Source organism: Chelonia mydas, chromosome 7, assembly GCF_015237465.2.
Source record: "Chelonia mydas isolate rCheMyd1 chromosome 7, rCheMyd1.pri.v2, whole genome shotgun sequence".
Classification (NCBI taxonomy): Eukaryota; Metazoa; Chordata; order Testudines; family Cheloniidae; genus Chelonia; species Chelonia mydas.
In genome coordinates, this window is record NC_057853.1 from 33,415,440 (window position 1) to 33,654,742 (window position 239,303).

General features: G+C 43.1%; 2 protein-coding genes, 1 long non-coding RNA gene and 1 other non-coding gene across 21 annotated transcripts; 2 read left to right on the forward strand and 2 right to left on the reverse strand.

The window, feature by feature from the left end:
- Window positions 1-1,940: 1,940 nt before the first annotated feature.
- Window positions 1,941-2,131, reverse strand: LOC114022280. The gene has a single exon (XR_003566439.1). It is a non-coding gene; the product is annotated as a U2 spliceosomal RNA (small nuclear RNA).
- A 9,768-nt stretch (window positions 2,132-11,899) lies between these two features.
- LOC114018768 lies at window positions 11,900-97,019 on the forward strand. 16 transcript variants are annotated; one of them, XR_006292349.1, is made up of 11 exons: window positions 11,900-14,861; window positions 22,467-22,565; window positions 39,881-40,052; window positions 43,935-44,051; window positions 54,753-54,820; window positions 55,472-57,565; window positions 58,527-58,688; window positions 81,870-85,068; window positions 85,654-85,725; window positions 88,380-88,458; window positions 89,780-97,019. It is a non-coding gene; the product is annotated as an uncharacterized LOC114018768 (long non-coding RNA). The 16 variants fall into 16 exon arrangements; XR_006292356.1 differs by having other exon boundaries at window positions 81,870-82,065; XR_003564013.3 differs by having other exon boundaries at window positions 55,472-55,638; window positions 57,423-57,565; window positions 81,870-85,725.
- A 14,326-nt stretch (window positions 97,020-111,345) lies between these two features.
- LOC119566869 (putative uncharacterized protein FRMD6-AS1) lies at window positions 111,346-114,021 on the reverse strand. Its single transcript, XM_043550314.1, has 2 exons — window positions 112,440-114,021; window positions 111,346-111,499 (listed from the first exon to the last, which is right to left on the reverse strand). The coding sequence occupies exon 1, from the start codon at window positions 114,019-114,021 to the stop codon at window positions 112,876-112,878; it is 1,146 nt and encodes a 381-aa protein (XP_043406249.1). The 3' UTR covers window positions 111,346-111,499; window positions 112,440-112,875.
- FAM120A (family with sequence similarity 120A) lies at window positions 114,020-230,675 on the forward strand. 3 transcript variants are annotated; one of them, XM_007056886.4, is made up of 18 exons: window positions 114,020-114,493; window positions 122,279-122,525; window positions 135,556-135,638; window positions 151,820-151,948; window positions 152,489-152,585; window positions 154,380-154,477; window positions 154,784-155,067; window positions 160,547-160,634; window positions 167,905-168,129; window positions 182,391-182,565; window positions 197,956-198,205; window positions 204,210-204,324; window positions 211,987-212,196; window positions 213,261-213,444; window positions 215,193-215,330; window positions 217,164-217,305; window positions 224,870-224,966; window positions 228,778-230,675. In XM_007056886.4, the coding sequence occupies exons 1-18, from the start codon at window positions 114,020-114,022 to the stop codon at window positions 229,087-229,089; spliced, it is 3,348 nt and encodes a 1,115-aa protein (XP_007056948.3). In that variant the 3' UTR covers window positions 229,090-230,675. The 3 variants fall into 3 exon arrangements, with proteins under 3 accessions (XP_007056948.3, XP_037761704.1, XP_043406248.1); XM_037905776.2 differs by lacking the exon at window positions 224,870-224,966; XM_043550313.1 differs by lacking the exons at window positions 197,956-198,205; window positions 204,210-204,324; window positions 211,987-212,196; ... (3 more) ...; window positions 224,870-224,966; window positions 228,778-230,675 and adding an exon at window positions 186,561-186,592.
- Window positions 230,676-239,303: the final 8,628 nt, after the last annotated feature.

Sequence of the window (239,303 nt, forward strand, 5' to 3'; positions counted from 1 at the left end):
TCCCTCCCTTCCTTTCGCTGCCTCTCAGACAAGGTAAAGCTGCAATAATGGATTCCTAGATTTTAAGGGCGGCAGGGACAATGGGATCATTTGATCTGACTGCCTGTGTAACACAGGTCATAGAATTTCATCCATTTCCCCCTGTACGGAGCCAAATAACGTGTTGGACTACGTTGGCATGCAGGCCTGATGGCTGGAGAGAGGGAGAATACAACACTGCCTTCAGCAGTTTCTTCCAGTGGGGCACCAATGAACATGCCAAAGCTGTCACGTGGGAGCCCTGCAGCTTTAGGTGCTTGTCTACATGGGAATAGTTCCTGCCATGGCCATAGTGGAATAGCTTTGGAAGCGGAGTAGTAATTTTTGGGAATAAAGTTGTTTTTATTTGGAACAGAGTGTCCGTGTCCAGGGGTTATACTGGAAGAGCTACAGCGCAGTGCTTACTCTGCTTCTAGGAGGCCAGTCAATTCCCCCATGTAGACAAGCCTTTAGACTGCAGGTTTTGTGGGTCCCAACCGCCAGCTCTGCTCAGTCTCCAGAGCTCACTTCATTTTGGCAGCGCGTGCTCTCTCTCTCTCCCCCCACCCTTCCCCCGTTGGGGCTGTGGAGCTCTGGCGCCACCCACTGGTTCTGATTTCAAAGCTTGGTGGAAAAACAAAAAAATGCAAGGGAGGGGGAAATAACTCTCTCACTGAGCTCTGGTCTAGGCTTCCAGCATATGTTGCTATAAAATGCATTCTCTGAGCGACGCATTATATCGACCTAACCCCCCCGCCCGCCCCCCTGTGTAGACTGGTTTCTCCTAGGGAGAGAGCTACTGCCTCTCTGGGAGGGGAAGCACCTATGCTGACGGGAGAAGCTCTTTCAGTGGCACAGGTAGCCTCTCCACTAAATGCTTCAGGGGCCCAGCTGCAGCACTGTAAGTGTGAGCACCTGCCTGGGATAAATCAATTGCCACAAACCAGCCTTTCCCAGAAGAAACAACGAGGAGTCCTGTGGCACCTTAGAGACGAAAACATTTATTTGGGCTCACTTCATCAGATGCAAGGAGTGAAAAATACAGTAGGCAGGTATAAATATACAGCACATGAAAAGATGGGGGGGCGGGGGGGAGTCAGGGCTAACGAGGCCAATTCCCAACAGTTGACAAGCAGGTGTGAATATCAACAGAGGGGAAATTACTTGTTGTAGTGACCCAGCCACTCCCAGTCTTTATTCAGGCCTAATTTGATGATGTCAAGTTTGCAAATTAATTCCAGCGCTGCAGTTTCTCGTTGACTCCTCCTTGTTTTGCTGATACAGACTCACAGGGCTACCCCTCTGAAACCTTTCACAGAAGAGTAACACTGAGCACTTCACAGCTGTAAAGCACGTCACAAACACTGCATAATGTACACTCGTGGCAGAGGAAGTAAATAGTTTAATGTTCGCTCTGCAGAGCAATTTGAAAGGGGCAGCCACCTGAAGTGTCCTGTCCCAAGCCACATTGTGGGAACCAGAAGTTAAATATGAGTGTTTTGAACGTCTATTACAGAGGATTGGGGCCCCTGGGTGCAGTACCACACCTACTGCCTTCACTTGAGCTTACAAACCGAAACACACAGACCATCTGTTAGGTGGGGAGAAGAATAGGACCTGTCTATATAATCATAATGCAATTATTTTTTTATAATATTGAAGGTCACATGTATATAAAGAAGTATCTCCCTGATAAACCCTTATTCATGCCTCCTCCTGTTGAAAGTACTCACTGCGCAAAGTAGAGTCCCAGCTTTTTAAATAATTCTCTAGTACACCTCTCCGGACTCACAAAATTACAACAGAAACTTTGATAAAGAAGCGAAAAGATTGAACGCTTGAGAATAAAACTGTTGTAAAGATCGGTTTAAACAGCAGAGTTCGACTGATTCTGTTTTTCAACCACAATAGTCTCCCCAGGGGGGAGGTGCACCGTTCCTGGAGGTACTGCAATACCAGGTCGATGCGTGGAGTGGATGGAACAAGCTCCTATTCCATCTCCCTGTTCCAAAAACCCATTTAATGTATAGTCCTCAGATAGAGGACGTATCAGATATTAAAGTGATAAGAACAGATTTAATAATTTTATTAAGATTAATGTTGAAATAAGAAACGGTACAGAGTTCAAGCATAGAAGTTTCTGGTTGTCAGGGGATAAGGTACAGATTATCAAGGGGTGCAAAATTTGATTTAGGAGCTGGTGGAGCAAGGATCACATAATAATCTGCAATCTCCCCGACTGGGGGAAAAGTTTAACCGGTCAGAGTACAGACATCGAGATATGGGGTAAGTTATCCACACAACGGCTATGTTCAGTATGCTAGTATAGTGAGTGAATACGGGGGTGGGGATGGGTCTACCCTCTTTTGGTGGGGTTTAATGTTCAGTGGGTTTACGGTTCCAGTTCATACGGGGTGAAGCCGCCCCCGGCGAGGAAGTGGTTGCTGGCGTCCCACTTGCTGGTCAGTTCGAAGGCTTTTCCCTGGTCCGGCTTGCGCTTCAGGGCTTCTACGTACAGCGAGTGGGTGGCTGCCTTCAGGGTCCTCTCCAGCAGGCCCCTGGCGCTCGGCGATGGTGTTGCCCTCGGACCTGATCTGCGGAACCAGGACTCCCAGCTCCTGGCGCTCCTCGCACCACTCCCAGCGGCAGCCGATGCGCTTCCCCAGGCGTCGCGTGGTATTGCGGGCACGGGACCACAGTGAAGCGATATCGCCCCCATCTCGGCCGAATTCGCCATCCAGGGAACTGCTCAGGAAGCTGGCGATGTCTTGGCTGGAGGGGGCTCTACCGATCCGCTTTTGTGTTGCGTCATGGAGGGCTGTCGCTGCGATGCTCCTTACCATGGCGTCGGAACACGTCAGCAGGCGGAAGGCATGGGTGATCACCGCGATGTCACACAGGTCACCCATGCGGGGGACATTGGCACCGCCATGCCCGTGGGTGATATAGACCAGCTCGTTGCTGGCTCTCTGGGGAAGGAATAACCACTTCTTCACCAGCTGCCGGATGATCTTGTCCGCCTTGTTGAGGGGTACCTTTGCCACGGCGGATCCCCTCAGGACGAACGAGATGCAGGGGATCAGGAAGGTGTTCAGGGCGTTTATCTTTTGCCACGGTGCTAGCAGTGAGGTGTTGATCTTGGCGGCATCCTGTAGGATCTCTTGGATGGTGTCCTTGGGCATCTGTCGGACACGGAAACCCGTCGGTGTGCCGAGGTGTCGGTAGGCCTGCCCCTCTGCCAGGGGGATGACGGGCTCGCCCTGGATCTGGAATTCTGTCTCCTGCACGGAGTCCCTTTTGCTGCCATCTTTGTGGAGGGATGCGCACTTCTTTGCATTGAAGCGGAGCCCCATCCAATCGGCAACTCGACTGGTGGCATCTAGCATACGCTGGAGGTTCTCTGGGTCGTCTGCAGTCAGGACCAGGTCATCCGCGTAAGCCAGGATGCTCACCCTCTCTCCGTGGAGGTTGAAGCCGTCTGCGCCCTTGGAGATCGCTCACAGCAATGGCTCCATGGCGAGGTTAAAGATGATGGGGCTGAGGGGACAGCCCTGCTTAACTCCGCTCCGGATCGGGATCTCGGCGGTCTCCCCTTCGACCGAGCGAATGGTGGTGCTGCATCCCTCGTACATCTCTTGGACCACACGGCGGAAGTTCTCTGGCATCCCAAACTCCTGAAGCGTGGCAAAGATGTGGTGGTGGGGCATGGACCCAAAGGCGTTGGCCAGGTCGAGCCATGCTACCGTACACTGCCTCCGCACCCTTCTGGTCGTTTCGATGATGGTTTGGAGGACAAAGTTGTGTTCATAGCAGCCTTCGCAGGACATGAAGCCTTTCTGGGTGGAGCTGATGGCTCCCCCATGCACCGACCACTCCGTGATCCTCGACACCAGGCAGCTGGCATAGAGCTTGTACATCGTGGAGCAGAGGGAGATGAGCCTCCAGTTGCTGGGGTCATCCCGCTCACCCTTCTTGTACACCAGAACCGTCATGGCCTTCTTCCAGGAGCTGGGAGTCCGGCAGAATCGCTTGCACTGGTTGAAGAGCGTGGCGAGGACCAGGCAGCCGGGATCTCGCTTTTTCAGGAGGTTGTAGCGGATGCTGTCTTTCCCGGGAGCTGTGTTTTTTGTTTTTAAGAGTCTGGCCAACACTTCCTTGGGCGTGAAGTCAGCTTCCAGGGCACCTGCGTCGTCGACACGGGGCAGGGGGCGGAGGCACTCTGGGCGCAGCGCGCCATCCTGGGCTGTGTGGTTGAATACGTCCCTGAAGTAGCTGTAGAGACGTTCAGATGGGATTGTGCAGTAGGGCGAGGGCCCATCGAGGATCTCTCGCATGGCTTTGGAGCGGTTTGCCCGGTACAGCTTCTGGATCCTTGAAGCCGCTGCTGGATCGTAGCGGTGATTGGTGCCTCTCCTTCTGGTTCCCCTGGTGGTGGTGGTGAGGTTTGGAGCAGGTGTTCTGTGGGCAGGCGGGGCGTTCTCCTGGCTGGGACGTCTCCTGGGAGCGGTTTCTGCAGACAGTTCTTGGGTGAGACTGTCTACGAGGAGGTCAAAGTCGTCGAAGGAAGCTGTCGCTTGTAGCTTCTCAGTTCAGGCAGTCTGCCACGGAGTGGCAGCCCTCTCCACCGGCTGCTGGCCCTCATGGTCCTCGACCTCATCTGAAGCTGACTCAACGCCTGCACAGCCGACCTGCCGTCTATCCCGTGAGCCATCGTTCCCTTCGGTTGGGAGCTGGGGCGGGATCTCTGGCGGGATGCTGGCATTACTAGTGGTCGGAGGGACGTGGTCCGGCTCAGGGGTTGCTGGGACACCGCTGGTCCTTCTGGGGGTGGCTGCTGCCTGGGCGGTTGCTGCTGGAACGTGAGATCCGCTGTTGGCAGCGTCCCGCAGGATGGACTCGGGGGCCGTGCTGGGCCGTCTGGTGATGAGGGCCCGGTGGTTTTCTGTGGCTGCGGGGTTGGTTCCTTCAGCAATGTCTGGAGCTTGCAGAGCGGCCTGTGGCTGGGCACTGGCTCCCTCAGCTGCTGGAGTTTGCAGGGCAGACTGAGGTGTGGCTCTGGCTCCTCCGGCGGTTGGGGTATGCAGGGCAGTCGGGGGTGTGGCTCTGGCTCCTCCGGTGGTTGGAGTTCGCAGGGCGGTCTGAGGTGGGGCTCTGGCTCCTCCGGCGGTTGGAGTTCGCGGAGTGGTCTGAGGGGCGGCGCTGACTCTTCCAGCTACAGGATCTCAAGCAGGTATGCGCGAGGGCGCACTGATCCTTCTGGGGATGGGGACGTGCTGGGCAGGGGGCAAGGTAGTGCTGAGTCGTCTCAGTATGGAGATTTGCCTGGCGACGTGGGAGGGTGAGACGGGTCTCCTGCTGGCGAGGACCTGGGTGGTGTTCCCCGCGGCAGCAGGAACCTTCTCGATCGCAGCACCCCGTTGCGCTGGTCTGGTGATGGGGGCAGGCTTCTTGACGGCAGCTTGCACAATCGCTGTTCTTTGTTGAGGCTCAGGAGCGGTGGGCCGGCGCGCAGCAGCAGGGCTGGGAGCTGGGGCAGGAGGCTGTGTGGTTCCCTTGGAGCGTTTCCTGCAGGTGACTTGGTGCGTCTTGCATTGCTTCTGCGTCTCGAAGGGCAGGCTGCAGAGGGTGCAGCTGAAGGCGACCTGCTTGCTGTGGCATTTCTTTAGGTGCCTGGTGACGCCACCCAGGAGGTGGAAGCTTCAAGGGGGGAAGCAGATGGGGCAGATGAGTACGTCCGCTGCGAGGGGGTACTGCAGGTAGATGGTGTCCTCATTACCTTGCAGCGGGAGGGTGCCAGCAGCACCAGCGGTATCGCTGGCTGGTTCATCCTGGCGTGGGCGGGTGGGGTCGAGGGGTCCGGCTGGGCGGGCATCTGGCAGGGGCCTGCGGTCTCTTTGGATGGTTTCGGAGGCTGGGCAGGCATCCGGCAAGGCGCTGGTGACCCTCTGGGTGGTCTCTGGAGAGATGCTGGTCCCATCGATGGAGATTCCTCTCTTGCTGGTGTGTAGAGCAGTGGGAGCACCATCAGCGCCAGGGACCTGGGCAGCTTCGGGGGTGGGAGGTGGTCGCCTGGGAGCCTCTTGCGGCGGCAGAGCGGGGGGGCTCTCCAGTGGCGGCCAGTGTTGCTGGAGAGCGGGGGGGCTCTTGGTCAGCAGCTGCTGTAAGGCGGGGGGGCTTGCTCTCGGCAGCTGGCGCCGCTGGGGAGCAGGGGGGATGTTCCTTCTGGCGGTGATGTCCCGGCAGGCTGGCCTCCGAATGCAGGATCTCTCTGGAACAGCATCTCGGAGGGGGTCCTTCGAGTCGCCACCGGTCTTCCTCTTCGTGCTGCTGGTCAGTAACGTCCTGGAGGCACCGAGGGTCTTCTTTGTAGTCGCTGCTTGAGGGGCCTTCTGTGGAGCAACCGCAGCGGTGGTACACAGAGAAGCTGAGGGTGTCTCAGTAGCAGAAGGAGGATTTTCTTCCAAGGCGGCAGCGGTAGAATAGACCTCCAAAGCAGCATCGATTTTTTCAAAGATGGCAGCCGGGGAATCCATCTTCGGTGCACATGTTGCGACCTGTTCATAGAAAAAAAAAAAAAAGAGATTAAACTGATAAGAACAGATTTAATAATTTTATTAAGATAATGTTGGAATAAGAAACGGTACAGAGTTCAAGCATAGAAGTTCCTGGTTGTCAGGGGATAAGGTACAGATTATCAAGGGGTGCAAAATTCGATTTAGGAGCTGGTGGAGCAAGGATCACATAATAATCTGCAATCTCCCCGACTGGGAGAAAAGTTTAACCGGTCAGAGTACAGACATCGAGATATGGGGTAAGTTATCCACACAACGGCTATGTTCAGTATGCTGGGTATAGTGAGTGAATATGGGGGTGGGGATGGGTCTACCCTCATTTGGTGGGGTTTAATGTTCAGTGGGTTTACGGTTCCAGTTCATACGGTCCGATGGGGAAGGCCTCTCAGTCTCTTTCCCACAGTGTGCGCACAATGTCGTACTGGCTCACTCCTCCTGGTACTGTCGGTGGCCGGTGATGTGCTCGATTGTAGATGTCCCTGGACCATCGGATGGTGTCCGAGACCATGAGGCGCCACATGAGCCGTGCGTAGCGTCTACCGATCCCGCAGGTGCGCAGCACGCGCTCGTTGCAGGGGTCCCAAGCGCCCAGGGCTCCGACGATCAGGGCGTCCAGCTGCACCTCGTAGCCCTTCGCTCTCAGGGTGTCGGCCAGAGGGGCGATTTTTCCAGTTTCCGAGCACGGGCTTCTCGGAAGGCCGGGGACCTGTTCTCGAAGGGGACCGTGATGTCGACGAGGATGATCTTTTTCTGGGTTTCGTTGGTGACAACCATGTCGGGTCGCAGCGGGCTGTCAGTACCGGGGATGGCGCAGTTCACGGCGACCTCCCCCAGGCTCGGTGAGATGGCTTTCACCAGGCGGTTCTGGATGGCGTTGTGGCGCAGCTGCTAGGCTCTGGAGTGGGGCTTGCAGCTGCACAGGACGTGGGGCAGGGTCTCGTTGGCGTAGCTGCACTTCCTGCAACGCCTGTCTCGGTTCCCGTGGCGGACGGCTCTGTTGAGCGGGACTCAGTTAAGCCGGGCGCGGTGGATGAACCGCCAGTCGGCGAAGCGGGTGAAGCCGCCCCCGGCGAGGAAGTGGTTGCTGGAGTCCCATTTGCTGGTTAGTTCGAAGGCTTTTCCCTGGTCCGGCTTGCGCTTCGGGGCTTCTACGTACAGCGAGTGGGTGGCTGCCTTCAGGGTCCTCTCCAGCAGGCCCCTGGCGCTCGGGGTGACGATGGTGTTGCCCTCGGACCTAATCTGCGGCACCAGGACTCCCAGCTCCTGGCGCTCCTCGCACCACTCCCAGCGGCAGCCGATGCGCTTCCCCAGGCGGCGCGTGGCATTGCGGGCACGGGACCACAGTGAAGCGATATTGCCCCCATCTCGGCCGAATTCGCCATCCAGGGAACTGCTCAGGAAGCTGGCGGTGTCTTGGCTGGAGGGGGCTCTACCGATCCGCTTTTGTGTTGCGTCATGGAGGGCTTTTGCTCCCCCCTCCCCCGCCTCTTCCCCCCGCGGGGCTGGCTTCCCGCCCCGCCTCCCCTCCCTCCCGGCCGCCGATCAGCGGATGGCCCTTGCCAGGAAGGGGGAGCCGCAGCACACTCCCGGCTCCGGGGAGGAGGCAGAGAAGAGTCGGGGACCGGGCCTTGGGGAAGGGGGGTTGGAATCAGGGCATACCCCCTCCAGCCCCCTGCCGTGAGCCCTCTGGGCAGGGGGCTGGGAGCACCCCCATGACCCTAGCCCATGACCCCAGCCCTCTGCTCTGACCCCTGCACCCCCCCACGACCCCAGCCCTGACTCCAGCACCCTGCACACATACCCAGCCCCCCCCGTCCTGACTCCAGCACCCTGCACACATACCCAGCCCCCCCCGTCCTGACTCCAGCACCCTGCACACATACCCAGCCCCCCCCATCCTGACTTCTGCAGCCCGCACACAGCCCCAGCCCCAGCATGCCCTGACTCTTGCACCCCCCACATTTCCACCCCCACCCTGAGCACCAAATGGGAGCTCCTGTACCCCCCCCCCCACATTCCCACCTGCACCCCTCGCACCAAATGGGAGCTGCCCAGGTGAGCACTCCACACCCAAACCTCCTGCCCCAACCCTGAGCCCCCTCCCTCATTCTAGCTCCTGGCCAGACCCTACACCCCAACCCCCAGCCTCCTCCTTCACCCCCAGCCCTGCCTGTGCTCAGTGCACTCCCACCCTCAGCTCAGTGCAGAGAGAGAGGAAGAGAATGGGCTTGAACCAGGGAGAAGGTAGGTACCCACTCTGTGTGGGCAGGGCCGGAAGCCCAGACCGGAAGCGGGCTGAGCGGGGCCAGCACCTGGGACCCGGGCTGGCAGGAGCCGGTGGACGGAACTCCAGACCGGCAGTGGGCTGAGTGGCAGCGGGCTGAGCCGCTCAGCCCACTGCCGGTCTGGGGTTCTGGCTGCTGGCCCCTTGCCAGCTGGGGTCCTGGCTGCAGGCCCTGCCCCCTGCCGGTCTAGGTGAACGGAACCCCAGGCTGGCAGTGGGCTGAGCGGGCCGGCAGCATAAGATGAGTATTTTAATTTAATTTTAAATGAAGCTTCTTAAACATTTTGAAAACCTTGTTTACTTTACATATGACAATAGTTTAGTTATAGAGAGAGACCTTCTAAAAAAACGTTAACAAGTATTACTGGCACGCGAAACCCTAAATTGAAGTGAGTAAATGAAGACTTGGCACACCACTTCTGAAAGGTTGCTGACCCCTCATCTAGGCCATTGAATTTTAAAGTTACTCACGTACCTAAGTATCTACAAGAAAGAGGGATATTTAAACACCAACATTAGAAAAGTGAACCACCAAAAATATGGCCTTTGGGTTTTTTTTTTTAAAACAGAATATTGCTTGGAAGATGGGAAACATTCATAGAATTGACAGGTTTCAGAGTAACAGCCGTGTTAGTCTGTATTCGCAAAAAGAAAAGGAGTACTTGTGGCACGTTAGAGACTAACCAATTTATTTGAGCATAAGCTTTCGTGAGCTACAGCTCACTTCATCGGATGCATCCGATGAAGTGAGCTGTAGCTCACGAAAGCTTATGCTCAAATAAATTGGTTAGTTTCTAAGGTGCCACAAGTATTCATAGAATTATAGGCCCGCAAATCTTGATTGAGATGGTGCCTGGGGCAGATCTCCAGGGGCGGGGGGCACAAAAGGGGTAGCGATGTTAAAGCGCTGCCATAGGCTGTGTATGGGCCCATACTGGCGGCCACTTCTTACCAGTATGCTGTACCAGCCCACGTTTTATCTCTGCTCCTCCGTTCCTTTACTTTCTTGCCTGTGAGTGAAGGGGTGTTAACAGGCCACTTTACCTTGAATGGTCCCTTGAAATGTGTTAACTACGCTAAACAATCTGTTCCACTTTTACTTAGCAGTGACACACTGAGTTGTTTTTTTCAGACCCAAACAGCAGCTCTGTGTACGCTCCAAAGCTTCTCTCTCCTACCAACAGAGGTTGGTCCAATACAAGATATTATCTCACCCTTGTCTCACTAATGCTTTAAGTGGCAGTTGGAAAGAAAGCTCAGAAATGAAACAACCCTCCATGGAGTCAGTTCCCCTTCCTGGGAACACTCTCTTCCTCCCCAGCTCTGCTCGTACCCTAATATGAGGGCTTCCCCACCCCAAACCATGAGCTGGAGCCTTCTTTCCAAGACCTAGCCCCTTCCACATAAAACAGGAGCTTCTCTCTGCAAAAGGCAGGGTCACGAGCATTAAGATCGTCACTGGAAACTCAGCCATGCTGAGCCAACAGCTGCTCCATCTCTACCAGGTTCCTCTTCTTCTGTTGGGCACAACTCTGTACCTGCTGGAAGCAGGCATACAGAAACATTGCAACAGACAATGGAAAGCACACTCTAACTGTGTATTGTCTCAGTTCCTGTGTAACTGCACCTCTTCTGGTTCCTACCTAGCCTCCTTGTGGGCACCTGCACCCAGGTCTCAGGACTAGGCATCATCTTCCTTAGGGTGGGAACTCCAGTCCCTCTCCTCCCAGACCGAAGGTTTAAGCTGTAATTCGCTATACTTATCCCAGCACATCTGACTTCAATCCAGCGCCTGCAGTTCTGCCGTCTCCCAGGGGCTATGACAGGGTTTACCCAGGACCAGGCATCTTTCAGAAAGCACAGAGCATTTAGGACAAAAACATTACGGAGAAAACATTCCATAAAAGAATAAAGAGTGTACACACATGCTAGCGTTACCAGGTATTACCCATCAGCCTCATGGGATCCTGGTAAGTCCATACATAAATTGTCAGTCCTTTATGCCAGAATGCCTCACTTCTAAGTCAATTTAGGCTGACACTTAACTTTGACGCTATATAGGTGAAAACTGCAGTACGCACTCCCCCACACAACTGGTATTTCTACTGACTTGTTTACTTGTTCTAGGGATTTGGACTAACTAACTTCTAATGATTCCAGATTCCACAGGAAACCCATTCAGCAAGCCAGGAACACAAAAATAGATACACTGCGTATTGATATGGTCGTCTAAGAATATCCGGTCCACCCGTAGCATCTGGCATATCTCAATGTAACAGACTTTGACGTTTCCCTGTTTTTAGGATATGTGGGGCCCTATGCAGTATTATTCAACTGGTGCCCCTATGCCAGTGCAACTGGTGCTCCTACGCCGGTGCATTCGGCTCTGTGAATAAGGCCCCTGTCTTCTGCCGAGTACGGAGATTGTAGCACGCGCTGGGTGTGCGGGAGCCGACCCGCTTTTACCTGCTGTCCCGGTCATAGGCACAGACCCCGCGGGTGGGTGCTCTGGGGCTGGAGAACCCATGGGGAAAATTTAATGAGTGCGGAACACCCACGGGCACCAAGCTCCCCACTCTGCACCCCTTCCCCCGCTCCTCTCGTGCGCTGGCAGCCCCGTGCTTACCAACTCCTCCCGCTCCCTCCCAGTGCTTCTGGAGCGCCGCAAACAGCTGATTTGTGGCGTTCAAGTTCCGGGAGGGAGGGGGAGGAGCGGGGACGGGCGTACTAGGGGGAGGGGAAGCGGGGGAGCAGGGCTTAGGGGAAGGGGTGGAGTGGGGGCGGGGCCTGGAGCAGAGGCGGGGATTGAGCACCCCCCGGCAAGATGAGAAGGTGGCATCTATGGTCCCGGTGGTGCCCCAAATTCTGGCGTGCCCTATGCAGCTGCGTATGCTGTGTATGCCTAAGGACAGCCCTGCGTGTATCACATACAGACATGACCAGCTGAAGGGCATAAAATGGGACAGGAACAAATGAGGCTATTAGAACTCTGGGGAGGGGGAGTCACAGCAGGAAATAATTTAAATAAACAATACATATCACCCCCCTACAAATGGAAACTTCTGAGCCAAGACCCCCTTTCTCAGTCTCAACCTGGGCAGCAGTCGCTTACGGCAGGTCTACACTTAACATGCTGCATCGGCGCAGCTGCACTAATGAGCTCTGTGGCACCAAGGCCTCCAGTTTGGGGGCAGGGAAAAGGTAGGAGAGCAGAGTTAGGGAGTTGGAGTATTTATTTTTATTATTTATAGCACAGTAGCACGTAGTGACCTCAGTTGAGGGTACGGCTCCATTGTGCTCAGCACAGCATAGACACAGAATGAGAGGCAGCCTTTGCTTCAAAGAGGTTTTTTTTTAGTCTCTTTCTCCTTTAGGAGGGATAGGGGGACATAAACAAAATATTGGACTAACCGTGGCCTTCCACTCATCCCTGACCCTTCCAGGTTTTGAAAAATTAGGTGCGTGACACTAGCTGTGCCGGTGAGGGGAAAATGCTGCAGTGTCTTTATAGTTACTTACAGTAGACGGTATGTAGGGCATCTGCACCCCCAGCCAATGATCTTTTGTCTAAGAACATAATATTCCAGTTATCCCCTGAATAAGTATAATAACTCCCCCTTGGAGCCCAAACACCCTCCTTCCCTCAGTTAGATTCAACTTTTATCGTTAGAAGAGCCTTTATTGAGCTCCAAATGCAGTTGAGTGGCTTTCTAATGTCCGTTGCTACAAAAGCCATGCTTTGTCACGGGCTAATAATGTTTGGGCCGTGAAAACAGTCAGTCCTCTGGCTTTGTCTCCTATCTGTTTTTGGGACTCAGAATTGCCATTATCTTGGAACCAAGAACTCTGAGCTTCAGCCTGGGTCTCATACACAATACCATAGTGTTGACACCATGTCACCAGGCAGGAGAATTACATTGTGTCTCAGTTTCAGCTCTGCCCTTGACTTGCTTATACTGTATATTGAAATCCTCCCGAGCAGTAAGTTTTCCCCTGCCCCTTGCCCAGTTTCAGCCCCTTGCATACCATAATGAGATTTTTCCTCAGGCCAAAATCCAAGATACCTTTGAGGAACCTTGACACTCAGATAGGAAATCATGCTCATGTTTAGCAAAATCTACTACTCAAATAGGGTTATCTGTACATGTCTGATATTATTTGAGGTATAGTCAGCTGAACATGTAACAGTAGTGAAGGAGAATATAATAATAAGGTGATACTGAAAAATACATCTTGTGAGTAAATGAGAACTGCTATTCTGCTGGACTGTCTTTGTGCACCTTGAAATGACGCAAAAGGGAAACTAGTTAGTCACTTTTTTCAGTTCAGACTTTTGCATTCAGACACAAATCCTATTAAGAAACTAACTTAAAAATGGATCTCGGGCCTGCAGAACAATATATATTTTTAGATTCGTAGAACAAGACTTTTGAGGTTGTTTTACAGTTGGTCTTTGCAGCCAGGCTAGCTTTACTTGTTCCTGAAAGAATGGCTGGCATCTGATCATGAAGTGCATTAACATTTCCTGCTTAAATCGAGTAGGAATCAAAGCCCCCTCTTTGGAAGCCAAGGTGATTTTTAAAAAAAAGCATCTTCAAGTTACTGAATCTCGCTCTTGGCAAACCATGATGCCTTTTAACATTGTTCTGTGGCTGAACATTACCTTTTCTCACTTGAAACTGCAGACTTTCTGTCTGCTTCTCCTTGCATAATGATTAGTTTTTGAGTGCTTAAACATACAGACTCTTGTCCATCAGACCTGTCATATTTAGTCTGGTCTCTAACTCTTGTGTCTTGCCTTGTTTTATCTTGTAGGATCCACCCTGAAATGATTAGGTGCAGGCAAAGATCACAGCAGTAGTAACTACACAATTTTTGCTTCTCAGCATTTCCTTCATAGCATGGGACGTTTTTTTACTTTTGACTAATATTGAGTTGTTTACTGAAGAGCAGCTGTTGCAGCTCTGCTGACATTAAACTAGGCTGCATATGAATTGTGAGCAGGTATCTCTTCAGTAACAATGCACATCCTTGGTGCTTTGGGGAGCATTCAGGCTGCAAGATAACCGTGGTGTGTATCTAATCTTATCTGGCCAGCTTTTATAAAACTGCTGTTTTGCTGTTGGCTGAACTTATAGCTTAACTCTACCTCATTCCTGTTGAGGTGCATGAAATATTGAACACTATTTAAAGAGCTCGATCATCAAAATACATATCTTATCACTGGTCCTTTTCACCAAGAATGTGGCAGGACTCACACAGAAACCATAGTACAGACTGAATGCATGATCACTTAAAAGAGGGGGATGCAGGTCTCTTGTGTGACGAGAGGAATATTAGTAAGTTTACACACAATACACTTTACTGACTAGAAAATCCATGTTACCAACGAAAAGACTACTGTTTGGTGTTTGTAAGTGAAATCATTGCACTCCAATTCTCTGTGGAAGAAATGAGCTCGACTTAAAATTATATTTTAAATAGTTTCAAATCCATTTGTTAAAGCTATTTCACTTTCTTAATGCTTTCCATTGAGATTGACATCTGTACCTTCACTTGCTTTTCAGTGCCAATTTTGACATAATACTAAACTGCCCGGAAGTGGCATTTCAGCACATATATGGGACAAATATTTCCATAGTTATGTGTAAGATCCTACCAAATTCATTGTCCATGGGTAGAGCGCATGCTGAGGGGTTGCAAAGGTGCCCCTCCCCTTCAAAGTTTCTAGCCACCTATTGGCTATCTTGGGGAGGAAGGGAGCTGATTGGTCCTTCACCTGCCATGTGTAGCTTCTGTTTGCTCTGTACATTCCAGCAACCCCACCCTCCCCACCCTATAGTGGTAGCCTGAGAGCTGTTCTTTGCAGTTGCTGGAGGTCTACCCTATTGCTTGTTTTGCGGTTGGAAAGGAATTTTTCTTCCCATTTCCAAATTGGCAGAGGCCTAGGGAGTTCTTCACCTTCCTCAGAGCATCCTGGAGGCACAGTTAAGTTAAACAGGAATAGGCTTTAATAATGAGTGATAGCACTTTGTAAGAATGTTAATTCATTTGAACTCACAGACGGTTTCCAGTGCAGTTAAAAGGAACAGTTCCTGGGATTTTACTGATGAACCTTGTTGTCAAGGAACAGTGAATAACCTTGTGGCCTTTGCAGACCAACGTCCCCACGTTTAGTATCCATTGCCCCCCTCACAGGGGTAGGGTGGATAGTAGGACTCAGAAAGGAGAGCCGAGTCCTAGTGGTAGGCTGAGGAGAGGCTACCCCAAATTAAGGGTTATATGGTAGAAACCTTGTAACCCCTGCACTGGAACCACTTACCTGATTGGTAAGAGTATGGGTGACAAGGTGGGCAGACCCTCTCCCCTGTGTTAATTTTAATAAAGTTGTGGCGTGCCACTTGAACCTCATCCCTGTGTTTGTCTGTTATACCAATAAAATAAAAACCAGCAGGATCTTATTAAAGGAGAAAAGGCAAAATGCCACATTTATTGTGAATACAGAAAGAATCATAGTAAGCAGTTAGTTTATAGCTATAACATTCCATTCAATTTCATATTTATTCACACATTCATTCATACACACACACACACACACACACACACACACACAGGTTCTGCAAGGTTGTTATCATAGTTACCAGCCTTAGAGTTGCTCATGCCAAGCCACTGGCCAGGTGGCCTGGACATGAGGAGAGATAAGAGAACCATAACAGGAAACATTCTGGCAGAATGGGTGAAATTTGAAAGTGAGCCTTGATGTATGATTCCCCCCGCCAACTCTGTTCTCTGTAATTTGGTTGCATTGGTCATTGCAATAAGGTTTGTTCCATGTTTATGTCAGCTCCTGTAGATGAGATAGCTTTATATACTGTATATAAATGTAATTGATGTTGACTCCATTAAAAGGCCTCTCCTAATATGTAATTATGCATTGTTTGTGTGGTTAGGAATGTGCTTAAAATGAGAAGTATAGTGTGTGTGATGGGGAATGATTATTAATGGGGAGAGAAGGAAGGAAAGAAAATAACTTGATCATCTCCTTCCCTCTCAATATTTTATTTATAAAATAGTTTTAGCATGTCTAAAACTTCATTAAAGTTCTCAGACAGGCAAGCTCTTTGTACACCATGTGACTTTAGGTGCAATTGTGCAACACATCCATTCACTGTGAGGCCTGTGTGTTTATCCAGAATATGTGTGCCCTGGCTAGCTTCAAAAATAAATGTTTACAACAAATAGCAGAAACATAAAAGGAAGCTAATAGGCAAAAACTTTGAATGATGTAAAATCATTCAAAATTGGATAAGCCACGTGATTCAATACCACTCATCGCTTGTAGCGTTGTTCCAGTGTATAAGGACAGTTCTGCTTCCCCCTTTATCCTCCCAGAGAATGTAGCTTTTTCAGAAGCATTATTAAGTGGATGGAAGACAGGTCTCCACGTTGTTCAGTAAAACTGTTGTGGTTTCTACACCCAAACATTAACAGATAGTAGACTCAAGGTTCTGGTGTTGTACCATTTGGTCTTCAAGACCAGCAGTACTCCAGCCTCTGATTCCTCCAGTAGAGCTGGATGCCTACGGAGGGGTGTGTGCATGTGTTTGTGTGTTTCGGGGGGGCTGCCCGGATACCTGTGTAGGTGCTGGGGGTGGCACCTCACCTGAACAATGAGTCCCAGGGATTTTGTGGGTCTTTCCAGTTCCCAGCTGGTGGGAGTGGATGTCAGGGCCCCCCTTGACATGTATATGGAGAATACTTTAAAGGTGTGTGTTGCATATTCTGATATCAGGAAAAGCTATTGCAGTTGAAACAGACTCCCTATTATTGCTAAAACAAAAGGTACTGTGTATCACACTCAACTGGTGAGTGCTCTGTATCCAGAAGTTATTAGGATATGGTAAAGTGAGCCTGTGCCAGAACTTCATTCCAAATGAGGAATTTTCCCTAATGGACATGGCTGTCAGCAAAGGTGACAAGAAGTTAGCCAACAGACTAGGACATCTGGTCTAGCAAGCGTCTAATGATCAAAAACAACTCATTCTGTCAGCAGGGAATTGAGGTGAAAGTGAAATAGTGACATAATTCATAATTCAGGATTGGGCCCAGACTAGGAAGGAGTCTAGTCTGTGAAAGAAGCTTATTCGAATATCTGTGAGGGTGAGATTTTACCTGTAAACAGTTTCTTAATGTATTAAGCTTAGATTTGCGCGTTTTTGCTTTATTTTGCTTGGTGACTGACTTTGTTCTGTCATTACTTGAAATCACTTAAATCCTACTTTTTATATTTAATAAAATCACTTTTGTTTATTAATGAACCCAGAGTAAGTTTATTAATGAACCTGGGGGAGCAAACAGCTGTGCATATATTTCTATCTGTGTTATAGAGGGCAGATAATTTGAGTTTACCCTGTATAAACTTTATTCAGAGTAAAACGGATTTCTTTGGGGTTTGGATCCCATTGGGAACTGGGCGTCTGGGTGCTGGAGATAGGAAACTTGCTGAGCAGTTTTTAGTTAAAGTCTGCAGCTTTGGGGGTGTGGACCAGACCTGGGTCTGTGCTGCAGCAGGCTAGCGTGTCTGGTTCAACAAGGCAGGGTTCTGGAAGCCCAAGCTGGGAGGGAAAATGGACTCAGAGGTAATCTCAGCACGTCAGGTGACAGTCCCAAGGGGGTCTCTGTGACCAAACCCGTCACACCTGGTTCATGGCTCTTTTTTTTTTTTTGTGGCTCTTTTTCTGCATCACTGCTCTTAAAACCCACCATACTGAGATCCTATATATTAATATACTGTTTACAAATTAACGTTTTTTGTTTTGAGAGTCAAAGGATCCATTCCCAAAAGCAGAGAGTCCCTGTGACTTTGTTATCTGCATACTGTAGGACACCCCACCTTTACCCTTTTGTGGGCTCAAGGTGTAACCTGATTGATTTAAGCTCCTTCATCCTTTCCCTACCATGGGATCTCTCTCCTGCCATCCATTTCCACCCTCTGACAAACAGAGGCTAGGGACACCATTCCTTACCCATCCTGGCTAATAGCCATTAATGGACTTCACCTCCATGAATTTATCCAGTTCTCTTTTAAACCCTGTTATAGTCCTAGCCTTCACAACTTCCTTAGGCAAGGAGTTCCACAGGTTGACTGTGTGCTGAGTGAAGAAGAACTTCCTTTTACTTATTTTAAACCTGCTATCCATTAATTTCATTTGGTGGCCCCAGTTCTTATATTATGGGAACAAGTAAATAACTTTTCCTTATTCACTTTCTCCACACCACTCATGATTTTATATACCTCTATCATATCTCCTCTTAGTCTCCTCTTTTTCAAGCTGGAAAGGCACCCACCTTTACCCATCCTGGGCTCAGGGTGTACTCTTCTGCGGTTTGCAGGATCTTTTACCAGTGAAAGAGCCTTGCATAGTAATGTCCTTAACCTCTAGGTATTAACAGTTACCAAAACAGAATGCACACACTAAGCATGAAGTGCTCACAACTCCCCAAAAGGCAGATGAACTTTTCCTGATGGTCAGTCAGGATCTGGTCGTCTGGGGACTTCAGCTTCTGCATGATGTGATCAGCAGGGTGTTGAGGTCTGGCAGTTCTGATCTTGCGGCTGTGTCCTGGATTTGGTTCCAAAGACCTTCCTTTTGGATCCCAGTTTATTTATATGGTGAAACTTGAGTCCTGCTTAGCTGTACCTTAGCCAATCATTTTAAATGAAAGTACTACGACACTGTAATTTTAATCAATCTTAGCCCATTTTGAAACAATTCTTTAATCATATCCCCACCTTAATTGATTTAAATCTTGTAAAACTGTTTGTCTGTTGCATAATTAATCAAAGAACCAGAAAGGAACCATACAGATAAACAATACAGAAGTTAGGAACTGTAAAGGTAAAACAATAAAATAGATTTCACACCCACAACTGTTAAGTGATTCCTTGACAGGCAGAATGCCATTAAACAAAGTTTTCTTTAAACATCTTAAGAGACTCCTTGATTATCTATTGATGGTGTGTGACAGGTGTCGGTCCTCCGAGCCCCTAGGGGCAATGGAGAGCTATGGTCTCCGTGGCAGGCCTCAGCCACACCTTCCGGGCGTTGGGGAATTAGCGGGGAAGGTGTGCCGGCCGGAGTCAGTAGCGCGCCCCTCCGGCAGGGGAGCGCCGGGGTAGGGGAACGCAGGCCCACCCAACTCCACTGCTTCCAGCCCAGGGCCCTGGCAGTGGCGGGAGGCGAAAGTCCCGCCGCTGGGTCAACGGGGCCGTCCGCGCCCGCTGACCAAACACACCCACCCCACGGTGTAGTTGGGCCCCTGGGCTACTTCCTACCCGGTCTCTCAGGCGGGTCGCTCCGGTCCCTCCATCTCCTCTGGGTATTCCGCTGCGGACCACTCCCGCTCCCCCTCGGTATCGGACTCACGCTGGCCCGGGCTGCCGTCAGGCCCCTCCAGGTCCTCTGGGTATTCAGCGCTGGCAGCCCTGGTTGCCACAGGCCTTCCTCCCGGTCAGGCTCCTCCTTGCCCAGGGCTTCGCCTGGGTCAGCAGCAGGATCACGAGGGAGCAGCCTGTGTCTGTCTCCCTCCCTGGTGCTCTCTTCACTGGGCAGAGGGCCCCGCCCTTTGTACTTCCTGTCCCACCCTTCCCCTTCCGGGGATTGGAGTAAGCTTGGCCTGGCCCCGCCCACTCAGGCTGCAAGGGTGGCTCTTTACCCTCTGGTTCGGAGGGGAGCCACCCTGGCTCCCTACATGGTGCATACTATTGGGAGGGGAACCTTAACAGCCCCATGTGACATTGTTTTGATATCATTTAGATGGGACGTGAGGACGTGACTTTCTGCTTCTTGGCTCATGGCTGCTGCTCTCCTCCTGTGGCTGCAAAAAAAGGCCTCAGACCTTACAACGTCCCTGATTTTCTTTAAATAAAAAAGAGCTGAACCCAGATCCCCCGCCAGACACAAATCTCCAATACACACATTCACACTTGCTTTTTGCCCTTAGTTCCCCACTTGAACCAACCTTTTCAGATTGACCTAGTCTATGTAGACTGAGACTTCCAAACTAAAACACGCCAGTATCTACCTTTCAGAAATAGGTGCTGACTTGGTGAAATCACAGCAGAAAGTTGTAAATTGTGTGTGTGTGTGTGTGTGTGTGTGTGGTGCAGGGGGGCGGGGGGGGGGAATCCTGCTAACCCAGGAGTGATGGGTGTATCAGGCCCTTTGAGGTCCCCTGCTGGAGGCCTCGTGGCCCTTCCCTACTCTGCCCTAGAAAAGGATCAGTAAAAGGTGGGTCCTCCAGGCCTGCCTAGAAAAATGGCAGTGATGCAGCCGCTCAGATTTCTGTAGGCTCAGTTAAAAGGAGCTGCAGGGCCCCTGAGCAATACAGTTGCTGTCTGGGACCAGAAGGGTAATACAGAGTGGAAGGCTGTGAAACTCTCCAGGCAAGGAGGCCTGAAGACACCCTGCTCAAATAGAGAACCCAAGAAAAGGAAGGGGCTAGGTGGGAAATGGCCCAGAGAAGAATAGCAGCAGCAGCAACAGTTGTAGGAAGCAGCATGTGACCACTATTTATAGAGTCCCTAGGTTGGGACCTGCAGTAGTGGCCAGGCCCAGGTCCCCCCATCAGTCACTGGCAGTGTGGTGTAAGTCCTGAGAAGTGGATAAGGCTTGTTTAGAGGCTCAAGTAAAGGGCAAGACTTAGAGTATCCAGGGAGGAAGCCCTGGGGGCACTGCTCTTAGGATTTGCCAACCCTCCAGGAAAACAACGAGGAGTCCAATGGCACCGTTAAAGACTAACAGATTTATTTGGGCATAGGCTTTTGTGGGTAAAAAAACCCCACTTCTTCAGATGCATTGAGTCCCTCCAGGATTGTCCTGGAGTCTTCAGGAATTAAAGATAGATCTTTAATTAAAGATTGTCGTTTGATGAAACCTCCAGGAATACATCCAACTAAAATTGGCAGCCCTAATTGCTCTATATCAGGGCAGACATGGACTTAAAGCAAGCCCAGAAGGGGCTGAGGGCTGAGCCCAGAGACAAGGCTAAAGACAATACTGAGGGCCCAGGGACAAGCCCTGTTGGACCTTTTTAGCCCAGAAAGGGTCTGTTTGTTCAGTTATGCATTTGACTGACACATAGCTGGATGACTGAGTCGCTGAAGACCTGCCAATTTTAATTGCTTAAAACCAGACCCCACCCTGCTCTGCCTCTTCCCTTGAGGCTCTGCCCCCCCCATCACTTACTGCTCTCCCTTCTCCCCCTACCTTGTTGCTCGATCCTCTCCCCCATCTCCTAGCTGGACTCCCTCTGCTTTGGGGCTGGGACAGGAGCTGCAGCTTGACATGAAGCCTGCCTGCCCACGAGGTGCAGGTAGCAGGTGGCCCCAACTGAGCAGGAGCTGATGCAAGTTGATGACCCAGCACCTCTTCTCCACCCAGATAACCAGACTTCTGATGTCTGGTCAGAACATCTAACAGGACACTGCCAGGTCCCCTTTTTAACTGGATTTTCTGGTCAAAAACTGGACACCTGGCAAACCTACGCCTGATGAGGGCAACAACCAACGGGGCAACATGAGCAGAGGAAGTGGAGGTTCACACCCAACTGACAGGAGGCACTCCCAGGAGGTGAATGGGCCCAGTCATACCAGTCCACAGGGAAACTAGACAGTGTCTTGTACTGTAATTGTTCTGTGGTATTTGCACTACTATTGAGCTCATAATTCTCGGGAAGCCAGCTGTCTTTTGTTTAGAAAAGAAAGTCCTTTTCCCTCACCCCACTGTGCAAACTCCAGATATCTTCAGTAAGCAACCCGGTTGAGCTACTTTGTGCAAACCCTCTTCTTCTTCTTCTTTTTTTTCTTTCCAGTTGTGCGGCAACTTTAAAAAAACCTTCTTTTGGAGGGGTGAAAGAAGTTTAAAATGGGATTGGGATAAGGTTCTGTTTGTGTTAGTCAGGTACAAGTGCCAGCAGGAGTAGGGGATCTTGCAGATAACTTTTCACTAGAAACTGCTTTGGTGGCATTAATGTGTTAATTTCTTTCATCTGTTCAGTGGCATATCCTGGACTGCCTGGCCCTTTACAGTAGGTAGAAAACTAGCTATTATGTGTACAGGCATCCACATTTCTACATCAAAAGGTTTTCAATTTCCCAAATTGATCCTGTCCCTAGGGAAAATAAAGTCTGAGGGTGAATTAGTATGTACCCCCTTCTTGCGTGTCCAGTGAGTAATTTTAAATGGTTTGGAGGCTACCAGAAGATTCCAGTATTAGCTGTTTAATAGTGGAGAGGCCAAGGACTTTGGTGTGAGTTTATTCTTTACACTCATTTCCCATCTATGCCTCACCTAGAAGGGTTTAGATTAGTCAGTGCCGAAAGGAGGAGGTAGTGTTCACCCTGTCATTCAAAGCCTTAGCCACTGGAGGGAGTGAGACTAACATAAGAGCTGAATCATTTGCCACTGTTGGGTTGAAAACGACCAGTTCTGCAATACATTCATAATTTAACAAAATAAATAATCCTCATTCTTCAGTTAAGATAACATAAGTTTGACAGCTATTGCTTTTTTCTCTTTTTTTTTTTGTAGGTTAATTCTCTAAGACCAGAAGTGGGGAAAGTACATTGTTCCAGTGTCTTGTTCTTTGTCCACTGCATTTAACTCCTCGAGTTTCACCATCCGTACCAGGTACTGCTCTTTCTGACATAGCAACACCTTGTGTGATGCCTCTTGGTCAATACAGAGGAGTTTCCTCTCCACCACTTTATGGAATACAGTGGGTGGGCACAACCTGGGATTGGTGGGGGTCAAAGCAACGCATACTTCCCAGCTCTTGGCAATCCAGTTTCACGAGGGCAACCTGCTGCCAATCCACCTGACCTGAACATAAGAATAACACATCTTTGTTGCCTTTGGATAGATTGTAATGGGGTGTGTGTGTATGTGTGTGTGTGACACCCTATAGATGCCAAATGTGTTTGAAGAGGTATGGTTCTATTGCTGGCACCAAGTTCAGGCCTAAAAGCATGCAGAGCCACACGCTGCATCAAGCAATCACTGACACATTTTCACAAAAGAGTTTGTTTATGGAAATATTTGTTCACATTTCATTGCTAATGACACTTCATTCTATTTTACACTTGCAGTCTTTAAAGTTAATGTACTTGAACTGATGACTAGAAAATCATATTAACCCTGGCAGGAGTACAGTGCCTTGAATTTAAGCTTTACAATTCCAGCTGGAAAGGGATGTAAAAATATTTTGATAGGTGTATTTTATTTTCAACCTGCTTGTGAGTTAAAATTTTTAATTTTGAAAAATACCCAAGGCTTACAATTGAAGCACTTGGTAGTTTTTGTTCCATTTTCTTCTGCAAGTGCTTTTATTTTAATTGATTAGTTGTACTTAAATTTTTAAGACTTTTTAAAAGTTTGCAAGATGAGATTTGTTTTGTGACACTGATCTAAATAGTGAAATATATATGGTTATAATTTTAAAAACAGGAGCAATGAAAGTTCAGATTGAGTAGACTTTCTTTCCTTTAGTGGGCTTGTGTAATTCAGTTAAATTACACATGAATGCATGTTTCATAAGTGACAAATCCAACTGAAATCTTGATTATAGGAGAACCCTCCTCTGGGTTTCTATAAGAACTGTGTACTCTGCCTTCAGTTCTGTAGCAATGTTGGTTAAGACTGGTATCTTGTCTTTGAAGTGCTAACGGAATTCACACTGCAAGGGAATTAAATGTAAAGCTCTTATATGACCAATGAGTCATTCAGTTTTAGTATTTGTCCACATCTTGTTTGTGGGTTTTTTTCCTAAATTTGCACTGTAAGTAGCACGATCACCTCTTACCATGTTTTGAAAGTTGATTTTTGTCCATTTTACTATATGTAGCTCTGCATTGTCACCTTGTGCATTTAGACTGAGTTAATTTCTCAAACTGACTTGCTGATGATAAGATTAACTTAAAAAGAAAGTAGTAAGGGAAATCATTATGGCACAAGTAACAACATATTACATGGTCAAACTTGAAAGCACATTGCTTAATATCTCTTTACTGCAATGAAGGGTGGAGATGTCTTGTGCTGCCAAGCTGTGAATTGGAGTATAGTTCTATTGTATTTTCACTATTATAACTGTCTAAAATATTTTGTTTGACCCCTTTGAATATATTCCATCAATTCAGCTAAACTTGAATTTTATTGCAATTATTCAGTGTCTTCTGGCTGGGCAAAATACTTAATGTCGTAAGATATTTCTGTTCTGAAACATGTACCTTTTAATTTGTTTTCTGTTTTTTTAGATTAATGCCTGCAAGCTTCATAAGCAAACAGAAAAACGAATAAGTGAATCTTACTTTCTCTATTGCCTGTTGTATAGACCATCTCTCGTGCACTGACCAAGTCAGTGGCACTAGACCCTCGGAGACTGTGTGTATATTAAAAAAGGAATAATATGTGCCTGAAAACGGTGGAAAAACCTGGTGTTTTCCTGATTCTTTGAAATGTGTTGGTCTCTAATTGCACTAGACAACCCTCCTCCACCCTCCCAGTCCTCTGTTCCTTTTGTTGCTTTTTAAGGATCAGATGCTGCCTTCCCTAGTTCTCAGCTACTTTCTCTAACTGCTACTGTCCCAGGGTATGCAGCAGTAGAAGAGAGTCTGTGTGCAAAGAGTCTGCACAGTGCCCACCTCTTCAGTCATACTTGTCTCAGTGTTTCTCGTGCTATATTACCCATAGGCTGTGAAACAGACTCCACTGGAACTTCCAGTTGGTTGTCTTAAGTGAATTGTACCACAGGCAACACTACTGAAAACTGATAAGCTGCCAAAACTAGTTAGGTGGTGGGAAGACACTTGCATCTGAGTGACTCTCCTGTGATGAAGTATCAAAGCTCCCCCTGTAACTCAACCCCGCAATTATTTAAATGTGACAAATATACAGATGAAACTCAGCCCTGATGTTTGGATAGTAACTGTGTGCGCCATGGGCACCCTTGGAAGACTCTCTGACTCTCACAGATGGTATTGTAGAGATGGAATGACAGTAACTGTAGGGCTGACAAGTGCTTTTATTTAAATTATTCAACTTTCCTATGTATCCAAGGATGGAGCCCTTTGGGTCTACATGCTCCTGAATTCAATTCTTTTAAAAGTTTTTAAATATAAATCACAATACTCTAGCTAGCCCCAGTCTCTTGTTTCCAGAAACCACAACACACGTGAAAGAACGAGCAGTTGCTGTATTACTGTTGTCTACTGTGCATCCAAGAAGAGTCAGTAATACTGTATTACAAATAGTATTTGACTCAAGTAAATGAAGAATGTGGATAATACATGAAATAATTGAGCTGTAGGCTGTTCCACTTTGAGATTTTTTTTGAAAGATAGTCACTGATTCTTTTCAAACTGGAGAGTTTAAAGTCCTGGTCTCATCAAGCTAAAGATTCTCCAGTGCAGTATTCTTGTATTCTGAATTTGAAAAACAATCATATGTATTAAACCTACAAAACAAGCCCCATGGACTTACAACAAAATCCTCAAATACAGCTTTAATACAGTTAGCGACCATCCTTCCAAATTCTTTGAAAGTGGCCCCTGGAAATCTTTTAATCGGATGTCTCTATTTGGAAGCTTTTTTGAGTCCAGTGTGACATTTTCTTTTCAAAATAAGCAGGGATTCAGGTCTTGTCCAGCAGGGTTCAGAAGCCATTTGTACACTAAGAAATATGGTAAAAATCTGCTCAGTCCCAGGGTCATTGGCAGCTGACTGTCACCTGAGGTCAGTTAGGTGCAACTTGTTCAGATGATTAGCTTTGAGGGAGGGGTTACAAATTCAATAGTTCAATGCAGGGTCCCAAATGATAACTTGTAAGGTTTCTTGCATCCTGAGTTTGACTCCTTTTTTTCCCCTCTTCAGTCCGAGACATATTGATATATTTGTAGAAGATGATGCTAGGTGCTGGAGCAGTGCGTTCCCTGACTGGAGATGGATTGTGTAGTGATAGATGTGTAAACAGCGACGAATGAGGACAAACACAGGGATGAGGTTTAAATGGCACGCCACAACTTTATTAAAATTAACACAGGGGAGAGGGTCTGCCCACCTTGTCACCCATACTCTTACCAATCAGGTAAATGGCTCCAGTGCAGGGGTTACAAGGTTTCTACCATATAACCCTTAATTTGGGGTAGCCTCTCCTCAGTCTACCACTGGGACTCGGCTCTCTTTTCTGAGTCCTACTATCCACCCTACCCCTTTGAGGGGGCAATGGATACTAAAAGTGGGGATGTTGGTCTGCAAAGGCCACAAGGTCATTCCCTGTCCCTTGGGCACAAGGTCCATCAGTAAAATCCCAGGAACTGTTCCTTTTAACTGCACTGGAAACCGTCTGTGAGTTCAAATGAATTAACGTTCTTACGAAGTACTATCACTCATTATTAAAGCCTATTCCTGTTTAACTTAACTGTGCCTTCAGGATGCTCTGAGGAAGGTGAAGAACTTCCTAGGCCTCTGCCAATTTGGAAATGGGAAGAAAAATTCCTTTCCAACCGCAAATCAAGCAATCGGGTAGACCTCCAGCAACAGCAAAGAACAGCTCTCAGACTACCACTACAGGGTGGGGAGGGTGGGGTTGCTGGAATCTACAGAGCAAAAAGAAGCTACACATGGCCTGGGCTATGGTTTAAATTAGTGAAAAAGGAGGGTGAGGGACCAATCAGCTCCCTTCCTCCCCAAGATAGCCAATAGGTGGCTAGAAACTTTGAAGGGGAGGGGCACCTTTGCTTTCCCTCAGCATGTGTTCTACCCAGTTCACCTGTGGCAGGGCCAACCGCGATTGGGACAATAAAGTTTCCCATCCATTGAGGTGGGTGGGTGGCAGTCTCTCTGCACAGGAGGGAACAGCGTACAGACTGGGCTCTGTCTGAGCACTGGTATAAGGTCCTTGGCAGTTCTGGGTCTTGTAGCATTGCTCTTGAATGGATCTGAGGCAGCTAAAATGGCTTTCCAGCCTAGACTCCTGATTACCTCAGATGTATAATTGGGGGGGGGGGGGGGGGGGATTTCTAGATGAGCAGTTACCTCTAGCCTACTTCTTGATTTACTTCTTTGTGTGCAGAGACTAATAAAAATCTCTTCTGTTCAAGGAGATCAAGTTCTAAGCCCAGATCTTGTTCTTTGTCTTACTGCAAATAAGTTAAAGAAGTGCTAGCCCTTATTAACTGGAAAAGATTGGTGTCAAGGTTTACAAATTTACTTGTAAACAAAGAACTTGATGCTTGAAGGGATTTGGAGTGCTCCAAAACTGCTTCACATGCTCTTGGTAAATAAATCTAGGGTTTAATCTTAGATAGTCCCAACAGATCTGGCATGTAAAACATTAGAGACCTGGCTGGATAATAATTTGGTTTCATTTGATGAATTAACTGGTCTCTCTTGGTTTTTCTTCAGAGTGCCAGTTGTAATGTAACAGAGGTGCAGTGTCTATTCATTTCTAGAACCAGTGCTGAGTGTAGAACTTTTCCCCTGGAATGATTTCCAGACTAGGAGTCTCGAGGCCTGTGTATTTTAAGCGTTTGGGTCTTCTACATGCAAAGCATCAGCAAGTTTTAGGTTTTTCTTGAAGAATATGCAGACACTGCATGCCAGGGAAGCTTCTAGAAGAATTTGGTTAATCTCTGCTGTAACAATGGAATTTCTGAGTGTCCTCCTTGGTGACTTCAATGCCTGGAAAGTGAGGGGAACTTGGATTCATTTATTCTGATACACTGCCTGCTGATGGCTTTACTGCACGTTAGTGAAGTCGCAGATTAGAAAGGGCCATATGCTGGAGTGATATCATGGGATTTAATCACCAGGGTAGATTCTCACCCTGTGAGAAGAGCAAATCATCATGGTCTGCTCTCCAGCATTAGGGTCTTACTTCCAGCCCCAGGATCAGACCTGTAATGTTGACTGTTAGCAAAACAGCTCCTTCAGCCTATGAATGGAGGGTCATATTGAGAATTTTTGACTACTGCACATCATCCACTGGGGTTGTTGATAGACATGAAGAAACTTACAACACAGGCATCGTGCCTTTAGCACCTCAGTGCTGGGCCTTTGTGGTTCTGTCTTTGTTACTCAGAGCACTGAGGCTGGGCTCAACTTTCGGCGACTTTTGAACCTTAATGGCTCAACAAATTTAACTGCTGAATGGCATTTTTGCTAGAGAATGATTTGCAAGCCTCCCTGCAAATACAAAAATGGTAAAACAGTCTGTATTTGAGTAACTTGCTTAGTATTTTCTGCTACAGAACTAAATGAGTCTGATAAACTTTATGATGTCAAGTTTTGGGGGTAGCCATGTTAGTTTGTATCCACAAAAACAACGAGGAGTCCGGTGGCACCTTAAAGACTAACGTTTATTTGGGCATAAGCTTTCGTGGGTAAAAAACCCACTTCAGCTGCATGGAGTGAAAATTACAGAAACAGGCATAAATATACTGGCTCATGAAGAGAAGGGAGTTACCCTACAAGTGGAGAACCAATGTTGATGGGGCCAATTCAATCAGGGTGAATGAGGTCCACTCCCAATAATTGATAAGGAGGTGTCAATACCAAGAGAGGGGAAAATTGCTTCCCAGTCCCTATTCAAGCCCAAATTAATGGTGTTAAATTTGCAAATGAATTGTTGCCCTTCAGTTTCTCTTTGAAGTCTGTTTTTGAAGTTTTTTTTTTTTTTTTTTTGTTCAAATATGGCTACTTTTAAATCTGTTATGGAACGTCCAGGGAGATTGAAGTGTTCTCCTACTGGGTTTTGTATGTTACCATTCCTGATGTCTGATTTGTGTCCATTTATTCTTTTACGTAGAGACCGTCCGGTTTGGCCAGTGTACATGGCAGAAGGGCATTGCTGGCACATGGTGGCATATATCACATGAGTAGATGTGCAGGTGAATGAGTCCTTGATGGTGTGGATCATGTGGTTGGGCCTGATGATGATGATGATGATAGAGTAGATATGGGGACAGAGTAGGCAACGAGGTTTGTTACAGGGATTGGTTCCTGGGTTAGTGTTTCTGTGACAGCTGCAGCGGCACAGGAGCCAGCAAACAGAGCTGTAAACAGGGGAGTTTGAGTGGGAGTTCTGTTGGAGGAGAAGGTATTTGTGTTTGTTTGGTTTTGTATTGGTAGTATTTGTATGTGTAGAGGCTTGTAGGGGCTTTGTGCTGGGAGAGAAGCTGAGCCCTGATTAGGGGGCGGGGCTTCACTGACTAGGGGTCCTATAAAGGTAGCAGCCAGTCAGGCAGCGGCACAGGAGCCAGCAAACAGAGCTGTAAACAGGGGAGTTTGAGTGGGAGTTTGAAAGGGGAGTTTGTCTTGGGGTGCTTGTTTGGGGTTTGGTTTTGCTGTGGGTGGTGGTGTTTTGGTGTGGTTTGTGTTTCCCAGATTAATAGGATTTAGGTGGGAAGGCTATGACAGATACAGAGGTAGCAGTGGGAGTGACCCATGTAGCAGAAGACACAATGAAGATGACTGGATGTGGAAGCTGTGGTATGTACATGATCCTGGAGGGGGCACCTGGTAAGAGTTTTGTCTGCATGAAGTGCCGTCTGATAGAGCTGATGGAGGAAAAGATCCGAGGTTTGGAGATGCAGGTGGAAAGTCTGGTAGAGTTTAGGAAGGGGTTTGAGCAGATTATGGAGCAAAGATATGAGGTATCTGAAGGGAAAAGCTCAGACTTGAAGATGGAAGCAGGCCTAGGGAATTCTGAGGGGAGACTGGGTGAGGAAAGTGGTCAGTGGAAGCATGTGACTAAAAGAACTAGGCAGAGGAAAAGACGGGCTAGTGAAGGAGAAATAGAGCTTAAGAATAGGTTTGCAGAGTTGGAAAATGAAGAAGGGGCTCAGCAGGTAGTCACTGAAGGTGACAGGGCAAGGAAGAAGAGAAGAGCGGTTAGTCCTATAGGAAAAGGGGAAGAGTTAATGGAGATTACACCAAATATGAGCCCCAGGAGGATACAGGATGGGTTAAAAAGGATTACAAGGGAGAATGGGAATGGAAAGAACTTGCAGCCAGAGGGAACAGGGGATAGACTGGAGAATAGCACCGTCACTAGGAAAAGGCAGGTCTATGTGATTGGGGACTCTTTACTGAGAAGAATAGATAGGCCTGTAACCAGAGCTGATCCAGAAAATAGGAGGGTGTGCTGTCTTCCAGGTGCTAAGATACGGGATGTAGACCTGAGGTTGAAAAGGATTCTAAAGGGAGCGGGAAAGAATCCCCTAATTATCCTTCATGTGGGAACAAATGATACGGCTAGATTCTCGCTGGAAAGTATTAAGGGAGGCTATGCTAGGCTGGGGAGGACGCTTAAGGAAATTGAGGCTCAGGTGATCTTTAGTGGGATTCTGCCTCTTCCTAGAGAAGGGCAACAAAGGTGTGACAAGATTATGACTATCAATAGATGGCTTAGGCAGTGGTACTATAAGGAGGGCTTTGGGATGTATGGCCACTGGGAGGCGTTCATGGATAGAGGACAGTTCTCTCGGGATGGACTTCATCTGAGTAGGGAAGGAAATAGACTTCTAGGATGGAGGCTGGCATAACTGATCAAGAGAGCTTTAAACTAGGAATTTGGGGGAGATGGTTGGGAGATGTCCAGGTAATCTCCACGCCAGAATTTAGCATTGAGTGGAAAGAAAATGAAGTAAGAGTGGATACAGCCGTAGGTAGGAGGAAGGGCAGTGTAGATACAAGTCTAATAGGTTATACTGGTAGTAAAATAACCGTGCCTAATAGGGTACAGAATGTGAGTGAGGCCAAACAGCAAAAATTAAGATGTTTGTACACTAATGCAAGGAGCCTAGGTAACAAAATGGAGGAACTAGAGTTACTGGTGCAGGAAGTGAAACCAGATATTATAGGTATAACTGAGACCTGGTGGAATAGTAGTCATGACTGGGCTACAGGTATTGAAGGGTATGTGCTGTTTAGGAAAGACCGAAATAAAGGTAAAGGTGGTGGAGTAGCACTGTATATCAATGATGAGATAGAATGTAAAGAAATAAGAAGCGATGAAATGGATATGACTGAGTCTGTCTGGGCAAAAATTAAATTGGGGAAGAAAACTATTAGAGCCTCCCCTGGGATAGTGCTTGGGGTGTGCTATAGACCGCCGGGATCTAATTTAGATATGGATAGAGCCCTTTTTAATGTTTTTAATAAAGTAAATACTAATGGAAACTGTGTGATCATGGGAGACTTTAACTTCCCAGATATAGACTGGAGGACGAGTGCTAGTAATAATAATAGGGCTCAGATTTTCCTAGATGCGATAGCTGATGGATTCCTTCAGCAAGTAGTTGCTGAACCGACTAGAGGGGATGCCATTTTAGATTTGGTCTTGGTGAGTAATGAGGACCTCATAGAGGAAATGGTTGTAGGGGATAATCTTGGCTCAAGTGATCATGAGCTAATTCAGTTCAAACTGAACGGAAGGATTAACAAAAATAAATCTGCAACTAGGGTTTTTGATTTCAAAAGGGCTGACTTTCAAAAATTAAGAAAATTAGTTAGGGAAGTGGATTGGACTGAAGAATTTATGGGTTTAAAGGTAGAGGAGGCCTGGGATTATTTTAAATTAAAGCTGCAGAAGCTATCGGAAGCCTGCATCCCAAGAAAGGGGAAAAAATTCATAGGCAGGAGTTGTAGACCAAGCTGGATGAGCAAGCATCTTAGAGAGGTAATTAAGAAAAAGCAGAAAGCATATAGGGAGTGGAAGAAGGGAGGGATCAGTAAGGAAAGCTACCTTATTGAGGTCAGAATATGTAGGGATAAAGTGAGACAGGCTAAAAGTCAAGTAGAGTTGGACCTTGCAAAGGGAATTAAAACCAATAGTAAAAGGTTCTATAGTCATATAAATAGGAAGAAAACAAAGAAAGAAGTGGGACCGCTAAAAACTGAGGATGGAGTGGAGGTCAAGGATAATCTAGGCATGGCCCAATATCTAAACAAATACTTTGCCTCAGTCTTTAATAAGACTAAAGAGGATCTTAGGGATAATGATAGCATGATAAATGGGAATGAGGATATGGAGGTAGACATCACCATATCTGAGGTAGAAGCGAAACTCAAACAGCTTAATGGGACTAAATCGGGGGGCCCAGATAATCTTCATCCAAGAATATTAAAAGAATTGGCACAAGAAATTGCAAGCCCATTAGCAAGAATTTTTAATGAATCTGTAAACTCAGGGGTTGTACCGTATGATTGGAGAATTGCTAACATTGTTCCTATTTTTAAGAAAGGGAAAAAAAGTGATCCGAGTAATTATAGGCCTGTTAGTTTGACATCTGTAGTATGCAAGGTCTTGGAAAAAATTTTGAAGGAGAAGGTAGTTAAGGACATTGAAGTCAATGGTAAATGGGACAAAATACAACATGGTTTTACAAAAGGTAGATCGTGCCAAACCAACCTGATCTCCTTCTTTGAGAAAGTAACAGATTTTTTAGACAAAGGAAACGCAGTGGATCTAATTTGCTTGGATTTTAGTAAGGCGTTTGATACTGTGCCACATGGGGAATTATTAGTTAAATTGGATAAGATGGGCATCAATAGGAAAATTGAAAGGTGGATAGGGAATTGGTTAAAGGGGAGACTACAACGGGTCCTATTGAAAGGTGAACTGTCAAGCTGGAGGGAGGTTACCAGTGGAGTTCCTCAAGGATCAGTTTTGGGACCAATCTTATTTAATCTTTTTATTACTGACCTGGCACAAAAAGTGGGAGTGTGCTAATAAAGTTTGCAGATGATACAAAGCTGGGAGGTATTGCTAATTTAGAGAAGGACAGGGATACCCTACAGGAGGATCTGGATGACCTTGTAAACTGGAGTAATAGGAATAGGATGAAATTTAATAGTGAGAAGTGTAAGGTCATGCATTTAGGGATTAATAACAAGAATTTTAGTTATAAGCTAGGGACGCATCAACTAGAAGTAACGGAGGAGGAAAAGGACCTTGGAGTATTGGTTGATCATAGGATGACTATGAGCTGCCAATGTGATATGGCTGTGAAAAAAGCTAATGTGGTCTTGGGATGCATCAGGAGAGGTATTTCCAGTAGGGATAAGGAGGTTTTAGTACCGTTATACAAGGCACTGGTGAGACCTCACCTGGAATACTGTGTGCAGTTCTGGTCTCCCATGTTTAAGAAGGATGAATTCAAACTGGAACAGGTACAGAGAAGGGCTACTAGGATGATCCGAGGAATGGAAAACTTGTCTTATGAAAGGAGACTCAGGGAGCTTGGCTTGTTTAGCCTAACTAAAAGAAGGTTGAGGAGAGATATGATTGCTCTCTATAAATATATCAGAGGGATAAATACCAGAGAGGGAGAGGAATTATTTAAACTCAGTATCAATGTGGACACAAGAACAAATGGATATAAACTGGCCACTAGGAAATTTAGATTAGAAATTAGACGAAGGTTTCTAACCATCAGAGGAGTCAAGTTTTGGAATAGCCTTCCAAGGGAAGTAGTGGGGGCAAAAGATCTATCTTGCTTTAAGATTAAACTCGATAAGTTTATGGAGGAGATGGTATGATGGGATAACATGGTTTTGGTAATTAAATATTCATGGTAAATAGGCCCAATGGCCTGTGATGGGTTATTAGATGGGGTAAGATCCAAGTTACCCGGGAAAGAATTTTCTGTAGTATCTGGCTGATGAATCTTGCCCATATGCTCAGGGTTTAGCTGATCGCCATATTTGGGGTCGGGAAGGAATTTTCCTCCAGGGCAGATTGGAAGGCCCTGGAGGTTTTTCGCCTTCCTCTGTAGCATGGGGCACGGGTCACTTGCTGGAGGATTCTCTGCTCCTTGAAGTCTTTAAACTACGATTTGAGGACTTCAATAGCACAGATATAGGTGTGAGGTTTTTTTTGTAGGAGTGGTGGGTGAAATTCTGTGGCCTGCATTGTGCAGGAGGTCAGACTAGATGATCATAATGGTCCCTTCTGACCTAAATATCTATGAATCTATGAATCTATGTGGTGTGTAGTTGCTGGTAAGTATTTGCTTCAGGTTGGGGGGCTGTCTGTAAGCGAGGACTGGCCTGCCTCCCAAGGTCTGTGAGAGTGAGGGATCATTTTCCAGGATAGGTTGTAGATTGTTGATGATGTGCTGGAGAGGTTTTAGTTGGGGGCTGTACGTGATGGCCCATGGTGTTCTGTTGTTGTATGTGAGTATATTTATGCCTGCATCTGTAATTTTCACTCCATGCATCTGAAGAAGTGGGTTTTTTACCCACGAAAGCTTATGCCTAAATAAATCTGTTAGTCTTTAAGGTGCCACTGGACTCCTCGTTGTTTTTGGTAAACTTTAGTAAGTATTGCAGTTTACTTTATCTTATATGTATTCCCAGGAAGCCTGTTTGGCTCACTTGTTGACCATACATGCTGTGGAAAATTGGCTGTTTTATATTGTACCCAACTGCAACACATCAATGAATCTAACCCCAGGTCTACACTACGGGGACTGTGCCAGCATAGCTATGGCGCCATAGCTATACCAGCATAACCCCGTAGCATAGACATGGCCTACACCAATGGAAGGGGTTTTTCCATTGCTGTAGGAACACCACCTCCCTGAGCAACAGTAACTAGGTCAACTGAAGCATTCTTCCATCAAACGACTAACGTCTACACTGGGGGGTTAGGTCGGCATAGCTATGCCACTAATGGGTGTGGATTTTCACATCCCCAAGCGACATAGCTCTAGCCACCTAAAATTTTAAGTGCAAGCCTTAGTGCAGTTCATAAGGGCTGTACCAGAATACTGGCATAATCCAGTTTTGCCTGCCAACCAAACCCATGGGAAATGTGGAAAAGACCACTCTGCAATAGGGTATCCAGACAGGAAGTTAAGATGTTAGTGAAGATCAATATATGTTGAGCAGGACACACATGTTGTAAAAAATCATTTAGCTTGCTATTGGGATTTTTTATTTTGCAGGGCTGACAGCTTCTTTAAGAAACAGTCTATTATCCCCTTTCACTGTTTACTCTTTTTCATCCAGACTGTCAGTGGCAACTGGATATTGTGTGAAATGAAATCAGTTTCTCTTGATTTCCCCCTCCCCCACTGAGAACAAGGTTTTGTGTTTAATGATTTTTCCTGTATTCCTTTATGCAGTTAATAGGGACATAGTCAGATGCTGAGGTCTCGGTCTCCATACTGTAGAGATTGCTGGCTGGCTTCAGAATTTTAGAGGTATTCTTGGGGATGTGGAATAGTTAGTTAGTAAAGGAATCTGGAGACCTGGATTCTATATTTGATTTGTCGCTGACTCATTGGAAGAGGAAGATGTGAAATGACATATTGTGTGAGAAATTCTGATCCACTCTACACAATTTTGTAATTTCTTTCTAAGCATTTTTATTTATAGTTGGAAACACAAAAATGTTATGCAAAATTAAAGGCAAAATATTTTTTGAGGGGTGGGGGCAGATTTTATTTAAAAAAAAAAAATGTTCCCTTCTGCTATGGACTTAAGAGCTGAGCTCTTGTGAGCAGCTTGCAGAGGAGAGGGGATGGGAGACTGCCTTGTGTTTATCTTAACCAGTGGAGTATTTTGCAAACAAACTCCTTGTAATTTTGCAGCAGTCAAATGGATGCTTAATGGCCACCCAGGCTTTAGGTTCCATGCTGTAAACAAAAACAGCCTTTTGCTGACTCATTAAAAAGGTGCAGCCTGGATTAGGCCTCTACCCAGGCCAGGCTTTTAGGTTTTAAGTCAGGGACATCCTTCCTCCCCTGTCCCAGCTTCACCCAGAACTGCCCTGTTGGAGGAACAACACGCCTTTTTTACTGTGTCTGTTGGTCTCTGTTTAGCTTCTGTTCGCTCCCAGCCCTGCTAGCTGCTGGAGGACTAATTCTCGTTGTTCTGCCTGCAGCTGATCCTGGGTGGCCTCCCTAGGCAGCTCCTGAATGTCTAAACTTGCTGCTCTTTTTTCCCCAAAAGAACACCTTTGGGTGGGGTGCACCAAAGTGGTGGTGCCTCCTGCGGGGGGCAGCAAATGCCTGGTACATCCTGTCACAGATGTATCTTACACCTAACTTCAAGTTCTTCCATACAATCATAATTTAAGTAGCTTACAAAGAGCAAAACTAGGGCTATATATCCAAATGTTAGTAGAATGACAAAGTTCCAGTTCCATTTAATTTTCTCCCAGTCATAAAGAAATTCATTAAGGGTAGTTTTCTTTTAAAAATCTGCTTAAATCCAGGAAACCTACAGAGAACTTCACTGGATAGTAAGCTCGTTACTTGGCGTTTGCTTTTACAGACTAGCCACGTTTTCTTGCCAGAGTTAAATACTATTGTCAGGTCTCTTCCACTTTTAAGTCTAAAAATATTCTGTGGGAGAGTCAGTAATTGGAGCAATTCTTTGAAGACATTTTAAAAGTGTCTTCAATAGGGGACAAGTTAAAATTACATGGTGGGTGATTTTTCTTGATTCACTGAAGACAGCTTTTGACTGTCCCCTGGGTTGAGATGATGTAGAAATGAGTTTGTAGCAGTAATCTGTGAATGATCATTCACTGCAGGTAACCATTTGTATGCTTGGAAGTGGGTAGCTTTTTTTTTTTTTTTTTAGTGCTGTCATTGGTGAAGGGGGAAAGAGTGGCCACTATCCCTGTGTCTCAAACTCTTCCAGTCTCCAGCTGTTGTGCAGCCAAAGATTCAGTTGCTTTCCTTCTATCTAGGTTCTAACTAGAGACCCAGGATCTTTCACCTCTGCTTCTATGGCTACATCTAGACTGCACCCCACTTGCAGCAGCGTGTAGGCTTTGTAGCTACCTGCCTCGGTAAAAACAGGCTGCATCCATACTGTGGTGTGGAGCTCCATGTGTCGGTGAAAGGCTTTGCCACTGGGGAGCCTGCCCATGCCTGTCCCTGCTGCTGGAGTCAGTGACTGTGGCAGGGAAAACAGCGGTGTAGATTGGAGAGACACAGCTTCAGCTGTAGAGAGTTGTGTAGGGTCTATACTGGGGCTGGGCAAACTAGAGCCTGGGGGCCACATCTGGCCCTCCAGACATTTTAATCTGGCCCTCAGGCTACCGCTGGGAAGTGGGGTCTGGGGCTTGCCCTGCTCCAGCACTCCAGCCAGGGAGTGGGGTCAAGGTCTTGCCCCACTCTGCATGGTTCCTGGAAGCAGCGGCATGTCCCCCCTCTGGCTCCTATGCGTAGGGGCAGGCAGGGGGCTCTGCACGCTTCCCCCCCCCAAGCACTGCCCCCGCAGCTCCCATTGGCTGGGAACTTCAGCTTGCCCCCCCAAGCACTGCCCCTGCAGCTCCCATTGGCTGGGAACTGCAGCCAATGGGAGCTGCAGGGGCGGCGCCTGTGGACAGGGCAGTGCGCAGAGCCGCCTGGCCGCACCTCCACGTAGGAGCTGGAGCGGGGACATGCCACTGTTTCTGGAAGCTGCTTGAGGTAAGCGCTACCTGGAGTCTACCCCCCTGGTCCCCTCCCATGCCTCTGCCCCAGCCCTAATCCTCCTCACGCCCTCAGTCCCAGCCCAGAGCACCCTCCTGTACCCCCAACCCCTCATCCCAAGAGTCTGCACCTCCAGCCAGAGCCCTCTCGCCCTCCCGCACCCCAACCCCCAATTTTGTGAGCATTCATGGCCCGCCATACAATTTCCATACCCACATGTGGCCCTCAGGCCAAAAAGTTTGCCCATCCCTGGTCTATACTCAGGTACATACCCTCAGAGTTCAGGTGTGTCTTTACTCACCTGAGCAGTGCCTCCTCATCTACACTGCAATTCGTATTCATGCTGTGGGGGCGTGCAGTGTAGGTATGCTACTTGTTACCAACAGGAGTGTTCAGTGTAGATGTACCTTACGATACCATGACAGTAAGAAGTCCTGTTTCTCACAAACCTTTTATTCTCATTATCTCCTCCTCCCAAGGCTGGAACATGGCACAATGTTTTGTGAAGCATTGTTTGCCTGCCATATCTCTCTTCCAAACCTCTGTTGTAAACAATAACATCTTATGTAAGTGCCATTGTTCACCAAGTCACTACTTCCCTACGCTCAAAGCTATAATAAGTTAGATTCTTTTGCTTCCTGCACATGTGTATATGGAATAGGGATAGTGCAGGAATGCAGAAAATTTAAGCCAGACATTTTAATCAACCTGCACTGAATATCCTGACTCAATAAATCATGGCAGCCAAATGCCATGCCCTACATGCAGTAAAAGTCTACACAGAAGCAGGGTCACAAATAACCACTTCGTAGGCTAAGCTGGAATTGAAAAATAGCTATATGATGGACTGTGTGCTCCTGATACTTAGCTATTGTGCCACCCATTCTACCCAGGTGTAAGGAAATTGAAGCTGGTCTAACACACATCAAGGAGCTGTGAGAGGCTGGGGTCTACTTCTACATCAGTGGTTCTCAACCTTTCCAGATTACTGTACCCCTTGCAGGAGTCTGATTTGTCTTGCGTACCCCAAGTTTCACCTCACTTAACGACCTTCTTGCTTTTGTATTTTTATGTTTTGATTTTTGTATCACAGCTTGCTATACCAATAAAATAAAAAACCTGCAGGATCTTATTAAAGGGGAAAAGGCAAAATGCCACATTTATTGTGAATACAGAAAGAATCATAGTAAGCAGTTAATTATAGCTATAATATTCCATTCAATTTCATATTTATTCACACATTCATTCATACACACACACACACACACACACACACACACACAGAGGTTCTGCAAGGTTGTTATCATAGTTACCAGCCTTAGAGTTGCTCATGCCAAGCCACTGGCCAGGTGGCCTGGACATGAAGAGGGAGCAGGGCCTTGTCAGATGCTCATCTGATGCTCCTGGAAGTTGGTTTGCAGAATCAGACCCCAAAGTTCTCACTTTCTAGAGTCCATTTTTATAGGAATTTCTTCCTATGTCAGTCTATGGGAATTGCTTCATCATGCTGTTGCTGAATCAATGAGCAGATGGCACATTCCTGATGGCTCCGTGCTGCCAGATGTTATCTTGTTCTTTGGTTCTCCCATTCTTGAGGCTGTTGGGTGGATTCCAGTCTGCCCGTCGGGGGTCCTCTAGTTATTTCCACTTGATGCCTTCTTCAGCCGGTGGACACTGGATTCTTAAGCTGGCACCTCCCTGATCATTCAGTTATTATCCACACCAAGCATCCATCCACATACATCCTCTATCTCTATTTTAATCACAATTGTTAACAAAGCAAGATGAATACAACAAAAGGGTGGGGAGTCTCTGGGTGCTGTTTCTTTTGTTACAGAGTATTGCTTTGAGTCTCTGTCTGTCAGTAGTTGTTACAAAGAATTGCTTTGAGAACACACTCTGTCTTAGAATGTACTAACACAATTAGCAGCTTGCAAGTTTCACACACAGAGGGAGAGAAACAGTACCAAAAACCAAGAGACCTCTTAACTAGTAATACCCTGGAATTTAAACCATAGGGAATCAAACTCATTTGTGATTTTAATACAGAACTTCTTTAATATGATCCAACAAGCTCACTATTACGGAAACATTGCTACTTTCTCTTTTTTACCATAAAATAAACCGATTGGAATAAAAATATTGTACATTTCAGTGTATAGTGCAGTATAAACACGCCATTGTATGAAATTTTAGTTTGTACTGACTTAGCTAGTGCTTTTTATGTAGCTTGTTGTAAAACTAGGCAAATATCTAGATGAGTTGATGTACCCCTTGGAAGACTTCTGTGCACCCTCAGGGGTACACATACCTCTGGCTCAGAACCACTGTTCTAAATGACACGTATTTTATTTGCTTCTGCATGTAAGGTATACCAGCTTTGATTCCCTTACACATGGGTGGCAGGTATAAATAAGTCTGTGTCTCACTGAATAGTAAAGGGGGTCTAACTTATACATTCTATACCTCACTTCTGATTTTGGCCGCTTGCTTCTTTCTCTTTGCTTCCATCAGGCACAGGGAATAAGCAATTCCCTGCACCGCAGTTCTCTCAAGTAGCTGTGGGAGTAACCAGCATCCTCCACACCAAGGATGAGTGTATGTCATATCACTGACACACGCTTCCAGCGGTGACTCAGCTTTCCAGTGAGCGTGGCAACAAATCACTTCACAGTAGCCTAGCTAGGTATGTTTACTCTCTTACAGTTTTAATAGGCCCTCTCCCAACGGCTTCACTACCAGGAATGGGGCTTCCCCACAGTAGGACAGACCTTGTTGTCCTTCCACTGCAGCATGTTTCCTGAAGTATGACCTTCTTTCGTCCCTCACTAGCCTCTTTAGGTTTCAGAGTAGCAGCCGTGTTAGTCTGTATTTGCAAAAAGAAAAGAAGTACTTGTGGCACCTTAGAGTTAGTCTCTAAGGTGCCACAAGTACTCCTTTTCTTTTCACCTTAAGTGATCACTCTCATTACAGTGTGTATGGTAACACCCATTGTTTCATGTTCTCTGTGTATATAAATCTCCCCACTGTATTTTCCACTGAATGCATCTGATTAAGTGAGCTGTAGCTCACGAAAGCTTATGCTCAAATAAATTTGTTAGTCTGTAAGGTGCCACAGGTACTCCTTTTCTTTTAGCCTCTTTAGGCACACTTTCCTGGCCCCACTGAGCTAAGCAGGGCTTCTCTGTAACAAGCTAGGGGGAGCCCCTGGGCCTCTACAGCCTAGCTGGGAGAGTAGGAGCATTGCTAGAGACAGGTCATTAATATGCCTATAGCTTTTCAGTGTAGCTCACAAACACACTGTTTTTATTACAGTATGAAATGAGATGTTATTAAAAAGTGCCAAATGGAGATGAATAGCTGAGTTCATGCCATCTGATTCATTGCATGGGATTCACTGAGAAGGAAGAACTGTGTGTGGTGTGGTGTGTGTTTGTTTTTGTTTTTTTTTCCCCCCTCCCCCCTGTGTGATCCCTTCCTATAGGACCCAGTGTCCTAGGTTTCTCTGTCCTTTGCAGACCCATGTTCTCCCATAGGTTAGATGTGAAGAGGACATACTTGGTTTAGAGTTTCATCTGAAACATTTCCTGTTGCCCACACTGGACTCCAGCAAACTTTGGCTACTCAGCTCCTGGGCTCCTAAGGACCCAACTCCAGCAGTTAAAATGCTCTGCATCAATAACTAGATTCAGAAGCAGGGCCCTTTGAACAGCCTTGTCACATTCCCCCAGCTTCATGAGGTGTATTAACAAGTAGGTGTTTGATGTAGCAACCCATTCCCACGCTCTTCTGGTGAGGTCCAAATGGAATGTGTGGGGTTTGTTTTGTTTTGTTTCGCTGACACCAGTACTTGTGTTAGTTTCCCAGAGTTCGATGGCTTTTCCTGTGAGTAGCCGAGTACTAGGATGAATGTGCTTTTCCATACGTTTCTCCTGAGTAATGCTCACTGAGTCACACAAATATAAGCAAAACTTGTGTACCTGAGAATAGACATTACATGGTTTAACATAACAAGCAGATGCATGAAAGAGAAACAGTCAGAGGCACTGAATACAAACTCAGCACTAAAATGCACAGCTTAGTCTCTGCCCGGGTAAAGTCAGTCAAAGAGTGTTTTCTTCCAGATTACACAGAAGTGAGGTTGAAATGAGTATCCTCCTGTTTATGCAAATCACGGACAGTATGGGGTAGTAGTTAGAGCATTGGGCTGGACGTGTAATGCGTTCTAGTCCCAACTATACCTTTGACTTGTTGTTTGACACTGAGCAAGTCAATTAGGATATGTCTGCAATGAAGCTAGTCGGTATAATTCCCAGTTTGAGGAGACATACCTGTGCTAACTCTGATGCTAATGCACTGAAAATAGAAATGTGGTGCAATGTGGTTGGAGGGGCTAGTCACCCCTAGTATGAACCTACGGTCTTGGATGGGCTTATACTCAGGGCTGCTAGCCACTGATGCCACTGTGGCTACATTTCTATGTTTAGCATGCTAGTTTCATCACAGCTAGTGCATGTATGTCTCCTAGAGCTGGAAATTCTACCTTCCAGCTCCTGTGTAGACACATACCCTTGCCATGCCTCCTTTCATAACATGGGGCTAATGACTACCTCACTTAGTTAAGTAGTTAGATCATTGCATAAATAGTTCTGTGCTTATGTCAAGTCTTAATGAACACTAGCAAAGAACACATGCCTAGCGTGCTTTGCTATGACCCTGTTCCCCTGAGGGGCAAATGTTTTCAACATGGCTTGGAAGAGGCAGAAGAGGGAGAACCACATCTGACAGCCATCGACAAAACCTGCTAATTTCCTTACTGTAGACATCTTAAAAGTTAACCTTCTTCTACCAGCTCACTGTTTGCTAGAGTCGTCAAATACAATTCCGTTACTTGACAAATGGACACTTAAAGGAGGTCTCTTCCAGGGTCTTTTGCACCAGGGGGACTCTTTAGAAGTTAGGTTATCTTGCCAGCTCCACTCAAGAGTCTGCTCTGAGCTGCAGGCAGGCTCACCAACCTCCTGTGGCTGGAAAAACTACCTCTTAATTCCCGAACATGCTCCCATTCTAGAATTCATAGCCCTAAATTGAAGCAATCCTGGTGTATTATGTTGCTTTGGAGTCCAGTGTTTTTAACAATCCGCATAATCGATTCAGAAATGCTCAGTCTGGGCACTCCGGGTCCACAACTGACAGCAGCTTATCAGACACAGGCACCTCATTTACTTGTTAGCCCTCAAGACAGATTGTTTTTTGCTGCTAAGGCTTGCGAGGGCATATTTGGAATATTACATACAGATGGGCTCAACAAAGGGAGAGATGAGGGCAATGGGACTTACTTGAGGGGATTAGTTTGGTCTGTCTGAGGAGGAGACTGACAAAACACAACCATGTTCCACCTTGAGAGGGAGGGGCAAGAGCCCAAGAGCAAAACTACTCCCAGCGTGTATATATAGTAAGTACCTAAATACTTGTGAGAGATACCATGGGAGAGAGCGGCTTGGACTTCAGAGGCCGATTCCATTGTGTCTCTCTTGCAGTCCTGATAAGTTTATACTAAACGTAACAGTAGAACTAGGTAATATTAGTGACTTTAAGGCAAGAACTAATGTCTATTTGGAGCCTGGAAAGATGCCTATTGGCTTCAATGGGCACTGAATCAGGCCTTTAATGTGTTGCCCTAAAAAGCATGTAAGAAGCCAAGAGATGGACTGGAATGGACCTATGGTTAAATCTCTGCCCCCAGCTGCTTTGGCAACTCGTTATATGACCACAAACTTTAAGGGTTTGGCTTTCATAACTGCATGTCTAATTCGCAAACACACATTGTGTGGACATGCAAGCTGGTATAGGAAGCTCAAATGTGCTGTCTGATTGCTTGTGCACTTATGAAAATCAAGCCCTAAAGGCTCCATAGCTATGGGCAATAGTGTGGAGTAGGGGGCTGCCTGATATATATAAAAGGGCCGAATGGCCTGTTGCTGATGCCTGATCCACTGCTTCTCAGGAGCACCCTGTCTCTTTTGGCCTTGGTTTATAGTGTCCATTGGTACTTGTGCTGGTTTAAGAACATTGCAGCTGTTCTTGACTGAGGAGCAACGATGTGTTTACTGATATGTTTCATAGGGAGCTCTCAAATGGAAGGATGCATTGTTATTTAAGAGGAGTTTCTTGCCTGTCTCTTTGGAATTATGTGGTTCTCTTCATTGTTGAAACAGCAAGTGAGAGCACTGTAATTCCAGAACAGCAGAGGAGGACTGTACAGGGAAGACCCACCATATGAATTTGAGAGCAAACTTATTTTTGTGGCAGTTAAGAGGAGAAATTATTTAAAAATCTTAATAAACACAGGCTCTCTTCCTGCTGCAAGGCCCTGATTCAGCAAAGCATTTAAGCACAGGAGTAAATCCCACAGATGTAAGAAAATATTTACTCAAAACCAGGAAAATAAAGGCTTCAAGCCCCTTTTGAATTTAAATGGTACATGTGTGTAAATGTGTTGCTGAATCGGGGCTGTTCTGCCAAAATGGAACATCCATATGCTGTTTATCGGCTCTGTTCTTTCCAGGACCGTTTACACGTACTCCAGCACACTCAGCAGAAGAAATTTCCTGGGAAAGGTGGTAAATTTGCTGTGGCATGAGTTGGAATCTGGGGAAGAATGTGAAGATACAGCCATGGAAAGGTACATGTTTAACAATTACTGCACGGGTTGTTGGCAGGCGCGCACACACACTTAAATTGGACTGTCAAAATAATCCTCATGTTTGTACTAATTGTCTGTAAATGTCTAGACTATCAAGATTTTATTTTTGATGTGTTGTAGTCGTCTTGGTCCCTGAATATTAGAGACAAGGTAGGGAAGGTAATATCTTTTATTGGACCAACTTCTGTTGGTGAAAGAGACAAGCTTTTGAGCTATCACAGAGCTTTTTGTCACATGACCTAAATGCAGTATGGGAGATGTAGTCCAGCCAGGGAGCCTGGCACATAGGAGGGAATGGGGCATCATGGTCCAGAACTACAACTCCAATATGTGCCACTATGGGAAAATGCAGTTTACTGTTGAAGTGATTTGAAACCAAGAATTTTGGATCAGTTTGATTACCAAAACTTAAAGGTTTAGTTTCAGTTCAAGTTGAATGTTTCATTTCGATGAAAAATATTGAAACGAAATAGTTGGGCATTTCTGAAAGAATTTTTGGGGATTTCTGTGTCTCAACATTTTTTTAAATTTTCATTTTTTGTCCCAGTTTGAGACACAAATGTTGAAATGTCAGAAATTTTCACTTTTGTTTGTCAGAAGTGCTAAGCAAATGAACTTGTGTAGGTGCAGGGACAGGCTGGGGAAGAGACTGAGAGAAGACTCGGCAGCAGACACATGACTGTCGAGGAGTGGGGGGTATAAAGATCACTCTTGATCTGCCTCTTTGTATGGAGGCCCTTCCCATTCTGGACCAACCTGCGCCTACAGGTTCTGCAGCCTGTCAAAACCAGCCCTGCTGATTAGTTAAAATCAGTTCTAGCATCCTTACATAACTTAAACCCACTTGAACATTAGGCCTGAAAGGTCAATTGACATGCATGTTGTGAAAGAGGGAGCTGAGCTGCAGTGGAAAGGAAATTTCAAGCATAAATACTGTCTGTGCCACCAAATATTTGTACTAGCTTTGCTTGTTGGGCTGGGACTCCCTCTTTGGTGTGGTATACACCAAGTATACTCATGGTATTCCGTGATATCTCAGTCTTCACTGTAGCTAGGAAATAGTTTTAAAACATTTAATTGTACTAGGAAGAAACGTGAGGTTCACACCAGAAGTGACAGGGAGATAGACTGCCTAATCTCATAGATCTGTTTCATTTCTAAGCAAGGTGGATAAAAATCAATGATTTTTAAAAAAAAATCCGATTTTTTGATAAAATGCTTTTTGAGAAAAAAACTATCTAAAGATAATTTTAATGAAGATACATTATAGCTCAGATACCTCATCATGGAACAGGAATTATAAATTCTAATGCTATAGTATGAGACAATATATTCATGTAATGTTTTTAAGAAAAGTTTTATAAATGAGTTCCAATAGTTCATGGATTAGGGACCCAATCTTATGGGGTTCCAGGGGCTTCTGTATAGATTATTTAGGTTAATCTTTCTATCTACCCAATGGGACTCAGTGCTCAGTCTAGAAGATACTATCAGAGATGTTTACTTTTGCAGTTCTCAAACTGTGGATTTGTGTCTCCAGAGATAACATGCTTGTTAACAGCAAAAATGTTTTAAAATAAATAATATATAGAGGTGAGAAATAACAGACCTCAACCCTGCAAATTTGTGTACAGAGTCAATCCCTTACCTCTCTCTAAAAGTGCAAAGTTTCAAAAAATTCAATGAATATAAGATTGTTGGGGGCGGAATAGATTGGACAAGGAGAAGAAGTCTGCAGATAAATGTGAGAAGGGAGGGACAGGCAGTAGAAACAAAAGTGAAACTGTTTGAGCAGCATATTCCAGAAGTCTTGAGGTCTTTCTGAGTGTAGCCTTCATTGATTTGAGATCTACCATACCATTCTCTCATTAGAAGGGAAAACCTATAATGGCAGCAGGACGTAAAAGAGACCCAGTTTAGGAATATTTTAATGAAGTTCCTCTACCTGTGGGTAAGACAGACGTGTGCAAAATGCAAACAGTGCAACAAAGAAATGCAAGGCCTGGTTGCCCGAATGAAACAACATCATGAGAAGTGTTCCTTCTCAGGAGGAAGCTGCGTTGAAGACTATGAAAGGAACATCTCTGAATATGCAGGATCTTCAGGTTGGTAAAGGACTGCCTGTCTTCCTTCTAGACTATTCTTGAATTCTCATGTTTGAGCAAAAAATATAGTTGTTACTCTATGGTACTATCGTTTTAGATGCAGTTGTGATAAAAAATAAATAGCTGAAATAGGAAGATCTTCCTTTTACAATTTCACTTTTAAAGTAGTACTGAGTGTCAGTGAATGCAATGAGTAATAATAATAAATTAACTGCGTTGACTTTTTTGTTTAGGAGAATCCATCCTCAACATACAGAATTCTGAAGACTATCCACCTTCAAGATCACCATCATTTTCTAGTTTCAGTTATCTGCCAATGATAGTGTTTCAGTCACATCTTCAATGTCACATAACCACAGTATATCACCTGTAGCAAAAAACAAGAACTTCATCCAGAAACAACCATAGATAAGTTTGTGATAAGAACCAGCAGATTACAAAAGAGGTAATTGATGAAAAAATTGCCCAGTTTGTTTATGCAACAAACTCACCTTGCTGTATGATTGAGAACCTACACTTCATTAACATGGTTCAGTTATTAAGACCAGGATACTGTCCACACAACAGAGCAGATGTTGCAGGCAAATTGCTGGATAAAGTGTATGAAAGAGAAATTGAGCAGTGTGCAAAAGGTCTAGAGGGTGAAATTGTTAACCTGAGTCTTGATGGGTGGAGCAATGTCCACAATGATCCTATTGTATGTGCTTGTGTGACAACAGAAGAAGGGAATGTCTTTCTTACAGAAACAATTGATACATCAGGAAATGCACACACAGCAGAATACTTACAAGAAGTAGCAGGAAAAGCTATAACAAGCTGTGGGGGAAAAATTCAAATGTCTAGTATGCAGCTTGGTCACAGACAATGCTGGAAATGTATCCAAGATGAGAAGAAATTATTTAAAAGAGTGAAGAGTCCCAAGCTAATAACACATGGATGTAGTGCTCATTTCATGCACCTCCTAGCCAAAGACTTCAGTGTTCCAGAAATAAAGGCTAATGTTGTTGAAATTTCAAAATACTTCCGAAACAACCACTTTGAAGCAGCTGCTCTGAAAAAAGTGGGAGGAACCAAGCTAACTCTCCCACAAGACGTGCGATGGAACTCAGTAGTGGACTGTTTTGAGCACTATATCAAGAACTGGCCCAATCTGACAGTTTCTGAACAAAATCATGAAAAAATAGATAGCACTGTCACAGCCAAAGTTCTCAACATTGGGCTTATGAGAAATGTTGAACACATGCTGAGTACCCTGAAGCCTATTTCTGTAGCCTAGAACAGAATGCAGGGAAATAGCTGTTTTATTGCTGACGCTGTTGAAATTTGGAAGGAACTGACTGAGATCTTAAAAAGAGAAATATGCAATGACAGAATTAAATTACAAGCATTAAAAACGAATGGGCCAAGTACTATATCTTCAGCTCATTTTTTTGCAAATATTCTCAATACTCAGTACCAGGGTCAAAACTTCTCTGCTGAAGAAGAGGAGTTGGCTATGACATGGATATCCAGCAATCATCCCTCCATAATGCCAACTATAATAAACTTCAGAGCTAAGGGTGAACCATTCAAGAAATATGTTTTCTGATGTTTTAAAGAAAGTTACACGAGTGAACTGGTAGAAGTCACTTAAGCACTTGGATTCAGAGACTGAAGTGATAATCTCACTTTTAACAGCAGTAGCTTCTTCTGCCGGTGTAGAAAGAATATTTTCTTCCTTTGGACTAATTCATTCCAAATTTGAGAGATTGTTTGGGACCTGAAAAAGCAGGAAAGCTTGTTTTTTCTTTTCCAGATGATGAACAAACAGGAAAATGAAGGTGAAGACGACTGAGTTAGCTGCAGAAGCCAATATTTTAAGTTTCTCATGTTGACGTGGCTGACCTAGTTGATTTTAATTATTTTAATATTTCATTTAACTGTGAAACTATTTTAACAAACAAACCTGATTTTAAAAACTTGAATGTTTAACTAAATTCAAAAATGAATATGCTTGTTTTGTTAAAATATGTTTGCTGTTGAAGAAAAAAAATCCAGAATTCGTAACGTTTTTGTTTTAGTTAAATAAAACAATTTAAATATCCTAATACAGCCTGGCAAGAAAATCTTCCAAATATTAATGATTAACCTGTTGAATTGGAGATAGGTCACCTTCCAATGACTTCATAAATATCTGCTTCAATTACCTTTGGTAAAGGAAATAACCAAACAGGCAGTCATTCATTTTCTGATATAGCTGTAAAACTAATCTGAAAAGTTTTTTCAAAATAAATCACTTAAACTTATAGTGTGTACCTTCTAAAAATGAAACCTACATCCTATCTCTGAGTTGTGAAGAATATATTTTAAGGTTCTAGCAACCAACAAGAATGCACTTTTATGTAGAAATCCATTATTAAATAGTTTTCCTGACTAGTGATTTAAATAATGATTTAAATCAAATCAAATCCAACCTGTTTCTAAGTTCTATGGTTCAGGGATTTGTGAACTCCAAATAACTCTGTGAATCCAAAACATACCTTGGAAGGTTTACACATCCCTAGTGATGTTGATGTCTTTGTAAAATATCTTATTGTACCAATTGGAACGGGTCTACTTTCTAGCAATTCAAGAAAAAAAGGAGTACTTGTGGCACCTTAGAGACTAACCAGTTTATTTGAGCATAAGCTTTCGTGAGCTACAGCTCACTTCATCGGATGCAATATGCCCTGAAATTTTAAAATCAAAATAACTAATCATAAAACAGCTTATTCATAGAAATACATAGTATTTTTTTAAAAGAGCTCTTGTCCAATCAACTATTAAAGATCAGATGAACCCACTCTGGAAAAAAGATGTCATTAAAAGATTTCCTATGTATTGTCCAACTCCATCAGGAACAATTCACAGGAAGTAATACTTGATTTCTAGTACATTTGGAAACATGGGAAGAGAGTGGGGATGGGGGGAAAATACAGAACAACTGCAGTACTTGACTGCGGTGTCCCACGGGACCATCCAAACTGGTTTCTGTTGCACCACTTCATAATAGTACTGTAATTTGTCATATATTTACCCGGGAAAATTGTTCACAGCATCTGTTTTTAAGTGAGGCTCTGTTTTTAGCCTATTAGTTTGAACTAAGATAACTTCCACATGCTTTAGTTAACTGCCCAAGGTCAAAAACATGAGTCAGATTCTCACCAAAAAACTAAGGAACATCCTGGTTCGCAGTTCATTACTTACTCACTCAGGCATTCTGCCATCCTAAAAACAGCTTTCTGTTTCCACAAAGTAAAACCCTAGTCTAGCTATTCACACCTAAGCACCAGAGAACCTTGCAACATGCTTTGACAATTAGTCAGGCTTCATAATCCTCCAATTTAGACCTTTACAGACATTCTTGGAGAGTGGGAGCAAGGGAAAGCGTGGGTGTGTGTGTGTGTGGGGGGGGCCCACAGGGCAGTTTACACTCCAGTGAATTACAGATAGTACAATAATCTTTGCTGCTTTTTTTCCAAGACAGGACCATCTCAGATCCAAGGACTTCATTTTCCATAGTTTCTTTAAAACCGTGTCACTTCTGAGAGATCACTATAACCGCTTTTGGCCCAGTGGTTAGCCAATATTCAGGGTCTTGTGGGTTGTTCTTGTTAGGAGGAGAAATTAATGGTAGTCAGATATTTATTTGCTACAATCCTGTTTCTTTACAAAGAATTTACCCAAAGTCCTTTTTCCCTGAACACAGTAGGAAGCAAGCAATTGGAGACAGTTTCCTTGTTTAGTATTCCAAGCTTCTTTCCAGCCAGCACTCTGCCCAAACAGCTCCCTGCAATATCTTTGGAAGACCATGTTATATGAAGTATATGAATGGTTTGTGTCATTGTAAAAACAGGAATTATATGCACTCCACTGGGGGAGGGTTACCACAGCTACTCCAAGAAGTAAAAACAGTAGGGGATGATTGTAGCAAATCACTCAGGTTATAACACCTCCAGAGAAGTAGCATCTCCTGGGGAGGTTCATGTATTCTGGTTCAGACTGGATTCTCCAGAGACTAACAGACACAAAGGACTTTGGGATAAATAGCCGGGGCTTAAACTGATTCGGGGCTTTCTTCCTGATCCAGCAAACAGATAGGACTTCCTTGTGGAAGGGTTGGAAAGGTTTTGGCCTAGTGGGGCCCCATAAGACTGCTGGTGACCTCTGGTAAGCTGTGAGCATGCGTATAGGTGCATTTATTGTTTTTGATATATTTTCTCTATAATACTTGTACCTGAAGATGTGCTTGCTTAGAAAGAGCTGTGTGGTAAGTTGTAACTGCCGGCAAGTGCACTGGTCATAGCCCTCAGAGAGAAAGCAAAGCACAGGGCCTGGCCTTTTTATGCAGACTGGCTTGCTGGGAATATTGCAGTATAATCCAGGGAGCTATGTAGCCTTAAAATCATTGGGTCTCTGCCCAAGAGAGGTGACAGCTGGGAGTTGGAACCCTTTAAGTGGGTGCCTTCGATGGACCATGGAGTGGGAAATACAGGTTAACCTAAAACTGTTACAGCTCTCTCTCAGCTCTTTCTCCTTACAAGTGCGTCTCTGGCTGTTCATAGCTTTCTGCTGCCTTCTCTGTCTGCTTTTGTAGTGTTTCTGGCTGCTTCTGCTCTGAGACACACACCCCACCATCAAAATACTACCAAGCCTTCAGTGTTTGCATTCAACCGGCAGTGATGCTTCTTCTCCCACATAGCTCCACCAATCTTGCATGTGGCCCATGTGTTGGGTGATGATACCTATTGTTACAACTATTTTACACCAAAAGGCACTGAAATGCTTCTTACATTTATCCTGAATGAAGGGTAGTTATTACTCCCACCAGCTTTTCTGAGGTTTCACCCAACTCCCAGCATAACAATATATATGTCATATAACACATGACAGCTGACTTGTTATGACTGTTTCCTTACTGATGTGGCGAGACAACAATTATTTGTGAGTAAACTTTGTTTTCTGAAGATAAATATTAGAGGAGCTCACCTTAAAAGAATGAGTGAAATACCAACCGGATGGAGAGACCCTTATGACTGGAAAAAGAACAAGCTTGCTTTTCTGTTTAAAATATTACTCACAAAGCATCCTGAGAACATGTCTGACTAAAGCACACAGTATACTGTGATGCTGAAGATCTGCTTCTCGGGCACATCCATGTCATTATGTTGTTGTTTTCTTTGTATTAATGCACTGTGGTCAGGCCAATACAGGCCTAGATGTTATGAGAATATGAAAGTGCTGTAACAGATTGAAATTGTATACTAGTGTCTGTATGTTTTGAGTATGCTATACCGGGACTGGAATGAACTCTTACTGTACTTAGATTTAGTCGAAGTAAAAATCCTAGGAGTGAATCTTCAGCTAAGCCCACTATACCCTGGGTACTGCTTGGGAAGGGGTCTTTTGTGGCCCTCAGTCCTGGAGCTGGTAGTACTGGCTGGGACCATGATATACTAACTGGGAATTGCTGGAGCACAGCAGCACTCTGGCCATACCCTCATGGCATTAGGAGGGCTGGGTGGCACAGAGCTGCTATGCCAGCTCAACACCACTAAGGGAATCCTGGGCTGGCTCCAATCTGGACTTGCTGGTAGCTGCAGTTTTGATGTCATGGAGAGAAATGGCATCAGAACAATGAGCTGTGGAGTGCAGAGCCCTAACAAGTGAATTACCCAAGTGACACCAAAATTCTTATCTGTTAACATGAAAGCTCTATTTCTGTGAAGATGTCCTGAAGCTAGGATTGAAAAGTATTGCTGTTATACAGGCCACCAATCACTGTCCGTGATTATTACACAGTAACAAAGCCTTCTGCAGATTCTGTGCTAGTCACACCAGGAGTTGTCTTCCTTGCTCTGTCCATTTTCAGGTCCCTCTTTTCTGTCTGTCTGTCTAAATAGTTATGTAATTATCCTGTCATTACAAGATTTTGTTCTCATCACGCAATTATGGTCAATAGCGATCAAAGAAAAACGACATGGTCATGAGAGCTCTGCATAACAATGCAAAACAAAAATATTTAAATGCCCAATTTTTAGTGTTGCATAAAAATAAAGTAAAACAATTGTAGTGGTCCTCCCGCCCCCATTTGTGCACAATTTTTGATTGGCTCAAGCTGGCTTTTATGTAGCAGCAGCAGTCGTCTCTGGTTCCTTGTCATGGTGATTCAGTAATACTTTACTGTTGTCATGGTTGCAGGCTTACAACTAAAGCCATCACAGTTGCAGCGCTGTTTTTATTCATCGTTTGAGTGTATAAACTAATTAAGTAAACTAACGGCAGCAGTCTATTTTCTGGGCCTTGTTTTTGTAATACTCCATTTCAGAATCACACTATTTTTGACCATCATCCTAAAAAATCAAAATCCTGCAATGCCTGCGTCTCCTTGGGTAATTCTAGCGTCCTAAAACTGCACAAAGTTCGCTGATTATTTGAGTGCCTGAGAGAGGTCCTCTTGGAATCGCAAAGGCTTCTGGAGAATCTTTTGAAGAGCTAAAATAAAGCTGCTAGTCCATGCATTTAAACTGAGTTGCATTCCTTATTGCTGCTATGCTCATGGCAGGCACCCAATCAAAATGTTTGGTTTCTGAGTTCATGCTTTGCTTTGTAAAAATAGTGGCAAAATGATACAGAGAGAGCCTTATCCCAGGCATGTCACTCCCCCAACAAGCAAAAAGGTCTGGGAGCAAGAAGTGATCAGGGTTCTAATAAACAGCCAAAAATACCAGCTTGAAAGTAGTGTGCACAAAATGTTCTCCTAAATCTGGACAGGGTCAACTGATTCCACGGTGTGATGTGCAAATTTATTTTCTATTTAAAAATTAGCATTAAAATAAACCACACCAAATGGATACCCTGATAACATGGGGAGGGACCAGCAGTTGGGGTGTGTGATAGTGATAGTTATGGCATGCAACAGAATTTTGATGGAGGCATGAATTTTTGTCTTTGCAAATAATGAATGCTACAGCTGTATTTGAACTGAAGCTACATACAGGTCAGTAAGAGGCAATATTGACACAGTGCTTTTTGCTTACCTGTACAGTAAGGAAATGCGTGTCTTTGGGGTGGAGTTCAATCAGCAACAATGATTTAAAAAAAACAGTCAATTCAAAGTGTCCTATGGGCTTACCCCCCCCCCCCCCTTCCAAATGCACATGGCTGTTAGCCTGGTGCACTATTGGTGATACGTAAACTAAAGAGAGGACAAAGCTAGATAAATGCATATTTCCTGCTGAAATAAGATGAACATCTTAATGAGTTTCTGCTGATATCACCCTAAGCTTGATGCAGCTTATCTGGACTCCAGTCTGGAGTTAAGCACTGCTCCGTGGAGTCAGTCACTTCCTCTTCTCTCTCTTCGCTTGTAAACAGCACTAGAGAAGGGAATGGAGTATGTGGAATAGGTCTCAGTTGCACGACCAGCATTTTGCTAGGTCGTTTAGGGTCCTAGGTCACTTTTGAAAATAGGTTTAAGCATCCTAAGTCACTTAAGCCCTTTTGAAATATTACTTAAAGCCTCATACTATAAAAAGTGCATTCAATACTCTGTAAAGACATACATCATTTAAGATCTGGGTTTGTGCAGTGTGCTTGTCCCCTGTACCTGCATCTGTTAATACGCTCCTAGAGCAAAGCTAGCAGTGTATTGGTAGGGCATCTGGTCTAGTGTCCTGTCTCTAAACATCCATATAAATATATGATTCTTTTCTGAATCCTGTTAGGCTCTTGACCTTAATGATGCCTTGTGGCAATGAGTTCCACAAGTTAATAAAAATGTAGGCTGAACAAAAAAAGTCCTATCAGTTTTACACTTGTTGGCTTCCGATTTCTGTGAATGCTCCTCTTGTTTTTGTATTATAATGAGAAGGTAAATAGGAATGTCCAATATCTTTTCTATGCTCTGCATTATGTTATATATCCATATCGTGCCCCCTCTTGCTTTATTTCATTTTTAAATTAAAGAATCTTGTTCTCTCCTCACACAGAAATCTTTCCATGCTAACAGTCCTTTTCTTTTTCTGTCTCTGACCCCCCCTCTATTTCTTATATATCTCATAAGATTGTGGTGACCAGACCTGGACACAGTGCTCCAGATGAGGGTGTACCACTGATTTATATAATGGCATTATAATATTTTCAGTGTAACTCCCTAACCCAGTCTTTAAACGTCATAACGCTTTGTTTGCTTTTTGACTGTCACTGCACGTTGTTCAGCTGTGACGCTCAGATCTTTTACCTGAATGATTTACAATTAAGATAGAACCCAGCAGTGCTTGGGTGGTGGTCAAATTATTTCTCCAATGTTTGCTACCTTGCATTTTTCAGCGTTTAAGTTTTGACAGGTCTTTCTGGAGTCCCTTGCCCAGTCTTGACTAACCTAAATATTTCTGCATTCTCGACAAATTTTGCCACCTCACTGTTCTGTCCATTGTCCAGGTCACTGATAAATCTGTTAAGCACAGGACCTAGCATGGGTTCTTGGAATACATCAGTGTTACCTTTTTGTTATATTGAAAACTGACTGTTCATTTGTACTTTTGTTTTTATCCAGTTTCTAATCCATGACAGCACTTTGTCACACCCTAGGACTGCTCAACAGATTTTACTCCATGATCTCTTGTGAGTGACTTTGTCAAAGTTTTCATGAAAGTTTAACTACTTTTGTCTACTGGGGTTCCTTTATCCCCTACTCTGTTGACATGCTCAGAATTCTAGAAGATTAGAGAAGTATGTTTTTCCTTTGAAGAAGCTGTGCTTTTATCCTCCCAAATTGATCTGGGTGTTTTAGAACTCTATTAAATTGTCTGAATTGCTAATTAATCTAGTAATGAAATAATAATAATCCTATTTCTTATATAGCACTTTTCATCAGTAGAGCTCTAAGCTTTTTACAAAGGAGGTCAGTATAATTATCTCCAATGCACAGGTGGGGAAACAGAGGCACAGAGCGGGGAAGTGACTTGGCTACTTAGCAAGCCAGTGGCCAAGCTGGGAATGGAACACAGGTCTCCCCAGTCCTATCTGAGTGCTCTATCCATTAAGCTGCACTCCCTAACATTTATCAGTCTGTAATTCCCAAGATCACGCCTACGCAGTCTACTTTGGAAATTGGTGTCCTGTTGCATTTGTTACTTATAGTGAATATCCTGGTTTTCCTTCTGTGGTGTTCTTCACAATGATGTGCATCTACAGTTGTGGTTTCCAACAGTTGCTGGAGTCCTTAACTATGGTGACCGAGGCTTGATATTTGCCATGGTGTGTTTTCTTTAGCTCAGCCACTGACTGGAAAGATATGAAGAGGAAGCATGCCTAGGAGCTCTGATCCTGTATAAAGTGCATCGATCTGGAATTGTGGAGAGGAGAGATGACAAAAGAGCGGAGTCTGGACAGTTGGAAAAAGGATTTTGAATTTAGCCTGGTCTACACTAGAAAATCAGGTTGGTCTAACTAGTTTGGTCAGGGGTGTGAAAAATCCACACCTCTGAGTGGTGTAGTTAAGCCACTTTAAGCCCCCGGGTAGACAGCTCTCGGTTGACCCAAAGAATTCTTCTGTTGACCATGCTACCACCTTTTGGGGAGCTGTGTTATTTACACCAAGAGAATCCCTTCTGTCATTCTTAGGGATTGTCTACACTTAAAACGCCACAGTAGCACAGCTGTCACTGTAGCATTTTAAGTGTAGGCATGCCCTTTTTAAAATTACTCTGAGAAATGGCATACATCTGCATGTTAAGTTTTGTGCCACAGCGAGAGAGGGGGAACTGTACTCTTTTCAAGTGGAAGTGTGATTAGCATAGCTGCTGCCGCTGGCATTCCCAGGGTTGTAACTGTGGCAAATCCTTAGCTTTCTGCTGTTCTGCTGATGCCTGCTTTAACTGGCTTTCAATATTCAGCATCCTTACCTGGTTTGACTAATACAGAGATTTTACCTTTTTATCATTGTCCAGCATGTAAAGGGAATTTGGGCCATATATATTATTGCCCTGCGGCTGTAGAAATTGGGTGGGGTTCTAGGTTGAATTTTCAATGGGACTTCTGTGCTCCTAAAAATCAATTAGCTTCTCTTGAAAATCACGCCCCTAATGTCACTGCTGAACAGCCCGTGTTTGGGGCACTGTTAGGTGATGATTTTGGAAGCTGAGGTGCCTCCTTCCACACACTTAGGCCCTGGGTCATTTTCATTAATCTGGCCTTGAAGAGATTGTGATACATGATTATCTGCCAAATAAATAATGTTGTGAGCTGGGTTAAACCTTGTTATACGTTGAGTTAAAACTGATGTGTGAACATGTTCTTCAGTTCGGATAGTTGTGAGACAATTAAGAGGCCACACCGAAAACAAGGCCTACTAATCTGCCCAGAAACTAGAACCATGAAGGCAGAGGATTTGACTGCCCATGTAGGCTTGTGTGTGAAAAAAGTCAAGTGGGATAAAAGACACAGAAGGTCAGAGAGTCAGAGGCAAAAAGCTAAAAGCCGAGCAATAGCCTATGAGCACAGAGTATGGGCTTGTCTACACGTACAGCGCTGCAGTGGCGCCACTGCAATAGTGAAGACGCTACTACGCCACGGGAGAGCTTCTTCCATCTGTGTAGTTAGTCCATCTCCGTGAGAGGTGGTAGCTACATTGACAGGGGAAGCTCTCCCATGGACGTAGTACTGTCTACACCAGGGTTTTAGTCGGGATAGTTATGTTACTCGAGGTGTGGATTTTTCACACCCCTGAGCAATGTAGTTCTACCAATGTAAGTTTGTAGTGTAGACCTGGCCTATGGATCTCTGGAAAAAGTGTGTGTTTGTGTGTGAGAGAGAGAGAGAGAGCTTTTGGGTCTTATATTGGCTAAAAAAGCTTGGAGCTGTAAGCTAAGCAACTATTCCTTTGTTTCTGGTTCCTCCTGCATTCAGAGAAGCAGGACCTTTTATATTCCTTGCAAATAAACAAGATTGCATTGAAGAAAATACCAGACTCTATCATCAATTTCTGCTCCCAACTGGAACCTCCCTGAGGCCCCAAACTTTGACTAGCCACTCGGGTCAAAAAGGGGCGACAGTAAGGGGGCTGAGAGTCCTGACAACTGAGTGGCCTTGTAAACAGATTAAGCCATTAAATATCATAGGCCTTGGACACTAATGGGAAGACTCTCTGCTTATTAGTACTGGGTTGTCACTTTTTGGGGGGAATGAATTGATAGTTGCCTGCTTCTCTTTTTAATCTCCCTAGCTACATTTGAACACAATGAAGTGATCTGTGAAGCCCTATTAAATGCTTGCTGTGACTGCTCTCCAGGGATTCTTGGTGCTTATGGGCCATGAATTAAAAAATAAACTACTTCTGCCTCTTTCCTTCCCCGCTCATAGGTGAAGGTAAGAGTGTTTGGCAGGTTCTTCTGCAGTGCTGGAATGAGAACCAGGTCACTGAGGAGACTGCCAAAACTTTGATGCAATTACTAACAATAATACTGTAAATGTGGGCCTTTCTCTCTCCTGTGCCACGGTACTACAGCAGGACACGAGGCTGAGAATGGAAATCTGGGACTGTCCCACTGGGAACGAGACATTAAATGTCTTTGTTGTGCTGATGGTGGTGATCTGAATGCACGATGTGGCAGGGCCTGAATGCCAGTGTGATGCTGAGTTCTAATCAATGCTGACATCAGATGCTTGAGCAACAGGATGTCCAAGAAAGATGCTGTGCCCTGCTTTTTAAAATTCAGTCTCCTTCAGTAATGTACAGCAAATAAGCTCCATTTAGATGTTCTGCAGCAAGTAATGAACACCAGAGTATCTCAGCCAAATAGAAGGCCCTACTTCTACAATTGGAACAGTTTTCATGAATCCCACTATCTGTTACTAAATCAATACTAATAGGCCAACAACAAAGAACCACCTGGATTAAAAGGAGTAGCCAGATATATTTTTCTAAGTCTGGATGATTTGCCAAGTCATATTACCATAGCATTTCTTGTTCAGCCATCGTATATGGCATTAACCAAAAATCAAGACAAAACTGACACCTTCCATTGCGCTGGGCCATGAAGTTGCTGGATCAGAGGCAGGTTTCCCATCTGAAGAGAATCTATTTTTTAAAAGAAATTATGGCTATTCTAGAAGAAGGTAGTTATATAGAGTCAAAAGTTCCTGGTAAATTGCTGTAATTTAGTGGAATGCCATTATTAAACTAAGAACAATCCAGTCGAGGCTTAATTAGAGTTAATTGAGTAAAAAAGCAATCCGTGTTTTCCACCTTAATGCTGGGGTTTTTTTTTGTTACTCCCAAATTTGGCAGAAAGCTATTTCAATCTCTTAATTATATTTGTTTTTGTAGAGCTGCATGTCTGCTGGGAGCATCAGTTTATTCTGCAAAATGTAACCGTTTCTCTTTGACAACCAGAATGATCAGTTTCCTCCACTTGGACAGGAACTGGGCTGCCAACACCAGCTGCAGATCTGACTACAGCAGAGTGTGTGGGGTGGCTTACCTTTAGAGGTAGATGCTGTTGCACATTTGCTACTAAGACATACTTGAAATGACATTTCATATCCTGTTATCACCAACTGAGTTTGTTTTGCAATCAAACACAAAATATTAGAAATGTCTGTTTAGATTGTAGTAATATTTTCAGTGCTGTCATCTACTTGAGTTAATCTTGAAAGCTAGAATACGATAACTTACTGTAACCTCACCTTTTTAAAGCCGATTTCCAGATAGCATTTAGCACTAAGCGTTTGAAAGGTGCTGAATACCTCCAATTTAAATAGTGTAATTATGTGGAGACGTACTTGTAGAAAGCTTTCTCTTCCCACCCCTCAAGTAGGGTTACATACGAGTTTTTGTTACTTTTACTTGACAGCAGACCATGGCTGGCTCTAGGTTTTTTGCCACCCCAAGCAAAAAATTTCAAGCCAAAAAAAAAAGAGGGGGGGGTGGCCGGAATGTCTCCCCTGGAATTATGCCTCCCCAAGCACGTGCTTGCTTTGCTGGTGCCTAGAGCCGGTTCTCCGAAAAGATTCCATAAACTCTAAAAGCAATTTTCTTTTGAAGAAATGTCCTAAATTGTAGAAATACTTAGCCTTACCTTACTTCCTGACACAATGTTCAATAGTTCGTTTTCTTTAGGAGGAGTCTATTTACATTCTACTTTATAACTGCACATTTGTAAGAAAAATTACTCAATGAAATACAGGGACTGACTTGAGAAATGCAGCCTCCAGTTTTTCACTCAGTTTTATGCCTGCAATTGATTGTGAATGTGAAAATGCCAGCTTAGAACCATTTTAAAAATCAGGCCTATTACCTTGTGTCACTAGATATGGAAAGAAGAGATTCAGAAAAATAACCTCAGTATCAAAGGGGCATTACAGTTTCAGGGTATGTGAGATTTTGTACTAGTATAAAATAGTTAAATATTAATGCTTTACACGGTAACAGTATAGCAATGCTTACCTGAGAACTGTAAAACACATTACAAACATTAATTACCTCCAAATATCTCTGGGGTGATAGGTAAATAGAGGTGGGTGAAAAATTCACAACAAACGTCGCCTCTGTCCAAGAATAGACAGCGATTTTCTCTAATTGTGTTTATTTGAAATTATTTGCTGAATAATTTTTGGAGATGTCTGGTTGCAAGTATTCAATAAGCGAAAAAGGAGGGAGACACAGGGCTGTTGGTAAGTTTCTGTTCCCTAAATTGAGCATCGTAACTCCTAGAATCAGATTTCTGGAGCAAATATTTACAATTACATTTCTGAAATTTGCTTTCTGTAAATATTCTGGAATGTTGCTTTGTTTGCTTTTTCAGCAAGTGTTCTTGCCACTAAGCTCATTTTGCTAGAATTTGTTTGAAAAATAAACACAAAAGACGACGCACATGGGCACTGGGATTACATTTATGTTACGCATCCCTGATACACAATTGGGGATCAGTTACAGCTGCCAATTATAGCACTTAATCCTTTAGCTCAAGTTGCAGAGCTCTTGGTTCAATCCCTGTTACCTCCAGGAGATGGGGTCCATCTCACGAAGGGGAGGTTCGTGTGGGATTCAAACTGCTGTGCCCTCGGACGCTCAGGCAGTCTTCTGCTGTTTAGACGTTTGAGAGATGTGGGCTAGCCACTTAGGAATCTGTTACCCCCACGTATACAGTGCATTTCCTTAAGTATGCACTTAAGGAATTTTTTGATCAGAAATTTCCCACTGTTATAGTGACCTGCTGGTATGAAATGTCCATTTGCAAAAATGTAAGTTGCTGTCTAACTCTGACTTAATTTTAATTTTTTTGTCCACAGTACAAGCGTGGTTTTGTGTTTGAATATTTGTATGGAGAGGATTGTGTGTACTGAAAAAAGAACCCTCTTTGGAAACAGCACTGATAGAAGCAGCATTGTTGTTCTATGCTTCTCTATACAGTTTGTAGGGACTCATGCTGCAAGAGCCTCTCAGATAAAGCACAGCGAAGGCCTATGCATAGCAATAATCACAATGAGAGACTGTGTCCTGCTAACGTAACTCATTTGTCAGGGTGAAATGTCTGGGAATACAAAGTGATCATTAAAAACAAGTGCATAGGAAAACTGTTTCCTTGCTTGTGGTGTTTATGAATACTCTGGCTATGCAGTGGATAACTAATGTTTAATATTCTTATACTGTCAGCACAATGAGACAAAGCAAGAGCCTTGTAGTTATATGTGAAATAACTTCATTATTTAAACTTTGACCACAAATCAATTTGCCAACCAATTTGCATTGTTATTTCAATGACCCACCACCCGCTCCAGGGCAGCCATAAAAATTAACTGTATAAGTCCCCAGTTGTCAAATGAAAGTGCCACAAGCTAGGTGAAAACAAAAAAGAACAAAAAAACCTGCCAAGGTCCTAACCATTTGTGGTTTCCTTTGACTTCTATGGGAGTTATGGGTGCACAGCATCTATGAAAACAAGGTAATTTCATTTAGTACCTCACTTTAGACACCTACATCTGAAAACTTTAGCTATCTTTTCCAAATGCAACCACATCTGGGTTTAACAGTGCAATCTCTTAACAGCACAGAATACTGTTACATCAGTTTAGGGAGGGAAGAATACTCTACCTATCTGAAACTGCAGGGGGAACTCTTATAGGCAGAATGTAGTTACATCGGTATTTGGAGAGAAGCCTGGGGCCAACAGGCCTGCCTTTAGCTCTTGTATTTTTCATTTGAAAGAAGACAGCCTCTCCAAAAGCAGAGTACCCCATACCGCTATGCAATGGAGTGAGCACTGACTCTGAGAGGAAGAGTGCCACCTACTGAATCTCAAACTACTTTTTAAAGAACACTGGGTTTTAACCATCCAAGTACAGTTAAACCCTGCTTTTGAGAGCCGCCAAGCTCACTTACAGCCTAAGGCGGTATTATATCTAATTATAACGTTACATGGATGTTCCCTCCTATAATCAAGGAGATCATCCTCTTAGATAGTGAGGCTGTTCCATTTTCTGATAGATGCCTCTGCATAGAGCCACAGTGTTTTAGGTACTTCCTTATCTCTGTTGTGTATCTAGTGGAACCCACTATTAGTGACCTTAATTCTAATATGTTGAAAAGGAGTGAAAGTCCAGAATTTCTTCAGTTCACGTCTGTGGACTTTGAATTCTCTAACTGTGAAAATCCATTTCACTCACAGTGAAGTTTAACGCTTCTTCCCTTGGAATGCAGTATACAATGCTGCATTCCATCTACCAGATATGTATTAAGTGCTTTTTTTCTTCTGTGCTGTTTGAACAGAGGTGAGATGGGAAGAGGAGAAAAATTACCATTGCTCAGTGGGAATGAGGAATCCCTGCTTTTGATTTGCTGCAGCTGCTCTAATCAGGAGCAGGGACAGAAGAGGGGTCCATCTTGCTCCAGCTGCTTCCTATTATGAGTGAGAATACAACTTTACTATTACTTATTAATCATGTTTATTATGGCAGTGCTTGAGGGCAAACCAAAAGTGGGGCCTCACTGTGCTAGGCACCATGCAAACACGGAGTAACAGTCCCTGCCCTGAAGATCTTACAGTCTAAATAGACAGGTCAGACACAGGGCAGGGAGCAGGGGTAAAACACATTCTGAGTGAACAATGGGATGCCATGTATATTAGTTCCATGATTTTTTAAGGTGTGGTTTAGTGAGGAAGGGATAAGCAAATTGTGTGTGGGGGGAGGAGGGGAGGAAGTGAAGGGAGAGGAGACATTGAAGGGATGGGTCATGAAGAGGACAGGGTAGAGGGTAAGAGGGGCAGGTGTGGAGTGACGCTGAGATGGAGACCGGGTATGTCTACACTGCAGTCAGGAGACGTGATTGCTCCTGGTGTAGGTGTACCAGAGACAGCTCTGGTCTAGCTCAAATAACAATAGCAGTGTCGTCAGGGTAGCAGGGGTGGTGGCACAGGCTACCTCCCTGCCCAGAAACCTGTGTGCAGGGCCAGCTCTACAATTTTTGCCGCCCCAAGCAGTGAAAAAAACTGCTGCTGCGGACAGCAAAAGGAAGAAGCTGCGGCCGATTTGCGGCCGGCAAAGGCAGGCGGAACAGAGAAGCTGCCGCTGAATTGCCGCGGTGGCCAGAGGAACTGCCGCCCCTTTCCAACTGCCGCCCCAAGCACCTGCTTGGAACGCTGGGGCCTGGAGCCGGCCCTGCCTGTGTGCATACTGGAGTGGCTAGCCAGAGACGCTGTCCAGGCTGCTGCGGCTTCACTGCTATTGTTACTTTCAAGTAGCTTTGATTTAGCTAGATCAAAACTAGCTTGTGTATGCCTCCATGTGCTATAATTACACCTCCTGAGGGCAATGTAGACACACCCTGGGAGACCGCGAGAGGGCTGGAGCAAACAGCCAATCGGCACAGGGCAGAGAAAGTCCAGACAAAACTGTAGAGAGTCCTTTGAATGTCCAGAGCCCTGTTTTGGTTGCTTTGGCGGCTGGTCCTACTGGCTGGTTTCTCTCTGCAGTTTTTCCCCCAAGGCCATATGTCAGGGCAGAGGCCCCACCATGGCCTGGTTTCAAAGTGTACTACAACTGTAGGAGGTGAAGTGAGACCATTCCATCACTCCCAGGTTAAAAAAGATGGAGATACTTTGCTCTCTTGTTTGTTGTCTAATTCTGCCAAAAGGCACTTTTTTTGTGCTAGGGGGAATTGATTCTGAAAGGTCCACTCTACTATTCAAATGTCACCTTCCAGACTCTGTTCTTTCCAGGACGTTAAATAAGTGTCCACAGGTGTCAGTGGCATTTTATATTACATTGCGCATGTGTAGCGAAGAATCAAAAGCAGTTTTATGTTTTGAGACGTGTATGCAATGACCTTTACAAAGCTGTAACGTTTTTTAGTGGGGAAAAAGTTTGGAGAGAATAGAGATTGTGGGAGAAGAGTTCAGATGCCTTGTAAGAAAGATTTCCAGTACTTGTTTTGGTCAAGGATTATTCAAGAAGAAATAATCTACCAGGTGGATCACCTATTGGTCAGTATTTATTCTAAAACAGCAGCAGTAACAAGCCTGTAGAATGTCACCACATTAGAGCATGACATCTCCTCCATCATCCTAATTAATCACATTGTGCAGATCGTTATTGTGGTCCTAGGGCTCAGCAGGCCCGGAGAGCCTAGCAATTAAAAGAATTATAGCAACTTATAAGGCAGGCCCACTGTTATTGCCTTGTAACTGCATTTAAAGGTAATTGAATGGATTTTTTGGCTTCCTAGGCCCCACAAAAATAGTCTGCAGGAAGGAATGCTGCCTACTGCCTGGAAAAGCTAGACTCTAATTGATAAGTAACTGCACAATAAACAATGCAGTCGTGATTAAATAATATCATTTGTCAGTTGCAGGTGAGTGTTACTTTCTTTTCTTACAGCTAAAACTTTCAAGCCATTCTCTGCAATATGTATTTCCATTAAAATATGTGTCTGCAGGATAAGGAGCATATTTCACTATCAATGTCCATGGAACGTCCCTGCCTCCCATTAATAATAAATATGAGCTTATGAGCTTCACATGCATGTATATGCTCATTGCATTACATCACCAGCCCTCAAGCACCTGTGGACCCTGGCCCAGATTGTCAGAGGTATTTAGGTGCTTATCTCCCTGTGATGGAGTGTCCACCCTACTCTGGACTGAGCGTGGTTAAGGTGATTGGGTAGGCTGAGTAACTGCCTAGGCTGCACCTGAAGGAGGAGCCAGGGAGCAGAGAACTGAGTGATTGCAAGCAGGCCCACCTGTGCAACAACAGGCAGGGCCTATAAAGCCAAGTGGCTGGCTGCAGGGAAGTAGGCTGCAGTCGCTCCCTGAATGGAGGGAGTTAGTAAGCTGGCAAACCCAGAAAAGGGGAGAAGCCAGATGGGTAGGAAGAAGCCCAGGGAAACAGCAATGAGAGAGAAGATGACACAGAGACCTTGGCTGCTTGTTATAGGGTACCTGGGCTGGAATCCCCTACCACCCACTGGGAAGGGGCAAGGATGTTGAAGATGCCAGCTAGCCAGTGGGTCTGGAAAGACTGAATTCCCTGGAAGAGGAGGACTCGAGTGACCTGGCCAGAGGTCCAAGCCACGAAGAGGAGAGTGTAGTTACTGGAGTGAGAGGGGCTGCACAGTAAGACAGAATGGGGCAAGACACCACTGAAGGGGGAGTACAAGACTGGGAGAGCTAATTCCCAGGATGGCCAGCAGGAGGTGCCACTGCAGTGAGAGGACCCTGTGATACTCCCATTGACTTCAATGGGAGTTAGGTGCCTAAATACCTTTAATGATCTGGGTACCTGTGACAGATGACCCCAACTTTCAGCGATCCCTCAATGGAATGTTGGTTCATAGTAGATATGCTTTCTAATAACTTGGGGGCAGAGGTGCAAGGAAACCTGGTCTTAATGTTTACTGGGGCCTCATGTCTGATCTATAAGTATAGCTTAGTATCCTGGCCACTGGCTTGACGAGCTTTGCGGCAGATTTGCATGGGGATGCCAGAGTGCACACTATGTTAATGAATAAATTGAAACCTTCCAAGGGTATGTTGTACACGGGCATGTGGAAAACATTTGGAGGAGCCAAATAAATTTAAAAAATTCAAATGGAGGCTTGGACAAATTTTTCTTTTTGCCATGTGGAAGGCTGAATCACAGCTCACTGTTGTCACTCACTTAGATGTGTGTATTTCCCCAGTAAAGAAAAGTCCTAAGTGCCAACCTTCTAGCTGAGGGGTAGACAAACTTTTTGGCTTGAGAGCCACATTGGGGTTGCAAACCTATATGGAGGGCCGGCTAGGGAAGGCTGTGTCTCCCCAAACAGCCTGGCCCCCACCCCCTCTCTGCCCCCCTCCCACTTCCCGTCCCCTGATTGCCCTCCTCAGAACCTCTGACCCATCCAACTGCCCTCTCCTGGGACCCCCACCCCTAACTGCCCCCCAGGACCCCACCCCCTATCCAACTGCCCCTTCTCCCTGTCCCCTGACTGCCCCAACCCCCATCCACACCCCCGCCCCCTGACAGGCCCCTTCAGACTTCCATGCTTATCCAACCCCCCCCCCCCCCGTTCTCTGTCCCCTGACTGCCCCCCGGAACCCCCTGCCCCCTTACCATGCCGCGCTGCCCGGCAGGAGCGGTGGGCCAGAGCGCTGGCAGCGCTGAGGCTGCAGGGGAGGGAGAACAGCAGGGGAGGGGTCGAGGGCTAGCCTCCCCAGTCGGGAACTCAGGGGCTGGATGTGGCCTGCGGGCTGTATTTTACCCACCTCTGTTCTAGTTTCATCTCATTGATGAACCAAGTTCTCTAGCATCTCCTTAGGTGCTGGTTAAAATCTTTCCTGTGATGATGATGTAATGGATAGTCTTCGGTGGACACTCTCAGGTAGCCATTTTGTCTTTTCAAACTGTGTTGCTTCCTTGGTGTGTTATGACTTCTCCCACAGCATATTTACTGCATTACTTCACATGATTCTAGCCACCCTAGAGTATCATTTGCAGGCTAGAAAGTTGTCAAGGAGGTCAACTTTATCTTCGGCCCCCACCATCTGCCCCCCACCAAAAAGAGCAGCAAGATATGGGCCAGATCCTCAATTTTGTAAATTGGTGTAATTCCATTGTCTTCAATGGAGCTATGCCAGTTTACACCAGCTAAGGATCTGGCCCACTTTGAACTGGAGAGGAATGTGGTAGAGAATCTTGTTCATTTTAGTGAGTATGAGGTTGTCTAATAGATTTAAAGACCCCTGGGAAGGCTGAGATTGGTGGTACTCTCAGAATATTCAAGTTAATACTGTTAATTATTTAAACAGAAGATGCAGTTCTTCTTAGAGCACTTAGCACCATTCTGTGAGTTAGGGATGACAAATGATAATTAACTTCAAGGGTCAAGTGGCAGGAGATAAACATACATTATTTGGATGGTAAGCTGTTCGGGCCAGGGACTGTCTAGTACTCTGTTTGTACAGTGCATCACATGATGGGGGCCCTGCTCTTCAGTTAAGAAAAAGTATCATAGAAGGGGATCGAAGGATGAAATTTCCCCATAGTTGAGTAATTGCTACCTTAGCCCTGGATAACTCATCTCAACACTCATGAATGGTAAATCTCTTACTCGGCTTGATGATCAGGGTATTTTGATTCCTGTTCTGTAAAAGGATTTAGATTTGTAGTGAATTCCATTTAGTAATGGGCTCAGGGGGATGGTAGCCATTTAAACCAAATAAAATATCCTACAAACTGACTATGCTACAAACACTGGCATCTGACAGTTAGGTTCCTAAATCCATATTTGGACACCTGCCTAATTTTGAGCTTAGCAGTGGAGGGGATCCTGTTGGGTGTCTAGAGGCTGATAGTTATTAGCAGTGGGGGAACTTATGGTAAATGTGCTTAGAATAATATTGCAGAGATGGGAAGTATAGAAATGCACAACAATAAGTTCAGCCTAAATTTTCAAAAAAGTGAGTAGTGATTTTTTTGGGGGGGTCACAACTTTAAGGTGTCCAACTTGATAGACCCCCTGGAGTCAGATTTTCAGAACTGCTGGGTACCTGCCCTCAGACAATCAGTCTTCTTTAAAGTGTCTGAAGTTGGGCACTCAAAATCATTAGTCACTTGTGAGACCTACATTCTTGATCGTAGAACATAAATTTAATTAATCACTTTGTTAAATAGCATAGATCAAAAAAATTCTTGCTGCTCAGACATGGGGAAGATATAACATCTTGGTAAGAGCTAAAAGAATTTATGGGACGTCATAAAGACTATCTAATTTCATCCTCCAACAGCAAGGCCATAGCTGTTTAGTTTGGAGGAAATCTCTGTTTTGAGGGTGTTTCTATATTGGCTGAGACAATGGTATCTTAGGAAGATCATATGTTTAAAAACCTGTGGCAAACTACACTGTTTCCCCTTGCAATACTTCCTATGCAAACATTTTTGTGTAATGCTAAATTCCTTTGTTGGAGTATTTTTCATGAGGACAAAGGTTCTTTGAAAGGCAGGAGCCTGCTGCAGTTAGGATGCTTCAGAAGTAACATACCCATTTTCAATTAGAAAACTCAGAAATGGCATCAGATATTTGAAAAGCATGAGGAAGTGAGAAACTTCATGTAAATGGCTAGATTTCATTTTCTACATTTCATAGTAATTAATACTCTCCACAGCTCCTTAGAATTTCACAATTTTGCACAAGATCTGTTTTCTAAATTCTGTTTTGCTTTCCTTTTTGCCTTGGGCCAATTTGTCCAGTAAGAACAAAATTTTCATATCTATGGAAATGCTTTTTGTCCTAACAAATGCTCCACTTTCAGTTTTCTCTTGTGAAAAGCCCTTTCACAAGCCTTTTATTTTAATGGGAAAAGTGAAATATTTGAAGAGAGGCTGTAAAACAAGATTTCCTACCCTCTGTTTCTGTTGAATTTGACAACTCTTTATAAATTCACCCTACTTCTGTAAAGTCCTGTAATTTGCCTTTCTGGCTCTTTTTTTCAGGGGTGATTAAAAGCCCACTTATGAAACTTCCATCCCATTTAAATATTGTGGGTCTCAGTTTATGTAAAAGAATATTCCCTTTCAGGCTGGTTGGTGTGGAGAAGTATTTGGCTGTTTGCTTAGTGTCTCATCAGCCAGATAATCAGATTATGGTGTTTGGCTCAGCAGCCCTGAAGGAAAGGAAGTAACAGACAGACTGTAGTAGCAATATCTGTCTTGTTCAGAATGCTGTGGTTTAACGATATAGGGAAAAATCAAGGAGCAGGATGTCTAAATGGAGAGGAGAGATGGAACAACTGCAGCAGTGGAAGTGAGGGCCTGGCAGATGGAAAGCTACAATTGTTTGGATCCCAGCAACTGAGTGTCCCTGGAACCCAAGAAGAATGATTTTATTTTACTGGTTGTGTCACCAATGTGATAGGTGCTGTACAAGCACAAAGGAAAGAACAGTCCATGCCCTGAATTGCTCACCCTCTAGTAAGACTAACAGACTTCTTTGCAGAAAGGGGTACAACTTACAGATAAAGTGGGTCTGGCGATGGCTGGCCATGTTGCAATACATAGTTTTTAGTAAGGTATATAGGCTACCCACAGCTGTCTCTCAACTTCAGAGAAGGTGTCAGAAGAGAGGTTTAAAAGAGTGAATAAAGGAGACAGTGTGGGTGAGAGATGAGTAGGTAGGAAGGGATGAGGTTACAGGAACAGGTGGATGGGTTAGCAAATCACAGGCAAGAAACCTCAGCGTTAGTTAAACTGAGATTATAATGATGAGAGTAAGAGGGTAAGGCCTGGGTTAAGGTTCAAGAACAAGGTGGATGGGGGAGTAGATAACAGCTGGATGGAGTGCTGCCTTGAAGGAGAGAGGGGATGGAAGCAGCAGGGATCCAAACATGCTAGTTCTTTGGTAATGATTGTGGAAATGGGGTAAGAGGAAGGGAGGCTGCTAGCAGAAAAAGTACTTGCAGAGGTAGTGTTACAAGGGATAATCCTGGTATTAGGGTGTGCAAGGAGATGAAGAGAGTGAATGGACCTTAGGAAGTAAAGTAGGGCAAAGAGAGAGTAACAAGGCCAAGACTTTCTACTCCCAGGAGACCTAGCTGGCTCAGAGAGGTGTGAACTTTTCTGGGGTGTGGATTCATTTTCTATGTTAAAAACAAGCTCTAACAGGTCTAACGATGATTCGAACAAGAACAGAATCAAGCCACCTTGTAGCAAAGATTACTAGAAGGTGACTGGGATATGATATGAATCAAAGCAGTTTCTTCTTTTATTCATTTATTCAAAGACATCTAATATTTTAATGTGAAATCTGAAATTCTGTGGCCCACTTTGAATGCTAGAACTGATACTTGTGATTGAGACATTGTTTCACTTGATAGGCATGGTCCTAATAAAGGCCATCCTGCATTCCTTAAAGAAGTAATTAGTCAACAGGGAGCGATGACCTTCTAAGGTTAAAACTTCATTAGTTACAACAGAAAAAAGAGCAATCTTCAGTAGTGCTATCAGTGATGCTAATACCCACTAGTTATTCAGTGGGCCAGAGGATACTTGCTCGTAGGTGTGCAAACCAGACAGAGGATGGAGACAAAAAGAAGAAAAAAATAAAATAAACAAAACAACACCGGAGCTTAGCTGTGAGATAATGAAGATACCTCGCCTGCATAGCAGCAGGGAAAATCTTTGTTCTCAACACCCTTTTGAGGTATCAGGAAACTTTAATATTTAAGGAGGTAACCTGATACCAGGTCGTTAAAGCAATAGCCACATTTGAGGCAAAAGGATAATCTCTTGGATCTCTGGTAATTTGGAAGGTTCTTCCAGCAAAGAAAAACAGGAACTGTTTAGTGATTGTCAGATTACAGTACTGTGCAAACATTGATCATCATAATGTCACTCTGATACAGGTATCGCCCCTGTTTTACAACATGAGATTAGTGACTTGAGTCACTGAGGGAGTCAATATACAGAGCAGATTAGAAGTTGGGTGTCTCTGGTTCTCAGTTCTGTGCTTAAACCCCTAGACAAGGAGGCAAAGTTAGAAGTGACCTGAGAGAGTCTGCAAAACTGAGGAAAGATTGGATACTGCAGGCACGCTGGCTGGAATAATAGAGAATGTGCAGGCACCTGAGAAACGCATGTTAAGACAAACTGAACTGGGTACATCTAATTATGAAGTTATTTCACCTTTTTGGCAGCAAAGCATCGCTTAGAAATTCATATAAATTAGATTCTTCTGGCCCGATGCTGATCTCACATTCATTTTTACATCAGTAACCACATTGACATCAATGGAGTTACTCCTCTTTCACACTGGTGTGGGACTCATACCAGTAATACGCAAACTACATGTGAAAGGCATGTCTAGCACAGATCAGATTTTTAGAATTCCTATGAGAAAGGTCATCTGAAAGTAAGAAACTGGAGATGCTATTCTGAGTTCTGTACCATACCCGTAAATTGGGGTCTGTGTGCTGAGAGCAACCCACTCCTTGGAAAATATTGACTATTAGGGGCAGAATACTATTTTTGCTTTCATCAGTGATGCAAGGTATAAAGAGATGGCACTTCTACAGAACATTTTTGGGCATAGCTCTCCCAAAGCGTGAGCTCAATGAGACTACTTGTGTGTCAAGCTAAACATGTGCAAAAGTATGAGCAGTTTTGGGGCCTCTGTTACCTTTTGTCAGTTTCTTAAGTTCCACATAATGGATCAAGCTTTGTTCCTGGATCAGACAATCCATGCCTGTATCTACACTGGATTAAAAAGTAAAATATAAATGAGGCAGAACAAGGAATCTGATATTAATTTGTGAGCTAAGAGCTTCTCTGGCTAAAGCTGACTATGCAATGCTAACGGTGCCTCAGCAACTACTGTCCTACCACTTTTGCAGCAGATAAATCACTGAAGGAAAAGCATGGGAGCCTTTTGAAAAAATTGGAGCTACTCTGAAAATGACCTCTTGGCAGGTGATGAACTGGTAGTGTGTCCCCCAGGCACATGTAGCTGACAGTGTTTTGAAGGCAGCAGAAATTAACTACTTCAGAATTTATATCTGCACCCATTACTGCAGTTTCCAAGAAAAGACTGCGTCAACATGATTCTTGCATGACACCAATGAAATTCACTCACTTCTGAAAAGGACAAGCTGTTTCCTTCTCTGCTGATCACAGCATGTTAGGAAGTGGTCTCTGTTTATACTTTCTAAAGAAAGATGGCACTGAAGGTTAGAGCTGGATGGAAAAATTAGATGAAAAGAAAATTTCAACACTAAATGGAAACACATTTTTTAAAAAAGCATTTTGTCTTCTGTATTCCCTTTCAGCCAGATCTACTGGAGGAATATATAGAACAGGGAGTCTTTTCAAAGGGTGTCTTTTTAATTGCAGCTGGCCTTTTGATCCATTTACAGTTTGTAAATGGAGTTGTCAACAGCAAGCAGTGAACAATGTTGGGAGGGATCTGTGCCAGAACCAGCACAGCCCACAGCTTAGGTCCTGGGCCTTGACATAGTCCCTTTCTGCTGCTCCAGAGGTGCAAATGGGCTGAGAAGGGCAGATGAGGACTGTGTGGACATATTTCAGGTTGCAGAGGGCCAGTGTATCCAGCTCTACGCAACCCCCTGGCAGCTGCTGGTATAGGTGTTTTGGGGACATGTCTGGAGAAACAGTATGGCTAGAGAGTTTGTGCTTACCTGGGCAGGGGCCACTATCAGCCGGCACAAGTCAGGGGCAGCAGAGCTATCCAAAAAGTGTGTGTGTGTTGGGGGAGGGCAAGGGTTTCTGCCCGCTCCATGGCCTCATCCCTACCCCTTCTCTTTCTCCTTAAGCCTGGCCAAGCCGGACCAGGGCCGGGGAGCCCGGGCCCCGTCACCTGCCTGGGGTGGGGGGAGCATGAGAGCAGCCTCTGGCCCATATCCCTGTCCCCCACCCCGTCCCCAGACCTCACGCCCAGGGCATATGCAGGGTCTGTGGCTCCCCACAGCTGCTCGCGTGGCTCTTACCCCAACCTAACTCCAGCTGGGGGGTGGGGCCTCAGAGCCGCAACCCAGCCATGGTAAGAGTTGCCCAGGCAGCTGTGGGGAGCCATGGACCCTCCACCTGCCCTGGGCAGAGGTCTGATGGGAGGGGACATAGGCTGGGACTGCTTTTTTGGGGGGGGGCACCTTGCGCAGGTGAGGGGGCCCAGGCTATCCACCGCTTCCAGCCTGGTCAGAGGGGGGATGGGACCTCGGGGGGAGGAAGAGAAGGGGCAGGGCCGGGGCCTGTGGTGACAAGTGGAGGGGCCAGGCCCATCCACTTTTACCCTGGCACAAGTTAAAGCAGCTCTGAGGTTACTTGAAATTGCACCAGGAGGTGAACTAGTGCCTGGTTAGCCCCAGGGATGGGTGTTGTGGGGTGATTCAGCAGGGTCAGTGTAACCCACACACCTTCTGGGTGTGGTGTTCTGTCCCACCTAGTGCCACCAAAGGGGGGTGGGGGAGTCTGCTCTACAGCCTTAGCTAATAGCCAGTTGGCTTTTAGCTCATGCACTAAGCTCCAGAGACCCCAGGTTCAATACCGCCTGTCCACGACCAGGGTCTGTCGGCGTTACATCAGCACTACTCAGCTGGACCCAGCTCACGGCCTGTAACGCCCAAGGACCTGTCTGTTAAATGGCCTGTGAGGGTGAGGAGAGGGGACTATATTAAATGGAAATTGTATGCTATCAGCTGTTTGTATAAGTGTCAGGTGGAATTGTCCGGGTATGTTATGGGATGAAGACCAAGACACAGAGGCTTTGATTCCACCAAGCCTGCTCCTTTGAAACTGTGGGGTGTTTAATTTAAATAGTTGTTGCCCTCCTCCTGAGGCGAGAGGGAAAAGGATCACAGAGGGGGTGGGGGCCCTCCGGTGTGGTCAGAAAGGGAACCTCAGCTAGGCTCTAATCAGTTTAGACTTTCCCTCTGGGAGTGAGAGTAGAAGGGTTACTGAATGCCTTTGTTATGTTTAATCTGGCTAAATACCTTTTTAGTGGCTTTTCAAACCCAGAGGTAAGATATTGTAGAAATCTGCAAAGCCCTTCTAATAGATTTAGGAAAGCAGTCAGGATCACCTGATATGCACAGGCAAGTGTCCTAAGACAAAATTTAGAGCAGGGAAAAGAGCTGTACTAGTGACTCAGAGGCACTTGTGGTAAACAAGGTTTGTGCCCAGAAAGGGGCAGATCATGACTCCAGGTCAGTGTTTCTGAAATGCGGCCACCAGAGGCTTTTCTTGTGGCCACAGCCTCCTGGGCAGTGATTGGGGTGGGGAAGCAGTGGCTCCTACCCTGGGGCAGCCAGCAGGGGTTGGGCCCTGCCCTCCTCTGCAGCCACGAATGCCAGAGGAGCAGCAGCTGGTGTGAGTTCCCCACCTTCCCGGGGTGGTGGGGCTTGGGCTTCCAGCTTCAGTCCTGGGGTGACAGGTGCCAGGCTCTGGCTGCAGGGCTTCATGCTCCATCCCCAGCCTGGGCTTACCCCTCCCTGCCCCCCATCACCCCTGCCCCCACTGCCTCCCTACCCTACCCACCCCTCCATCCATTGCTCAATTTGTCCCCTGGCTTGCCAGGGCTGTGTAAGTCTGCTATGAAAAGTGATATTTGTATGTTTGTTAATATCACTCTTCACTGCCTCCCAGCTAGCTGGTAAGTCTGCTGTGAAAAGTGATACATACAAATATACATATATCAGTTTTCACAGCAGTCACCTTACTAGTTAGCATGTCTTTAATAATAATAATAATAAAAAAAAGGCAGACAAAAAGGCAAAAGAAACAACAACAAAATAGAGAAGAATATGCAAAGCACCTTATTTTGTTTCTATTCTGTTTAGGTCCAGTAAAGAATAGAAAACTGTACATTATTTTTATTGAGTCTGCAAAAAAACCTACATGCCCAAATCATTGTAATTTATTTATGTATCTGTGCATATTTATTTGTTTCTCCTAAAGTTAATTAAGTATTTTAGGAAAAATTGTCAGAGTGGCCCCAAGGAAGAGTTGGTAGCCACACTCTCAGGCCATCAAAAAATTTCTTGTGAGAACCCTTGCTCTAGGCAAATATCTTCTCTTGCCAAAAGTTTTCTTCTTCATTTTCAAGGTCAGAAGTGTCTTTCCTTTCTTGACATGATTTCCTAAAATAGTCTCATGATAGGGAACCAGGCATCTCTCCTCTTCCCTTTCAGAGTCCAGGGAAAAATATTGGCCACAGTAATGCTATAATATGGTAATCACTAATTCATTTGTATTCACTGTTGTAGTGTTAGTCATAATGAACTCATTTGGCTCAATATCAAGCCAAGAGGGGATAATAGATCTGTGGCAATCGGCATTAATGGGGATTCACACATCTTTCATTTCAAATGGTTATATTCCTTAATTAGCATCAAAGCAACTTATAGAGTCTCTCTGGTTTTAATATGAATAAAAGATTTAACAGGGTTGGACATAACTTGTCCTAGTGATTTTTGGGGGTGCTTATTTACATCATTAGGCTTGTAAGTCACTTGTGCTGAACAGTGGTAGCATCTGAAAGGGCATTCTGCATCTGACCAATCAGGCGTTGGCCCTTATTAAGTCTTGTCCTGAGCCTGTCATCCCTCCACCAGCCCAGAGCGTCTCTGTTCATTCTTCATAATAACCCAAGTATTGCATTAATAGACTTTTATCTTAAGCAAGTTAAGAAATCTGAGTAACACCTTTGTCATACCGGAGTATCCTCCTTGTGAACTGGGCACAGAGGGGACCATCCACAGATGGATCTCTCCATTTTGAGTTGAAGGGGATGTGGTCACCTCTGTGGTACCACCCTGCGTGGCTCCCCCCAGACAAGGAGAAGGCCTTTCTTTGGGGTCTGAGCAGGAAGAGGGTGGAGACTGGATAGGCCTAGGAAGTGGCATGGGGTGGCCAAGCCAGGGTGTATTTTGTCCAACTCCAAGCTCCATACAGAATCCTGGAGGAGAGACTCTCCACACAGAGGTCCATAAAGCAGGTTTGGCCAGGGGGAGTCCTAGCTGGTGCAGTTTAGACCTGGGGGAGGGACCATCAGAGACATAAGTTTAGGGGCAACTACATGGCTTTTTCCACCATAGGGACAAGTCCCTCTCCTGAGTGGAAAGAGGTGGAGAAAGCTTCCTCTACAGCCCCACCCCATATGTTTTTTCCATGGGAGGGGTACTCTGGGGCATCCATTATTTGGCTTGGACAATGATCTCTGTGCTAGACGCAAAGCAGAGACTTCCTGCCCCAAAGAACTTACATAAGAATGGCCATACTGGGTCAGACCAATGGTCCATCTAGCCCAGTATCCTGTCTTCTGACAGTGGCCATTGTGAGATGCTTCAGGGGGAATGAACAGAACAGGGCAATTATTGAGTGATTCATCCCTGTCATGTAGTCCCAGTTTCTGGCAGTCCGATGTTAAGGTACACCCAGAGCATGGGGTTGCATCCCTGACCACCTTGGCTAACAGCCATTGATGGACCTATCCTCCATGAACTTATCTAATTCCTCTTGAACCCAGTTAGACTTTTGGCCTTCACAACATCCCCTGGCAACAAGTTCGACAAGTTGATTGTGCACTGTGTGAAGATGTACTTCCTTATGTTTTAACCTGATGCTTGTTCATTTCTTTGGGTGACCCCTGGTTCATGTGTTATGTGAAGTGGCACATAACACATTCCTATTTAATTTCTTCACACCAATCATGATTGTATAGACCTCTATCATATCCCCCTTCGCCATCCCTTTCATAAACTGAACAGTCCCCGTCTTTTTAATCTTCCCTCATATGGAAGCTGTTCCATACCCTTAATGATTTTTGTTTCCATGCTTTGTTCTAATTCTAATATCTTTTTTGAGATAGGGCAATCATAACTGCACACAGTATTCAAGGTGTGGGCATACTGTGGATTTATGTAGTGGCATTATATTTTCCGTCGTCTTATCTATCCTTTACCTAATGGTTCTTAACACTGCTAGCTTTTTGTTCTTTTTACTGCTGCTGCACATTGAGTGGATGTTTTCAGAGAACTATCCACAATGACTCCAAGATCTTTCTTAAGTGGTAACAGCTATGTGTAGTTGGGATTATGTTCTCAAGTGAAAAGTAATGCACCGATCAACACTAAATTTTAGCTGGCATTTTGTTGCCCAGCAACCCACCTTTTCAGATCCTTTTGTAACTGTCACACTGCCTGGACTGGCTCATGACTGTGAGTGCCAACCTCAGGGCAGACTGTCAAAAGGCAGGGAAGAAACCCCAGATTGGTTGTATGTTCTAGAATTAGATTTCACCAACCCAGTAACAAGTGTGAACTCCTAAAGCACTCCAACAGTCTTACCATGGTGTCAGGGAGTCCCCTTGGGCATTCCATCTACCTTGCCACTTAGGCAAGTTGGACTATGTGATAGATGAATCACTTACACCAAAAATCACAACAATATTCAGGTTACTCCCAGTCCCAAAGGAGCAGTCATTTACCCAGGTCAAATGTGCTCAGATCTCAAACCAAAGACAATGCCTGTAGCCAATCCTGTAATTAACTAAAGGTTTCTTAACTAAGAAAAGAGATCAGAGTTATTTACAAGATTGAAGCAGGTAAGCATACACACAACTGAGCATACACATACAATCTTAAATTCAAAAGCCAATAGAAGCTTCTATAATAAAAACTTGCTTATGTCCTTTGGGGCCAAGCCAAGCAGCAGGATCTCTTGCTTTTGTCTAGGAATCTTTTCCCCTCAGAGTTCAAACAGCATAAAGAGACCCAGTTTCTCCTTGTCAGAGATTTTTATCACCCTCGAATCCAAGCTGATGGGACAAGTGCTACACGTAACCTGTGTGTGTGTAGCAATGGACAAAATCTTTATTCCATAATGGCCCACTTGGATTCAATAGTCCTTCCTGATTGGCAGGAGGTAGGTCACCATAAGATGTGCTAATATTTCACATTTGGTAATGCTTCTCCCCTGACTGGGGGGAATTTACAGTCTTAACAAACACTTTTATAGTTACAGAGCAAACATTTACACATTACCTTATAACATGGGATATAAATATTATAAATAGGATTTATGGAATGCCTGTAGGATGCAGCATGTATTAAGTCTAAACACTAGGGCTGTCAAACTATTAAATTAATTGCACTGTTAAACATTAATAGAATACTGTTTGTTTAAATATTTTTGGATGTTTTCTACATTTTCAAATATATTTATTTCAATTACAACACAGAATACAAAGTGTACAGTGCTCACTTTATATTTATTTTTGATTATATGTATTTGCACTGTAAAAAAACAAAGTATTTTTCAATTCACCCAATACAAGTACTGTAGTGCAATCACTTTACCATGAAAGTTGAACTTACAAATGTAGAATTTGTAGAAAAAAACTGATTTTTTTGAATGCAATCTAAAATTTTAGAGGCTGCAAGTCCACTCAGTCCTGCTTGTTCAGCCAATCACTAAGAGGAATGCTGTTGTAGCCAGTGTCGCAAGATATTTACATGCCAGATGTCCTAAAGATTCATATGTCCCTTCGTGCTTCAACCACCATTCCAGGGCACATGGGTCCATGCTGATGATGGGTTCTGCTTGATAAGAATCCAAAGCAGTATGGACCGATGTATGTTCATTTTCTTTATCTGAGTCAGATGCCACTAGCAGCAGAATGTTTTTCTTTTTTGGTGGTTCGGGTTCTGTAGTTTCCGCATCAGAGTGTTGCTCTTTTAAGATGTCTGTTTAGCACATCTGGCACATAAATACCTTGCAGTGCCGGCTACAAAAGTGACAAGCAAATGCCTGTTCTCACTTTCTGGTGACATTGTAAATAAGAAGAGGGCAGCATTATCTCCTGTAAATGTAAACAAATTTGTCTCTTAGTGATTTGCTGAAAAAGAAGTAGGACTGAGTGGACTTGTAGGCTCTGAAGTTTTACATTGTTTTGTTTTTGAGTGCAGGTATGTAACAAAAAAAATCTACATTTGTAAGTTGCATTTTCACAACAGATTGTACTACAGTACTTGTATGAGGTGAATTGAGAAAAATACTATTTTTACAGTGCAAATATTTAATCAAAAATATTCACTTTGATTTCAGTTACAATGCAGAATACAATATATATGAAAATGTATAAAACCATCCAAAATATTTTATAAATTACAATTGGTATTCTATTGTTTAACAGCGCAATTAAAACTGCGATTAAGCATGATAGATTTTTTTTAAATTGCAATTTTTTTGAGTTAATCGCATGAGTTAACTGTGATTAATCGACAGCCCTACTAACCATTAAATACACTGTTATAACTCTAGTATCTATTTTTGCTAATGTTAACACACACAAGCCAGACTGGTTTCCAACTATGCATTTGTAAGTGTTCAGTGATACCTAGGGACCATGGCATGAGCTGGCACTTGGCCTGCCAGTATCACAGTAACTCTTTGCAGTCTGCTTGAATTTAACTATCTTGAGTAATTTTGTATCGTTTGCAAATTTTGCCACTTCACTGTTTACCCCATTTTCCGGATCATTTATGAATATGTTAAACAGCACTGGTCAGTACAGATCCTTGGGGACACTGCTATTTACCTCTCTCCACTGTGAAAACTGACCATTTATTCCTACTCTTTGTTTTAACCAGTTACTGATCCATGAGAGGACTTTCACTCTTATCCCATGACTGCTTAGTTTCCTTAAGAGCCTTTGGTGTGGGACCTTGTCATTGCAATCTCATTTGTCTTCCTTACTGGGTCAAAGCAAGAAGGCAGCCTTTAAATTAGATGTTGAATCCTTTGCAGTATTGCAATATAGGGTACAGAGTGAATAGTTTTTTGTGCTGTTCCCTCCTACTCTACAGGCTTCCACTACCACAAAAATTGGTTGTTGCCAGCAGAGCTGAGTGAATAATTTGCAGTTTCATATTTGTTTGAGATATTTCCCCTCTTCCTCTGTTCATTATTTGTCCATGAACAGATTGATTTTCTTGAATTTATGTTTGAAAATATGTGCAGAATAATTTCAGCAAGTTGTTCTGTCTGTAGATCATTTGGAGCAATTTGTTGTCTGAATTCAGTATTTGACATTTGTGCTGCATATGTTAGTCTGGATTGGACTTTCATCTCGTGGTATATTTCTGCTTCCTATTTGTGTGAGCAGAACTCTCTAGAATTCAGTACTCACTTAAACAGATGTTTCTGAGAACACTTCCATGAGTAAACTCATTTTGCTAAAAGATTTATGGAAAACTAATACAAAAAGGGTTTGAACGCACTTCAAGTTGTTTAAAACCTCAAATATCCACCGAAACTTTTTTGCAGTCTTCATCCAGGTATAGTTACCCCAACCCCACCCCGCCATATATATCTTCCCACCTCTAAAGAGATTATCTAGACAATTCACATCTTGAATCTGTTTGCAATCATAGCTTCTTCTGTCTCATCTCAATTAACTATAATTTCAGAGTCTTACAAGAGTTGATGTGACTTGCAGGAAATATGAGACACAAGGTGGTCAGGTTCCAAATGATGACCAAAGCTATTGTTACTTTCAGCATAGGGGGCTATTTAGTCTCTAGAAATATTTCCAGGACCCCACTGACTATTGCTAAATCTTAATGAAAGTTTTGTAGTTTTAATTTTATGTAATTTCTTAGGGACTAGATCCAGTTCCTGTTGAAGTCAATGGAAAGATTCCCATTGTATTCAGCAGCAGCTCAGTCAGGCTCTAACTGCAGAAATTGATTATCCCGAAGTTCTTTCCATCTAAAGATAAAGTATTTACCTCTTTGAGAGCAGTTTAAACCAGTGATTGTAACGTCTACAGGGGTTTGCATGCTTCATCATGAGACCCCTTTGAAAGAGGGTATTGGAATGGGTATACAATGTCGAAATGTAATTAAGAAGCCATCCCAAATGCACAATGCAACCATAACCAATATTCAGATCATAGGGAGGATTTCAGTTATAAGGATTTGCCTTTCTTAAGTCATTTAAGACATAAATTCCCAATCTGAGATCCATGGATAATTGTTGTGCAGAGAACGGGCTGATCATATGGAGCTGGTTCCCCATCCTTGTTTCTGGCTGCTAATCTGCATTAGAAAATTACAAATTCACTGGACACCTTATTTTTCAATGTAAGAAATTGCTGTAACTGCCACAGAGATCTTCTGTGATTCTGAAGGGGAGAGGCGGTGGTCCACATGCTCATGCATTGGTGAGGAGGTGTTTTTTGGGATCATGAGTGGGAGGGAAGGTGTGAGAGACCATCTTTCTATTTACATGGTGCCCACACTATGATTTCAGAGAACCTGGGCAAATCTCAGCAATGAATCTGAGATCTGTGAAACAGACAAATTTCATAATGTAGGTTCAGTCTGTGTGGGTTTTTGCAAACTGATTTTCACTTTGAGATATTGGGGTCAAATATCTAAATCTAAACAGTTAAAATTATTGAGTTTAGAACTGGTGAAAATTTTCCAAACCTTGGTTTGACACCCTTCCTCCCCCCCCCCCCCCCATTTTTTTTTAATAGTGTTAGGACTGGTATAAAAAAATCGAAGATTTTTTGCAAGAAATTCAAGAAAAGTTCTGGTGTTCAATCAGCTGTAACTGAGAGTTGCCTGGTTTTGCATCTTTGCATCATACCCATGCAAAACCTCTAATTTCAACAAGGTATCTATGCAAACCAGAAGTTAGTTCAGCTTCAATCAAAAGATTTGTGAAACTTTTAGCAAGACCATTTAACTAATCTGTTCTGAATGTTACATGAATCAGTGCAGGAGAACAGACTTAATGCACTTCACTCATGTGCCCCAGGCAATTGCCTTTCTAGTAACTTCTGCTACTACTCCAGTAAACTCTTCTTCTGAGACGAACTGAGAAGTGAAATCTCTCTCTCTCTCACACTCTCACTCACACACAGCAAGTCTATTATATAAAGGGAATATTGGTGCTAATGATCACTAGACATTACCAGTTATTCTTGATGGTAGCTCCTATTTCTTAAAGGCACACAAACAGCCAGGAGTTCAGAACAGTATCTTCTATTGCGCTCCTGTTCTGGGATATGGTTGGGGTGGGGAAGGGAGTACACTTTAAGGGAACTCAGATTTTAAGAGAGATGAAATTTGTCTTGTTCTACAATAATTTTTTTCAGCAAATGTGACCATTGTCAATGTTAGACAAGGTGTATGCCAGAGGCTAAAGAAAAGCTACTTCTGAGAAATTACTGTTTTATATACATAGGTTTCAGAGTAGCAGCCGTGTTAGTCTGTATTCGCAAAAACAAAAGGAGTACTTGTGGCACCTTAGAGACGAACCAATTTATTTGAGCATAAGCTTTCGTGAGCTACAGTTCACTTCATTGTCCGATGAAGTGAGCTGTAGCTCACGAAAGCTTATGCTCAAATAAACCGATGAAGTGAACTGTAGCTCACGAAAGCTTATGCTCAAATAAATTGGTTCGTCTCTAAGGTGCCACAAGTCCTCCCTTTCTTTTTATTTTATATACATGTGGATTTTACACCCTTCACCCAAACTGAAAATTCCTCCATAGCCTGCAAAGGTGAGTGCTTGTTTGAATGATCTGTCGCAATAGGTGTTTGCTCGGGCAATTTAATTTCTGCTTTTCAGACCTTTGCAAGTTTTTATTAATTTATTTTCTCTTTTTGTTTAGGTCACCAGCCATTGTTTTCTCCATTTGGTTCTGAACCGTTCATTGAAGCCAATTTCCACATACCCATTTTAGGCACCTCTGTGCCAATTTGAGCACCTATATTTAGTGCCCAAATTTAAAAAAAAGTCTCCATGTGCACTGGATGTGTGTGCCACTGCACAGCCAGAAAGTCTGAATATTAATTTAACTTAACTTGGTGAGCCACATTTTTCTACTTTCCCAGCTAAGATATGTTCCTGAGTGACCTCCAGCCAGAACAGGTTCTCAGCTGATAAGAAAAAGTTATAAAACTGGCATCCCCAAATGAGTTATCAGGTAGCAACACTGAGCCATAACACAGTTAACAAACACCATCCATTTCATGGCTTGGATTGTAAGTTCACCATTTAACAGTAATAATTTCAAATTCAATGACTGCATGGAAGCAGAATTGCTTGGGGCTCAAGATTTGAGTCTCATCAATTAGCATAAGGCCAGCAGGTGAAGCCAAATGATCTGATTGGCTCATAAGAATTCTCTGTTGGCTGTGATACAGTACAGTTAGGCCTGAAAATCCCTGAGTAATTTGTAATAGATATGTGTAAAATCACAATAAGGCATTCTAATGTGAGAACTATATTGTATTTGCATCTAATTTTGGTGGGGTAGCACTCTGCCAACACTCTAAGTAGGAATTAATAAAATACAATTCATGCCCTATCATGTCATATTGCTGGTCTTTCTGAGTGAGATTTTTTATCACTTTGCTCATAAATCTAGTCCCTCTAGACAGGAAAATTATTATGAAGCAGAATAATAATAGCTTACATTTCAGAGGACTGCCCATCTTTTCCTCCACATTAAGCAGATCAAGCTGGGACTATTCTCCTCTATTCTGGTGTTAAAATGTTTTATGTTTGGCAGTGACAAATGAAATCAACACTTCTATTCAATTATTTAGTTTCCCAAAGCAATGTTGTACTTGTATCCATCTTCTAAGAACTATTAGTACTATGCATAAAGGGCTGAACTCCAATAGTAAGGACAAATCTTTATACCTACATTGAGCAGGTTTCATTTTACAAATACCTAAATGTCAAATTCAGTCATTCCACATAGCTAAAAGAAAGAGTCTATGGGCCTGATCCAAAGCCCGCTGCAACCAGTGTGGGGTCTTTCCATTAACTATGTCTGGCTTTGGTTCCAGCCCCATGTCCACTGTAAGACTTCTTTAGGAGTATATCCCCTCTACGCTCCAGACCAACAGGTTTGAAATTGATGGGAGCTAGTCACCTAAATATTTTTGAGGATCTGGGCCTACATACTTACCATATGTTGGTATGTGTCCCCCAAGTTCCTATCTACCCGCATTTCCATTGGTGCTGATAATGCATACTTTAAAGTATTAGAGAATTCTATAGCCCACACTGAATATACAAACAGCAAGGTAAAGGTACCAGATAGCACATTCCTACTAAGGGTGGTGGTCGGGTTAGTTTTATAAACCAAGTCTGTATTTAAATAAAAATATAGAAAACTTTAAAGTACGAATAACCAATTATTTAAAAAAAAATAGTATACATGGGTTTCTAGGTCAAGATTTCAAAAACAGCATCTCTGAATTTATACCCTCAATGCTGCAATGTCCAGGTTTTGTAATCTTTTTGGCATGGGTAATTCTGCCTACACAAAGTAAAAGGCTGAGATATGGCCACTTTGGAAAATTGGCCCAGAAGCTAATTTTAAAAAAAAATTCCACTAGAAGTGGACTTCAAGCATAATAGCATGTTATAGTTGGGCTTTGCTCATAGTTCTTAATACCTAATTAAATAAAAGGGCAATTAATTCAAAGAAGCAAAGCAATAGATTCATCTTGTACTTCCCATGTTTAGCTGGATTTCCACTTCCCCTCATGATTAAATTAAACGTCTTATTTGACTGTCTGATACTTATGAATTTATAGATGGCAGAAATTATGATACGGTGGTATGTACAGTATTTTAAGTATCAGCTAGAGAATTGCTTCTCTCCCTCTCTCACGCCACCCGCTTGCCTCTGTTATATAAACATTTTTAAAAAGTGTTTAATCTAATTGTTAAAGAATAGCATATGTGAAGAGTAGTAATCTAGCAATGTGAAACATATCATGAGTCCAGGGGAATAAAATATAAGTAGCCTATTTTCTTTCAACACAAGAGAGGAAAAGCACTTGGATTGAAAAAAGAAATTAAATCTACTGTACATGATTCTGTCTTAGTGTTCATACTCAGAAACTGCATATCCAATTGCATTTATATCTCTCTGAGGGCTGCAATCCAAAATAGAAACAGCATAGACTCAAAAAGCAGTGTTTCCAGCTTGATTAGTCAGAATCCATGGATATAATTTAAGTAACAGCATTGTCTGCAAATTCATATGCTGTTTCCTACCTGTGGCTCACATCTACCTATCGCAAAAAGGAGCTGTTTGTTAAATTGCATTGCACTGTGCTGTGCTTCACTGGATCAAGTGATGTGACTTAGTGCAAAATAAAGTACACTGTACACCACGTATCCTTATTCTACGGGGCAGATATAATTACAGAGATTATACTATAACCACATGGTAAATACCTCGTAAATACATAGTAACTGCATGTTTCTGCAGCTTACTTGTTAATTATGCATTGTTACCAAGTAGTTCAAAGATAAATTACCATGGAACTTGCAGCTTTTAGCTGTTTGAGGGATCCTAACTTTAGAAACCTGTATAATAAAGTAGTTCATACAGCTGCATTGTTTTTTATCCATTGTCCATTGGAATGGGGAAGGGACATAGTCCACTTATTTCCCCCCAAACCACCAGAGATTCAGTGCAGCTACCTTATTGGGTATCTCTAGTCATGTCTTTGTGGTATGCTTGAGATGCAAAGCTACTTGAAATTTCTACGTGGAGGTCTGGAGAAGTTCAGCAAACTCCTTCTAACAAATGTACCTATCTCAGTTTGAAAACTCTATTAGTCATCTTATGAAAATATCATCTTGGAAATCATTCACACCTATGCAATGAAACTACCTTTTTCTGACACAAGATTCAATTATGCAGGCTAACAGGAAGAAATCATGGTCCCATTGACTTCAACGACGCTAGCATTTCACCCATGAAGTTGACTATCAAGCAGTTCTTTAAACCGCCTATATTCATTTACACAGAAATAGACAAAGAGATATAAGAACATCAGGTAGCCCACCTCAACTCTACTCTGTGGCCAGAGTTACACTTATTCCTCCATTTGTAGACTATACTTTATAATTTAATGTTTTAATGGTATTTGTTTAACCTAGAGAAATTTGCTCTCCCCAAGGTGAATCTTTCTTCTGAGCTATGATTTTGTAATGGTTTGGTTGGCTGGCTTGTCCTCTGGTATAAGGGTAATGCTTGAACTCCATGACTGTTTCTCTTTTCCTATTTCATTACATTCATGTGTCCATGTTGAACCTGCAAAGGGCTGTTGATGGGTAAAACTGCTGCTTCAAATTTGAGAGATTATTCAGAATTAATCTCCTCCTTGGCAACAGATACTAAAGTTTTGGGTTATTTATGCCACAGAATTTAAGCTTTAAACCATCCACCAGCTGATTTAACAGTAACAGACTTTTTAAAGACCTATTTTATATTAACCTATTGCAAGGAAGAAATTTCCTTTTCACTGAAAATTTTAGTGTCTCAATATATTAAGTTTTCAATACTGATAGGAATGGTAGGCTGCTTACAGCTTGAGGTTTTAAATAACATTTCTTCTCATTTATTATTTGTTTCATCATAGTGCCTAGGAGCAATAGTCACGGATGAGGACTCCATTATGCTACATGCTGTACAAAGACAGATCAAAGAGATGGTGCGTGCCCCAAAGAGCTTGCAATCTAAGGACAAGACAGATGGGAGCATAACAGGAAACAATGAGACATTCTGGGCCAGCATGATAGGCTGTGGTATCAGTGCCCCAATATTGTGAACAATAGTCTAGTTTTTTGTAGGCATCGTGGAAAAGGAGAGATTTGAAGAAGGCTAGTGAGGTATCTTTGCGGATGTTTACGGGGAGTGCTCACAAGTGCAAGAGGCCACATGGGAGAAAGCGTGAAGGCATGTGTTTGAAAACTTTACAAGTGGATGGTGGAGGCTGGCATCACGGGCTGATTGGAGACAGGTGTTGACCTCTTCATCGTGAATGACAGATGATAGCGTGGGGATAGGCTGTGAAGGGCTTTTAAAGTGAGGACAAATAGCTTATATTTGATGTGATAACAAAGTGAGACAGTGAAGTGATGGAAAGAGAGGGGTGGCATTGCAAAGTGACAGGTTAGGAAAATGCATTCTGAATGGGTATGAGCAGGGCAAGATGGCATTTGTCAAAGCCAGAGAAAAGAAGGTTGCAGTAATTGAGATGTGAGATGGTAAGAGCCTGGATGAGTTTTAGCTGTGTGGTTGGATAGGAAAGGCCACATCTTAGAGATGTTATGCAGAAAGAATCAGCAAGTTTTGGACCTAGCCTGGATGTGAGGTCCTAAAGAGAGGTCTGAGTTGAAGATGAACAGCCAGATTACAGGCCTGAGTGACAGGCAGGAGGTGGTGTTGTCCACGGTCATTAAGAAAGGTGTTAACAGGGATGGTTTGGGAGGGAAGATTAAGAATTCTGTTTTAGTCCTGTTGAGCTTGAGCTGATGGCTAGACATCCACAAGGAGATATCAGAGACAGAGGCTGAGATTTTAGTTCAGACAGAAAGAGACAGGTCTGGAGTAAAGAGATTTGTGAGCCATCAGCATAGAGATGGTAATTTAAACTTGTTGATGACATTACCCAGAGATGAGATTTAGAAGGGGACCAAGGACAGAGCCCTGTGGAACCCGCCCCAAAAGTTGGAGGGGAGATGAGGAGGATCCTCTGAAGGGCACACTGAAGGAGTGATTAGAGAGGTTGGAGGAGAACCAGGAGAGGACAGAGTCATGGAAACCAAAGGAGGATGAGATATCAAAAAGAAAAGTATGGCTGATGGTGTTGAAGGTGGCTGGCAGGTCGAGGATGATGAAGATGGAGTACTGGTTCTAAGATTTGGCTAGGAAGAGGTCATTGGAGACTTTTGCAAGAGCATTTTTAGTGGAGTGCAAGGGACAGAAGCCAGACTGGAGAGGTCTAGGATGGAGTTGGAGGAGAACTCCAGACAGTGATTGTAAAGTGTTCAGTGATCTTAGAGATGAAAGGGAGAAGGGTGATGGATGGTAATTGGACAGGCAAGTGGGGTAAAGAGGATTTTTTTTTAAGATAGGAGAATCTAAAGAATGGTTGTATTATGAGGGGAAGGTGCCAGAGCATAGTGAGCAGTTAAGGAGAAAAGTAAGGAAGTAGATGAGAGGGGTGATCAGGAAATGGGATGGGAAGGGATCACTGGGGCATGTTAGAGGGGCTAGAGGAAGAGAGCAGCTGAGAAACTTCGGCATCTGTGACACAGGAAAAGGAAGAGAAAATTGTAGGAGTGGAAAGGGGGAGAGAAGTTCACATTGTACATTGACAATTTTCTCTTGGAAGTAGAGCTAGGGGACATTTTCTCAGTGAATAGTTTGTCACAAAATTCAGTTGTAGGCTGACCAAAACTGTTTGTGAATTCAGGTCAAATTCTGTGAATAATTTTGACCAAAAAAAAAAAAAAAAGAGGGTGGGGGAAGAGAATTGCAAAAAGTAAAAATATTTTGACATTTTCTAAATTAAATATTTTGACTTTTGGTTTTAAAATATTTTGTTTAGAAATTTAGATTTAACCAAAACACCCCCAAAAAGAGTAAACCGCCTCCTCTGAAAACTAAACAAAATTTTTAATTTCAGGTCAATGTGAAATATTTTTTTTTTTAATTTTAGCAAGAACAAATTTAAATTATTTTGTTTCATGTCAACCCAAATCTTTGTTTGTTTGGCCACTGAACTGAAAAAATCAATTATTCCTCCAGCTCGCTTGGAAGAAATCAGTGAGATGCTGTGTAGAGAGAAAAGTGGAAGTTGGAGGAGGGGAAGGGTTTGAGGGTGAGTCAAAAGCGCTAACCCAGGAACCAATTCCGTTAACAAACCCCGTTGCCTACTCTGTCCCCATATCTACTCTAGCGACACCATCAGAGGACCCAAACACATCAGTCAGACCATCAGGGGCTCATTCACCTGCACATCTACCAATGTGATATATGCCATCATGTGTCAGCAATGCCCCTCTGCCATGTACATTGGCCAAACCCGACAGTCTCTATGTAAAAGAATAAATGGACACAAATCGGACATCAGGAATGGTAACATACAAAAGCCAGTAGGAGAACACTTCAATCTCCTTGGACATTCTATAACAGATTAAAAGTAGCCATCCTTCAACAGAAAAACTTCAAAAACAGACTTCAAAGAGAAACTGCAGAGCTACAATTCATTTGCAAACTTAACATTAATTTGGGCTTGAATAGTGACTGGGAGTGGCTGGCTCACTACAAAAGCAATTTTCCCTCTCTTGGTATTGACAGCTCCTCATCAATTATTGGGAATGGACCACATCCACCTTGACTGAATTGGCCTTGTCAGTGCTGGTTCTCCACTTGTAAGGTAACTCCCTTCTCTTCATGTGTCGGTATATTTATGCCTGTTTCTGTAATTTTCACCCCATGCATCTGAAGAAGTGAGGTTTTTTACCCACGAAAGCTCATGCCCAAATAAATCTGTTAGTCTGTAAGGTGTCACCGGACTCCTCGTTTTTGTGGATACAGACTAACTCGGCTACCCCTTTGAGAAAAGGTTGATGGGATTCAATTAAATTGAAGTAGAATTGTTTAACTAGGAAGGAGGAGAGAACAAATTTGTAGTGGAGGAAGTAAAGTTCTTCATGCTGTAACATCTTCTAATATTTATGATCCAATGTGTATTAGCTGTCCTTGAACAGTGAACACATTAGACATGATAATTGCTGAGGTCTAGGTGGTTTTTCCCAGAGGCTACTCAGCTCTTCAGTGAGAACTTCATCATACACAGAATCTAACAATATGCTTGTCATTTTTAATAGCAAAAATTGTTTTTCAAGTAACCATTATATGGGTTTAGAATGAAGAGGGGCTATACATTCTCAACTCCTCACTTGGTGGGATGAATAGTGCAAATTGAGGCAGGTTAATCCTGTAGTTACGGTTGCTACTGACTTGTCTTCGGAGAGATCCTGGTTTGGATGGGAATACACTGTTCCTGGTTTACCCAGTTTTAAAAGTGTTTTTATTCCCTCATTAATCCCAGTAAAGCACCAGAGAAACACAGGAAACTGACAGAAATTCTTAGAACTTTTATAATTGCACAGAGAAGAGCCATCTTAGTAATAGAATTTGCATTTCACTTTTTCTTCACACTTGGGAACCTGATCTTGCTTCTATAGAAGTCCATGCCAAGATTCCCACTGACTTCAATAGTAGAAGAATCTGGCTCTAGTAACAGTGATGCAAGCTTATAATTCCTCTAATGCAAATGCAGGCTAAACCTAGTGAATGGAGAACATACACATTAATAACTGTTTTAGAGGGACATGGTTCCTCTGAAACGCATGTTGTTTTGAGAGTTTCCTTTGCCAAAGTAAGAAAAAAAAAAAGTCTAAGAGATGGGAGAATTAATTAAAATAAAATCAGGACTCTCTCATAGAAATAGACAGCAGAACACTGCATTCAAGATCAGGACAGCTGCCAATTAGAAGAAATGTCAACAACTCAGTGGCAGCGATTTCAAAGGGGAACCTTTATTCCTCACTCTCACATACATTCTTCATGAGCAGCATCAAGAAGTGTAACATGCTAATAGCTAATAACACAGAGAATATGATTCACTAATTTACTGACTGAATAATTTAATGCATATCAAAGGAATAATTTTCTCACTTTTCTTTTTTTAGATCTAATACTAAGCTGGGTAGTATCAAGAGGTTGGAAGTGCACAGACTACGAGTCATCTTTGAATTTGTCTTTCCTGGAACATAGTTTTGTTGTTCATATGGGTTGCTTGTTCGTGATTTAATGAACCAAGTATGCTCCACCCTCATTATAATGCTTGTAGTAACTGCTCTCTGATAAGATTACTGTACTCTGGCTATAATCTCCATTAAACTGTATTCCAGTTACCCTCACTGTAATATTATTACCACTTTAGAACACTCAGATGTTTGGCTCTCCTAGAATCTCTTGCTGTCTATCTTTTGTTCTATTTCTTTAGAGATACTGCTGTCTCTGGTTACCATTCTATAGTGTCTTGGTGCAGCTGTCTGCTATTTTCATTCCAAATATGCAGTGCAAACCTCTAGAGTTGCCTGATCATGTCTATTCTGATCCCCTGTCTTCAGGTGCTCAGACTTTCTGAAACATTAACCATTTCAGGCAGAGTGGTGGTGGTGTTTTTTGTTTTTGTTTTTTTTTAAAAGTGCTCACTCTCTGAAGATTCGTATTTGTGTAACAGCTGCCCCAACCAGTTCGGCCCCATTTGTGCTAGGAGATGTACACACAGCGTACTAAGACAGTACCCACCCTAAAGAATTTACAGTCTAACTAGACAAGGCTGGGGAACTGAGGCACAGGCAGATTGAGTGACATGTCACTCATATGAAACACGAATTCTGTGAACGAAGTGAATCCAGAATCATCTGAGCCCCAGTCCTGCACTTTAAGCACAGAGCCAGCCTTCCTTTCAGATAACTTTAAGCCATGTATTTTCAGCCTTTTTGGGGAGTGAGGGAACTTGGAAAAATACTTTCCTTATTCATGTACATGTGCACATGAGTACAAGTATTTAGAATGTTGTTAGCAGATCTTTCAGCTAAGTGACTAGATGTAGAAAGTTGGACTATTGGAGAAGAACCTTTTGAATGCTCTAGTGAAAACTGGATTTGATTTGACTGAATCATGACCCACTGAAAATAACATTTTATGTATGCTCAGTAAATGTTGAATGGCAATGCCCAGCTCTTGAAGTGCCCAGCATGGTGCATGGCTAACTTTGCTGTTTATTGAATGATCTACTAAAGGTATGCACTGAGAAACCCTTCTCACAGTGCATGTTAAGGCATGATTTTGAGTGGTGCACATTTGAGGAGCTCTTCTGATTTCAAAGAATGCTTTACTTCACCTACAGCCTATTAATATCTCAAATACAATGTGCAACCAGCTAAAACTATTGCAAGAACAATCAACTATCAATAGGTCGTCATGCTTCAATTTTTCACATTGTGTCAATATCCATGAAGCCTCATCTCAATGACTCAGATTAGCGCTAATGACAGGATCAAAGATGAGCCCAAAAGTACGTCAAACATAATTAAATTAAAACTTCAGTCACTATCTGGAGGGCGGGAGAAATTTCTTCAGTTTTCCGTGGGTTCTTCTGGATAACAAAACAAATCTTAAACAGGGCATGCTACTGTAATGGGCTACACATTGACTGATATTGCTTTCCTCGACTGATATTCAAACAGAAAGCATAATGTTTTGGGTGATGTCCCTTTAACAGGAGCTAGGACAGAATGTTGGAACCCAATGTTCTGTGGCAGATGGAGTGACATTTGCAATTGGGAAGAAACAAGGATAGGCTGCCAAAATGTTAACCAGAGGCTCCCTCAAAAATGTTCTGCCTCAGTCAAAGATACATGTGAATTCCTCAAGTAAAATACTATTCCCTCCAAAAGAAACGCCATCATTCCAATACTCTTTCCCTCCACAAAAAATAAATCAAATAAAATCCATTAATTCTACAGTATCCTCTCCATCCAACCCCTGTCCCCAATTAATAAATTAATTTGCCCAAAATCCATCCACCCAACCCCTTTCACCCAGCATGTCTCCAACACCACAGTAACTCATGGAGGCTTCTCTGAGTGGCTCTCCTGCTTGGCAGGTGTTTCTCACATTAGTGGAGGTGGCGATAAGGGTCAGGCTGTCTGTCTGGCAATCTTTGAAGTTGGGGTGGTTGGTCAGGTGGCAGACTTCTGGCTGTGGACTTAAGTCAAATGGGGAATGGACTCCCTTTGGTTCTTGAAGTGGGTAGGTCTCCCTTGACCATTCCTAAGAATGCCCCCTTGTCCTTGTATTGCAAGAAGGGTGTCTACAAATTCCTGATCTACGGTCTCTATCCCATTTATTTTGTATGCTTTTATCTGGTCCCCTCTTATGTGTTTCCTCTCTAAGGTAAACAGACCCCATCTTTTCAAACTCAGAACATTGCTTTAGAGCAGGTCAGTGAACTTTCCTCTCATGTGTAGGTCGTGCCAGATTTCACGTGCACAATGTTCTGCTAGTGATTAAGATGCCTGATCCCTGTCTTTTTGCTACAGCTTTCCCTGATGCAGCTTGAGACCGCTAGTGGAGCTGCATCCATGGCGAGTTATCTGTTTTTCCTACTGAGGACAGGGTCTTGGATATCAGAAGAACCTTCTGCTGGCATTTCCTCTGTGGTGATAGGACAAAGGCAGGCTGATCCTGCTTACACATCACGGGCAAAGATAAGAGTTCTTTCTGGTTATAACAAATCTCCACTTACTATGGAAGGGTTTTGGAGGACAGTGAGGGATGGCCAGCATAAGCAATTTTATCTTTGAACGGAAATTAAACTTTTCAAGGCAGTAGTGAAGGAGGCTGACTAATCTTATGTTTATTTAAGATAAGATTATAATAGAGGAGTCTCATCTACTTTAAAATAGATTAGAGAAACTCAACCTTACTCCATAACAGATTGCGTTGTTGAGGTAATCATTATAACTAATGCCAGAGGACATGGAAAATGCTCTCTCTGTGGGGTGACCCTGATATTGACACTAGCTGCTGGTTCTCCAGCAAATAAATACTCAAGCACTGGTGTGCCAAATAAAGAACTAGGTGGCATGAAGGATGCTTTGAACCATTAGATGAGCACCCTTATATCAGTTGAACTAGGGCAGGGAGATATGAGGAAAGTCCACATCACATCCAAGTGTGTTTATGGTAATCCTAGTTCTTAGGTGAGTGGTGCTTCTTATGCTTCTGTATTTTCATTTTCCATCTTCAGACCTATCTCTAGGCAGTGATTTTTATGGTAAGAAGTTTGGGTACATGACACCGGCTCCAAATTTTTTTCCAGGTATCCTCTTAGGTGACTTGATTACCACTTTTATCCAAGTACCATATCATAATATCCTCCAATCTATATTAGTATATTCCAGCACAGCCAGAACAATGTAAATCTCACATGATCCAGCTTTATTTGAAACTGTCAGCCTTGCAAAATTCCCTTTGCCTGCTTGAACAGACAAGGATATTTTAACTTGCTTTTCTTTGATGGGAGTAAAGTACCTTTATTTTTTTAATGACAAGCATCATTAAGGTTATGATGATCATCTCATCTAACAATCAAAAATCACTCCATATGTAAAAAGTCCTGTAAATGCAGGCACAGGAAAGACTTCTTTTCTACATGGCTGTGTTGCAAGACTCATTTTTGCTCTAGATTTCAGCAGTCAGCAAAACTGCTTATTTGGTGTTAAATGCTACAATGAAAAACAGTTGATGGTATTGTGTCTTTGAGAGCTAAGATATATTAGAGTCAATAGAGCATGTCTCAACTAGCAACACTTCAAACAAGTCCTGTGCTTCTAGCTGCATCATAAAATCTGATTTAAAAGATGCAAAACAAACAAACAAAATTGTGTAAACTTTGTTACTCAATCTTCTTCCATATAACAGTTTTTATTGTAATAATTACTATTGGGTTAATTGTGGACCTATCAGATTTGCTTGGATATTTTTATCTACCCTTTTCTTTATAATGTAAAAAGTTTCTTTGGTACACTATACAAACCAAAGTTAAATGAAAGGGGAAAAAAGTATAAAACAATATATAGTTATGACAATAGTACAATAGTCTTTTCCCTCTGATCTGTTGATGGAAGTAAAATCTTTCCATTGCTTTATTGAGTTAAGGATGGTCAATGCTGTAAACGGGGTACTGGTTCTGTTTTCTCCTCTCCGTAACTTACATTTCGTGCCCATAAACATAAATCATGAAATAGGATGATTAGAACCACTAAAATGATTTGCCTCTGAGAATTTAGGCTCAGCCCTCTAATTTTGATGTGTGTGTTTACAAACTTAGAACACTTAACACTATACAAGTGTGACATGTATTACATTTGAATTAAATATCCCTAAAATATATTACATGTCAGAAAGCCATTGAAAATATGGAAAACGGTCAAAGACCGGGGTGAAATCCAGCCCCATTGACTTAAGTGGGGACAGGATTTCACTCCATAACTTTTTCCATGATGAGAAACCCTTCTCGTACCCAAGTATTAGGCGTTGTGTACACTAGCACTTTTGTCAGCAAACCTTTTGGTCAGGGGTGTGGTTTTTAATCACACCCCGACTGACATAAGTTTCACCGACAAAAGCACCAGTGTGGCCAGTACTAAGTTGGCAGGAGAGCGTCTCCCACCAACATAGCTTCCACTGCTCATTGGGGGTGGTTTAATTATGCCGGTGGGAGAGTTTACAGTAGTGCAGCTATACCACTATAAGGTCGGTAGTGTATACCTAGCCTTAGTCATTAGTGTTCATGCAATATTCCTGAAGTGCAGTGTCCCAAGAAACTTGGCTTTAATCAGGTTTCACAGTGACAATTCTTATTTCTGCTACTGTATAAGCAAAAACGAGCACTCTTTTCAAAGGACAGTCTGCCAGTTTTTAATCATAGGCTAATGTTAGTAATAATTGGAACACAGAGAGGAAATGAGATAGGCAATGAATTACTGAAAATAGAGGTGATTCTTTAACTTGTGCATATAAGGTAGTGAAGTGCTCGAATCAGTTGCTGCATTCCACCCCAGAATGAGCTGTACAGCAGTGCTGGGTGAAATATGTATCCTTTATAAAGCAGTTCAGGATCCTTCTGAATCTATTGAGTCCTAAATCACAGACAAATAGGACATTAAAGAAACATATTAAGAAATGTCAATGTAATCATCTTAAGATCAATAGTACAAAATAAACAGAACATAGGAAATCATATTTTCCATCAGTAGCAAGACATTGTTTAAATGAGCGGTACTTAAGCCATTTCTAGCTCTCATCCTCCCCATATACAATTTTTACAGCAGTTTCCTTCTTTAAGGATTTAGCCCTATGCTTAGGTACAGTGTAGATGGTCTGCCCTACACTGCTGGCATAACTTGGCTGTAAACCTGGCTTAGCAGGCCACGTGAGGATCACCCTCGTAAGAGGATGATTGTGCAGAGGCGTTGAGCCCATATAGGGACTCGCATACCACACACCCTCCTCACTGATGACATAAAAGGAGCACACAAGTGGCTATAGAAAAGGAGGCATGGTCAATATGCCCCTCAACCTTTGCCAGTCTTGGGCTGTGGTTTTGTGTGTCCTTTCGTCATTAAAGGCCAAAGTAAGCTAGAGCAGTTGTAAGGCTGCTCTAACACAACACAGGGGCCATGGTGTGTGCAAAGCAGCACCAAGATCAGAGCAATCCAGGTGAGAGCTTCAAGTCACTTTTGCATTCCATGTACTGACTGTCCAGTTTGACTATCCCGGAGGATCTGGCTCCTCATAATCAGGAAATATTGGCCAATGTTCACTGTTGGTCTTAGACTGTATTTTCATTACCCTCTTGTCCCTTGCATGTGCAACATAATGCCCCTAGACAGGGGCAGTGGTGGCAACTACTGAACCCAAGACCTCTAAATCTAAAAGCACCAACCTCAAACATTGTAGCAGATTCAAACCTCTGGGGACTAGCTACTAAAGGGGGACAGAGAGGCACACTGTTAGCATAGATTACATGTGGCATAGTTGGATTTATTATGGAGATGTCAGTAACTCTATAGTTAATACTTTTCCTAATTCATATCTTTACTCACATTACCAATGATGTTTTGCATCTAAACATACAGGACATCAGTTAGAAAATCTGGGTTTTATTGACAACTCTGTCCTGACTCACTATCCAACTTTGGGTAAATCATTTAACCTCCCTGTACTTCAGTTTCACAGTCTGTAAAATGGCTGCACTTCTCTCTCTTTTTAAAGTTATTTGAGATCTGTGGATGAAAAGTGCAATATGAATCAAGTTAATTGTGATTAGATTAGTCTTGACTACATTCGCCCAGTTTAAAAATAAAACTACAGGTTCCCTTCTAGTGCAAGCCTGTACTGAAGCCACTTCAACATGCTTTGTCTGTCTCAGGTTTTTTCCCCCTAATTTTAAATTCTTTCAGTGGAAAAGCAATAAATTGAGATTGTGTAATCCTGTAAACCCTTCCATTTATCTGTTTTTCCAGATAAGTTTTCTAGAGCTTTATTTTATTTTTTATTTTTTTTCATACATTGCTGCTTCTCTCCCTTTTGTAATTTTGGACCATTCATCCCCTTCGCCTCCCCCCTCACACTTCCCTGATTTCCACAAGTTCCATTCTGCTGCACACTGTTGCCTAGCAACATGTTCTTCTCTTCTGAAATTTCTTCTCTACCAGAGAGGAGCAGATCAAAGACACCCACAGTTCTGACTTATTTTATAAATTAATTTAAAGAGAGACTCTCCAATGTTGTATTACTTTTGGGGGAGATCAAAAGTTGGCCTATCTGCTAGAAGTGTCAGGAAAATTAAGTTGTGCTCTAAAAAAAAAAAAAAAAAAAAAGTGCTTTGATTATTAAACATGTAATATTTACATCTTTGAGTCTCTTTTTCAGAAAGTGTCATTGTTATGCTAGTTAGTTTCATGCTATCAAATTAAATGCAGACCTGTACCGTAAGCTAATGTACATTTATGCTGCCTGTCAGAGGCAACCACAGCGTTGTTCCACCAGCCAATAACAATTTTTTTAAACTCCTTCCACCTGTTGCAAAAAAAAAAAAAAACAAAACAAAACAAAAAAAACCCACCACCACCATTGGGAAAGACTATTTCCTAAACTATAACTACCCTATTATACTGACTAAGAGGAAAGCAAATAAATCACAAGGTAATCACCATGTGACATCAGGGCTGCTGGAACCAGGGGTGCTGCAGTACCCCTTGGCTTGAAGTGGTTTCCATCATAAACAGGGTTTACACTTTGGTTTAATGGCTTTCAGCACCCCCACTATTAAAAATTGTTCCAACACCACACTGTGTGACATGTCGTCTTTTTCACCTTCGTTTTATTATTATAGATTAATATGGACTTTAATATCGGATTTTAGCAGTCCTCAGTTGAAAAAGAGAAATTAATACCCCTGTGAAAGGACTGAAAAATGTAAAACTTAAGTCAAAGGGGAATATTTGAGCTTAAAGAAGGGTTCTCTCACCATGCCAGTCCTTCTCTGGCATCTGTTCAAACTTACTTTTCAGTACAAATTGTGAGATTTTTTTCAAGTGTGCGCTGGCAGGAAAAGTCAGCACTTCATGAAAGGTGAGAATTATTTACTCTCTCATATTTACTCAGTTCACAACCCCATCAGTTAAAAAGAAAGAGACAATGATAGTAAAGAAGATTTTCACAGGTGGAAGACCTTGGAGATTATCATCTTTTCAAATCCCTAAGGAAAAAAGAATAGGACACTAAGCACATAGCTAAAGCAGTAGCCAGACAACAGAAACAGACCATTTAAGTGGAACACAAATCTCACTGGCAAACTGGCTGGTGAAACTGCACCCAAAGTTGCATATGCAGATTTGTGTGATCAACTACTGAATTTCCTTGTGAGCAGATTCTGGTTTGGTTCGTGAGAACCAGTGCTTTTGCTGTCCTACAGATACAAATTCAAAGCTCTCTTTAGAAAAATTGGCCCCAAGTGTGAAGTTTACATTTTTGATCACATGCCATGTTCTTTTTTTTTCCAGTGCCTAGTGGTTGCTTTTAGCATGCCTTTCAGTGAAGTGATTCTGCATTCAAAACAGAGTGTAGATTGCAAATTACAATAATATTTTTGATTAACTCCTAATATACTCTCAGATTTTAAAGGTTATTATTCCCACATACATAAATCTACACAAAATGCAACACCAACAAAAGGATGGTATTTACTAATGCTCATCCCTTCTTTCAATGAGAAAGCAAGCACACATCTTAAGTTAGACCTAACAGATTAGTAAAACAACAAAACCAACTCTTCAAAATTTTATTATTTATGTTCCGTGTTTAGGTTGAGCTATTGTGCTACACTTAAAGTGTATTCTTGAACTGAAATAAAATAAAAGTATGTATTGAAAGAAGCAGCGGCTTAGTAAATGATGGAAAAGCTAGCTAAGTATCTGATATATTGCTGAGTGGTGTATGAACGTGGCTGAACAGTGTATTTCATATACTACATGGCCATGTGGTGTGTGTTTATGTATATAATCTGGACTGCAACTGAGTCATCCGTGGTTAACAGCTCTAGTCTTTGGCTGAATTTCTGAGGGTGAAGATCTGTGACTTGCATTCCAAGTATTCCCCCCCCACATCGGAGAACAGATTCCACAATTGTCTATGGACATCCCTTACAAAAAATACAAGGCAACATTCTAAAAGTAAATTTAATGCTTCTGTAAAGTATTGACTTGCCAGGCCTGGAGACTGAAATATTTTGTGATCCACATAACTAGCACAGCACAGGCTGTACTGCAATACTCTGCCCCTTCCCTCCCCCCACAACAATTGTCCCTTCAATAAGAATGCATGGACCAGTTAGAAACACGGACCTACAACCATACATACACCTTGGTTCATTTCTGAAATGCTTGGTTAAAGATCCCGCTCAAGTCTTCCTGAAATTGATCTTGATCACTCGTGCTTTCCCTCTTACCTGCTGGGGAAGCTGATCTTGGAGAGAGAGGCCAGTGTGTGACGTGGCACTCTATAGGTTCATGGAAATATGCTTATAAGTGTAAATATAACCTAACTGGACTATGCTTTGTGCTAGATATGCCATGTAACATCTTTGAAAAGGTTATGATCTACTGAATATATTCATCCTATTTGAATGCAAAGCATTTTATATCTGAAGTTACAAGCATAGAGCCAACGCTCATATTTAAAGTGTTTGCTGTAGGAAACACATAAGGGAGGTTTGGCCAATATATTGTGAAGGGGCCATTCAAGTAATTGGGAGTACTTAACTAACAATGGGCTTTTGGAGACACCAATCCACATCTGAGCTTTCCTGGGAACATTCAAACTAACATGTAAACAATGGTGTCGGCCTGGAAAAATCTGAATCATTCATGGACATGACTTGTCCAGGTGGCTACAAACTCCATCTTGTTGCTGTGATTTTGTACAGAACAACAAAGGGGTTTCCACTCACAAGAGAGAGAATATAAAAGGCCCTGGAAGCCCCTCTATTTTGTCTTCAGCCATCTTAAGAGATAGCCTCTCCACCCCAAAGAGATGCCTGAAAGATACTGGAACAAAGGATAGTAACCTACTGGGGTGTGAGTGATTGCTGGACCCAGACTAGGAAGGAGTCCAGTCTGTGAAAGAAGTTTACTGTGACATCTCTGGGGATGAGATTTCATCTGTAATCAGTTTCTTAATGTATTAGGCTTAGACTTGAGTGTTTTTGTTTTGTTTTGCTTGGTAACTTACTTTGTTCTGTCTGTTATTACTTGGAATCACTTAAATCCTACTTTTTATACTTAATAAAATCACTTTTTGCTTATTAACCCAGAGTAAGTAATTAATACCTGAGGGAGCAAACAGCTGTGCATCTCTCTGTGTTATAGAAGGCAGACAATTTATGAGTTTACCCTGTATAAGCTTTATACAGAGTAAAACAGATTTATTTGGGGTTTGGATCCCATTGGGAGTTGGGTGTCTGGGTGCTGGAGTCAGGAGCACTTCTTAAGCCGTTTTCAGTTAAGTCTGCAGCTTTGGGGCACTTGGTTCAGACCCTGGGTCTGTGTCAGAGCAGACTGTTGTGTCTGGCTCAACAAGGCAGGGTTCTGGAGGCCCAAACTGGCAGAGAAAATGGGCTCAGAGGTCGTCTCAACACATCAGGTGAAAGTCCCAAGGGGATCTCTATGACTGAACCCGTCACAGTGTCCTCTTATTACTTCTGATATCTTCAGAGGGTAGCCGGTGAGACTTGCTTCAACTTCCTTTAGTGGGCAGCTTGGCTGTGTACTCTTGCCCAGGAGCAGCACTCAGTGGAAGAGTTTCTGGGTCCTGTTGCTAGAGGGAGTGCCTGCCAGCTAGCCTTTATGGTGTATGGGTCAACAGGCCAAATTAGACTTTCCTTTAAAAAAAGAGATAGTGCAGGCCCCACCAGACTGCGTTCGGGCGGTAAGATTGTCTGGCCACTGCTAAAATAAGGGAAGTCTAAAAAAAGTGAAAACAAATGCATCCCCGGTGTTGGGTGGAATGAGGGAAGGTCAGGAACTCTTGACGATACGAGATTGTGAAAGGAAAGAATGCAGCTGATGTCAGACATTGGCAGCTTCGGATAAAAATATTGAGGCTTTTACTAAGTATTAGTTAAATTGAATCCAATCCACAAATTAAATATTATTTTTGCTGTGACCAAAGTTTTGGGTTTCAGTATGCTGCAGAATTTTTTTTTTTTTTTTTTAACTGTAACTGGGTAACTAGATTGTAGAAATAGTTAGGGAAACTGGAGGTTTTTACAACTAAGTAAAGGAGGCAATGCTGTTGACATCTGGGAAGGTGTACAAGGCAGTTTTGGATACAGGTAATAATACTGAGCTTTTTAATAATGCTCTGTACGTTCATAGCACTATGCAGATTGTTAGCAATTAACATTAGCTATGCCTGTTTGAAATGGTGGGCGGTAAGACAGCTAATGCTAATACTTAAATTGTCATTTAAGATACAAAGTTAGTAGCACATGGATAGGTGTGAACAACAGCATCTCATAGAACTTGCTACAGCCATGAAATTATGGAGTATATGGGCCTTGCCTTGAGTTATTTATGACAGTTGGTAGGTCAAATACCTGTACTTTGGGTGCTAGAACTGTCCATGTGTTTTGGTACAGGTGACACACTGCTACAAGTCTACGATCCAGCAGTGTAGAGCTGGAAGGGACCTCACAAAGTCAAACTGCTTCCTGCACGGAGATAGAGGTTCACCTGGTCCTATCTCGGACAGGTGTTTGTCCAACCTGTCTGATAACCTCCAGTAAGGGGGATTCCACAACATTCCTTGGCAGCCTAACTACCCTTATAGTTAGAAAGTTTTTCCTAATATCTAATCTCCCTTGCTGCTGATTTAAGACAACTACTTCTTGTCTTTCCTTCAGGGTACATGAAGAACAATTGATTACTGTCCTCTGTAACAATCCTTAACATCTGTGAAGATGTATCAGGACCTCCCTCAGTCATCTTTTCTCAGGACTAAACAGCCCAGTTATTTTTAACCTTTCCTCATCTGTCAGCTCTGATATTGTAAAGATAGAACACACTAACGGTCTTTGTCACACTTGGTTGTAAATGTCACTGACCACAGCATTCAGCCTTCTTAATAAAGTCAGTGTTTAAGGCATTTTCAAGTTCTGGAAAGGACTGTGCTTGTCAATAAGTATATAGATATTTATCAATATCTGTTAGTCCTATAAAAGTGGTCTCATGGCTTATGTTAATTAGTGCTGCTACAAAGCACTTTTAGTGTATATACCATGTTCTACAATATAGCCTTTTTGTGTGTCACAGGTTATTAATAAATACCAATGGATCAGTGTGCTGCTGTTTGATATTTCCTCCATTATAAGAATTAGTGATATTGCTTTCTAAGAGCTCCTGTTATTTATTTCATAATACGTACCTGTATTTACTCTCTGCTCTTGGAAAACTGAGTTATTTGGAAGTTAACTGGTACTTAACTTTACAAAAACATTAAATATTCTTTAAAGGCGGCAAAAGTGACCTGATGTAGCTTGTGTACCATGTGCCCTGCCTGAGTTTTTTCTTGCTGTGAAAGCAGTGACTGTTCTCTAGAAGGAGTCAGTCATTCTTTTAGACAGTATCATTTTTACCCCCAAAAGGATGGTTTTCCCCCAGGGACAAAGCAGAGTACACATTAGGGCTGCTTTGGCCCTGACTCAGTTCTTGGGGCAGAGACTGCCATTTCTGAGGTATCTGTACAGTGCCTAGCACAGCAAGGACCTGAACAGCCTGGTGTGTCAGCACAGTGCAAATGCTAAATAGTAAGACTAGATATTTGACTAATTGCTTGAAGGGAGTTTCCCAAATGCAACGCTGACCATACAGCTGCATATACAGAGTGAAGTTCTTTCCCGGTCTTCTGCCATTCAACTAGCAAGCAGAATCTTCTGGGTGATGTCCCTTGTACAGGCAAATGGTTAGATTGTTGGACCCCAATGGTTCCATGACATTTTGGCAAATTGGGTGGCCTGAAGAAAATGTAGGTGGCAGCATGAGATGCCCTTGAGGGAATTGGTAGGAAGGGGAAGTTAATAGGCAGGAGGCTGTCCTGAAAGTGAACTGAAGGAAAGAAAATGATGAAGTAGAGGGACAGTGAGAGCCAACAAAGAATGAAAAAAATCCACTTGGAAAAGTCGGAGCTCCTTGTAGTCTCTTTCCTTGCTATCTCCTCCAGTCCCTCTTTATCCATGACCCTCACTGAGGGTATATAAGAAATATAAGTTGCTCTTTGATGCCACTTGTTAAAAATAAAGTTACAAGCCCCCCAAACAAACATTTGAAAGTTCTTTTTTTCCCCTAACACAATTGGTGCATATTGCCCCAGGAAATTATGAAATTTATTATTGAAGTACCACAAAACATGGCAGGGGGATTTGTCACAGCCATTTCTCTCAGAATAGGTGCTCCAGGTCATCTATGCTTAGATAGATCTAGGCAGCCATGAGAGCATGTACCCTAGCAATAATATTCATAGACTGAAATGAAGGAGTATGAATCAGAGGCTTCTCCCCTCCCAGGGAACCCAGGGGAAACATCATTGGGATGTCAAACCTTTTAGGTACCTGTTATCTTTATGAAGAATGGGAAGATGGATTCCCAAACGACGGACCCACCCACACACACACACGCTACAAGCACGTGTAGCAGACTGTAACCTTGAGGGAGAAGCTGGGCAAAGATCTTCATTCTATAACACTATTGTTACTGGGATTCCATCCATTTTGGTTAGCTACATAGGTGAAGATAAAACAGGACAACATATGGAAAAATGTTCTGAATCCACAAGAACTGAAGAGAATTTAGTAGCTTTGGCAGTGATTGACAAATTATTAGGTGAGTAATTTATTGCAGGGTTAAGGGACAGAAATCAGAGAATTCCTTAAACTAGGTAAGAAGCAACCTTCATTTATGCTTTGTGGTGATAAAAGCAGAGGCAATAAGAAGCAAAAAAATGACTAGGTGGACTCCTCCTGAAGGTCGAGACAGCAGACTGGACTTCTACATAGAGTGCTTCTGCCAACGTGCACGGGCTGAAATTGTGGAAAAGCAGCATCACTTGCCCCACAACCTCAGCCGTGCAGAACACAATGCCATCCACAGCCTCAGAAACAACTCTGACATCATAATCAAAAAGGCTGACAAAGGAGGTGCTGTTGTCATCATAACTACGTCGGAATATGAACAAGAGGCTGCTCGGCAGCTCTCCAACACCACTTTCTACAAGCCATTACCCTCTGATCCCACTGAGAGTTACCAAAAGAAACTACAGCATTTGCTCAAGAAACTCCCTGAAAAAGCACAAGATCAAATCCGCACAGACACACCCCTGGAACCCCGACCTGGGATATTCTATCTACTACCCAAGATCCATAAACCTGGAAATCCTGGGCGCCCCATCATCTCAGGCATTGGCACCCTGACAGCAGGATTGTCTGGCTATGTAGACTCCCTCCTCAGGCCTTACGCTACCAGCACTCCCAGCTACCTTTGAGACACCACTGACTTCCTGAGGAAACTACAATCCATCGGTGATCTTCCTCATAACACCATCCTGGCCACTATGGATGTAGAAGCCCTCTACACCAACATTCCACACAAAGATGGACTACAAGCCGTCAAGAACACTATCCCCGATAATGTCACGGCTAACCTGGTGGCTGAACTTTGTGACTTTGTCCTTACCCATAACTATTTTACATTTGGGGACAATGTATACCTTCAAATCAGCGGCACTGCTATGGGTACCCGCATGGCCCCACAGTATGCCAACATTTTTATGGCTGACTTAGAACAACGCTTCCTCAGCTCTCGTTCCCTAACGCCCCTACTCTACTTGCGCTATATTGATGACATCTTCATCATCTGGACGCATGGAAAAGAAGCCCTTGAGGAATTCCACCATGATTTCAACAATTTCCATCCCACCATCAACCTCAGCCTGGTCCAGTCTACACAAGAGATCCACTTCCTGGACACTACAGTGCTAATAAACGATGGTCACAAACACACCACCCTATACCGGAAACCTACTGACCGCTATTCCTACCTACATGCCTCCAGCTTTCACCCTGACCACACCACACGATCCATCGTCTACAGCCAAGCTCTGCGATACAACCGCATTTGCTCCAACCCCTCAGACAGAGACAAACACCTACAAGATCTCTATCAAGCATTCTTACAACTACAATACCCACCTGCAGAAGTGAAGAAACAGATTGATAGAGCCAGAAGAGTTCCCAGAAGTCACCTACTACAGGACAGGCCTAACAAAGAAAATAACAGAACGCCACTAGCCGTCACCTTCAGCCCCCAACTAAAACCCCTCCAACGCATTATTAAGGATCTACAACCTATCCTGAAGGATGACCCAACACTCCCACAAATCTTGGGAGACAGGCCAGTCCTTGCCTACAGACAGCCCCCCAACCTGAAGCGAATACTCACCAGCAACCACATACCACACAACAGAACCACTAACCCAGGAATCTATCCTTGCAACAAAGCCCGTTGCCAACTGTGCCCACATACCTATTCAGGGGACACCATCACAGGGCCTAATAACATCGGCCACACTATCAGAAGCTCGTTCACCTGCACATCTACCAATGTGATATATGCCATCATGTGCCAGCAATGCCCCTCTGCCATGTACATTGGTCAAACTGGACAGTCTCTACGTAAAAGAATAAATGGACACAAATCGGATGTCAAGAATTATAACATTCATAAACCAGTTGGAGAACACTTCAATCTCTCTGGTCACGCGATTACAGACATGAAAGTTGCGATATTACAACAGAAAAACTTCAAATCCAGACTCCAGCAAGAGACTGCTGAATTGGAATTCATTTGCAAATTGGATACAATTAACTTAGGCTTGAATAGAGACTGGGAGTGGCTAAGTCATTATGCAAGGTAACCTATTTCCCCTTGTTTTTTCCTACCCCCCCCACCCCCCAGACGTTCTTGTTAAACCCTGGATTTGTGCTGGAAATGGCCCACCTTGATTATCATACACATTGTAAGGAGAGTGATCACTTTACATAAGCTATTACCAGCAGGAGAATGGGGTGCGGGGGAGAGAAAACCTTTTGTAGTGATAATCACCCATTTTTTCCATGGTTTGTGTGTATAAAAACGTCTTCTGTACTTTCCACAGTATGCATCCGATGAAGTGAGCTGTAGCTCACGAAAGCTTATGCTCAAATAAATTGGTTAGTCTCTAAGGTGCCACAAGTACTCCTTTTCTTTTTGCAAATACAGACTAACACGGCTGTTACTCTGAAAAAAATGACTGATCACCTGTTTAAAAAAAGGGGTTGTTGACAAAGAGTAGAAAATATGGCATGGGATAAAGCTTTAGATACAGCTCCCTTCTTTTAAGATTAATAGAAACATTGAATGCAAACAGGAGAAAATTAACAAAGTAGTGACTTCCCTCTGTGAGACCATCTCTCTTCACTCTTGTGTAAGAGATAACTGAAAGGAAAGCAGACCTCCTGATAGTCAAGATGGAACCATAATTTGTCATAAGTATGGATGAGGTAGGACTTATTGCCAGGAAACATGACTTGTGAAATACAAAAGCCCTATTATGAGTTGTCAGAGGAGAATGAGGAGATAAGGTTATCCTAAGAGGGGTCACGAATATATTGTGGATTCTCTGCAGACTTCACTAATAAGCCTTAGAGCAAAAACAAATGCCTGAGACTGAAAAAAAGATGGAGAACTTGAGTAAGGTGCAGATTCAGCACTGCTGGCTCAACAAGAGGACGGCCAAGACTCCAAAGCGAAGTGATCAAGGTTCAAACGGATAACACTGTCAGAGTAAATGAGACATTGCAAAATAATATGCTAGAGAGGCAGAACTGTCTCCTACCAGAAACTCAGAGTTGCAGTGAACCAGAAAGACTGCAAGCTGTTGAGCAGGAGTGAATCATGACCACTAAGAAGATGCAACTCTGTACCCCCAGAACACCAGCTAGTTTCATCAGACAATGGTGCAGTCAGATCTTCCACAGTTGCAAATCAAAATGAAGAGAGCTGGAGTGCAGGAATGATTGGTAGGCAAGGGTAGATAAGTAGAAAATGGAAACTTCAGCAAGATGCACTACAAGAAAAAGTGAATATTACAAAAGAGACCATAAATAACTGCATAAAGATTGTTGGAATACTATTCCTCCTTTATACTGTGGAAATATTTAACATTTAGCTCATATAAATCCATTTAAGTTGACTAGTAATCTACCAGTTGTTGCAGTCTTACTTCTTGCAGCAAGCTGGAAAAAGCAAGCAGATCCAAAAATAGAATAATGAAACTTATCTGGGAGATAATACTGCTGGAGAGACTGATAAGCATTAAGATGACTTAGTTGAATATCCCATCATATGAAAATCTTTTCCTTTTTAAGAGGAAAATATTCAATCATAAGTTATTGAAGATATTTGGAAGAAGTTGCTGTATATAATACTAATAGAATTTAATTGGAAATGTATTTAGATTTCTTCCTAAGAAGTCCTTTAGTTGTGTAACTTTCTTCTGTTATTATATATATAAAATTTTTTTAATACACACACACACACAAAATTTAGTTGTATAAAATTAAGAAAAGAATTTAAGTTATGAGGAAGGTATTGTTCATCAAATAGCAACAGCTGCGGCACAGTTTGCATCAAAAGCTATAAGAACTGACAAAACTTCAGTGGAAGACTAGAGACAAAACAAGGGAAAATTAGGAAGAACATAAATTAAGTGCAGCAAACAAAGAGTGGATACTTGTTGTAACTGAAAGAAAAGGACTTCAAACATTGTACTTGGGCTCCTCTTCCAGTAGCTTATCCCAGTTCTCAATAGGCACGTTATTTGGTTTTGATTTTAACTATACCAAGGCTTCTAAACCAAACTAAGCCACTGCTGGCGTTGAAATAATCATCATTTGGAATTATGGAAAGATACTACCACAGAGGCAAAGGGAACAAACAATCTCATGCGAAATCAAAGCCTACTTTCACCGCTACCTGTTGAGCTGGTATTAGCACTAGGCGAGAACAATGACACCAAGAACAATAAATAGGATGCAAGACTTATAGAGCAGTTAAGAGTCAAACTCAGACACTCCAGTTGTGGGCAGACCAGAGATGGACAAGAACACAGAATACAACACAGGAACTCACCGAAAACTTGTTTATTTGACAGAATACTCTAAAGACTAGGCAAAAGGGTATATACAAAGTCCTCATCCAAGTCAACTACAGCAGAAAGCAAGGGTCACTAGGAATCGGAAGGGGACTGCCATACAGACCCTTAAAGATTCCCTCTACATGTTGTACTTTCATATCAGTTTGAGAGGCAAATACCTCAGATTACAAATGGGAGGGCCATGAGAAGAGAGAGAGAGAGAGAAACTGTGGTAACCAGTGGCTAGAGAACGGTTCAATTTATGACCAAGGCCTGGAGGTTATGGTTACAATTTTAAGGTCTTTGTTTGAGAGTCTGTGCATTTAAATTAGTGTAGAAAGAAACAATATAATAGAAAAACAAAAGGCTTCACTTTCAACAGTGAGATAAATGGGAAAAATTTTAAAAGAGAATCTATCCACAGAGCAGTGCTCTTATCCCATTTGATGTGGGTACAGACATAAACAGGAAGGGTTGGGAGATTTTCCTTGAGAAGGGACAGAACGTCTGGGGCAGTTGGGGGGGTTTGAAGAAAGTACAGTGAGCAACAGGCACTGCTCCCCACACATAGGAGAGAAATGGGGAAGAAAAGTTAAAGGTAGCCAGATAAAGCATGTGGACTATATGAAGTGTCCCCTAAGGGCAATGCAGATATGGTCTTCCTAGTCTACCCTACAGACACTGTGCACAAACTCCAAATTCACCCTCTTTTTCAAGTTTGTCTTTAACAAGGAAATCAATGATAAAATGATAACATTCATCTCAAACCTTCAGCACTGGCTTAGCTGCTTATAAAGAATCCTCTCTCATCACAGTTCAATTCCTTCCTTCCAGGAAGCCACTCCCAATTCTCTTATATTCAGATTGAATGAGTCACTGATCGTAATGAATCAATTTTGCCTTTCCCCAGATTGATACCTGTTAACAGGGTAACACTGCCAATTTGTACAAACAAGTTATTTCATATCTGTCTATAATGAAATTTCTTGCACCTTTCTTTGAAGCATCTTGACCCACTGATCTGATCTTGTATGACCATTCCTCTTTTGACAGTTCGGTCTCAAAGTGCTTCATCCTAATTACATAAATTGTAGGTCAGGGAAGGTGTCCCCATTTTACCCTCAGTGGTGAAGAAGAGGGCAAATAAATCATTTAGGTTCAATGACTTCTCCTCCTTAATTGGTGCCTTAACTCTCTTGCACTCCAGGTCACCCACTGATTCTCTCACAGGCTTTCTGTTTCTGCAATACTTAAAGGATGTTGTATTTGTTTTTGTGTCTTTGGCTATTTGTTCTCAAATCCTTTTTAGTCTTCCTGATTTCCATCTTATTTGTGCTTGCCATAATTTATGCTCCTTTTCTATTGGCTTCACTTGGGCCAGATTTCCCATTTCTTCAAAAATATCTGTTTGGCCTGAATAATACCCTCTGCTGGGGCTCAGTCCTGTTCTCTCTTATTCAAAGTCTACATCAGTGGTTCTCAAACTTTTGTACTGGTGACCCCTTTCACACAGCCAGCCTCTGAGTGCGACCCCCCCATATGAATTAAAAACACTTTTTTATATATTTAGCACCATTATAAATGTTGGAGGTAAAGTGGGGTTTGGGGTGGAGGCTGACAGCTCGCGACCCCCCCATGTAATAACCTCGTGCCCCCCAGTTTGAGAACCCCTGATCTACATGAAACTATTGGGGAGCTTGTGAGAGAACATAGCTTGAAGCTCCAGCAATGTGCAGATAGCACCTTGCTCTACATCAGCTTTACTACAGATTTAAAGACCACCATTTCCAAATCAGCACCCAGATCTCCTGTAATTTTTAAAATTTTTTTTTACAGCTATCAGTTTCACGGTATTCTTACTCCCACCCATCTACCTAGCCTCATTCCATGGGGAGCTCCTTTTAAGTAGTTTCTTTTTCTTGGAATGTGTAGTAAATTCATTTTGGTTCATGGCTTTTGTGTATTTTTTTTTTAAATGGTATAACCATAATCATGCTTTATTTTTGTAACTGATTTGAATGGGGAGCTCTTGCTTTGTGTGCATTTCAGGGAACTGGTTGGAATGTTCTAGAGACTGAAGCAATGCATCAAGTAGCAAATGGCAGCATAAGATCAGTAGTGTAAAGTTTTCAGTGAAGTTACCTTTACCGTAGAGGGCTAAAAAGCTTTGAGCAAGAGCAGTCTGACCCTTTTTGACACTAGATCCTATATCTTCAAAGGTATTTCAACGTATGTAACTTCTGAATGTGTAGAGTACAGAGTTTCAGGCAATTATGAGAGGAGGGGGACAGGAGTTATTTAAGGGCCAATGGTGGGATAAGAACAAATGGCTATAAAATGGCCATCAACAAGTTTAGGCTTGAAATTAGATGAAGGTTTCTTACTAACAGAGGAGTGAAGTTCTGGAAGAGCCTTCCAAGGGAAGTAGTGGGGGCAAAAAACCTCATGGTTAAAGATTGAGGTTGATAAGTTTTTGGAAGGGATGATATGATGAGGTTGCCTACAATGGCATATGGCCCATCTGCTATTAGCAAATATCTCCAATGGCTGGAGATGGGACACTAGATAGGGAAGGCTCTTGAGTTACTACAGAGAATTCTTTCCCAAGCATCTGGCTGATAGGTCTCACCCACATGCTCAGGGTCTAATTGATTACCATATTTAGGGTCCTAGGTCAGATTGACTTTAGGAGTTTTTCACCACTTTCTGCAGTGTGGGGCATGGGTCACTTGCTGGTTTGAATTAGAGTAAATGGTAGATTCTCTGTAACTTGAAGTCTTTAAATCAAGATTTGAGGATTTAGAATAACTCAGCCACAGGTTGTGAGCCTATTACAGGAGTGGGTGAGTGAGGTTCTATGGCCTGCAACGTACAGGAGGACAGACTAGATGATCATGATTGTCCTTCCTGGTCTACGTGACATTGGCATTGAGATAATTATGTAATGCTGGGCAGGGTTTTAGTGTTGCAGCCATTAATACTGCAATATGGTATTCTGGACCAGTCATCTTTAGTTACATATTAAGACGGCATCCAGCGTGTCTCTTGGATGTTTTGACCTCTCGATATTGTTCCATACAAAGAAGATACAGAAATCTTGCTCTGCTGGAGTCGGAGCCACATATGGAATAGTTCTAAATTATGGCAGCATTGAGCAGGATACACTGTGGCAGATCCTCAGCCAGGAAGTACATTGAAGTCAATGGAGCTATGAAATTTACACCAGCTAAAGATCTGTTCCAAAGACTCTTCCTCTTTCCACCCCCACCCCCGCTAATTGGTTCCGTTGAACCTAAATTGTTCAAGTTTGTTCAGAATGCTGATGGCATCCCCAATTCTTCACCAGTCCTGACAGACTTTCATTGGTTTCTGGCCTGAGATTAGATTGATTTGTAATCTTTTCATTAGTTGTTTAAGAGTCTGAATGATCTGTCATAAAGTTACATTAACTATCTTTTAGGTGTTCCTGATCAAACTCTGTTCTTTCTTGGCTGGACCTCGGGTGCAGACTCTACTGATCATTTGTTTTTATTTTTTTATGCTCTGCATCTGTGGCATTAATTGTTCAGTTGGTCAAGCACTGCTGAATCTTTGGATACTTTTAAAAACCACCTGAAATCCTCTCTCCTCTGTCAAATCCCCAATTAATTGCAATGTTTATTTAGTGTCATAATTTGTACTACTGTAAACTATTCCAAGGTGTTTTGTTGTAGCATCCTTAACGTTAGAACTTAGTGATTGCACTTTGAAGGGAGAATCGATTTGAGCCTTGGGATGAAGGCTAAATTAAGAAAAAGCTCTTACCAGATACTCATGAATACCTTTGGAGAAAGTTATCTGAAAAGGTGCTGCATATTTTCTCCACTGATTTAAAAAAAAACAAACCCAATTTTTCAGGAAACATTTTTTTATTATGGACTTCCACAAAGTTTTCTGTATACTTTCTTTTACCATCCTTATGGGCTACATCAGTCACTGTTGGATACAAATGTCTTCCAATCAGGGTTGAGTTAGCATCGCTCAGGAAGGAATCAACCAACTCCCTAGGAAACAGTCACCACCAAGTGAGTCACAAGAGAATTTTTATTTTAGGTGCCAATCTGGCCAAACAACTGAAATCTTATTAAAAATGAAATGTATCTTTACCAATAAAATACTAAACATGGTATAAGGCATCTGCAGTATTTGCCAGTTGCCCAGCATCGAGGAATACTAAGACACTATGCTGATATTTCAAAGATAATATGTATGCTCTGCCAGGAAACAATTAAGGCCAAATCTGGGCCTCTTTAAACAGTTTCACTAGCTGAAACTGGAGTGAGCAATCATCACCATAATACTGGAAGCAGTTTAGAAGAGGACAATAGATCTTATTCTAGCAGTTCCTATACCACTGACTGCATGTTGCTGTGCCTTTAAATTCATGCCCAGATCAGTAACCAGTTGTGCTTGTCAGGCCTATGTGAATAGAGTTAGCTTTATATATACTCTTGTCGAACAGGCCACCAAAGACATTTTGGAAGGTTTTCTGGTAGTGTTAAATCTTTAGCTGTTGGTGAGTTGAGGTTAATTTCTTACTACTGCGTTTCCTTTTAAATAACTGCTATTATTGTATTTGTGTGGAGAGCGCAAATTTTAAATCCTTCTAATCTGTGCCAATTTTAGAAAAACAAAGACTATGCCAGTTTTATATTGTCAGGTTTGGACATCACACAAGTCTGTTGGCACAGTGTGAAGCAAAGTATTGCTTGATGGTATCTCATATCTCAATGGACTTGTATTTTGTAGTCTGAAACCTCCCAAACCAGCAAAATCCAATCAAGAGGGGAGGACGGTCCATCTTCTCAGAGGCATTTGTTTTTAAAGATTTGTTTTCCTTCTATCTGATCAATGTTCAAAAAACTAAGCAGTTTTTATTTTTATTTCAAATAAAAGTAAAAAAAAAAAAAAAAAAAGCACTTCTAAAAGTATAGAATACTTTACCTGTTATGTCCCCTATTCTTAGTGCTTGAGGTAAGTGGTCTTCAACCTCTGGTCCACAGACCCCTGGGAGTTCACAAATTAGGTCTAAGATTTCCAAAGGGACCTGTAGTTCCACCTGACATTTAAGGTCCACAAATGAAAAAAGGTTGAAAACCACTGCTCCAGGTTAGCATTTATATCGCTGTACAGTACAGTGTGTGCATAGCACAAAGCAAAACTAGCTTTTTAATTCAGTTAACTGCCAACGTTCTCCAAAGCAGGAGCGGGTGCGAGTTCCCTAGAGGAAGAGCACGACTTCCTCTCCCCTTGGGCCGGGCATTATTTCTGTCTTTGCCTGAAATCGAATCGCGGGGAGCAAGGGGCCCAGCCAGCTCACTCACAGGGGCAGTTAGCGACCACTCAGCCCGGGATGTGGACACTATTCAGTTCGCTTCTCTCATTGGCTGATCTCCGTGCAGCAAGCGGTCTTTCCGGCCCAGCACTTGTACAGCATGACATATACACTGCTGCGCAGACACGGGAGCGGGAACAGCGCCGTGGAGCTCCCACATGGAGCCCGCTCTTCTGGGCGGGTGTAAATGTGTAAGACTTCCTGCAACGCTGGAGCCAAGCCTGAGGGGGAGGCCAGCGGGCTGGATGCCTCTCCCGCAGCATCTCCCCCCGCCTCTCTCTGGGGCTGCAACAGCACCCAGTGGGCTCCTGCACGGAGGGTTGGCTCCTCCCGTCCTGAACTCGCCCGACCACATTTCACTGGCACGGCCTGCTGCCCAAGCGCTGCCATCGTGCCCAGCGGGGCAGCGCTTCTGCCTGGAGGCGGCTTTGTAGCACGCCCCGCCATTCTCCCTCTCCTCCCCCCCACCAAAGTCCTCCACACCCCCGCCCCTTTCCAGCCTCCCTCTACCGAGCCCCTCTCCTGCTCTCTCTTCCAGCCCCCCGCCCACGTGACGCGGTTCGTCTGCCGCCCCCCAGCAACTTCCAAGCCCCTCCGCGTAGTAGCCCCCGCCCGCCTGCTCTCTCGCTCGTCCGTAGGGCGCATGCCTGGGTTATGCAACAGCCCTGCCTGGCCGCCCAGGCCCCGCTGCCTGAGTGCCGCGGCCGCAGACCAAGGGTGCCGTCTCGGTGGAAGAGGCCGGGTCGGTGGGGCGCGCTCGCGGCCCGGCCCCCCGGGTGCTGCCCCTGAGGCCACTGTGTGCGCGGCGCGCCGGGCCCGTGAGTGGCAGCGGGGGCCGCCGCCAAGTCCCGCCTGTTCCGCTCTCCCTGCTGCAGGCGGCGGCGGCGGCGGGGTGGCTTCCTGCGCGCGGTGCCGCTCCCCCTCCCCCCGGCAGTAGGAGCCGCAGCGGCAGCAGCCCGGGTCCCTGAGCCATGGCTCTGTGAGAGCAGCACATGGCGGCCGCAGCTGCCATGAGCCCCCAACTAATCCACACAACTCCCCCCTGAACGGCCACCTCCAGCAGCAGCGCCCCCACCGGCTCCACCGCTCCCACCCCGCCCGCAACTCCAGCCACAGCCCATCGCCCGGCCAGCACCCAGACCCCGCCGCCGGGCCTGCGCTCACCCGCCGCCGCCCGCCCGTCCTCGCCATGGGAGTGCAGGGATTCCAGGACTACATCGAGAAGCACTGCCCCAGCGCCGTGGTGCCCGTGGAGCTGCAGAAACTGGCCCGGGGCAGCCTCGTGGGTGGGGGCCGCCAACGGCCCCCTCAGACCCCGCTGCGCCTCCTCATCGACGCCGACAACTGCCTGCACCGGCTCTACGGCGGCTTCTACACGGACTGGGTGAGCGGCGGGCAATGGAACCACATGCTGGGCTACCTGGCGGCGTTGGCCAAGGCCTGCTTCAACGGCAACATCGAGCTCTTCGTCTTCTTCAACGGGGCCCTGGAGAAGGCCCGGCTCCACGAGTGGGTGAAGCGCCAGGGCAACGAGCGCCAGACCGCGCAGCAGATCGTCAGCCACGTCCAGAACAAGGGCACCCCGCCGCCCAAAGTCTGGTTCCTGCCGCCCGTCTGCATGGCGCACTGCATCCGCCTGGCCCTCATCCGCTTCCACATCAAGGTGAGCAGCGGGGCCCAGGGGCCTCCCCCCGCCAGGGCACCAGCGCCCCCTCTCGCTGCGCCCCTTTTCCCCCTTTCTCCACCAGGGCACCAGCGCGCCCATCTCCACCATGGCTCCAGCGCCCCCTCTGGCTGCGCCCCTTGGCCCCCCCATCTCCACCATGGCTCCAGCGCCCCCTCTCGCTGCGCCCCTTGGCCCCCCCCCATCTCCACCATGGCACCAGCGCCCCCTCTCGCTGCGCCCCTTGGCCCCCCCCATCTCCACCATGGCACCAGCGCCCCCTCTCGCTGCGCCCCTTGGCCCCCCCATCTCCACCATGGCACCAGCGATCCCATCTCCACCATGGCACCAGCGATCCCATCTCCACCATGGCACCAGCGCTCCCTCTCGCTGCGCTCCTTGCCCCCCATCTCCACCATGGCTCCAGCGCCCCCTCTCACTGCGCCCCTTGCCCCCCCCATCTCCACCATGGCTCCAGCGCCCCCTCTCACTGCGCCCCTTGCCCCCCCCATCTCCACCATGGCTCCAGCGCCCCCTCTCACTGCGCCCCTTGCCCCCCCATCTCCACCATGGCTCCAGCGCCCCCTCTCGCTGCGCTCCTTGCCCCCCATCTCCACCATGGCTCCAGCGCCCCCTCTCGCTGCGCCCCTTGGCCCCCCCCCCATCTCCACCATGGCACTAGCGATCCCACCTCCACCATGGCACCAGCGCCCCCTCTCGCTGCGCTCCTTGGACCCCCCACCTCCACCATGGCACCAGCGCCCCCTCTTGCCGTTTTCTCCAGTCCCTCTGGCCAATTCCCGGCGCTACGGCCTGGAGAGGTTGGGGAGGGGTAGGGCTCTAAGATGGCAGCAGAATTGCCCTCCTGGTAATGTCCGTACCGGGTTCAGAGAGGGGAGGGAGAATCATGTATTCCCGTATCCGCAAAATGTCGTCAAAACCTGGCGGCTCGGGCGGGGAGAGGAGGTTCGGCGAGCTCCCTGGGAGCGGCCTCCGCTGGCCAGCGGCAGCTGCACAACTGAACGCGGCCAAAGTTTATGCTGCTGCCGCTGCTTTCTCCGCGGACTTCCTGAGGCTGGAGCAAAACTAACTAGCCTCGCTGCCGCCTGGGAGCTGCAGGGTGCCCTTAGCAGGCAGAGGGGAGGGTGTAGTGAGCACCCGGGTGTCCTCAATCTCCGCTGGGATTTTCTATTTATACGTACCTGTCAGCCTGTGGAAGCAAAATGAGGGTGATTTACAGCATCCGGGGAGAGTCCCTCCCCAGCCGAACTGCCCAAATGGGCTACAGAGAGGAAAATTACAGTTTCAGCATGTCTTCAGAATGGGGTATAGAAACAACTTAATGGTTTCAAAAACAGGACTAGCTATGTTGCTTTCCCCGGTTTTCCTTTTACCCGTTTTCACTTCTTTCGGTGCATTTTATTATTTGTCCTTCTTCCCATCTTTCTTCCTTTTATTTTATTTTTATGGCTGGGGGTGTCTGTCCTTATTTCCCCTTTCTGTTGTAGTCTCTACCCTTTCATTTGTATATTCTCTTCTCCACTCTTCTTTCCCTACTCCCCTTCATGTCGTCTTGGGGTAGAAACCAGAGAGTCCTACTCACCCATCAAACCCATCAAATGTGGCTGATGATAGTGTTTTGTAGGGTGACAGTGAATTTGCAGGTATCATCCTCCAAATGCTGATTAGCTGACAGTCTTGTTTATATATACATTTGGGTAGTTTCTTTTGCTTTAAAACTGGGTGCAGTATTCTGTGCTAGATCCTCTGCCTCCATGTTCTTTTGGGGGCCATTGTTCCATTCATGTATCTGACTTGTAAAATGTCCCTTCCTGCCCTGAGTTCCCTCTTCTTAGAAACACACTTAGCTAATTTGCTCCACAGGTAACAATATACTCTAAATTTTTGCAAAAAGAAAAGGAGTACTTGTGGCACCTTAGAGACTAATGTGCACTATTACATATTTTTTGCCAAGAGTTTAAATGGGCATTATAAAACAACAGTTACTAAAAAGTCTATAAAGTTGTATTGTACCTGATAGGCCAGCAACAAGTTCTACCATGAGACAAAATGTTAATTTGCATTTAAACTGAAGATGTTTTGACTAAATGAAGTGTATTATCAGAGGCTAAAATGTAGATGTTCAGAATCTGTGGTAAAAAGCTAAAAATAACTTGTCAAATATAAAGAGGCCCAGAATACTTCCATAAAGGGGTTTCAAGTAGTTTAAACTAATTAATCCATTATTCTAAAATAATTGATTAACACAAAGTAGTGTCATAACCTATTTTTCTTGTAAACTAGAACTGCTTAACATATAGTTATGCAGCTGTAGTTTACAACTGTTTTTATTTCAAACAAGTATAAATTTGCTGATAGTTTTGACTGCAGGAGGGAATGTCTTTGAGGCTTCATTATAATCTTTTTACTCTAGCATCCAAAAGATAAAGTTTGCAAAACATTTTATATACTTTTATCCTGCTTTCCAGATTTGTAGTAGTCTTGCAGTAATTTTTTTTTAATTTTGACACATATTTAATGGATATTGCAAAAGAAAATTTTGTAGCTAAAACCTGGAATGAAAATTCCAGGAATTATTTCTTTAAACGTCCACTAAGGAGAAAAGAGCAGAAGATGGAACACATACTAACTAGTTGCCATCTTTGTCTATTACTTCTGTAGCATAGTAAATATTATGTGACCTTCAGAGTTGTGCCACTGATCAGTAATTGGAGCTTAACATTATTCGGCTTTTGTACTGTCCGTTTTGGCAGATTACACCACATCTGTAACTGGGCCAAAGGATAACTTTGAGGTCAGGACAAGTTTCTGTATAGATTGCTTTCTTGACAGGGTTTTGAAGAAGCGATCTTCTGGTTAAGTTTTTCAGTGTTCAGCAAAAGGGAGAAACAACAAAATAACTTATTTTCTGGAATTTTGTGAGGTTCAGTGAGACCTTCGTCACAGAGGAAAACTTACCATTTTATTTTCCATCTGGGACTTAAGGTTGAAAGGCCCAGTGTTAAAAAACATCCTGCATTTTAGAAGCAGCTACAGCTCAGCCTAAGCTGATAGTGGAAGTCCCACCCCTTGATCCCATTGTAGCTGGTAAGAAATTTTATAACTCTGTGGGTTAATGTATCTAGTGTAGTGATTGGTTAACAGGAATGACAGACATACAATGTGTTACTATTACTGACAGGTTAGTGTGAATGATTGTCGTGTTCTTGTATGTATGTACATTTAATTTTTTTTTGTATGAGAGCTTGCGACTAACAGGAGAAGTGAGATTTCGCCTTCCTGTGTTAATCAGATGTGGCATATAACTAGAAATCCCTCAGGGTAGAAACTTTCTCTTTCACAATAGTCTGTTATGTACTGCAAAACACTGAGGCCTGACATTTATATAAAGTTAAAGTCCTTTTTTAGTCATTGGTTACTTTTGTCATGATGGCAGCTATTCTTTTTCTTATGCTGTACCTGGCCAGCATGAAATAGTTTGATTTTTGTATGATTTCTCTAAGAACTTGAATGATTAGTTCAAGTCTGGTTATGTAATGTGATTATATTAATCTGTTTTTGCTGCTTGAAAAAATATTTTTAATGCTTTCTAAATAAAAGGACATTAAAGATCACCTTGTGGAAGTATCAAGTCTGATGTGAAATTATTGTTATAGTGTAATATGTCCTGTTGTCTTTCCATGAAATAGATATTAAGAGGTTTTTTTGTTTAACTCCTTAATTTCTGGAACTCCTTCATGATGCTTTTGCTATTGTTTAAATGGATACTCTGATCTGATGTCAGGGTGTATAATGTACAAATTCTCGGTTCTGAAGAATATTTTTTGCCTCTTAGCCCCAGAGACTTGAGGATTTCCCAACAGTAAAATAAAAAAAGGCAGGAAAAAACCTTTATAGATGAAATGGATAGTTTTGTCATTGATTAACATGCAGCAAATTAGTAATAAGTTTTAACTAGCTGTTAGTAGCTGACTATATCTACACTAGCACTTTTGTTGGTCAGGGGTGTGAAAAAACACACCACTGACTGACATAAGTTTCACGGACAAGCGCTGGTGTGGACAGCGTTATGTTGGCAGAAGATGCTCTCCTGCCAACATAGCTACTGCCTGTTGTTGGGGGTGGTTTAATTATGTTGATGGGAGAGCTCTCTCCTGTCAGCTTAGAGCAGCTACACAGTAGACTTTACAGAGGTGCAGCTGTGCTGCTGTAGGGTCTCTAATGTAAACATAACGATAGTCACTTAAGCAATATGTAAACTGGATTTGTGTGTTGTTTCTATTTTTTTGAGTACATTTAATGTATGTGAAGTTGCTGAATTTCACAGCTTTGTGGCTGTTCACAAAAAAGAACTGTGGCATGAGTTTCTCTGTAGTGCCCTGCCAATATGCCTACAACTTGTCCTGGAGGAGCCAACTTTAGTGGGGAGAATACAGTTCATACTTATTGAATCCTTGGCCTTTTTGCTGAGATTGTGACTAAGGGATCAGTTGTGGTGTGTTTTGTGGACACATGTCCCTTGGGGAGCTGGATTTACCTCACCAAAGCACTTGGAAGTTATCAAAGAACAATCCTTTTTTAGTCACTGCCAATGTTGGAGAGATTGAAATTGCTGACCTAGAGATGGAAGGCAGCTCTGTATTGCTCTATTTCTTTAAACTGTGAAATGGGGAGAATTTGTTAGTAATCCAAATAGATGATCAGTTTATATAACCAACTAGGATGCTGTGTAGATAGGAGTATATATAGATAATTTTAAGATTAGACCATAAACTTCCTGCTTTTATTAATAACTTATTTTCAAGAATATATATTTTTTTAAATTCAAAATTAGCTTCTTTTTTGTTCTCATATATTATTTTCTTTTATTGATCATAGTTCAGGTGTTCTATTTTATAGTTCTCAAATGTACTTTTCTCCTCTTTAACCCTTATCCCAAACCCCTTCACCTTCTACTTACCCCCACAGTTTCTGGCAACGTTCTGGGTGGGCAAGAGTAAATTGAACTTGCATGTTTAATTTTTTTTGCCTGTGCATAATGCAATAAAATCTCATTGCAGAATGGAATGTCTTATTTTGTTTTGGTGTTTCAAGAAGACTAGTTTTGAGAATATTGGTAACAAGTTTTAAATATGAACTCATCTTCAGTAATCTTATTTGAAACATTTGATGTTAGGCCTCTCTGCACTCTTACAGACTGTCCATTAGCTCAGTTTATTGTGCTAAGAAAAATGTAAATACTTCCCATCCAGAGCAGTTTTAAAGGATTTGTAGATTACTTCAGCACAACATAAACTAAAACAGGTTTCTCTGAGATATTAAATGGTCTACAGATCCTTATTTTCGTCATGAGCCTTTGTTTGTTGTCCATTGAAAGAAATGTAATTCATGAAACAGAAACTTGTTTTTATGCCAAGCACGTTTGTTAGAATTTAAATGATTAAGCAGTGCACGGACCTAGCATTGTTAGTGCTTTGGCAGAACCTCATTTTCTTTTCCGTGTGTGTCAATTTAAGATTTACTATTTATTTTCTCTTTTTCTGTTCTGGCATCATTTACACATGACTTAGATTTAAACTTAATTTTTTGCCTTTTTAAGCACTGAAAATTGTTTCAAGTTGCATTGCTTTTTTTTTTCCCCCCAGATTATTTCTGATTTTCACCTTTGTGCTTTTTTTGGCATAACATGCATGTTCCAACTAGTTTGATTTGTACAACTTTTAGACTGCTTATCTCTAGCTTTTTTTACTGTTTTGTGGCCCTTGTATCTGGTTTGGATTTTGGTAAAGTTGGAAGTTCGCTGTACCTTGACAGGCAGCCATTGCAGCTCTTCATCGTATAACAGCTCAATTATTTGTGTTACTTAAACACAGTTGTTCAGTAATATGAGCCCATGTGCACAATGCTAGGACTTACGATTAACTCTATTAAATTTTTCATAAAAATTGTGCTAGTAACCTTCCCAAGTTAAAACATTTTATAGATCTGATTTTTGAACTCTTGCTTGCTTTTTTTTTTTTTTTTTTTTTTTTGGGAGTGACCACAGTCATCTCTGACAACTTGATAACCTGCCACAAAGAGTTTTTCAAACTGTCTTGGACATGAACAAAACAGCCATGCATATCACACCAGATGGTGATGTAACTAATTAGATACTTATGAAATGACTCTTAAGATGTTACCTTTGTGATTGGTACTTTGAGAAGCAAGGGAATGCATTGAGAAGCTTTGTGCACCATTGACCTTAAATGCAGATTGTTGCAATCAGGATAACTTTGACATGGAGTTAAAAGATGAAGATAGAAAGTGAGACATAGAAGAGCATAACTTTTTCCTCTTCCCTTGATACTTAACAAATATACCAAACATAGTTTCCCGAAGAAACTAGGTAAAAGTTTTAAGAAAATTGTACGTTTTAGCAAACCTTAAATTGGCTATTTCAACAAAATACTGAGTGAGATGTTGACTGTCCAGTAACTCAAGTCATGGTTTCTAAATATGAGTCAATCATGAAGTTACATGTGGAAATCTGAACTTATACTGGGGTATCCTTACCAGAAGCTTGAAAATCAATAGAAGATCAATACAATATGACTGTATTACATGCAGATAATATGGAATAATATCCAGAGCACAAGGGCTTTGTTCAAACAACTTTTTAAATTTGCTTTTAGAACTAAAGCTTCTTTTTTACTAAGTAATCAAGTGTTAGTTTAAACTATTCTGATTTGACCGAAGAGTGATAGAACTATTATGATTATTTATTTTATGTGTTATCATACTGCATAGGAGACCTGGTCATGGACCAGGACCCTATTGTGCTAGGTGCTGTAGAAACACAGAACAAAAAGACTTCCTGTGTCCCAAGCATCTTACAAACTAACACGTAAATTTGGTTAATTTATCACTAAGTCTAAGTTTATAACTATATAAACATATGTATTGTGGTGAATTGAACTGTTGTTTTACCCTTGTGTTTGCTATTTTTCTTGGGTCAAGGCGTTTTACTTTTAAATTCAGATGCTTGTGGGGCTTGGTTGTACCAGCATGAAAGCTTTCGGCATTTTTCAAAATCACTGACTAATAGTTTGGGATGTAGGTAGCAGCAGAGGACAAAGGAGTAAGTTTTCATAAACACAGTGTTTTATTTTTTTTAATTTTGGGCGGGCTTGATATTGCAGTTGTGGTTCCTATAACTTGTTGCAGTCATTGGAAGTTCAGTGTGTGGAAGGGCAGACTGTGGAGTGTTTGGATTCTTATCTGACTATTTTTAAAATTATTATTACACAAGACCCTTGTCGTCTGATCAGGAACTTTACTTATTTCCAATGTCAGAAGTTGGTCTTTATTTGACTTATTTGAACCTTCTGTAATTAGGTTGGCCTCTGTTGGGACCAATCTGTTCTAGTCCTTTCAGTGGCTAGGAAAGTACGTCCTTGAGAATCTTTTTTCCGTAAGTTGACTAGTATTGACTGGTGTAGTAGTGTATGTGTGTATTATGAAAAACTGTTAAAATGCAATATAATACAATAATACTGAGCTATCTTTAAGTAGTATCACTTCTGTCTGAATACCTTTCAGATCTTAGTGTTTTCACAACATGCTACCTATAGCAGTGTTTGAAATCTCTGCTCAAAATGCGTTCTTTGGATCTCTGTTTTATTCTACACTTACTCCAAATGTTCAGGTTCTCCTTTATGGATCTCAGTGTATCATACTAAATATGAAAAAAGACTGTTAATGCTTTTTTCTCTTCTTTTATAGGTTGCACAGAGCATTGAGGATCACCATCAAGAAGTAATTGCTTTCTGCAGAGAAAAAGGTTTCCATGGTTTGGTTGCATATGACTCCGATTATGCATTGTGCAACATCCCTTACTATTTCAGTGCCCATGCCCTAAAACTGAGCCGTAATGGGAAAAGTCTCACAACAAGCCAATATCTGATGCATGAAGTTGCCAAGCAACTGGACCTGAATCCAAACCGTTTTCCTATTTTTGCTGCTCTGTTAGGTAGGTTAAGTAAGAGAATTTTACATATTGTGACTAGTGAAACGTACAACTTATATTTATATTTACAATAAATGATTTGTAAAAGATGTATGTGTATAATATCTTTAACAAAGCTCTTTCCTTGTATGACCTGTTTCCCTTTCCATTGTTTTTGAGCTATTATATTCTGTCACTCCATACTCACTGCAGCTTTAGGTTCCTTGTGGCACTAACTTGTGCATGTCTGTGAATGCAGTCAACTTTTGAGTTGAGAGAAATGCTCTGTGAATAGCTACAAAGATTGTGAAAAGAGTAATGCAGATCTGTTATGGAAATAAAGTAGGAGTTCTGCAAAAGCTCTCACTAACCAAAGCATTTTACTTCATGAATGGGAACAAAGTTTTTAGACTGCTTCAGTCATATTAATACACTGTATTTAAGCTCTATTTTAATAACCATGGTTTATCTTAGTAAGTTTTCAGATAGATGTACTTGTGTAGTCTATCCATTCATGCTAACAATGTTGAATTGTGTAGGTATCTTGCACTTCCAGTGTACTTTTTATCTCAGATATGAGTGTTGTACAAGCATTAGTGCCTCAGCTGCCTGGATCACTTCTCTGTCACTGAGGTGGGTCCGAGCAACCGTTTCACTACAGGACAATTTATGTCCAGAACTGAAAAGTATTGTATTTAATTGACACTGCAGGGAAGTATTAGTATGCAGTATGTAAGTATCTCAGCTAGAGTTTGGCTAGGACACTCTCCTGCCTCTGATGATACATGCCATGAGATCTTTAATGAGCCCAACTAGTGAAGACCTCAGTTCCATGTCTCATCTGAAAGATGTCACTTTTAGCAGCACAGTACTGCCCACACCATTCTAGCACTTTGTTCTATTACAGATTTGCCAATTACTGTATCACTAGTACCATTGCAAAACTGAGGTTTTCTACGGGCGACCTTCAAAGAATAAAACTTACATAGACTGGTATCCTAAATTCTGTCTGGGCAAAAAACTATTGAATACATGTTTTCCATCATGGTATGTTGGATAGAGCACCAGACTAGGCTGAGAGACTTGGATTCTATTTCCACCTTTCCCATTGACTTGCTGAGTGACCTTGGACAAATCGCATAACCTCTTTACTTTAGTTCTTTCTCACTGTAAAATGAGTATAATACTTCAAGTGCTTTGAAATCTGTAGATGAAAAGGGCTGTGTATTACTCCCTTGACATGCCAGTGCTCTAGTAAACACTAAAATTCATACACAGACACACACACACTTTGTCAAGGCTAATATTTTCACTACTAAAAAGTGAAATCCTTTTACATAAGAATGGAAAGAACCATACAGCAGTGAGTGATTCAAAAAAGACTTGCAGTGGGACCATGCAGGAAATAGATAAGATTTCTGGTCATGTTAGTTCATGTTTTCTTTCCGTGTCAAGAATAGTTATCACCACCACTCCCCAAATTGATAAATTGTTATTAATATGAAGTACTGGTAAAACAGCTAGTGATGCTAGGAGTTTTATGTGGGCGGTGGTTGGTATTGCTGTTGCTAGAATCTGTCTAAACTGACACTTTAAATAACAAAATAGTCCTTAAAATTTGTTTTTAGCAGAGGAAACCTTGTCTTTCTGTGATTTAATGTTTTGAATGGCTTGTAAGCTTTTTGAAGTATATTCCACTGAAGCTTATTTATAAAACAAGCCCATTGAAACAAAAAAAGTTACCAGGTATTTTTGTGGCTTGCTTCGTATTGGTTCAGACCTTGAATAACCATTGAGCTAACATCCTGACTGATTTTATTGTTTTCTTATTTTTTGGAGTCTGAGTGATGTAGCTGTAGAAAAGGTTCTATATGAACTCTGGGCACTTGAACTGTAGGATTCTTCAGGCTTATTAGTACTATGCTGTTTGTCTTTGAATATTGTAATTCATGTTACTGAATTTAGGCACTGCAGTACTATAAATAAACTTTTATAAAGATTTATAGGAAGGGTTGTTCGTTTATTTGGGCATAATGTCACTAAAGTCATCTCAGTATTTTGAGATATTACTTGTTCTTGAAAGATAGTGTGTAATTTTAATCAATCTTAAATACAGTTAAAGTTGTATGTAATCTGGTAAATGTTTAAAAGCAGCACATCTTACATAACCTGAATAAAACTATAGGTGGGCTGCATGTCTTGACAAATGTCTCAGGCTTGGCTCATGTGGTCTCCAGGTGTCCTCTAAACCTCATAGATGGGTTGAAGGCATCACTTAGTGTTAAGGATGCCTAAGGGCTTGTCTACACAGAGAAAATAACCGGCTCTGCTGTAGTGGTATAATTATTCTACTGTGACTATGCTAGTATAACTCCCCTGTGAGAACACTCTATTCTGGAATAATTACAATTAAGATAGTATCTTAAACAGCAATTATTATTATTCCAGAATAAATTACTGTTATATCAGAATAAAGTCACTTATTTCAGAGTAGTGTGTCAGAATAGGAGAGTTATACCAGCATAGCCACAGTGGAATAATTATTTCACTATATAGTTATGCTAGTCAATTTCCATGTTTAGACAAGCCCTTAGTGTTTCTGTTTTTAGTCTGTGTTGCTAGTTCCCTGTTAAAGTTCACCTTTTGGGCTGAAGGTTTCTATACCCGGTGCTACCCAAAGGTGAATAGCTCTTAAAACTTTGAGGGTGAGAGAGGCTCCACCATTACTGAGTATGAACAGAGTGAAGACAAATGGTGACCTTTCTTTAAAAAAAAAAAAAAGACAAAATGGCTGGGGTTAAAAAGTTGAAACTTGGCAGGGAAGTGCTTTTGAGTATTTCAGCAAAGTGTTTGGATCAATTTTGGGGGTTTAAAAATCAGACTTTGCGATGGGTGTGTGAGTATGATTTTTTTCAATCTCCTCCTGAAGTTTTCTCTTAACTAGGGAGCACAGTTTGTATTGTTCAGGTTTAATTTAGCTGCTTATTGTAGGAAGGAGAGTGCCTCAGATATTGGGTAGTTAAGATGCTGCCAGGGACATCCTGTTTTGGGTAGTGTGTGCACTTAACGACGTCTGATCCAACTCGAAAACAGTGGGAGTTTGGACCTACTCAGTAAGTGTTGACTTGTATACTTGAAAACCTTGTGTGAACCTTGGTCAGCGGAAAACTAAGCACAATGTGAGGTAAGGGGCTCTTATTTAGTGTACTCCTTGTATTGGACAGTGTTTTTAATTGATGTCTAACCTTTTTATTTAAAAAAAAAAAAAAACGTAGTAGATGTCATAAAAAAGGGAAAAAAAATTGAGGTTGCATGGTTAAGCACCCAGATCAGGAAACAGCGGAGCTAAGGTTGCTTGTGTAACCTTAATCTCTTCCCCATTGTGCGTATGCAGTATAAGAAATCTAATTACTCATTCACATGCTATTTCTCAAACAACAGGGTTGTTTTATTGTTTTTGTTTTTTGTTTTGGTAAAAGAACTTCAGGTATATTTCATAATTTGTACTGTCTTCTATGTGTGCTATATCAGACATAGTACTTAAGTGCAGCTGCATCTTCTACTACATACCTTAAATTTTATTTAAAAATCCTATACTTGAGAAATGATCATGTGCATATATTCATTATAGCAGTTTGATTACAAGTGGACAGAGTTAAGCAGATTGACACAAGGAGGCATGACGGTTGAGTATCAGGCCAAAGGGCTAGAAACATAATTATTTAAAATGAAATCTTCGAACCTGCTGAAGTTCATGGGAATCACCCAGGAAAGCTTCCTACATGTCCCCGTTGAGTGGATTTTTCAGCCTTGAGTTGAGGTTTACTAATCCTGACTTAAATTTGGCTCCAGTGACCTAGAGGTCTGTAGCGATGAAGTAATTGCTCTATGAAAACTGTTTGATATTCTTGTTGTTCTTAATGGCCACGTGAGGACACACAATATCATTTCTCTCCTTGATGGCAGTCTCAGCAGGAAGTGAAGGATTTGAATGGGCATGTTGACTAAATAGTTTGTCCATTCAGGTAAGGAGTGAGATATTCCGTTCGATTAGTTTGAAGAATTTTGAACTGCTTTTTTCTCTGTAGTTGTTGTTAAAGTTGGCAGTCCTCAAACTGTGATCCAGAGGGTATCCTCTAGTGGTATGGAGAGGGTGACTAACAGCAAGGTACTGGTTTCCCTCAAGTCAGCTAAAATACATTACTTTCCTAATATTAATTTTCCTTGTAAATAGTTGCTGTGGTTGCCACAGCAATATGTGATTTGTGAATGGGAAGGAAAGGCTAAGGGCTGATCTATACTGAAAAATTAGTTTGACCTAGCTGCATTGCTCAGGGCTATGAGAAATTCAGCACCATAGTTAGGTTGACCTAACACCCAGTGTAGATACAGCTAGGTTGATAGAAGAATTCTTCCGTTGACCTAACTACCACCACTCAGAGTGGTGGTAGTGGAAAACCCCTTCCGTCAGTGTAAGAAGCGGTCTACGTTATGGCATTTCAGAGGCATAGCAATAGTGCTATAGCTCTGTTGCTGTGGAAACTGTCGAAGTGGTGAAAAAGTTTGAAAAATCCTGCTTTAAATATATTGAAAGCACTAGAGACTAAGCCTGTAGCTTTTTACAAACTTAGTAAATATGGAAAAATACTTTGTTGCTACGTTTATGATAGTTAAATTTAATTGAGTCTGTAAGGATTTCTTCTCATGCTTTGTAAAATCCATTTTCAGATGCTGTAATCTATTGCTTTGTCATCAGTGAATCATGTTCTTGCTTTATTCAAGTTGTTTCCTCCCATTTCTTCAAACCTTTTTTTCTGATTGCAATGTACTGTGCTTTGGAAGATCAAAATTATTTAAATAACTTTCCACTTTGCTAAAGTGGTTTAGCTGGTAAATGACCATGTAGCTTGGTCATTAGCTTGCCAACATTCCCAGGCTAACCAGTTGACTGGAGGTAGTATTTACTAAATAATTAGTAGAACTGCATTGCTTAATAAACTATCTTAAAATTAGCCCATATTAAAATTAGCAAATATAATGAAAATATGGGGAGAGAATAGTTTCAGATGGTGGCTTAGTTACATTTTTGAAAGTAGGATTTTATGTTAACCTCTTTGTAGTGATAAACACCCATTTTTTCATGGTTTGTGTGTATAAAAACATCTTCTGTATTTTCCACAGTATGCATCCGATGAAGTGAGCTGTAGCTCACAAAAGCTTATGCTCAAATAAATTGGTTAGTCTCTAAGGTGCCACAAGTACTCCTTTTCTTTATGTTAACCTCTTGTTCACCCAGCATTGCCAGACTAAGCCAATTTGCCTGATATTTCTCATGTGTATTGTTTGCTGAGGGCAGACTTCTGTTGGAAAGGTTTTCAAAGCTAATTGGGTAGGCCACTTGGAAAACATGAGAGCTTTTAAAAAGAACAGTTCTCAGTATTACAAAAGTTTCCTAACGGTTTTTAGCAACCTTATCTCAAAATGGCTTTGTCCAGTTACTTCAGATTTGTTTTTTTCTATTGGCAACAATGAATTGGTATTCGATTATTTTTGGAAAGTGTCTGTTTTAGCTTGAAGTCATATGAGGAGTATTAACTAAATTAGGAGATAGCTGTAGAGTTTGTTAGATATCCAAGTGAATCACATGGAGTTCAGAAAGGATCAGCCAGGATGGGAGACAGAGTTAAGTGTCTTCAGTTGAAGCTTTAAGAAGATATCTTATTAACTTCTGTAGAGGCTACATCTCCCACATGAGCCCTAGCTCTTTCTGTATTCTGAATTGTTGTGACTCCAGATATAAAACTTAGACAGATTTAGAATAGTATATACAGATTATTTCTGAAAAAAATTAGAACACTTCAGCTATTAAAATTTAGGTAATATAATTACATTAATCTGAAAATTCAAAGTTAAGGTTGGACTTGAAAAATATGGAAATGCAGAGTTAATATTTTGCTCTTAATATAGGACCTTCAGGCTTTGAAATAATTGTCCTTCTGTAACAACATTTTCTTCAAGTGCTTGCTCATGTCGATTCCATTCTTGGAGTGTACATGCCCACGTGCCTGGTCATCGGAGAGTTTTTCCTTAGCGGTATCAGTAGGGCCAGCTGTGGCATCCCCTTGAGTGCCGCGCTCATGTGTTGGTATAACAGGCACTGCCGGGCGTATACCCTCTCAGTTCCTTCTTACTACCCTTGATGGTTACTCGGAGCACCTTTCCTTGCATAGGAAGGACTAGAGGTTTCCTCTCTTCTGACTTTGAGCCTTAGGGCTTTGTAAATAGTTGTTTATAGTAGTTAGTGTTAAGTATAGTAACTCCTCACTTAACCTTGTAGTTATGTTCCTGAAAAATGCGACTTTAAGTGAAACGATGTTAAGCGAGTCCAGTTTCCCCATGAGAATTAATGTAAATGGGGTGGTGGTGGGGGGAAATTAGGTTCCAGGGACATTTTTTTATCAGACTATATATGTGTGTGTGTGTGTATGTATATATATATATACACACACACATACACAGTATAAGTTTTAAACAAACAAACATACTGGTACACGGCGATGATGATTGTGAAGCTTGGTTGAGGTGGTGAAGTCAGAGGGTGGGATATTTCCCAGGGAACGCCTTACTGCTAAATGATGAACTAGCAACTGGCTGAGCCCTCCAGAGTTAACTCATTGTTGTTAATGTAGCCTCACACTCTACAAGGCAGCACGAATGGAGGGAGGGGAGACAGCATGACAGAAAGAGACACACACCGTGTGTTTGTGTGCGTGTGAGAGAGAGAGAGGCAGGCACATTTCTCCATTAGGTAAGGGGACCCCACTCTTAAGTACACTGCCTTGTTAAGTAGATCAGCAAGCTGAGACCGCAGCTGCTGCTGCCAGGAAGCTCCCTCCCTCCTGAGTCCTGTTGTGTATCCCCCCCTGCTCTATGGAAGATGGGGTAAGCAGGGTGTAAGAGCAGGGTGGAGGGGGACACCATGACATTAGCCCCCCTATCCCCCGTGCACAGCAAGCTGGAGGCTCTGGAGAGCAGCTCCAAGGCAGAGGGCAGGAGCAGCACATGGCAGAGAGGAGAGGGACAGCTGAACTGCTGGCAATTGGTAGCGTGCTGGGCGGCCTTAGGGCAGTGGGGAGCTGATAGGGTGGCTGCCGGTCCACACTGGGTCCAAGTCCCCAGTAGCTAGCTGCAACGGGCTGCCCTTCCCACAAGCCGTGGACAAAGCAGGCAGCTGCCAAACAACGCTATAAGGGAGCATTGCACAACTTTAAACAGGCATGTTCCCTAATTGATCAGCAACGTAACAACGAAACAACATTAACCGGGAGCACTTGAAGTGAGGAGTTACTGTAGTTAAGTGTAGTTAGGGGTTAGAAGTTAGAGTCCCAGCGGGGATTTTGTCCCAGGCGGGACATGCCCTGATCTCTGGAGTTACAGTCCTCAGAGGGCTTAAACAGGCTTATGCCTGTAAGTGACCCCCCACAGCAGCTGCCTAAAGCTTGGGGGAATCACACGGGAAGGACAGAGATCGTATTTGTAAAAAATTTTCGACCCAGGACTGAGAGAGAGCGGGATATTTGCTTGCGGGCTCTCCTCATGGAGGCTGCCCTTTGTCTGGCTTCTGAGCCGTCCCGCCAAGACTCGGCTAGTACCTCGGCCTCAGTGCACCTCCAGCACCGCTCCCTATCACTAGTGCCCAGAAAGAAAATGAAGAAGCACAGCTCCCTGGCACCAGGCAAGAAAGGCCCTGGGGCATCAGGCAAAAGACTCAGTTTGGGCCACCCTTAGCCCCTTCAAGGATCCACAGCCGCACCTGGGAGCAGAAGGGAATCCAAACTTCTGAAGTCATCGATGCCTTCCCAAGCTCTCCTGGCACTGAGAGAGCAGAAGCTTCCCCTGGCACCATGCGTGCTGCAGGAAGTGGGAAAGGCTCTCTAAGATGGCAAGCAACTGCTAAGACCCCTTTGGGGGCAGTGGAGCACCACCGATCCCCCGAGACAAGGCAGTGTTCTCCATCTCTGCACCGCAGATCTCTAGTGTCATGACCCAGATCCTCTGGAGCTTGCCACAGTCCACCTGGCACCGGTCCCCTTGATACTGGCACCAATCCTCACTCCAAACACTGGTCTCCGGTGGCGATGGTCAGCGGGCAGACATGGGTTGACAGCTCCACAGTGGTCGCCGGAAAGGGATTCCTCCAGCACAGAAGGGCAGTTCAGCCCTTCGCCAAGACCCCATCGGTGTGAATGGGCACCTGAGGCCGCATCAAAGTCTACAGTGCTGCCTTGGCAGCACGGCCAGTGACCTTATTGGAGTGCTTGGGGCATGCTGGTGATGACGATGCCCCCTTCGCACCGCTCATCTGCCGCTGCCTTGGAGCAACAGCAGGCAGCACTGACTGCACCGGGTTTGGTGCATGAGACCTGCTTGAGGTCGGGGTAGTGGAGACAGCACCCACCCCAAAATCCCCCTTCCCAATGGGGGATAATGCACTTGAGCCTCCCCCGGTGGTACAGTCTTCGTCCTCATCCCCACACGAGGCGGTCACGGGACCCTTGAGGGCCAGCCTCCTGGACAATTTTAAGGAATACCGGGCCCTACTTTGACAGGTGGCCGAGAATTTGGGCCTACAGGTGGAAGAGATGGCCGAGCAGGTGGACATCTTGTTCAGTGTCCTCAGCCTTCACCCTGGCACGTGTTGCCCTACCAGTGCATGACTGGGTTCTGAACATTGCCAGGATTCCTCTGGCAAACTCCATTGTCCATCCCTCCCACCTCCAAAAGGGCCGAAAAGAGGTACTTTGTCCCGGCCAAGGAGTTTGAGTACCTTTATACCCCCCATCTTTGGGCTCGCTGGTTGTCTCGGCAGCCAACGAATAGGACAAGCAGGGGCACACTAGTTCAGCTCCCAAAAATAGAGGCCAAGGACTGTACCTTTTTGGGAGAAAAATGTATTCAACAGCCAGCCTGCAATTCTGGGTGGTGAACCATCAGGCACTCTTGGGCAGATACAATTTTAACTTGTGAGACTCCCTCTGTAAGTTCAAGGAGTCCCTCCCTCTGGCCCAGGAATTTGGCACCCTGGTGGAGGAGGGCACTGCGGCGGCTAGGTGCTCTCTCCATATGGCATGGGACATGGTGGACTCGGCGGCTAGGATGGTTGTGGTGGTCATGAGGCACAGCTCCTGGCTTCAGACCGCCGTCCTGTCCCAAGAGATGCAGACCTCTATCCAGGACCTCCCATTAGATGGGAATGGTCTCTTTTCGGAGCAGACTGATGGGAGGCTGCATGGGTTAAAGGACACTTGGGCCACCCTTCACTCGCCGAGCATGCATACACCGCAGTCTGCACGGAAGCAGTTCCTCCACCCCCACCCCATTGCCAAGGCCGTGGAAGCCTCATCAGGGGCCTGCAAGGAGAAGGGATAGAGACACAAGCTTTAGTCGTCACTGCCCTTCCTCCTCCCGCTCACCTGCACAGCCCAGTCCGGCGAAGCATCCCGGGGACCAGAAGCTCTCGTTTTGAAGGTGCACTCAAGAGTGATGCCCCAGTCAATTCCCCGGATTCACCTCATTCTTTCCTCGATCGTCTTCATCCCTACCATTTGCCCTGGTCGCAGGTCACCTCTGACCACTGGGTGCTGGACATAGTATCTTGGGGCTATACCTACAATTTTTGACTGCCTCTCCCTCCCAACCCCCCTTTTCTCCGTCCCTCTTCAGGGACCCTTCTCATGAGCAACTCCACATCCAAGAGATCAAGAACCTCCTTCACGTTGGGGCGGTGGAGGAGGTCTCTCGGGACATGAAGGGAAAGGGTTCTATTCCCTCTACTTCCTAATTCCGAAAGCAAAAGGGGGCCTCAGACCCATTCTGGACCTGCGTCGCCTCAACACGTCTCTCAGAAAGTTGAAGTTTTGCATGGTCTCCCTGGCCTCCATCTTCCCCTCCCTGGATCTAGGAGACTGGTACACCGCCCTCGGCTGGAAGGTTGCATATTTCCATATTCCAAGGTCACAGATATTTCCTGCATTTCATAGTGGGCGGACGCCGTTTTCAATTCACGGCGCTGCCCTTTGGCCTCTCATCAGCCCCAAGGGTGTTCACAAAGTGTATGGCGCCAGTAGCTGCTTACCTGAGACATCGAGGGGTCCAGGTCTTCCTGTACCTCGACAACTGGCTCATCAAGGGCAGGTCTTGGGAGCAAGTGTAGAGGAGCCTCGATCTGGTACCTTCCACCTGCCGCAACCTGGTCCTGTTAATAAACAAGAAAAAATCCTCCTTAACGCCTGTCCAGCGAATAGTTCATTCCAGTCCATAGTTCATTCCAATAGCCTGTCCAGTTCATTGGGGTGGTTCTTGACTCCACGCGAGCCAGAGCTTTACTTCGGAAACGCATCTTTAGGCCATGTTGGACCTGATCTCCCATGGTAAGAACCACCCGCTCACCATGGCTCACACCTGCCTGCGGCTGTTAGGTCACATGGCCACATGTATGTACGTGGTCAGCCATGCTCGGCTCCATCTCTGGCCTCTGAAAACGTGCCTAGAGTCCATCTACGTCCCTGGATTGGTGTTGGAGGGAGTTCCCTTAGCAACCCCATCCCCGTCTCTGACCCTGGTCTCCGATGCTTCGGACCTGGGCTGGGGAGCCCACCTGGACGAGCTGAGCACCCAGGGCTGCTGGTTGCAGGAAGATCTGGCCCGCCACATCAACGTCAGGAAGCTTAGAGCGGTTCACCTGGCCTGCCAGGCTTTCTTGCCCCACCTGAAGGGCAAGGTAGTGCAGGTCCTGATGGACAACATTGCCGTGATGTATTACATCAACAGGCAGGACGGTGCCAGGTCTTCGGCCCTTTCTTAAGAAGCTCTCTGCCTTTGGGATTTTTATGTGTAGCATGCCATTCATCTGATAGCTGCGCACCTGCCTGGAACCAGGAATGTCCTGGTGGATCACCTCAGCAGGACTTTCTTATCTCGCCTCGAGGTGGTCCCTCCATCTAGAGGTGGTCAGCATAATCTTCCAGAGATGGGGGACTCCCTAGGTGGACCTGTTCGTGTCCAGGCAGTACAAAAAATGCCACATGTTCTGTTCAGTCTGGGGGATGGACCGGGGCTAATTGTCAGATGCCTTTCTCATTCCTTGGTCGGGGGTGCTGATGTATGCCTTCCTGCCAGTGCCATTGATTCACAGGGTCCTTGTGAAGATCAAGCAAGACAGGGTAGGAATTATCCTAAAAGCCCCTACGTGGCCTTGCAAGCCCTGGTTCGGCACGTTGCTGAGCCTTTCAGTAGCTGCTGTGCTGCAGCTGCCCCTCTGTCCAGATGTGCTGTCCCAGAACCACGGTAGCCTTTTGCATCCGAACCAGGTGGCGCTGCACTTGATGGCTTGGCTACTGCATGGCTAAGTGCAGTCGGATGGGCTCGCTCGGCACATGTCCAGCAGGACTTGTCTGGTAGCAGGAAGCCTTTTAGCAGAGTGACTTACCTGGCCAAATGAAAAAGGTTCACGTGCTGGGCCTCAAAACTGTGTATTCGGACCAAGCAGGCCCCTCTGCAGGAGATCCTGGATTATCTGCTGCACCTCAAACTCCAAGGTTTGTCCTTGTCATTGATCAAGGTCCACCTGGGTGCTATCTCGGCTTTCCTTCCTATGTTCCAAGGCAGGTGGATCTTCGCTCACGACATGACAGCAACCTGGTTACAAAGGTTTTTGAAAGGTTTGGAGCGTCTCTACCCGCACATCCAGGATCCCGTCCCCTCCCGGGACCTGAATGTCATGCTGTCAAGGCTCATGGGGCCTCTCTTTGAGCCGTTGGCTTCCTGCTCTCTCCTGCTTCTCTCCTGGAAGGTTTTATTCCTGGTCATGATAACATCGGCCTGCAGGGTGTCTGAGATTAGGGTGCTTACTTCGGAGCTGCCCTATAGTCTTCTACAAAGATAAGGTCCACCTGCGACTGCACCAAGTGTTTCTGCCCAAGGTAATTTCCCAGTTTCATACGGGCCAGGACATATACTTACCTGTCTTCTTTCCAAAGCCTCATGCATCAGATGAGGAGCGCAGGCTATACACCCTGGACGTCAGGAGGGCGCTGGCCTTCTACATAGATAGAACAAAGCCATTCCGTAAGTCAATGCTGTTGTTCATTGCGGTGGCAGACCGAATGAAAGGTAGCCCACTGTCTGCTCAGAGGATTTCATCCTGAGTCACGGCTTGCATCTGCTACTGCTATAAGGTGGTGAGGGTGTCTCTGCCGGTGATCGTGACAGCACACTTGAGTAGGGTATGAGCGTTGTCAGCCTCCTTCCTGGCACAGGTACCAATCCAAGAGATCTGTAGGGCCGCTATCTGGTCATCTGTCCAGACGTTCCCATCTGATTTTGTGCTTACCCAACAAGCTCGAGATGACACTGGCTTTGGCAGAGCAGTGCTGAAAGCTGCAAGACCGTGAACTCTGAGCCCACCTCCATTGGTACTGCTTATGAGTCACCTAGAATGGAATTGACATGAGCAAGCACTCAAAGAAGAGAAAATGTTTACCTGTGTTTTGTAACTGTTGCTCTTTGAGATGTGTTGCTCATGTCTATTCCATTACTCACTCTCATACCCCTCTGTTGCTGGCAAGAAGGAACTGAGTGAGCGGGTGTAGGGCCAACGACGCCTGATATACCGCTGTATGAGTGTGGCACTCAAGGGGGCGCCACAAGTGGCCTTAGGGATACCGCTCAGGCAAAAATCTCCGACTGCACGCATGGGCGCGCGCACACCTAGAATGGAATGGACATGAGCAACACATCTCAAAGAACAACAGTTACGAAAGGTAGGTAACCGTTTTTTAATTAGGCTTTATGAAATAATAGATTTTTGTTTACAAACTTAATTCCTCCCCTGCTCCCTAGGATAAACCTACATGTATTTGGGTTTGACTGCAAATCTGCTTTGCTGCATCAATCAGTTTTGCTGCAGAATCAGTTTATACAAAGTGTTTGGTTTTTAAAGGTGTACTTTTTTATTTTTTTTATTTTTTAAAGTTCTGCATGTTGTATATTCTAGGTAATCACATTCTTCCTGATGAAGATTTGGCTTCCTTTCATTGGAGTTTACTTGGTCCAGAACATCCACTAGCCTCACTTAAGGTACAAACCTAATCTGATTTTTAGCAATTAAACATTATAGTCCATTATAGCAACAAACCACAGCAGTATATACTTCATAGGCAGCTGATTCACACCTTAGGTGCTTTTTGAGGTACAATAATGAAGACCAGGTACTTTCAGCTCCTGAGAAATACAGCAATAGCTTTCTAATGACAGTTTGGTGCAAGGTATGGTACTTTAGTCTGCACACCTTTTAATTACCTACTTTCACTGTCATTTACCTCAATGCTAAAATTGGCCCCTTATCTGTAATACAATATATTTAAAATTTTGTATGTAATTTTAAAAAACCTTTTAAAATTTCTTTAGATGTCTAATCCCTCTGATTTCCCATGAGTTTGGCTGTCCTGTCTGTAGCAATTCATGGCTCAGTGACCGGTTTAATGCTTACTTTCTGTTAAATACTAACTTAAGAACCTTTTTCTTCTGAGAGTTAAAAGTAGTAGTAAGCCAAAAACTGCTGCTGAAAGGGCAGCTGGGTTCACTGGGAGATGGAATCATGGCAGTAGTTCAGAACTGTCACTCTTTCCTCCTCTTTACCCCAGTTTACTTAACTTTTCCCCTGTCCTGAACTTTACAGCTTAAGCACTCAACTTTCTGACCTACATTTTCTGTTAAAAATTGCCTGGCTTTTTTTGTATCAAGTATAGCCTGAAAAAAAGAGCCAGGCAACTTTTAATGAAAATCCATTAAAAAAAAATCACACCAAAAAAGTTGCTTTTTGTCTCTTGAAAACTGGGGCCGGGTGATAAAGTAATACTTTGACATGCCACTGCAAGAGAGGTAGCAGTGGCACTTGTAAGGGAAACAGTCATTTTCTTTGCCATCAAAGAAACAGTCATTTTCTTTGCCATCCCAGCTAAATGTCGAGGTGGTGGAGCACTTTTCAAGCTAAAGGTTAATTTAGAAATTTAAATTTGGAGACAGATTTAAGGCTCCCGATTCAGGTATTAAGCTGAAAAGTTTAGGGTAGGAAGAGAGGGATTCCTGTCTCTTCAGAATAATCTTTTAGTCCACTAGTTCTTAAACCGTTGTTGGGAAACCATCAGAGACCTACAAAGCCCTTCTCCATCTCTTTAGATAGATTATTAGGGACAGTTATTCATCCATGAAAGGATCATTCTGTGATGGAGTCCAGAGAATGGAAAAAAGTGGAATCGGTAGTTAGTTTAGTGGAAGAGAAATCCTCAGAGTTGTATAAATACATCTTTGTTTTCTTATTTAAAGAGGCATAGGGATTTTCCTTTTTGTTTGAGATCCCAGATATCCACCAGTGGGAACTGGTTTACGGGTATAACATTACTCAAATATCAAAATAGCCAATTCAGAATATAGCTTTGAACAATATGACCACAGTCATGTTCCATAAGATACTAGCCAAATATATGCTAAATTTCACTTGGTTATTATGAAAACAAAATATTTTAATTAAGATGTATTCTGCCTTGTTTGTTTTTAAATGCACTTTATTCTTTATTTAAAAGACTCCAGTCAGATACTTCCTAAAAAGTTGTTGGTTTTTTTTACTCTTCAGTTTCTCTCAGCTGCTTTTTTGCTTTTCCATTTGACAGATATTGCCTTCCTGAGTTTCCAAGAGAACTAACTTAACATGGCTTAACATCTTTAGTTCCATTTGACATAGTAGCATCAGTGATGTCATTGCAGCGCTGGGAGTAGTGGGTTTTTGGTTAACTGCAGGTGTGGCAAAAACAAAACACAGAATTTATTTTTTTCCAGACACTACAAAAACCATCCAACCAGCCCTGCCAGGCACATCTACAAGCCATAGACTTAATAAAATGAGTGGGGAGAGGGGCTAGGCACTGTCTAGGTCTTGGAGCAATGACCGTGGTGAAAAGCCTGGTCTCTCTGTCCGATGCTGGAAGTGGGAAGATGCTGTGATTCCAAATCAGGTCACTATATCTGGATTCAGCTTGGGAGCTCAGGTTTTTTTTGGCATCAGTTTATGGTCACTAGGAATTTGATTATTTTGCACCCCCTATAGCTGCAAGAAGTAGGGACCTCTCATTCCCTCCCAAGAAAATTTGGGATTTAGAAAATTTCCCATCATTTTAACAGTGTGAAAACTGTGTGGTGGGTTTTTTTTTTTTTTTTTTTGAGGTGCTGGTTACCTTGACTTCCTTTGACTTAAGTTGGAGTGCCTCAGTGCTTCAGAAAACTAGGACTGGGTTTTTTATCAAGAAAAACAGAGACTTGATAAATTAGGGTCCCTTGAGTTGTTTTCTTTGTGTCATTCTTTGCCCTTTTTATTATGCAGTAGCAAAGTAATAGTGCTATAAAAAATGAAGCTTTACTTATCAGCTCACACAGAAGCATGGAATGGAGGCAAAACAAGCACCAATGTTGTTGGATAACATTTAATAATTGCACTTTTCAATGTGCCCAAGAATTAGCAGGGTGAGGTGGGGAAAAGCAAAAGTAGAATAACCTTTTTGCCCTTTTTCAAAGGGTTAACTGGCCAAACCAACTCAATTAGAATTGTCTTGATTAATAATTTGTGGAGACAAAGGAGAGGAATCAAAACTCCAAGCAGTAAAATTCTCAGAAAAGAGAGCCCCCAACTTCTCTTGGCTCTGTTGCTAGCTGTTCACTTCTAGAAGGTTTGAACCTTGCTGTTCTGACTTTGCCCTCATTCAGTCAGCTAGAGGCAAGTGAACAAAAAGCCTTGCCCTGCAGAGGGCCACAGCAAGAACCACCTTCCCCTTTGGAAAAGGTGTGGAGTGTTGTGGTTCGTTTAAAGGGAAGAGATCTGAACTGCTATTGCTGCCACAAAGGAACTATTTAGACCATAAGCCCTTCGGGGCAAGGGCTTTGGCTGTTTGTGTTTGTAAAGTGCCTGGCATGCTTTCAGTGCTACAGATAAATAATCATGTTTGGAATGAATGAGATTAAGCATCCTGCTAATCGATAGAGAGCAATGACTTCCTTAATGGCACCTGGAGCAGGAAACTGATTTTAGGTTGAGAAGGGACAGAAACCGCTAGACGTGGTGAGAGAGAGTTCAGCCACAGTGCCTGCCCAAAAAGGCTGGAATCATACTACTACATTTTTTTAAATTGAGTAATCTAGCATATACTGGGTACAGACTTCTTTTTGAACAGAGCTTTCAGGGGAAATAGAGAAGAAAAGAGCTATTATCTATGCAAATACTACTGAGTACCTGAGACACGTTTATAGCACCCGGTGATTAGTCATAATAAGGGCCCTTTTTGTGCAAAGGCCTGGAATGATCGCTTGATTAGAGGATGGAGCATATAGATCCACATCTCTTCATGTTGAGTTGGGGCTAGGGGAATTGGCACCTTTTCCTCCACTGGACTGATCTTTTTGTCCTGGAATGAGCTGGACTGGGCAATACAGGAGAATTTGGCACCAGTGAAGGGTAGTTTCCTTGTAGGTCTGTAAGGAATGTAGTCCTAGAACCTAGCCCCATTGTTACTTTGCTTCTGAAGGGATTGGCCCCAGGGGAGGATCTGGCAAAACTATACTAGATCTGCCATCCTAATCTGAGGTAAATTGTCCTCCAGTTAAGGCAATTCTAGAGATCAGCTCACCAAACTGTCTGCAGCCACAGGGCTCAGTAGGCAGAGAGACTGATTACAAAGGTTATATCCTAACCTAAAAGAAATCTAAATGAAACGTATTCCCTGATGACAATTTCTGTAACTACCTTAATAGAGCCATAGCTGTTTGTTCAGCCTAAATGACTATCTGAGCATAATTCCTGCTTTACAGTCCATTTTAATCTTTATGGGTCATTGGAAATCTATTTTGAGAGTGGTCTCATCTACCTGGAGATGTTGGATTCTATTTTGGAATAACGACGATTTAAAGAAAAAAAAAAAAAAAAAGTCCTACACCAGGGCATTGAGCTCCTAAGGTACAGCTCCTTTTGATTCTCCAAGATCTCCATCTTTCAGATTAAGGGTCCTGGTCAGCTGTTCAGTTAGGGTAAAAAGAGTCTCTCTTAAACAACCTTATCTCCATGGAATCCCAACTCTTCTTACTTGGGTTGACATATCCCATATCATCCTGTAAATTGGTCATATCTCTTCAGAAAGCTGAACCCATCGGTGTTACGCACTTCCAGCCTCCAAGATTGGTAGATTCAGTTTCAGACAGGTTCCAACGAGCTAGGATTAAGGCCTCTCAGAGGGTATTTTGTGATCTAAAAATCACTAAATGACAGAGCTGACAAAGTAGACTATTTCTGACTGCACCCTTTGATGACAGGAGAGGTTAAAGATGCATGAAAACCAAGGGTCATGTGTGTTGCATCTTAATTCAGTTATCCCTAACCTGAGCATCCAACAGTCCAGGTGTTGAAAAGGGAACCCTTAACCCTTTCTTATTCCCTGCTAACTAGAGAATGAGAGAGCTCACAACCTGGCAGCTTGTCTCTCCATGGAGTGCTCTAATGGAATGGAGAAGTGTGAGGGAGAGGATGTACCTCTCACTTGCAGCAAGCATTAAACTAAACCTATCAGGATTGGGGGGAAATTGCCCCACCACCCCAAAGAAAAAGGAAAAACCAAACAAACTTCAACTGACCAGAAACCTCCCTGCTGAACATAAGAATAGTCTGACCCAGTAGAGCCAAAGGTCCATCTAGCCCAGTATCCTGTCTTCCGACAGTGGCCAGTGCCAGGTGCCCCAGAGGGAATGAACAGAACAGGTAATCATCAAGTGATCCATCCCCTGTTGCTCATTCCCAGCTTCTGGCAAACAGAGGCTAGGGACACCAATCCTGCCCATCCTGTCTAATAGCCATTGATGGACCTATCCTGTTTGATTGGAAACATGGGTATTACCATGTCTGATCAGAACACTGTTCTATCTAATGCAGTATCCTATTTGTAAAAATGGCAAGTACCACATGCATATGGAATAACCAGCCATAGGGGAAATTTCTTTTATACACTGTAAGTTTGAGTTTGGCTTAGGCACTAAAACTAGGGCTTTGGAGCAGAGCCCGGAGCTGGAGCGCGGAGCAGCTCTGGAGCAGTGGAGCTGCAGGTTTTTGCCTGGAGCTGGAGTGGAGCCAGAGCACAGCTCCAAAACCGTGACTAAAACGTGGGTTTATTTCCTGTATGGGAAAAAATCAAATATAACTAGACGTTCTCCTGATTCATATCAGTGTCTAATTTTTTTTTTTTTTTTAAACCGCCTAAATTTTTGGTCTTGGTATCTTTTGTCAGTAAGTTTCATAGGTAAATTGTGTAGTATATGTTTGGGGGAAAATGTTTTCTTTGTATCATATTTAAATACCTTTTAAATTCCATATGAATACCTCATTGTTTTTGTACTTTGGGTACTTTTGTTTACCCTCTCATTTTACCTTTGGAGCAACCACAGGATTGTTGCTGAAGGATGTAAAACACTCTTTCCCTCTCACCCCCCTGTGGAACACTTTAAAGGCTACCAATTTTAAAAAGGACACTGTCATCTTAATCTGCCTTTCTGCTTCCATCTCATAGTTCATTTTTAGCAACACGACAAGATCTTTCTCATGCATTGCTTTCCATACAGCTTCTTAGAGTTCTCTCTGGTAGAAGTGTTTTTTCCCATCTCTTCTTTCTCTGCCTTCTTCCCACCCCATAGGTGCTAGCAAGGGTTTTCTTTCAACTACTGGAGGGAGGTCTTCATTTCCCGATCTCATTTTCTACTGCTGGAAAAGATGCTCTTCTCAATCCTTTTCCTTCTCTTCAGGAAAAGGACACTTAGGGCATGGCTACGCTGGAAACTTCAAAGCGCTGTCGCGGGAGTGCTCCCACGGCAGCGCTTTGAAGTGCAAGTGTGGTCGCACGTGACCGCTCCTGGTAATCCGCCTCCACGAGGGGATTAGCTCCGAGCGCTGGGAGCCTGTTTACACTAGCGCTTTAAAGCGCTCGGACTTGCTGTGCTCAAGGGGGTGATTTTTCATGCCCCTGAGCCAGCAAGTTAGAGTGCTATAAAATGTAAGTGTACCCAAACCCTTATTCTCACCTCTGAAATCAGGCTAGGTAAACTTCCTGCCAGTTAGGCCTGGTCTACACTTAAATTAAAAAAAAAAAAGAGTACTTGTGGCACCTTAGAGACTAACAGATTTATTTGCGCATAAGCTTTCGTGAGCTACAGCTCACTTCATCGGATGCATACAGTGGAAAATACAGTGGGGAGATTTGTTTCATGTTCTCTATGTATATAAATCTCCTCACTGTATTTTCCACTGAATGCATCCGATGAAGTGAGCTGTAGCTCACGAAAGCTTATGCTCAAATAAATTTGTTCGTCTCTAAGGTGCCACAAGTACGCCTTTTCTTTTTGCGAATACAGACTAACACGCTGCTACTCTGAAACTTAAATTTTAGGCTGATATAGTTACATCAGTGATGGGTGTGAAAACTCCATGCTCTTGAGCAATGTAGCTATGCTGACCTAAACCCCAGTGTAGATGCAGCTAGGTCCACAGGAGAATAATTCCGTCAACATAGCTACTGTCACTTTGGGAAGTGGAGCTCCTACATGGATGGAAAAAACCCTTTAACTGGTGTGGGCTGTATCTGCGCTACAGGGTTATGCTGTCCTAGCTACCATGCTGTAACGATGCTTGTATGGTCCCTGCAGTGTAGACGTACCTTTAGAGCATGGTGCTGAAGACATGGGGTAGTAGTAGCATACACTTGCTTCATGGGTGCTCAACATGTACCTAGAACACGTTCTGGGACCCGCTTGGCTGTAAACACGAGCAAACAATTTTTATTTTTAGGCTTAAAAAGTAAAGTGGATATACATTGCTCACCTTCCATTCAAATGGATTGCTGTAGTGAAACATAACACATGAACACCAAACAGTAGTTCAGGAGGTGAAGACCCCTGAATCCAGTTGAAGTGATATGAGGACTTAAATAGGTAGAATATGAATTCAGGCCTAGACACAGATTAACATCCCTAGTCTTACAAAAGTTCAATGAATCATTAATTACTACAAGTAGTTAGGATTTCGGTTTTTCATCTCCTCCAAAAGATGGCTTATTAGCTTCTTCTTTATCATAGAATCTTGTATCCGGACCTTATGTTTTGTGGAGTATTATTTGCTCTACATTACTTCCTATAACACTGAATTTTTGCTGTACTATACCGTTATTTACCACAAATAATTCCCATTAACATTAAATTCAGGTTTAGTTTGTGGTTTTATTATTTTCTCATACCACTTGTCCTGGCAAGTGTTCGAGTTCCTTTCATCCAACAGTTTTAGAACAAAATTAAGTTGAATACCTGTCTCTGGCAGCAGCAACAGAGTAAATGCTGAAACTTTCCTTTGTGGACTTTTATGGATTTCAGATAGAGGGTGAAAATTAAACCTGTTCCAGGATTACAGTTCTGCTTCTAAACTACAAGTCTCCAGGTGTGATGTCACTAGCTTCCACAATATTATCATAGTACTGTAGTTACATTAGAAATATTGTGGTACTGTTTTTGGATAAAGTGTATCATGCTGATGTAATGCATTTTTATCTCACGGCTGCAGGACTTGGGGTGATGAATTCTGGCTCAATTTCTGACAAAATGTGTATGTAGAATTAGTTTCCTCGCCCTTCTTAATCTTTCCAAAATGTACCAAAAGAGCACTTTCCTTTTCTCTTCAAATCTGGAATGTGAAGAGGAGATGAGGAGAGATTAATAAGACTGGGACTTTTCTCCTTGGAAAAAAGATGATAAGGAGGGATACGATAGAGGTCTATAAAATCATGACTGGCGTGGAGAAAGTAAATAAAGTGTTATTTACTCCTTCTCATAACACAAGAACTATGAGTCACCAAATGAAATTAATAGTCAAAGGTTTAAAACAAACAAAAGAAAGTATTTTTTCTCAGACCGCCCAGTCAGCCTGTGAAACTCCTTGCCAGAGGATGTTGTGAAGGCCAAAACTATAACAGGGTTCAAAAAAGAACTAGATAAGTTCATGAAGTTCAATGGCTATTAGCCAGGATGGCCGGGGATGGTATCCCTATTGTCTGTTTGCTAGAAGCTGAGAATGGGCGACGGGATAGATCACTTGATGATGACCTGTTCATTCCTGCTGGGACACCTGGCATTGGCCACTGTTGGAAGACAGGACACTGGGCTAGATGGACCTTTGGTCTGGCCGGTCTTATGTGAACTTTTATGTTTTCAATGGGAAAAGAAACCAGGACCCTTCCCAAATATTTTCCATTTAAAACCTCTTTCCCCTATATCTCCTGTTTAGGAGGCCTTATCTGGGTGAGAAGAAACTACTTGATGAATATTCAGTAGATTATGATTTCAAGGCTTATGCCTTTGTTTTGAAACACTTTCAGAGTATCATAAAAAAATAGGTTTGTATTAAACCATTTCAAATTTTTAATTTTTTTGCTGCTGAGACCGTTTCCTAATTTTTCTTTGCTTCTACTGTTTACTAACTTCCCAACTAGTGTATTCTTTAAATGTACTTTATTAATAAAACTTTGTATTTAGAAGTCTTGCAATTTATCTTAAAATATAAAATTTCAGAGTTTGAATTCTAATGAAAATGACATTGATGTTTTAAAAGGTTCTTGGTGTACATAACAAAGCAACTTGACCTTTTTTGCTAAGATCAGGAAACCGCTTTTATTTATATTTATATTTTGAGAGAGATCTGACTTTTTGTTCTCAAATTTCTTTCTGAAAAGCTGTTGAAATATTAGATGCACTGTGTATAAGTAACTGTTTCCTGTCCCCATATATAGACTGGATGGTTGTTCAAATAAAATCCAGATATCTGCAGGCATCTCTAAATTTGCAGTATGTATTTATAAAGGGCTCTCATTTTGAGAGTTAAAAATGCTCTTGTGAGCTGTTTGTGAGGTACAGTAACTGTCCTCCAGTTCTCAGTACTTGTTAACAAATTACACATCAGAATGACTACACAGCTGAGGTACTTGTATTAAGCTTCTGAGCATGCTCAGTGTTGTGAACTAAATATTTCTGGAGTCTGAACAGGGTGCTTGTATACTTACATTCTGTGCCCTCTTTTCTCAAACCTGGCTACTTGAAGTTTATTAAATATTACTATGTTTTGGAAGTTATATAGAATTAAAGATGGATCACTTGCTTTCACTCAGCCTAATAGATTTGTAAGGAAGCATTGCAGAAAAATGGATGTCAGTTTAAGCAATAATTTGAATTTTTTCTCATTACTAGGAGGGTTGCAGAGAACACTTAAAGTGTGGGCAACTATTTAAAACATGCTCCTCCCTATCCCTCCTTTCTCATGGGAATGAGGACAACAGATGTGCTGAACTCAAGTAATTAGCATAAAATAAAAAGTGTCCAATTTAGTGATTAGCACAGTTGGTGCCATAAAGGACTACAATAACTCTGGTTGGTTCACAGGTTTTTGGGTCTGGAGTGGACTATGTTTGGAAAGCTCTTAGCAGCTTATGTAGCTTTTTCCAATCACAGCAACCCCCCTCTACTGGGCTCAGCTGGAGAACATCGTTAATAGATCTTTTCTCAGGTTTTTGTTGTGGATGTTGGAGAAGGGTTACATATTTTCTTTTTGATTGGTTCTATTACCAGATCTGTTTTTCCAGTGTCCGATTTTAGTTCTTAGGTTCAGAACTGCTTTTCCTCTGGTATCCAGTAGATGGCATCAATGTACTACGAATGCTTCTGAATCCATTTTTTGTCCGCAGAGGTGCCATTCTGATTCCAGTATCGGACTCCCATGTACAGTTTGTGTTCCAAGTTTACCCTTGTGTATATGAAATATTTAACCACTCTTCACCATGTTTGTGCTTACACTAGAGTGAAATACACAGAATAGAGGGGGATTCAATTCACAGATACTTCCAACCTTTTTGTTTGAGTATACAGGTTGGTGAATGTGCATTAGTTTTGCTGTAATGGTCCTTTTTTTAAAAAAAAAAAAAAAAGGGGGTGTGTGTGCAAAATTCTGGGACAAATCCTTTCAAGGTTAGTAGTACTTACTGTTCAGTGACTCCTAGTACTACAGATGTTGACATGGGTGTGTTTAGTAATTGTTACCTTGTTGTTTAATCTGAAATGGCAACAACATCTATCTATCTCATTGATGTTCGCTTCCATATTTTTTTAATTGGAAAGCATTAATATGATTTGACTAGCTGGCTGTAACTGCCTCCTAATTTAATTTGGTTAGTCCAGGAGGGTTATTCAGAAGCCATAAGAGCGACAACCATGAGTTTATTATTTAAGGATTTTAATCCTCAACACTGATCTTACTTGGATGAATTGAAGATGGAGCTTGGAGAGGCGGGCGGGGGTTCTCTCTTTGACTCCAAGGGTGGAACTGAGACTGGAACCAAGCAGAGTAATTTTGACGGAGAAGATGATCTTCCACTCTACATTAAGGGTGATTACCCAGCCCTAACCAGAGATGAAAGTTCATTCTCTGCTACACAGAGTCTCTGCAAGGTGCAGTGGAGGTGGGGGACCAGTAGAGAGTTGATCATAACTCACTGATTTTCTGGACAGGGTCTTGGCAGATTTTGGAGCAGACTAATGTCTGCTCTGAACTCTACCAGCTTGTACTGGTCCCCAAGGGTTGGTTGTCCTAAAGTTCTCCCACATACATGTGTATAGGTATGTGTGGTAACAGAGTTTCCCAGGGGCTTGCCCCTGGGAATTTCCAGAGTGCAGTCTACTTAACCCATGGCCTTATCCCTGTGAGGGTTGATGTAGGAGCCAACTATCCAAATTCTACACCTGTTTGTGGCTCCTCTATGTCAGGGGACTCACCAGCTGAGAAGCTTTGCTGGTTTTCTCAGTTTGTGACACCTGAATGATGCAAAGGAGATGAGCAGACCAATACAGCCCAGAAACTTTTCCCTTAGTATGACAGAGCAACAGAAGCTTTCTGCCCTGTTTCCACTGAACTCTGACATTATTGCTACCCTTAGATATTGTGGAGGAGGAGCCACAGGGGGTGGTGGTGATACCATCTCTTCTTTGTTTTTTTCATACAGAGAGAGGATCTTTTGCTGCACAGTCTGAAGCTACTCTTGGCTTCTCAGACCTTCTTGGAACCAAAGTTCTCATGGAACTGGATTTCAGGATGCCCTGAGGGCCTGATCCAGTGCCCACTGAAGTCAGTGGGGAGTCTTTCCTTTCGATGAGAAGGCTTGGAGCAGTCTCCTACTCTATCCTTTCAAGTTCCATGAACAGCTTCCATCAGCATGGGCCAGAGACAAATCTATGGTCCTTATTACCCAAGTAGCAAACTTCAGAGAGAGGGACCATCCGTTGAGCAAATGTTCCTTACTTAATCAAAAAGCTCTAGGATATGGGAGTCGTGTACATTTTTTTTCAAAGGAATGGTTGAAAATAACATTCCCAGGCATTAGGATCACAGACATAAGGAGGCATTCAAACAGTTAAAAAACAGATCACAAATTCTCCAGTTCTGAATCGTTTAGTCAGGTGCCCAACCATGTTCTTCAGAACACATTGGGACAACTAAATGTGCAGGAAGAGCAGCCTGTTATGTTTGCATTGAGATGTCTAAATGGAGTAGAAAGAAACCACGCCAGTTTGCAAATGAGATAGTGGCAATTGTTAATTCAAAGCACCCTCCTCTCTATCCAGGTTTTAACTTTAAGCACCTAAATCCTTGCAAAATTGGAGCCAAAGTGATGTATTAGTCTAGTATGGTTCAGCAATGTGGGTTTTACCCACATGCTCAGGCTCTAACTGATCGCCATATTTGGGGTAGGGAAGGAATTTTGCCAGAGACCTTGAGGGATTTTTGCCTTCCTTTGCAGCATAGGGCACGGGTCACTTGCAGGTTGCAACTAGTGTAAATGGTGAATTCTCTGTAAGTTGAAGTCTTTAAACCATGATTTGAGGACTTCAGTAACTCAGCCAGCAGTTAGGAGTCTCTTACAGGAGTGGATGGGTGAGGTTCTGTGGCCTGCAATGTGCAGGAGATCAGACTAGATGATCATGATGGTCCCTTCTGGCCTTAAAGTCTATGAATCTATGAACAATGTCAGGTTCCCATACATATGTGTGAGAGTATATGATGATAACATAAGACTAGCCATATTGGGTCAGAAGAATGGTCAATCTAGTCCAGTGTCCTGTCTTGCAACAGTTGCCAGTTCAGAGGGAATGAACAGGGCAATTGCAGAGTGATCCATCCCCTGTCATTCAGTCTGAGGTTTTGGCAGCCAGAGGTTTAGAGGTGCCTAGAGCATGGGGTCATGTCCCTGACCATCTTGACTAATAGCCTTTGATGGATCTATGCTCCATGAACTTATCCAGTGTTTTTTAAACCCTATTATACTTTGGGCCTTCACAACATCCCTGGCAATGAGTTCCACAGGTTGACACTGTGCGTTGTTTGAAGTACTTCCTTCTATTCGTTTTAAACTTGCAGCCTATTAATTTCATTGGGTGGTCCCTGGTTCGTGTGTTGTGTGAAGAGGTAAATAACACTTCCATATTTGCTTTCTCCAAACTATTAATGATCTTAGAAACTTCTATCATATTCCCCCCCCCCCCCCCCCCCCCGTAATCTTCTCTTTTCTAAGAGGAACAGTCCCAGTCTTTTTATTCTCTCCTCATATGGAAGCTGTTCCATACTCCTATTGATTTTTGTTGCCCTTCTTTGTTCTAATTCTAATATCTTTTTTGAGATACGGCAATCATAACTGCACACAGTATTCAAGGTGTGGGCATACTACGGGTTTATATAATGGCATTATGATATTTTCTGTCTTATTGTCTATCCCTTACCTAATGGTTCCTAATATTCTGTTTGCTTTTTTGACTGCTGCTGCACAGTGAGCAGATGTTTTCAGAGAACTCTCCACAATACTCCAAGATCTTCCTTGAGTGGCAACAGCTAATTTAGACCCCATCATTTTGCATGCGTAGTTGGGATTATGCTTTCCAATGTGCAGTATTTCGCACTTATCAACATTGAATTTCATCTTCCATTTTGTTGCCCAGTTACTCAGTTTTCCGCAATCCCTTTGTAACTCTTTGCAGTCAGCTTTGGACTTAACTATCTTGTATAATTTAATCTCATCTGCTAATGTTGCCACCTCACTGTTAACCGCCTTTCTGGATAATTTATGAAAAAGTTGAACAGCATTGGGCCCTATACAGATGATTGGTGGACCCTGCTATTTATCACTTTGCATTGTGAAAAAAGAGTTTATTCCTATCCTTTTTTCCTATCTTTTAGCTAGTTGCTGATCCATGAGAGGACCTCCCTTTTATTGCATAACTCCTTACTTTGCTTAACAGCCTTTGACGAGGGACCCCGCTGAAGGCTTTCTGAAAGTTCTAGTGCATATATCCCTTGTCCATATATTTGTTGGCACCCTCAAAGAATTGAAACAATGTGTGAGGCATGATTTTTTGTTTACAAACGTTGTATTGACTCTTCCCCAATGTATCATGTTCATCTGTGTGTGTGATGATTCTGTTCTTTTGACCAGTTTCTCCTGTACTGAATTTATTCTTACAGTCCTGTAATTGCCAGGATCGCCTCTGGAGCCTTTTTAAAAAATTGGCATTACATTAGTGGTCTTCCATTCATCTCATACAAAGGCAGATTTAACTGATAGGTTACATATCATAGTTGTAAGTTCTGCAGCTTCATATTTGAATTCCTTCAGAGCTCTTCAGTGAATATCATCACGTCCTGGTATTACTGTTTAATTTATCAGGTTGTTCCAAAACCACCTCCTTGTGATACCTCAATCTGAGACAGTTCCTCAGATTTGTCTAAAAATAATTGGTCTGGTTTGGGAATCTCCCTTACATCCTCTGCAGTGAAGACCTATGCAAAAAATTCATTTAGCTTCTCTGCAATGGCCTTGTCTTCCCTGATTGCTTCTTTAGCACTTCAATCATCCAGTTGTCTCACTTACTGTTTGGTAGGCTTCATGCTTCTGATATACTTAATTTTTTTTTGCTAGTTGCTCTTCAGATTCTTTTTTTGGCCCACCTAATTATACTTTTTATAATTTATAATAATTATAATTTAAATATAATTTATACATTGACTTGCAAGAGTTTTTGCTTCTTTCTTTTTTCCTTAATAGAATTTGACTTCCAATTTGTAAGGGATGCCTTTTTGCCTCTAACCACCTCTATTACTCTTCTGTTTAGCCACGGTGATATTTTTTGGTCATCTTTCTGGGTTTTTTTGTTTGTGGTATACACCCCTTATGGTGTTTTTAAATAGTTTCCTGGCAGCTTGCAGGCCTGTCACTCTTGTGACTGTTCTTTTTAATTTCTGTTTAACTAGCTTCATTTTTGTGCTCCCTTTTTGAAGTTAAATGCTACTATGGTGGGTTTCTTTGGTATTTCCACCCTACAAAGATGTTACATTGAAGTACATTATGATAGCTATTTCCGAGTGGTTCAGCTATACTCGCCTCTTGGACTAGATCCTGTGCTCCCCTTCGGACTGCATGTGCGCGCATCTGAGAGAGAGAACTTTAGACAGCCAAACACATCTCTTTACTCATTTTTATGTACAACATAACTTGCTTAAAAATCCTTTGTCTTTACCATCACCTGGAATCCAGTTTGTGATAACAAGCTGCATGTGAAGAGTATAGTCCAGGTATATTGCAATACAGGACCCTTAATATTAAGGATTGTGAGAGCCTGGCTGCTTTTAAAATTTTCTCTGTGTGCTGTCAGAATCTTTTTTTTTTTTTTTTTTTTTTTAAAGGTAAATGTGTTTCTAAGAGAGAAACTGACTGCTGAAATATACTGGGCTAATAAATCACTTAGGCCCCCCCACACTTGCAGAACCTTACACACATTCTTAAAGTCAAGCACATGAGTAAAGTCTTTACAGGATCAAGGCCTTAGCATTGCCTGAAGAATTCTTCAGAACAATCTTAGGCACATCGACCAGTTGTAAATGGGTGGCTCACAATTTATTATTTAGTGTTTCACCTTGTTTCTTGAATTCTGAATTAGTCATCATCTCTTGCCTCACACCTGTATTTTTAAGAACTGGTAACATGAATTTTCACTCCTAGTAATTAAGAAATAAAATTCCCTTTGCCTTTACGAATAGCGAACGTCCTTTATCCCATCCAGACATTTGTGTACTAAGCCTAAACTTTTGGTGATTGCGGTTTTTTGATTATTTGTATTACAGTAGCACTTACAGGATCCCAGCCACCTTTGGAGTTTCACTGTGATGTACACAGTGTAAACAAAAATAATAATAATAAAAAAGAAAAAAGTCTTCAGAAATTAGATGTGAATGGTCATATTTCTGATTACCATATATTCTAGGCAGTCAGAAAGACCACTTGAAATCAATGGGGAATTTTATGAAATTCTGTGGACTTCTCTTCTCTCCAGATTTGATGAAACGTTTTGAAGATTTCAGGGAAAAGTCTCTACTAACTTACTTATTCCCCCCCCCCCCCCCCCCCCCCCCCCCCCCCCCAAATATTAAGACATTTTCAAGCAGCTTTAAATAAAATATGGATTTATTTCACAGTCTTGGTATTAACAAGAAATACACCCCCTAAGATATCTTTTTTTTCTCTTCCTGAGTTTCAGTTCCTGTATCCAAGGAGATCTTCCTATCCCTCGAGGCTTTCTCCTGCTTGTCCCTCTTAAACTCGTAAATTGAGTACCAAACCTTGTCAAAATTAAATGAGTATTTTTTAAAGACTTGAAACCACGTTCCTTGGAGAGATCCTTCAAATGAATGTAACTATAATGTGTAAAGCACACTAGCTGGGCATTTGTTCTAAAATGTTAAGTAGTAAAATGTTAAGCAGTAAAATAGTTAGCAATTGTTGACATTTTACATGTCTATCATTGTTTTAGAGCTAATATTTAATGGAATTGTATGGGACAATTAATACCCGCCTAGAAGTATTGTTGTATCACTTCAAATTTTAAAGGTAATCCTTGCAACACAAAGGGAAAAAAAAAGTCTGCAGAAAAGTTGAAATACAAGAAATCCACACACTCTGAATCTGCCCTGTAGCATGGAATTTGTGTTTTATATATTTATAATGGTCCGTCAGACTAGTCCTCAATTACAAAGCTAAAATGTCTTGGAGCTTTTCTGGAGTTACTTAAGCCTATTAGATGTTAACAAATATGTGTTTTTATAGGTACGTGCACACCAGTTAGTTTTACCACCTTGTGATGTTGTGATCAAGGCTGTAGCTGAGTACGTCCGTAATATTCAGGACACCACAGATTTGGATGCCATAGCAAAAGACGTTTTTCAACATTCACAGGTAAAGTAGGGCTAACACAAAAATACATGGGTTTGGTTCACCTAAAATTGTGTTGTGGATCTTTGTTGAAAACAAACAAAGTTCATATTTCTTGTGTGTATATATAATGTCTTGATTGCCAAAACTTAGTATTCAGCAGTTTTGAAAAGAAATCCACTTTCCTGTCTGCACTTAATCGTTGGGTACATGATTACTGAAATGACACTACATTCTTTCCACTTTGTCTTTTAGCTTTATTTATGTTCATTGTCATTAAGAGCCCACACTTACAAAATTTGCTTTTCTAAGCTCGAAATATGCTTTGTTCCTATGGTGATTGTTAATAAAAGTGGATCTTGTATCCACTCAATCACCATGATGCTTATTAAAAATAATTCTCTGTACCAATGTGCCATAGTAAGATGTTAATTTGTTGATCCATAGATATTATATATATTATTGTATGATGTAGCATAGATAAGCATGTTATAATATTATGCCATGATGTATAGGTCACATGGGTATATTTGTTTACGAAGCCTGTTTTACTTTTTATTTTAGTCTAGAACAGAAGACAAAGTTACTCGATTTAAGAGAGCAGTTGCATATTATTCAGCGACTAATAAACCTATGCCATTTCATCTACCACATTACCTAGGTAAGTAACAAAAGCCTGTTTATAAGAAAACTGACTGAGATAATCCTAAATAAAAGATAGCGATGTTGAGGAAGTTGTCTTTATATTCATTACCTCTATTTTTTATCAGATTACCTTTAAAAACTCAGTATTCACTGCAGTGGTTTCATTTCTTTTAAAATAGGTTGAGCTCATTCCCCAAATTGAGTTTCGATTACAGCAACAACACTAATTGTCTTTCATCCTAAACAGTGTCTAATTCAGGATACTTAAACAGTTAACAAGTGAAAACTGGTCAGCAACTTCAGCAGGAAAATAGGTGTACTATACTTTTTTCACAAAACAGAGTTCTTGCTTCTCCCCAGTTTTATCTGAGAGAGATTTTTCCTTTGTATACATGAGGAAATAAAAACACTGAAATTACATGTTTCACAGATGTGGTGTTCATAGTTTAAGTTAACTGTTACCACCAAAACTTGAATATGCAAGTACTAAATGTGACCAAACTGTTGAAGTAACTTGGAAAACATTTTCCTCTCAGCTTACTGTATATCCTTTGTAATAAATGAAGGGCTAGATTAAAAGTATGTTAAGGTTGCAGAGTCAGGTACTCAGAAGGTTACTTGAGCTCAGATATGTTGTGCATTTTTTATCTCTTGGTGCTGCAGGCTGAATGGTGTTGGCAGTCACATGCTACTACAACTCTTCCTTGCAACCCTGACTTGGCTCTGTCCCCATTTATCTACCTTTATTCCTTCTTCCCTGTGCAGTTAACACCCTGGCACTGAGGTCTCCATCCAGCCCTCTGGGTTGCCACTACTTTTGGACTTCCCTCCCCTTTAGGCTCCTATTGTTTGCCACTGTTGGGCTCCTGAGCAGTAACTCATCTGAAATGGACCCTATTTTAAGTCCTCCGAGACCTGCATTAGGGTTAAAATAGCCGAGTGTTTTTCAGTCTGTCAGTTGGTGCCATCTCTACTCACAATTACAGTTATTGTCACTGATTTCCCTGTTCTGCTAACCCTAATTAACCAATGCACGTTGGGTAGGTTGCAAGCCCAGGTTGGTATGGAGGGAAGGTAGTGAGAGTAAGGGAAGCTCTAAGGAGAGGAAGCAGGTGATCTCCAGATAGTTTTCATATTACAGTATACTAATCTACCTTGCATCCTTTTGAGGAAGATGTAAATAAGATTGTTTCTTCTTAACAGAGACAGCATGTTGCTACTGGCCGACAGTGTTTTTGCTCTTTTGAATGCTTGTTGGACAACCAGTATTCTTACAGTTAGTGTCTAGAAACTTAAAACTTGAAGTTCCACTACTTCTGCTGTATTCTAGTGGAAATGCAATATGTTGAGACTGTCAAGCCACTTTACTGAAGGGTCGTGTGGATTAAGTTCTAGATATGATGGGATTTGGAGAATAAAAGTAGGCAGAATAATGACGAGAGAGAAATGGAATCAAAATGGAGAGAAACCAAAACAAGTTAAAATTGACTTGACAAACTACAGAGTTGTAGAGAGAATTATATAGTAAAAAAACAGAAATGAGCTCAGGATGGTAAAAATAGACACGGGAATAAAACAAGAACAAATAAACTGTAAGGGCAAAATATATAAATAAATAAAATAACCAGGTCAGGTGTAAAACTCAGTGAGGTTTGATTTTTTTAACATATAGATTAGTTACTTAAAATACACATTGGACAACTGCGTTTTGACCAGATTGCATGTGTGGGGATGAGTATATAAAATGAGTACTATCGTGTTTTTTCCCATTTTTATTTCCACCCCTTTTCCCAATTTGCTAATTAAACAGCCAGACCAAATCAGTTTGGGATGCCTGGGATAGTGCCACCATATGTTCCTTCTCAGATGCTCAACATTCCACAGACCTCTCTACAAGCAAAACCTGTGGCAAGTATTTTCTTCTGCTTTTCTTGACTTAATAACTATTAGAAATGTGGTCTGCTAGATGCATGAAAATCTAGGTAAGAAGATTAAAAACCTAGCCTGCTTTCCACAACCAGAGTTGATTGATCAAACTCATCTTGTAACTGCAGTGACTCGGCAGACTCCAATGAAAGCATTTCTCATGAAGGGTCTGGAAGGCTGAACTCATATGTTTAAAAAAAAAAAAAAAAGTCTATTTAAATAACCAAATTCATATTATAACATCAATCTTTTTGTTGTTACCTTTGTTTTAAAAAAAAATTACATTAGGCCCCACAGATGTCCAGTCAGGGTGGAGCCCAAGGTCCGGGTCCATACCCATATAATCTCTCTGAGCCAGCCATCACCTTGGAAGCAGGTGGGAAAAGTCTTTCTGAGCAGAACAACTACAGTAACATTCCTCATGAAGGAAAACATACTCCATTGTATGAACGATCCTCTCCAATAAACCCAGCTCAGAGTGGGAGCCCCAATCATGTGGATTCAACCTATTTTCCTGCTTCTTCTACATCATCTTCCTCTGACAATGATGAAGGCAATGGAGGTGCTGTGAAGTAAGTAATGGATGAGATAATTTCAGTAACACCTTACATATTCTGAAATACTTATTCATGAGCAGAACCTTTTTCAATATCCTGTGAGTACAGGTTACTGACAGAAAAGTTGTACTTTGCTGGGTCACTGTGGCTGCCAATGTATCTATGTACTCTAGCCATTTTTCTAAAAAGCAAAAAACAAAACAAAAAACCCCACACTACCAGCAGGTTTTTTTACCCTACGCTTTTTCATTGTTCCCTAAGAAGAATGATGCGTTGTGAGATCTTGATAAATGAGAACCTCCTCTCTTCAACTCCACAGTGGAAAAACACTCCACAGCATTATATATTAGAGTTCTAATAGATAAAAATATAAAACCCTGCTCAACTTACAGTTTTTGCACTTTTATAACTTTGGGAAAATGTAGTCATGCAGTGAAGTTTAGTGTTTATGCAAGGATTAACAATTCTAGAAAGTGACTGATGGCCCTCATCAACAGAACAGATACAGCACAGAGAGTAGCGCTGAAAACCTCCTTGTTCTGCCCTACCATTCTGCCTTACCCCTTTCTTGGAGTGAAAAGGTAATTCAGAATAATTCATACGTTCAGGTTTATACTAGATCATTGGTTCTCATCTGGGCCGCGAGCAGGTTTCAAGGGGTCCGTCAAGCAGGGCCAGCATCAGACTCACTGCGGCCCAGGGCAGAAAGCTGAAGCTCCACTGCATAGGGCTGAAGCCTGAGGCCCTGAGCCCCACCATCTGGGACCGAAGCCTGAGCAGCTTAGCTTCATGGGGCCCCAAACAGTTGCCCTGTTTGCTACCCCCTAACGCTGGCCCTGGCTTTTATATGCAGAACATCAGTTGTTGTGCCACAGGTGGGCTGTGGAGGTTTTATAGCATGGGCGGGGGGAGCCTCAGAAAGAAAAAGGTAGAGAACCCCTGTACTAGATCATATGTCCATTTTGGTAAAAGAGTTGTGGAGTATTTGTCATTACTGCTTACTGATTTCCAACAGGAGATTTGATGGGGGACTATCTGCATGTAACCTTAAATAGATGTAGACCTGTTGCATGCACCATGGCACATGACCCTACTCAGCTCTGGTCTACACTACGAGTTTAGGTCGAATTTACAGCGTTAGATTGATTTAACCCTGCACCCGTCCACACAGCGAAGCCATTTTTGTCGACTTAATGGGCTCTTAAAATCGATTTCTGTACTCCTCCCCGACGAGGGGATTAGCACTGAAATCGACATCGCTGGGTTGAATTTGGGTTAGTGTGGACGCAATTCAACAGTATTGGCCTCCGGGAGCTATCCCACAGTGCTCCATTGTGACCGCTCTGGATAGCACACTCAACTCGGATTCACTAGTCAGGTAGACAGGAAAAGCCCTGGGAACTTTTGAATTTCATTTCCTGTTTGGCCAGCGTGGCAAGCTGATCAGCACAGGTGGCCGTGCAGATCTCAACAGCAGAGGTGACCATGGAGTCCCAGAATCGCAAAAGAGCTCCAGCATGGACCCAATGGGAGGTACTGGATCTGATCACTGTATGGGGAGATGAATCAGAACTCCGTTCCAAAAGACGAAATGCCAAAATATTTGAAAAAATCTCCAAGGGCATGAAGGACAGAGGCTATCACAGGGACCTGCAGCAGTGCCACGTGAAACTTAAGGAGCTCAGGCAAGCCTACCAAAAAACCCAAGAGGCAAACGCCCACTCGGGGTCAGAGCCCCAAACATGCTGCTTCTATGATGAGCTGCATGCAATTCTAGGGGGTGCCCCTACAACTACCCCACACCTGTACATGGACTCCTGCAAGGGAGTCTCATGCAACAGGGATGAGGATTTTGGGGACGAGGAAGACGATAGCGCACACCAGGCAAGCGGAGAAACCGTTCTCCCCGACAGCCAGGAACTGTTTATCACCTTGGAGACAGTACCCTCCCAACCCAGGCTCCCGGACCTTGAAGGCGGAGAAGGCACCTCTGGTGAGTGTACCTTTGTAAATATAATACACGGTTTAAAAGCAAGCGTGTTTAATGATTAATTTGCCCTGAAGACTTGGGATGGATTCACGGCCAGTACAGCTACTGGAAAAGTCTGTTAACATGTCTGGGGATGGAGCGGAAATCCTCCAGGGACATCTCAATGAAGCCTTTGCAAAAGGTTTCTGGGGAGGGCAGCCTTATTACGTTCTCCATGGTAGGACAGTTTACCACGGTAGGCCAGTAGCACGTAGTCTGGAATCATTGCATAAGAAAGCATGGCAGCATGTGGTCCCGGTGTTTGTAATCAACCACCCTCCTCCCCAGGTTCCATAGTCTTCTCACCCAGACACCCAAGAACGCGTGGGGGGGAAGGGGAGAAGCTCTGGGCACCCAACCACTCCACCCCAGAGGACTGCCCAAGGAACAGAACATTGGCATTCAATAAGTTTTGAAGGGCAGTGTGGCCTTGTCCTCCCCCACCCCACCTGGTGCTTCCCTCCTCCCACACCCCTCCCGGGCTACCTTGGCAGTTACCCCCCTGTTTGTGTGACAAATTAATAAAGAATGCATGAATTTGAAACAACAATGACTTTATTGCCTCTGCAAGCGGTGATCGAAGGGGAGAGCGGAGGGCGGTTGGCTTACAGGGAAGTAGAATGAACCAAGGGGGCGGATTTTCATCAAGGAGAAACAAACAGACCTGTCACACCATAGCCTGGTCAGCCATGAAATTGGTTTTCAAAGCTTCTCTGATGCACAGCGCGCCCTGCTATGTTCTTCTAACCACCCTGGTGTCTGGCTGAGCGTAATCAGCTGCCAGGCGATTTGCCTCAACTTCCCACCCAGCCATAAACATCTCCCCCTTACTCTCACAGGTATTGTGGAGCACACATCAAGCAGTAATAACAATGAGAATATTGGTTCCACTGAGGTCTAACCGAGTCAGTAAACTGCGCCAGTGCCCTTTTAAATGTTCAAATGCACATTCTGCCACCATTCTGCACTTGCTCAGCCTATAGTTGAACAGCTCCTGACTACTGTCCAGGGTGCCTGTGTATGGCTTCATGAGCCATGGCATTAAAGGGTAGGCTGGGTCCCCAAGGATAACTATAGGCATTTCAACATCCCCAACGGTTATTTTCTGGTCTGGAAAGTAAGTTCCTTGCTGCAGCTGTTCATACAGACCAGAGTTCCTGAAGATGCGAGCGTCATGTACCTTTCCTGGCCATCCCACGTTGATGTTGGTGAAACGTCCCTTGTGATCCACCAGTGGTTGCAGCAACATTGAAAAGTACCCCTTTTGGTTTATGTACTGGCTGACCTGGTGGTCCAGTCCCAAGATAGGGATGTGTGTTCCGTCTATCGCCCCACCACAGTTAGGGAATCCCATTGCAGCAAAGCCATCCACTGTGACCTGCACATTTCCCAGAGTCACTACCCTTGATAGCAGCAGCTCAGTGATTGCATGGGCTACTTGGATCACAGCAGCCTCCACAGTAGATTTGCCCACTCCAAATTGATTCCCAACTGACAGGTAGCTGTCTGGCATTGCAAGCTTCCAGAGGGCTATTGACACTTCTTGTGAACTGTGTGGGCTGCTCTCATCTTGGTATTCTTGCCCTTCAGGGCAGGGGAAAGCAAGTCACAAAGTTCCATGAAAGTGCCCTTACGCATGGGAAGTTTCGCAGCCATTGGGAATCGTCCCAGACCCGCAACACTGTGCGGTCCCACCAGTGCTTGTTTCCCGGGCCTAGAATCGGCGATCCATGGCATGAGCCTGCCCCATTGCCACCAGGATGGCCAAATTACCGGGGCCCGTGCTTTGAGAGAAGTCTGTGTTCATGTCCTCGTCGCTCTCATCACCGTGCTGCCGTCGCCTCCTTGCCTGCTTTTGCAGGTTCTGGTTCTGCATATACTGCATGATAATGCGTGAGGTGTTTACAATGCTCGTAACTGCCGCGGTGATCTGAGCTGGCTCCATGCTTGCCGTGGTATGGCGTCTGCAGGGGAGCAGAGTTGTAGGTGGTTGGATCACCAGTTTTGCAGACCTACTGCACTGTCTGGTGCCAGGACACAACAGCTGAGCGGGCTGCACGCTTGCTGTGGTGTGGCGAGACAAGAGCAGCATTGCAGTGGAAGCAGCCCTGCGAGACCACCAGGAGAGCAGAATGGCAGCGGAAGTGGTCGTTCGATGACAATGGTTTGCAGACCTACTGCACCGTCTGCTGAAAGCAGTATGGTGCCTGCACGGAAAAAGGGCGCAAAATGATTGTCCGCCGTTGCTTTCACGACGGGAGGGGTGACTGATGACAATACCCAAAGCCACCCGTGACAATGTTTTTGCCCCATCAGGCATTGGGAGCTTAACCCAGAATTCCAATGGCGGCGGAGACTGCAGGAACTGTGGGATAGCTACCCACAGTGCAAGGCTTCGGAAGTCGGTACTGTGGATGCACTCTGCCGACTCTTCACTCTGCCGACTTAATGCGCTTCGTGGGGACACACACAATCGACTGTATAAAATTGCTTTCTAAAAATCCACTTCTATAAATTCGACCTAATTTCATAGTGTAGACATACCCTCAGTCTAAAGATGCCTTTAGAAGTTCAGATCTGTGTTGCTAAGTACACAATTGTGAATGCATCTCTTCATGGCAGTAAATTCTGAGAATGTCTGCAATTAATGGCAAGAACTCTAAATTTTATTTTTTGTGGTGTAGTTGGCACACACTGGGGATATGTAAACCACATTATGCTTTCTTTGCTTAATGAATTATGTACAATTAATTAATTATCCACAATTAAAATTTTCAATTTATAAAATTGGTACATCTATGTTACAAAGATACATACACTAGACTTTTTTTTTTTTTAGTTTTTCAAAATAATGCTATTTTATGCAGTACATTCTGAACGAATTAGAAATTGGCGTCAAGACAATATCACTGATATCACTATGTTTAGAGACAGTCTCTTAAGTGGGAAGCTAATTGGTAAATTGACAGACATTGGAACTTCATTCAGGATGTTTTACTACATTAATAGAAGATAAGGTGATCAGTAACAGCATGGATTTGTCAAGAACAAATGATGTCAAATCAACCTATAGCTTTCTTTGACAGGGTAACAAGCCTTGTGGAGAGGGGGGAAGCAGTAGATGTAGTATATCTTTAGTAAAGCTTTTGGAAGGTTGTGGGATCTCCGTCATTGAAGGTTTTTTAAGAGCAGGTAAAGGATGGTTGAGATAATATTTAGTCCTTATAATTATAAAGGAATCTTAAGTTTTTTTTTTTTAAATTACAATCCAAATATTAATAAATATGGGAATTTTATACTGCTTTCTAGACACTCCTGTATATTGGCATTTCTAATTTATGTGGTGTCTTTTAAAATTAGAGCATTCACTGACAAAAATTCTCATTGACTATTAATAAAGCTGTTAAGATGCATCTTACGTTTTGCACTAAATACTGTAGTTTTTCTTTTTGTGTATTTATTCAGCCATGTCAGTGGGAACAAAATGAGTTGGGAAAAAACAAGAACCCAGTCGGAAAACCAAGCACATGGAGACCCAGGAGACCAAACAAAGGTAATATCTTAAGTTCCAAACCTCCACATTTATTGCTACAGCCTTACAAGCATATGGTAAAACTTTCAAAAGCACCTGTGAGAACTTAAAAAAAAAAAAAAAGAAAAAAAAAAAGGCAAACTGTAATTACAGTGAGAAATGGCTTAAAATATGTTATATGCATACAAAATTGTAAACTCAGTAGACTATCTTACCCTGTCGTTCTTGGATATTTCTGCACATTTCATATACATGATAATATACTGGGTTGATTTCAGAAAGAATACCTTTAGTAGTCTTAATGTAGCATCTGCAGGATATTTGCTATCTGTTGAGAGCAGTTCCATTATGGATGTTTGAAGGTAGGGCATAAATGCACAACTCAGAGCTGTGTAGTCATTATTATCAATTTATGTATGAGAATTCAAAGATGGAAAAAATACTATTACTTACCAGTTAGAGGTTCTGCTTTTACAAATGGCTGGGATGAATTTCACAATGAATAGTAAAGTAATTCTATGAGTTTGAATGGGACTATTCAAAGTAAAGTACTACTTAATGTAAGGATGGTACAGTTAATACCTTAAGAATTCAACATTGATTTAAAATTGTGCTAGTAAAAAGCAAATTCCAAAACGATGTCAATGTGAAGGACGTCATGCCAGACATGCCAAGTTTCAACTACATTTCAGTGAAAATGCACACGTTTTATACCTCCAGTATAAACCCAAGGTTTATAATAGAGATGAAGGCTAGCCATTAATTTATTCTCAGGCAAAAAATATAATAAAAATAAAGCCAAACCAAAGTCTGGAGTTATGGTGGAAAGACCCTATTTTCTTAGCTATAAATCCTTATGAGAATGTGTTAGTTCCCCTCCCCCCCCAATAAAATAAAAGTTCTTAGTCTGGAAATTCCAGTCAGATAACACCTTGGGTCTGTCCCTATAGTGCTAACCTGATAACAGCTAGAAACAGACCTCACCCATCCATACTTATCCCTGCAAGCCACTCCTGATGTGATAGCAATCTGCCTGTGGACCATTCACAATTTGCAATTTTGGCCATAAAGCCATACAATTTGCAAAGTATGCAGAAAACTGGTGTGTAGATAATCAAATGGACACATGTATATAATAATATCGATGTACATTTTAAAGTGTATACTTCGTGTTTCTGTGATAACCGTTTTAAATGTGTAATTGCTTCCTTACCCACCCTTAAACCAGTTAAAAGCAATTGTATTTGTTAAGCACTATAGAAAAAGCCAAGTCTGGAGTTTGTAGGTATATTTATTTCACAGAGAGGTAGCCAAAATATTGGAAAAATCTTTGAAAGGTGAAAATATATTTTTAAAGTCTAGTTCCTCTGAAACTTTGTGTGTGTTCAAACTTTCCAGAAGAATTTCACATTGGAATCAGATGTGGTATGTGAAGTTTAAGGTAGATCATTTAGGGAGTTGAAAATCTGGCCTATAACAGAAAGCTAGCACCAACCCTGATGATAATTCCTTTCTTTTATCCTTTGTTTCATATAGTTAAATTGCAAGCTGTTGGAGTGAGGACTGTCTCGCTATGCATTTGTACAATGCCTGGGACAATGGGCTTCACATCTCAGTTAGGCCTTTTAGTTATACAGTAATACAAATAAATACTAACAATAATACTCCTCCTAACTGTGGAGATACTAGTGGTCTCTTGGATACCATTTTGTTGTGTGCAGTGCTGGGTGCATTATGTAGGTGGATTGATTTAAATCACTGATTTTAATCATGTATTGCAATTGTACTTTTTAGTTATTTTCCTGAGAGAGGTTGGTAACCATTAAAACATATTGCCTTGCAACTAAATATAGCCTGTATGCTTAATTTGGTGCTGCTTTTTGGTAACCAGGAGGATATATTATGTCTATACATATTTATTTAAGCAACTCTGTAGCTTAATTTACATGTATTCAGATTCTTAATTTTTACATTGCTTACTATGTTAGAAAATGGGGAATGACGCATTTCTTATTTATTAGATTAATTTTTTACTTGTGATGTTTGTCAAGCTCTACCTGGATGGACATTCATATTCAGTTAAAAATGGACAAAACCACATTTTAATATTTGTATTAAATAAAACTACCTTAACTGCTGGACACAGAGGGGAAAAGTGTTTATCAAAAACATGTCTTGCATTTAAAACTGATTCATTAAAAGAGGAAGTATTATCTCTAGGTATTGAATTGAACTGATTATTTCTGGTAACGATGTCATCAAGACTTTAGAACTAGTAGATTTAATCCTTTCACACCTAGTTTTTATTCATAGATGGGGAGAGGAAAATCAACTTTCCTTCTTTTTCTATTTCCAATTGGTTTCTAAACTTTGAATGAACTGGTCATTGAACTGAACTAGCTGAATAAGCTGAAATGAAGAAGATAGTCTCTTCTGCAGGTGCAGAGAGACTACAGCTGTCAAAAGCTGGTTTAATACTTCAACAAACTCTGGTTCCAGTTGTAAGCCACTGACTTCCACCAGTTCAGTGGTGTTACTTTCTTTGGAACTTATCAGCAAATATGTACTCAATATTTTTGTATTTAATGGAAATTGTTTTAATAGATTCTAAGTTTAGGCTTTAACATAGGTTGTCAGTGTCAAATTTATTTTAAAAAAAATCTGTATTTAACTTTAAAAAAATCAGATTTTTAAAATTTTCTAATCCAATTTTTATTCAGCCTGGAAATAATCTAGATAGTGCAACTACATGAGAGTCTTGTGGTGGTACACTTTTTAAACTAGATTTTTCCTCCTTTAATAGCAGCACAGTGTTTTGTAAATTCTTATTTATAGTGCCATTTCAGCATCTTTTAAATTCATTCTTAGAGCCACTAGAATTGGGGATAGGAATCTGTTTACAATAATTAAATCTAAATAAAAATATACCATAAATATGACACTTTGGTGCTAAGTGTACTTAGTACTTTTTTCAAGCAATAGCTGTCAGATATAAAATGTTTTGCTATCACAAATTGTTTTGTTCTAACCATTCCTTTTGTATCTAACCTCTGTTTTAAATAAATAAATCTAAATCTGGATTACATGTGGTATAAAGTAATCTGAAAGGGGTAGTGCCCACTTGAATTTTTTTTGAAATGCCATGTTCTGAGAGAACCCCTTTTTGAATAGTGTGCTTTGACTTCTTTAAAATAAAAAATCCTTAATTTTTTAAATAAGGATTTGTCTGCTTCCCTTTTGGTATTTAGAAAGATCTGATGGGTGTACCTGGAATTACCTCAAACATGGTGGGGGCCCTGCACACCTTTCTGTGTGTGAAGGGATGCTCACATCTGCGAAACCGTGAAACTGATTAATCATAAAATGCTGTCACAAGCACAAAGTTAACAAACTTTAGTCTTTCAGTTACAGCAACATACGAATTACTTGTAATAGTAGTAATTATCAAATTCAGATGAAAATATGACTTATGGTGTCCTCCTAAATTGAGAGATGACCAGATTGTTGTTAGTGAGATTTTTGTGGGTTTCTCTGCTTTTACTTTTAAATATCTCTGAAAGCAGTTATCCAAGTACTTTTTCATTGTTGGATAAGTCCAACAGTATGTCACTTTTGGCTGTAAATCATAATATTGAATTGAATTTCTAGTAACAAAATTGAATGCTGTACTAGCAACTCTTAACCAGAGGAGATAGCAAAAATCTTGTGCAGTCCTCTTAACACAAAGAACATAATTTCATTCATAATGGGGAAAAAAACATAGGCCCCTCAAGATCAAATCACCGTATGTGTCTGGTGCTTGTATGTTTCCCCATTTTGTTCAAGAAATGAACAGGGGAAGGTTTTGTTTTTATTTTCCTTCCCCCTCCCCCCCAGTTTTTTTTCCCAGGCTGGAGTTGAAGGCCCTTTGTTTTGCCTTTGCCCAACTAGTCAATAACTCCCCAGAAATGTTTGAGAGGTTGTTATTCCTATAGTGAGAAAATATTAATGTAAAGAGAAATTACTACTTTTTTAATATGATGAACAGTTAAAATTTAAACTGCACGATGACTTGAATATGATATTTTGTTTTTAATAATGGTTATTTGCAGGGAAACAACCTCTAGAGTAACCACAGAATAGGAAGATTTTATTTTCAGCATTCTGTTACGGTTATAATTTTGATTCACTTGTGAATATAAAATCCTAGAAAAGTAGGGTGGAAGGGACCTCAAGAGGTCATCTAGTCCAGCCCCCTGCACTGAGACAGGACCAAGTTATACGTGGACGATCCCTGGCACATCTTTACCTAAGCTGTTCTTAAAAACCTCCAATGATAGGGATTCCATAACCTCCCTTGGCAGCCTATTCCAGAACTTAACTATTTTTATAGTTAAAAAATATTTCCTAATATCCAACCTAAATCTCCCTAGCTGAGTCCATTACTTCATGTCCTGCCTTAAGTGACATTGATTTCAGCCCTCTTTTTAACAGCTCTTAACATATTTGAAGACTGTTATCAGGTTCCCCTTCAGTCCTATTTTCTCAGGACTAAATATGCCCAGTTGTTTTACCTTTCTCCATAGGTCAGGTTTTCTAAACCGTTTATCACTTTTGTTGCTCTCCTCTGGACTCTCTCAAATTTGTCCACATCTTTCTTAAAAGTGTGGTGCCCAGAACTGGACACAGTACTCCAGCTGAGGCCTCACCAGTACCAAGGACAGCAGAGCAATTACCTCCTGAAGTTTACATATGACACTTCTGTTAATACACCCCAGAATGATATTAGCCTTTTTCACAACTGCATCATGTTGTGGATGTGAGTCAACTATAACTCCTAGATTCTTTTCAACAGTACTGTCTAGACAATTATTCCTCATTTTGTAGTTGTGTGTTTATTTCTTCCGAAGGCTGTGTCTACACGTGTGGCAGCATTTACAGTACATGCACTACACATATAGCTAGGTGTCGCAGTGAAAGGCTCAGGCAGCAGGGAAAAGCTCTGGTAACTCCCTGCTCCAGGAGCCTTTCACTGTGGCAGGGAAAGGCTCTGGCAGAAGAGAGGCAGCGGAACACTATACTGCTAAAAATAGTGTCTTGGGGGTTCAGGCATGTAGGGCTCTCTACTCTACCTGCCTAAGCCATGCCTCACTGTCTACACTGCTATTCGTACCCATGCTAGCTGGGCATGTGTTGTCTGTACTCTACATATGGCTGTAAGTGTAGATGTATCATAAGTATTGTACTTTACACTGCTCATGTTTGCAGCTTCTGTAGCTGCCTTTGGGTAATCCATTCTACATCTTCACACTTCTATATAGTCAAAAAAAAATGAATGTTTTCATTTGTTGGACAAGGTGGGTGACGTAATATATTCTATTGGACTGACTTCTGTTGGAGAAAGAGACAGCTATAGCATTTCAAATGCAGACAAGCCAAAGTTTTCAAGCTACACAGAGCTCTTCGTCAGGTCTGGGAAAGGTACTCAGGGCTTGTCTACACTTAAAATGCTACAGTGGCACAGCTGCACTGCTGCTGTGCTTCAGTGTAGACACCACCTACACCAACAGGAGGGGTTCTCCTGTTGGCAGAGGTAATCCACCTCCCCACCAGGAGGTAACTAGATTTCTTCTGTCAACCTAGCACTGTCGACACAGGGACTTAGAGTGGTAGCCATGTTAGTCTGTATCAGCAAAAACAATGAGGAGTCCTTGTGGCATGTTAGAGACTAACAGATTTATTTGTGCATAAGCTTTTGTGGGCTAGAACCCACTTCATCAGTTATATATCCAGAGGAGGAATATGGATGTGCCCCTCTCCTATGACTATGGAGGAGCAGGATCAATGGCCTGTTGCAAAGGAGGGCATTTAGGGGTAGTGTATATGGGGTACGGTGTATTCTGTTGGGAATGTGTGTAATCCTACAACATAACACTGGGAGGCGAAATTATGAACTTCTATACACTGCCACCTGGACTATGGTACACCAATGGATCAGTGGACTTAATCGCTGTAAACAGTCGAACGAGCACCTACTACCCTATGCATTACCAAGTAGTTGAATTGGTTTAGACAATACCAGATTTCACTGTGGATATTCAGTGGACACACAATATGTACAAGAGTACACAATGATTACAAGAGCAACTTGCTGCAAGCACCAACAGTTGGACACACTTACAGTACACACTACAGGATGGCACTGACAAAATTTTAACCCTAACAAAGGAGGAGAAGCAGTGGTTTTGGTGGTGGCCAGGATGTTGGACCATACTGCAGCGGTCAGGACTCTGTGTTGCTGTGGATTATCATAGCAGCTTGTGTATTGTTAACTGTATTTGTGTTACGTTACATATGGAAATGATCACGGGGGGCACAACCCCCTAGAGAACAGCCACTAATTATAACCTATAAGTAATGTGGTAAGCCCTCCCCCTCAGTGTACTAGACAGCCACGACCCAACCTTCTCGGGCCCACTGTAATGGGAAGTCTGGAACACTAATTGGAATAGGTGTGGTATGCCTGTATGAGAGGAGGTGCACGGCACGGTACTACACAAGGGGCAGTGGGACAGATGGAATACTGACACCTTCCACTCCATGCATCTGATGAAATGGGTTCTAGCCCACGAAAGCTTATGCCCAAATAAATTTGTTAGTCTCTAAGGTGCCACAAGGACTCTTCGTTGCTTTTACAGGGACTTAGGTCACCTTACCTATATCACTCGGGTATGGATGTTTCACACACTTGACCAATGTAGTTAAATAGACTTAATTTTCAAGTGTAGACCAGGCCCCAGAGAGTATGTCTACACAGCAAAGAAAAACCTGAGGCTGGCCCGTGTCAGCCGACTTGGGCTCGCAGGGCTATTTCATTGCTTTGTAGACTTCTGGACTGGGGTCTGGACTCTAGGACCTTGGAGCCTGGAAGTTTACACAGCAATGGAATAACACTTTGAGACTGAGTTACACTGCTATGTTGACATACCCAGAGTGTCACAGCTAAATTAGAGTGAAACAGATGGTTTAGCATGAATAGTTAACACATTCTGAGAGACCATTCAAGGTAAAGTGGCCTGTTAATACCTCTGCAGTCATAGGCCAAAAAAGGGTTACAGCTTGTTGTAATAAGCCATTAATCTGTTGCCTTTGTTAAGGCCATTATTTTTAGTGTCTAGCAAAGTTACGAATTTAAGTTCCCATTGTGGGTGCAGGGAGAGATGTGTAACGTGCCTTTTTTTCTGTTAATGTACAAGTTTATTTTTCTATGTAACCAATAAAAGAATATTTTCTTTTGTATGATGTATTACAGGCAGAAGGTTCCTCGACTGCCTCTTCAGGAAGCCAGGCAGCTGAAGTCAAAGGGAATCAAACCAGTAGTCCACAAATCCCATGTCTGTTGTCAATGCCCACCAGGAACCATATGGATATTACCACCCCTCCATTGCCTCCTGTAGCACCTGAAGTATTAAGAGTGGCAGAACACAGGCACAAGAAGGGATTAATGTATCCCTACATCTTTCATGTCCTAACCAAGGTATGGTTAAAACTCATGTATTGTGAAACAGTGATTCTGTAAAAGTATCCATACCTAAACACCTGACCAGACAGTATCATCAGGGGTGATGCATACTTGCTCCTGCTTAGATCTAAGCTCTGGCCTATTAGCACTTCTAATGATTGGTGAAAAAGAAGCTCCAGACAGTAGCTCTGGGAGTGAATTGCACAACAGGTGTCTGACCCTCATTGTTAAAACTGCTTACTCACAAAATAGCTGATTTTTCCCCCTGAATTTTCTCTATTTTTCCCTTTTCTATTTTAAAAAAGTTTGGTGTGTGTGGTGCTTCTTGAGGTTTTGGCACCTCCGCCAGTCTTTCTCTGACATTACCTGTTTCAGAATCGTTTAGATATTTATATTGATGTGATTGTTGTCTGGCTCTCTTGTTCCCCTCACTGTTTCTTTTTCTCTTGGTGTATCTGAAGAGAAACAGCCCAGCAGCTTTAAGAAATTCCTCCAGGTGTGGCCATAAAATTTTCATTATGGATTAACATGATTGCTATCTTGAATGCCCAGCAAATATATGGCAAGCAGACAGGTCTTAGGGAGATCACTTGAACATCCCTGCTCTGCTCACTAAGTCCAACAGAAATCTCTCTGGATGGCCTTGGAGAGCAAATCTTCCACGGCAATGGAGGAGAGTTCCTCATCTTACTACAAAGAGGCTGTGTCAATGCCAGTTGATTCAGTGTAGTTTTAATGGGATTTCTCAAAGCTGTGTGTTTTGCAACTATCAGAGGTCAGCACTATCTCAGTCATTAGGATGCAATGATGCCCTTGGCACAAGTCTTTGGTTTTGCTTAGTGTAGATTCAGAGGACAAGATTCAATCCAAACCTCCCTCTAAGTGCAGGCTGAAAAGATCCTACAACTTGATTCTTCTGACCCTGTCTCATCTTCTCATAACTCCTCTTCAAAGCAGCTTAATGCCTCTTGTAGTTCCATCCACAACAGTTGTGGCAGCAATAAGTCCAGTCACTGGATCGTTAAACCATATTATATTATTCTCATTGATATCCTTAAAGCCAAAGTGTTATTTAATTTGCAGATGTACATGCCATGCTCTCTTTGAGGCATGAACAGTCTCTTTGGTATGTTTATACAGTGCCTAGCCCAATGGGGCTGGGATTCCTCTAAGCAATAGCAATATAGATAATATTACTCTTGGGGGGCATTCTGCGCTAAAAAAAATTAAAAGTCTGTGCCAAAAAATTAAACATTCTGCACACAATATAAAAAATCTGTGCACAATATTTTAAAATTCTGCAAATTTTATTTGTCAAAATAACACTACATAATCACAGTTTCAATTATTTTGGTAATTTATAATTAAATACCTGTCAGCAAGTATGTCTGTAACAATACAGACACAAAAATTCCCCCAGGAGTAGAGAGTTAAAGAAACCCCTATGACAACCCAGTTTCTGTTTCTCTGCCCCTTAGTCCACTCCCACCCCCCAGCCAAGCCGCGGAGCCAGACACCTACAACCCCCCCCCCCCCCCCCCCCCCCCCCGAGCCTCCCTAGTCCAGATACCCGTGCCCCCACCCCACAGAGCACAGCTGTACCGTCCCCTCCCCCCAACCCCAGACACCTGCTCCCCCTTCCCTCCTGAGCCCATGGATCCAGAGGGGGAAACAGCCTGATGCTCGGTCCAAGGCTTGCACGGAGTTTCCTGCGCACCGCCCTCTCCTTCCCTCAGGGCATGCTGGGAACTGCAGCTGCCAGGAACCCTCTAGCTCAGTGGTTCCCAAACTTTAACAGCTCTCGAACCCCTTTCACTAAATTGTGAAATCTTGTGAACCCCCTCCTAAAAATGAATATTTCCAGGGATTTAAGTTTAAATTTACTCCGCACTCCGTGGGACTCCTGCTTCTGGACCCCGTTGACCGCCCCGGTCAACTGAGCTCCACTGAGCTTGGGCTGCTGGCCCCAACTGCCCTGTCCCACTCTCCCTGGAGCTCGGGCAGCCAGACCCACGCAGAGCGCTGGGGTTTGGGCTGCCGGCTCCCCTGATGACCGGGGCAGGGCTCGAGCTGCCGGCCCCAACTGCCCTGCCCCGCTCTCCCTGGGACTTGGGCGGTCTGCCCTGTAACCGGGTCCCACCTGCTGCCTCCAATGCCCAGGGTCCTTTGGCCGCCATTAGTGGAATTTTTCTGACGAACCCCTGTAACGTTCTGCGAACCCCCAGGGGTTTGCGAACCCCAGTTTGGGAACCACTGCTCTAGCTCCCGCTCCCTACCCCCAGCAGTGTCTTCTATGTGCTAGCTGGGCTCTGCTGGGCCCAGGGGCCCCTAGTGGTGGCTGGCAGCACTGCAGCCCATTTCTGTGCAGGAAAGGAAATTCTACGTGCACAGTGTTAATTTCTGCAAAATTCTGCATTGTGCAGCGGAACCGAATTCCCCCAGGAATAATAATATATTGACTGATGACATTATTTATCCTACAGTGACTTCATTTGAGGCTTTTGATGTCTGTGATTTTGTACTTTTGATGCACTTTTTGTTAGTTTTTGGTCTGATACAATTGCAACAACTCTTGTTGTCTGGATGAGTGATTTGCAGGACTCCCCTGATACATTCTAAATCTCCATATAGGGAGAGGAAAAAGCAGCTACCTGCTTCCTGCCCAGATCTCCCACAGCGATACTTCTTGTTAATCAGGATGTCTGAGACCATCTCCTTGAAGAATTTGCAAAGGGTTCTTTATTCTTCAGGTGCTTGCACATGTCTATTCCAATGTAGGTGTGTGCATGCGCCGAGCACAGTTGCTGGAATTTTTCTCCCCAGCGGTATCCGTTGGATCAGCTCCAGCGCCTTCTGGTGCCATATTCTCATAGCGCTGGTATAAAGGGCCCTGCTGACCCCACTCCCCCTTCAGTTCCTTCTTACCACCCATGCTGGTTGCTGGAACCCTTCATTGCTCAGACAGTTCATCTCCTAGTGGTTTTCTCCAGTTTTTAGTGTAAATAGTTGTTGTTTAGTACTTAGGAATTAGTTATTGAGTAGTTTTTTAGTAGTTTTTAGTCCTTAGGTAGTTTGACACCTCCAAGCTTAGTTTAGCGGGGTTGTCCGCTTCCCCGATGCTGGGGCAGGCTTCAGTCGCCAGGTTTCTAGCCCTGCACCTCATGTAGTAAGTCTATGCCTTTGAGCAACCCACATTTGAGCTGTCTCAAGTGCTTAGGGGATGCTCATAGGAAAGACTGCTGCCAAATTTGCAGGGACTTTAGACCCCAAACCAAGAAGGACTAAGTTGCGTGACTGAAGTTGCATGCCCTCCTCGTGAGGGCAACTTTAAGACTTGTACTCGGCACCAAGCACCCCAGCCTTGGTACAGAGCACTCCTCCAACAGCTCGTGACTCTCGGCACCGATCCTCTTCTCTTGTTGCTTGTGGTGCTTCTTCTTTGGCACCGGGGAAGAGCTGGTGCCAAAAGTAAAAGGAGAGAGAGAGAGAGAACGAGACCAGTGTTGGGCTGCTCTTCAGCCCTGGCACCACATCATCAGGTGCCTGCAACTTTGGTGCTACTGCAAGCTCCTCTGACACCTGCATAGGAGCCGCATCCTCAAGGCTGACAGCGTTCCCGTCGGTTTGCGGTGACGTCGACCCCCAAGCCTTTTGTAGCAGCCAGGGACCTTCTCACCCTACTGGTACTGGTGGCCCCAGAGGGTCAAGATTCGGCACCGCTGGTGCCACCGAGCAGCAGGGTATTATCAGCAGGACTTCGCCCAGTGCCGAGGCTGCCATCTAGGGGAAAACCCTTGTTGACAGCCTCAAGATCTAACCTCGGTAACCTTCTCCAGTACCGAGAGGTATGGCACCCCCCTGGTCTCTGCATTACAGCTTGTTGTTCTCAGAGGTGGGATTGTATTCCCCTCATCAGCACAGGTGACCTTGCTGCTCCCCTAAGCCATTTCCATTCCACCACAGCCCCAAGTTCAGTGGTACCTCCAAATGTTTGGCCACTGGGGACCGGCAGCTTTGCAGTGGCCCTTTTGGAACCCTTTCGGTTTCCCCCACCACAGGGCACTCCCTCAAGGTGCTCATATTCCGTTGTCTTGGAGGCTAGGGCTCCCCCAGTACTGCACCGAGAGGCTCTGGATCCAGACTCTGGTACCGAGCATGGCACCGAGCCTCAAAAGGAAGCCCTGCAGGCTCTTGTGCATGCTGGTAAACCAACGGAGGCGTCTCAGCCTGTTTTTAGATGCCTCATCCTCCTTTCTGGACAAGGCTATATTGACACTGGGTGTCTCCCCACCAGAAGACTACCACAAGGCATACCAGGACTTGTTAAAGTGTGTAGCCTCAAACTTGGGGGTCCAAGTGGAAATCGTCAAGGAGGCAACACATAGCCTCTTAGGCTGCCCCTCTGGCCCTACCACTACATGAAGCAGTCATGGATCTGATCAAGGCCCTATTGCACACCCTTGCCTCTCTCCTTCCTGACAGCAAAGTGCACAGAGCGAAAATATTTTGTACTGGACAAAGAATACTAATTCCTTTTCTCACACCCTTCCCTGGGATCCCTGGGTATGCTGGCCACCAACAAAAGGGATCGCCAAACATAGGCAAGTTCTACGCCCAAGGCAAAGGACCCAACGAAATTGGGCTTGTTCAGTTGGAAGGCATATTCCACAGGGCGCCTACAGCTCCGCATAGCAAACCAGCAAGCTTTGCTGGGTTGCTGTGATTTTAATATGTGGGAGTCTTATGTCAGAATTCAAGGACCTGCTCCCTCAGGACTCTAGACAGGAGTTTTCTTCCCTAGTTGAGTAGGGGAAACTGTGGCAGGTGCCTCCCCTTGAGGCCATTGATTCCACGACCAGATCAATGGTTACAGCGGTAACAACGCATTGGAGCTCATGCTTGCAGTCCTCTGGGCTACCCCATGAGGTGCAGCAAACTATGTGGGACCTCCCATTTGAAGGATCATCGTTCTTTTCAGAGCAAACAGACATTGGGCTACACAGTCTTAAGGACTTGAAGGCAGCCTTGAAATCCCTGGGACTCTGTGTACCAGCAGGGTCAAGGAAACAGTACAGGCCACAGCAGATGGGCCATTACTTTTCTTGGCCACTCAGACAGGATCAGCTGAGGAGAAAGAGCAGGGGGTTCAGGTGCAGATCTCTTGCCCCATCTTCCTCAGCAGGTCCTGCGCAGTCTAGCCCCAGACACTCAGGATCTTCAGAGTGCTCATTTTGACAAGATGCTTGAGGTCAGCATTGCAATCCCCTTGATATAGGATCCAGGTACCCCCTTGTTCTCCAATTGCCTTTCCCACTAGCTTGATGTCTGGACTCTGATCACTTCAGATGGTTGGGTTCTCAGCACAGTAAAACTGGGTTAAACCATCCAATTTCTGTCTACTTCCCCTTCCCCCCTCCTTCCCCCTCCCTCTTCAGGGACACTTCTCAGGAACATCTGTTGAAACAAGAAGTCCAATCCCTCCTTCGGGTGTGAGACGTGGAAGAGATTCTGTTTCACCTAAGAGGAAAGGGGTTCTATTCCTGCTAATTCTGAAAGCCAAAGGTGGTCTCAGACTCATTTTAGACACTGTCGTCTCAACTGCTGTCTCCAGAACTTAGCGTTTCGCATTGTTTCCTTGGCTTCTGTCATTCCCTCACTGGATCCAGGGGACTAATATGCTACTCTCAGTCTGAAAGACACTTACTTCTACAATTCGATTTTTCCATGGCCACAGATGTTTCCTAAGATTTGTAGTGAACCAAACTCACTACCAGTTTGTGGCGATTCCATTCGGCCTGTTAGCTGCCCCGCAAGTCTTCACCAAATGCATGGCAGTAGTAGCAGCCTCTCTCAGAAGAAAGGAAGTCCATGTATTTCCATACCTCGACCACTAGCTAGTCAAGGGCTGATCTAGAGCTCAAGTGGAAGCGGACATCTGTCTCATTCAATTCACTCCATCCCCTCTCTCTCCGTCGCTCACTCTCCCTCACCCTCGCTTGCTCATTTTCACGAGGCTGGGACAGGGGGTTGGGGTGTGAGAGGGGGTGAGGGCTCCAGCTGTGGGGGTGTGCTCTGGGGTGGGGCCAGAGATGAGGGGTCTGGGGTGCAGGAGAGGGCTCTGGGCTGGAGCAGGGGGTTGGGGTGCGGGAGGGGGTGAGGGCTTCAGGGTGCAAAAAGGTGATCTGGGCTGGGGTAGGGGGTTGGGGCATGGGAGAAGGTTCGGGGTGCGAGCTCCGGGCGGCACTTCTCAGGCGGCTCCCGGGAAGCAGCAACATCTCCCTCTGGTTCCTAAGTGGAGGTGCGACCATGTGGCTCTGGTGCTGCCCACACCTGCAGGTGCCACTCCCTCAGCTCCCATTGGCCATGGCTCCTGGCAAATGGGAACTGCTGAACTGGGGGCGGGGGCAGTGCGCAAACCCCTGTGACCCTTCATTCACCTAGGAGCCAAAGGGAGATGCCGGCAGCTTTCCAGGAGTTGCGTGGAGCCAGGTAGGGAGCCGGTCTGCACCGCCAACTGGACTTTTAACGTCCTGGTCAGCAGTACTGACTGAAGCCACCAGGGTCCCTTTATGACCGGGCGTTCCGGTTGAAAACCAGATAGCTGGCAACTCTAGTTGTCCTGCGTCTCCCTGGGGTACGCGGCGAGCGGCAGTCCCAGCAACTCCTCAGCATCGGGCATGTCACGCAGTCCTGGTACCTTACGGTCTCCTTGGCCATAGTCTTCCGCAGGTTCCAGCTCCAGCAGTGTTCTGGAAGCATCTGCTTCTGTTGGCAGCTCCTGCTCAACTGAGCTGCAGGGCCCGCTTCTTATACTTCCTGTTCCTGTCCTGCCCTTCTGCATCCGGTGTGGCGGACTAGGCCTTCCGGGTTCCACCCACCAAGGGGCATCTGGCTCTCCCTCACTGTCAGTCTCTGAGGGAGGCCACACCCCTTTGCTACTCTGCCCCATTTCTAAAGGCTTGATTTCCCAACAAAGTAGATACTGAAAATCAGTTTTACAAAAATGTGCATCATGCTGTAATGTTTGAATGGGGGGTTGGAGAAAATTATGTAAACTTGCCTTTCCCCCACACATTAAATATAAAGTGTACAAGTAAAACCTAATACAGTAAAAGCTGCGTTATCTGGCACTTTACCAACCAGAAAGCTCTATAAACTGGCATTTCTGATCTTCATTGAAAGTCCAGTTTATAGTCCGGTTGGCATGGGGCCGGTAGGCTCTGTGCATGGCTCCCTCAAAACGGCGACATGTCCCTGCTGCTCCTAGGTGGACGAATGGCCATGAGGCGTTCGGTGTGTGGGAGGGGGTGAGGGGCTGGGGATTGGGGTGCGGGAGGTGGTGCAGGGCGTGGGCTCTGGGAGGGAGATTGGGTGCGGGAGGGGGCTCAGGGCGGGGGTTGGGGTGTGGGAAGGGTTTCGGGGTACCGGATCCGGGTGGCTCTCACCTTAGGCAGCTCCCCGCAGGCGGTGACCTGTCCCTGCTACTCCTAGGCGGAGGTGTGGCTAGGTAGCTCTGCGCGCTGCCCCCACCCCAAGTGCTGGCTCCACAGCTCCCATTGGCTGGGAACTGCAGCCAGTGGGAGCTGCAGGGGCGGTGCATGTGGACAGAAGCAGTGCGCAGAGCCGCCTAGCCGCACCTCTCACTAGGAGCAGCAGGAACAGGTCACCACTTCCAGGGAGCCGCCCAAGGTGAGTGCTGCCCGGATCCAGCACCCCTCTCCCACACCCCAACCCCTTACCCTAAGCCCAGTTCCACACCCAAACTCACGGAGCCCATGCCCAGCACCCCCTCCCGCACCCAAATCCTCCCCCCCCTTAGTTAACTGGAATTTTTCATTTACTGGCACCCCCCATTTCCCTAACATGCCGGATAAAAAAGCTTTTACTGTACTTGACTTACACATAAAAATGCTTAGCAGTGACTTTTTTTTTTTTTTTAATTCACAGAGGACTTGTGGTTAATTGCATATCAAAAACTAAAACTGTATACATTTCTCTTATCTTGTGAGCATGGATCCTAGAAATCCATTTGTCGTGGAAAAATGCGGAATATGCATTTTTACAGAGAATTTTTAGGTTTTACATTTTGTGAAAAAATAATAATATATGCTAAATGTTAATTAAATTTTACTGAAAGTACCAGTGTCACTTATCAGTGCGCATAACCTCTTCCTCTTGTGGTTGTTTTTTTATCAATGCGCTTTAAATTTATAGTGGATCCGATTTATCTGATCGACCAGAGCCAGTTCGGATAGTCAAAAATTGGAATAATCATGAGGATTGGCAAAGACCTTTGTATCCCTTAATTTAAGATGGAGTGGGGAGGTTGGGTGGTCAGCACTGGGTGGCTGCTGATTTGGTTAATACAGAGAGCCGGATAACGGAGGCTTGGATAAACGGGGTTCTACTGTATATCAGTAAAATATTGTGTTCATCTGATACTTATATATATTATGACTAGGGAAACTAAAGTTCAACGTTTCATTTTAATTGCGGAAAACTGTGGATTTTTGGTTGTGTTTTTTTATTGGAGAATTTTGGGGGGGTTATCATGGTAAACTAGGATTCCTGCTTGTGAGTTTACCTCCGTTTCTAAATTATATGAACAATGCACAATGAAGTTTAACACAAATTTCTGTGCTGACTTCAGGTATTTACTATATATATGTTAATTTGGATTTTAACTACTTGGTAGCAAAATATCTCCCATCTAAAGCTTTGAGCACCCTTGATAATCTTTTAAAAATACACTAAACAAACCTATTAATTACCCTGGCAACAAGATAAATATAATTTCTATAAGTCTACCAAAATTGGCAAATCAGACACTTAATTTTGAGCTTCTAAATTTTCTGTTAATCTTTGCGTAGCTTATTTTTTGTCATGGAGCTCTGTTTTTCCAAATATTTGTTTAGCAATCTATTTCAGTACAAAAATAGACATTAATGCAGTGTAATAATTGAGAATTGAAATGTGTAAGTGTACCTGCATCAGAGTTTAGTTTTGTATTTCATTGTGTTTCAATTCTCAACTATAACATACACTTTTGATACACGTTTTCTCCATTTCATTTCCTTATCCGTAAAAGGAAAGCACGGAAGCGAAGGTGGGTGGGACAAATGTCTGATTAATTTCTTTATGCAAATAATCAAATGCTATATTTGATGTTGTTGTTTAAACGTACTATCTGAAAATGTGATCATAGAATGCAGAAAAGTATCCAAGCAATTAAACATCAAAAGAAGAATTATCCTAAATCAGGGGCGGCCTGAGCCTGAGAAGGAGCCAGAATTTACCAATGTACATTGCCAAAGAGCCACACTAATATGTCAGCAGCCCCCCATTAGCTCCCCCCTCTCCAACCTGCAGCGCCTCCAGCCCGCTGGCAGCCCCATCAATCTGTGCCTTCGGCTCCCTCCCCACGCCTTCTGCCCACCGCGATCAGCTGTTACGCGGTGCGCAGGAGGCTCTGGTGGGGAGAGTGAGGGCATGGCAGGCTCAGGGGAAGGGGTGGAGTGGGGGCAGGGCAGGGGGTTGAGCACTGAGCACTCCTTGGCACATTGGAAAGTTAGCATCTATAGCTCCAGCCCCGGAGTCAGTGCCTATGCAAGGAGCTGCATATTAACTTATGAAGAGCCACATGCAGCTCCGGAGCCACCCCTGTCCTAAATTGTGAGGAATCTGTTCCAGCAATAAATAAATAAATAAACTTAGGGACTCTTGCATTGAATACAGTAGGGCAATCAATATTTAAAGACTGATCTGTTTTTTCAGTGAATAGAAATGCTATTTGACATCTGTAGGCAGGGTCCAATGTATTATATGATTACATTGCCATGTAAATTGTTACGTAATTGTGGATTATTTTTAAATGGCCACATAATTGTTTTCCAGAATCTAAAGCTTTCATTTGTCTCTAGCCCTCATGTTTATGGGGAAACCTTAAAAACATAAACTGAGTGTAACTGATGCGGTGTTTTCTGAGTTTGCCAAGAGCCTAAAACAAAGGTCTGAGAGGTATGAACTTCATTGTTCCTCTCTTGGGTGTGAACACTGAAGTCTGCTGACAGTTTAAATTACCATTTTATCAGAAACCGTTAACTAATATGCTTATTTGTCATTGCTGGATGGTAGTGGTAAATATTGGGGAAGGATGCAGTGGAGCAGCTAGTTGCTACCAAGGATTATTACTCTCCCATTTCAAAAATTAAAAACACCTCTACCCTTCCCCTAAATGGAGGGGAGGATACACAGTTCATCCCCTTCCAAGTACCAAAAGCCTTGACTACTTCCTGGGTATCAAACACAACTTTCATACCTTCATGGATACCAAAAGCCTCAATGACCCCCTCCCGAGCTTCCAAAAATCTGCATTTCCCTGCCAATTTCTACATCAGTACAACATTCTGCAGCACACTGAAAACCTAAAATCTGAGAGGAAGGGGATTGATGTAACAGTATTGTGTCATGTTGGCTACCTTCCCATGTGACTTCAGAGCTGTTGCTGCTGATTGGAATACAGCTTGTAAGAAATTTAATTCAAAAGAAAAAGACAAAATAAAGTTTTAATTGTGGGTAAAGTACATGAGTTTATAAACAAAATATTGAATACTTGTACTCACTGATGTGTTTGTATAATATGTAATACTATAGAGAAAATTGGGATTTTAACATCTTAAATTGAGACTCTGAGGGGAAAGGTAAGTTAGTAGTGAATGCTTTTAATTTTCCTAAGAGGCCTATTTAAAATAAAAAAATTGGGGAGGGTACAGGTTGGTTGACCCTGCTGGAATCTTACTAGGGACATATACTACTCTTGATCGACTTGTGCAGTTCACATTGGTATTGGTGGCATTTCTGTGTGTACGTGATAGACAATAGTCTATGACCCTACAGAAATTATTGGTGCAGTTTGTCAGAATAGAATAGGAATAAGGAATAGTTAAGATTTAAAATTAACAGATAGAAAGTGATGTTAGTTGTTTGCCTAGTAACTCTTAATTGCCCATTTAATTTTAAGTGGTCTCTTACTGCATGTGTGAACCCCTTATGCTTAACAGTTTGTACCAGCCTAGACACTCTGGTTACATTCACCAGACCTGAAGAAGAGCTCTATGAAGCTTGAAAGCTTGTACCTTCCACCAGCAGAAGTTGGTAATAAGAGATTACCTCATCTACCATGTCTCTCTCAGTAAAACTAAACACAATCAGCCTTTAAAGCCATGGGGGTGGTATAATTTGTGGTAAGCAGAGAGAAGTTTGCAGTTGAGCCTCTGTCAAAACATACATTTAAAATCTACTTTTGCTAAATTTAACTTATGTTTGTCCTTTTAGAAGGGAGGAGTAACTTTTGTGGTTGAAAAGGTTTATAGAAGCTTATTTGATAGGTTATGTCCTTATTATTTTCCCCATAAATTTAACACAGTCTAGTGATCTTCATCCTTCTGTATGTTCAGTACAATTTCCCTAATTTCAAAATCTGAAGACAAGATAACATGTATAGACTAATTTAAGATGCTGCCTTGTGTAAATTACCCTAAAAAAATCACACCACTGTCCTTGAAATGGAAGACAAGACTGATTTTCTAATTCCAAGTGTTCAAACGCTTATTGATATGGTATATTTATAAGTAGGGATGTATGAATCTTTGATCTAAATACAAATCCAGACATCTTAAAATATGAATGAATCAAACATTGATCTACAGAACAGAGTAAGTCTGAATCGCCACAGTCCAAGGACATTGCAGCTGATACGTGGACCTAGAGTAGTATAACTCGGGTGTTCCTCAGCCTAACTTCTACTTGTATTGCTAGTAAATTTACAGATGAGCCTTTATGTGACACTGGAATGTTTTGATGGCAAGCACACAGGCACTACTATTTTGATAACTTAAAAAATATGCTAAAGGCATTGTAGATGGCCAAAAATGGCAATCTTGTTCATTATGGAAACACTGTTAACATTAAAACAAAAACAAAAAAAGCTTTCAGCATTTGTAATATTTATAGGGTGAGCTGTTTGTACACACCCTGCAGCTGTGCATTCATGATGATGATTTATTGAAAACTGATCAGTACAAGTTTGGTGGTTGCATTACACCCTCCAAAATCTATAACAAATGGAGGGATATAGGATTGTCTATAGATTACTTGTTCAGGATATGGTCAGAAAATACAAACCTGCCTTGATTGGAAAAGTACTCACCTTGTAATTCTCTGAAGATCTCAGCAGCATTTGTCATGTAGAAAACTCCCCAAGTTCTTACGATTTTTAGCCTCAAAAAGCATATATAGTCTGGCATGTGTTCTCTGCCCTACTCGGCATGGTCTAACAATAAATATTTCAGGGGTTCCAGAACATTCTCCCCATATCTTTTAAGAGCAGGAAGCAAGAGCTCTGCCCTAACCTTCTAATTACACAAAGATTGCAAAAAATATTTCTTCAAAGTGACCAACATTAAAGCTCAGAAAGGGGCAAATGAGTAAGCACTCATACAGAGGGTAAACATATTCCTTTCTATTAAAAAACCACCGAACTCTTGAGGGGGGACATATGGGTGAGTGTCCAGTAAGATACAATCCTCAAAAAATCAGAATTACAAACAGTGGAGAAAAGAGCAGGGGAGAAAAAAGCATATTCTAGAAAACATCAGATATGACCACTTAATGGCTTGTAGGATGCATCCCAAGAAATGAATGTACTTTGTGATTCTCTAGCTTCACACTAATCAGGTCATTCTAATATGTAGTCAGACAGCCACACAGATGTGATCTTTGTGGGGGAATCTTGATTAGGGCACTGATGTCAAATGAAACTAGAAAGTTGAATGGACTTCTTACACTCGCTCATTGAGCAACACAAGAGAAAGTATTGAGATACCTGGTATACAGTGGCTCAAAATGGGCATTTTTTAATCTGCTTATTACTCCACAAAGACTCCAAGCCATGGGGGGGCTTTAATAGGGAGTTGAAGTGTCAAACCCTGTAAAAAGCCTGACCTCAAAAGGTTGGAGAGACATTGATCTACTTTTGTGTTCTCCAGGAGCCCCCGAATGTCTCTACGATAGGAAGAGGTTAGTGATAGACTGAGACAATTAGAGTAAAGAAAATAGTCCATGTCTAGGTTAATAAGTGATACATCTGGGCCCATTTGTACCTCATTAGAAAATTGCTATAAAAATTCTTCCAGGTTAGGGCTTGTAGAAAGCAGTCAGGTTGGACCACTTGCATAAAGACACTATGCTTGCAGAGTTCTGCCCTGTCAAGAGCCACATTGAAGCGGGGAGAACAGATACTAACATTATGACGTCCTTGTAAGGTAGATAGTATTTATCTCCCACATTACAGAGAGCAGATTGAGACAGAGTTAAGCAACCTGCCCCAAGCCAGTACAACCAGGGACTAGAGTTGTGATGATAAGTCAGACAGCCCTGGCCCTCAGCCCTGTACTCAATGCTGCCCTTTCTCAAAAGTTTTTATCTGCAAGAAGCGCTATACTTATGTAATGGTATTAATCCTTTTTCATAGTGAACACAAAAGTAAGCTATGCACTTTATTTTTATTTTAAAATTGTATATTCACCTTATGTATCTTTTCAGTTATACAGCATTTTAAATTAAATTGTTCACTTAGTGCTTAGTAGTCAAAACTTAGTAAAAGCCATGCAAGGCATTAAATGGATAGCTACATAGCTTTACTTAAGGCATATTTTAATTACAAGTATACTTCTAAATTTCTAAAGCAGCTTTTACCGATTTTCAAAATATTGTCATATCTGACTTTTCCTGTTAAGTCTTTGAATGCAATTTGACTAGTGTTTGGGATCCATTTAAAAAAAACAGATTCATCATGTCGCTAATTGTTTCTTTACTGGTAAAATGCTCAATTTTGAATATTTTTGCTATATTAATATATTTCTTGACTATTTAAAAGGCTTTGCGTCACCTGCATAATTGTGTGTATCAGTGACTGAGAAGCAAAAGTCTGTTTCAGACTGGGGGGAACTACGGGGAAGATTTTCAAAATCTCTAAGGTATTTAGGAGCATACAATCAGTGAGGCATGTGCTGCTAAGTCACTTGCGATTTTGAAAGTAGTCCCTAAATTCTAGCTTAACTCTAGGCATCTGTTCTTCAAATATATCTTTTGTATTGATTAAATATATGACTGAAATGGTTTTAAAGCAGGATTGTGTTAGCATACTTACTTTTATGTTGAATGGAAAATATATATATACATATGTGCAATATTATTCTGCTTTCTTCCATGCAAAGGGTGAAATCAAAATTGCTGTTTCTATTGAAGACGAAGCCAACAAAGACCTGCCTCCTGCTGCTCTGCTTTATAGGCCAGTTCGTCAGTATGTTTACGGAGTCCTGTTTAGTTTGGCAGAAAGCAGAAAGAAAACTGAAAGGCTTGCTTTTAGAAAGAACAGACTTCCACCAGAATGTATGTACTCTAGCCATCGTTTTTCTCTTCAAAACTCCATAATCTTACGCACATTTTCAGTATGATCAAAAATGAGAGTAATTATTAGGCTTTCATGAATGTCACTGAGATAAAATTTTAATGTTCTGTCAGGACAAAAGTGGCAGATTTTATGGGTCCTTATAAATAAATTACTTTATAATCTTTTTTCTTACTATATTTATTCTCTGTAATTGTTTAATGACTATAAAAGGAGTCAATAAGCAAAATTGGAGGTTTATAGCTGGAACACTAACATGAAAGAAAATGTATAGTCTGGCTACTGCCTGACTTTTCCTGAATAGTCTGTCATTTTTGGTCCTGGTGTGCTCTTTAGATTCAAAGTATTAGGTTAGGAATTGAATGTAAGAAATTTCTCTTCCTTTCTCACACAAATATTAACATAGTTTTCACAGAAATGTTAAATGCATATGTCAGTTTTCTCTGTTTTTCCCTCTGCATTTCCAAAATACTCTGTCTAGTATATTTCAGTGGAATTTAGTTTTGTTTCTCTTTTTAGCTTTCAAACATTGACACATGAAAATTTTATTTTTATTACACTGTAGTTTACTTAGGCTTCAGGTACAGCAACTTAGTCATAAGCCAACTAACAATTTAAAAACTGCACTTTTTTGTGAGCAGATTTGTTACAGAGGCCATTTGCTAATGCAGTCAAAAGCATGAGTGCTAGTGCTGACATTAATCAGATATACACATTTTCAAATCTGTTGTTGCCAGTGATTCATTTCATTTGAGAAAATCTCAGTTTATATATGGAAAGGTTTTCTTAATGTCAAACACATACCAAAAAGTGGTTAAACCTCTGTAACAAGATCTTGGGAAGGTTAGGGAAAAGCAAAGTATTAAATAGATGATTGTCAACAGGAGAAAAGGTAACATATTTATTTGTAGGATTCTGCTGTCAGTAGACCAGATTTAAAAAGCAGATATTTAGATTTGTTTGTTGTGAAGATGTCATTTGCAATCTTTGTCTAAGGCTACATACAGTAGTCATTTGTATGCCTTATTTTCATTTACACCCCTCCCTCCCACCAATTTTTAATTGGAACAAACTATTGTGAAATATTTTGTGACCCTTATAGGCAGGAGGAGAATGTTTCACTGAGATTCAAAAGCCATAAAGTAAGAAATAGTTTTGAAATAAGTAGTCAAATTACCCCTTTTCTGAGTCTTTTTTTTTTTTAAATCCACCTCTTTCTCAAACAGAATAATTTCCAAACTCACAAGTTCACACATGTAGATTCTAGACACACTTGTGTTAACAGAGTTTTAGGAGATTGGCTTTGAAATAAAGTTCTGTGCAATGTTCATTGTTGCTGACTTGGATTACTGTCCTTGAAGCTGCTGTATAGATTTACTTATGCATTTATTTTATGCACCTAAATAGCTAAAGTGCTTAAAGCTGTAAGTGCTGAAGCCCTTAACTATCTTAGCTTTATGCAGGTTTCCTTTTTTCTCTTGAAAAACTGCACAGAGTTCCCTAGAGTTTTTGAGCTACTTGGCTGGGTCCCCCTCTTCCCTCCTTTAGTTTACACTGCCCTTCAGAGTTTCCTTAGTCTGTGGAGGCAGAAGTTGCTGCTGACTTAGCTCTCACTATCCTCTGGTGTTCCTAGTAAGGGTGGCACTGGTAACAAGGAAATAGGGGTACCAACTCTCACTTTTGGTCTCCTTAAACTTTTATGTTACTAGAAGTAAAATGTCTCTTATTTCAGCCAGTTCAACACTTATTGACTTGCCTTAAATTTCTGAATCACTTCTGTTGGCTATAGTCATTTGCTTCTGTGAGTAGAAAACTCCTAGCAGAGGCTGTCTTTTCCTTTTAATGTAGGAAATTCTTGTGCAATGTTGTTGTGTGTTTATTGCAGTAGTATCCCAGCTCCCCAATTGTGGTTGTGGTTCTTATTGTGCCAGGGTGCAGTACCTGTAAAAAGACACAGAACTTGAGCTCAAGAGAAGTTCAGTTTTCAACTCTGCCCAAGCATGTTGGTGCAAATAAGGATTATAAGTAAGAAATACAGTGGGTTCCACTTAATAGTAATCCTGATATTAATGACTTCCGGTTAATAGCAGCATTTTTCCAGGAGCCAGTTCTGTCCCATTTACTTTAATAATATTTGGATATTGGCAACGGGTTGTCGCGTATGACAACTTTTTGACATGCCTTTCTTGCCTGCAACACTGCAAACCTGCCAGCAGCTGGGAGGGGAGGATCTGGACAGGGCAGCAGCAGGAAGGGGCGGGCTGCAGCCTGGATACTGGTGGCTTTCCTTGGGGAGTAGGGATGCTGGGGCCCTGCAGGACTGCATGGTACCTCTGTGCTCTCCGGGCTGTGCCCTACTCTGGCACCAGGGGACTGATCTCAGCATGTCCCAGTGCTTCTTTCCCTGGCTGCAGCCCCATAAACCTGCTTGTGGGGCTGCACCTAGGGGAGGAAGAGCTGAGAAGTGCTGAGCATCAACTGCAGACAGGTTTGTGGGGTTGCAGGGAGAGGTACCGGCACATCCCAGCGTTCTCTTCCTTGGCTGCAGCCCTGCAAACCTGCCTTCCACTTATCTGCAGCCTCCAGATAATAGGTTCTTTTTGCTGGGAACTGAAAGATTGTTAATAAGTAGAATTTACGGTAATGTTAATAAGAACATGCAGTTTCTGCAGAATCTAAAAAGACAAAAATTAAAGGGTAGAGGCAAGAGATAAAACATACAAGCGAAGTGCTCAGGGTTGTGATGGTTACATGGTAATTTCATGTAGGTTTTTTCAATTTAAAGTATTTTTATTTCTTTATTTTTTATTATGGTAGCCAGGGGTATGGCAAAATGGGATGAGTAAAGAAGATCAAGCCATTTTAGCAGAAAGCGGAAGGTGAGGAGAAGGAGGGAAGGGACAGAGATCAAGGAGACCACAGAGAGTTAGTTACATTATATTTAAGATGCTCTATACATCTAAAACATGCAGCATTCAAAAATGAACTGTTAAAAAGTATGGAAACAGCTAAGGCAGTGTGTATAAATTATTCATTACTATTACAGTTTATATATTCATTTAATGGCTGTACTGATGCCTAAAAAACTGCCATCTTTGTTATACAAACCTTAACTCAGATCTACAATACTCATTGTTGAAATCTGTCAACACGAGCTTCACTTGTTATATATATATTGCATATTCTAATATGTATAGTAAGTAATGTGTGTGTGTTTAAGAGTGTGTAACTGTCATGAGTCGGAGTTAGGTTTGTGAAATACACATGGTAAACTGTGTCAGTGTTGTCGTTGAATATGCAAACTGTAGGGTAATGAAACGTTTATATAAACTAACTGACCACTGCCATACTTTTATATTGTGATGTTCTTTGTATGTAATTATCAAAGTCACACAAAAAAATTCTGTTAGAAGATGCAATTAGTGAACTTATTTTTTTTTCAGAAGGCCAAACAAAACCAAATGGTGTTCTTCACAAATGGGTCTGTGTGCATGCACCCAAGGTTGAAATCTTTTGAATAGCAGCAGCTACTATACTGTGCCTGTACCATTCATGTCCTTGTGCTCCCACTCACCTGTGTGAGGGCATAAAGAGCAGAACGAGAACACCTGCACCAGTCCCTTATGACTTCTTGGAGTGATTGTTGCTGTGTGTAAGGATCTGGGGTCTAGAACCTGGATCTGCAGAGCTTGGGACAGCTGATGTTCCCACAGTGCCATAAGGAAGCCATGCAAAGGCACAGCTGGGGAGTACTGTGGAGAGTAGGCATCGCAGGAAGTACCGCCCACGAGGCCCAGAGTGACATACCTTGCAGCCCTCTGATTGGCCAAGCACCCTATTTAACCCCAGGAGTTGCCCTAGAAAGTTGCCTGGGCAATGGCACAGATTTCAGCCTGCTGCAGTGCCAGACTTTGCTTGATCTCCGGTCTCCAATCCCAGCCTGATTGTGACCCTCATTCCTGCCTCCTGATTCTAGCCTGGTACTGCCTCTGATTTCCGGTCTCTGACTCCAGCCTGACTCTGATCCTGATTCCAGCTTGGAACTGCCTCTGGTCTCCAACTCCAGCCTGACTCTGACCCTGATCCAACCTGGTACAGCCTCTGATCTCCAGTCTCCAACTCCAGCCCGACTCTGATCCTGACTCTTGCTTATGGGACCCGGCTCTTGCAATTCCTCCAGCTCCTGCTCGGTGACTACCATCCCTAGTGTGCAGACCTCAGCCCAGCTGTGATTGCTAGGCCAGACTGCCTATAACCTGGTTCCTTACAGTATGGGTGCTCTACTTCAGGGGCATATGTGCCTTTGGAGATTTTTTTCAGCAGTGTCTGGTCCACACGTGCAGCCTGATTATCCTTGTACCCCTTACTGAGGGTATCTAGGGGCAGTGCCTCACCACTTAAGCTTTAAACGGGGCTTTAGTGTCCTGCAGTGTCCACTTTAGGTAGCTTGTTTACTGACATGGTAAATACTTAGATGAATAGGTAGTGTTAGTTTAGTGCTTAGTGTAGCGATTAGTTTTGTTTGTATAGTTAGTGAAAATAGCTTTAGAGAGAGTTTATTAGGACATAGGGTTTATTTCCCCCATGTCTTCTCAATTCTCTAGTCAGAAGGGGGAGTTTAGTTTTCTAGGTTTACTGTGTTCTTGATGGGAATGCCTAAATCTCCTTGCTTTAAGTCATGTGATGTCTGCAGGGATGCTATTCCCTTGAATGACAACCACATAAGTTTTCTCTATTGTTTAGCAGAAGTTCATGTTCTTCTAAGTTTAATATTTGTAGATCATTTGGCAGGATAACTAAAAAGATCAGAGAAACCAAATTAGAACTGTTTCTCATAGATTGATCTGTGTGGGCCTCTTCAGGTCCAGAGCCTCGGACCCCATTTGTATAAGGGAATGCAGAAATTCAGAGTACCCTGTCAGGTTTGGTTTCTGTGACTCCCAGGACCCATGCAACCAGTAGGATGGTGCAAGGAGATCACACTGAAAGTGGTGTTACAATACCTTCTAAACACAGGAGCCAACCTAGATCACTTCAAAAAGAAGTTGATAATAAGAGGCTGAAATTGCCTGAGGGAGTCACCGCTATGGAGACTTCATGTCCCGATAAGGACATTGCTGAGGCTCTAGGAGATTTCAGTACTGGTGCTTTGTTACTGATCAGGAAAATCACTACTTTAGCACCAAGTGTGAAAAATCCGTCGGTGCACAGGCTGAGATGGTACTGACATTGAAGCCTGGCTCTGTTAGCTTAGTACTGAGTAAAGTTTTAACAAAGAGTAGACTCACTGCCTCTGCTAAGCCTATGGTACTGAGTGCATCTGCAATGCCTAGCAAGTAAGCGGTACTGGCTGTGACTTCTCTAAATAAGTGTGCAGTGCTGATGAGGCTGTGGAGGGCCATTTGGTGCCATGTAAGTCTATGGCTCCTCTGGTACCGACAGTGGCTCATAGGGAAGTAGCTTCCAAGTTGCCGTCTCCCTTTTTGTCACCTGTAGTGAGTAGATTAATGTTGTGTAAAGACTTAGTAATTTCAGAAGTACCAGAGTCATCTCTACTAGCAGAGTGTATAGATATTTTGGTACTGGATACAAGATTGTCTCCAGTACCATCTTACTCTGCATTACTGTCCCGGTCTAGAGTTCTGTCTCCAGTCACTCTACCATCTTTGGCTCTCTCATTTGAATCAGATGTTTATTGTTCATCAGATTCTTACCTGTATGTGAAGAACTCACCAGATTACTCTTCCATGGCTTCCTCCACAAAGTTCCACTCAGATAGGGATCTACAAGATCTAGACAGGACAGATACATAATACCACCCTCAAATGACCTGGTACCAGTCACCTTGGGGTCCTTAGCCATATCAATATGGGGCACATCAGGCTGTTTGTGGAACTCATGAGATAATGAGTATTATCTCAGAATAATCAGGGATTCTGAGAAAGTGAATTTGTGGCGGCAGCCAGCTCTACCATAAGATCCTCTGCATCAGTTTCAACAGCCATATGAGGAGGAACAACATATTGAAGAGGGAACTTTAGTACCAGCCCGATGAGGCTGTGTTGCCTCCACCACCATTATATGCTGGCAATTCTAAGCAGTTTCAGGACTTGATGAAACAGGTAGCTGAATCACTACAGATCCCTTTGGAAGAAATCCAAGAAGCTCCACACAATTTCATGGAACTTCCACACTTCAGCCACATGGTGAGTAGGCCTGCCAATTAATGATGCCCCGCTGGAGCCAGCTCAGACAGTCTGATAAACTCTAACTTTAGCTCCAACATGTAAAAGAACTCACATGAAATATTATATACCGTCACAAGGATCTGAGGACCCTTTTTTCCCAACCAGTACCTAATTCATTAGTGGTGATGTAGCAAATGAACGTAACCAACAGCTTTCTAAAACAACATCGTGATGAAAAATCAAAATCATTTGGATCTCCTTGGTCGTAAGATCTACTTATTCACCACTTTGCAATTCAGAGTAGCAAAGTACCCTATCAAGTTCTTATGGCAAAATACGACAACATCAATTATAATAAGCTTGCTTACTTTATTGAGCAACTACCATAAGAGCATGGAACAATTTCAGTTTATCATCTCTGAGGGTAATCTTACAGCCAAGCCATCTCAACAGGCTGTTTTGGATGTAGCAGATATGGTGTCCTGATTCATGGCTACTGCAGTAGTCATGCTTCATGCATCCTGGTTCCATCCAAAAGAGGTCCAAACACTCTCATTTGGGGAATCAAAACTATTCAGTGAGAGGACAGCTGAGTCGCTTAGTTCACTTAACATTCCAGAGCGATCCTCTGTTCTCTTGGCATCTATACTCCTGCTAACAGAAGAAAATATAACAGGCCTCAGTCATTTCAGAGTTTTGTTCTGCATAGATATTTTCAGTAAAGAACATCTAAGCCACTCGGGAAATGGCCAAGATTCCCGAACAAGAGACCTTGACCTCTGCAAACAAGACTACATAGCAGACTTCATCTGGCAAGTATTCATTTTGATATGCAGGTTGAGAGCTGAAAACCATGCTACCATTCAGATTCAAAGTTCCACTCTCCTCCTCTTTTCCTGTTATTTAGAAACTATCTGACCAATCTGGGTGTTTTGGGAAAAGATGACATCCACCTGTTGGATGTCGGAAGTTATAACATCTGGTTACACCATCCACTTCCATTCTGTGCTGACTCCTCACTCACCTTCCTTGCTGGTCTCTTTGACCCATGAACAGACTAAGCAGATTACAAGCACCCCAAAAGACACAGCTCTAAAAAATTACTTACTTGGAATAAAGGACAGTGAATCAGCATCATTGCAGCTATGAATTGTCAGTTACGAGGCCTTATTTGTAAGATACAATTTGGGGTAGTGTGGAAGTTTAGCTGTGAAGGTGAATATAAGACTCCAGAGCAGAATTTGAAAAGCATTATTGTGGAAGGGCAGCGAACAGCTAAAATGTTGCTAACAGGCAGCCATGGGTGCATAGGGGACACCAGCTTGATCTGCGGCCACTTCTGTGACTGTTTGCAGAGCTTTGTGTCCGCAAGCCTCTGGTGTTCCAAAAGAGGCGCAAAGCACAGCTGAGGATTTGCCCTTCAAGGACACAGAATTATTTAGCACTCGTACAGATGACAGTCCCTCAAAGATTCCAGGACATTCCACTCTGTGGGCACATACCACAAACTGTAAGCCTGTTAGGTGCTGGGGCAAACTAGGCAGAAGACTTCTAACACCAATACAGATGATCTGAATGTCCGCCCAGGAAGAAACAGAGGTTTTCTCAGAGGAGGCATCTTCCTCAACTGTTGTCACACTGCACTGGCTTCCAGGGAGCAGGTTTTCACAAGAGTTCATAGCCACACTTGACCCACTCAGGGACCATCTCTAAACTCTGACTTTTGTACGACACCTTGCTTTCTTCTCTCAGGCATGGTCTATGAGAACAGACAGGTGGGTGCTGAAAGTATCACCCATAGCTATCTCATCCAATTTTGGTCCTCACCCCCTGCTGACACCATTCCCTGCTCCTCTTCAGGACCTTTCTCATGAAAATCAGCTCAAATAAGTGGCTTTCCTACTTTGCCTAGGAACCATAGAAGAAATTGCCTCTGGAGTATAGAGGAAGAGGCTTCTAATTCTGATATTTTCTTGTTCCAAAGAAAAAAGGGGATTTTGTCCTATTCTAGACCTGAGAAGACTGAACAAATATATCTGCCATCTCAGATACAGGATGGTAACTCTAGCCTCCATCATCCTTGCCCTTCAGGCTCAAGATTGTTTCATGGCTGTTTACAAGATGCATACTTCCATATCACCATCCATCCTACCTGCAGAAAGTACTTGCAATTCACAGTGGGGTCCAGTCGCTACCAGTACAAAGTGATACCATTCAGTCTCTCCATAGAACCAAGAGTCTTTACAAAATGCCTGTCTATGGTGGCGACATGTCTGAGGTGATGTCATTTACTTTTATCCCAATTTTATCCCTGATCAAAGACAGATTTCATCAGGAAGTTGCCACAGCCCTGACATATGGTTTTTCACCTATGCAAACAGCTGAAATTCATGGTGAATTATGGGAAATCATCTCTGAGCCCATCACAGATAATACGATTTGTAGGAAAACATAAGAACATAAAAATGGCCAATGGTCCATCTAACCCAGTATTCTGTCTTTGACAGTGGCTGTTGCCAGATGCTTCAGAGGGAACGAACAGAACAGGGCAATTTATCAAGTGATCCATCCCCCATCGTCCAGTGCCAGCTTCTGGAAGAGATTTAGGGACATCCAGAACATGGGGTTGTGTTCCTGACCATCGTGGCTAATAGCGATTGATGGATCTATCCTTCATAAACTTACCTAATTCTTTTTTGAATTGAGTTATACTTTTGACCTTCACAACATCCTCTGGCAGTGAGTTCCACAGGTTTGCTATGCATTGTGTGAATAAGTACTTCCTTACGTTTGGTTTTCAAACCTACTGCCTATTAATACCATTGGGTGACCATTGGTTCTGGTGTTGTGAAGGGATAAATAACACTTCCTTCTTCACATTCTCCATCCTTCATGATTTTATAGACCTCTATTCTTCCCTCCTCCCCCTCCAAGTGATCTCTTTTTGAAAACTGAACAGTCCCAGTCTTTTTAAACTCCTCATATGAAAACTGTTCTGTGCATCTAACCATTTTTGTTGCCCTTCTCTGAACTTTTTCCAATTCTAATTTATCTTTTTGAGATAGGGTGACCAGAACTGTATGAAGTATTCAAGGTGTGGGCATGCCATGGATTTATATAGCAGCCCTAATCAGCTCCAAATTAGCAAAAGCATATCTTCCTGAGGAAGGATTTTTCTCTTCATACAGTAATCACTGGTATAAAATCTAATCCAGCAACTACAATAACAAATTGCCTCAAACTTCTAGGTCACATGTTTACTTTCCCACATGATGCCCCTAGCCAGACCTCACCTGTGTCCATTACAAGGCTGGTTAAGGTCAAGGCATTGTGACAGGCTGGAAGGCTGCAAGAGGGTGCTAGAAGGCAGATACATTAGCCCCAGAATGTTAAAGGCCTTCTTCCCTACTAGCTGAGAAGCGGTTACCTCAGGTCAATGAGGGACATCTGATTCCAATTAGGGCCTGCCTGAAGCCTTTAATAACCCCTCCTTTGATGAGAGAAAATGGGAAGAGAGAGACACGCTGCTGCCAGGCTTGTGGCAGTTGGGAAATAAGTTTTTCCAGGGTGGGAGGCTGGGCTCCTTCCCACAGGGGAAGCTGCCGAACCGGAGGTCTGCTGTGGGAAGGACTGGCACTCCAGGGCAACCAACAGGGCAACACCCTGCACCCGGGAGGAGGCAGAGAAAGGTACCCCACTGGCTTTTCTTTGTTTATGAGACTATTTTTCTTTTTGTTTGGTGGCGGATGAATCCTTCAGCCAACCTTCAGGCCTACACTTAAAGTACGACGAAAGGAGCACAGAAGGGGAAAGGCAAACCCTGCCATGAGTGGGGCTGATTACCCCAGGCCCTCCATCGCCAGAGGGGGGAAGCACTAAATCTGGTGAGATGAAGGAGGTGCCTTGCCACAGCATATAGTGAGCATGCAAATGGTGGTCCCAGTGCTCATCCTATCAGCTCAGAACTGGTGGATAGACCACAAGAATGCTCAGAGCCCACTTCTCCATACCTCCCCTAGAAAGATGTTGGTCACAGATGCATCAAGTACAGGTTGGGAAGCACATCTGGATTGTGTCCGCATACAGGGGACTTGGTCTCAAAAAGACATGACTCTTCACATAAACATACGAGAATTATGAGCAATCAGATTAGCTTGCATAGCATTCCAGCCTGTTCTTCTAAACTCCACAAATTCTCGCCCACAACATATCTGCACTGTGCTGTATGAACAAGCAAGGAGGTGCTTCTTATCACCCCATATCAAGAATTTATAGATACGGTGTTTATGAACATGGGATAACCCGTCACTTTTCATCTTCCAGGAGCCACCAACAACCTAAAATACTTCCTAAACAAGCAATCCATCTCCAGCCACAAGTGGTCTCTGAACAGTTCCATCCTTAAATCAGTATAATGGGAAATTCTATTATAGACTTGTTTACCACTAAAGACCATAAGAAATGCCCAACCTTTTGTTCTAGGGAGGCATGAGCCCTCAATCATTGCAAGACACCTTCCTCATAGAGTGGCATGGAGCTCTCATGTATGCAGTTGTGCCAATTTTCTTGATTTCAAGAGTGATGTGCGAAATCAAACAGGCTGCAGTCACACTGTTACGGATATCTTCAGGACAGTTCTAGCTAACATATCTCCTTGAAATGTCTGTCTAGGCTTCTGTACCACTGCAAGACAGTCCATGCATAATATCACAGAAACAAGGTCAGGTACTTCATCCGTGCCCAAAGTCACAATATTTGATAGAATGGATGTTGGTCACCTGAGTGCTACCAACAGAGGCTGCTCACTACAAGTACAAGAGATCCTGCTGCAAAGTAGAAGGCTCTTCCCAGGGAAGACTTACTCCTTTAAATGAAAAGATTTTCAATTTGGGCAGCCCAGCACAACCTCAGCCCACTGAAGGCTTCTGTACCAAAAATCCTCAACTTTATTTTGTATTTGAAACACCCTGGACACTCGGTTTTATCAAAGTCCACCTGGATGCAGTCTCGCCACACTACCATCAAGTCATGCTCAGTTTTTTCTCACCCTCCGGGATCCAGATTTCTAAAGGTGTTGCTGCATTCTTACCGATCAACAGAATGCCCTCTAAGGTGGGATCTTAATGATATTCTTACAAATCACATGGAGCCCCTCTTTGAGCCTCTTTCTAAATGCTCTTTATATCACCTTACTCTGAAGACAGCCTTTTTAGTCACCATTATATCAGCGAGAAGGGTCAGCGAACTCCAAGGGCTCATGGCTAACCCTCCTTACACAGCATTACATGGAAATAAGATTTGGTTGGCAAAAAATAACTTACTTGGACGCTGTCTATTCATTTTTATAAGGATAAGTATATCTGTCTTTGAATCTTCTTTAAAGTTTTTGTTTTTTTCACCCATGCTTTCCTTTAAGGTTTTTCCTCTCCTCTTTTGCTGTGTGAAAGACCCACACAAGCAGGGAAATCTTGATTATGGTTAAACAATATACAGAAAGTGAACAAACTGGGGAAAAAATAGATTTTTTTCCCCAATAGATTTCATTTACAGTAATAGGAAGTTTGGCATTGGGGAGAAGGGGAAGTAGAGGGGTTTCTTTCTTTCTTTCCACCTTTCTTTCTTTCCACAAGTATTTTTTAGTTGACTGTATCCTTTTAAAAAGCTCTGAGAAATGTATTATTCCTTTGCAGTAAATAGTAACATTTATTGTTGAGCTGATGCAGAGAAAAGCATGTATTTTTTTCAGGAAGAAGCAGCCTGTTGCACAAACAAAATCTTCTTGGAAATTAGGATGAAAAACTATATGTAGTTATTTTCCTCCTGGCAATTAACTTAAATTTGTTCATATGGAATTTCCAATTATAGTGACTAATTCATCCAACATTAAAGTTACCAAGATGATAGTATTGCCTACTTATCCCTTGAGTAAGGGTAGAGGTACACTGCAATCATTTAGTCTTCTGCCAAGATGTTTCTTCATTGTTCAGACCTAAACAAAGCTGTTTTATACTTTACAGATTTGATTTCAGAGTGCCCTTGGGCTTCTGTCTAGGGCAAGGTGTTAAGTACCACCAGTTCTTCCCATTGTATACCAGCTTAAGTCTAATTATACATAAGAACTTAAGTTGTCTTCCTGGCATATATGAAATGGAATGAGACCACGGCTTATCTTCTGTTGGTGAAACATTAGATGGAGGGAGCTATAATTTGAATTTCAACCATTACTTTTTCTTTTGTGCAAAGGAGTCAAGTTTTCTAATTGAAATGTCCACTACAACACTGAGATCATACAGTTAAAAAGTACACAAAAATACTCAGTCCTGGCCTTGTGCATATACTGAACGAGAATGGTAGCAAGATGGAACCCTGCAGCAGCCTCCACAGGAATGTCCTTAGAATTGATGATACAAACACATCTTCTGGGGCTTCAGCCTACAGGGAACAAAGCTGCTCAAGGAGCCCCATCCCACTGTCACAAAGAAATAACTTCAGGCAAGTCAACAGTACTTCATATTCACTGGAACTGAAGGCAGCTGATAAATCTAATATCAGCGTAGACACCTAATCACTGGGATGAAATTGTTGTCCAGTGTGACAAGGATGGTTTCTGTGCAATATCCAGCTCTGTAACCAGATTGATGGGGGCTAGGGAGATCTAAGGCTTCTAGTTATTGTGACTTTTTTTTACTATTCTTCTCAATTACCAATTGTGGCAATTTGAGCAGCTGTGTATTCATGTTATATAATATTCTCTAAAAGAATATGCGTGAATATATAATGCTTCAAGTATGTGTCATGTCTATCGCTGTAGGTGTGCATGGCAGGTAGTAAAGCTGGCATCTATTCCCACTCAAAGGGGACATAGACTCGCACAACAAGATTGATCTTATAGATAGCTCTTAAATTGAAGGAGCTCATGGAACATCGCTCTTCCAAAGACAAAGGCCCTAAGCAATCAAAGATCCGGCACTGATACCCCTGACAGAGCCGAGTAAGGGCTCAAGATATGCCCTGGAGGCATATTCCTAGTACTGAAGAAGTGACTGGAACTGGAACCAGCTCCATATTTCCCCATGGAACCACTTTCTGAAGAAGAGAAATACTTCTCCTCACCATCACCAGCACTCTTTGACAACAACAAGCAGAGATCCATCTCCTATGCCATTGGAGAATGACCCCAAGGAAAGCATAAGGGCTTCAGATCACTGCCCAAAATGGTCTGAAAGTGGGACTGGGTTGGCCAGTTTGAACCACACCAGCATCAGTGTGGCATTTCAGCTTGGCCATATTGGCATTACTGAGGACCTTTATCCTTTGTGTGAAAGAAATCAACCTCTTGTGCTTCTAGCAGGAGGAGGAGATCCCACTCTCTGGCACTATCATTGGTTAGGTCAACCACACTGGAAACAGATGTGGGGCTGCAGGAGATGACAAAGGGGCTATCACAATGATCCCTGTCTCCATCCAAGGAAACGTTCTTGTCTCTGGATGAAGCAGTGACCCCAGCCTAGCCTCCACTGCCGTGATCAGTGACTTTAAAGCCTTCCAGGGCCTCTAGTCCAGAACTGGAGACCCTCGATATTGAGACCAAATTCATACAAGAAAAGTTTTAAGTTTTTTGATATTTTTGAGTGTGACAGCACTGGCCAGGTTCATCGTCCTCCTCATTAACGAGTGGCTAGAGGAACTGGAAGGACTATGGTAGATCCTGGCCACTTCTCCGCTCACTTGGAGGTGGAAAGAAAATAAGTATTACGTGCTCTAGAAGGGCTTAGAGTGTTTCTATGCCCACCCAAACACAAGTACAAGAAAAATTGAAGTTCACTAAACATACTCATATGGACAAGGATCCGAAGAAATTAGACCTTTTTGGATGCAAGGCATATGCATCAGCCTCACTGCAGCTTTAGGTAGAGAACTACCAGGCATTAGTCACCAAATACAGTTGCTTCACATATGGGAGGGTCACTTCTTTCCTTTCAAAAATCCTACAGTGATGAAATGAAGGAGATCATTAAGGAGGGCCAGATGGATAAAAAGACATTGCTGCAGGCAGCCATGGTCACATCTGATACATCTGCAAGGTCAGTGGCCATGGCGGTCACAATCAGATGAGCCTTGTGGCTTCTGACATGGAGCATACCAAATCCAGTTCATGATAAAGGACCTACCCTTTCAGGAGGTGGAGCTCTTCAATAAAAGGACAGACAAAGTACTCCATTCCCTCAAGGACTCAAGGGTCACACTATGGTACGTCGGAGTTTACACACGGTCTCCCTACAAAAAGCCATACAAGTACCCGCCAGCAAAGGCAGAGGATGTTTTCCTACTCCCAGGGCAGACAGCCCGCAAAGCAAAACCCAGGTATTGCAGGGGACGCCAGTCTTCTGCCACCAACCCGGTGTCTTCGCAGAGAACAGATTTGACGGGAGAGTGAAGAGTTACATCAGTTTGTCATATCACAGCTGATCGGAAGCCTGCCCCCCATGTCCAGGGACCACCTTGCCCCTTTCCACCAGGCCTACGTGGCTGTCACAGCTGACAAATGAACATTAGACATTACTGTCCAAGGCTTCCTTTTACATTTCCACTCCCCATGCATCTCTCCTTTCCAGTCTTCCTTTTTCGTTTGTAAAGCTGTGCCACCTGTTCATCACCATTAGCTGCACAAAGATAAAGTTGTAGAGGTGAAAGTAGCTGACGCTTAGGAAGTATTTAGTATTTATGTGCTGTTTTGGGAAATATTCTTCATTTTACATCCCTCCAACTCTTTAATCAAACATGTAAAACCTAATTAGGAGAATATCTGGGTAAAAAGAGAAATTAAGTAGCTTATCTTCCATTATGATGGAGAAAAATACTTTGGATAATAAACTAATTAAGTTAAAAATAAATTGACACTAACGTTCCTGCAATATATTTGTGTTTTTATGAATACCCTTGCATATTAGAGAATGTGTTGAAGTGAGTGCATGTGAAACAAATAGTCCTTCAGGACCTTGCTGGTTGGTTACTAGTCATGCAAATTAGTGTACATGATACAGAATCAGTACAGCCAATATAATATCTAAACACCACCTGGGTTAAAATGACCTATTGATTTAAATGGGGAGGCTATCTGGATATGAAGTTTAAAATATACAAGACTTTGAATTTTTTTTCTCAATTGTTTTTGTTCCGTAGTTTCCCCAGTGATAATTAAAGAATGGGCTGCTTACAAAGGAAAATCTCCCCAGACTCCTGAACTGGTGGAAGCACTTGCGTTCAGGGAATGGACCTGTCCCAATCTGAAGAAGCTGTGGCTGGGAAAAGCAGTAGAGGACAAGAACCGAAGAATGAGGGCGTTTTTGGCCTGTATGAGATCAGATACACCAGCAATGCTCAATCCAGCTAATGTGCCCACTCATCTTATGGTGCTCTGTTGTGTATTAAGGTGAGGGTTTATCATAAGTTAAAATAGCATGAAAGAAATGTGTTACTACGCTGTATAATATATTGCTCTATCAAGTCTTTCTCTAATCCTGCATTAAACCATGACTTTGAATATTAATAATTCACATTGCAAGTATTTTTGGAAGAAATGACTTCCTCACTTCTGTGATTCTTAAAAGTATGCTAGCTACTTGTCAGTTTTTCAGCTAATTCCATAGAATTAAAGAAGAAAAATTGGCTTTTTTGTCACAGTTGCTTCTTTGCATTTGAATTGTTATATTTGAATTGTGATTTAGACTTATTATATTTAAGGCCTCTAAGTAGCCAGACACAAACATTGCCTTTTGGGTCACAGAAACTGGCACTGTATATTCCCAAAGAAAAACCAAAAGGTGCTGCAGAAAATAATTGCTTAGTAACTTTTTGGGATGATTTCCCATTTACTAGGTACTAGGATTCACTGTACTAGGCTTGCTGGTTCCCTTACTTGATTTGACTGGCCCACATGAGAGGTGCAGAATTAAGAAGGAAGAGACTAACCTTCAGTTTCAGAACTGAATTAGGAATGAGTGCTCCTATACCTTGGGGGGAGGGCGCGGGGAATCCCTAGTCACCTAGTAAGACCCAGCGCTTGCTTCTTGATCTGGCAGGACCCAAGATCTCAGGCTGAAAGGAGAGATTTGTATGAATGGGAGAGAGATCTTGGGTAAATTTTTGAGATGATAACTGTAAGTTTGCCTCCAATTTAATATTAATTTCTCTTGCCTTTTGAGCCACGTATAGCTTTTCTTCAAGCAGTGGTCCTTATTGTATTCCACTGAGAGTAGTGAGCATGCGCCTGGAGCTTTTAAAAGTAGTAGCGCCCTTGTTACTGCCTCATGGTTTCGACCAAGGCGATAAAGGGCGGGGCGGAATTATAAATAAGGCACTTGGCTTTGTAGGAGTAGAATACAAATAGTTCCAATAATATTTTATTAAAACCCGTAACACATTTGTAAAATAGTTTTTCTGTGATGTAACATAAATAGTTTGTGAGGTATAAAAGTTTTATTGGCACTTGTTTGGAATGCATAAAACTTGCTGTGACTTCACTTCTGAGTAATGTGTTCATCTCAGACTCATGTTGATGAAACCTTTATACTACACCATTACTTTTATGTGTATCATCATGCACTTCTGCTTTAGGTAATATTTTTATGGCCTATCCTACTCTTTTTGTTATTGACAGCAGCGTGGGGTTCTGATGATCATGTGTGCTGTGGGGTGAGTTCACAGGCAGTGTCTCATCAGTATGTTTTGCTTGGACATTTGCATCAAATAATGGATATTTTCCTAATTCATCTACTCTAAGGAGCCAGCTCAAGGGGTATAATGTAAAAATATTGTCAAACAACATTACTGGTTTTCTTTGAGTAACTTTTGACCAAATACATATTTTTATGCTATGCAAAAGTATTTGGATCAGCACAAACTACAATAATTAATTTAGACAAGGTGGGTGTGGTAATCTTTTATTGGACCGACTTCTGTTAGCGAAAGAGACAAGCTATCGAACTATACAGAACTCACCTACCGTGTCTCTCTCATGGGATCAACAGGGCTGTAACAGTACTGCAGACAGTAATTAATTTGTCATTTATAATTAGCAGCATTACCAAAATATTAGTCTGGCATTAAACCCTAAGAAATCACTTCTATTTTTTTCGCTATGTCTTATCTTTTAATTTGAAGCGGAACAAAAAGTTTTTGGCTTCGTTCTGGTGGCTTTTCTGTTCACACAATAATACCTTTTACTTTAGCTGTTAAAGTGAGGACTCTGAGTAAGTCTTCTTTGAGTGATTGCACATGTCCATTCCACTGTAGGTATTTGTGCTCTCCGGTGCACAGTTGTTGAAGAGTTTTTTCCCTTGGTAGTACCTGTCAGGGCAGCCTTAGCACCCTCTGCTGTCTCATACACATTGGACAGGCATAAAGGGCTGAGCGCCCCACACCCACCTCAGTAACTTTCTACCACCTGTTACGGTCATTGAAGCTCGCTGTTCTTGCTTCTGCAAGTCTTTCTCGATACCTATATATTGTACCTATGTGTAGTTAGTGTAGTCTAGTAGTTACTCAATTTGCTAGTTTAAAAAAATTGTTTTTATTGTTTGAGCATGAACCACCCCCAGTACCGGAGGTATCCCCCACATACTCTGGATTTCAAGCCCTGCCACTGTTGCGGCAAGGCTATGCCGAATAGGGACCCTCACCCCAGCGGCCTTAAGTGCCTGGAGGAAGCTCATGTGAGGGACAAGTGCAGCATTTGTAAGGGCTTTAATCCTCTTCAGAAAAAAGACAGGGCAGTAAGGTTAAAATATCTGGTCATCGAATTGCCTCTGTGGCCTCCATCTGAGCCCTCTACATTGCTCTGGGTACAGAGCACCTTGTCATTGGTCAGGAGTACACCTGCCATGCTGGTACCAAGAGGCAGATTGGCATCCCTGGTACCGAAGAAGAGGCATAAGAAATTGGACTCCGTATGAGGACGTCAAAGAAATCAAAGAGGATGAGCTCTAATAAAAACTCAGGAGGATGATCAAAAAGGAAGCAATTCCCAGAGCACACCTCTAAACAGGGAAGTTCATTGACTCCAGAGGCCAATGTGGGCCTGTCAAGACTGGTTCTGTAAGCATCTTCATTGGCATCTCCTTGCCACATTGTACCACATAGTATCTTTCTGGTACCCCGTCTACTCCTGAGGTGTTTGAGGCTGCGAAAGGGTTGTGGAACCTCAGTGCTGCCATCACCAGCGGTTCAAGAGTCTCACCTGGCACCAGTGCTGATGGTACCACCTCCAGGGCCTTCCCCTCCAACTAAGCAGTTCCACCAGATGTGGCATCAGGGTACCAGTGAGGCCGGTATCATCTAAGGGAAAGGCACAGATGATATCTCTGTCTCCGCTTCAGAGTCAGCCTTCCTCTGCAGTATCAATGGGTACAGTACCATCTTGGTCTCAAGAAAAAGTTTCATCCTTATCAGACTCTGAAGTGGGTTCCTATGTTTCCCAACCTAGCTGGTCCCACTGGGGGAGAGATGCCACCTGCCCACCCGGGTTTCTGCCACAATACTAGCAGGGAGTTTACAGGAGGGATCCTTGGGCAGTGTAAAGCTGGAGTCTAGGGACATAGTAGTGGCCCTTTTGGGACCCGTAGGTTCCCCACCCCAGTCAAGAGCATCCCTACAGCCATCTCAGCTGGCTCCATCTGCTGTGTGCCAGGAGCATTGTCCCCTCAAACATCTTGGTACTGAGCAGGCTTGGGATCTCTCACACGAGCAACTGTAGGAACGGAACCATTAGTATCCTCTTCCGCCTCTCCTGATGAGGCAGTCATGATGGAGCCTAAATCTCCACTTCTGGGTGATTTATTTTACGACTCATCAGGAGCTGTGAGGAGGATGATTATGGCGCATGATATCCACCCGAAGGAGTGGGAAAAAACTCCACAAGCTAGTGGAAGTTCTAATCTAGCCCCAGCTAGAATAGCTCTGCGAATATATGAGGCTTAGAGCCCACCAAGATTCTCTGGCAGACCCCAACTTCCCTGCCTTTGACTGCTGAAAGAGTAGAGAGAAGGTACTACCTCCCCTCCCCAGGGGTTTGAGCACCGTATAACCATCCTCCTCCAATGTCCCTTGAAGTTGCAGCAGCCAGTGAAAAGGAATGATAGGGATACCAGACTTCAGCACCAAAGAATAAAGAGGACAAGAAGTTGGACTTACTTGGGAGGCAGCTTTATTCCTGGTGGATTACAGCTTCACACTGTGAACCAGCAAGCTGTGCTGCGATGCTTTGATTTCACTCTGAGGGGGACAGGTTTGAAATTGAAAGACAAGCTCTCATGTGAGGCAAAACAGGAATTCCTCACTTGGATAGGGCAAGTTGGTTGCCAGAACAGCTCTACAGGCTGTCTTCATCAGTCTCAGCGTTTTCAGTGATTTACTCCTTGAGTCCAAGACCTACCATAGAGAAGGAGCAGAGATTACAAATGGTGACCCCCATCACTGCCCTTTGTATCTGCAGCCACTGGTTTAAGGCAGGCAGCATCTTCCAAGAACTAATTTTTCATGGGCAGGTTGAGAGCAGTCTACTACTCTGGGACTTCTGTGTCAGCAACTCTCTACTTCTGAAGGAGGCCCACCTCCAAGAGGCTCAGAACACACTGGCAGGCTGCCTAAGCAGGTTGTTCATTAATCACCAGCAGTGGTCCCTTCGCCCAGACATAGCAAGGTCCATTTTCCAGGTCTGGGGAACTCCTTAAGTGGATCTGTTTGCAACAAAGGGCAACACAAAATGTCACCAGAGCAGGTCGAACCCCACGTTCACTGACTGATGCTTTTCCGCTGCTGTGGTCAGATGGTCTGTTATATGCTTTTGCTCTGTCCCTGTTCTGCCAGAGTTTTGTGCAAGGTGAAACAGGACAAGGCCAGTCTTACACTCATTGTGTTGGTGTGGTCCTGTCAGCACTGGCTTTCACAGCTCTCGGACCTCTGTCAGTCCCCGTCCATTACTCCCGCTTCATGCTGCCCTAGCCTTGCAGAATTGTGGTTGCCTCCTTCACCCCAACCTCCAGGATCTTCATGTGATGGCCTGGAGACTTCTCTACTGATGTCAGCCAAGGAGTCCTGCTCCAGAGAGGTGCAGGAGGTACTGCTGAATAGTAGAAAACCATCAAGGATGACAACTAGCTAAGTAGAAGAGGTTTTCTGTCTGGTTGAGGCTGAAAGGAGTCTCCCCAGTTCTTGCTTCTATTCAGCAAGTGCTGGACTATCTTTTGTATCTGAAACATCAAGGATTAGCTCAATTAGGGTACACCTAGCAGCTGTATCTGTGTTTCACTCTCCTGTGGATAACCGTTCTCTTTTTTCCAGACCGATGGTTGTAAGATTTTTAAACGGCTTGGACAGGATGTTTCCACATGTACAGAGCCCTATTCCGCCGTGAAGCCTGAATTTAGTCTTGAAGTTGATGGATCCCCACTTTCAGCCTTTAGTGACCTGCTAGTCTATATTACACCTTTCAGTGAAAGTAGCATTTTGAGTAGCCATTACATTGGCCAGGAGAGTAGGGGAGTTGAGGGTGTTAGTATCACATCTTCTATATATGATTTTTTTATGCAGAGAAAGTCTGCTTTCATCCCTGTCCAAGGTTCCTTACGCAAGTGGTCTCCTCTTTTCACATCAACTAGGCAGTTTTACTTGCTGTCCTTCTTCCCAAAGCCTCACAGTAATGAGAGAGAGAGAAGTCACTGCTCGCTCCAGAAGGCAGAAGAGATTAGTGCTTTATGTGGAGTGGACTAAGCCATTTAGATTTTCATCTCAATTGTTTGTTGCATTTGCAGACAGAGCTTCTACACAGAGGATTTAGGCATGGATATCCAGTTGTATTCGTTTATGTTAACAATGGGTTAATGCAGAGCTGCTGGATAGAGTATTGGGTCATTCAACTAGATCCCAAGTGGCCTTTGAGGCATTTCTTCTGGCTCATGTGCCAATATTGGACGTTTGCAAGGCAGCAACCTGGTCGTAGTGTCACATGTTTGCCTCTCACTATGCAATCTTAGCAATCTAGAGACAAAGCTAAATTTGGACAAGTGCTCCACCAGTCTTTTTATTCAAATGGATTCTGATCCCACCTACAGTGGAGTGGATATGTGCAATCCCTCAAAGAAGGAAAAAAGATTACTAATCTTTCAGTAGTTCTTTAAGATGCCTTGCACTTGTTCATTCCCATTTCTATCAGAGTCATTCCGGTAGGAAGGAGTTGAGGGGATCTTGGGATGGCTCAGTCCTTTATGCCTGTGTAATGTGCACAAGACAGCAGAGGGCACTCAGGATAAAAGGATAAAAACTCTCCAACTGTGCATTGGAGTCCACAGACACCTACATGGAATGGACATATGCAACATATTGTGAAGAACAGCAGTTACAGAAAGGTTATAACTGTTCTTTGTTTGCCTTTGCTGTAGGTATATGGTGCAGTGGCCAGGGATCCGTATACTTCGTCGCCAGGAACTTGATGCGTTCCTTTCTCAAGCGTTGTCTCCAAAACTCTATGAACCTGACCAGCTACAGGAACTTAAGGTAATTCTTAATCCAACTTCCTTCATTAGAGAAATCTACCCAACTGATCCATAATATTAACGTTGAGCAAGTGATGTTTTTCTCTAAAGACATTAAGCATTAAGGCCCACTTTTTAAAAAGTGATTTAGGTATCCCCTGTGCCTTGTTTGTGCTGGGAAGCTTCTCCAGGATCATTTCATGTACTGTGTTCTGAATATTGTACGGCTCTTTAAAGTATTCTTTCCATCGCTTATTCAGTTCTTAGAAGAGTAAATATCTTGATAGAAAGATGAAGAAGAAAAAGGCACTGGGAAGTGACAATGTCTAACCGATTTAGGAGCCTATTTCTCATTTTCAAAAAGGATTTAGGCACCTGAAAGTCAGTGGGATTTTAGGCTCCTAAAACAGATGTTGCAACACTGAGCACCATAATGCCTAAATATCTTTAAAAATCTGGGATGTCCATTCAATGTATATAGGTCACTTAGTCTGTGAAATGCAAACTTTTTAAGTGCAGCAAAGACTGGTACTCACTCAGTTATAGTGTATTGTTTATGTTATGAAAATAAAATTTTGGAGGGTTTTTTTTTGGTGAGATTTTATTCTTACTATTTTATGATAGCCCTTTGAAAGCTTAAACCAGAAATCTATTTCTGAACAGACCTATTTTCCTTCTGGTGAGGTTGCTCTTGAATCATCATCTTGTTGATTTAAATAAATGGATTTCTTTGTTTAGGGCCAAAAGATCCTTGTAGCATTTATTTTGAGTGGAGAAACACAAAGAAGTTTATGTAGACTTAAAAGCATAAATAAAGAGGTGGGGGAAGCAGTCTTCCAGCATTGATTGTGTTCCATAAATATTAACTTGCATACTTTTAAAAGACTTTAGCAGAGATGCTTATCTTTCTAGATACAATTATATATTATGAAGTAAACATAGCTAACTATCCCAGGGGTGGGAAGCCTTTTTTCTGTCAGGGGCCACTGACCCACAGAAAAAATCAGTCAGTCGCAGGCCACACACAGCCCTGTGGGGGAGTGCGGAGGCTTGGGGCTTTACCCCGCAGCAAGGCAAGCCGGCACTCGCAGCTCCAGCCCCGCAGGGGGCACAGAGGCTCATGGCTTCCTCTAGGCTCCAGGGTGCGGCCAGAAATGAGGGGTTCAGGGTGCGGGAGAGGGCTCCAGACTGGGGCCGGGGGTTGAGGTGTGGGAGGGGTTGAGGGCTTCAGCTGGGGGTGCAGGCTCTGGGGTGGGGCTGGGGGGTTTGGGATGCAGAAGAGGGATCCAGGATGGGGTCAAGGGGTTTGGAGTGTGGGAGCAGGCTCAGGGCTGGGGCAGGGGGTTGGAGTGCGGGAGGAGGTTTGGGGTGCGGGCTCCGGGAGAGAGTTTGGGTGAAGGAAGGGGTTCCGACCTGGGGCGGGGGGGGGGGGTTGGGGTGCAGGTGTGCGTGTGGGGAGGGAGTTAAGGCGTGGGAGGGACCTTTGTAAGTCCGTCTGTCTTCACAGTGGCACCCTCCTAGAACCCCTCTCCAGAATTCTGTGCCCCAGAATGGGGAAAATGGCAGGGTTTAGTCCTGTATTCATAACAGACAGCTGGATCCTGAGCCCATCCAGCACTCTGCTTAATGAAAATGAAAGAAAACTTTAGCATGGGGCAGGGAGTTGGTGACCTGAAGCAATTCACTCAGTCTTCTTTATGTTGTTGGAAGATGGCCAATGGGGAGAAGGAACAGGAAGGGTTCCACTTCTGCAGCCTCACACTAAAGTAATAGTTGTATGTAGTCTTCCAGAGTCCTCGTATAAGAAGTAGAGCCCAACCAAGCCAGAGAGGACTGTGTCTTCCTACTTGAAGATGATTGCTCCAAGCCAGTGCGTGAGCATGTGCTGTACTGAACTGAATGGGCAGACAGCAAAAACATCTATTTTTCCCAAGCTGAGATCCACAGTTAGAAGAAGACACTGCAGAGAGCAGGGAGAAGCAGCAGCCCGTGGCATTGCTCTCCGTAGTAGCTGGAGCAGATGCAGCTCACCTAGATTTCAACTATCTAGGCTCAGAAAGGTAGATGCATTGTGTTTCCTCCTGCCACCAGGATCCAGCCAGTGGGAGTGCTGCAGAGATCATGCATTGTCTGTATGTTTTCCTATGGTGTCAAGCAGGCTATATCTTGCCAGAGCCTTACCTGCCTGTGTTTACTGATAGCCCCCAGCTGTGTATTCTCTCTGTCCAATCCTTTAAGCAAGTCAGATGTCATCTTAAAGATGACATCTCCTATTTCTCCCACTCGTTTCAGGAAGGATCCTCTAGCTATCATCCAGCCGTAAAAAGAAGTTGCTTAAGGAGATGCATACAAGAAAACCAAATCAGTTGACCCCAGTGAATCCCACATTTTAAGCATAAATGAGCTAATAAATCCCATAAACGATAATGTGGAAGAAAATAATCCTGAGTCTAGATCAGAATCTTATTTGGATTGTTATTCAGCAGATGGAGAGAATAAATCACTTTCCAGGATCCTTGCAGCCCAAGGATGCCTGAAAAGCCCAGACTAAAAATATATATAGTATATATATATCCAAAAGGAAATGAGGAAGAGAGATTCTTCATTGTCATTTTTCTCGTAAACTTTTAATTACCAGAAGAAAGGAGATAATGAGACCTAGGACAGAATGCAGTCTGCCAAAATGAGCACATGCTGGGTTCTTACAGGACTGCTCATCGGTTGCTCTCAGAGCAAAAGCTCTCAAGAATCCTGTTTCAGCCATTGCAAATGGGATCATTTGCAGAAGTTCTTCACTGATTGCTAAAAAGCAACATATCAGATTCCTGAAAGCAGCATCACTAAGTCCTCCTATCATTCATAGTTGCCCATGTGGAGCCTGAACTGATTAATTCAGGACTGTTGCTGAGATCATTGTCTCTGTATTTTCTCACATTCAGTTGTGGTTGTCGTCTTTTTAAGGAAAGTTTTAAAATAAATGCTTTAACCATTCAAGTATAGTATGTCACCTTCCTTCAGGATAAGGTGGTTAACGGTGTTGACTCAGTAGTCAGACCAAAGGATAACTATCTTTTGCAACATCAGAGAGGCAGTGCACATCTCTCCAGGAAAACACATAGATAGCTTTTGTCCAAATCAAGAACATCCCTTGAGCGAGACACCCTATATGTTTAGAAGTACGGTCAAATATATTTGCACATGTCTGAGGCCTACAGAAGTCAACACAAGTACTTTATCCTGCAGCAGGCTGCGGGGGGAAAGCTATACAACGTCTCAGTGGTAGCATGGATCAGGGGTCTCACAAAGCTAACTGGGCAACCTTACTTGTAGGTATTGATGAAAACTCAAAAGGCAACTTCATGGCCAAAAGGTGGGATGTGGCATATGAGGAAATCTGCAAGGCAATAACTTGGTCTTCATTCCTCACATTCTCATAACCCAACAATGTAGACATAAAGTCCTCTGCAGATATTGTTTTGCGTGTGTTAACAAAGTAAACAGTCTTGCTGCTGTCTCCAATTTCAGTGGGTAGAGGAGGAAACCACACTGTGAAGGACACAAAGGTTCCAGCAAAAGAATTCCCGAAGAGAATACATTTTTTCATCTCTGAGAAAAATGATTGGCAGAGACAAGGCAAATGTTTCCAGGAAAGGATTGACATCTTCACGTGTCAACTGAACAGGCAGAGTTTACTCCTGAGGGCATTCTGTGCCAAAAAATTAAAAATTCTGCACACAATATTTTTAAATTCTGCAAAATTCTGCAAGCTTTATTTGTCAATAAATAAATGCAGAGGCTCCAGCATGGCACAAGCCATTGGCTGCACGAAAATGGGAAATCACCCTGCAGCCTCCCCAGCCCCAAGGCACAGATTCAGTGGTGAGGCTGCACCTGACCCTGACACAGCACAAGGCCTGGGCCTACCTCAGAAGCACCCTGGGGCCTGTCCCTCTGTGCCAGGGGCAGGCAGGCTCAACCAGGCAGGATCCAAGTGTGGGGGGCTCGGTGTGGGGGGATCCAGGTGTGGGGTGAGAGGATTCTGTGTGGGACAATCTATGTGCAGGCAACTCTCAGTGGGGGGTGTAAGTGTGGAGGGATCTGGATGCACCAAGTCTCCTTTGGAGTGTGGGGGGGTTCCAGGTGCAGGGACAATGGGACTCTGCAGGGGCTTCCAGGTGAAGTGGTTGGGGCTCAGCAGAGGGGTCTGGGTGGAGGGAGTGGGGCTTGGGGGTCAGGGTGCAGCTAGTTGGGGGTCAGTGGCGTGAGGGTCTAGATCTGGGGGGCTCAAGGGAGTGGGGCTTGTCAGGATGGGGGTTTGAGTACAGGGAGCTCAGTGGGGGGTGGCCTGGGTGCAGGGATGGGGGTCCAAAGGCAGGGGGTCTGGGTGCAGGGGGGCTCCTGATGCAGGGGTTGAAGTTCCATGGGGTTTGGGTATGGAGGGCTGGGGCGGGGGGGGGTTGGGTGTACAGGGTGAGGCTTGGCAGGGGCGTCGGGGTATCGGAGGTCCGGATGCACAGGCGTTGGGCAGATTGGGGAGCAGCTCCCTGTACAGAGACCCCTTCCCTTGCAGCTGAGGAGCGATGGAGGCAGGAAGCGGGGAGGACGCTGAGCTTCCTGCAGCTGGGGGACATTTCTGGGGGTGGATCTGACACAGCGCCAGCCACTCCTTGCAGGGGAAGAGGAAGTCCCTTCCTCTCCTGCTTCTAGTCCAGCCAGGACTAGCAGCTGATCCCAGCTCAGGGTAGGAGCCACTGGCTGGGGTGTCCCCAGCCCTGCAGTGATTTACCTCTCTGCTGGTTGCTCTGGGTGTCTGAAATGATGTACCTGCACAGCTGGGGAGTGGTGCATAGCTACTCTTGCAGCTTCCCTTTGCATCCATGTTAGAAAGTCATTTTTCTGCAGGGAAGCAAAGAAATCTGCAGGGGACATGAATTTCGTGCATGCGCAGTGGCACAGAATTCTCCCAAGAGTAAGAGTTCTCTTGTTTACACACCGAAAATAAATGCTCCTTATTTTCTTTCCATTATCTCCTCTTATCCCTCAACCAGTCTATTATTTCAATGTCACAAACCCATTATAGCTCCAACTCTTCATTAATAAAATTTGTTTTTCTAATGATACAAGACTGCTTTTCCAAATGCTACAGATGCTGACACAATTTTTCTAAGACGGCAACGTAGAGCTAATAGAAATTCTTTTGCAATGGAAGTAGGACAGAGGGGAAAAATGCAATGTTTCAGAGCCGAAACATTAAAAAATGAAATCTTAAAAGTTGAGCACTCCTGAGAGTTTCCAGCAGTAAACCACAGAAGATACACCAAAAACATCAAAATATTTTTTTGCTATCTACAGTTTAAACAATATTAAATGCAAACATAATCGGAGCAGAGAATGTCAGGAAAATCTCTTAACCTTTATTTGTTGTAACATGTTCCAAGACTGTCTGAAAAATTTATGTAATTGGCTGCATAATGCATGTTGTTGTGGATGCTCTTAACGCAGCACTAAACTGTAGTGTGTGCCTTGTAAGATTTATACACTTAAGCCCCAAACCTAGGGGTTCAGCTGAGATGCTCTTAGCACAGGATCTGGGGAGGTGAGGGAGACACGGATGGTTTTATTCCTCTTTCCTCAATCCATTGGCTAGTTCAGCTCCGGTGCAATTTATAGCAGTATGAGTATTTTCAGAGTTTCATTAGAAACCACTGTAATCTAATTCAAACTACCATAACTTCTGTCAAAATGGGTTTAGAATTACACTACATGTAAGTGGTATGGGGCTTGATCACACATGGATAATCACAATCACCAAATGACATACTTCGTTAAACAGGAAATTATGGTAGAGTTCAGCACATTGCTTTTGTTGTCGACTTAACTGTCAACTTCTTTTAACGCCAGAGCACGATGAGTAGGTAAATGGAAGCTGGATTCTGATCTATGTGCTCACTTCAAAATTCAGTTCTTTAAACAAAAACGTTTCTTTAGTGTGTATGTGGGGTCGGGGGAGGTCTCCTACGTGACTGTCCAAATAATTACAACCACCATAGGAAATTTAAAAAATCATTGTTAATTTCTTCTCATTTTGGGAGAAGATAGGAGAATAGCACTGATATTTCTTAACCTGCGCTTGACTTCTAGCTCTTTTAAATACTTCTAGTTAAGCAAGCCCAACGCTATTTGAAGATGTACCTTTTCTCCCAGGGATGTGGTGAAGTCAGAGAGCAGCTTCTCAATTGTCAGTAGCATGGAAACATTACTTTAAATCTCACAATGAAGATCCTTGCTTGACAGCATAACTGAACAGTGCTGTCTTTGTCCTACTGTGAAAAAAAATAAAAAATTATATGATTGCTACCAATCATTAAATCAGCACAGAGCATATTTAAGGCTGCCTTCTTCTAATTCCAATCACATGACCCCTTCCCTCTCCCACCAAGATTTGGGTTTTACTTTGGCATGAATTTTATTAGAGACATAAGGTAGGTGAGGTAATATCTTTTATTGGTTAACCTTCACCTACCTTGTGTATCTCATATCCTGGGACCAACACAGCTATCACACTACAACAAACATGAGTTTTTATTCTTCTCTTCGTTAAATACCATTTCTGTAGCTCATGTACTTGTCATGACTCATGAATAAATATTAAAATATGAAATATAAACTTGCATTATTTGAGATCACATGTTTTCTTTTGGAGTACTGATCTGGGAGCAATCCTTACTTGTTCTGGAAGCATTTGTAGCGATCTGTCAGAGTATTTCTAGCTTTGGAACTGGCAGGTCATTGGACATGAAAACTGTTGTTCTTGCTATTCTTGTTTTTCTTCCTGGCTGTTTCCAGCATGATTTTAGTGAGAAATATCTCAGTAATCATTAGAGCTGAAGATTTTGTGCTTTATGCCAGTGATTTTTGACCTGGGCTCCGCGGACCCTTGGGGTCTGCAGATTATGTCTAGGATTTCCAAAGGGGTCCACACTTGCATTCAAAAATTTGTAGGAGGTCTCAAAGAAAAAAGGTTGAAAACCACTGCTTTATGCCATTTGGAAGCCGAATGCCAAGCTTACAACTAAATGGTTTTGCGTGCATTTTAAAGCAGTTCTCTAGGAGTGCTTAACGCAATGGCTGCAAAAAATCATGTCATATTTTAAGTTCGTGTGATAGGAAAGCAAGCTGTTAATCAGAATGATGTGAATTTAAGGTTTAGTAGCTCATGAGCTCCTAGATCTGGAGACAGTTGCTATATATAGTTAGAAAGGTAAAAGATTCCCAGCAGTACACGTTAGTTTCTAGGGTGGTTCATATGATTTCCTTTAAATTTTCACTGGCTCCCTGACTTCATAGTGAGATTTGGCACTGGTCCATAACCAAAAAAATCTAATAATTTTAATTCCTTTCTTTGCTTGTGTTTGTATGCCTTTGTGTCTTTATTTTTATAGGGGTGACAACCCAGCCTCCTTGAGCATTGTTATTTTGGATGCACAGGTAGCAGACTCCAGTACCTGCACACACAGATGGTTTTATGTACAAAGTTGCTCACAAATAAGTCCACTTATTGAAAATCAGGCTCTTAACAATTCTCTTGTCAAAGTAGACGTGAAAATAATTGGCATAAATTAATAACCTGGAATTCTATCTGGTACTTTCCCTATGTTCAACTGAAATTCCATTTTCCTTAAAGATTGAGAATCTGGATCCCCGAGGAATTCAGCTGTCCGCTTTGTTTATGAGTGGTGTGGATATGGCACTCTTTGCAAATGATGCTTGTGGACAGCCAATCCCATGGGAGCACTGCTGTCCATGGATGTATTTTGATGGGAAACTGTTTCAGACCAAGCTCATCAAAGCAAGCCGGGAGAAAGTTCCTCTCATTGACCTCTGTGATGGTCAGGTAGGTAGTTTCTGAAATGCATTTTTTTCATGTGTTCTGAATTTTCTTTAGTGTCTAATGCAGTTTATCTGGCAGTTGTTGTTTTAAGAGAGTGGTCTTTCTATCTGGAATGTAGATATCTTTGGGGATGGGAAATGGACCTTAATTATTAGGGCTCCTCTTGGGGAGAAATGGCATTTTTATTTTAATAGACTTTGAAGGAAGTAGAATGACTTCATTTTTCCTCTGTCCTGTAATCTCAGTAAACAGACTCAAGGATTCACTAGTTACTTTGAGGATGTACATGAATTCAAATTATCAAAAGACTATTATGCATACATATGTAAGATACATATCCGGAAACTGAAATCTTGTACATTCTCAAGGTAATGAGCAAATCAAGCAGAGCTGGTAGCTATCTCTGTTTCTTCTCAGCGGTAGCATCTTGTTTTGCATCAAGATGGCAATGCTGTCAAAAAGGGCTATGCTAACACTGCTTTTGCAAACAAACAAAATCCAGTACCATATTTATTTGACACAGAATTGAAAAGAGTGAAGTTGGGCTTACAACACCTACTCTCAAAAACCCTTAATTTCTTACAGAAAACAGAAGTTTAAAAAATAAACAATATACGAGTATTACAAAATATCACCAAGTGACTGCTCATGGTTGTTAATTTTACTTCAGTATTTCCTTTTCTAGGAAGAGGAAATATTGCAGTAGAGTGCATAGTATAATAAATGCTCATCCTCTTTTTTGACTTCCTGGGCGATCCTGAGAGGGAAGAGTTGGTAAGACTACCATTTGGCTGTATTTGTTTCTGACACTTGGAAAATTGATTCTAGACTACTGTATTAACTTGAATATGGGGATTTCTTGTGAATCAGTGAAATGTAATAGTAGATTGTTACCCACTGGATAAATCACAATTTGCTACATTAAAAGCTAGCTTTATTAAGAAATATGGGTGTGTCCCAACACCAGTCTAAATTTAGTATTCCTACAGTCAGGTTGATAAGCACAATTTGCATAGCACAAATACAAGATTTTAACATTTATTTTGTGCACTTTTGTTTACTTGCAGGCTGAGCAGGCTGCCAAGGTTGAAAAGATGCGTCAGAGCATCCTAGAAGGATTAAATTTCTCCAGGCAGAATCATCCACTCCCTTTCCCACCTCCACCTGCCATGCCTTTCTATCCAGCTTCTATGTATCCTCGGCACTTTGGGCCAGTCCCACCACCTCAGGGCAGGGGGAGAGGCTTTTCTGGTAAGTGAGTAGTTGACAGTACATGTACATGGATTCAAACTGGTATGAAATAAATACTGCCATGTCATTCACATTCCAAGATTGTGTTCTGATCATCAGCCCAACTTCATAGCAGTAGTGCAGTAAAATAAATGGTCAGATTATGGTCCAGCATGTCTGTTGCTGGAAACATAATTTTTATTGGCTGTGCCCTAGTAACTGAGGAGCCTGTAGTAATACCACTTGTTTCCTTCAAAACTGTAAGTAGCTGTGCCAGTGCAAAATGCCTTAGAGGCTATTGTTTTGTTTGTGGAGGGAAAAAGAGGAATAAATCAGCATAAGAGAATAGGAAAAGTACAAATGATAAAACTGCCTTACTTTAAAATGTTCACATTTGTAAGTGTAGAGTATGAATGAATGGCTTAATTTATGAAGGGAACAAGGTAGCTGTTAGGGCTGAAGACCACGCCTCCACCCACTTTTTAAATTTAATTTTTGGTACTTTCATTTAAACAGAGGCATGTTCTAGAGTAAGCACAGGAGATGACTGAATGATCACGCCATTCTCGATTTGTTTCCCTTCCTCATAGCAGCAGCCCCACACACAAAGGGCTACATACAAATTTATATTTAATAGTCAGGAAGTTTAATAGGTTTTGGTTTTTTTGTTGTTGTGGTTTTTTTTGTTTGTTTGTTTGTTTTTGGTGTGGCAAGTGTTATCATGAAGGCTTGCTGCCTCAAAACTTGTAAGCATGTTAACTTATGCACTGGAGGTTCAGACCTCCAGATTCACAAGTATATTTCCTACCCAAATAAAGGGTTACACTTAGTAGCTAGGAGACACATAGGCCAAGGTTGAAGTTACTCTGGATAGGACCCTCTAACTCGGGTGGGTGAACTTTTTGGCCTGAGAGCCATATTGGGGTTCCAAAACTGAATGGAGGGCCGGGTAGGGAAGGCTGTGCCTCCCCAAACAGCCTGGCCCCTGTCCCTTATCCGCCCCCTCCCAGTTCTCGCCCCCGACTGCCCCCCTCAGAACCCCTGACCCATCCAACCCACCCTGCTCCTTGTCCCCTGACCACCCCCTCCTGGAACCCCCTGACCCTAACTGCCCCCCCCGGACCCCACCCCCTATTCAACCCTCCCTAACCATACCTCTGTCCCCTGACAGGCCCCCCGGGACTCCCACACCTATCCATCCCTCCCCCCCCAAATCTCCGCCCCACCCAACTGTCCCCTGACTGCACCCAGGGACCCTCTGCCCCTTATCCAACCTCCCTGCCCCCTTACCGTGCCGCTCAAATCAGCATGTCTGGCAGCTGCACCACCCGGCTGGTGCCAGCCACGCCGCTGCGCTGCCTGGCAGGAGCTCGCAGCCCCCACCCAGAGCGCTGGCAGCACGGCAAGCTGAGGTTGCAGGGGAGGAGGGACAGCAGGGGAGGGGCCGGGGGCTAGCCTCCCCGGCCGGAAGCTCAAAGGCCGGGCAGGATGTGGCCCACGGGCCATAGTTTGCCCACCTCTGCTCTAACTGATGGTGAGTTGTTCCTGCGTTTCATCAGCCTCTGATCTGGCTGCGCAGTGGGGCTCCCATGTGGCTCTAATCCCTCTGGCTGCTAAACCAGCAGCCTTTCTCCTGCCTTATGTGTTGAATGGCAGTAGTCACTGTGGCTCTAAAAGGAACATGGCAGCAGCTTATCTTTCAGGGAATTCCCATATACCCGGCCCCCTCACAGCTTTTCCCCTGTCTTTCTTTACCCTGGGTCTAACAGGAGTCTGTGGCTTTGGAGGCCCTTATGGGGAAACAGTAGCAACAGGCGCTTACCGGGCCTTCCGGGTGGCAGCAGCAGCAGGACACTCCGGAGCCTTCTCTGGCAATGACAACAACAGGACTAGCAAGTTTCAGGGCGGTAATTATACCAAACCCCTTTTCTTAGAGCTTCTGGCAACAGCTTTTCACTTCACAGTCTGGTCTCGGGCTTTCCACTGGCTGCAATTTTCCTGTCTCCCTAACTGTCTCCAGCTGTCACTTTTCTAGGTTGCTGTGAACTCACTCACTGACTGCTGTACTCTACTGCAATCTTTTCCCTAAGTCCCTGTGGCAACCTGGTCTCTGTGCCAGTCTGCCTGTTACATTCTTGTTCAAATATAAAAATGCTTTAACATTTAAGTAGAAATTCTGTCTTTTGTGCTTCATAATGTTAGGATATGTTATAACAAACTCAGCTTTGCTTGGATACGTTAAAGATTTTCTAAAATTGGAGAGCAAAAAGGCATCTTGAAAAAGTGACACAGTAGAAGTTCTTGTATTTGTGTTACTGTTAATCCATCCTTCATTGGTGCCTCATGTCAAAGTCTGGATTTCTGGCCTAAGTTAATATAAGTGTTTAGATTTCTTTGTCCATTTTTTTCTCTTCTGTAAAAGGGGACAGTAGAAATCCATGAATTCCAGTTACTTGGGCTACAGGTTTCCTATATACCTAGCTGTATTCTCTAGCACTGTGGTTCCCAAGCTTGTTCCTCCGCTTGTGCAGGGAAAGCCTCTGGCAGGCTGCGTCGGTTTGTTTACCTGCCACATCCACAGGTTCGGCCAATCGCGTTTCCCAGTGGCCGCGGTTCGCTGCTCCAGGCCAATGGGAGCTGCTGGAAGCGGCGCGGGCTGAGGGACGTACTGGTCGCCGCTTCCAGCAGCTCCTATTGGCCTGGAACATTGAACTGCGGCCACTGGGAGCCGCGATCGGCCGAACCTGTGGACGCGGCAGGTAAACAAACCGGCGCGGCCCGCCAGGGGCTTTCCCTGCACAAGCGGCGGAACAAGTTCGGGAACCACTGCTCTAGCATCTACGCTTCTATTTAAAAAAACAAGCAAATATTTCTAACACTCTATGGCAAAAACAACCTTGCCAGTGTACACAGTACACCATTAAAGCTGAGAGAATTGTACAGAGAAGTATGAACCATCTGCATTTAACCAGGGCTGTCGTTTTTAAGCGTATTAACCTTTTAAAAACAAACATCATCTGCATAAGTGCCATCATTTTTAACCCTTTCATTGCTGATGGTCTTACCAGTAACATCTAGCTCTAGTGTGCTTACCTTGATTTCTGGAAATATGTTATGCACTGATCTAGCATTAATTTTTAAGGCCATTAGGTATAAAAATGCAAATTTTGAATGTCAGTGATACTGATATTCTCTGTTGTTTGGATACTAAGGTTTTTGCTTCTATAAAAAGAGGGTAAAAGTAGTGTTTACAGTTAAGTCAACTCAAATGCTATTTCTATAACATAGTCCAACATTAGTAATTTTTTAATGCCCTTTCTTGTGTATCATGCTGATGAAAGTACAGTAGTAAATTTAGGACAAGAGAATCTAAAAATAATTCCTTCTCTGTTACTCATGCTACCACCTTGTTTAAAAAAAATCCTTACATATTTTTCAAAATTTCTCTTCAGACTCTCAGTATCTATCTAAACATTGTTTTAAATTACTGAAATTGAAGAAGTCACATAAGAGTATTTATTTTTTAATTCATAATTCATTTATTTTAATAAAGGACTTCTAGATTCCAATTTTAGCTCTAATTTCTTTAAACGTTCACATCATCATGAAAATTAGTTTCACAGTATCAGAAAAGGAAGTTCTTTGTGTAATGAAGATTGACGGAGCGTATTTTTCCATTCACTAATAACTTCGATTTTATGACTGTAAAGAACAATTTTTGGTTTTGCGTTTATGTGCAGGAGTCCAACCTATTCCTTCTCAGGGAGGGAAACTTGAAATAGCTGGCACTGTCGTCGGCCATTGGGCTGGAAGCAGACGTGGACGTGGCGGTAGAGGGCCATTTCCTCTACAGGTGGTTTCTGTTGGAGGACCAGCAAGAGGGTAAGTGCAATACTGCAGAAACTGTTCTTAACATAATTCAGTGATTCAATGCACTAGAGAATCCAAGATGGGGAAATGAGGTGACAGCAGACCTTGCATAAAGTATTATGATTACATTTCTTTCGGACTTGCGTGTGGAGTGGACTAGGTAACAGTAACGCCATTACTCAGGAGTTCAAGAGCACTTGTATGTTAATTTTATCATGTTCTTTCTCAGTAGTTCAGATAAATTAAAACGTTTCTGTGCACAAAAATCTCTCATTCGGAATCTAATTACATACATTTCACGGGTACTGTACCAGGATATGACTCAATAACATTTCAGTTACAAGAACATGAGGAACTTATTTGAGCCAACCAAATCCATTCCCGCATTCTATATTTTTTTATAATAGTAAAATATTTACTTACCGGTCTGATAAATTGATGAGTAATTTTATTATGTAGTACTAGAGGAGGAGGGGGAAACACCTCAATGTGGAGTTTAAAAGGCTTAATGATGCCCAGACACTATGGTGATGGGGAAAATACATGATTATTACATACAAAAAACTAGATTAAGAGAACATTAAGCACCCTCAGTTCCTATTGATGTCACCTGGTGCTATGGATATGCTGCAGTTCTGAAAACCGGGACCTTTGCAAAATAATGATATGGCTTGATTTAAAAAAAAAAAAAAAAAGGCTGATATTTGTTCCCAGAGATTTATGATCATTGTTTGTGTTATAGTAGCATTTAGCAAACTTAATTGGGATTCAGCTCCATTGTGCTAAGCACTACACAAACACTTTAAACCCCAAAAGTTAACAGGAAATTAATATATTTTGTGTCTATAATTACTTGCAATCAGGTGTAACTTCAAAGAGCAGAGTAAAATAGGTGTATTAATATATTTCTTATATAGTAACCTCATCCTCACTCTTCTCCACCGTTTACAAAACAATATCAAACACCTAGCATGTAGGACACATCTGGCCTCACTTGATGTGTTTGTGGCCTGCCATGACGTTATTAGATCATGCAAAATCTAAGCTTTCATTTTTTAAAAAAAGTTCATAGCCTCATAGGTTTTGAAGGTAGCCCCCCAAATGTGAAGTGAATGAAAATACTGCCATGTCTTCCTGGGTCTGCGGGTAGCCAGAAACAATGAGTCTGGGAGGCATGATTTCCCCTCCCCGCATTAATCTAGTTGAGATATAATCTATAAATCTCAATGCTAACTTTTTAATGTCATCGTTGACTATTTCATTGCTGATCATTTTATTGGCCAGAATAGGGAAGTGGGTGGAAGTGAAGCCCTTGAATAGATAAAGAAAGAACTGGAAGTTGATGCAGGAGGGAAATGCAGAGGGGAAGACCAGAAGAGAAACAGTGACAGGCAAGAGGGAGGCAAACAGAAAAGAAGTTTGGGAAGGAAGGAAGAAAAATAAAGGGCAGAAATAATAGTGGTACTAAAGGGAGCAGATTTAGGTATACATAAAGATGTGTTCTACGCTGCTTCTTTGTACAAACAATCTCATGGGCTTCAGTGGGAGTTGAGCTTTGAAATGAGGACAGTATGTAGATATAAATTTATCTCACAGTAATTGAGACTCCCTCCGACACCTCTTTCCACATGGCTTCCCAAGAACTCAAGTTCAATGCCGGGTATTGACACTTCGGGTATTTTTATGTGGCATGCAGCAAAGTGATGCTGAGTTGACCAGACTCAAGCGTAGAGCGTACCACACATCCAAAGTTGCACAGAAAACCTCTTCCTTTATATACATTTACACATTACATTTACTATACACTGCATCATGTTTTGAGATTGGCTGGGTTACTTTGTAGGAATTAATCCCTGTACACCATGCTCTGTCCGCACACTACTTACTTTTTACCTTATCTTACATTCCAGGCCTATCTTGTCCATTGTAAATGGTTCCCTGGGTGTTCCCCCTTTGTTGGCTAGTGGAGGCTTTCTGTCTCTTAGTTTATTGACCCATTTACCTGTCTTAGTTATACTCCTAGACATTCTGTGCCAAAAATTAAAAAATGTTGTGCCAAAAAATTTAAAATTCTGCAGACAATATTTTAAAATTCTGCAAATTTTATTTGTCAAATAAATGTGGAGGCTCCAGCATGGCATTGGGGAGCACAGGCCACTGGCTGCACAGAAGTGGGAGATCCCTGTGCAGCTCTCTCACCCCGGGACACGGATTCAGCAGTGAGGCTGCACCCAACCCTTACACTGCGCAAGGACCGGACCTGCCCCAGAAACACCCCAGGGCCCAGCCCCTCCGTGCCAGGTGCAGGCAGGCAGGCTCAGCAAGTCAGGTTCCGAGTGTGGAGGGACTTAGTGCGGGGGGGATTCAGGTGTGGGTTGAGAGTGTTCTGTGTGGGGTAATCTGGGTGCAGGCGTCTCAGTGGGGATCTGGATGCACAGTGGCTTATTGGGGAGTTCTGGGTGCAACAGTAATGGAGGTCCAAGTCAAGTTGGTTGGGGCTCAGCACGGGGGTTACGACCTGGGTATGGGGGGGGTAGAGCTTGGCAGGGAGGTCTGGGTATGGGGGGTCCAGATACTGGGGGAGTGGGGCTCAGTGGGGGTCGGATCTGGGTGCAGGTGGCTCGTCGGAATGGTCCAGGCGCATAGGGAGTGGGGCTCATTGGGGGAGGAGGTGAGGCTTGGCGGGAGGGTCTGGATATGAGTGGGTCTGGATGCCCAGGGGTTGGGCAGATGGGGGAGCAGCTCCCAGTACCGAGATCCCTCTCCCTGCAGCTGAGGAGTGAGGGGTGCAGGAAGGGTATGTGGGGGGGAAGGAGTTCGCAGAGATTCCTGCAGCTGGGGGAGAAATCTGGAGGTGAGTCTGACCCGGCCCAGGATGCCATACAGGAGAAGAGGAAGTCCCGTCCTCCCCAGCCTAGCCGAGACTAGCAGCTGAGCCTGGCGCAGGGTAGGAGCCACTAGCCGGGTCTTCCCCGGTCCTGCCCCACAGTGATTTACCTCGCCGCCGTCAGCCCCAGGCACCCAAAATATACTGCTGGGGAGGGTTACATGACTGCTCTTGTGGCTTCCCTTTGCTTCCCTGTCAGAAAGTCATTTTTCCGTAGGGAAGCAAAAAAATCTGCAGGGGACATAAATGCTGTGCGTGCACAGTGGCGCAGAATTCCCCCAGGAGTATAGTTAGCACAGACATTCTGTTTCCAGCCTGCTGAGCCATTTACCTCTCTAATACTGTCTTCCAAGAAATAAGGCCTCATCTATGTCCAGTTACTCATGTCAGGCTAGGCGTATATTCCACTTCTTTTCGTTTTCTTCTTTGTATTAGTATTTGTTTTATTTGCATTATATTCCTGTTTTTTGTGCTTTTTTGTAAGTTTATTACTCAGCAACATATTAAGACCAGAGTAGTTGTAATTATTGGGACTATCATTAAACTAAAGTGTGAACCAGGGAGTGAGTGCAAGCTTCTCTTTTATAGTATAGCCTATCAGGGTGTAATTTTACGTTATAAGCTTGCTCGGCCTTTAAAACATTCTTTTGTAATTTTAACTTTGCTTTTATTTTAATTACATTATAAAAAACTGGTACAAAATATATATTTTTTTCATTTATTACCACAGGAAATTTAGATGTGAAACAGAACATAGTCCAATTTAAATAACATTCCCTGGGTCCTACCAGAAGTAGTCCATTTCAGCTGTTACACAATACTTGTTATTACCAGCATAGGCAGTTTTTACTTTATCAAAGTCTCAGCATTTCAGTCGTACTGTGCAGTTTGGATACTGTTCCACCAGAGTGAACCCAGATGCTGGCAACTTTGTCTGTAAGATCTTACACCTGCCCATGTAAGTGTCCCCCAGGTGCAAAGAGCCCTACACATTTGGGACTTTTCAGACCTTGTATTGCCTTGAAGCAGTATTTGAGTAGGAAAAACATTGCGTGGGTTGCAGTGCTTTTACATTTATCTTTGTTATTGGACCCTTGTTAATTTTTTTAGCCTGCACCTTCTGGTGTTACCTTTTCTGCACTAAATATATAACTTTTTTTGTGGTGATAGGAGAGCAAGTTTTCTTGATCCGTATCACATAAGGCTGCTTTTACTTTGTATAGCATGTATTCTTTTACATACTACACACTTTTTTAGAACACATTGACTTAATTTCATACTTAATATTTAAACCCTTTTAATGCCATTTTCCTTAAGGTTAGATAGTGACCCTTACAGTTAGGGATATCTACTTAATCTACTCCAGAAGTATGGATTTTGGGTTTATTTCAGTCTTGTCGCTGAGATTACTTTTACCTGTTCCAGACAAGTGTCATCCAACTTTATATGTTGAGATTTCCCCTGAGACTTCTTTCCACTTGGCTTCCCAAGAACGCCATTTGACTCCAGATTTTATCACTTAGGTATTTTTATTTTTCATGCAGCAAAGCAATACTGAGTTGATCAGACTCAGGCATAAGGAGTAGGTATAGGGCATACTACATATCCAAAGTTACACAGAAAACCTCTTTCTTTGTATACATTCATACGTTATGTTGCATTTACTATACACTGTATCACATGTTTTGGGATTGGCTTGGTTATGTTGTAGGAACCAATCCCTGTACACCATCCTCTGATCATGCACTGTCCATGTACAATTTACTTTTTCCCTCATCTTATATTCCAGGCTTCTCTTGTCCATTGTAAATGGTTCCCTGGGTGTTTCCCCATTTCTTGGCTAGTGCAGGCAATAATGGGCATTAATTAAAAGGGGAATCTGGCCCTATCCATAGAATGAGTTCAGTACCCCGATGTAAGCTAAATATAGTACTTCTGATGACAACACTGCTTGTGGAAGAGTTCTGGTGATGTATATTGCCACAGTCAAGGGGGCGGGGTCCAAGATCAGAATACTGTGCATATAATTATGATATGTAGTGGCTAGGGCATTACCATTAGTTCTTTGAAGGCACCCTCACATACCCACTGTGCATCTGCTCGTCTAAGTAATTCACTTCACTCGTTTGCATTGGAGAGGAGCCCTTCCATATTCTGGGTACTAGAAGAAGCAAAGCAAATGCACAATCACTAGCCCCAGACACCTATAATCAGGATGCTAAACTGACATCCTTAATAGGGATCTCTCTGTGTCGGGGGGAGCAGTTGAATTGCTGCAAGGATGTAATCATTTCCAGCAGTACCTAGATGGAAAAGAGATGTAAAGACACTCTCTGGTGGTAGCTTGCCAGAGAGAGGATGAACTAAAGATGCTATGTTTGGGTAGGCAGTTTATTTTGGGAGACTTGTTACCACCTCCAAAAACCAAAATTCTTTGCAATGTCAGATCTGCTCTCCTCCAGCCAAATCATAATGGAAGCTCACCTCTCTGTATGTAGAGCTACTAAAAATGGATCATTCAGAGGGGGGGAAAACTGTCATTCACCGGAAAGTGGCAGTCCACGTAAAGGCTGACAGGAAATACACCCTGGTGTCAGAGTCCTCTCAAAACAGGTGTGTGAATGATTGAGGACTTCATCTGTGGACTTGATTTGGTACCAAAGAGGAAAAGTTACTCTGCACTGAAAACAGAGGACAGGGACAACATTGTCCATGCTTTGTCACTTAATCCACCTCACTTTTTCATCTCCTCCCTCTTAACAGAGGGCAGTTCAAGTCCAGGCTTACCTTCATTGTTCTCTCTTGACTTCTTGCAACTTAATTCTCAAATGGCTTATCTACGCAATCTACTGATTTTCAGTCTTCTCCATACCGTTAAGTGTGATCAACTCACTTTCATTAACTTTGACCCATCAGTATCCAGTGAGATGTGAAATCTGAATTGCAAAAACCTATTTTTGAACTATCTAGAGGTCACAGTCACTTCATCCTAAATATAATTAGTAAATGGGATGGGTCTGTCTTGTTTTCTTTGTAAATTGGTTTAAAAATGCATACCAGATTAAAATAAGAGTGGTCAGATGTGTAAAGTATTCATTTCCTCTTTCGGTTTCCTTCTAATTCCATTATTTATTACTTCTTATTGCATTGTGGATGTGCATACAGAGACTGGGGTTGGCACTTGAGGTGATTCAATCTAAATTAGACATAACACAGCAAAGATGACAACAAATTGTAGGAGTGGAATAAGTGGAAACGTTGGACCGGAACTTGGCTCCTCTTTTGACTGCTTTGTCCCACTCTGGCTACACAAAGCAGCCTTAAAGCTAGCAAAATCAGCTACTTTGAGACCCTCCTGGCATAGGGGAATCCTCAGGTTGTGTAGAGCCAGCTATGCGGAAAAGGAGGCAAGGATGCCGAGCTGCAGAAATCACTAATTGCTGGAATGGCTCAGTGGGGGCTGGTGCAGCCAGCACAGCATAGAACAGCCCTGAGACTGCCCTAACCTACTAGGGACATTGTGGAAGCTCCTTCGCTGGAGGTTTTCTAAAGGAGGCTTAGAAATCCATCTGTCTTAGATGGGTTAGACCCAACAAATGCTGCATCTTGGCAGGGGGTTTGACAAGATGACCCTTGTGGTCCCTTCTAACCCTATAATTCTTTGATTCTAAGTTGCTCCTGTGGACCTGACTTGGCTATCCTATTTCTCATTCCTGTTCTGGGCCAAGCCTAAGGCTCTGGCCCATTGGTTTTGATATATGTACTTGTAGTAAAGTCAGGAGCAGTCCTGTTGGTGTTAGATTCCAATACTGAAAATGAAAGTCCTGACATCGCGGTAGAGTACATTAAGGTTTTTTTATGTAATTGCTTACTGTAAAGCATAAATGTGAGTTGTAGGTGGGTCTTCCACCCCTGGAACCTGGGTTCAAAATTTGTAATGAAGGGCAAATTAAAATCTGTGGGCTCTCATCTAATCCTCATTTAGATAACTTGAAACCCTGCTATATGATTTGGTGTGACTGGAGCTCTGCTCAAGAGAGTTCCAAAACGATAAGTCATAATTAAGAGAGTGTAGCAGAACTGTGTTGATAAGCTTGTACAGTGTCTGCCTGGACTAGGCATGGTTCAAGCCACTCCTTCCATTTCATAAGCACTTAAATCACTGACCAACTTTAATATTGCAGTAGCTTTGCATTGTTGAATCATATTTGCACATTGTGGGTGGGAAGTATTATTCAGTGGAAAGAGTGGTCTTATGAATATAAATAAATAGTCCATAATGGCTGTCTTTTGCCAGGCTTTTAGTATGTATGCTAGCCACTGATGGAAAATTTGATAGTATTTTAAAGGAATTTTAAGGATAACTAGATAAGAATTTAAAGAATTTCCATAGAGTTTGAAAGTACTTCTTCATTGCTTGTTCTGAAGTGAAATTGTGAAATAGCCATTTTATTGCTAGGAAAACAAGATTTTAGAAACACAAATCATAAACTTTGCACTCTCACAAGTAGTAAAAATCTTAAAACACTGAATGATTAATCAGGGTGTTTCTTGGGATGGGGAGGGAGTGAAACTTTTCTATAATAATTAGATGGCATTAGCAAAAAAACCCTTTATTCTATTTAGTTTAAGGTATTTTTAAACAAAATTTAAATGCATTTGTTGTTTGTTTTTCTTTAATACACATAGGCGTCCTAGAGGAGTTATTTCCACTCCAGTGATAAGAACATTTGGAAGAGGTGGAAGGTACTATGGGAGAGGTTATAAAAACCAGGGAGCAATTCAGGTAATAAAGTGGTGTGATTTACTTCCATAACTCTGGTTTACAGGCTAGTGTGGTCACAGGCTCCCTAGGCCAGCAGGACTTGCTGCTGACAGCTCTTGGGAGAAGGGCAGGATAGAGTGCTTCTTGTAGCTACCATGGTATATACTGGTCACTGAAACAATAAACCATATGGACAGTAATGACAGTTCTCCCAGTGTTGTTCCATCTCATTCAGAAGCAAGCTTTGGTTATCTGATTAGAGGAGAAAAATGCACCCTGCAATGAAGAATATGGGTCCCATGTGGACAATCCTGATCAGCTGAAGGGGAGGGATGTGGGACCTTAACTGAAATCAGTGAGCAAACACTAAGGAGAAATATGAAGTTGAAACAAATTGGTATTTTATATTCCCCACGGCCAACTCCCCCAGTTTTTGTTCACTTTCATTCTGGCCCCCCAATTCCTTTAAAAAAAACAAAACAAAACAAAAAAAACCAACAGGTAGTGCTAGGATTCTACCTCTAGAGTACTCACTGTAAATATTAATAGGAAATTATGGAACAACCTCTGTGCCATGTGATTACACAGTCCCATCTTTTGGTAATGGTACAAAGAGTCCATAAATCATAGCTTCTGCCTTTTCCATGGTTCTTTGAAACCGTGTAACTGAAGCATATGGGTGTTACACATGTAATGCCAATTTGTTTCAGCTTCACATTTCCCCCAGTTTTGTTCAGTCTTTTATTCCAGCTGCTCAGCACTTTTGCAAGTTAAATGAGTCCCAGGGGAGATGGATTAGTGGGCAGCTAGTAGACGATGTGGATAAAAGTACATGATAAATGTATCATGTGGCTCTGCATTGTGTCACATGGATAGTAGCAGATAGGAGTTGGTGGGGTGGGGTGCTAACAGCGAGAGGAGTGCTCTCTTTTGAGAGATGAGGGAACTCTTAATTTCAAGTAAAACTCAATGTTTTCTAGATGTAAAAATTCAAGCTTGTTCTATTCACTTCTTTGTAGTTATTGCATCCTATCTTCCTTGTCAATGTCTGTGGAAATTGATCTAAATTTCAGTGTGTATGTGTATCTGGTGTTAATTTCTGTATTTTTAAAGCTTTAATTCTCATTACCAGCACCCCAGTGTAAAGTATTCTGCTGGAATTCTGTATTGAATTCACAGGCCTGGAAACAGGGGGCCTCTGTTTACCCATAGAACCAATATAGCATGTGCACAGCAGTCCAAGTTTGCTAGAGTCATAAGTCTCTTTCACTGGGAATACCTTTGAGATTGAGAGGGTAGACCAGTCTCCATGGTATTTCAGTCTTTGGGTATCAGACAGCACTTAAAAGCAAGGAAATGGATATCGTAAGGAAATGAATATTGTAAATCTTCCACTGCAGATATACGGCCAGATTTTGATACCCTTCCTTGTAATTAATTATGTTTATTATGGTAGTGTGTAAGGGCCATCCAAGAATGGAGCCGCATTGTACTAGGCACCACACAAATACTGTAGTAGGTGGTCCCCACCCCTAAGACTTTACAGTCTAAGTAGACAAGACAGGCAAAGGGTGGGGAAGGAAGTAGCACACACAAGCGGAATGAACAATGTGATGGCTGCAAATGTCATGTTAGTTCCAGTTATTTTTTGAGGGGTAGGTATAGTTAGGAGGGGTTCAGCTAAAATGAAAAGAAAAAGAAAAAAGGGGATAGGAACAGGGCAGGGGAGTAGAGGGTAAGGGGGCAGGTGTGCAGTGAAGCTGAGATGTGAAGACTGCGGGCTTGTCTACACTACCGCTTGGGGTCGATCTAAGATACACAACTTCCGCTACATGAATAGCATAGCTGAAGTCGACGTACTTAGATCTACTTTCCGTGGTGTCTTCACTGCAGTAAGTTGACAGCTGACGCACTCCCGTCGACTCCGCTTGCGTGTCTCATTCTGGTGGAGAACTGAGTCGGTCGGAGAGCGCTCAGCGGTCAATTATCGCGTCTGTACTAGACATGATAAATCGACCCCTGCTGGATCGATTGCTGCCCGCTGATGCTTTGGGTAGTGTAGACAAGCCCTAAGAGAGGAGCGGGAAGGTTAGAGCAAACAGACAGACAGCACAAAGCAGAGCAAGTACCCACAATAAGTAGCATCTTAACCCTCAAAGAGTTCCAATGACTTCATTGAGACGACTTGTAAAATAAGGTGCTACTCAGCAGGAGTGGAGGGGACAAGTGGCTGGTCTATAATTAATACGTTCTTACGACGTATAAAGAAATATATATTTTGTCACAGGATAACACCCTTAACTCTGACTCAAAATATATGCTGTGCTTTCTTAGTAGTTTCAAAATATCAATACAGCAAAAAACAACCTGAATAGGACACCTAAAAAGAATATGTGAGCACTGGTGCCACAATATTGATCAGCCTCAAATGCTTCATATTGATATTATACACTTTCCTAGCAAGCCACCTATGCAACACTAATACTAAGGGACAGCAATTTGAATATTTTACCAAAACAAAAAAACCCAGCAATTCAGAAATACCTTAACTAATATTTCCCATGGTTACAGTTAAGATTGTTGTTGTGAAATTGTAAGATTTACACCATGTCCTTAATGTATTCATTTCTTTGCTTTTTTGCTTTAATCTACTCCTTTATCTGAAGACACTGGGGAGAACAGCTAGTGTGCTTTAGCAGGGTCTACATGGACATTTAGTGCCTGGCAAGCTACTAAATCTACTAAGGGTAGATTTATGCTCCATCTTGCCACAAGCTGGAGCATGTTCATGTATACAAGCCTTAAGTGTTTTGTGTTTGTAACAATGTGATAAGTTGTCACTTAGCAATCTAAATTAAAAAGAAACAACGATGTTGATTGTTGTGTTTTGGAATTGTATGATTTATTATTGCAGCTGATGAAAAGTTAAATGTAGTTTTAATTCTCAAGCCCTGTAAGTCTACATTTTCAATATTAGCTTTATGGCTTTATTTCATCTGTGGTATGTTTTCTGAGCATTTATTGTGCATTTTGAATATAAGTCACTTTCATGGGCTCTCTCTTACATATGCACAGTACATGGTATTACATGACACTACTCGTACCTTTGTTAACAAATGTTTTATAGTGTATCTGAGAAACAGTATGTAATCATATCATTAGACTACTCTGCGTGCAAATGAGGACACAGAGTTAACGTCATGTGCTGAATCTTAATTTTGGCATTTCCTGACTCTTGTTTACTTAACTATACAGTCTAAACAGTGTAATTATTGCACCTGGTGCAAAGTGCAACTTCCCACGGGCATGTCAGAAAACTGGGCTGAGCTAAAAGGTGTTCACATTAATTTTCCTTTAAGGACTGAAATTCTTTGAATTATGGTAATCATAATTATGATAGCCAGCTCTGCCATTTTTGGCTCTTGGTCATAAAAAGCTAATTCTGTAACGGGTTAACTGAAGGGGGAAAAAAAAAAAGTTGGTTTCTGGACTGCATAAGGCAGGGGAAGCCCAGATATATTGTCTGTTGTTCCCCAAAGATGAAATTGGCATTAGATGCTTTGTTTGACCTTGTGCACCCTTTCCACAGTGAGGTAAATTTTCCATGTCTGTAGATTGATATGTTCAGTCTTTAAATCCGTGCTAATCTGGGAATTTAGTATGGTATGCAAACTCTTGTTACAACAGTAGATCATGTTTGGAATATTCCAAGTTAACATGTAATACTTCTGTCTGTGTTCTGCAGCGCACTATCGGAAGTGGTGTCAAGATAATCAGTTACAAATATACAATGGTAGCTTCTTTAATAATGTATTCTCTTTTTTTAAAATAGGGCAAACCTCCTTATGCTGCTTCAGCAGAAGAAGTGGCCAAAGAACTTAAGTCAAAATCAGAGGAATCTAAATCCTCAATTGTGTCTTCAGATGGATCCCTGGCTGAAAATGGAGTAGTGAATGAGGAGAAGCCAGCTTCCCAGATGAATGGGAATACAGGAGACGTCCGGGGTTCCAACCAGTCTGAAAGTGCCTTGAGTAATGACTCTAAAATGTGCAATACAAATCCTCACTTAAATGCACTAAATGCAGACAGTGTTTGCCATAAAGATGATACTCTTGAGGCTGCTGTCTTAAAAAAAGAAGAGTAAACTTATTTTTTATAGAGGGTGAAGGATGTTGGGAAGGGTCAGGATTAGGAATATCTGGAAAGAAAGAGAGCCTACAGTTACGTACATTTTTTCCTTTCCGTAAGAGAAAAATGAGGACTTTGGAAATTCGGATCCCTCTTTGATGTCAGAGATTTAAACAACACATTTTTAGTTTTAACCAGTTGTAGTCAAAATGCTACAATAAAACAAAAAAGAAAGAGAATGAAGAGCATTTGACTCCCGCACTTAAAATGAAGTATACATAAAGTTTAAACTGGTTATGACAAAAGCTTGTAGTTTTGTTTCTTGAAATATAAGGAAAACAAATTTTGGCAGTCTTTAAGTATATATAGCTTAAAATATAATTTTTAGTACTTGGCACCATATGTATGCCATTATATTTGATTTTGCATTACTGTGTCACAATAAAGCTTTCTTTAAGGCTTTGATTTCATGATTTTGGGGGAAAAAAGGCACAACCACAGTTTTTCTTTCTTAAATTTCATCACTGTTGATGTGGTTCTTTTGTGTTAAAATGTGCAAACTATCGAAACTAAAAATTATAGAGTAATATTGCAGTTCTGCTGATTTTAAATATACATCATACATACTTTACAAGAAAGTTAAATGGAGATAAACTTGAAATCATAGAAGATACAAATGACCTTTCAAAATAAACACAATGTGTTCTGAAACTTTTTGTGACTAATACCATGCATCCGTGATCAATGAACTATGTGGTTTTGAATCAGACGTAGACCATTAGTACTACTATTTGAGCTAAACTTCTGCATGGTTCATGATTTTTAAAGTGTGTAGTTAATATTATGCATGTTATTGTCCTCTTTCTTCCATTCTTACAAGTACTGTGCCCATTTGCAAAACAAAAAGCTAATAATCAGTAATAGTCCTATAAAAGATGTTAACTATGTTTAGTCATTGACTGATCTTGCTCTAACCTTAAAATTTTGTGATTATTGACCTCTGTTGCATTTATTCTAAAACTTTTAAAAAAAAAATTATCTAGCCGTTTTTTGAATATCAACGTTACCCTGGTGTACTCATTGCTGTATGCATTATTGTTCTCTGTTGCTGTTTTATGCCTTCATATTAGCAAATATGAAATTCTGTGAAAAACAAAAAAAACAAAAAAAGCTTTGATCTTCAAAAAATACCCCCTTCTGTAGCAGGAAACAAATGGCTTGTTCTTGAGAACTTTCCCATCAAGAATTTAGTATAAGCAAATATACCTGTATCATTTTGATGTTTTTGTTAGTGTTTCCAAACTTAATGTACTTCAAAATCAGAATCATTTCTTTATATTCGTTTTCATATAATTCTCCTGATGCTCTTCATCACACATTAGTGATCAGAAATGAGGTGTAATTCCCCATTCCCTGCCCGCAAGAGCTAAGTAGGTATCTTAATGTAAGTTGAAGGGAGTTCTGCCCCAACTCATGGATTGTGCAAGAATGAACTACTGTTGGGTTTGATTGGTTGTAGATGGATTGTGGTGTGGTGTATTTGAAGGCTATTGAATGCAACTTACAATGCTTAATAAAAATCTTTATTCTTTTAGTATAAAATAATGTATGCCTTTTTTATTGTCATGTAGACCTTTAATTAAACATACTGTGAGTAAGTTTTCCTGTGCACAAATAAGCTGGTTGTTAGTGAATGACATGATCTCCTACTGGCATGTAGAGAACGGAAGCAAAGCACTTTGTCATCATCCTTATGTAGGGGGATGTTGCCCTTGATGAGAACAATGCTCAGTCCTATTCATTTTGTTGAATAACGCAGGTTTCATGACTTGGTTAGTAAGTTGCAAGTGTTCAACTTAACTCTTGAGGGCTGCTACAAAATATAATTCGTCTGAAATTTGAGTGGGGGGAGGTATATTTTTTCTGAAATATGACATAAGTTAGTCACCAAAGCCTCCAATTCAAGGCCCTGCTGGCAGAGAGAATTAAAAATGCAGTAAATAGCAAATTGAGAAGCAAAATAATTATTGTTGTGGTTACTTCAGAAACTACCATGTTTTTGTATTCGCAAAAATGGATGAAACACTGAAAAGCAGAATTTCAGAAGCTAAGATGCTAGAATCTTCCTAAGGAGAAGCTTTTATTCCCAAAAGAAATGGTACCCTGTGCCCTGTTCTGGTTCTCTGCAAATTGAACAAATAACCAAGGAAAAACAAATTAATGTGGCTTCTCTGGCACACATAATCCCTTCTCTCAGTCCTCAGAACAGATTCTGAGTTCCTTGACCTTTAGGATGCCTCACTAGCTGTGGTTTTTGCCTTATGGAGAGGCTCACGATGAGCAGCAGCCACTGCCAATCCAATGTTAGGGTGAAAGCACTACCCTGGATATTCACCAAGTGCTTGTTACGGCTTGCCTACACAGGAAATGTTTCCAGTTACGTGGTATAGTTATACCACTATAACTCCCTGTGCAGGTACTTATATTCCAGAATGAGAGGCTCTTCTTGGTTTAGCTTAACCCCCTGGCCAAAGCAACATAAACTAACCCAAAAAAGGCACCCTAATTCTGGAATAAGAACATCTACATGGGCTTACACTGGTATAACCATAAATTGACGCCTTAACTTATACCACGAAAATTTTCCAGCATAGACAAACCCTTAGTGGCTGCTGCTTCTGTCCAAAACATATCTATTGTTTTATTGTCTTATATGAGTGCTTAGAGGCCCTGATAGAGCTTGATACACATTGTAGGTGACAGGCCCTGCCTTGAGTTCACAGTCTGAATAGACAACACTTATGCAGGGTGAGAGAAGGGAAGTATTCCCCTAGGTTTAGAGGTGACCATGCCTAGCTTACACACACATAGGTGTTAAATCCGGTCTTAAAACTAGGGCTATGTCTACACTACGGACCGTTTAGCGGCACAGCTGTACTGCTGCAGCTGCACCGCTGTAAGGTCTCCCGTGTAGCCGCTCTACTGGCCGGAGAGCTCTCTTCTGCCAGGCATAATTCAACCATCTCCAACGAGCGGCGGTAGCTATGTCGACAGGAGAGCATCTCCCGCCAACATAGGGCTGTCCACACCGGTGCTTCTGTCAATGAAACATGTCGGTTGGAGGCGTGGGTTTTTTTCACACCCCTGACAGACAAATTTTGCCAGCAGAAGTGCTCACGTAGACAAAGCCTAAGTGATGTTTTTAAAATGTGTTAATTAAAGCACTTAGCTAACAGTTTTAAAAGGTCAGCCATTTTCCTAGTCTAGACAGGGTCTATATAAGACCTAGAACTGTACCATAGGCATGTTGTGCTGTATCCGTACTACCGCAAACAACTCTTCCCAGCAGCTCTGCTCTGAGCTCAAGTATTGACTGTTGGATTTTATTGGCAATCCTCCCTTCTCCATTGTCCTGTCCCTCCTTATTTCTCTCTCTGCTGGCAGTCCGTATACCCGTTATCCTGTCCCTCCTTATTTCTCTCTCTGCTGGCAGTCCGTATACCCGTTATCCTGTCCCTCCTTATTTCTCTCTGCTGGCAGTCTGTACTGCAACCAGAATACTGCACCTTGGGTAAAGGTGCAGTATCTTAGCCAAAAATATAGGCCACCCCGTGTCTCAGAGTGAAGGGGCTGAAGCCAGCTCCTTGCCATGTGTGGCTGTCGTTGGTGAGTAACCAGTCAAGTCCCAGCAGAGAGCAGAAAAAACCCAATGGGAATGTGTCCATGGACAATGGAAGGGCTTGTGGGGTGTGTGGTCAGGCTGGAGTTTTTCTTTCTTCTCCATGGTGAGTGGTGAGATTAGGAAGATAAAGACTGTCCCTGTCCAAAAGCAGGAATAGATGTTGTTCTTCAGTGTGTGTGTGTGTGCTCTATCTGTGTAACCCACCTTGTTTTTATGGGCAACTAAGACATTATCCCCCTTCAGAATGGGAGTCAAAGTGAGAGAGTTCTAGGCTGTGTCTTCCCTGCACAACAGTGTGATTTATACACAGAGATTTATACACAGAGATAACTGTCCTGAGTTAGCTCTCCCAATGCACAATCCTAGTGGAGACAAGGCACACGTAGCTTCTACCTTGAAAGAGCTGGTCGAGGCGAATCCCCTGTAATTCCTGCCTGGGGTTGACTTCAACGGCAAAGTTGAGGAAGAAACTACAGATTATACGCTCATGTAGCTAACTCCATTTTTAAAACACACCTTTGATTTTATTCTTTCAGTAAGGTCAGAGCCCTAACGACTCTACTTTTCAAGCAACTAACGTAAAATGAGACAAGGTGGGTGAGGTAATACCTGTTATTAGAACAACTGTGGGTGAAAGAGACAAGCTTTGGAGCTAGAGAGAGCTCTTCTTCAGGTCACTTTGTCTTGTTCAACAGAAGTTGGTCCTAATATCCTGGGATCACCATGGCTGCAACAACACTACTGCTAGCATGTAAAATGTTTCTCTTGGAAGTGTTAAGCTGTAGCAAGTGATGGAGCCTGTCTATAAGAAGCAATAAAGCAACAGGGGTCCTTAAATGACTGGAATGAACTTTGTTGCCTTAGCTGCCCGTCTGTTTCTCTGTTCTTTATTTGTAGAATTAGTTGCTAATCATTTTAACTGTGATGTTAATTTTCTAATAATGATCTGTCCGGGTTCCGGTTAATGCATTGTTCTATCCAATGTTTCATGAGCCACGTGGATAATTACTGACAATCGGGCAGATTTAGGGCCTTCTGTAAACTGCGTTGTGTACTGAAGGGCTCAGAGGCTTAAATGGGTGAGTTTGCGGGGTCACAAATTTGTGGAGAGAGCTGATTCAGGAAGGATAATACTGATACCTACCACTTGTATATCATGGCAGTTTTCATCCATAGAGCTCGTACAGTACAAGGTAAGCTTTATTATTTCCATTTTACAGATGGCAAAACTCAGGGACAGAGAGGCTAAGTGACTTGGCACGTGATGCAGAGAGTGAGTGGCAGAGCTGTGAGTAGTCTCTACCCCATCTGACTCCCAGTCTAATGCACTAGGGTATTCAGGAAACTCCTCTCTTTTCTCCCACTGCTCATAGTTGTGTTTTAAATTACACCATTTGATTAGATTATGAAGATATTAGCTTGTCTCAACCTTAGCTATATTGTACTACTGCCCCTGCCCCCTTATGATAAAAGTGGATTTCTGTAATGGTTTGCAATGTATTACAGGGTCGTTGTAGTGCTAACGCAGAGATCAGCTTGGGGGATGCTTCAGTTATCAGTTCATCAGATAACACTCTGCAACTGTTCCTAGAATGCTGTCGGCAGAGAGCCCTTGGCTGCAGAACACACTTTCCCTGGTGGGCAGGGTTTGTTCGCTCTCCAAGGTCGTAGTAAAGAGGAGTCTCATGGGTGTATTTTAGTTTCATTTAATATGTGCGATGTGGGTGATAAACTTTTTGGAGAAGCAGGGAAGTCTTGCTGCTCTAGTGATGGGCACTGTTTTACAAATACCTCTCTCTATAGCCATATGGCCTTCTTGATAAGTACAGTGAGAAAATTGTATGCAAGTTTTTCCACTGCTAGCGATCATGGTTACTAAGGCATAAGCTAAATCCCAGCTCTTGGGGTAAAAGGAGTTGATAGTACTTCATGATGCGTTTGCTGTGACAGAACCCTTGAGCTCCACTGCTGGTGCTTTGCTGATGGAAGACGGAGAGGAGCAAGGTGTAGGGAACCGGTCCCTGGACTGGGAATCGGGAGGCCAGCGGTGAAATCTTGGCCCTGTTGAAGTCAATGGGCATTTTGCTATTGATTTCAGTAAGGCCCTGGATTCTGTTCCGGACTCTGTCACTGACCTGCTGTGTGACCTAGGGCAAGCCTCTTCCCCTCTTGGTGCCTGTCTCTCCCTTCTGTCCTTTGTCTGTTTTGTGCATGTAGATTGTCAGATTGTGACAGGGACTGCCTCATTCCGTGTTTTTGTACAGCACCTAGTGTAATGGGACCCCAGTTGTGGCTGTGGCCTCTAGGTGCTACTGTAATGTGAATTAATAATTAGAGAAAGGAAGAGCTTTTTGCATTAAATGTGCACTATACATCCTTAAAAGACAGTTCCTCAAATAATAGATATTGGTTAAGTCTGCCTGGTGCCTTTGATATGCTCACTGGTAACTATTGGTTTCAGAGTAGCAGCCATGTGAGTCTGTATTCGCAAAAAGAAAAGGAGTACTTGTGGCACCTTAGGGACTAACAAATTTATTTGAGCATAAGCTCAGAAGTAGGCTGTAGCTCACAAAAGCTTATGCTCAAATAAATTTGTTAGTCCCTAAGGTGCCACAAGTACTCCTTTTCTTTTTACTGGTAACTATGTTTGCTTAATTCTTTTTCTTGGCTTTTTTATTGTGTGCGTTGCTCTTCTCCCTTCTGGATGCAGTGTTGCTCCCAAGAGGTTTCTATGCCCCCGCCCCTTTTTTTTGTCCTCCTTATCTGATACATGATGCTGCTTAATCTGTTCTGAGGGCTAAATCCTTATTAAATCAGTGTGGCGATGTATAGTTGCAGAAGGTGCGACAGCTGGAAAGGAAGTTAAGGAAAAAAGTTGAAAGGAGAGTTTAATGAGACGGAAGGGAAAGAGAGAGCTTTTCTACCAGAGGCAGCCTTTTGTTCCCATCAGCAAGGGAACATTCTGCCCATGGAGGCCACAGAACCCACTTCCCTCTTTGCTGCCTTGTCGTCCTGAAATCGGAGCATCTTTGTTTTGATCTTAAGAACCTCACGGGAAGAAACATTCTTGTTTGATTACTGTGGAGATGTCACTTTCTTGCTGAGTTCAGCTGAAACCTAGCAGCAAAGCAGTTTGCTTCACCAACCTGAGAACACGACAGTAAAACCTCTTTGGGTGGATAGATTGCCCTGCTCTCCATCCATGTTGGACACAGATGTGTCTAGCTAACTCTGAAACACTGGGGCAGTGAAAATGTGGCTTAAACAGGAAAGAAACGAAAGGATCAAGCTTTACTAACTGGTGCTTCATGGAAGACCTCTGACAGATTACAGTGCATCAGAAGTAGAGAGATTCTGCTAGAACAGGACTTGGGCAGCCTAGATTGGCTGACTGTCCAGGAACTAGAGGGATGATGGAATGAAGTTTGGCACAAGAGGAGAGGGGGTGTCTGAAGATACTGAGAGAGATGACTGGTGCAGAGGAACTGCTTCCCATGCTGGCAGTAGTGTGACAGCCTAGCTTAGGTTAGGTGTCGGGAGCAGAAGGAATAAGTGCACGTCAGTAGGTTTCACTGGATAGTATATTTCAGTTGCCACTTTTCACTGAACAGAGGCACCCTTTATTGATTTTTAACTTTAAAACCCCTCTCTCTGCAAAGAAATAAATTATTTCTGACTACTTCACAGGAGAGAATTTGCAATGAAGTGGAGAGGGTGGAAGCAACCACTCTATGGCAAACTGAGAAGGCACATTGGATGGATACACAAGAGGTAAGTTGTTTTTTCATTTTTGTTGTTGTTAACAGAAGTGCAGATAAAGGAGACTTCAAAACAAACCTCTCTAATGCCAGTTTACTGGGGATTTCTATAGTCCTGATAAGGAAAAGAGTGAGGGACGAGCAAGGGTGCGTGGTTCTGAAGGTAAATACTACAGGATGTTAACCAGCAAGATCAGAAATCGTTTTGGGCTTGTTTCTAGAGACCCAGCTAAGTCCTGTATAAGATGATAAAGGTGGTGAATGTGTAGGCCCACTTGTCATATGAAATGCTTACAGTACATGTGGGGTTTTGCGGCCCAGTCCAGGAGTGGTGAAAGAATGACACAACGGTTAAGCAAAGGTCAGTGAATATACTGTAGAAAACGGACATATTAAACTGTCAACACTTTAATTATGTCATTGTATAGGTATTTTATTATAAAAATTTGACTCCTTATGGCACTAAATAGATGCCATCAAAGTCTGCCTTGCAATCTGGTAGATGGAGAGCACTTACATGGGCTTCTGTGCAGAATTTCTGAATGGCCACGTGTCCTTTGCCCCTTCATTCACTGCCAGTGTGAAAAAGCTAAAGGGGGCAAAGGGATGGGTCTGTGTCTCTGGGACGCTGCAGGATGGAATGTTAGAGTCCAGAGTCTCAGTGACATGGGGAAAGAATTCAGATGAGATAAGGGTGCAGGCTGAGGAGGGAAGGGGATTGAGACACTTCTGTGCTGAACTCAGCACATGGAGTTCATTTCGTTTTTGCTTTTCCATAGGTGAGCCTGTCCCCAGAGAACCCAGAACCAGCAGTGCTTTGGCTGAGTCACGTGGCAGAAATGAGAGGAGAGTGGAGGGGAGGGTGAGTGCTGGCTGGCTTGTAGGGGTAACTCAGCAACACTCCCACAAGTTTGCCTACACCAAGTGAACTTTGTACTCTAGAAGAGTGCCTTTGAGGAGGGCGGTGGCTGCAGAGATGGGAGGTGGATCTGATCAGATTCCCTAATTCCAGCCCTCTGGTGTTCTTCTGTCACTAGTCAGTGGTTGTGAATGTGGTAGGTTGTCCGTGCTGTTTGCAGTGATGAAGCCTCTTTACATCCTGATGCAGTGTATGGGGGTACAGACTGAAAGGCACGGTGGCTTTCTGGAGGATGGGATTCAGAACAACTTGGAAACCATCTCTGTTCTGGGGACTGAAGAGTTAATTCAGACATTCATAGAACTACCTAAAATCCATTAAACTGCTCCCACAGATCCCCAAGGCCTAGCAGCCTGCAGACCCCAGCACGCTGGGAGAAGTTTGTTGCTGGGGAGTAAATGTTGGTCGCTTCCCTGTTCGGACAGACTTGCCTGAGATGCACAGAAGGTCAGGTCCCATCTGGGCTGCCATTGTGTAACAAGCCGCAGTGCCTGTATGTGTATATGGGCACAGCCAGCTTACATGCTCCTCAGTGAAGCAGCAGATTAGCCGGGATGGTGTCTGTGCATTTATTACTCTCTCACAGGTTTAGCACTGCAGCAGTAGGTGGCTTCATTAAAATTTCAGATGATTCACTGGCTCCTCTTGTGGCTCCTCCTACACTTGCCCCCGTCCAGGAAATAGCTCTGGGGTTAGAGGAATTGGTGGGAACATCCTGGGACCTGAACCACGTCCCCCCACTACAGTCATGGCAGGCAATGACCCAACTTCTGTACGATTATCTGGAAGGACAGAGCTCGCCCTCCAGACCATCCTGCCTGCCCTGCTTGCCTGTCCCTGGGACCCAACCTTGCATACCAAAGAGGAGTTTCTCCCTGCAGATCTCTGTGGAGAGGGAATGATAATCTTGGCCTTCTTCCAGGACAGCTCTGTAAAAACAGAGACAACTCCCAAGAGGTTGCACTGATGTCCAGGCATAGGAAGTGATTGGCTTAGGCAGGGGCGATGGCCTTGGGCTAAAGTCTCACTTACACCCTTAAGCATTATGCCAATATTTGGCCCCTTTGTGCTAGCCCTGCCTCCCGTGCCTTCTGCAGTGATCTCTGCAGTGCTGAGGGTTGTGGGAGGCTTCATGATGATTCTGTTGCCCACAGTGAGTAGACCCTGGCTAGAGGATTTGCTGCCTTGGGTAACTCCACTGATCAAAACTGGCAGTGAATGACATACAGCAGTTCAGCCATCAGCTCCGTTGCAGTCAAATGTTCAAGTGTAGCAGAAACCTGTTGGAGGAGTAACAGATTCATAACCTACATGTTAGTTGCCAATGTTCCCATTTGTTTAGGTGGGCACTGCTATTTTAGGGGAATAGATTTGAGCATAGAAAAAATGTATTTCTAGAATAGATCTTTTTTCTTTGCCCTACAAGGGGTCCTATAAGTTCCTTTTGGAAGTCCTCCAGAGGATTCTGCCACCACTTTCCCATTTATATGTTATTTCCCCTGGGGCAACCATCTTTCCAGCTGAGGATAGATGGATTCCCCTCACCTCTCCCACTGGACTAAGTAGACTGCCTCTGGAACTTGCCTAGCTCATGCCAGCCAGGATTGGAGGAGAGTTAAGGCTTCAGACTTGCATTTCCACCTAATTATACATGCAGGTCTCTCTTTTCAAGGAAATCTCCTTAGATGACAGTCACTCCTAAGTCTTTCCGACTGTCCAGACAACCTGCTGGACCTCACTGAAGAGGTTTAGGTTACTTAGCTTTGAAATCTAGATGGTCACCCTTAATAGACTGAGGAACAACAAATATGGAACGTCTCCCCCCACTCCCGTGACGTTGCATTGGTGCCATTTCTCAGACAGAAAATATC

Coding starts and splice junctions, on each gene's coding strand:
- FAM120A (XM_007056886.4), top strand. CDS start 114,020: ATGGGAGTGCAGGGATTCCAGGACTACATCGAGAAGCACTGCCCCAGC. Junction 135,639..151,819: donor ATCCACTAGCCTCACTTAAG/GTACAAACCTAA, acceptor GTGTTTTTATAG/GTACGTGCACACCAGTTAGT. Junction 212,197..213,260: donor TTGACCTCTGTGATGGTCAG/GTAGGTAGTTTC, acceptor GTTTACTTGCAG/GCTGAGCAGGCTGCCAAGGT.
- LOC119566869 (XM_043550314.1), bottom strand. CDS start 114,021: ATGGCGAGGACGGGCGGGCGGCGGCGGGTGAGCGCAGGCCCGGCGGCG.